We start from the raw sequence: 243,793 nt of genomic DNA on the forward strand, positions 1-243,793 counted from the left end.
GCGCGCCTCGAGATGGGTAGAACAGATCACGTGCGTGGGGGTCGGGAGGGCGACCACGGAGGATGACATAGCGGAGGCTTTCGCGACTTACTATGAGGACTTCTATAGGGCCAGGGACCTGGGCGACAGTGAGGATGCCCAACACTATTTGGGGGACATGGAGGTTCCTAACCTGTCCACCGAAGCTAAGGCAGCCCTAGAGGCGGACTTAACGATGGAGGAGCTCTCGGAAGCCATAGCGGCCCTGAAACCTGGGAAAACACCGGGTCCCAACGGCTTCCCGGCTGAGTTTTTTAAACGAACGGCCGATTTATTGCGACGTCGCATGAGAAACCTTTTTACAGGATCCCTCCAGGCGGGGAGCCTCCCTCCCGACCTGACACTGGCCGTTATTGTGCCTATCTACAAGGAGGGGAAGCCTAGAGATGACTGCGCCTCCTACCGCCCAATTTCCCTGTTGAATGTAGAGACAAAAATCCTGGCCACAGTTCTGGCTAGGCGCCTGAGACAGGTCATCACTGAGTTGGTCCACTTGGACCAGTCCGGCTTCCTCCCTGATAGGGCGACCAAGCTCAATCTCCGTCGCACCCACAACTGGCTGCAAGAGGTCTCTGAGAGGGCTGAACCCCATTGGTTCCTCTCCCTGGACGCGGAGAAGGCGTTCGACGCTGTGCACTGGCCCTTCCTGATGGAGACCCTCAAACGTTTTGGATTTGGACCCAAATACCTACAGTGGGTACAATTACTCTACTCGGGCCCGAGAGCGAGGGTGCGGGTTAATGGGAGGCTGTCCCGCGAATTCCACATTGGACGTGGCACGCGACAGGGCTGCCCGCTGTCCCCCCTCCTATTCACCCTCACCATCGAGATACTGGCGATCAGGATTAGACGAAATCAGGCAATCCGAGGCTTTACCTGGGGTGACTCGGCGGACACGCAGGAAAAAATATCACTTTATGCTGACGACGTGCTGCTGTTCGTGACTGACCCAGACACGACCATCCCAGCGCTGTTTGGGGAACTCGGCGACTTTGGGGCGCGAGCAGGACACACGATAAATTGGCACAAGTCGATCCTATATGATCCGCAGGGTAAGGAACGGGGAGACTGCCTACCAGAGCTATTGATACACACCACGGAAGGTTTCAAATATCTAGGAATCTTTATAACGTTAGACCGGACGCGTTCCTTCACTACTAACTTAACCCGCTTAATGCTGGAAGCAACAGCGGAGATGGATGGCTGGAGACAGCTCCCGCTCACAATGCTGGGTCGTGCGGCGCTCTATAAAATGGTCATCCTCCCTAAGTTTCTTTATGCGCTTCAGAATGAATACTATCCTTTACCAAATAACACCCTGAATAGAATCCACGCCGACCTGCGAGCCTTCTTGTGGCTGGGGAAGCAGCCTAGAGTGGCGCTTGCCACCCTGCAACGCCATCAGTATAGTGGGGGAATATCGCTCCCCAACCTCGAGGCGTACTACTGGGCGGAACACCTCGCCCCGATTAATGAATGGTTGCACGCTGCAGCTGATCACCCCACGTACGCCTTGGAAAGGTCTCAATGGTCAGGCAAAACCATTTTGCACTATCTCTACGGGGAGAAGGTGGGACGACACTTCCTCCCGGCCACCAGGATTACGATCACAGCTTGGAATAGAGCATCCAGGAGGACGGGGTGGGACAAACGGCCTACTAAACAGACGCCACTGTGGTGCTGTAGGTGGCTGGGGGAGCTCCATAAGCTGAAAGGCTTCAGGAGATGGGACGACATAGGAATCTCCACAGTGGGAGACGTGATTGCGAGAGGGGAACTAAAGACTTTCCAGGCTCTCCAAGACGATTTTGGCCTCCTCAACACCCAGTACTTCAAATACATCCAACTGCAACACGCATGGAGGGCACAACACATTTCGCTCTCAGATATCCCAGAATATGCTCCGCTTGAGGGTAGACTGTTGCAGGAACAGATAGGGAGGGGAGCAGTGTCCCTCACGTACAAAACCCTGACCAACAATATGCTGGGGGATTTACAGTGCTTGCGCGTTAAATGGGAGGCGGATGTGGGTTCCATGGAAGATCTAGACTGGGAGCTGGCCCTCATGCACCCACGGGAGGTGGCCATCAAGTCGAGGCTACGTCTTATTCAGTTTAAAGTGTTACACAGGTCATATTTCGACAGGGTGAGACTGTTTAGGATGGGCAGAATACCAGATACCACTTGCCTTAGATGCAGCCACCAGACTGCTGATTTTTTCCATATACTTTGGGGCTGTGCAGTCATTCAGGAATACTGGGGGGATGTGCTCCTGGAACTGGGGGAGGTACTGGGGGTGCACTTACCACGAGACCCTAGATTGACGCTACTGGGTGTGACCACAGAAATAGACCTACCCCGTCCCCTATGTATCTTTTTGGTGTTAGCACTGGTGGTGGCAAAGCGAGACATCGCGCGGCGCTGGGGGGCACCTGAAAAACCGGACTTGGAGGAGTGGAGAAGAGGGCTGGACTTGTACATGGCGGCGGAGAGGGTGACCTACAAAGCCCGGGGCTGTCCCAAAAAATTTCGGAGGGTGTGGGCTAAATGGAGGCACTACCACGGCCTAGAGTGAGAAGTCATGCCTCGGGGCCCATGGGACCTGATGTGAGATAGTCTGAATGTGGAGATGCCCTGATTGTAAATATTGTAAAGGTGTACTCTACTGCCCGGTTCCCACTCGGGGGACGGTGGGGCCACTGGGGAGGGGGTGGGGGAGACCAGGAGGTGGGTGTTGGAGGGGAAGGGGTGGAGGCCTGCTGCTTAATGGACCTATGGGGGGGGGGGCTTTTCAATGTTTTCCTTTTTCCATGTTGCTGGTTTGAATGCAAGAGTTCTATTGAGGGGCACTCTGTCTCATGACACCAAAAATGTTGCGTATTTGGCGGCCAGAGCGGAATGTTGACGCTCTACCGTATGCAGATTCTTTGCCTTGCAATCCTTCTACTGCAACAATAAAAAGATTTAAACCCATAAGGATGCGGCAGAGGATAATGGTGCAATTTCCAAAATAAAATAGATTTGCGATTCGAGTGAGTATTAAAAAAAGATTCTAAAGCAGGTTTTCAATTTTTAAACAACAAGCGCTAGCAGGTAAGGTCCGCGCAGCAACAAAACACACAATAATAATAATAGTAAACAATCTGAAGGGGAGCAGGCTGCTAATAAGAAACAGTGTTTTGGCTGTCTCTTATTAGCAGCCCGAAAAAAAGAAAAGCAGGATTGGTGAAATGTTTCATTAACATAAGCCACCGGCAATAATTATAGTCTGCTTGTCAGGCCATTATTTATTTTTTCTCACTCTGCCACTACATAGTGAAAGAGTGCATCCTAAAATGCTAGGGCTCAGCCCCTCTCCATGGGAACTCAAGAAACCTCAGACTGGTGTTAGCATTGTTGGGCTGTATCAATGAGGTGTTACTTGAGCCCTAAGTAAAGTGATCTGTGGGACACACGTCCCACTTTGGTCAGAACCAAAAACCGATGATTGAAATTCATGAATTATTCTCTCTCAAAGGAAATTTTTCTCGACTCCATTCCAGTTCATTGTTCATTAGCCCACTGTACAGTAGCACAGAGCCATAATCCATAATGCAAGCACAGAAAATGTACCACCTGGCACCTAAGGTCTGCATTACAAGACAGCCATGGCTCAAGTTGTGAGCCCCTCACACCTCTGAGCAATGGTGCTACAGAGCCTGATGCACTAACGATAGCTATGACCCTGCTTATGGTTTTCTAATTTCCTCATTCTATTTCATCCCTCTCTCATCTCCTTCCACCCTTTCACTTTTTTTCATCTCTTCACGTTTCCACTATCCTCACTGCCTTTCTTCATGCCTCTTTCTATCTGACCTCCAAAGTTCATCTCAATGTTTCTTTGTTTGCCCTCTCCATTCCTGCACCCTTAATCTTCTAAATTCAGATCTCTAATCTCCCTTGCTCTTTCTCTACATCTCCTTCCTCCCTCTCGCTTCCCATCAACGTACTTGCATAATTTCTCTACTTTGTATTTGTTTCTTTTCCTGTCCAGTCCCATCTCCTCTTAGGTCTCACCCACAGCAGCTTTTAGCTGTTTGTTGTCGAAAGACTTCTTGCGGACCATACCAAAAACTTACAATGGGCTTAAAGCCAGGGCATTACCTACCTTTGGCTGGCTTTCTTGGCATTCTCTTTTGATAGTGTCTTATTTGATAGTTTTCTTTCCTCTTTTTCCTTTTGTCCTACCCCTAAAGCATAGCTTCTTTAGCAACCTTTTGATCTGATGACTTGTATCCTTCTATTGTTATAAACACACAAAGGATCCAGTGGGAGAGGCCCTAATCCAAAATGCATACTTCTCCCTGTCTACATATGGATCACACTAGAAGTACGTCTGCAATCTGGTAGCAGTCTAAGTGACGAACAAAATGTTACGATTATTATGCAGGAGAGACCCTATTTCAGGACAAGAACCCTCGCATTCTTCCTCATTGGGTTCCCTCCTCACACCAAGGCTGCAAGGTCATTGGTGTGGGCTACGACTCCTCAAAGAGTAAGGAGGAGCTGAGGTGTTTTAAGAAACACAAGAGTGGAGTGAGTAAGGGGCAGAGTACAAAAAGGGAAGAAAGAGTGTAAAACTGTCTACAGAAGGCCAAATTACATGTATTCCATGGTCTTCTGGGACAAGATTAAAAAAAGAGAGTACTAATGATTATCAATACATATACCTCTACAGTAGGTCAACATGTTTCTGCCCTTCAGTGACCCCAACCGGGGTTCTGGGACATTCCTCAAGACCAAGTAAATAGTCACTCTGCACAAATCAAAAAGAATTAATATGTATATACTGGCCACCGATTCAGTAGCCTGTTCAGATCGAGCGATGGCCCGTGATGCTTTTGGTCCACCGTCTTTCTGAAATAAATGGACACATTACCCATTAGTAATATTAAAGTGATTTTGTCATGCTTCATATTCAAAAAGATCTTAATAAACATCTCTATAAAAAAAAACGAGAGAGTGGGGTATTGACTGTATATTAGTACCCACTAAAAGAATTCATGACGTCATCTTACCTACATGGTGAAGTAGAGAATCCACTCTCCAGCCAATGAGGTGACACCACTGTTGCAAAGCTGAGGTAAGATAAAACCAAAGACACAAAAGCACCACTCATCACAACATTGTCATGGAAAATGTTATCTATAAACCCATATGGAAATGGGAGGCTAAAGAACAAATTAAAAAGCGAAAGGGTGGGGCACATCACATTTACTATGGAAACCTGGCATAAAAGGTGCCAGTGTGGGATCTTAAAACAAAAAGGTACTAGCATTTTAATTTTTTTATTTTGATTGTGTGAGGAGCATTGTAAATGGTTACATCTCCAAATCGTGTCCTAAAATAATGGTCCTGTGGGGGAGTGTAAAGTGCCCATAGAGAAGGTGTAGTTCTTTTAAGGAAAAAGGGCTGCATTTAAAAAAAATGCTTTATTTAAAAGCAGTCACAGACATGGTGGTCTGCTGACCCTAGCAGACCACCATCCCTGTGAGCGATAGCCATTCCTAATGGGGTTGCAAATTGCTCCTGCCTCATTAATATTATTGAGGCATGCAATTTGCGACCCCATTAGGAATCACAAACAGTGTCTGAGTATGTGCAATCATGCCTTTAGTCTAAACCCTATAACCTGGAGGTGGGCGAGCCAAGCAATTAACAGGGAGAGCCGAGCCACAGCCAAGCCAAGGGTCTGACTCAGATCTTCAAGCCTGCTGCAGGGATTCTGCTCAGGAACAGAACTATGCTTGGGATCATCGATATTCGGCATGTATGGACTGAGTTATATTACCACCTATGAGCCAGAGTACGACTAGCCATAGTGTCTCACTTGCTCTCCTAACCTTACCAGAGAAACAAGTAGTTGTCACCCCAGAACACAACAATCTCAATACGTAGGACCCTAGCGTGGTTCATAATGAGGTTGGCCATTTGTTCACTTATGGAGAGAGGAAAGGAGGGCATGGTCTGGGGGGGGGCGATTGATGAGCACCAGTGCCAAAGACCCAGTATTGTTGTCAAGTGAAATGACAATGTTCTCTATTTATGGCAATACAAGTGAGGTCATAATGACAAACTTATGGTATTTATGTATAATAGCAGCAACACCCCCACCCATCTTCCCTGAGGGCTGATTGACAGTCAGAATATAATAATCTGAGGGGAGTGCCGCTAGAATATCTGGTGTGGAGTCCTGGATAAGCCAGGTCTCCGTGATCAACAGTACATCCGGTTTTTCTGAAGTTAACAGCATGAATATATCTAACTGTTGATTAACCAGGGAACAAGTGTTGAGGTAGAGAACACGGAGGGAGATCGGATTAACTAATAAGGGGCCAATAGTGGGGGAAGAATGAGGAACCGACGAAGATAGAGTGGAGTGGCCTACTTGATCTTGTAAGATTCCATTGGTTAAAATACGGTTGTAAACAGCGGGAGCTAACAGGACTTGCGGGTGCGCTAGCGATCTTAGTGCCAAAGAAGAATAGATGATGGTTTGGCCAGGGTTTGTGGCCCCTGGGCCCGTTCGGGCACGGACAGGCGCAGATGGGCTTGCCTTTGGCGTGCCGTTGGCACGCCTGCTACGTTCGTCCGCTGCGCTTCCGCGTGGAGGTGTACATTTATGCCCGGCCCGCCTCATTGCTCCTCCTCCTACCGGCCGATTGGCTAAGGCCTATGGGTGGGAAGCTGGATGTACATCAGGGGTGCGGCAGAGGACAATAGTGCAATTTCCAAAATAAAATAGATTTGCGATTCGAGTGAGTATTAAAAACAGATTCTAAAGCAGGTTTTGAATTTTTTTAAACAACAAGCGCTAGCAGGCAAGGTCCACGCAGCAACAAAACACACAATTGCCCGCTTCCCGCGCTGCACGAGTTTAAATGCCCGGCCCCGCCTCCAAGCTCCTCCTCCTACCGGCCGATTGGCTAAGGCCTATGGGTGGGGAACTGGATGTACGTCAGGGGTGCGGCAGAGGACAACAGTGCAATTCCCAAAATAAAATAGATTCCTGATTCGAGTGAGAATTAAAAACAGATTCTAAAGCAGATTTTCAATTTTTAAACAACAAGCGCTAGCAGGCAAGGTCCGCGCTGCAACAAAACACACAATTGCCTGCTTCCCGTGCTGCAGCGAGCTGAAATGCCCGGCCCCGCCTCCAAGCTCCTCCTCATACCGGCCGATCGGCTAAGGCCTATGGGTGGGGAGCTGGTTGTACGTCAGGGGTGCGGCAGAGGACAACAGTGCAATTTCCAAAATAAAATAGATTCGCGATTCGAGTGAGTATTAAAAACAGATTCTAAAGCAGGTTTTCAATTTTTAAACAACAAGCGCTAGCAGGTAAGGTCCGCGCGGCAACAAAACACATAATAATAGTAATAGTAAACAATCTAAAGGGGAGCAGGCTGCTAATAAGAAACAGTGTTTTGGCAGCCTCTTATTAGCAGCCCGAAAAAAAGAAAAGCAGGATTGGTGGAATGTTTCATTAACATAAGCCACCGGCAATAATTATGGTCTGCTTGTCAGGCCATTATTTATTTTTTCTCAATCTGCCACTACATAGTGAAAGAGTGCATCCTAAAATGCTAGGGCTCAGCCCCTCTCCATGGGAACTCAAGAAACCTCAGACTGGTGTTAGCATTGTTGGGCCGTATCAATGTGTTACTTGAGCCCAAGTAAAGTGAAGTCAGAACCAAAAAACGATAAATGAAATACATGAATTACTCTCTGTCAAAGGAAATTTTTCTCGACTCCATTCCAGTTCATTGTTCATTAGCCGGCTGTACAGTAGCACAGGAGCCATAATGCAAGCACAGAAAATGGACCACCTGGCACTTAAGGTCTGCATTACGAGACAGCCATGGCTCAGGTTGTGAGCCCCTCACACCTCTGAGCAATGGTGCTACAGAGCCTGGTGCACTAACAATAGCTATGACTCTGCTTATGGTTTTCTGATTTCCTCATTCTATTTCATCCCTCTCTCATCTCCTTCCACCCTTTCACTTTCTTTCATCTCTTCACGTTTCCACTATCCTTGCTGCCTTTCTTCATGCCTCTTTCTATCTGACCACCAAAGTTCATCTCAATTTTTCTTTCTTTGTTTGACCTCTCCATTTCTGCACCCTTAATCTTCTAAATTCAGATCTCTAATCTTCATTGCTCTTTCTCTACATCTCCTTCCTCCCTCTCGCTTCCCATCAACGTACTTGCATAATTTCTCTCCTTCGTATTTGTTTCTTTTCCTGTCCAGTCCCATCTCCTCTTAAGTGTCAACTACAGCAGCTTTTAGCTGTTTGCTGTCGAAAGACCTCTTGCGGACCATACCAAAAACTTACAATGGGCTTAAAGCCAGCGCATTACCTTCCTTTGGTTGGCTTTCTTGTCATTCTCTTTTGATAGTGCCTTATTTGGTAGTTTTCATTCCTCTTTTTCCTTTTGTCCTACCCCTAAAGCATAGCTTCTTTAGCAACCTTTTGATCTGATGACTTGTATCCTTCTATTGTTATAAACACACAAAGGATCCAGTGGGAGAGGCCCTAATCCAAAATGCATAGTTCTCCCTGTCTACATATGGATCACACTAGAAGTACGTCTGGTGAAGTTTGGAAAAGAGACAGACTGTCAGCAATCTGGTAGCAGTCTAAGTGACGAACAAAATGTTACGATTATTATGCAGGAGAGACCCTATTTCAGGACAAGAACCCTCGCATTCTTACTCATTGGGTTCCCTCCTCACACCAAGGCTGCAAGGTCATTGGTGTGGGCTACGACTCCTCAAAGAGTAAGGAGGAGCTGAGGTGTTTTAAGAAACACAAGAGTGGAGTGAGTAAGGGGCAGAGTGCAAAAAGGGAAGAAAGAGTGTAAAACTGTCTACAGATGGCCAAATGACATGTATTCGATGGTCTTCTGGGACAAGATTAAAAAAGAGAGTACTAATGGTTATCAACAAATATACCTCTACAGTAGGTCAACATGTTTCTGCCCTTCAGTGACCCCAACCGGGGTTCTGGGACATTCCTCAAAACCAAGTAAATAGTCACTCTGCACAAATCAAAAAGAATTAATATGTATATACTGGCCACCAATTCAGTAGCCTGTTCAGATCGAGCGATGGCCCGTGATGCTTTGGGTCCACTGTCTTTCTGAAATAAATGGACACATTACCCATTAGTAATATTAAAGTGATTTTGTCATGCTGCATATTCAAAAAGATCTTAATAAACATCTCTATAAAAAAAAATGAGAGAGTGGGGTATTGACTGTATATTAGTACCCACTAAAAGAATTCATGACGTCATCTTACCTACATGGTGAAGTAGAGAATCCACTCTCCAGCCAATGAGGTGACACCACTGTTGCACATCTGAGGTAAGATAAAACCAAAGACACAAAAGCACCACTCATCACAACATTGTCATGCAAAATGTTATCTATAAACCCATATGAAAATGGGAGGCTAAAGAACAAATTAAAAAGCCAGAGGGTGGGGCACATCACGTTTACTATGGAAACCTGGCATAAAAGGTGCCAGTGTGGGATCTTAAAACAAAAAGGTACTAGCATTTTAATTTTTTTATTTTGATTGTGTGAGGAGCATTGTAAATGGTTACATCTCCAAATCGTGTCCTAAAACAATGGTCCTGTGGGGGAGTGTAAAGTACCCCTGGAGAAGGTGTAGTTCTTTTAAGGAAAAAGGGCTGCATTTAAAAAAAACTGCTTTATTTAAAATCAGTCACAGACATGGTGGTCTGCTGACCCTAGCAGACCACCATCCCTGTGAGCGATAGCCATTCCTAATGGGGTCGCAAATTGCTCCTGCCTCATTAATATTATTGAGGCATGCAATTTGCGACCCCATTAGGAATCACAAACAGTGTCTGAGTATGTGCAATCATGCCTTTAGTCTAAACCCTATAACCTGGAGGTGGGCGAGCCAAGCAATTAACAGGGAGAGCCGAGCCACAGCCAAGCCAAGGGTCTGACTCAGATCTTCAAGCCTGCTGCAGGGATTCTGCTCAGGAACAGAACTATGCTTGGAATCATCGATATTCGGCATGTATGGACTGAGTTATATTACCACCTATGAGCCAGAGTACGACTAGCTATAGTGTCTCACTTGCTCTCCTAACCTTACCAGAGAAACAAGTAGTTGTCACCCCAGAACACAACAATCTCGATCCTCTCGGGGATTTCTGTAACAGGAGACACCCTTTCGCTTTCTCACCTGTGCTCGTCCACAATAATATAAACAAGAGCCACTGAGGAAGTTTAGACTATTTATTCAAACTATCATTGGAGGAAGGCAGGATCCTTCTGCATGGTTACACCCACTTTTTGCCTGGTGCTATTTTGGTTTTTGACTAGTCTGACTGGGATACAGCTAATCAGGACCCACGTCTATCTGCTTTCTCCCTAAATTGTTGTGCTGAGTACTTAGATACATTCCAAATTGGATACTGGGGTACGCTCCTCAGTCCCTAGTATATGGTACTAAGGTACCCTGGGCCGCCCATGGGAGATCCCAGAGGTCTCCCATGGGCTGAAGCACGCATTATGCCACCCATGAGAGACCATGCAAAATGGAACTACAGGCCTGCCATTGCAGCCTGTGCACGTTGGTGCTTGCACCACTTACTTAAGATATAGGTTTCCTATATCTAAGGGGCACTGCACTTAAGACCTAGAAGTCACCCCTATAGCAAGCCTTTGCAATTCTGAAGGCAGGGTGCTTGGTTCCAAGTGAGAGTGTTCCTCTGCATGAGCAGAACACCCCTGCAGCCTACAGAGTCAATTCTCCCGGGTTGTCTGTGAAGCAGCTATACACTATATCAAGGGGCACCACGTAATTATGTGATGACCATCCCGAAAACAGCTGCAACGAATCCTATCATGTTTTGGTATCAAACATGTTGGAATCATACCCCCACATATAATTCCAAGCACTCTAGATCCCTCCATTAGGCTCTCAGTGTTCCCAGTGCCAACCTTCTAGAGCCGGACAGCACAAAATGGTTAATGTCGACCAGAGACACATTTCTAAGGTGGAACAATAGGCGTCATTTTACAGGGAGGTGTGACCGCCTCCCAGACATGATTTAGGGTATTGGGACCGGGTGGTTGCACTTGCAAGTGCCAGAACGTCTGCATGAGGGGCACATTTGGTTTCCCTGTGCATAGTCCAGACCAGTTATGGGAGCTGTTGGCTCCCACTCTGGCACAGAACTGGACAAAAGACATGGGAGTAAACTCGCCCCTGTCCAGACCCTCCCCTGGGAGAGTCCCCTGAATCTTCCCAACCCTTTCCCTAGGGTACTTAAGGGTTTACCTGGGTGTAGAACTCTAGATCCGTTGCGGGATAAGATTCAGATCAGACACCACTTCTACTTCTACCATCTGGGCACCCTGGACTTCGTTTGAGCCTGACTTCGCCTCCCTTTCAGTCTGCTGCATCGTCTGTGCCTATGCATCATACAGGAACCTTCCAAGGTCTGTGGGCATCAAAGGCATCTGAAGGAATCTCCCTTGGAGTGAAGGAATCACTCCCCTGCATTTGCAGGCACCGCAACTAAGTTGACCGATCTGCTGATCTTGAGCTCCTCCAGACTCCAAAGGCTCTGCAACACAGGTGGTGGTTTTCCACAGCTCCAGAGGCCTGCCCTGCCCTTTTTCACAGCGTCAACTTGCAGTTACAAAGGCTTGTTGACTTCTTTCCAAAGAGATCTTTGGACTCCTAGTAGCCCCAACCTCAAGCACCTCCAGTGACCAGAATCTTCAGCCACACGGCATCGTGTCGTGTGCATCGTGGCCTGCATCTTTTGGTGAGCTGCTTGAGGCCCTCTTGTGACTCCAGTGCCTACAGCCTGTGGTCCAATTAAGGGACACACTTTTTTCTTTTGGGCTCCTCTGATTGCTCAGGGCCTGGCCTGACTCTCCTGCTTTTGATGAGTGCCCTGGACCTTGCTGGTCTCGACGTTGCTCCTGCTTTGATTCCTGCTTTGGTTGCATTTGCCAAGGCCTGTTGGTGCTCCCGCCAGACACCGAACCCACAGCACTGGACATCCTTTGTGGGACAGCTCGTGCATGGTTCCTGGTCCTCCTGCAGAGTCAAGGTCTTCGACGTCCATCCTACAGCACCCGACATCGGAGGGCATTCGTCTTCCAAGTCTCCTGGTCACTCTTGAGTGACAAAAACTCTGTTTCCCCTGCTTGCAGGTACCTATCATCTAGAATGCACCTTTTGATGCCACCGGATACTTTCTCCTACAGCAACAGCAGCACTTTCCTGAAGTCCTCCATTCGGTTTGACAGCGGTTTCTGACGCCACATCACATGTATGCACCCGGGTTCCCGGGTGTAGGTAACGTGGGTACTAGGGTGTCCACTGGTGAGGTGGCTCTCCAACCTTCTGTCTTCCACGGGGTTTCTTCAGGGTCCACTGGGAAGGGTCCTTAATCTTTCAAAATCTAACCGCAACTTGCACATAGAGTTGTACGGAGCACGCGGTCGTGTTTCCACACTACACACGCTCTCCGTGGGGTCCCTATCTACTCACCTTGGATGGGTCCTTGGGGTCACAGCATTTCTACTTCCTCTCGACCCTGTCTTGAACCAAGTTGTGGTTCTTAAACCACTTTTTTAGTATATTGTTTGGTTTCCCCCCCCCCCTCCCCCCAGGTCAACAGTGTATTTCTTGCTATTTACTGTATTTCTTTGCTAAAGTATTGTGTGCATTGTGTTTATATCCATGTTGGAGATATTGGAATGAACTAGAGCAGTGGTTCCCAAACCTTTGACTCCTGAGGACCCCCACTCAATCACTACTAGAAGCCGGGGCCCCCCAGGCAATTTGTACAGTTTTAATTAAAAAAATTAAAACAGTAATTCACAAAAAATACACAAACAAGTACACACCAAACAAATACTTCATTACTAAAGCTTTTATTATTTTATATTGAAAAATATGCAAAAAATCAAAACATTTTAATGGGAAAGATGGTGCTGCATCTCGGCGACTAACTTTTCAATGTTTTGTTTTATTTCGGAAAGTTGAATCCTTAGGTCAGATTCAACATTTTGCAAGCGATTTATGTACTTATTTTAAGGTACATAAGATCTGAGAAAGCCTTCTCACATAAATATGTTGGGCGGAATGGAAGTAAAACCTTGAGTGCCTTGTACGATAATTGAGGGTAATCTGTTCGTACATGTAGCAAAAAATTTGTCAGACTCAGAGACTTTTCCTTGAATTGAAGTTTAAGTGCACTTTCTGTAGAGATTTCAATCAAAGCGTTTTCTTCAGATGCGGTCAGCCCTACTAAATTGTCAATATCTACATTAAAAGGATCTTTAATCCAGTTTTTTATTTCATCCGGAAGCGGAAAGTACTGACAAAAACTGCACCGCATATCTTGGATATGCCAGATAAAAATGTCTAAGACTTTGTTCGATAATTGATCATTCGCCGATTCCAAGAATGTCTTCAAGTTCAGAAAAGAATCAACATTTCTTTGTGATAAGCGACAAGCTCATAAGTCAAACTTTTTTATCATTGCCTCAGTATTGTCTTTGACATAAAAAATTGTACTACCTACTCCTTGCATACTAAAATTGAGTGCATTTAAATTGGTGAAGATGTCAGCATAGCTAACCAAGTATAGTCATGTAAGCGCTCATGAAGTGCAAATGGAGATTCCAGTTCAGTGACGAAAACTCTGATTTAATCTCTTAATTCAAAAAGCTAGATAAATGGGGCCGTTGGGCAATAGGAACGGTAAAGATCGACCTCAGTACGTTTACTCTGTGTAATATTTATGGGCCAAATTTGGACGATGCGGAACTGTTTAATTTTATTAATGTGGAATTGGCCCAATGGCCGCAACCTGTGATACCATGTGGCGATCTGAATATCAATATCCCTGCAGACCTAAATATTAGATCGAATCATAGGTATACTGGAAGAAAGATACTAATCTACGGTGCCCTGCGGGGGCTAATGGTAGAACAAGGTCTTTATGATGCATGGAATATTTTATATCCTGAAAGCCCTGGATATACTTTTTTTTCTGCCCCTCACGCTAAGTTTGTTCGTCTGGATTATTTTCTTAATTCTGTTGGTTTGTTGACTAAGGTAAATTTAGTTATTCATCCGAAAGTGGTCTCCGATCACAACCCCGTGATTTTCGAATTAACTCTGGAGTCATTTCAGAGGGCTCCCCCAAGGACCTGGACTTTTGATAGCAAGTTATTGAGTGACGAAGACTACTGTCAACTAATGGTTAAACATATACATGAATTTTTTGATTTAAATAAAGGCTGGGCTTCCCAGGAGGTAGTCTGGGGTACATTTAAATCTGTTGTCCGTGGGGAGACGCTCAGCTTTTCTAAATTTAAACATAAAAAAAGGATGAGCAAACACTAACAGGATTTTGCTGAGGTCGTTTTGAAAGAACATAAATTAGCCTATGTAATATCTCAGGGTGGAGATTTAGAACTAATCCAAAAGGCACAACAAGACCTCACAGTTACGAGCACTATGGCCTATGCTAACATCGCACAACAAATAGCGGAGAAATACACACAACACAAGGAAGAGGCATATGAGTATAGTGAAAATACTGGGAGATTTCTGGCAAAGAGGCTGAGGGAGAAGGCCGTATACAATGATATAGTAAAAATTATAGATATGAATGGTAGGGTACAAGAGGTCAAACCAGGGATACTTCATGCATTTTATGAATTCTATCAATCATTATATAGTGAGTTGCTAGTCGGTAGGACAGGGGAGGAGGAGTCAGAATATCTTTCTCCTCTAGTAACTAATACTCTGTAAAAATAACACCGGGCAATTTTATCTACACCCCCGGACTGGGATGAAGTTGAAACTGCGCTTTTGGGATTAGCACAGGGGAAAGCTATGGTTCCGGACTCTATCCCTCTAGAATTTTATAGGACGTTCCGGAATGCAATTCAGAAGGAACTGTTGGAAGTCTGTCAACAGGCTTTTCTCGGTCGGGCACCTGATTCATGGTCTCAGGCCATAATAGTTATTTTTAAAAAGAAAGGGAAAAATGCAACAGAAATGGGCTACTATTGGCTCATTTCTTTATTGAACGCAGACAACAAGATTTACTCAAAAATTCTTGCCAACAGGCTCAACGATTTGATTTCCAGTCTAGTGTCACCCCGTCAACCCGGGTTTATCCAACGTAGAGACACTACGGATCATATTCGTAGAATAATATCTATTTTGGATTGGGCTCAGAGCAGTAATTCATCCGTCGGAGTGGCCCTGTTGGATGCCGAAAAGGCATTCGACAGGGTCACTTGGCGGTTCTTATGGGCAGTTCTGGCCTGGAAGGGGTTTCCTTCTGAATTTATAAATGCAATACAAACGCTGTATATTCATCCGACAGCGACAATCCGGGTAGGGGCGAGGTTTCTAAGCAGGTTGTTATAGCAAGGGGTACAAGACAAGGGTGTCCCTGCTCCCCGCTCTTGTTTGCGCTATATATCGACCCTTTTATTACCACAATGGAGGCAGATAGTATCATCAACCCGGTTCAGATTAGAACACTATGTCATAAAGTCTACACATACGCGGATGATATTGCCGTGGTTACTGCTAACATTACAGAGGCTCTCCCTGGAATCACTCAAGCGGCTGAAGCTTTTGGGTTCTGTTCCGGGTACAAATTAAACGTCGCAAAAACCCAGGTGATCCATTCACCGGCTGGTCAACCCGTGAATACTGTTTTTTGTTCAGAGGTCACGTACTTAGGCATAAAAATCACAGCAAACATTGAGGATATAGTTGCTAAAAATCTCGACCCGATTATCTCCTCTTCTAATAAAACATTGCAAAGAATTAACAGTCTCCATCTCTCCTTGTTTGGCCGTAGCAATGTTATTAAAATGCTTATTTTCCCGAAATTTTTATATGTTTTCCGAGCTATTCCTTTTTTAATACCTGCGGCCTTTTTTTCTCGTATAGAGAGAATGTGTTCCAGGTTTCTTTGGAGCTATCATCGTGCTCGGCGTGCCATGAATAGTTGCATTTTGTCTCGAGAAAGAGGAGGCTGGGGGATACCAGATTTCCAATTATATCATTGGATTTCGATTTTACAAAATATGGGGGTGTTATTGCTACCTATAGATCCAACTCCTGATTACGCCGCCCCCTCAATCTACGAGATGCTTCTGGGGCAAGAATCTAAGCAGTGTATAAATCACATTATTGAGCCTAGCTACTTTAAAAAAACTAGGTTTAAGCCGGTGATATCCGCATATGTAATTTGGAGGAAAACGAAAAAGAGGTTGGGTATTGGCCCGAATCTGAACATTTATACCCCACTTCAGGATTGTACTCTTCTACCTACAATTTTTACTCACTCTGTGATGAAAAGATGGTACAATTTAGGAATTTGCTCTCTAGGGGATTTATTTTCAGAATCACAATTTATTTATTTCGAAAATATAAGGTACCTCGAGGGGATTTTTTTTAATATTTGCAGTTGCGTAGCTATTGTGAGTGGAAAAAAATCAAACAGCGATTACCCTACAAAAAATAGAGATTGTTGAGTTACTCAAGTCTAGATGCAAAATGCGCCCCCTCTATTATTTATTCAGGAGCACGGTTAAAGATGATTTAGAATTTCAGGAGACAAAATGGGCCAATAAATTAGGCATTGAAGGGGTTAATTTGACCAGAAGCATTGAAATTTCAATTAATGTATTGTTTAACGGCCCTTTGAAGAGCCAGCACTATATGGCAATTTTCCAGCTTTATTATACTCCGGGGAAACTGGCAAAATGGAATACTGGAAGGGGTAATAGCTGTAATCGCTGTGGCCAGTATGCTGCAGACGCTATCCACATGTTTTTTAACTGCCCTAAACTTATCAATTTTGTAAGCGAAATTCAGATTTTTATTTCGGGTAGTCTGGGAATTCCAGTACAACTTACCCCTACATTGGTAATTTTTGGATGGCAAGGAAATGTGTTGACGGCTGTAGAGGAGGGTTTGATATTTATATGTATGGCTTTGTACCGTTTGTGCATTACATCACAATGGCTTGATACCAATCCTCCATCTTTCATTAACTGGCAAACTAGGCTGCTTTCAACATATCGTTTGGAGATGGCGCTCTATAGAACTAAGGGTATCCGGAAAAAGAGGCAAGGAAGCCAGTTATGGCAACCAATTGCTACCTGGCTGGGATCTTAGTAGTAGATAATGTTATTATTTGTATTCACATATGATAAGATCCACGACTGTATAATATTTGAATGATTCAGGATTCCATATTTTTTATTTCTATCTGTGTCGTCGGCTGCTTTGGTTTGCTTTGGTATGTTTACTCGCCCCTATATGTATTGCAGCTGATGTATCTAAACTGTATTTTGTGTGTTCTATGTGCTGACAAAAAATTTCAATAAAAAAAAAAAAAGTTAAGACAATACTCTACCATGAGACAGCCATCGGATGTCTGTATGCAGCAAAAGCTGATGATGATCACTATCCATGGACTGACAAAGCTGTTCAAAAAGCCTTGAATTTGGTGACACAGCTTTGATAAAAGATCTTTTTTAATTCCTCTGGTACCTTCTTAGTGGCTAATGATTCGCGGTGAATGGAACAATGATGCCTTACAACTGAAAGGTTATTTTCCCTTATTCGTGCTACAAGTCCAGTTAGTCTCCCAGACATGGCACGTGCCCCATCTGTGCTTATTCCTATGCATTTGGACCACTGAATTCCATTTGATGTCAGAAAGTCATTGAACCTACTGAAGACCTCTTCAGCAGTGGTATATATCAAATAGCGGCAGAACAGTAAATCTTCAATAATGTTCCCCTCAAAATCGTATCTAATGTAGCACAGGAGATGAGATTTATTTGCTATGTCTGTACTTTCATCTAATTGCAGGCTATACTACAGACTTTTCAAATTCTTTCGATCAACTGTTCCTTTATATTGTTTGAAATGTTGTCAATTCGCTTTGTTACAGTGTTGTTAGATAATGGCACCAAATGTAAATCGTTTGCTGCTTTTTCTCCAACCATTGCTGTCACCATGGCTTTAGCAGCAGGTACTATTATTTCTTCAGCAATTGCATGAGGTTTTCCAGCTTTTGCTATGAGCATGGAATTTTCATATGAAGCTTTCAGAGCATTTTCATTAACAGATCTTAATTATTTTTCGACTTTTTAGGAGTTTTTGCTCTTTATTCTTGAAGAATTCTATGGATTTAGTTGCATGTTCTTTATGCTTAGTTTCCAAGTGTCTTCGTAATTTAGAAGGTTTCATGGCCTCATTTGACACAATTTCATAACATAGCACGCATTGTGGTTGCAGTTCATGTTCTGAACCTGAACATGTGAAACCCATTACTAAATATTCACCATCGTATTTGCGACACTTCCTTTTCTTTTCACTTAAATCACTTTGTTTTGATCATGATGGCCCATCATTGATTTCTTCAGTGGCTTTCCGCTAAAGGTTAAGCCAGCGATGCATCTTCCATATGTTTAGGATACAAATGACAAGTCTATTTCACAACAGGTTATGGAATCAATTTCAAGCAAAGCTATTTGGTGAGGCACGTAGTAGACCTTCACTACTTTACCTACTACAGGTTGCCCTCATCAGATGTTTCCGGACTACATATGCTTTGACTTTTAGAGATGAAGCAGCACCTGTAAGAAGATTTTAACACTGTATCAGCACTTGCTGGAGGGGCTGGGGCACTGCTGTACTGATTTCACGAGGGGGATGGGGAGAGTCACTACAGCAATGGAGGTGCTGCTGACAAACCAGGCAGCCACCACAGGAGCAGAAGGTCTGGCGGAGACAGATATTTCCAGTAGCAGGAGCAGCACCCCTATCCCAGAAATACGGAGGAGCAGCAGATGCCAGACTACCGGCGCTGCTACAGCAGACTTGGAACTAAGCCAACCTCACGCATCACGCAGTGCTGGTCATGGCGCGCAAGCAGTGAGTCAGCCAAATTCAGTTGGACATGTGAGGGTGAGGTAACCCCCGTCCACCCTGTAGTGCTAGGCACACTAGTTTGTTACAATTGTGTCTTCAGACATTTAACGTAGTGCCAAATAAACTACGTCCATTGCAGTACAACACGTGCTTTGTCTCTGTACTTACTCAAAAGTAGTTGTGTGTGATCTCTGCCCGTCTCTGTCTTCCGTCTGTGGGTGTAGGTACTCCTACTGCGTTGGCTGCTGGTAGTGCCTGCTCATCGTCATGGTCTTCATAGTCCTCCAATTCCACCTCAGTGCCCTTCTTAGTTGCGAGGTTGTGCAACATTGCACAGGTTGCAATGATCTTACAGCATGTTACTGGTGAGTACTGCCGTGCCCCACCACTTTTGTGGAGGCAGCGGAACCGGCTCTTCAGGAGCCCAAAGGTACGCTCCACGATGTTCCGGGTGGATTTATGTGCCACATTGTATCGTCTCTGGCTTGGGGTTGTGGGGTTGAGGTAGGGTGTCAGGACAAAGGAACGGAGTGCATATGCACTATCACCTAATGTGAGAGAGAAAAATACATTACTCACAGGCACTCATTGATATACGTCTGCATCATCTATCAAGGGAGTGTCACACAGTAATTTACCTAGCAGGTATCCTTCCCCGAATTCACCCGCTGTCAGGCGGGTGTAGATCCCACTGTTTTGGAATATATATGAGTCGTGGGTGCTTCCTGGGTACCTGGCCACTATATCTGTGATCATGTACTTGGCATCACAGATTACTTGTACATTAATTGTGTGTGATGACTTCCTGTTCCTGTATATGTGCTCAGTGGCAGCTGGGGGGCATATTGGGATGTGGGTCCCATCAATGCAGCCAATCACGTGTGGGAAATTTGCCATGAGGTAAAAGTCAGTCTTGGTCCTGAGCAAGTCCTCATCAGTGTCTGGGAAGTGGAAGTAATGCTCCATTCTTTGCATCATGGCATCCAGGAACTTTCTGAAGATACGCGACAGGCAGCTCTGGGACACCCCACCTACCACAGCAACAACACTCTGGTAACTCCCAGATGCAAGCAGGTGTATGCTACAGAGCACCTGCACATGGGGTGGGATGGCGTGGGCCCTTGGTTTTGGGTGGTCCAGGAGTGGGTGCAGGTCCCTGATCAGGTCCATGATGGTTTGGGGGTGCAGTCTGTATCTTTGCGGTATCTCTGGCTCTGTCAATTGGAAGAGTGTAATACTCTGCCTGTAGACCTGCTCCTCCCTTCTCCATTCCCTCTCACCTACTGCCTGTAGCCTTAGCCGTCTTGCTATGACGTAGAAAGCCGCCATTCTGGTTCCAGTGTTGCATTTTGGGGCCCTTTTATATAGGCTGCACCTGATTACCACCTGCTTTCCATCCATGTTAATTACCGATTTATAAATACCGAATTTTGGTGAAATTCGGTAATTTATGGGTCACCTATATCTCAATGGTGTTGTTTTTTCCATTTCTTATTTTCCGATTCGGTAATTTTACCGATTCGGTACATTTACCGACTCGGTATAGTTTCCGATTCGGTAATTTACCGAATCGGAACATTTACCGACTCGGTATATTTTCCGAATCGGTAACTTTTCCGATTCGGTAATATTACCGAATCGGAAATATTTCCGAGCCGGTAATCTACCGATTCGGTATTTTTACCGAATCTGTAAATTTTGGGCGACCTACAGCTCAATGTCCACATACCGGTCGGTAACGGCCGAAATTACCGATTTTCGGCCGTTACCGACCGGTATTAGGCTACCTACATCTGGCCCTTGGTGTGGTTCTTTTCACTTAATCTATACTATAAGTTGCGTTCTGGTAAAACAAGCTGATTTACACTCCTTCTGGACTAAGCCTTAAGGCTGCTCTCCGCAGCTACCACACAGAGAGCTTTCTAAGGTTGTCTAAGACTACTAAAATCACCATAAGTGTTATCTAGACTGATGCAAGGTGCCCACTTACATTAGTGGACATCATATACTAGGTCAGCTTCTCACAAACATGTCCTAAAATGCAGTATTTGTGCCACAATTAGAAAACACAAGAATACTATAAATACTGTTAGCATTGTCAATAAACCATATATCATATAAAGCCCTGTCATTGTAAAAGACAGAATATCCTAAAACCCCTCACTTCTACTGAAGCTAAATGATTATATATCAAAGATCTCTAGGATTTGTGGCGGACCTCGTATCGTAGCATACACGGATAAACGGTCTACATCTCAGCTGACGTTACACTCTTGTTTCAGCAACCTCACTCAGTGTGTCTACTTAAACTCCTGTGCTCAATTATATGACAAGACATATAGGCTCATAAACAGCAGCGGCATCCTCATGTTATGTCTAGGTACAAGTGCCTAGTCAGAAAGAATAACAAGGGGCATTTCAGACTGAATCCCAGGAAAAGAACAGAACACGAAAACATATGCATGTTCCATGTGAAACGACAATGTGACACAAAAGCAGGCGTGCTTACATAGTAGTGTGTGCAAAAGAAAAGGAGGCTCATAGCGTGTACAATTAGGCTAACATAGGAAAAACTACAATCAGCCATGCAGGAAATACATGACAAGACCATGCATGAGCCGAGCCCTAAAAATGTTTGCGATGTAAATCATACAGCAAAAATCATGTAAACTATGATAAAGTCTCTTCAAAATTCATAAAGCATATATCGTTAACATGAAGAAGCTTTGAAGTTAATATGCCACATAATAACACTGCATTGAGTAGTGAAAGCTTTTAACCATGAACCATTAGTGAACTAAGATGAATGACAGTTGTCACATAAACCCTGAAAGTGGCCCAGATTATTATAGAGCAACATTGTAGAGCAGTAAATAAAACATAATAGGTTTTTGTACAAATGACATTCTGAATGCACATATTTGAAAGTGCCTTCATACGCGATAATGAAGGAAAAAGATTACACAATTTAAGAGGGGAAGCCACGATTTATCCACGTTTTCCGCTTTCGCTTTGCACCAAACATCCAGTAAACGGTGATCTATTTGCCTTCACTTGTGCTAAGGATTTGTCTTTTGCTCTGTGCCTTTTTCTGCAATTTCTATTTAGTGAGAACTTGACCCAAAAGTTTTGGAATGCTTTCCAATAGTACTACTTTCATTACACAAGGTCACCATTCATTTTTTTATAGGAGAGGTTAAGTGATTTGCCCAGAATCACAGTATGTTGAGCCGACACCAAGACTCCAAACTGGCTCAGCAGTTTCAAAGTCCACAGCTCTGGCCATAATGCAACATCCAGGTACTGTGAAGGAGGTAGGCACAAGAAACATGAATGCTCAGCTTGTCATGGGCTTGAGGTTCCAAGAGGATTTCAAGCTGACCTACAGCCAGGCTTCAGGCTCCAGCCTGGCTCGACTTCTCAGTGGCTCGCCCACCTCTATTCTCACCTGTGCACGAGTGACTCCGACTTCAGTGGAACACAGTGCAGATCATTCTGCGTTTCCTTATCATTTTCTTCCCCGCTTGGTATACACATGAGAATGGTAACTAATAATGATTTCAGGGTATAGGGATGATTGAGCTGGCAACTGACATTGGTGGGCAAGTACTTGCCATTTCCTGATAGATTGATAGGCCACGTTACATCCCAGAATGAACTAAACTATCAATCCATCTTAAAGCAGAAATATATATTAAAATCAAGATGACACTGAAGTTGCCTGGCAAGAAAAGGCCTTAATTTTATCCAGAAATATAATGCTGCCTCCATTACTGTTGGCGCTTGTACCCCCGGACAGAACTTGGAGGACATTATCAACAGCTCAAAGATTAGTGTTACCACTACAGAAGATTTTCCATTACAATGGCCCCTCCAGAAAAGCATGCGAGAGATCCCAATATACTGAAGATGTCCATAGCTCAATGTAAATTACAATTCCGTCACAGCCAGATCACTTCGAATGGAATAGTCAATATTAGCATTTATTTTATTGTATATGACTAAAGCTGCACTGTTCTAGGCTATGGTCATCTATAACAAGAATAATCTACTTTTGAATCTTTACCAGTAGTTTCTAAAACTACTCACCACAGTATTTGTCCCATGTCAAACATTATTGCAGATGCTCACTTTACGTTAAGTGATTTAATTACCTATACAAATCAGTTCAAGCGTCTTAAGATAGAGGGAAATTAGACAGTCAAGTCAGTAGTTGCTGCCTTTTTAACACACCGTCCGGGAAGAGCTAAAGAATGCTCTAGCATTGGTAGTAACAAACAACCATGAGAACGCCAGTAGTATTATTATCAAAAATCAATTCTCAACAAGGAGTGAGACACACGGGAAGAAAATGGCCTCCTAGGTGTGTGGATACACCATCAGGGACTGTCAGGGACTATGTCTGTAACACAGTCAGGGACTTGGGCAAGGACTGAGAACTGGGTAGAAACATAAGAAGAAAGAGGAGTACAGCACTGTGTAGGATCACACAAGATGTCAGAGGAGAATAGGGATCCAAAGGGGAAATCTGCACAAGTGAACAAGATGGCTTAGACTCAGAAAGGATTGGCACTCAAGAGGTGATTTAGCATTCAGAATAACTACACCCAGAATGGATGTGCAAGACATATATATGCAACATTAAAAATAAAGGGAATGTGGGGTAAAGCACTCATGAGCTCTACACAGTAAGACTGAAGCTCAGTAATTTCCTCACCCACAATTACTGTTACAGATACTGACTGCAAATACCCACATATACGATACACATGCAAAAGCAGAGTCTGTGGAGCTGATACCCATGGTGATGTTATAATTGTAACTCAAAGACAATAGTCACAGTAGACAAGAAACACCACCTAGGTTGTCAGATGTGCCCATGGATCCTGGCGATCAAACAGAACACGCAAGGCGGTAGCAGCAAGGGTGTAGAACTAAACACAAGAACAATAGACAAGGAGCTAGCAAGGAGAAGTGCTTAGCAGGAAAGAAGGGAAACAAGAACACACTTGGCAGGAAGCAAGTACCAAACATACAAGGAAACTAGAATCAAGAAAGTAGAACAGGAAGACAGCAACTAAGGACTGAAACAGAGGTAATGGGAAGAAAAGCAGGAACTGGGACAAAGGAAATACAGGCAAGCGGATGCAATGGTGCATTAAATAGTACTAGATCAGGAATCAAAGAAACAGGAATAGTTAAGGAACAGGAGTCAAGGTAGCACTGGAGACACTGCTAATTCAGGAACAAGGCAGTGTTAGTTCAGGAACAAGGATAGCTATAGCTCCGGAATCAAGAGATCACTGCAAGCAATGCTAATCAGAAACAAGGAAAAGCTGCAACTCAGTAACAAGGAATAACTATAGCTCAGGAATCAAAGAATATCAAACACTCTGGAAACAAGGATTTCAAAAAGCTCAGGCAACAAGGATCGTTCTCACCAGAACACAGCTACAATGACCAACCAGGGGCGGCTCGTCCACTAGGGCAGAGGAGCATCACCCCACTGCTTTTTCACACTGAGAGAAAGCCAAAACATAAAATGGTAATAACCTTTGGTTATAACCGTTTTATGTTTCTTTCCGCATTGTGGACAGGTGGGTGGGCGAAACTGCCTGGGCAGGGGTGGTTTGCCCACTCCTGGGTGCGCATGACTGGTTTGGTCGACCCTCTGGGGCTGCCCAAACCAGTCATGTGCACTCTGCACTTCTCCAAGCAGGCTGTTTAGCAGCCTACATGGAGAATTGCAGCCTATATGGTGAATATGCCATCCCCTACAGCCCTGGCTGGGCGGCGTCCCGACCAATCACAATGCTCCACTGGAGCGTTGTGATTGGCTTAGGGGAGGGGAGGGAGGTTGCCTGCTTCTTGTTCCTGCCGGAGGCAGTAGAGCAGGAGCAGTGAAGACGCGATACCCGGGCCAGCACGAAGGTAGGTTTTAATTTTTTTGAAATTAATATTATTGAGTCTCCCCTTTTCACGCGACAATCCTCGCCGCGCAACCCCACTCCCACTCTCCCACCTGCGGGCCATGCCGACCGCTACTGTGACCTGCGCTGGGCTGAAGGGAGCTGGGGCTTAAAAGAGCTCACAGTTATCATGTGCATCAGGTGTGAGCAGGCTAGCAGCAGCTGGCCACATGTGAGTTGGATTACTCCACCCATCCTTGACCTGCAGGTGTGGAGACTAAGCAGAATGCAGGGAATTCAAGGTAATATAGTTTCAGGAATGAGCAGGCTGGCTTCAAGCATGACCAGGCTGGCTTCCACAAAGCCTAGCATGGATTGGGAATGGATTGCTATTTCCAAGTAGAGTCCAAATGGCTGGAAGTCAGTATGTGCATGAAGGAGAGCGTCCAGAAGCTTATTATAACAGTGGAAAGTCCTGCAGTTTGGCCCCCTGGCGGTGGGCATGAGGGCACAGGGAGGAAATTGTGACACCACCAAGGTTTTCTGATACCAGTGCTAACCACATGACCATCATCACCCCAGAAGAAACTGTTGCCATCATGAAGTACATCCACTCAGGGGGCCCATTGGACTCCTGCCCCACCATGCTTAATCCAGAGGACTGCAAGTGATCAGTACCATACTCATGCCCACCTGAATGTCTCAACCTCTTTTGCAACCTTCAGAGATGCTTGGAAACACAACACTGTTCTCCCATTGTTGAGGAAACCCTCCTAGGATCTTTCAAAACTTGCCAACTACAGACTAATCACCCGGTTACATTTCCGGCCAAGGTCTTAGAGAAAAACATCAACAGATGCATCATCGAATACCTCAATGATCACCATCTCATAGACACCACCCAGTCTGGTTTTAGACCCAACCATAGCACAGACACTGCCCTCATTGCGGCCACAGATTACATCCACATGCCTCTGGATGGAGAAGACACTGCAGCCCTTATACTCCTGCACTTCTACAGCATTTGACATGGTCTGCGCCCCATCCTTATTCAACGCCTACAGGACATTGGCATTCAAAGAGACACACTCAGATGGATTTGATCCTTCCTGATTGGAAGGACCCAGTCAGTCAGCCTGGCACCATGCACCTCGTACGCCCGCAACCTTATCTGCGGCAGAGTTCTGCCCGACCCTCTTCAACCCATACACGATCCCTGAGCCAGCATTATCTACTCTCGTGACATCAATGTCCTCTCCGAGGCTGACAAAATGCAATTAATTCCCTTCCGCACAAACTAGACACCCAGTACCTGGATAAAGTTCAATGCTTGCTTGACTGAAATCACCCACTGGATAAAGACTAACTATCTGATGCTTAACCCTAAAAAGACCAAAATCATGATCTTTGGGAAGATCATTTCACTGTGGGACTCCACCGGGTTCAACAGAGGTAAGACTCCCACCCACCCCACCACCCCACCATCCATATCAAGGACCTCTGGAGCGTCATTGTCAGCAGACTTGACATGACCGTAAGCACTTCTGGCTTACTTACACTGAACCATGAGCTCTACCATCAGCAATGACGAACTGCCATGGGTATATAATTTTCACCAAACTATGCAAATGTTATATTAGGATGGTGGGAAAAGGAACATGCCTGGGGACCAGTCAACCAACAAGAACTCAAGAAAATAATTCTAAGGGTCAGGTACATTGATGATTTGTTTTTAATTTGGAATGGTGATAATGATTTCATGAAATCACCGTGGGCAGAAGGAAGAGGATGGACAGTAGTGATGAGGCGAGCGCAGAGTGAGGTGCAAATGGGAATGCAAACAAATCTATATCATTTGGTTATCTTTATGTGTTTGGACTGCGTTTAATTTTGCCTGTTCAATTAGATAAGTCATGGTAGTTCATATTGTTAGCCTTAACATCAGTGGTTTAAATATTTGACATGAGCATTCTGCAATTTCTGAATGATTAACAAAAACACAATCTTGCACTACTACTTTTTCAAGAAACTCATTTAGTCCAAGGAGAAAAAAGTGTATGTACTTTCCATGGTTAGAACATGCTGATTTTCTTCATCCTCAGCTGCTATTCGTGGATTTTCACTTTCATTAATACAATTACAAATTAGTTGTCTCATGAAAATGGCAGATAGATGCTTAAAGCAGATAGGCAATAGTTTAATTAAAAATGGCTTTCAAGCAGATGAACATTGTATCATACCATGAGTCCATATTTGACAATCTCTTGTCCTTGTCTGATCTAGGCTGGCAATTAGCTACACTACTTTGCTGGGTATGTGGGAAATATCAATTCTTGATTCTTCCATTCCAAACTGTGTACAAGTTAAGAACAAGACCAAGAAAGCCCTTTCCACCCTAATTGCAGCTCTTGGTCGTATTGATCTCTGGCGTATGGATCGCTCCCATGAGGGGAATGCTTCTGTTTCTCCAGTAGATTCAAATCTGCCTTGCATATTGATTTTTTTTGTCTCCTCAATATTGACCTAGACCAAAGTCTGGTATGATTTAGCACCATTTTGGATCGTTTGTTAGTACCATTGCAATGTGAAATGTCAAAATTTCAACTCTTCACCATGATCAGATGGAGACTACAGATTATTTTGATGCTGGAGCATTCATTAGTTCTTAAAGATGAAACATAAAATAGTGGAATACTTTTCAATAAATAATGCTATAGTTGATCAATCGATGGTATGGGAAGCATTTAGGCAACAACGTGTTCACTGTTCATTTCTAAAAAATAGTATCTTTATACAGTAGAGACCCACAGAAGTTCCATCATCCTCTACTTTAGTCCACACGGCAGGATCCGAAGGGGGCGAGTCGCACTGGCTGGGTTGACTGCCTCCTACTTTGATGCTCTAAGTGGCCTGCATGACCCGGTCCTACCGCCGGCCCACGGAACAGTGTTGAAGGGACCCCGTGGCTCCTGGCCTCGTGGGCTCTTAGGCGGGACGGGCACTGTTGAAGCTCCTGGCCTAGTTATTCCTACTGCCCCATGACTGATTATTAACTAGGACCGCTCAACCCTATCATGCGCTGGTGGGCGCCCCTGCATGTGTTGCGCTTTGGAATGGACCCTGAGTTGCCGGACCGTGACCCGTCTGGGCGCTATTAGCGTGGTGATTTAGTGGCCTGCTCCCAACCTATGGATTGTTGTTTCCCGTGAACGATACCATCTGGCCGGTCCGGCTTCAGGCAGCAATTTTGTAATACTGGGAGAGTGGGTCTCTTGGTGGGGTCTGACTTAAATTTCGGCCCACAAGTTGGTGAGGTGACGTAACAGCAAATCCCATCGGGGAACAAACACTATGGCGGCCAGGGGAGATACTGACAAGCCTATGCCCATCTGGCAAGAGGTCCTAAGCCGGTCCAGTCCAACAAGCTGGACCGATATACCATGCCTAGGGGATCACCGGTGGAGGCGAAAAGATCCCAAACGACGAGTGGAGACTCCTCGGACGCGCCGATGGACCTAGCATTGTCGGATGTGATGGCAGCTATCGAGGAGTCCAGGCGTCATTGGGGCAGAAAATGGAGTCTCTAGATAGCAAATTGGACACGGTGACAATAGAAGTCAACCTCATCCGGGCAGATCTCACTAAAGCAAATGAGAAGGTTAAAAGTTTGGATATTAAGACTGCTAGCCTGATGGAGGATGTGACGCAACTTCAGCAGGAGGTACGTGATCTTAAAGCCTCTCAGGCCCTGGCGGATAGGAAGCTGGACGATTTTGAAGGGAGGGTCAGACGAAACAATGTGCACATCCTTGGTGTCCCTGAGAAAGCGGAGAATTGGGCCCCTGATCTGTTTGTTGAAGATATTATTCTCAACCATCTTAAGCCCAAGGGACTGGGATCATTTTTCACGGTTGAGCGGGCACACAGGGTACCAGGGGGCAGGCTCAGGCCTGGTGCTCCCCCTGCCCGATGATAGCGAGGGTCCTGAATTTCAGGGACCGAGATGTGATACTGCAGGTGACCCGCACAGGGGTGGCCCTCTAGTATGAAAATGCCTCTCTCTCCTTCTTTCCAGACTTTACACAACTTGTGCAGAAACAACGCCAAAGCTTCCTGCTGGTAAAGTAGAAACTGAGAGACAAGGGCTTGCGATATGAAATGATGTTCCCGGCGAAATTGAGAGTGGAGGCGAGGGAAAAAACATGTTTTTGATAATCCCGAAGTGGGAGCGGATTGGATAGACTGCTTCCACTCGACTGAGTTGGAGAGACATGGTCAGGAGCGAGAGGGTGACCAGTAGGAAGCTGAGTGAAAGTGGAGAGTGGGATCGAGTCACTGAGACTATGGTCAATCGAGGGGCTGTCCCCGCTGTAGTGTTGAAATGCAGATGCGGGGCTGTGGGGAGTGGGAGGGTGCCTCCGAAACACCAAATTATTGTTTGCCATAGAGCTGGGGGAGGGGCGTAGTACATTGATTCTCCTCCCCGTTACTATATTTAGTTAGAAGTGTGAGTTTGAGTGAGGGGCGACAGGCACACTGCCAGTTGGGGATGGGCGTAAGCCTTAAGCAGGGGTGCAGGGAGGGTGGGGGGATCCAGGGTTGATTTCTTTTCTTTTGTTAAAGCATGCACAGTTCAGGGGTTTGTTATGTCTTTGTTTTTTGCATCAGGTGACAGCATTGCAATTAGATGCTAGCGGTGTGGGGTGAATGTCACGTACTAGTCAGGGATAGGGGATAGGATGTTGAGCTGGAATGTTAATGGTCTGGTTGACAAGATAAAGAGAAGTATGGTAAATCAGCTAATCAGAAGACATTCCCCAGAAGTTGCATTGTTACAGGAGACACATCTTGTCGGGAATCGGTGTATGGCCCTCCATAAAGGGGGATATAAACTGGTGGCACACGCTGGGTTTACATCGGGTTCTAGGGGAGTTGGTATCCTAACAAAGAATTCCTTTCCATTGGACATACAGGCTATTTGGTCAGACCAGAGAGGTAGATATGTGGGTGTCTCGGGACGGTTGGGAGGCAAGACAGTTACTTTCCTGTCAATATATGTACTGCCCGGCCTTCAGTCCGATACTTTCAGAGATTTGAGTGCCGTTTTTCTGACACTGCCCGTGGGGCTACTGGTGCTGGGTGGAGATTTCAATGCAGTACTCGATGGGGGACTGGATCGGCACCCGGCATGAATTTGCACCCCTTCGCAAAGGTGGCTCCCTGATTTCCTAGAAACACTGGGGTTGATTGATAGTTGGAGGGTCCGCAATCCGACTCAGAGGTGCTTTACTCATGTGTCCTCTGTGCACAAACGTATGTCCAGGTTGGACTACATATTGATACCGGCTGCTATGGCGGGCACAGTTAGAGACACACAGTACCTTGGCAGGGGCATTTTAGATCATTCTCTGATGTGTTTGCAGGTCGAACTCGGACAACCAGTGGTTGGCAGGGTAGCTCCGATTAATGCTAGGCTGCTGAAGGACCCGGCCACTCAGAAAGAGGTACTCTGGGTTTCGGACTGTTATTCCCGTAAGAATATAGGCACTGTTGACTCGGCGCAGTCACTGTGGGAGGCATATAAAGTGGGGCTGAGGGGTGAAGTCCTCTCCCTGGTTGCCGGCAGGAAGAAGAAACACCAGGAGGAGATGACAAGGGTGGAGGCGGAAGTGATAAGGTTAGAGGAACGGGTCGCTGAGTCTGCTGTCCCGGGCGACTTCCACTTACTGAAGTTAAAACAAGAGGAATATCAGAGCCTCTCCATAGAGAGGGCAATGTCTCATAACCAGGCCCTGCATCGTTGAATTTATGAGTAAGGGGACAAGGCCGGTAAGCTGATTGCTTGGTTGGAGCGTGGTGAAATGGCCTCTAGGTTGGTGCCGGAGATAGAGGTGCCGGGATCCAACAGAGTCACGGATCCACAGGCAGTGGCAGATGTATTTTCTGAATATTTCAAAGAAGTGTATACCTCGGTGGGCGGTTTTGCAGAGGCTGAAAATGCGGAAATGATCAAAGATATCTGCATGCCGAGTCTATCTGAAGACAATAGGGAATACCTAGACTCCTCTTTCACGGACGAGGAAGTCGCACAGGCAATTAGAGGCATAAAGTCTGGGAAGGCATCGGGTCCAAATGGGATACCAAAAGAATTATACAAACTGAATGCCCATAAGGTCGCTCCGCATATTCGGGCCATGTTTCTAGAGAGTAGGGAGCTGGGCCAGCTTCTATACGACCAGCGGGTGGCAAACATCGCTGTCATTCACAAGACAGGCAAGACTAGGACATCTCCTTCCTCATATAGACCCATCTCCCTTCTCAATGCTGAGCCCAAGATTTTGGCGAAATTACTTGCTACCAGATTGGTCAAGGTCATTACGACCCTGATACACCCCGATCAATCCGGCTTTATGCCACGTCGAAACACGGCCCTGTACCTGCGGAGACTGCATGGGATCCTGGGTGGTTCCCACAGGATACTGGAGCCGACAGTTTTGGTTTCCTTGGATGCCACTATGGCATTTGACAGGGTTGAATGGGCCTATCTATTTGCAGTTTTGGCCAAGCTGGGCTTTGGCCCGGTGTTTATCGGCTAGGTTTGATTGCTGTATGCCACTCCATTGGCCAGAGTGATTGTAAATAATTGTAAATCTGTGGATTTTTCCCTCGGAAGAGGCACGAGACAGGGGTGCCCGTTGTCCCCACTCCTCTTCGCGCTGGCGTCGGAGCCTCTGGCGGCATGGGTCAGGTGGGACCGGTCGATACGTGGCCTGCGATGGACACCTGAATGGGAAGACAAAATTTCGCTGTATGCTGATGATATTTTGCTATACCTCACTAACCCCAACGCATCATTGAGTAATTTTTTGGATGCCCTGGCTATTTTTGGCAGATATTCCGGGTTTGCCATTAACTGGTCAAAGTCGGTATTGTTCGTTTTGTCAGGAGTGCCGCCTGTGATCCCACAGTCATGCCCGATAAAGATTGAATTGATTTGATTTAAGTATCTTGGTATCTATATATCCTTAGACCCGAAGATGAGATATGCTAATAACCTGAGGCCCCCTTTGGATCGATTCACAAAGGATGTGGAGCACTGGAGGGCTCTTCCCCCTCTCGTTACTCAGGAGGGCGGTATTATTCAAGATGATGTCCTTGCCTCGGTTTCTGTACATACTCCAAAACGTAATGGATCCTGTGCCGCTCTCGTATTTTAAGGGGATTGAGACATTTCAACAGCAGCTCCTCTGGAAAGGCAGGCCCCGTATAGCTTTTGTCAAGTTAACCCTCCCGTGGTACGATGGAGGCATCGGTCTCCCGGACTTGAGGAAATATTATGGGGCCTCACACCTTGCGGCGGTGAATCACATGGTTTATGGGCCCCCTGGGGACCCAGGCTACGCTATGGATCCTGGGCAGGCACCGGGTGGAGATATTATGAAAGCCTTGTATGCCAGACCTGGGAGATTCACGCTGACAGGCCCGGCGGCACACTCTGTACAAGTTTGGCACGCTGTAACCAGAAGTTTGGGGTGGAAGGGAAGATTGACGTTGGCCACCCCACTGTTCTGTTCCAAAAGGTGGGGAGCTTATGGAGGTCTAAGGTATTTGATAAGTGGGACCTCATTGGGATCAGCCAGATTAAGGATGTGTGGGGGAAGGGCAGTGTGCAGGCATCTGAATCTTTAAAACAACAGTACAGGTTGAATGATAATAAACACTTTCGGTACCGACAGATTAGACACGCTCTTCTTACCCACATACCCGGAGATGCGGAACTTCCAGAGGCTTCTCCTCTCGAGGACCGAGTGTTGGACGGACACATCCCAGACAAGACTATCTCCTTAATCTATAGGAAGCTTGTTTATAATACGGAAGACCCGTTGGGGAGTATTCAAGCAGCGTGGGGAGCAGACGGACTGGAATTCGATGATGAAGACTGGGTAGAGGCAGTCTCCTCCCCCAAAGTGGTTGCAATTCAGATGAGGCTCCGACTGGTACAGCTTAAGATCTTGCATAGGTCATATATCACTGGGCCTAGGCTGATACACATGGGGCGTGCGATGAGCGGAGAATGTAGGAGGGGTTATGGTGAACTTGGCACTTTCATGCATATATTATGGCACTGTGAGGAGATACAAACCTTCTGGGCAGCAATACATGATGAGATTAAAGGAATACTGGTGGTGGAGATACGACCAGAGGCCCGGAGGTGTGTCTTGAATGTATGGGAACCCACGGATTTGAATGGATATTTAAAACAGTGGGTAACGTTGGCATGTATGGTGGCTAAGCGAAATATTGCTCAGCTGTGGGGAGCCAGCAGGCCACCCCGGATTACTAAGTGGGCCGAGGATCTAGATTGGTGCATGCTCAGAGAAAGGGCAGTGTATGTGGCCAGGGGTTGTCCAGAGAAGTGGGGGAAGATTTGGGGAGTTTGGAATAGTTATTGTGGCGAATTATGTACACCCCCGATGCGACAAAGGGAAGTAGAACCACAGGAATCCCCGTGATCCCAAATTGTATGTACATTGTGATTATTGCTTCTGTGCGAATGACAACCTAAACTTCACAATGATGTCAATTATTGTTCACCTGATGCTAATGTTTTCTTTTGTTTATTTCAATAAAAAGAATAATTTAAAAAAAAATCAGAGCCAGATGCACATTGGGCGCGGCAGATGTTAGGGATAGAAGGATAGGTCGATCCATATCCAATATCTTGGACCCCTCTGCTGTCACAACTCCCTATTACCACTGGCTTGGGCACCCCCCATGTCGTGTGTATGTTTGGTCTGTAAGGCACCCCTCGTCAACCACCAGGTTCCATCACAGTCAGCGCAGGGGTCGGCATATATCCGATACTCCTCCAGTCTGTATGGTTGGCGCTTCATCACGTCGCTGATGCTAAGACGCCCAGTGGCGGAGCAAGACACCGTCACTGTGATTTAAGGCACTGATCTGCCTGGCAGTGCAAGCTGGACTGTTCCCATTGGGTGCAGGGTCAGGACTGATATGCATATGGCTCGGTCGAGTAGAGTTTTTACTAACAAGGCGAGTGCACAGAGTAGCGGTTTTTACGCGCATCGACAGACTAACATACAGGTCGACAACATATAACCTCACAGGTGACCTCAACCATTGAAGATCAGATTAACAAATCCCAGATTAAAGAGGACACGCGTTGACTGATCACAAATACACGTGAAACAGATCAGCCCCTGATGAAGGTACCTTGTGGTACCGAAATGCATTGGGCAAGGCAGTGAAAATTGTGAAATGTAACAATTGGACAGAATCTAATATTGTTGGCATCAACAAATAATGTATTGTATACATGTAATTGAAAGTGAACAAAAGTATAAGCAATGAATATGTTTTTGGTGATTTGAAAAATCAGATTATGATAATAAATAATTGATAAACAATTGTAAACAAAATTGGTTTATGAGTAAAAATGTTTAAGGTGTAGGATAACACCAAGTGCACAGTGCGCAACTAGATGAGTTCTCCAACCCATCATAACTTGATATTTATAACAGGCTTGACAAACCTAAATAGTTGCAGCACCGATCGATTAGTTAATAAATAAAGACAAATCAGGTGTGCTCCTCACACCCCCACTACTCAGCCTTCCTAAACTATGCCATTCCCCACCCCCGAACTCTGTGCATCATATCGTCTCATCTCTTTGATAAACATAGATATTAAAATATTTGACAAAGCCCTAGCAAACATACTCCACCTGCCCTGGGCTCCTAAATACACCAGATCAATGTGGCTTCAAGGCTAATCACAGAACTCAGCACTGCATCAGACATGTCCTCAGGGCACTGGCCCATGTCCATAAAATACTTGACTCTACGGTGCTACTACTTGTAGATTTTGAAAAACTTTTGATTCGGTCGATTTGGCCTAATTTGACCTAGTTCTCCAGTGTATGAACTTTGGTTCTAATTTTTGGAAGCATGCCAAACTCCTCTATAACACACCCGTTGTGCAGGGCCTTATCAATGGGGTGCTATTGTGTGCCTTTCCGATTAGACGCAGCACCAGGCAGGGATGCCCCCTCTCTCCACTCTTCTTCGCTTTGGCCATTGAAACCTTAGACCAGAATCATGTGGCCTGATGCCCAGGTGAGGGGGTAGAGCTGGGGGGATGCTCAAAGACAGGATCACATTATATGGAGATGACGTTCTCTTCTTCCTCGCAGACTCTCACACATCTGGTTGCAGGGTCCTAGACATTCTTAGGGTGTTTAAAGAGGCCTTGGGCCTCTGTATGAACTGCAACAAGTCACTCCTAGTCCCCATAAGTGGCAACCACGATGTACTGTCTTGGTAATCGAGCATCCTGGTTCGCAGTCGCAGCTTTAAATATTTCGGCATCCACATTGCTACGTTACCAGAACTTACACGCAGCCTCAACCTTACCCCTCTGGTGTCCAGCACTAGGACCGGCCTACACAACAGGAAAAAGCTGCCCTTAAATCTGAGAGAACAAATTGCACTCATTAAAATGATGATACTCTCGAAATTATTATATATGCTAAAGAACTTCCCACTTCACATTCCTCACCAGGAGCAGCTCCTCCGTTTGAGCAGAGGAGCACCGCCCCGCAAAGAAAAGCCCGAGGCCAGAGCTAAAAACTAAAATAGTTTTAAAGTTTATTTATCACCACTTTATTTTTCAGCTACCAACAGATACCGAACTGAGTGAAAGGACGGTGTGGGGCTAGTGCTGCATAGTGGCAGCAGAGAGCTGTGCACTTTAAAATGTGCATGTCTCTTTGACCGGCCGTCTTGCGACGGCCAGCCAGACATATGGATTTTAAACTTCTCTAATCTAACTGTCTTACACAGTTGGGTTAGAGGAAGCGCAGGCTTCCAGTGCCCTTGAGAGCGCTCAGTGAGACAGCTCCCATCAATCCTGGAGCTGCTCTAATGCTGGTGAGAGCAGCTCCAGGATTGGTTAAGGAATTTGGCTGGGTCCTGCGTTGGAGCCTGCCTTCAGAAAAGATCAAAGGAGGAAGACGTTGTGTCACACAGGAAGGTAAGTGTATTTATTTAATTATTTGTGTGTCCCCCACCCTACCACCCTCGGTACATGCCAGCCGCCACTGTTCCTAACTCCTGGTTCACTCAGATCATGGTGCTGCTTTGCTGCTTTATCTGTAGATCCCCGCATTGCCTTTGCTAAATGCCATAGGCCAGTCTACGAAGGGGGGGTTAGGGGCGGTAGATATTAGACTATACTACTGGGCATCTCAACTCTCCGTTAGCAACGACTGGGGGCTGGAGCGACCCAGCATATCATTATGAGCTGGGCCTCGACAACATCATGCACATCCCGTATGGCCAACCCATCCCCTCCAGTACTGCAGGTCACTAAGATGGTCTTTCTTGTTTGGCGGGAGGCTAACAGATTCACAGTTTGGTATAAATGCTCATCCCAAAAGACTCCCCTCAGGAGAGGCGGCTGGCTCAGCCATGCGATGCAACTAGATGGTTTCAGAGTTTCTGACTTGATCAAAACCGCACTGGGGCACGTCTGGATGGGGACCCATATGTATACACTCGAAGACCTAAAGGCTATTTTCCAAATCTCACACACTCAATTCCACAAATACCTGAAACTAAGACATATGCTTGAGATGCACCATGCAGAGCTCAATTAAATTAAGAATTTTGTTCCGTGCCCTGCATCACAAAATGCGATGCAGGGCACGGAACAAAATTTGTTTTATTAATTTAATTGTTTACTTACCTGCAATCATCCATATTCTGGTGTTTATCACCCCCCACCCTGCCCATCCCCCGCCCCGTCTGTCTGCCTCACCGGAATTCCCTCCACGGGCGGCGGCTGTAAGTGTCCGCATTAACGCAAAAACATATTTTTTCACGCAAGTCCAAGCTTCAGCAGTCATTCAAATTACAGTGTCCATACAAATTATTTGTCAGTGGTGCACTGCCCATAAAAATTGACTCTGTCTTTATCAGTTCACTAATTAAGTCTACGCGCAATAACCACTCCACGCATCAGTTAGCGTAAAAGGCCATTTACTAGGACAGGCATGACATTCAGAAATAAACATAACATCATTAACTTAAACAATCCCCCCAACAACCTGCCATTCACCCCATCATCCACTCACGTGCTCCACCAGCCACTCCCAATTCACACCACGACCTCTTTGCATCTCATTCACTTCCCCCTTTCACTTTCCAACTCCTCCGTCATCTCCATCCATCGCACTCCCGTCTACCACTCCCCCCATCCTGCACCTGTAACCCCCTCCCTGAAAGGGTGATTCTGCCCGTCATGGACTCCCCACCCCTCCCAGTTCCCGCCACCCAGGGAACCCCCGGAGGGCGGTTACCTGCCTCACCAAGCGTGCACCTTTCGAACTCAGACCCTCTTACACCATTCCATAGACAACTAATCAGGTCCCGCAACTCCATCAGGTAAAACGCATTTCCCATGTCAGAAAGGTGCACGCTGTCATCTCGGAAAAGAAGTGGCTGCTCCAGCTGAAGCCCGACATGAGCCAGCACTTTGATACCCCTATCTGCGCAGAAGAGTCGCATGGCCCTGTTCAGTTTTCTGCGGGCCCTTTCCACAGCCGCAGGCTTGAGTGCACCCCTCCAAATCCGTCGTGGAACAAACTCAGTCCACACAATACAGGCGCCAGCCAGATTGCGTTTCATCGCCTCCAAGTCCCTCTGCATCAAATGCAATAGTGACACCCCTGATTGCTTCACCAAGTCGTTCTCCCCCAGGTGGATGATAAGCATGTCCGGGCAGCCCAGTTGCGACACTTTCTTTGTTAGCCATGGTAAAAGTTCTCCCCAACGCATTCCGCTCTTACCCCACCATTGTACTTCGTGATGGCTGTTCCTCAGGCCCAGGTTACGGCCATACACCTGCCTGGCAGCGTATTTCTCCCCCCAGTGCACAAAAGAGTGCCCAACGACCCAGGTGACCGTCTTGGTCCCCGGTCCACGAACACAACCAACAAAGAGAAAGAGATTAGTACCCCAGCATAACAAGAAAAACAACAACAACAATCTGTGCAGCCGGCCAAGCAGCACGCCCCACCCTGTCACTTACGCACGTAACGCTCACAGCACCGCGACAGCCACCGACCAATCCTCCGGATCTCCTCCCACGACCAACCCAAGCCCGCCGCCGCAGTGGCTGCCCCAATCCGAAACGAATGCGTGCCAAACCGCGCCGGATCCCTGCCCAGCCTCCGCAAAGCCATCCGCAAAACCGCCAGCAACTGGGATGACGTCAAGCGCTTCCGCGACACGTGCACAAAAATCTCCCCTTCCAACCTCCGCACTCGACCACAAAACCCCAGCCATTCTCGCACCGGGCACACACCCGCACACCCACTCTCCGACAGCCATACCCATTTGCCCCGACCCAATTGGTCTGTCTTGGAACGCCCCAACCATAAGCCCAAGCGAACCCCATCCACATGCACATCCTCGAACATCCGACCCGGCGCCGCTCGCGTCCCCAGCAACTCAGACACCCGAAATGCCCCAAAAAACATCCAAATCATGCACAGGCGAAAAAGCGCCACCTCTTCCCCGTCATAACAACAGAAATGTAACTCCCTCAGAACCTTCTCCAACAATTCAAACGTGACCGCCTCATGTGGCAATCCCCCCCACCCAATTCCGCCCTCACCCGCCCCCAACCCTTCAACATTCGACTCAGCAGATCCGTCCGAGCCGGATCAAAACCCAAATACACCATGCTGTAGAAAGAAACTCCCGCCAATTTGCCAGCAATCGTCGTCTGCGACAGCCCTTTATCCATGCAGTCCAACACAAATTGCACCACCCCTCGCTCACACACTTCTCTGGGCAACCTTTCCACTCCCATTTCCCCCCCCACAAAGGACCCGAACTCAGCCCATGCCAATCTGTACGCCTGCCTAGTGGACTCCGCTATCGACCTCTCAACCAACCCAACCACTCTCACTCCCCCAGGCCCAGATACCCTCCGGCACCTTGGTCTTGCAAGCTTCCGCTCCCGGCGCCAGCTCCCTGAAGCGCTGCCACTGCGAACGAGATAACGCATCCGCAATTTCGTTACTCACGCCAGGCACATGTTGCGCGCGAAACAGCACATTGAAACGCAGACACAGCAGCATGAAACTTCGCAGCAGGTGCAGCACTCGCAGGTCCCTCGCCTTTTGGTTGTTCACCAGGTCCACTACAGTCATATTGTCCACATGAAACAACACTGACCTGTTCCTGAACTCCGGGCCCCAGACCAACAACGCGACCAACAAGGGGAAAAACTCCAAAAACGCAATGCTCCTGCCCTGGCGCAGCCAATGAGCTGGCCACTGCTCACCATTGCACACCATTGAAATCCTCCAGGAAAACCAGCCACACTCGCAAGTCCGACCGGACCCCCAGCGTGATCCTGATCCTGTGGTGGGGAAGGGCCGCCACCGACATGGCCATGCCGAGCCGCCTGCAGAACGTTCTCCCAGCCCTCACAACCCTGCAAGCAAAGGTCAACAACCCCAACAAGCGCTGCACAGACCTCAACTCAAGCTTCCGGACCGCGATCGCACCTCTCAAAGCTTCCTGCATCTCTGCCACCTTCCGTACCGGTAAACGTGCATGCCAAGCCACCGAATCCAACTCGATCCCAAGGAAAGTCAGGCAACAATTAGGCCCCTCCGTCTTCTCCGGCGCCAACGGCACCCCAAAATCCTGCGCCAACAACTGAAACTGCTGCAAAGCCTCTCCACAAGCGCCAGAGCGACCCGCGGCCACAAACAGAAAGTCATCCAAATAGTGGGACACCAGCCGGTGTCCACTGCGGTCCACAAAGGCCCACTGCAAAAAGGAGCTTAAAGTATCGAAAAGCGTGCAGGAAATCGCACAACCCATCGGCAGAACCCTGTCCACGAAGATGGACCCGTCAAACTGCATGTCCAACAGGGGGAAATCCGCCGGATGAATGGGGAGAAGGCGAAAGGCCGACTTGATGTCACACTTGGCCAACTCAGCCCCCTTCCCACAGGACCTCACCAAACCTATGGCATTATCCACCAACGCATACAGCACTCTGGAGTCCTCCTCTGCAATAAAATCATTCACAGATCCTCCTTCCGGCCAGGACAAATGGTGAATCAAACGAAACTCCCCAGGCTCTTTTTTGGGCACCACCCCAAGAGGGGAAACAATGAGATCCGCCATCGGCCAATCTGCAAAGGGACCCGCGATCCTGCCCTCTGAAACCTCCTTCTCCAATTTGCGTGCCACCACCTCCGGCAACTCTTTGGCGGACCGCAAGTTCTTAGCCCAACGCCTCTCCCTCGGCCCATGATATCCAATCCGAAAACCTTCCATGAAACCCCAATACAAACGCAACGCCGCTTCCTTATCAGGGTACCGGGAGAGCCATGGACACATGGCCTCCACCTTAACCGGAGTATGGGCCCTTTGGCCCAGGCTGCCCCCTACCCTTGGCAAGTTTCCACTGCTCTGACGGCGAAGCCAACGTGAGGCACTGAGTGACTGCGTGCCGCCCTCCGCACTTTGAACACTCATGCTTGAACTTACAAGAGGGGCGGTTGCAGAAACCTTTATTGAACCCCCAACAGGCCCCTGAAGACACTGGTTTGTACTGTTGTCCCGCTGCCCCTGACCACACAGCCTGGTTCCCCAGACCACCTGAACCTCCTTGACTACCCGCCCCAGACTGGGCGGGTCGTGACGGAAAAGACCGATAAGTAACCGGGAGACCGCTAGCCGTATGAGTGGAAGCCGCCGCCTGCGTCGAAGACATCCATTGAATCCAGAGCTCCTGGACCACCTCACCCCACCGCTTGTCTGGATTAACGCTGACCCTGGCCCTAAACTCCTCATCGTAGCTCAGCCAAGCAAAACCCCCGAAATGCAGCTGCGCCTTCCTGATCACGTCCATATACTTGAACAGAGCAATCGCCCTATCCCCGTGCTTCTCGCAATATATACTTGCATAAATCAAAAAGGCCGACGTCCAATTCTCCATCGTTACCGGCACCCTCGGCCGCCTGTTCAACTCCCACTCCTCCTCCTTGGACCCCTCCTTCGCCTGAATCTCTCTATGCAGCAGCTTAAACACATCCACATATTCATGCCTCCAAATCCTCCCCCTCGTCTTTTCGGACAAATGCGAACCTAGGGGCATCGCCAACCCCATGTATAGCAATTTCTTCCGGAGCTTCTCAACTCCATCCTCCTTACCCCCCAAGTCCTCCACCTTGTCTGTCTGCGCACTGGCCGTCGTGACCTGCTTCCCCCCATCAGCCGCCACCGGCTCCACCCCAACAGGGGCGCCCGTCCTCACAGACCCATCCCCCACCGACCGGCAGGGCTTCTTCCTCCCCCCTTTCACCCCTTCCGTCCAGGCGTCCCACCAAGCGCCCTCACCTGACAAGGTTGCAGGAGCGTCCATCTCCCGTCGCCGTGCGTCCGCCGGCTTCACGATCCCTCTGCTGGCCCGACTGGCGCCATCCCGTGCCTCCTGAGAAGCACCAACCGTTGCAGGCGCCACCCTAGCCTTGCCCACACTCACAGACTCACGCAACTCACCCTCCTCCAAGTCATCCTCCTCATCCTCATAATCCAACCACTCATCCTGAACATCCAGCGGCACCACTTCTGTCACCACTCTCTTAGCACCCTTCCCTTTCACTCCAGGCATAAACTCGCACTCCAACATCGCCGGTGCCCGCTCCCTCGATGGAGGGCAGGCCGCCGCGGACCCCCCTGCTTCTTCGTCCCGGCGTTTGGAGGCCGTATTGCGCCCCGCCGGCCCACCCCGGCCTCTGCCAGCTGTCCCTGCTGGCTTGCCCCCACCCCCCGAGCCGTATGCGCTCGGGGAGGCCCCGGTGCCAACAGGTCTCTGATCCGTCAAGGCAGTCCCTGAACCTTCCACCCAAACCCACTGCCCGTGGGCCCCAGAGGCCACCCTGCCTCTACCTCCAGTTGACCCCCTGCCACGCGCAGGCACCCGGGCCCCTTCGTACTTGAGCACCCCACCCGCCTTCGCCTCCCTGGCGTCGCATAAGCGCTGCCACTCCCTCTCATATTTGGCAATGACGCGACGTTGATCGCGGGCCCTCTCTTCCTCGGTCATGTGCTCCCACCTATCGTACATGGAAGACCGCTCGGACTCCCCCAAGCCTCCCCTCCCGGGCGCGGGAGCCGCAGCACTCCCCGCCGCCTTCTGCGCCCCACTCCGCTGCTGCGCCTTCAGAGGGCCCTTGCCCTTGGAACCCTGCGGCTTAACCACCCCTTTCTGGCCCCCCGAAAGGTCGACCGGCTGCTCCAGGACGGTGAACCCTTCCTCCCCCCCAGACTCCCCCCCAGACAGCGTGAGGGCAAAATCCTCTCCAGCCGCCACCTCCCACTCACCCAGGTCCTCCCCCCCACTGCTCTCGCTGCTCTCATCATAGACCACCAGCTGTCCCAAGATCCCTGACCCCCTGGCAGGTAATGCCAGAGAAGTCTGGCCCTTGCGCCCTACCCCATCGGCCCCACCCTCCTCTCCGGGCACCGCCACCCCGACCTCAAGCTTGGCCAGGAGGCTCAACCGCCTCCCGCCTTTCTTGGGCGCCTCCTGCTGTTTTTTTACCCTTCCCCTTCTTGGGCCCACCTACCCGAGCCCCAGCGGGCTCATCCATGCACGCTGCGACAACCGATGCAACCCCCGCCGACGCTGACCTAGGCGTGCGGGTCTTCCCGACCCTCGCCTGGTCCAGGACACCGGGCTGGAGGAGGTCCGTCCTCCCAGCCCGGCCAAGCACAAGGAGTGCAGCCCTTACTGCCTCCGCATCAGGCGTTGCCATGCTGATACCTAAGCTCCTGGGCCGTCCCCGAGATGCGTGAGGTTTGGCACCCTCGATCCGTCCCGTCCGCGAGATGCGTGAGGTTTGGCACCCGCCCGTTCCGTCCACGAGATGCGTGAGGTTTAGCACCCGTGAACGCTGTAGGGGCGACACGCCGGCAATCAAAGCAAACAACACCCCGCCTGCCTAACCACTGATTTAAACTAATAAATCGTTGCACTGAGGCACCAGTGACAACGTCTAAAACCCTAGAATCACACTCCGCCTACCTAAGAAAGACACCGCTCCTAAAACTAAACTCCTTCCCTGAGGCACCGGGGACAGGAAGAGGAAGTCCTTCCCCTCCTGTCCCCCTAAATAGCCTCCTAAACCCCTCCCACCCCTGGCCTAAACCCCTACCTAACTTCCTGCCTGTCCCTCTCGCGCGAACACCCCGGGGAAAAGACTGGTCTGCCGACCTGCTTTCCCCCGGGGGCCGCAGTCTCCTGCAGCTCTCCGAAGGTGAACAATGGCAAGAAAAGGTCAGGGTTGTCCTGATTACGTCTAACTTCTGCCGCCATTCAGCTGGGTACACTGCTGAAAAATGCCAACAGCAGACAGCTTTGAAGAGTTAACTTCAGTCCGCAGAGGGTCACAACTGGAACTGGGAGAACCGGCACGTAGCCCCGGCACACGTCGCCTGTAAACAGGCAGCTTAAGACCAGCAGCCTGACACCATGATATGGCTGTGCTCCCTTGCCTCCAGTCAAGGCCTTGTCTGAGGAACTATCGATCTGTCACAGTGACTGCAATGCCATGCTTTCCTTTGACAAAGAGGGAGCCGTGTTGGCCCCATCAAGTTAAAGGGTGCTGCAGGCATCGACCTCAGGTGTGGGTATCACTTTCTTGGCAAACTCAATCCAGTGTCTATTGAGACGGTAACAAAAGTATGCGATGCAAAGCATCAACCACAGTGCGCAGCTGGTTTTCCAATACTTGCAGACAATGGATGCTTTTTAATTTAATTCCTATCCTGTTTTCTGTAAAATGCACCTTTCACGAAAGCAAGTTGGCTCACCAAGGTATTCAAAATGCTGACCCAAAAAAATGAGCAAAAAGATAGATACATATTATGCATGCAAATGTAGTGCTTCAAAAAGATTGTTGTGAAGAGTATTCTAGTATTCTTTATGAAGTATGCACCTTTGACCTGCCGTCTTTTATGATGAAGTATTTGGAATATTTTCTTGTTTTCAAAGGCTGGCAAACACCACTTGCAAACCTGGCCTTAAAAGGGAAAACCAGAAATACGTTCACCAGAATGCAAAGTAGTTTTGTCAAAAAATGTCATAACTAGCAGTTACTATACATAACATTGGGTCACTTGGAAGCAATTATTTGACTTGAGGCCAAACTAATAGGATAGATTTAGCATTAGTTTTTCGACGCTGCTAGACCACCTTTTATAGCGTATTCATTGGAGAGCATGATTGTTTCATAATTCACATCATCTTTTTCCTGTAGTTGGCCCCCCTTAATATATGGATCCCTATTTCATAGAGTGCTTTTTTTTACATTTGCAATAATATTCTGTTTTTACGATTTCATGACATAATATCCATTAATAAAAATGTTTCTTAATACATTGAGGCACGGCTGTCTTAACGCAGGGGAATGCATGGGAACGCCGGGCAGTTGTCCAGGGGCCCCACGAGCACAGGCGCCCCATGCAGACCAGAATTTAACACTACTTTTCCTTTAAACAATTTCATTCCTGTGAATGGTTGTGTAGGCTGGGCCTAGTAAACTGCTTTGCCTGGGGGCCTATAATGCTGTTAATACGGCCCTGCATTGAGGCATTGCTGTGAAGAGTTGTCCATAACTGCAAGGCTAAAAGTTTCAACCATGGCAGAGTCTTTTATCTGTCTGAGGTCGAGGAAAAGTTGCTTGTGGGTAGGCAATGACAGATGTTACTGAGAAATGGATGACTCAGTCATCCGGACTCGTTTAACAAAGTTCTGTGTTCTGTGATTGAAGTCTTGGGACACTTCATTTGCGCAAAAGTACCACATTAGTTTTGTTGCTAAATTTTAGTATGCATAAACAAGTGAAATTCACAAAAATAAAATGACCACATTGCAGAGCTACCAAACAACCCTGTGAATTGTGTGACCAATATGTTCAGCCACTCAAAGCTTCATAGTGAATGTCAGGTTGCATTCTGTACTTTTAGTAGACCATTACCTCCTCGTCCTGTCTTCCTCGCCACAGTAATTACTCATGAGCCTCCGGCTCTACACAGAACTCCAAGCATAAAAAACAGCGCTCCAGTCTCCCTCTCCCTCCTCCAAGATGGCCCCCAGTGGCTCCAGCCAATCCTATAAAGGGATACAGATACAGCCAATCGACCTGTTCTTTTTTTCTGCACTACTCCGAGTGCTGTGTTCCCTGCTGGTCAGGTGAGTGGGGCTGGGGTCCTGCTTGAGCGGTCCCCTTATGTCCTTGGGTATCGAGTTGGGGGAAGAAGTTTTTGATGTATATGTTGGTGCTTCGTGTTTTACATGGTTATTGTTTTGTGAGGTTTACAATGATTTTTTTTCCCCTTCTTCTGCCTCCATGCCTCTTGTCCTGCTTTAGCAGACTTTCGTGGCGTTTCTTTTCGGCTGGGGTCGTGTGTTGCCTCGTTATACGGGACGCCTGGAGTCCTGCTCTGCCGGTTGGACTGATGCTTACCGACCGCGCGTCCTGCTGTGCGGACGTAACGCGGCCGGGTGCGCTTGCTGTGGGGACCGGTGGCTCCCGCTCGCTTTCTTACCTGCTGCCGCTTCTGGGCATTCTTTTGCTGCGGTTGGCGCACCTTCGGATCTCCGTTACTCCTGCCACCCACGACGGTCTATGGCTGTCTTTGCGCGTGTGCGCGGCTCTCCACGTGGCATTTGTGTTATTTGGAGTCGGAAGTGGGTTGGTTTACATGGTTACCTGGCAACCTCGGGTCCTTTTTATACCGGGCATGTTGTCCTGTTCATTGCCTGTGTTTTTATGGTCATTCACTCGTGTATGGCTGTGTTGGAACGTGGTTCTCCGGTATTCCTGCTCCTGATGACTTGGAGGTGGCTTCTGGTTCAGGGGTGGCTATTTCTTGTTGGGAGTTATTACAGCAGTTAATTATTTCTGCTGTGGCTGCAGCTTTGCAGGGTCAGGTGACTGTTCCTCCTGTTATTGAGGCAAGGATTGGTGACACTGCTGATGCTGGTTCTGACAATGTAGAGGACGTTGATGTCCGGGGTCGCTTTGTGCCAGGTGCCGACCTGTAGGAGGTGCTGGGTCACATTCGCATTTACTTGATGTTTCCTTCTGTTGTAACTCTGGTGGACGATCTGTATTCACCTGTGCCTGATTCTTTGACTATCCATTCTTCTATTATTTGGAGTTTGGGTGTTGCATGATGTGATGTGTCCAGGGGCTCTTTTCTGCGTTTTTTGTATAAACGCTGTCCTCTGCTGGACTTTGCTGATGAAATTCCCGTCCTCGGTTGGGGTTGTTTCCTTGATGGCCAGTTTGTCCTCTCAGGGGGCTGTTGTTTCTGGGGCTTCCTCTCCTGCGGATCCTGTGGATCGTGAGATGGATGGTGCGATTACGCGCACTTTTGCGGCTGCTTATTTTTCTGTCAAGGCTGCTGCCTATTCCTCTTACGCATTCCATTCCTTGCTTAAGTATTTCGGTCTTTGGCTGGATTGTTGGCCCGAGGGGTGGATGTGTCTGATACTTTGTCGAGGATGGTGCAGCTGATTCGTCTGCTTTCTGATATCTCTTTTGATTCATTGGGGGCGGCGGCCTCTGCGGCTGGATCTTCAATTGCTGCGAGACGTCTATTGTGGCTCCGCTCCTGGAAGACTGATGCGGCACTGAAGGGTCTCCTGATGGTGATCCCGTTTTCTGGGGTCTAGTTGTTTGGGTCCCCTTTGGGGGACATGGTGATGACGGCGGAAGACCGTGAGCTCCTTGCTCCTGCACGTGCTGGTCGCTTCCGAGCCTTTGGTAACCAGAGGGCTTGTTTTGTCATTCTTGTGGGGGCCGTGCTGGTCAGCCCTTTCGTGGGAGGGAGCGTGGCCGGGGTGATCCTTCCTTTGTCTGATCCCGGTTCTCCGATGCTTCTGCCTCCTCCGCTCCCGCTTCTGACTCCTGACTGGTTTGCTCCTGGAGTGGGTCCGGTTGGGGGTCGCCTCGCTTGCTTCGTGAACTCTTTGCACGAGACTGTGTCGGATCAGTGGGTGCTACAGGTGGTGTCCGGTGATGTGCGTCTTGGTTTTACCCTGACTCCCCCTAACTGTTTCGGGTCCACTCCTTGTCCCAGGGTCGCTCTGTGGCGGGTGGCTCTTTTGGAGGGTGTCGAGTCCCTTGTTCGGTGGACTGTCTTGATTCCCGTACCCATGGTTCTGTTGGGGTTGGGGGTTTATTCCTTCCTCTTCCTGGTGACACGACACACTGAATATCTCGGTTCTCCAGGGGATTTCTGGCCTCCATGGGCTTGAATATGCCTTTCATCACTTCGCCGTGGATTTTGCTGGGTTTCTGGCCTCTTATTGAGCATTTACATGGGGAGGGCGTTAGTGTTTTTCCTTTTCTGGCCGTTATTTAAATTTCTGCTTCTTCTCTTCGGGGCAGAGTTGCATGTCCGGAGGGTGTGCCTTGTCCTGCCGCATCGCGGCTTCCTGGTGAATGTTCCGAAGTCCTCCCTGGTTCCTGCGATTCGGGACTTGACTTTCATTGGAGCTCTGTTCATGACTCCGTTGGGGTGGTATTCCTGCCCCCTGCTCGGATTCTGTCACTGTTGTCTGCTGTGCGGTCCATGTTTTCGGGGCCTTCTCATCCTGTGAGCTTGTAGTTACTGGTTCGGGGACTGCTGTCTACGTCCTTGTTGGCCTTACCATGAGCTCGCCTTCACATGTATCCGGGGGTGTCCCTCATTTTGTTGCATTGGAACCCTGTTCCCTGGTTTTGTGTATTTTGTTTCCTGTGTCCGCGGATGTTCGAGTGGTCCTGGATTGGTGGTTGGACGAGGGTCATCTGTCCAGGGGCCGCCCGTTTATGGTTGTTCCCACCCGGGTTCTCGCTACCGTTGCCGGCCTGCTGGGGTGGGGGCTACTCTGGGGGTTTCATCGACTCCGGGAGTTTGGCCTCGGTCTGTCTTGTCTTGTTCTTCCGACTACTAGGGGCTAATGGCCGTCCTTTTGGGTCTGTTGGCCTTATCGGTTCTTCTTCTGGTTCGCCATGTGCGAGTCCAGACGGACGATCTGGTGGTGTTGTCCTATGTCGACCATCTAAGGGGGTGCAGGGTTCGTTCCCGCAGTTGCCTCGGTCGCCGGTTTTGTTGTTGAGCAGAGTTGATCCTGGCATCCCTATCTACGTTTCCCTGCCGGGTCCGGAGACCACTGTGGCGGATTGTCTGGGCCGGGTGTTTCCTTCCATGGGGTCTTTGTCCCTCGCACGATTGCTGTTCGGGGGTTTCGGGGGATGTTTGGTTCTCCGATTGTGGACCTATTTGCTTCCCAGTACAATGCCAAGGTCCGCTGCTTTTGCACGATTATGCCTTGCGGGGATGCCTGGCGAGTGGACGTTCTGTCGTTCCTTTGGCCAGTGGGTCTGTTGTATGCCTTTCCCCCTGTTCCCCTGATTCCGTGGTCTTGCAGATGATCTGGAGGGGGTGGGTCGTTTGTCCTTCTGATTGCTCCAGGTTGGATGCATCGCCCTTGGTGTCCCCTATTGCTGGAGTTGACTGCATCTCCAGGCTTGACATTACCGTTTGTGCCTTTTCCTCTGTTGGGTCATCTTCTACCTCTGCCTGTGTTCCGGTCCCTGGGTCTGCGGGCCTTGCTCTTGGGAGGGGTTCACTGATGCGTGCAGGTTGTTATTTGCGGTTGCTGGCGTCATTCTGCAGTCTCGTCGACCTTATACTCTCCAGTCCTGCGCTTCGCATTGAGATTGCTTTGCCTCATGGTGTGTGTGTTCTGAGCTGTCATTGGATTCTTTGGTCCCTGCTCGTTTTTCTGGAAATTTTTACATGTTGGTTTCCTTTGGGCTTGGCCGTTTCCACTCTCAGGGCTCAATGGGCCGCCATTCGGGCATTTCATGTCCTGCCTTTGGTTCGGATTTCTCCTTGGTGGCTCGTCTTTTGGGTCTCTTTCTTTAGAACGTCCCCGTCCTATCTTATGTTCTCCTTGGGACCTTCCTCTGGTGCTGCGTTCCTTGCAGTCGGCTCCTTTCGAGCCTTTGGGGTCAGTGGGCCTGCGGTTCTTGACACTCAAAGTGGTGTTTCTTGTGGCTATTGCATCTGCCAGGCGTATTGGTGTGCTGGGTGCCTTCCTGCGGTCTGCTCCATTTTGGTCATTTGTCTGATCGTGTGGTTTTGCGCCCTCATCCTACGTTTATTCCTAAGGTGGATTCTTCTTTTCACCATTCTGCTGATGTGGTTCTTCCGATTCTTTGTCCTGCTCCTTTCTCGACTGAGGATTGCCTTCTCCACCTGTTGGATGTGCGTCGTGCTTTGTTGCTTTGTTTGTCTCGCACTTCTTCCTTTTGTGAGGTTGACGATTTGTTGTCAATTTTGGTTTGTCTCGTCTGGGCCTGAAGCCCTCCCTGTCCGCTGTCAGTCGTTGGATTGCGGGGGCCATGCTGTTGGCTTATGGTTCTGTTTCTGACCTTCCCCCTCTTCCTGTTCAGGGTCGGTCCACCTGATCTGTTTCTGTGTCGTGGGCCACTTTGAGGGGGTGTCCATGGTGGATGTTTTGCCGGGCTGCCACTTGGTCGTCCCCGCATACTTTCATGTCCCATTGTCCCCTTCGGATTGGGGTGGGGGTTCTGTTTCCTTTGCCTCTTCTGTGCCTTCGGCTGGGATTCCTTGAGGTGTATGTTTCTGTGGTAATTTTGTACCTCTTGTGCTTGGAATATGTTTCTCTGCATAGTTCTGTGGAGTGTTTTCCTTGCATGAAGCTTATTGCTTTGGTATCGGCTCATGAGTAATTACTGTGGCGAGGAAGACAGGACGAGGAGGTAATGCCCCGGTTACTTACCGGTAATCTTCATTACTCCGAGTCCATGTCTTCCTCGCCACAGTATAGTTTCCCTTCCCTCCCAGCCCTGGTGGTGGCTTCATGTCTGCGACTTGGTTTTTCAGGTCGATTGGCTGTATCTGTATCCCTTTATAGGATTGGCTGGAGCCACTGGGGGCCATCTTGGAGGAGGGAGAGGGAGACTGGAGCGCTGTTTTTTATGCTTGGAGTTCTGTGTGGAGCCGGAGGCTCATGAGTAATTACTGTGGCGAGGAAGACATGGACTCGGAGTAATGAAGATTACCGGTAAGTAACCGGGGCATTACTCAAGCAAAGAGGGCATTTTCTAATATTCTATCATTAAAGGGACAGAACAGCTTTATTTTACTCACAATAAAGTGCCACTCAGTGTCACACGTGGCATTGAAATATCACACATAGGCGCACCAAAACCTGTCACACACAGGAAAACTAGAAACTTGTCAAGTATGTAACATGGGGCTCATTAAGGACCGTTTCAATATCTCTATTTTTTGGATTGCCTGTGCAGAGCTCTGGCACCTCTTGCATTATGGCCTCAGATCCAATCCAGGCGGAGGCTCTTGATTTTTGAAGACACAAATTACCATTTTAGGTCTCGCTGGCGTTGCAGCGCAAAGCGCTGCCGCCAACGAGACTTATAGCTGCCGTGTTTGCCTCCAAGGGAGACAGACCTGTGCACGAGCCGATTCTAGTATGGGCACGAGCTCAGGTCTGTGAACGCGCTTCTAGCTTTGCAGGGCCGCCACTGGCAGGAGCCGCAGGGAACGCTAACGTGCACGCTCACGGCGTCACGCTCATGCCCTCCCGCGTCTCCTAGGCTGTTCTCCGCTCCAGGCCGACTTGTTATAACAGTGCCACTCCCGCACCCTTGACAGGCTCAGCAAACAGAGCGAGGTGAACTGAACTCACCCGCGCACAGGGCAGCACCATGGTGGCCGCGCACCTGGAGGAGATCGTCCATGAAGGCGCCACCTGCTCCATCTGCTTGGATTTCTTCACGGAGCCGGTGACCACGGGATGCGGCCACAACTTCTGCCATCCATGTATCCCAAAATACGTGGCGGACCCGTCTGCGAACTTCTCGTGCCCGCAGTGCAAGCGGACCTCCGACCAGGCGACGCTGAGGGCCAACGTGCAGCTGGGCACCATGGCGGACCGGCTGAAGCGCCTCAGCCTGCAGCGGGGCCCCAAGGGCGGCCACTTCCGGTGCCACAAGCACGACGAGCGGCTGAAGGTCTTCTGCAGGGACGACCAGCGGGCGATCTGCGTGGTGTGCAGCCTGTCCCTTGAGCACAGCTCCCACACGGCGGTGCCCGTGGAGGAAGCGGCGCAGGAGTTCAAGGTACACCGCAGCTTGCACGCAGCTTGTCCTGCTGTTGTTGACAAAAGGAATATGCTTGCCCTAGACACTTCGTTTACACATTTAGATTTAAAAAAAGTAGTCATTTATACTTTGGTTGAGATGTAGGGCAAAGCTGCCGTGTAACTTAACCTAGCATGTGTTAGGGTCTTGCATTCCTAAATTATATATATACATATTTCCAGCAATTCACGGGCTAACATGCAGCCTGCAGGCAGAGTGAAATGTCTCTTTCTCGGTCGCAGTGTTTGTGTAGTTCTGTTCTTATCATCATGTTTACCGGCGAACACACCTTCTGGTAAGTGTACTTTCACATGAGTCATCTGCTGCACTGCATTTCTGTAGCGAGTGACGCTTGAAGTAATTGCTTCCCACTGTACATTGTAACATCGCTGGTACCTGCCGCTTCCAGGCCAAGCTCCATGAGGCTTTGAGAGGCACGGTGGCGCAGGACCGCTGGCTTTATGAATGGGACACGTCCCAAGTAGTTGGTTGGGCTTGTGCTATCCGTAGCTACTTCTGTCTGAAAGCAAACACTAGCAAGAGCTAGGAAGCACTAGCAAACACTAGCAAGCGCTGGCAAGCACTGGCTTTAGGTCCATCATCTCAATGTAAAGCGACACTGACCAATAAACCTTTGTGGGACCATTGCCTAGGAAATGAGGACCTGAGCAAATGTTCCAGCCACAAATTGGGATTACACCAACTGAACCCATGTTTTACTTTTAAGCCATTTTGTTGCACAAAGTTGTTTAAACACTTCTGATTTCATTCCCTGAAGTCCAGCTATGGAATATTTTTGTGATGTGCACGGGTAAATCCAACTACTATACTCCAATTAGTGGATTTGAGGGTATATGTTTTGTGTCAGCTATGAGCCATGATCGGAGTTTCGATATTTATAAAACTAATAACACTTTATCACAACAGCCAAAAAGGAAACAAGGGACAGCACTAAACAAGTAGCCAGGTTTTCTGATGTTTTTTAAAATTCAGATGATTTGAGTCTAGATGCAGAGAAAGGGACAGAGCATTTCACCATTTGGGACCCACAGATCTTCCACATACAAATGCGTTTAATTCGCAGAACAATCTTCAAGGGGACCTCTGATAATCTTGAGGACTCTCCCAGGAATATGCCTGTCTAACATTGCTTCCATCAGTTGATGTTCCTACTTGTTTTAGTAGGCACGGGGAGATAAAGTGATTTGCCCAGAATCACAGGATGTTGAGCCCACACTGAGACTCGAGCACGCAGCCTTGATATTCACTGCATCAGTGCTTAATTGCACTGGTCGCAGGCTTCTGGGAAGAGCTTTTGGCACAAGGACTCATTCTTTCACAAGTTAAGCGCCGCTCTCAGGCGTTTCGCAGTTGAGGGAGTGTTCTGGGGGAATACTTGTCTGTGCAAGTGTGAGAGCACAACTCCACACTTTTCAAGGGAAATGATGCCATCTTTTTCTATTTTTGCAGTCGTGGTTGTGCTTGGCTGTAAAAGACGCCAGCTTTTGGGAATGTACAAAGAAAACATGCAGTATAGTACAATATATAGCGTTTTCATTCACAGGCACGTTATTATTCTGTCATCCATTCAATATTTCGTTCATCATTCAATCTTTCGCCATTTCATTCATCCACCCTTTCAAGCATTCATTACTTATGTATGCATCCATCCTTTCACTTGCCCATCCATCGCAAAACAAAAAACACAACTACGTATTTTGAGTCTGAAATTCAATTTAATGTAAACAATGTCATATTTGAAAAAATGTCTAGGTATTCACCTTGAGCACAAACAGCGGTAGAATGTCCATTCATTTAACGCAGTGGCTCGCCAAACTCTTTACATATCTTTTCTAGCCCGCGACATTTGAGTCCTAGCTGTCATTAAACAGAGCATACTTGTGTTGTGCTCCTCCATTGCAGGTGCGTGAACTATATACATCATGCGCAATGACTGCCTGCATCCAGTGCTTGCTTGCAGTTCAAAAGTGAGCTCAAAGTAGCATTTACCATGGCTGTATGTACTTTTCCCAGCTACTTTATGTTAACATTGCCATACCTTTTCTGTACAGTTGCTATACACGTTATATTTTGGTATAACATGCACTTTTTTTGTTTAAATAATCACTCCACTGAAAACAAAAAAACACAAATAAAAAACTTTTCCAATTAGAATGCCAATTACTCCAACTCCAGCAAATGCGAGACCTATTGCATTGCAAATGCTTGTTAACTGTCTTCCGCCTAACCGTGCATTTCTTTGATTCACCATATATCAATGAGGAAAACGCATTCCTCCTTTTTTTATTTTACCTAAATCTTCTCACATTTTTCAGTTTTAAAATGTTTACACGCATGCCAAAAGACCGTAATCAGTTGGGAGACTCCCGATTTATAAAGTAAAAACAAAGATTAATTACACGCATAACCTTGCCTGTTTCAATGTTAGTCAGTATAAAAAATACTTTGCCATTATTTTTTATACAATTTTTCCTATTTTGAAATGTTTGTAAGTACGATGCTGACAGGTGTACCCCCGCCCCTCTAAGAACTCGACTTTCAAATGTGTCCGATACTTGAAGTCTTTGATTCAATGTACTTTCTAAATCTAAAAAAGCCAGACCTCGCTTTTGCTAATGCTTGTCAAGTCTCCCTGCCACACTGGTGAGCCACGTCGCACTCCCTTTCACCATATGTAATAATGGTTAACTGCGTATTACATCAATACGCTGGACCACATAGAGTAATTTGTAAACAACGTCCCATAATTTCGGTTTGCCGGTGTACTATCGATAGAGCCACCCCATCTGGCTTTACACCCCCCGCGTTTCCACGCATGCGCATAATTATGCGCATGCGTGGAAACCCCATGTCTTGGCTGCCTGTATTTTTAAGCTCCTCACTTTTCAGGCCGTTTAGTGCGCATGCGTGTGATTGCACGCATGCGCTTTCAAGATCCAGCAGCGAACACTACTCCTGCTTGAGCAGCGTTAACCACAGCTGCCAAGGCTTCAAATTGCTGTGGCAGACATGCCAACCCTCCCGATTCAGGCGGGAGACTACCGATTTGAAGACTAGTCTCCCGCCTCCCGATTCATGCACCTAGAAACCCGATGCCGAGGTTTCTAGGTTACCAGCAGGGCTCTGTGTTTGAACATGCATACCGGAGTCAGAGTCTGATCTGAAGCTCCAAAATGATATCATACCCAAAATGTTATTACTGTTGCTCTTAAGAGCAGATTCTATAGGGTGCAGCCACATTATGCAGTCATGGAGAATCACTCGGGACAGAGAGAAGTGGGGGAGATGTTGCATTACTATAAAAGGCTGCAACAGTAAGTCTCCCCCCCAATTTGATTGGCAGAATATCAAATCAAGGTGCAAACATCACTATGATTGTTGAAAAATGTTAAGAGCCCAAATCATGTATACATGCAAACGTACATTAACCGAAAGTAAGCAGTGTTGTGATATCAAAGGTGGGAGCAGCCTCTATTTTAAATAAATCACATTTAGGTACAAAAAAAACCTTTATGCAAAGTCAGCTGGAGTATGGCACCACATGCAGATACAAAATTAATAGAAAGAGAAAAAAGCATAGTAAAATGGCATGTTTGGTGTAAATTATGTGTGATGACCTCATCTGGTTGACAGAAAATGTAAGTAAAAAATGATCCTTGTAGCAACATCATCAATAGTGGGGAAATCCTTAAGGAGAAGGAATCATATTATGTGCAAAATCAGCAAGTGCGTGGAAACAATTTTAGGAATACAGATCATATTCAGGAGATAAAATTCCTTGGAATGTAAAATCCCACTTGAAAAAATAGAGTTCAGATAAAGAAAAATGAGTTAGTAAGAGGTCACATTAGTTGTAATTGGTGTGCATCAATATGACATCACATCTGGTTGACAGCACATGTAGGTGCTAAAACGCCCCTGGTTCAACATAAGCATAAATGTGGAAAACATTTAGCAGCACAAAACAAATTTAGGTGCAAAATCACACTTGGTGCAAAGTAAACATGGTAATATTCCATTTAGAAATAAATTCCCTAAAAATATTCAAAACCAACCTTGTTCAACAGGAGTGTGGAATACTTCTATGTGCACAAAGACGCCTTGATTGCAGGACATGGGCATGTTGCTTCATTCTACATGCACTGGCCATTGGAAGCGCTCAAGGAAGGCAAACTACCACCTATTAGCCAACTGAAAACTGTAAGACCGAACTATTCCTCTACCATTATCTAAAATGTGAATGGCACTTTCTTCAAGCAATTACTGATGGCAGCTGACCAAATCCAACTAATGGCTGAAGGGGTTGACTCAAGTCCTCCAAGGTGATTACCTAGCGCTTGGTCATTACATATACTGTTTTCAGGCCCGACCTTCTTATCATAATTTAATGCCTTCTGGGTATTGAAGTTGTTTTACTTACATTGAATTAAGTAGACTAACATCTGAAAGGATTGGTTTGATGAGGAACAATTCCAGACTGGAGACAGACTCTGTAATGACCTGGAGCGAGGTTGTGCCACAAGTCTGTGTTAGGCGTTGATGGATAACACGTGTAGCCAGGCCAAAAAAAGGTGTTGGGCAGAGCTGCAGATTCATATAATCTAGAATTAAATGCTTTACTCCTTTCCAACATTTGACCTTTAAGTAACTCCAGAATGTTTCAGGAGTCCCCCTCGTTTTGGTCAGGTGAAGCAACTGACCAGCACACCCAAAAAAAACAGTTTCAACACCACAACGCCCACGACTGGCTTAACCTCGATTCACAAATATTTTCAGAAGTACACCTACCTATGTGTCCTTTATTAACGACATTAAAAGAGCAAGAGGATTTTGGTGGGTGGGGCTTTATGAATCCGACTCTCGTCTCCAGGTGCGGAATTCAGAGACAGCTGACAAACTGCTGTTCAAGCACATACGCCTACCAGTATAGATGACGCAATTCATTTTAAATATTGTCTATATTGAAAGATTGCATCTCCTGGTCTACATGTTTTATTATTAAATACCAAGAACAGGACCATTAAAAACCTGCAAGCAGTAGCGTCTGTCATTGAAAAGATGAGTGCTGCAGATGAGTGACCTGCCGTTTAAAGAACTGCAGTGGACGATACACTTGAAGACTTGGGGGGGGGGGGGGGCTCTGTTGTGAGTGGTTAGTCGCTAGGAACCACACTAGACTAAGAAATTAGGCGCTACGCGTTTGGCGCTGATTGCACGTCATGTAAAGGAGGTGCGTTGAAATACAACATGGATTCAGGCAGAAAAGATACAGCTGAACCAGACATGCCAACCCTCCCGATTCAGGCGTGAGGCAACCGATTTGAAGGCTAGTCTCCTGCCTCCCGCCTCCTGATTCATGCATCTAGAAACCTGATGCCAGCACTAATTAGGTTACCTGCTGCTCTAGGCTGCTTATAATAACACAGAAGCAGTGCGCTCAAAATGAGTCCGGCTTTAGTTTCTGCTCTTTTCTTCTGGACTTCCCCCCTACCTATCTCGGTAGTTTTTACTATTGCCTGAGCCCGCCCCAAAATCTATTGGTTTAAATGTGAGCTTGGGCGGGCCCAGGGTTGAGAACTCCGGAAACAAATAATTTCATGCCTCCTACACCCTGCGTAATTAGTATTACTTGGTGGGCTTCAGCAGAGCAGGCATCTTCTGTGAGAGTGACAGACTGGAAGTACTGTACTGCCGGTAACGTGCTCCTGCAGGCCAGTGCACAATATATTACCAAGCTCCCAATCACTGCTATAGCCAGCTCCTGACACAGGTTAAGAAGTCAAGGTAAGACAGAATAACATTCAGTAAAACCGAGAAATACTCTTTTTTTGTTTGAACACTTTGTAAAACTGCCAACAATTAAATGTTGATGCCACTCTTCATTCACGCCCGCTTTAATCTCCCTCTACAAGAATTACCTCAGACATCTAAGCTTAATTATTTGTCCTTCATTCTTGGAAGGGGAGACAGGAGCATGTGATGAGAATCAACATTTTAATTGTTACCAGTTTTACATATTAGTGCACATAAAAACTCAATTTTTGTTAGCGCCAAAAGAAAATGCTGATTTTCCCCATACTCATGATATGGTGTTATTACCAGAGGTGCAGACTCATAAATAGGGAACCAGGTTCAAGTCCTGGAGTTGGCTCATCATCCTGTGATTCTGGATAAATAATTCAATCTCCCCATCCCTATAAGCAATGAGTGGTGACATTACGTAATGTAATTGGAGCTCATGTAAAGTACTCCTTTACCTACAGGTCATGTCTGCGATATAAAAAATGAACAACAAGTTGAAAACAAAGCATTAATATAAGTAAAGATAAACGGATACCTATTTAGTGGCTGATTTGTAAATTGTCAATCAATTAATCATTTGTAAAGTGCACTACATACCCGCGAGGGTCTCAAGGCGCTGGGGGGGGGGTGCTACTGATCGAACAGCCAGGTCTTGAGTAGGTCGGCGGAGTGTAGCTGGAGGTTGGGGATCTACAAGGAGAGCCGTCTGTTGAGGTAGGCTGGGCCGGTCTTGTGGAGTGCCTTGTGTGCGTGGGTGAGGAGCTTGAAGGATATCCTCTTGTTGACGTGGAGCCAGTGCAGGTTTCTCAGGTGGATGGTGATGTGGCTGTGGCGTGGTACGTCGAGGATCAGCCGCGCCTAGGTGTTTTGGATGCGTTGTTGTCGTTTGATGAGCTTGGTCGGGGCTCCCGCGTAGAGGGCATTTCCGTAGTCGAGTATGCTGCTGAGGAGGGCCTGGGTGACTGTCTTTCTTGTATCTGTCGGGATCCATCTGTAGATCTTGCGGAGCATGCGGAGGGTGTTGACGCAGGAGGAGGAGACGGCATTGACTTGCTTGGTCATTGAGAGCGTTGAGTCGAGGATGATTCCCAGGTTGCATGCATGGTCGGTGGGTGTCAGGGCTGCCCCCAGTGCCGTCGGCCACCAGGAGTCGTCCCAGGCTGAAGGGTTGATGCCGAGGATGAGGACCTTTGTCTTGTCCGAGTTCAGCTTCAGACGGCTGGTCTTCATCCAGTCGGCGACGGCCTTCATTCCTTCATGGAGGTTGGCTTTGGCGGTGATGGGGTCCTTGGTGAGGGAGAGGATCAGCTGAGTGTCGTCGGCGTAGGAGATTATGTTGAGGTCATGCTGTCGGGCTACGTGTGCGAGCGGGGCCATGTAAATGTTGAACAGCGTCGGGGTGAGGGAGGATCCCTGTGGTACGCCACAGATGATCTAGGAGGCTTTGGAACGGAATGGGGGGAGGCAGATGCTCTGGGTTCTGCCCGAGAGGAAGGAGGTGGTCCAATCCAGAGCCTTGTCTCGGATCCCTGCGGCGTGGAGGTGTGCACATAGTGTGCGGTGGCAGACGGTGTCGAAGGTGGCAGAGAGGCCTAGGAGTATGAGTGCTGCGGTCTCGCCGTTGTCCAGCAGGGTCTTGATGTTGTGGGTGGCGGTGATGAGGGCTGTCTCGGTGCTGTGGTTGCTGCGGAACCCTGACTGGGAAGGGTCCAGGATTCTGTTTTCTTCGAGGTATCGGGTTAGCTGTCTGTTTGACAGTTTTCTCGATGACCTTGGCCGGGAAGGGGAGCAGAGAGATGGGTCGGAAGTGCTTGAGGTTTCTTGGGTCTGCCTTAGGTTTTTTGAGTAGGGCGTTGATCTCGGCGTGTTTCCAGATCTCTGAGAAGGTCGCGGTCTCGAGGGAGCGATTGATGATGTTGCGCAGGTGGGGTGCGATGGAGCTACTTGCTCTGTTGAAGACGTGGTGCAGGAATGGGTCTGACGGAGAGCCGGAGTGGATTGTGTGCATGGTCTTGATGGTGTCATCGATGCTCACGCCGGCCCAGGCTAGCAGGGGGTCGTGGTCGATGGTGTGGGGAGGGTCTGTTTTGTTGCTGTCTGTTGGGGCTGTCTGGATGTTGAAGCTATCGTGGATGTCTGCTATCTTGTGGTGGAAGAAAGTGGCGAGGGAGTCGCACAGTACTTGCGATGGCGGGATGTCGTTGGTGTTGGTGCTGGGGTTGGAGAGTTCCTTCATGATGTTGAAGAGCTCCTTGCTATTGTGTGCGTTGTTGTTGAGGCAGTCTTTGAAGGAGGTCCCCTTGGCCGCCCTGATGAGGTGGTGATGGTTGCGGTTGTCGTCCTTGTGTGCTGAGTGGATCTCCTGAGTTTGTTCACTGTGCCATTTCTTCTCTAGTTTCGGCAGGCTTGCTTGGAGGCTAGAAGTTCTGGGGTGAACCAGCTGGCCCTCTAGCTGGTGTCTCTGTGGAAGGGTTTCTTCAGCGGGTTAGGGTGTTGGCGCAGTCCTCGATCCAGCGTCTGAGGCTGTGGGCAGCGTCGTCGGTGTTGGAGGGTTCGGTGGGTGAACTGAGAGTGAGGTTTGCGTGTAGTTCGTCTTCGGTGATTTTGCTCCAGCAGTGGCGGTGGATCTGTTGGGTGCGGTGGTGTGTGGTGTGTTTCTGTAAGGTGAAGTGGATGCAGCATTGGTCAGTCCAGAGGAGTTCGTGGTGTGACTGATGGAGACGTGCAGGCTTGAGAAGAAGACTGGGTCAAGCCTGTGGCCGGAAGAGTGGGTGGGCGTTGTGACGAGTTGCTTCAGTCAAAGGTTGGCGAGGTTATCGATCAGGGTTGTGGAGCTGTTGTCATTGTTGTTCTCAAGGTGAAAGTTCAGGTCTCAGAGATGGATGTAGTTGGTGGAGGTCAGGGCGTGCGTGCTGATCAAGTCGGCGATGGAGTCGCTGAACTGGGGGCGGGGTCCGTGGGTCGGTAGATGAGGGTGCCTCTGAGGGTGGAGTTAGGGTCTGTGTGGATCTGGAAATGCATGTGTTCGGCAGAGCTGAGCGCGTCGTCGGTGTTACTCGAGACCCTGATGCTGTTCTTGTGGACGATGGCGATTCCTCCTCCGACTCCGTTGGTGCGGTCTCTGCGGGTGATCTTGTAGCCGTCTGGGATGGCTATGGCGATGTCAGGTGCAGAGGAGTCCATAAACCAGGTCTCTGTCAGGAAGGCAACGTCCGGGATGTTGTGTCGAGCATGTCCCAAAGCTCGATGGCATGCTTGAGTGCGGAGTGAGGGTTCAGTAGTATGCATCCGGAGGTGGTTGGGGTCTTTCGTGGCGGGTGGTTCGTCGGCTCTGAGGCTGGTGTAGCTGCAGTTCCGGCAGGTGAAGGGGGTGTGTGCGCTTTTTGGGCGGCCTTGAAGCAGGTGTGACTCTGTCCGGAGTTGAGAGCGTGCAGAGTGCTGCCGTCGTAGTGGCGGTGGTCATCGTGGCGGGTGCGGGGGCCAGGGGTTCTGGCATTGGGCGCTGTCCAGGCACGGACAGGCGCAGACGGGCTTGCCTTAGGCACGCCTCTGGCGCGCCCGCTGCGCACAGCCGCACAGTGGCCAGCATATATGGGGAGGTGTGAGGGAGGAGCAGCTGGGAGGCGGGGGCAACGAATGGGAAGTGAGCAGTCAGGGGGGCGGGGACGCAGCAGCGAGGGCGGTGAGGGACAACAAAGGTAACAGAAGGGAAAAGGGGCAAAGAAACAAGGGAAAAACGAGTGGCACTGAGGGCAGAAGGGCACAAAAACAAGTGTAACAGCGGGCAGAAGGGCGCAAAAAACGAGGGGAAAACGAGTGGCACAGAGGGCAGAAGGGCACAAAAAAATTAGTGGCACAGAAGGCAGAAGAGCACAAATAAGCGAGTGGAACAGAGGGCAGCATGGCACAAATACGAGTGGAACAGAAGGCAAAAGGGGCACAAAAACAAGGGAAAAACGAGTGGCACAGAGGGCAGAAGGGCACAAAAATTAGTGGAACTGAAGGCAAAAGAGGCACAAAAACGAGGGAAAAACAAGTGGCACAGAAGGCAGACGAGCACAAAAAATGAGTACAACACAAGGCAAAAGGGGCACAAAAACTAGGGAAAAACGAGTGGCACAGAAGGCAAAAAGAAAACAGAAATACCGGGAAAACGAGTGGCACAGAGGCAAAATACAGAATACAGAAATACTGGGGCAGCCGAGAACAGAAGGCAGAACGGGCAGAGAGGCACGGGGGCAGCGAGGGGAACAGAAGGGAAAACCAGGCAGGGACACCGGGCAGCGAGGGGTACAGAAGGAAAGACCGGGCAGAGAGAGCACGGGGAAGCGAAGGTAACAGAGAGAAGAAAAAGGGGCACGTACCACGTACAGGCAGCGGGGTAAGATAAGACAGACAACAGCAGTCACAGACACAACAATGAAAATAAAGGCAATAGAATAAAAGCAATAAAGCGGAGGATGAACAAACCTAACTACGGCCTACCACTGGCCACCAGGGATGAGGAGCAGGTGGTAGCCTGCGGTTGGTGGAGGGCCTCGAACGTCTTCAGCAGCGGCAGCTGGGGCAGGGAGACACAGGCAGTGCTGTGCGGAGGGGGAGCGGCCTACCTTGTAGAGTCAAGGGTTGCTCTCCTCACCGCGCAGCGGACGGCATATATGGGGAGGTGGAAGGGAGGAGCAGCTGGGAGGTGGGAGGCGGAGGCAGCGAATGGGCAGTGGGCAGTCAGGGGGCAGGGCCGCAGGGAACGCAGCGGCAAGGAAAGTAAGGGACAACGAAGGTAACAGAGGAAAAAGGGGCACAGGAACGAGGGAAAAACGAGTGGCACAGAGGGCAGAAGGGCATAAAAAACTAGTGGAACAGAAGGCAAAAGGGGCAGAAAAACAAGTGAAAAACGAGTGGCACAGAGGGCAGAAGGGCACAAAAAACGAGTGGATCAGAAGGCCGAAGGGCTCAGAAAATGAGGGAAAAACAAGTGGCACACTGGGCAGAAGGGCACAAAAAACGAGTGGAACAGAAGGCAGGAGGTCACAAAAAATGAGGGGGAAATGAGTGGCACAGAGGGCAGAAGGGCACAAAAAACAAGTGGAACAGAAGGCAGAAGGGCACAAAAAACAAGGGAAAAACAAGTGGCAGAGAGGGCATAAGGGCATAAAAAAACAAGTGAAACAGAAGGCAAAAGGCACAAAAATGAGGGAAAAACAAGTGGCACAGAGGGCTGAAGGGCACAAAAAACGTGTGGAACAGAGGGCAGAAGGGCACAAAAAACGAGTGGAACAGAAGGCAAAAGAGGCACGAAAACGAGGGAAAAACGAGTGGCACAGAAGGCAGACAACCACAAAAAACGAGTGGAACAGAAGGCAAAAGGGGCACAAAAACGAGCGAAAAAAGAGTGGCACAGAAGGCAAAAAGGGCACAGAAATACTGGAGAAACGAGTGGCACAGAGGCAAAATACAGAATACAGCTGGGAACAGGAGGCAGAATGGGCAGAGAGGCACGGGGACAGTGAGGGGAACAGAAGAGAAAACCGGGCAGGGACACGGGGGCAGCGAGGGGTACAGAAGGAAAGACCAGGCAGAGAGAGCACGGGGACTGGACAGACATCATCTGAAGAGACTGCCTTTCAGGCGGTAAGCAGGGAAGATATCTCCTCTTCCTTAATCCTTGGGAGGACTAGGATATGAGTGATGAAGGCTTGTAATGATTATGCATGGGACAGGATAAAGGAGGCCAAAGTTTCACAAGCACCTTAGGAGGGGGAATAGTCACTTTGATACAAGGCAAACTGGTGAGATTCTAGACTGCCCTTGAGGAGTTGTAGGGTTTAAATTGAAATTAAAATGGTAGCAATAAGATGCAATATCCAATGCCTGGGTTGTTGACATTTATTTTGCACTTTCATAGGCAGGCGTATGTATTTTTAAGTGTCTACTGTACTTGCAAATGCATGGCAAGAAGACTCCATCAAAACACATACAGACACACAGCCGAAGGTGAGAACCTGTAGGTTGTAGTTTACTTATTTACAGTTCTTAGACCACTGCTAAAGCAAGCCCAGAGCTTAAAATTGACAGTCAGTTGATTTATTGTATTTTTAACAAGGCACCTTACTTTTGCTCACTCTTGGGGCAGAAGCCCATTCTCCTTCATCCCGCACAGCCGACTTGAACGCTGTCGCGGACAAACAAACTTTAGCGGCCGCCATCGCCGGCGTGCACACAGGCCACGCCCCCTCGAGGCCACGCCCCCCTTCCACGATAAATATGTGCATTTACAGGAAGCGCAGTGGACTAGCGCAGCGGGAGCGCCGTTTGCGCGCCAAAGGCGCGCCTAAGGCAAGCCCGTCTGCGCCCGTCCACGTCCGACCGGGGCCAGGGGCCTGTTACCTCGCCTATTGCACACAATACTCATCTGCACAGCTGCTCAACCTCCAAGGCCCGTGACCTCTGGATGATGGCGTTACAGCACGCATTAACAGACTGGGGCTGTCCCCTCTATCCGCCCCTCTTTCCCCCCCCCAGCTGTCATCTATACCCACCGACTCGCCCCGTCCTGTGCCTTTAGTTCGCCCTCCCATCACCACTGTATCTGCCTTCTACCTTAACACCAGGTCAGCCGTCAAGCATTATCACGAACTCTTCACCTTACTGGACCTGCACAAACCCAACCTACTGTTTCTTACGGAGACTTGGTTTTGCGACAGTTCCCTTCCCTCCCTACTGGCCACCCTTCCGGCATCTTATTATGCACTTCGCGTCGACCGTCCCCCCGGCAAATCAGGCGGCGGAGTTGCCCTGATCGCCCGCAAAGAAATCGTCTTCCAATCTCTAACTCTTTCCCCTATTGGATCTTCAGATTATTTAGTGGCCCGTACACTCTCCTTCGGCACTCCGCTCACTTGTGTGCTGCTGTACCATCCTCCCTCTTCTCCGCAACTCTTCCTGCCGCGCTTTCTAGACCTGGTGGCAACCCTAGTCGTAAACAATTCAGCCATCTTGATATTAGGAGACTTCAACTTCTGGCCTTCAGACCCGGCCGAATGTTCAACATCGAAAGAGTTTTCGGAGTCTCTTCGCTCTCTTGACTTTTCTCCAGCTGTACACCACCCAACCCACTGTCAGGGCCACATCTTAGATCAGATCTGGTCCCTCAACTGCCCGGTGTTGTCCTTGGCCATTTCCCCCTGCACCTGGTCCAATCATTTTCTTATTTCTTTTTCACTACCCATCTGCTCAGCCCGTAAGTCCCCCCTCCCTAAAAACACCTGGGCGCGCTCCTGGAACCGCGTGGATGTGACCTCCCTGTCTACCACTCTCTCCGCCTCCTGCCCAGATCTCCACGGGCTGTCTTCCCTCGAACAAGCTGACGCCATCACCTCTTGGCTCTGTTCAGGGTGCGACTCAGTCGCTCCCCTCAGGCGCGTATCATCCAAACGCACCAACGACGCCAATCGCTGGTTCAACCAGGATCTCAAAGATCTAAAACTAAATGTTCGGCGAGCAGAACGCTCCTGGAGGCGCGGCTACTGTCCAATACGAAGAAAACAGTATACTACACTCTTGGCCCAGTATAAAAACTCCATCCTAGCGACCAAGAACACCTACTTTTCTTCCAAAATTTTAGCCGCCGAGAATCAGTCCAAAGAAATTTTCACCATTGTGCACGATCTCACCTACTCCGATAGGGCCTCCCTTAACCTTTCCCCCTCCCAGCATCTTTGCGACTCCCTCAATACTTTTTTCCTCGATAAAATTTCTATCATCAAAGCAAATATCCCTGCTTCCTCCCCTTCCTTTGTAAATCCCCAGTGTCCCCCCAACTCAGCTCGTCTCGACTCTATTCCCCTCCTTACAGAAGAATCCTTTCTCTCTCTTCTACCGATGATCAAGTCTGGCTCCCCTCTAGATCCTTGCCCTGCACCCATTCTGAAACAGATTTATTCTGCCTGCACCTTGCTCCCTCTCACTCTTCTCAATAGCTCGCTATCACAGGGCATTGTCATCCCACCTCTAAAAACGGCTGTCATTTTACCCATTCTAAAAAAAAACGGAGCGGACCCCTCTGTACTTGTCAATTATCGCCCCATCTCTCTCCTACCCTTTCTGGCGAAAGCCCTGGAGCGCCACGTTACTAGGACGCTCAGCACTTTTGTGGAGGAGAATATGATATTAGCCCCACGGCAGGCTGGGTTCCGCCCCTCACACTCAACGGAGTCCGTGGTACTTTCGGTTCTTGACAACCTCAGAGAGGGCATGGACACTAGCCACCCCCAAGCCCTGGTCCTCCTCGATCTCTCCGCCGCCTTTGACACGGTTGATCACTCCATCTTATTGTCCCGTGTCAAGGCGGCGGGAATCGGAGGCGTTGCCCTGGTCTGGCTGTCCTCCTTTCTGAGTGGCCGCACCCAAGCTGTGCGCTTGGGAGATTTTGCAGCGGACTTCCAGCCGGTCAAATGCGGGGTCCCCCAGGGTTCATCCCTGTCCCCGTTACTATTCAACCTGTACATTGCTCCTCTTATCTTTGCCCTCCAACAGCTGGAGGTCTCTGTCTATAATTATGCGGATGACCTCCAGCTTATTTTCTCCTTATCTTCTTCCCCTGAGTCCATTTCTAATTTTCAATCTATCATGATCTTTATCCAGGACTGGATGAACCACAACCACCTGAAGCTCAACCCCGACAAAACGGAGCTGGTGCTGACAGGTGGCTGCTCCAGTCCCTGGTCCTCTTTTTTCTGGCCCCCCTCATTGGGTTCTCCCCCAACCCCTTCCTCTTCTGTAAAAACCCTCGGGTTCAAACTGGATCACCAACTCTCACTTCACTCCCAAGTCAGCTCTGTGGTGTCCTCATCCTTTCACTCCCTTCATACCATCCGCAAAGTCTCTCGGTTTTTCTCCGGCTCTTAAACTCATAGTCCTTGCAATGGAGATCTCCCGCCTGGACTACAGCAATGCCCTTTATTGTGGCATGCCCGCGTACAGCTTGCAACGCCTCCAATTAGTCCAGAACCAGGCGGCCCGCCTGATCTTTAATCTATCCAAGTATCATCATGTTACTCCCCTCCTCAAGACTCTTCACTGGCTCCCCATCCGTGAACGAGCCCAGTTTAAACTAGGATGCATCATCTTTAACGCTCGCTCCGGTTCAGCCCCTGTCTTTATCACTTCTGAAATTCACTCCTATGTCCCCGCCAGGGAGCTGCGTTCCTCCACCCAACATCTGCTCCTAGTTCCTCGATTCAAACGTAAAAAGTGGGGCTGTTCCAAATTTTCCACACTCGCCCCCTCTTTTTGGAACTCCCTCCCGGCTCACCTGAGATCTTGCCCCCAGTACACACTCTTTCGCAAGGCATTGAAAACTTTCCTTTTCACACAAGCTTTTTCCTCCTAACCCCCCTCTTTCCTTCCTCCCATCTCTAAGCTTCAGGGGTTCAGCTCAATTAGCGCCATGAAACCGCTAGGTGTACGCACGCTCAAGAAATATTTTAAACTCAAACTCAAACACACACCCAGAGATTGTCCCATCCTTCTGGTGCAGATCAGAGATTTAGTCTCAAGCACATCACAGCCTAAGATAAATGAAAATACTGGCCATTTACAGCACTGCACTTTATTTTAGCTAAGACATTTTCCTTCTTGCCCTCATTACTACACTAGGGCTTTCAAGTAGGTCTTTATTTCTGGCATTCGAAATACATTTTACTGCTTTTGTTGTTTTACACCGTGTGTGTTGTGCATGCTTGCAATATATTGTGGTACAAAAGGGGGTGGTGATGGACAGAGCATCTGAACCAATCAAACTCTCACACCCAGTCAAAAGATCTGGGTTTAATCCATCACCGTTCTTTAGCCCACTCTGCCACCCCAGTTCAGACATGGCCGTATGCAAATCAGTCTGACCCTGTTCCTCATGGGAACAGTCCAGCCCGAACTGCCTAGCCATTCCTTCCCTGGACCCGAAACAAGCTTCCGAGGACCGGTTTCTGGCATTTCAGCCGTCTTCAGCCCGGCTTGCTTGAATCCAGTGGCAAAGTGAGCAAGGGACTCACGTCTGAGCATACCCTGCCACACTTATGGCGGCCAAAGCGGCACAAAAGGGGATGGTGATGGACAGAGCATCTGAGCCAATCAAACACTCACACCCAGTCAAAAGATCTGGGCTTGATCCATCACCGTTCTTTAGCCCACTCCGCCACCCCAGTTCAGACATGGCTATATGCAAATCAGTCTGACCCTGTGCCTCATGGGAACAGTCCAGCCCGAACTGCCAAGCCATGTCTTCCCTGGACCGGAAACAAGCTTCCGAGGACCGGTTTCTGGCATTCCAGCCGTCTTCAGCCCGGCTTGCTTGAATCCAGTGGCAAAGTGAGCAAGGGACTCACGTCTGAGCATACCCTGCCACACTTATGGCGGCCAAAGCGGCACAAAAGGGTGTGGTGATGGACGGAGCATCTGAGCCAATCAAACACTCACACCCAGTCAAAAGATCTGGGCTTGACCCATCACCGTTCTTTAGCCCACTCCGCCACCCCAGTTCAGACATGGCTATATGCAAATCAGTCTGACCCTGTGCCTCATGGGAACAGTCCAGCCCGAACTGCCAAGCCATGTCTTCCCTGGACCGGAAACAAGCTTCCGAGGACCGGTTTCTGGCATTCCAGCCGTCTTCAGCCCGGCTTGCTTGAATCCAGTGGCAAAGTGAGCAAGGGACTCACGTCTGAGCATACCCTGCCACACTTATGGCGGCCAAAGCGGCACAAAAGGGGGTGGTGATGGACGGAGCATCTGAGCCAATCAAACACTCACACCCAGTCAAAAGATCTGGGCTTGATCCATCACCGTTCTTTAGCCCACTCCGCCACCCCAGTTCAGACATGGCTATATGCAAATCAGTCTGACCCTGTGCCTCATGGGAACAGTCCAGCCCGAACTGCCAAGCCATGTCTTCCCTGGACCGGAAACAAGCTTCCGAGGACCGGTTTCTGGCATTCCAGCCGTCATCAGCCCGGCTTGCTTGAATCCAGTGGCAAAGTGAGCAAGGGACTTACGTCTGAGCATACCCTGCCACACTTATGGTGGCCAAAGTGGCACAAAAGGGGGTGGTGAGGAATATTAATAGGGCACTATCATGTTCCAGAATGCTGCCAGCCTCCCGCCTTCCACCTCGAGTACAGAGCCCTATTGCTAATATACGTGACTTTTATCATATACATGCCCTAGGATGCTACGCGTTCTCCGTGGTAATATACTGTAGACAGTTCTCCTAATTATGGGCGTTATCCGTGATAATGCACACTACCCAGTGTGAATATACACCCCCAATAATGGATATTGTTATAAATAAACACAGTCTCTATTGCGATATACGTTCTAAGTGCTGATAGGCGGTCCCAAAAGCCATATACGTACATGTCCCTGTTGGGAATATACATACTCCTTTTTTTCCTGTAGGGTACTGTTGTATCTTGAGTCTTCCTGCTGCTCAGCTAGTATACATGAGATGTGGAATGTTGATGAATGGAATGTGAATGTGTTGTGAATGTCAGTTGGGTGAGGGCTGAGCAGCAGGACAGCTGCTCCTGATGGGGTTTTATCATTTATAACTTAACAACTTATCATAATAAAGTAACCTAAATAATCTATTTGGAGTATCCATCTTCTTTTGATTACATCAGGTAACTTTTGATTGAAACCAGCTGAAAGCTCCTCTAGCAAAATGCAGGGCATCTCTGAAAGCGAGAGCATGTGCAGGGATCTCAGCCTACCGTTTTGAAAAGTGCTTGCCACCCAAAGTATCTGTGTTGTTTTTGTCTACCTGTGAGTATTTCTTTTCATGAAGCCCTAGTGTATAACCTCAAATCCAAGTTTACCTTTTGAGAGTTCTATACTTGACATTTCTATCAATGAACATATTGAGTGTAAAACAAAAAGCTGTATCTTCCAGGGCTGCAGCCCTCCTTCCCTCTCTCCCCCTTCGACCCCTCTGCTTCTCTTGCCTCAGTCCTACCCCTCCCTAACCGCCTGTCCAAACCCAGCCCCCGCACCGGTCACCAGCACCCTTCTCCCTCTATCTCTCTTCAGCACCTTCTCTGCAACCCGTTCCCTCACCACTGATTTCGCTTATCCTCCCTCCCCCCGCCTTCTGTGCGATCTACACTGGTCCTTTCCTCTCACCAGTTCCACGTCCCTGTCTCCCGCCTGCCCTACTCTTCACCACAAGCCGTATCTTATTCCACTTTTTCTTCCCCTATCTTCTCCAGGATAGAAGAGACCATCTTCCCCAGTGGTTCCCAAACTTTTTTGACCCGTGGCTCCCTTGACCTAATTGGCAGTTCACCGTGGCTCCCCACCATGTTTTTACCCGCGCACCGGGCTGCCGCAGCGCACCCTTTGGGAACCACTGGTCTACATGAAGAATCAAGCCTAGACATGATGAAAGATTCAGAGGTTACCATCACTGTCATAAAGTTTTCTTTGAAATCACAAAGATCTTATAAAGTACATCTCAATGCATACATAGAGTAGTATAAAGCACTCCCACTAAAAGTAACTAGGCTAGAGAAAGGCTCAAGGAGCTCCTCTCTACAACCCTGGACTCACCTCCTCTCTACACACCTGGACTCACCTCCCCCCTTCTTGCTGGACTCACCTCCCATCTACACCCCTGGACTCACCTCCCCTCTACACCCCTGGACTCACCTCCCCTCTACACCCCTGGACCTCCCCTCTACACCCCTGGACTCACCTCCCCTCTACACCCCTGGACCTCCCCTCTACACCCCTGGACTCACCTCCCCTCTACACCCCTGGACTCACCTCCCCTCTACACCCCTGGACTCACCTCCCCTCTACACCCTGGACTCACCTCCCCTCTCCCACCTGGACTCACCTCCTCTCTACAACCCTGGACTCACCTCCTCTCTACACACCTGGACTCACCTCCCCCCTTCTTGCTGGACTCACCTCCCCTCTACACCCCTGGACTCACCTCCCCTCTACACCCCTGGACTCACCTCCCCTCTACACCCCTGGACTCACCTCCTCTCTAGCCTGTCCTCCAGATGTGTCATCTTCACGGCCAGTGCTTCCTGCAGCAACCGGACAGCCCTGCGGGCATCTGCGAGAAATGCATTCTTCCCTCATAATCGCCATCCGCTTAACTCTTTAACTGTGTGGTATTTATATTTATTTTTAACACTTTTACAGCTGCGCAGCAAATAGTGCCAGCTGCACCGTTTAGGCGTTTTACAGCTGCGCAGCAAGTAGTGCCAGCTGCACCGTTTAGGCCTCCTACAGCTGCGCAGCAAGTAGTGCCAGCTGCACCGTTTAGGCCTTTTTTACAGCTGCGCAGCAAGTAGTTCCAGCTGCACCGTTTAGGCATTTTGCAGCTGCGCAGCAAGTAGTGCCAGCTGCATCGTTTTGGCCTTTTTACAGCTGCGCAGCAAGTAGTGCCAGCTGCACCGCTTAGGCCCTTTTTACAGCTGCGCAGCAAGTAGTGCCAGCTGCATCGTCTTGGCCTTTTACAGCTACGCAGCAATAAGTGCCAGCTGCCCCGTTTAGGCCACCAATCTGATGTACAGCAAGTAATGCCAGCTGCATTGTTTAGACCTTTTCACAGGTGCACATCTAGTAGTGCCTGCTGCACCTATTAAGCAACTTTCTCCGTGGGGACAGTTCAAATTGAGTCATGACTCCTGCTGCATCAGAGGTGGTCTGAAGATGACGAGGTTACTGTGCATTTTCTAGACATTGCTAATCATTTTGTGATCCACCCTATGCTCTTTGCCCTAACGTTAGTGTCTCACAGGAGCTTAGGGTCATATAGTAGTCTGTTGAGAACTTGGGCATTCATGGCGGCTGGTACCGAATATGGTTCTATTAGCAGGCTGGTACTAAGTTCAGTGTTCTCCAATGGTCACTGGGTGGTCATTTTTATTCTGTTCTACTTTGTCTGTATTTGCTCTGTGATGGGTCCCTACTATTTGCAAATATTTCCCTTGTAACTTTTATCTAGTGCTAGGTGGCACCTCATACTCCTAGATGAAGGGCCCAACAAATTCCCACCTCACTTCCCTGACGGCACATTAACTGAGTATTCTCACCAAAAACGTTTGGATTATGCGCCCCCTTTTTGCCCTTTTATTTCTCCTCACCACCGCTTTCCCAATAACACCCCTCTCATCCCTCCCCCACCCTTCTTCGCCTCATCTTCCCAACATGGCCACCTCTCGAGTTAAGTCTGGAGCCAATTGCTACAAAATCATTTATCCTCCCGCCAGACTAAAGCTACAATAAAACGACTGAAGCATAACACTATTGAACGTTTCCCGGACTCCCTTTTTGTTGATCAATTTTACAATGGTTGTCTTGGGAGGCTCAAAAACGATTTCATTTTCTTCACTCGCGACACCCCCTCTCGGTCCAACAGTTTTTACAATTCCCTTAACGTCACCTCCTCCTCCTCTATCCCTTATGGGAAACAACTAAAAATGTCCCCCTCTGAGTGCTTCAATGGCTACCTCACTATCTCGCTCTATAACAACGGTACTGTCATGATCCAAGGCAAAGACGCCTGCCTCTCGCTCTTTGACCACCTCTTCCCCACCTTACTCCCCTCCTCTGCAACCGGGTTTCCCCCTGTCTCTCCTTCCAGCTCCACCCATTACTCCCTTTCTCCTCCCGACCCCACCCCACTCCAATTGGCTGCACTCTCGAGAAGCACAGGTCGGCCCTCTTCCCTCCCCACCCCAACTTACCTCATCTCCTATTCCTCCCCCCTCACAGTATGTCCCCTCCCACATTACTTCAGCCTTACCACTAGCTAATACGCTCCTCGTCCCATCTGCACTATCACGATACTCCAATCTCTTCTCCTCCCCATACTTCTTCCTATCACCCCCCTTTTTAGTCCACCTCTCCTCCAACCCTATCCCCCAATTAACCTTCCCTATGCTCCCCTTATCCCTCCTCTCCACCCCTTCATCCCCTCGTCATTCATCCCGTTTTCGCCACATTCCCACTGCAACTCTCTCCTCCCTCCTACTCCCCCAGTACTGCTGCACTACCCCCTTTCACCTCCTAGTAACCCCTTCCATCTCCCTCCCTCGGGCCCAGCAGGACCACTTCCTTTCCTCAACTTCCCTTTCTCTCAACCCCCCTCACTCTGCCAGATGACCGTTCCCTCACTGCCACCTCTCCTAACTGACAGGACCTCCACAACCACTGCACCTCTTTTCCTCCCAAACCTCCTACATTCCCATGACGCCACTCAGGCCTCCCTCCTCCTACTTCCCTACCGCCGTGTTCCGCACCTTTCTCCCTCTAAATTTGTCCTTAATTCCTCTTCCTCTTGCAACACCAACAATGACAACTCTCCCTTAAAGCCCAATTCACTTACTCCACCTGTGAACCCCACACCCCAACTTACCTCCTGTCCCCCCACCTCTCCCCAACTTACCTCCTGTCCCCCCACCTCTCCCTGCCTTCCACCACCAATTCCACCCCCCCCTTGTCTCAATCGAGCCACCCAACCTTCCGTGCTCTGCCTCATTCTCACTGGAAAATACGCTAGGCTCTCTGATCACCTCCATCTCCCAGCTTACAGCTGCCATTTCACTTTTATGCTCTAAGATCTCCACCCATCCATGCAACTCTACTCCCTCCCAACTTCCCATGAGATGCACCTCGCCCCCTCACCCCAATACAGCCAAGCTCAACCTCTCGTCTGCAAACGTCGTTAACTCACACAAGCCCTTGAACGCCACCCTTCTTCAACAGACATACCCTAGCAACCCCACTATCTACACTATTCCGACCATCGCCTCTGTCAGAACAAAGCATCCACCTAAACCTTCCCGAGCACCCCCACATAAGTACAATATCCCAATCACCCTTCAGAGCCCAAGTGCCCCCGTCACCAAAACAGTCTTGACAGAGCTGCGCTGTATGCTTCACAACTGCAGATCTGCAGTAAAACACAAACTTGAAATCTCCGATACCATCACCCTTCACAAACTTGACATGCTCTTCCTCACAGAGACCTGGTTCAAAGATACCTCTCACTCGATGTTTGATCTCCTATTACCCACAGGCTATTCCATTTTTAGGAATGACAGAACTGACAACACGGGGGGAGGTGTTGCAGTCATCTTTAGAAACGCCCTCCAACTTAAGGCTTCTCCAATCAGTTCCTCCCTCACCTTTGAATGCCTTTCTCTTGAGCTTCAATTGAAACACCGTCCACCGCTCAGATTCCATATCATTTACCGCCCGCCTCGTAGTGGCCCTTCGTTTATAGAAGATCTCACTGACTTCATCAGCGACCAATACACACAAAGTGACAATCAGACCTTCGTGGATGACTTCAATCTCCACTAGGGCGTACCACAAGACTCCTCTGCGAACTCTCTGGCCACCTTCCTCTCTACAAACGATCTTATCCAACACTGCATTGAACCAACCCACTCTAAGGGCGCAATCCTGGACCTTGTTATTTCTAAAGCAGGCATGCTTTCTACCACTACCCCAATTCATGTAGATTGGTCTGACCACCACCTCATCCCATTCTCTCTTCAACTTTCACACTCTATAACTCTTGGCCAACCCAAGAGGGCCATCTCCTGGTTCCGTGATGCCAAAAATATTGATGTCGGTCCCCTCTGTGAGTCAGCTTTGCTATCACTTCCAAGGCTAGACCCGAACATAGCTGTTGACGACCTCACCTGCCAATGCCTCACAGTTCTCGCAGCTGAAATTAATAACGTCGCTCCACTCAAAAGCAAAAGGATAAGGCCCACTCCCTCAGCACCTTGGTTCAACAAATCCCTTTATCAGGGCCGGACTGGGAACCAAAATTGGCCCTGGCAAAGAGATGGCCGGCCCCCCTGGGAGCGTCCAAGCTGTTTACCAGGGCTGTTTTGGCCGATTTTGTTACAGTGGACGATTTTGCAGCAATGCTGCAAAAATGGCCCTGTAACAAAAACGGCCCCTAGGGGCCCACAATCGGCCCCCACCCTAGCGGCCCACCGGGGAAACGCCCGGTGCCCACAACGGCCAGTCCGGCCTTGCCCTTTATGAGGAAAGGAAGCAGCTAAGATTCCTGGAGAAGCAATGGAGGCAAGTGCCCTCCACAGACAATTTAGCCATGCTTCGCACAGCAAGATCCAAGTACCACAAGCATATCTTCCTTGAGAAAGCGGCACACTTCAAAACCCTCCTTGACTCCGCCAAAAATAGACCCAAAAAACTATTCGATCTCATCAAGATTCCGAGCTGCTCGCCCCCATCCTTCGAGGTGGAGGATTCTACTAAGAGAGCAGCGGATTTCGCTATTTTCTTCAATGAAAAAGTGAAATCACTTGTGGATCAGGTCATCTCTATGCAGACGACACTCAACTCTACCTCAAGGTTGCCTCCACTCATGATCTCTCCATCCTAAGATCTACTCTTGACTCCATTCAAAACTGGATGTCAACTCATCAATTGATTCTGAATCCCTCCAAAACTGAATTCCTCCTCTTCTCCTCCTCACTCTCTCCTCCCCCGGTTCAATCATGGATGGATCAGATGAATCTACTAAACAATAAACCCATCATTGTCGACAGTGCAAAATCCCTTGGTGTCATTCTAGACAAAAAACTCAATCTAACTCCCCACATCAATTCTATTGCAAAATCTGCTCGCTACCAACTGCGCCTTCTTTGGGGAATCCGTCGCTTCCTCCCGGAGCAGGACCTTATAACCCTGGTGCAATCGCTGGTCCTCTCTAGACTAGACTACTGCAATTCTCTTCTTACTGGCCTCCCCAAATCTCACCTGTCCCCACTTAAGTCTGTCTTCCATTCAGCAGCTCGTTTCATTTATGGGGCCAAAAGAAGCAAACACATCACACCGATGTTATCCACCCTCCACTGGCTTCCCTTCGAGGCTAGAGCTACCTACAAGACTGCCTGCATTACCCACAAAGCCTTGCACTCCTCATCTCCCCGCTACCTGGCAAATAAACTGAAACTCTCTGGAGGCTCTAGACTTTCACGCAATGCGGAGAATCTACTGCTTGAACCTCCCACTTTCAAGAAGGAAAGAACAATGGCCCAATCCTTTTCCGGCAACGCAGTGAGAATCTGGAACTCCTTTCCACCTCAGCTCCGGACCACCGCCTCCTCCCAGGCCTTCAAAAGGGACCTCAAAGTTCTCCTCCAGAGACACCTCCAAAAGTAATTCACGTCCTCTTGCTATTTGTGAGGAAGACTTCCCACTACTGATAATTTCTACTTTCCATGACCATGGAAGTGCCTTCCCAGTGTATGCCTGTGGTTGGAGGGTCTGCCTTTTTGCAGTATTTTCCATGTACTGGTGTTAGGTGCCCTTTTGTAACATGCACACACCACTCTGCCCTTGTAACACACGGTTGCTACCTCTCACATGTTTTTACCTTTGATACTTGCACAAGTGCCACCTTGCCCACGTAACGCTTGTTCTTGTGCCTGAGTGTCTAGCACTTATTGCAGTACTATACCTCAAATTATACTCTGTTTTCTCTTATAACTGCACACTTATAACTGCACACAAGTAGTGCCAGCTGCAACGTTTAGGCCTTTGTACAGCTGCGCAGCAAGTAGTGCCAGCTGCACCGTTTAGGCCTTTTTACAGCTGGGCAGCAAGTAGTGCCAGCTGCACCGTTTAGGTCTTTTTCAGCTGCGCAACAAGTAGTGCCAGCTGCACCGTTTAGACCTTTTACAGCTGCGCAGCAAACACTGCCAGCTGCACCGTTCGGGCCCGTCACAGCTGTGCTGCAAGTAGCGCCAGCTGCACTGTTTATGACACCTTTTTACTTAGGGTCATTTCTGATTGAGGCAGAACTCTCGCTGGATTGGCAGCTACCTTGACATTATGGTTTATGATTAGAGTCCATTAGTGGTCCGCTGAGACTATGGGCGTACAATGCGGTTGGAGCCGAATGTGCTTGTGTTTCAGACTGATGCTTTGTACTGTGATTACCAATAGTCACTGGGCGTTCGTTTTTGATCTGCTTTACCTCGACTAATTGTGCATTGTGATGGTTTTTACAGTGACCCAGTTGGTTTTATCATATGTATTCATGTCCCTTGTAAATATTATCTTGTGCCAGTGGTTTTCATATACACCTAGATGAAGGGCCCATCAAACACCCACCTCTCTTCCCGAACTACACATTAGTCCAGTTTTCCACTCCCAACGCCTGGATTATGTGTCCCCTGTTAGTCCCTATACTTCTCTTCTGCACCGCTCTCCTAGGTACACCCGTCTCATACCCTCCTAGCACTCTCTCTCACGTCCCCAACATGGCCACCTCTCGAGTTAAGGATGGAATTAACTGCTACAAAATCATCTATCCTCCTGGCCAAACCAAAGCTTCAGCTAAACGATTGAAGCATGAGACTATTGAACGTTTCCCTGATTCCCTTTTTGTTGACCTTTTTTACAATTGTAATTCTGGGAGGCGCAAAAATGATTTCATTTTCTTCACTCACGACACCCCTTCTTGGTCCAACAGCTTATCTAATTCCCTTAACGTCACCTCCTCCTCCTCTATCCCTCATGGGAAACAACTAAAGATTTCCCCTTCTGCGCATTTCAACGGCTTCCTCACCATCTCCATTTTTATAACAATGGTACTGTCTTGATCCAAGGCAAAGACACCTCTCTCTCTCTCTTTGACCACCTCTTCCCCTCCCTACTCCCCTCCCCTGCGACCAGGTTTTCCCCCGACTCTCCATCCAACTCCACCCTTTACTCCCTTTCTCCTCCCCTGACCCCCCTACACTCCAATAGGCTGCACCCTCGGGAGGCTCAGGTCGGCCCTCTTCCCTCCCCCTCCTTTGTGCCCTCCTCTCCCTTTCCTCCCACTCCACAGTATGCCCTACCCTTCATCACATCAGCCTTACCCCTAGGCAAAACGCTCCTCGTCCAGTCGGCACCGTCTCGGTACCCCAATCTCTTCTCGTCCCCCCTATTCCTTTCTGCTACTCCCTTTTTTAGTCCACCCCTCCGCCAACCTCCCCACCCAGCTAACTTTCCTTATGTTCCCCTCATCCCTCCCTCTCCCCCTCTTCTCTACCCCCTCCTCTCCTAACCTCTTTCCCCGACTTCTTCACAATCCCATGGCTTCTCTTTCTTTCCCCCCACTCCTCTAGCAATGCTGTGCTGCCCCCCCCTTTACCCCCCTGGTACCCCTTTCCACCCCCCCCCTTCAGGCACAGCAGAACCATTTCCTGTCGTCAACTTCCCCTTCTCCCAACCCCCCCCATTCTACCAGATACCGGCTCCCTCACAGCCACCGCTCCTAGCCAACAGGACCTCTCCAACCACCTCCCCTTTTTTCCGCCCAAACCTCCTATACTCCTATGACTCCTCACAGTCCTCCCCTCTCCCTCCTCCCCACAGTCTTGTTCCGCACCCACCCCCCCCCTAAACAGGTCCCTAATTCCCTCCCTTCGTGCAGCGCCATCAAATACAACTCCCCCTTCTCCTCTGATACCCCAACCCCCGCTCTCAACCTACCCCTTTCCCCACCTAGGAACCCTATACCTCAACTCTCCTCCTGTCCTCCCACCTCTCCCTGCCTACCACCACCTATACCACCCCATCCCTCTGCCATCGAGAGACCCAACCATCCGTGTTCTGCCCTACTCTCTCTCGAAAATAAGATATGCTCTCTCATCACCTCCATCTCCCAGCTTGTAGCTTCCATTTCACTTTTAAGCTCTAAGATTTCAACTTTCCCATTCTCATCAACTCCTCTGGAAAACTCTCACCTTCCCACGAGATGCACCTTGACCCCTCACACCATTATAGCCAAGCATAACCTGTCGTCTGCAAACATCGCTCACCCACACAAGCCTTTGAACGCCACCCTTCCTCAACCAGAACCTCCGAGTAACCCAATTACCTACTCTATTCCAACCATCTCCTCTGTCAGAACCAAGCATCCACCTAGACACTCCCGTGCACCCCCATATAGGTATAATATCCCTATCACCCTTCTTTGCCCAAGTGCCCCCGTCACCAAAACAGTCTCGACAGAACTGCGATGCATGCTTCACAACTGCAGATCTGCAATAAAACACAAACTCGAAATCTCTGATACGATCACCCTTCACAATATTGACCTGTTCTTCTTAACAGAGACCTGGTTCAACGATACCTCTCATTCCATGTTTGATCTCCTCCTACCCACTGGCTACTCTATTCTCAGGAATGACAGACCTATCAAAGTTGGGGGAGGTGTTGCAGTTATCTTTAGAAACTCCCTTCAACTCAAGGCTTTTCCCATCAGCGCATTCCGCACTTTTGAATGTCTATCTCTTGAGCTTCAACTACACCACCGCTCACCCCTTAGATTCCATGTCATATACCGCCCACCTGGCAGTGGCCCTTCATTTATGGAGGAACTCACTGACTTCATCAGCGACCAATACGCACAAAGTGACAATCAGACCTTCGTGGGTGACTTCAATCTCCACTGGGGCTCCCTGCAAGACTCTTCCGCGAACGGGCTGGCCTCCTTCCTCTCTACAAACGATCTTACCCAACACTGCACAGAATCAACACACTCTAAGGGCTCTATCCTGGACCTTGTTATATCTAAAGCAGGCATGCTTTCTATCGCTACCCCTATTCACGTAGACTGGTCTGACCACCTCCTCATCCCATTCTCTCTTCTCCTAGCACACTCTATCACTCTTGGCCAACCTAAGAGGGCTACCTCCTGGTTCCGTGACGCCAAGAATATTGACACTGTTTCCCTCTGTGAATCAGCTTTGCTGTCACTTCCAAGGCTAGACCCGAACCTAGATGTTGATGATCTCACCTCACAATGCCTCTCAGTCCTTGCAGTCGAAATCAATAGCGTTGCTCCTCTCCAAAGCAAAAAGAAAAGGCCCATTCCCTCAGCACCCTGGTTCAGCAAATCCCTATATGAAGAAAGGAAGCACCTAAGACGCCTAGAGAAACATTGGAGGCAAGCACCCTCCACCGATAACTTGGCCACGCTTCGTTCAGCAAGATCCAAGTACCACAAGCACATCTTCCTTGGGAAAGCATCACACTTCAGAACCCTCCTTGACTCAGCCAAAAACAGACCCAAAAAACTATTTGATCTCATCAAGACCTCTAACTACTCTCCCCCAACCTCCAAATTGGAGGATTCTACTAAGAAAGCTGCTGATTTCGCTGTATTCTTTGACGAAAAAGTGAAATCACTTGTGGCTCAGGTCGCTCATCCTACCCCTCCAGAGGAGCGCAAATCACTAGCCATCTGGCAGAACTTCGACCCCATCTCTGAAGATGTCCTCCTCAAGTGCATCCTCGAAACAAAGCCCTCCAACCACTCGCTCGACCCCATCCCCAGTGCCATTGCCATTGACTTCTATACCCTTTCTCTTCCCTATTGGACCACTCTGGTCAACCTCTCCCTCTGTCAAGGCTCCCTCCCTGTTCCCTTCAAATCTGGGCAGGTCATCCCTCTGCTTAAAAAACCCACTGCGGATGCGGATGACCTCAACAACTTCCGCCCCATCACTAACCTACCCTTTCTTGCGAAGATCACAGAAAGATGTGTTGCGAAACAACTCTCACATCATATCAAGGACAACGATCTTCTTGACAATTTTCAGTCCGGCTTCATCCAAAACTGCAGCACTGAAACTGCCCTGCTGCAAGTGATTGATGACGCGCTGAGAATACTAGACTCGGGGGGGGGGGTCTTGTCTTCTAATTCTCCTTTACCTTTCGGCAGCCTTTGACACTGTCAACCACAACACCCTCCTCAACACCCTTCAACAGAGAATGGGCATGGAGGGCACCGTGCTTAAATGGTTTGCTTCTTTCCTTTCTGATAGATCCCAAATGATCAAAATAGCGGACAGTCTTTCACCTCCTTCGGCGGTGGGTCAAGGTGTTCCCCAAGGCTCTATTCTTGCACCCACATTGTTCAATCTCTATTTGGAACCTCTGGGAAATCTCCTAAGTAAATCTGGGGTCAACTATCACCTCTACGCTGACGACACTCAAATCTACCTAAAGGTTGCCTCCACTCAAGATCTCTCTGTCCTAAGCTCTACCCTCGACTCCATTCATAACTGGATGTCAACACGTCAACTGATCCTGAACCCCTCCAAAACTGAGTTCCTCCTCCTCTCCTCCTCACTTTCTCCTCCCCCGGTGCAATCATGGATGGACCAGATGAATCTGATGAACACTAATCCCATCATTGTCGACAGCGCAAAATCCCCTGGTGTCATACTCGACACAAAACTCAACCTACTCTCCCACATTAATTCAATTGCAAAGTCTGCCCGATACCAACTGCGCCTTCTTTGGGGGATTCGTCGCTTCTTCCCGGTGCATGACCTCAAAACCCTGGTCCAATCGCTGGTCCTCTCCAGACTTGACTACTGCAATTCTCTTCCGACTGGCCTCCCCAAATCCCACCTATCCCCCCTTAAGTCTGTTCTACATTCAGCAGCTCGTTTCATTTATGGGGCCAAAAGAAGCGACCACATCACTCCCATGTTATCCTCCCTCCGCTGGCTCCCCATCGAGGCTAGAGCTATCTACAAGACTGCCTGCATCACCCATAAAGCCTTGCACTCCTCCTCTCCGTGCTACCTGGCGAATAAATTGAAACTCTCTGGAGGCTCTAGACCATCACGAAACGCGGAAAATCTACTACTTGAACCTCCCACTTTCAAGAAGGAGAGATCGATGGCCCAATCCTTTTCATGCAGCGCAGTGAGAATCTGGAACTCACTTCCGCCTCAGTTCCGGACCACCTCCTCCTCCCAAGCCTTCAAATCTGACCTCAAAGCTCTCCTTCTTCAAAGACATTTCCAAATGTAATTCATGCCCTCTCTGCTATCTGAAGGAAGCCCTTCAACTACTGAAAAATCTATTTTACTTGACTAAGGAAGTGTCTTCCCAGTGTGTTCTTGTGGTTTGAGAGTCTGCCTCTTATGGCAGTATTGTCCTTCTTCCTGTGGCGGGGACTCATGGGTGACTTGCATCCGTCACCTTCTCCTGTAACACACTGTTTACACTCCTACATTTGTTTGTGTCGACACCTGCACAAGTGCCACCAGTGCCTTCGTAATGTTTGTTCTTGTGCTGGAGTGTCCTCCATATATTGCAGTATTATACCTCTATATTTATTTTGTACGCTTTTTGTAACCTGCACACGTCACTTTTTTCCTCCTGCAATGCACCGTTTGCTACCTCTTGTATTTTGTTGATTCACGATTGTCACTTTTGTAATGCACCGTTTGCTACCTCTTATATTTTGTTGGCGCACAATTGTCATTTTGCTTCATTTAATGTAACGTTTGCTTTTGTATTTTCTTCACTTGTAATGTTCTCATGTATCAGTTCTGTTCCTATTGTGAAGCGCTCTGACACCTTCGGGTAAAGTCCGCGCTATATAAAAATGCATAAATAAATAAATAAATAAATAAATAAAACTTGTCACTTTCCTTTTGTGCACTTTTGACTACCTCATGTATTTTTGGTTGCTCACAATTTTTACTCAAGTATTTTGTTTGCTCACAATTGTCACTATTACCTTTACTACCTCATGTATTTTTGGTTGCTCACAGTTTTTACTACCTCATGTATTTTGTTTGCTCACAATTGTCACTATTACCTTATGTAAGTAACGTATGTTTTTGCAATCTGTTATTTTGTGATGTTTCTCATTATGTTTCATTTCTGTTCCTAATGTGAAGCGCTCTGACGCCTTCGGGTAAAGTCCGCGCTATATAAAAATGCATAAAGTTCAAGTATTAGTATCCATGCCTTTCCCCGCTCCCCCTCGTGTGTGCGCATGCCCGAGTGACTTACGTAGGGTGTGCACAGCCAGACGGGGGAGCGCCAATACACAGGCACAACCTGCATGAATCAGCACCCCTCCGACGTAGGGGGTGTACAAAACTACGAGGGTGGAAATCTATTTAGAACACCGGTCTCATAGCTATTGACTGCGCATGTCCTTGGCGGTCATGGTGTAGTCAGGCAAAAGGTCGGTTGCTTGATAAAAGACGTTCAACACTTTTCTGTTTTCCTGTCCTTACCATGGCTGCCGCTGGTTTGAGACCCCGCCCCCTAGGCACATAAGTGATTGGAACCATACAATACTCTTTCGGTAATCTCGCGAGACCCGCAGGCAGCTTTGAATGATAGGCGCTATGCTGTACCGTAGGTTCGGTTCTCGGACACCCGCAGGCAGCTTTGAATGATAGGCGCTATGCTGTACCGTAGGTTCGGTTCTCGGACCGCGCGGCGCGGTCGGCCTGTAAAGTCTCGGAACCATAAGCGGGCAGCGACTGTGAACCGCCAATCACAGCCCACAACAATGCCACCCACACCGGACCAGGAGGAGGAACAGTGGCGGTCCTACGCAGAAGAGGAAGATGGCATGGCACAGGGAATAGAAGAGTCTACTGTGCTGGATGAACATAATGACGAAGCTAGAGCCAGGGAGCCTGATCTTCCAGGACTGGTTGCGGTACAAGCCGCCCCAGGAGCCTGCGTGGTTCTCATACCTTCGGCACAGGTGAGTGAGAGCTGTTGAGGGCACTAATGTATAACTAGAGTGGTCAAGGCTTAGACCACGAGTAAATGACTGTCATGAACAGAGAGGAAGGACTACACTCAAACATGCAAAAACTGTTTTGATCTAGGTGGACAGTGGATTGAATCGTACTGGGGCCATTTTTATAACTGAAACTTGTAGTAAATAGTACCCAACTACGCCCTGCATAATTCATGGGTCTAATAAGTACGTTTTATTTTGGATTATTCAAGCGAATAAAAGTGAATAGCAGTTTTGACATTGATAGTATTCTTGCTTTCGTGTCTGCATGAGCACTGTGTCGAATTTTGGTATGTGATTGCACAAGGTGTTTGATCGGCCAGCAAGAGACTGGTTCTAGAGGCTGGTTTTATTCAGAGTAAGTTTATGTGCGCTATGTATCTTTTAATTTCAAGCGTGAAGTTTCCAGGGTATGTACTTCCGTCCCTTTCCAGTGTATGTGCAGGGAACTTGTACACAGCTGAGCAATCAGTTGATGCTTGGCATTGATTTGTTACACTTTGGCTTTCTCACGTGCTCCCTACATTTCCTATTGTCACCACTTAATATGCTCATTGCCTTTCACATTCCCTCTCTGTGACTGGTTCAGTAAAGTATAACTGTCTTGATAGTTTGGAGTCAAATGTATTTATTTATAAGTTTTATATATCGCTTGCTAGACCCGAAGGTGTCAGAGCGCTTTACATGATCGTGAACGAGTCCAGTAAATCAAATATTGCTAGGTCTTAAATCCCAGTAAGCAAAGTGATGTTGGTGAAGAAGTCGTTATGGCTCATGCTACTGAGCCCATTGGAAATCATGGATCATACGGTCGTGTAATTTTACAAATCAATATAGGATCTGCATGTTTAGACAACATAAACTAAGGGATTGGTGTCCAGACTGATTCCTGATATCCCCATAGGTAATGCTAGTATGTAGACCAGCTAACACACAGTGCCACTAAGACCCACAACCGTTTCCAAGGATCGAATAGTTTCTGGCTACTATCGAACATGACAACTGCGCATGGATCGTGCCCTCTCAGGTATCGTGGAAACAGTGTACTACTTTTCGCTCAGTCACTTGCGCTCATATATAGAATAAATGGAGGGGACAGTTTCAAAAAACATTTATTGAACCATGGTCATTCTCGTATAAAATGTGTGCTGCAACAACCATTAGACAGAAAGATATATATATATATATATACAAATACAAGCACCAATAGAGTAAATCAAAGGTAGAATTCTACCATGGTGTTAAAATGGGGAATATATGAAGGCGTTTAGATACGTGGCAGTAATCATGAGTACTCCCAAGAAGCAAACCCTTACTAAATGTAACTAGCATGTATGTTGATGTATAGCCAGGAATCCCCCAAGGAAAGAGCCTACCCCATTACCTGATGGGAGAGAATGAAGGGCCCCATCTTGGTCTCAAGTTGGACACCCTGGAAGGGATGTCAGACCACTGCGTGCTGGAGTGTCTTAGTGCAGGGACTTCAGCGTCTCGTGTCAGAATGGAAGCTTCTCATCTGGTTTGCCCAGCAAAGATGTGGTACTTGTAAACCCGAAAGGTACCATCAGGTTTTACCTAGATGTGTCATGGTACTGTGGCCTGTCGTCCAAGGATGACAATATTGGTCAATTTTGTTCAGGGTTAATATGCAGAAGATGGTAATCCTGTTATGATACTAAGAATCCTCATGAATAATAAATGAGGCTAGTTTTCGAAGAAAACTACACAACATTTATTCGGTACCTAACTAGGTAAAAGTGCTTGTCCAAGAATACTTCCCACAAGTAGGGCAAGGGGCAGGAGGGATTAGTTGTTGTGCCCAAGTAAAGCTCTGACCTGATGTTCAGGCGAATATAATATCCTCTCACAAAGGTATTCCAAGCAATTTAGTGGAAAAGAAAGAAATGCCTTTACATTCAATCTATTCAAGCCCCTACCGCAATAATGCTCCAATTGCTTTCCAGGAATATTCCCTGCTGTTCACCGTACTTGTCCTCATCAGTCATAACTTTTGAGGTGAATCCCACCTTTGAGACAGGAAATAAAACTCTAGTGCCGTAATGAAAGCTCCACTCACCCAGCTGGTTTAATAAAATGGCCGTCACTCCCAACATGTTTCCATTTTATTATGTTATTCATGTTATTTCCATGCCTAGTACTAGAAATAGGAATGTTTTTGGTACGTAATGACTGACCACAACAAGTTGAACTAAGAGTACAGAAGAGCACTGTTAAGTAATTGGGGCTTTACACCAGCCTCCCTTGTTTCAGTCATTACTTTTGTGGTATACCAAAGTGGAAAAGTAGTGTACACACTGATGCCGATAAACACATAACTATACAACCCCCCCATCTTTAATGCATATTAGTGACCCATAAACCCTTGGAGTGCATTACTCTATCAGTTTGTAAATTAATTCAGATAATAAGTCTTAAGAACATCAAAATTCAATTCAGACTACACAATCTTTTGCAGACTATGTGTAAACCTATGGCCAGATGACCAAGTTCCTGCTCAGCAGATTTCTTGAACAGAAACTCCTTTAAATGCTACCACCAAAAAGCAGAAACCTCTTTCAGAAAGTCCTTGAATAGTACCTGGAAGTTTCAAAATCTGCTCTCAGTAAATTTGCAGGAGAGTTAATGTTGTTTTTTAAACAATTCTCTTTATTCGTTTATAATCCGGCCTGGGTGTAGTTCGTGGAGTTTTGCTACGTGGAACTCCGTGAAGTGACAAAAAAACTCTGCGGAGTTCTGCAAGTGGTGGAGTGCAGGGGGAACTCTCTTTCGCGCTGGTCTTCCTGCCGCTCGGGTAAAATTTTTACCTGAGCGGCAGCTTGCGCTCGTGAACTTACAGTTCGCAAGCAGGGGAAAAACTCTGCTGTACTACACGGAGCAGAGTTTTCTGCACTCCGTGAACTTTGCAGAGTGCTGAAAACTCTGCAAACTCAGTGAACGGAGCGGAGTTCGCTGCACAGGCCTATTTATAATCCTACAACAATGCTGCCCAGTGCAGTACACAGGTGGGCAGTAATTTTTGTTATTAAATATACTTCCATTAATCTGACAAAAGATACAGTAACGTGAGTCATGCCCTCCTTTGGCAGAATGTTTTCTCATAATTGCACCACAGAATGCTCCCACTCCTCTTAAAAGCCTTTAGACAAGCAGTTAGATACCCTATGAAATGCCAAACAAAACCAACAAAAAATTCCTTCCAAAAACACCATTGCTTACCCTCCAGGGTGCGATGGAATGTAAGCGCTTGTTTCCTCAACAAAATGACTTCTGCCTAAATCATAAGTGTGTGCATTTGCGGAACGTTCTTCCACTTCAGATTGGAGGAAGTCTTGTGCTCATTTACAACCCTCTGTGAGATCTGGATAAAGATAAAAACGTGAGTAAAACTAAAGGAACTAAATCCGTTAGGTTAGGAATTGCCACCAAAAACAGTCCATCACCTGATGCTACTGCTTTGGAGTTTGGATGCCCTCAAATCCAATAGGTGTGGAGTGTGAGACTTACCAAGATCCGAGCTTAGCAAGGTCTGCACTCCTACGTTCCTTGCCCCAGTAAACTGGTAACAACAAGCATTTACAATGCAATAGGTCTTGCAATTGCTTGATTTTGAACTATTGGCATTGTAAATGGCAATGCTGTTTATAATATTAAAAGACATTGCATTTACAGTACCAATAGTTTAAACTTTTCCAAAAGGGATACCAGTTGCAGAGCACCGTGTCCCTGATGCGGGTGCTGTGCTCAGTATGAAAGTAAAAAAAGAGCATTTGCAATGCAATAGGTCTCGCATTAGGAAAGTTTGAGCTATTGGTATTGTAAATGACACATTTTATATTTATGTGTTGGTTTTGAAAGTCACAAAATTAATAACTTTGTCATTTACAATGTCAATACTTTTAACTTTCGCAAATGTGACACCTTTAGCATTTGTAATGCAATATGTGTTGTATTTACGTGACTGAATGTATTTTCTACTATTTGGATATCCCTAACTTCTCTGTATCCCCAGAGGTCAGAGCCATAGCTTGCTATAGTAATACATTTGGCCCTGTATATATTTAGCATTGCTTTCATTGGCCTCTTACAAAAACAGGCCAAAAATAAACAAAAGACTGGATAGCTCTTATGTGGTGCAGAAAAGCTTTTTTAATTTGACTATTTACCTTCATTGTTTTTTTTTAATGGTAGTGATGGTTGGGAAATCTTTGTTTAACATCCCCTGAATCTAACTGACTAAGCTACTTACCTGATTGTGACTTGGGTTATTCTGACGATGTATGGTGATTCCTTTGGTAACTTGTGTGAAATCATCCTGTGATCCAAGCTGAGGAACTGGTGCTCTGTCTGACAGACTTAACATTTCTTGTCATTTGGTGGATACCTGGCTGGCAGTTTCAAAGGCCAGGGCAAATAGTGAATGAGCTTTACCTGCATCCTCACCATGCTGGTAGTACGTGAAAACATGGACTGAAAAAACAAAGACTGCCAAATGTTGAAAAAAATCAGCTGTCAAGATCTAGACCGTACATAAATCTGTCAACATGCGTCTAAACCTAAACCCGCTTTCAAAGACTTGCACTCAGATATCTTCATACAGAACTTAAAATACTAAATCCACTTCTGCTATGTGTGGGAGGAAAGTGTGACTGTATTATTGTTGGGAGCTATGTATGTAACATGCTATTAATGCATTCAGCTTTCTGCTGAAGTACCATCATGCACAGCAAAAATGCCCCTTTTCAGACTTTTTGGAAGGGTTGGATTATGATTGAAAACAAGTGGGCGAGCCCATCCAAACCGAATCATGGAAGGGAGAAAAAAAGGTTAAATTTTCAATAATCGTATCAGTTCAAGCATTTGTTGCATGTTTTTAACTGCACCCAAAAAAATTGTTGAAACAGTAATGGAACCGCAGGGCAAATAAAAGCAATAACATGATTAAAACAGGTGGCTGGCCCATGAAAGAACAGGACTTTGGTGAGTGATTCAGCAAACATGACATAATAAAGAGGTAGGAATCTTGAGGTGAGTAAGTAGATAATGTTACATAACTCCTGAGCAAGAGTCGATAAAGGTTTAAAATGCATCGAGGGGACAATTGTATTTATACACAACCTCAAGTCTAAACTGGAAGAAAAGTATTTGATAAAAAGCATGGGCAAAGCTTATTGGTCTCGCCTAAGAGAGCTATGGCTTTGGCCATGATTTGTAACCATGCTGTACCGCAGACGGCTGAAGACTAAAAAAATAATTAAACAGCAAAAAAAATGTGCGCCTAGCACTATTGCACGATTAAACAAACCAACCGGGGAGTGTGTTGTGGGTTGGCAGAGGAGCCAACAATGAGGGGGTTGGGGAAAGCAAGATGGCAATGGAGGTTGGGAGGGAGAGGATGGGGAAGCAAGTTGACAATGAGGGTAATCGGGAGGTCTGGGGCTGCAAGTTGATAACAGAAGGTGAGCTGGAGGGGATCGGACAGCAAGTCGGCAATGGAGGATGAGTGAGAGACACTGAGGGTGGGTGGAAAGGGGTGGGTAGCACACCATAAACAAGCAAACAAATCCCCCCGCCCTCACTTACCACATGCCGTCTTCCTCCGGACACAGAAACGCTGGAGCATTTGCACACCGCAAGTTGGCCTGGAGCGCGCCTCGGAAGAGACGCCGGAGGGCAGGAGCGTGACGCCGTGAGCGTACACGTTGGCGTTCACAGACCTGAGTCGGCTCGTGCCCAGGTCTGGATCGGCTCGTGCACAGCTCGGTCTCCCTTGGGAGAGATCAAGGCGACTATAAGTCTCGTTGGCGGAAGCGCTTCGCGCTGCAACGCCAGCGAGACCTAAAAAAATGAAACCGAGCGCTGTCCCTGAAGCGGATGCCATGCTCAATATGAAAGTTGAAAACCATATTAGCCAAGCCCCTCAATACTGGGCATATATTCTCTCTGCGACAGTTGGCAACTATACTCATCACTGCAACAATGTTAACCATGCTAGTCTAATTTACGATGCTTGACATGTTTGCTCCAAATTTGCAACCCAAACTAAACATTTTAAACTTTGGGGTTTGAAACAGAGAATAAGAACACTTTGCTTTCTCTTCAGATCACTACACAACTTGACATGCTCATTCTCGAACAAGCACTATCCATGAAAGGCATTTTGCTTCACCACTCATGCAGCATGGCAGGTTCAAAAACCGGAGTCCGGACCTGAAAGCTCACAAACCCAAACTGATGCCCGTAAAGGGTTGGCATTCCCAGCATCGGTCGTGTAGTGATCTGAAGAGAAAGCAAAGTGTTCTTATTCTCGGTTTCAAACCTCAAAAACTCATACATACCTAGGTTCTTTAGGCAAATGACTGGACTACTAAGTTATACATCTCCCCCCGAGTCTATCAATACAGACGGGTACAACCAATAGTTCAAATTTTCTACCTGCTTACATGATCATTATTGTAATAGTTTTATATGAATGGTAACACAACATGACTAAATAACAGGCATTTTCATATTTATTTTAGAAGTTGACCTTTACAGGAAAGTGTCACATGACATGTTTGTATGGCAGCGTGCAAGTGTTTGGATTCGCAGTTCACGATGGCCAACCATCCTACAGCCTTTACTCTTCTGATACCCACAACGGCCTTACAATTGAAGCACGGCCACACTCAAAGTCTGGAAAATCCAGGAAAGAGACCAGAAAGGAAGCAAGAGCAATGCTGCGGGAGTATCTTCCACTTGGCAAGTAAAGCTATATATTGTTTTGTATTTCTGTAGTGCATTCCTACATCTAAGCAAGCTTGCAGTGTTTTCTTGTGGGTAGGTAAATAATTACTCCATATGTTTTGCATGCTTGGTACCGGTGTTCATATGAGCAGTGTGTTTGTGTCATGAGTGAGGACCCAAGAGTGAGCTTCAGACCTCGCACGAATGGCGTATAGCGGCTGCTTATTCCTGAAATGGAAAACAAAGGAGTGTAATGGGTAACTTAGCAGATAGCCTATGCAAGCCAGGTTATACTTTACGTTGGCAGCCAGCAGTGTTACAATGCCACTTTTAAATCCAGATAGCAGCCTAAGACCCCTATTGTTGGAGCATACTCCAAATCATACATATATGGACAAGAAAAGCTTCCAACGATGTAGGCCTTTGTTAAAGTGAACAAAACCAACAGAAGCCTAACCTATGGTGGATTGTTAATCCACCAGTAAACACTATATGCAGTCCATGCTAGAGTCACAGGAGCCCAAACTCTGGCACCACTGATAAGCTGCTAGTAAATACTTTGTGGAATCTACCTATGTGCGGTGAGTCCAACCCATGGAGGCGCTATTACACTAATAGTGTGTGCTATATTTAGCCATATAGGAATGCCAGAAAGCCAAATTTTGGAGGCACTGATGAGCAACCATGCACCACAGGTGTGCACCTCAGCATTTTAGCTGTATTGGAAACTAGTGCTGGAATATACATATAGTAGATTTACGTCAAGGACCGCTCACTTATTCAGAATGAACCTGGCTGATCTTTTCCCTTCTGTGTTCTGTCGTGCATGCCTTACTTTTGGTTTATTTTTTGAAGTTTCATAAAGCACAAAGTTGATCCTGTGGTGTTAGAGCACTTTGCAAGAGCACCAGATTACATTACAAGTTTTTTGGTACTGGGAAATTAAGAGATTTGCCTAGAATCACAGAATGTTGAGCCAGGGCTCGAACCTTGTTTAACAGTTTCAAGATCGGCCGCTCTGGCCTTTCGGCCCCATCGCTTCCCTCCATTAAAAAAAGTCAGCTTTTGTAATATTTTATCATTATGTATTTCTAAAGAAGTGGATGTATGGAAATATTACAAGACTTGCAGGTCTAGTGAGTTAAGTAATCTACTTTAACTGTAATGTGTTTAACCCAGAAATTGGTCTCGTTGTGAGATCCTAGGCACATTTTTATTTCTTAGTTCTTTTTTTATCTTCATTATAACATTCAGAAACACCCTCAAATGCGAGTTCAGCATGTCTATACCCTTTTTCTTCATTTAATAGACTAAACATGTATAATAACAATCTAGCCCATGTATTGGGTACAGATGACCCTGACTTGCCTGTTAGTTCACGAATAGCATTGTCATCAGGGTAGGAATGTTTCTCAGTTCATGTTTAAAAAATCTCACTTTTAATACATATATTGCTAAATTATGATGTGGTAGCACACTGCCATTTACAGATAGCAAATTTTCCATTGAAATGGCCACAAACGTTCCCACTGGGGTGCAGTTTTGCTGATTAAACTATATAGGGCATGAATTAGGCCCCATGCATGCTTGTATATCGTCATGATGGGTTGCTGTAGCATCATAATGCAAACGTGCTCATGTTTGACTGCGCTTTGCTTGCTGAAGTTGCACAGTGTCTGCCATTTATTCCTCTGTTTGCCAATGCTGCTCAGCTTTGGCAAAAAGCAAAGCTAAACCCAATAAGTATGCATTGATAGTCAAACGGTGAGACCTATTTACTTTGCCAATGTTTGTCTAAATTAGAACAGCATTTAACGTCTACTTCTAAGGGGTGGTTTAAAGTGGTCTTATTTGTCCTACTTCATTCTTTATGGTGGTACTGGCAGCTGTCATTAGACCATAACATTTAGCAAATTCCAGCAAGTCTGAGCGAAATATTTCAACCATGGCTTCTTGTTGGTTTCCAGGGACAGTATTTTGTAAATTAAAATGTTAAACATTTCTGTAGTTGGAGGATCTGCTGAACACAACAGCCGTTCCTCCCCAGATAAAACATGAAACGGTTGAACTGGCAGTCCCTCAGTAACAAATTTTATGCCAGGATAAAGTGCTTTTTAGGTTGGGCCTGGGCAGCGCATGCGCTGCTCTGCGAGCTGTGCTGTATTGGAGTATGGAATAGAAGCCCAGCGCACACTCTGCCCATATTTTTCATTGGCTTGTGTCAGTCCTACGTAAATGCCGGCTTCTGATTGGATAATAGGCTTGTTGGTCCCGCCTTGTCTTCATTCGAAACCTCCCATGAAAACTGGCTATTTTACTTCGGTTGTTACACGTTGAGTCTTTTTAGGTTTCGTAACCTGGCGAGGGGCGAAGCCACTCCCAGATCGAAATCTGTTGTTTCTAATAGTGAGGTTAGGACAGCCTCTGTTTCCAATTGGCTAGCTCCATAAATGGAGGCTAGCCATTGGGAGGCAGAGGCTGTCAATCGCGCTTTCTCACGAAAACGCGATTCGGGGGCGTTTCTGGTGCTTTTTTTAAGCCCCGCCCCTTTGTCCCGGGCCGCGCTGCGATTGGCTGCCGGCCCGGGACACCCCCGTGACGTCATTCCCGGGCCGCGCTGTGATTGGCTGCCGGCCGGGAAACCCCCGTGACGTCAGCCAATCACAGCGCGGCCCGGGACCTGACTTGTTTCTTTGTGTTTTGACTGAGTCTCGGCACGTCCTAGGTGAGGCACTTGTTCCAGCGTGTTGCGTAGTCCGAAGACATCGCACGTGCGTCGGTCCGAGTCTCTGTTAGGCTGACTGAAGATGCGGTGTCTGGTTAGCGAGGCTCTGAGGGAGCGAGTTGCAGAAGAGTGGACGGTCGTCCTCGGAAGAAGTAACGCGAGGCGCTTTCAGCACCGCGAGACACCGAGCGGCGCTCAGCTGGCACCTCGACGGTGGAGCGAGAGCGAAGGACCGAGGCTGTGGATCAGTGTTTTCTGACTTAACGTTTTGGACTCGATTCATTCAGGTGGGATGCTCGTCTCCTGGCAGGGCTGACGCAGCCTTTCTTCCTTCCAGGATCAGACCGCGATCGCAATTGAGAGTGAAACTCGAGTATGTTTATCAGGCGCATGTGGACTAACTGGTTGGTGTGCTGGTTACGGAATTGGTAATTCTGAGAATCGATCCTTTTGTTGAACTTAATGTGTATGCATTTCTTCGTGCTTCCAACTTGCTCCCTCTGTCGGAAGACCCAACGACCATGAGCATGCGAACGGGCTTTACTACGCCAAAATTGTACAGTTTATAGGATGTCGGCGAGTAGAATTTAGAAGCCCAGTCGGGTCCATAATAAGTCCTTCACCAACCATATCATTTCACACAGAGTGGCGCGAGTAAAGAAGCCGGGAGAGATATGTGTTATTGGACAGAAACACTGGATCACTAAAACAATGTTCGGGTTTTTATCTGAAGCGCGGGTCGCGGAGTTTGTTTTACGGCTCTGCTCTGGAAAATGTGCCATGGTAGAGATAGCTTGGTGAACTGCGCTTATCCCTGCGTTCGTCTTCCAACTACAAGTTCTCAGCCTAAATGTCCTCCTCATGTTTCTTCTCACTAGTATGGGTGCGCGGTGACTCCCTCCGGCTGGAGGTGTTCCTAGTTGCTGGGGAGAAGGAATGACCCCCTGGTGACCACTTTGCTGTTGCTTTTCGCTCCTGCATCTCCTTGGGAGATATGAAGTCACAACCTATGCAGGGGACACAAAACCCTCCCCCCGCACAACACTTCTTCCCACCCACAAAGACCGCACACGTCGAGAAGAGGTGGTCCGCAGACCCCATCACTGCTTGTGAATTGGAGAAAACTGGAGTTTGAAGCTGAATTTTTTTTTTTTTAAACACTGTGATCCTGTGCAAATCACTTATTTCCCTGCGCCGCTGCTCGTGTGTTCACCAACATAATCTTTTAAACACAGCCTGTACACCAGGATTAGGCGCTATGCAACACACACCCAGACCCTTTCCAATTACCTCCAGTCAGCAGACATTTCGTAAAAACGCTTTCCTTTTTACCCCCTCCCACAACTGAAACGTTGCGATGTCCGGTATTTCAACAAATATTCGCTCCACATTTCATTAAAAACAAACATAGTTTATATTTAACTACAAGGTGTGTGCTCCATATCGCCCAGACATTTAATATCAAGTGCCTTCAACGCTGACAACATGCTGCAGTCGGAATCTATGCACTTTAACACCAGTTACCCCTTCCCGAATTCTAACATCATAGATGCAAATAACCCCCCCCCCCCTCGGCTGGAGGGTCCCCCGTTCACCCCACGTGTCCAGTACAAATATACACCTTTACATACGGGACTCGACACCTACATCAATTATAACAATTTCAAGAGAAAATGAAGTTTAGACCCGACGTCTAATGGGAAGTGAACTTGATCACAGCGGTGAAAAGTTGAAATACGAGCACTTTGGAGGTATGAGCACTTTGTTGCTGTACCCACAGATTAGTTCTCACCTGCAGCCCTCCCCCCACCCCCTTGCACACGTGCTTGTACACAGGGTATGCTTGGCACTGCACGTAGCGCAAGAGGCAGCAATAACTTCAAGCTGTCACAAGATCACACAGCGCGCAGAGGGGACGCGGGGACTGGCGGCGCCGTCTCTTACCTGCAGCAGGCACATGGACGGAGGCAACAGAGCGCTTTACAGGAGTACAGGTACCAAACTATGATAGCAGGCGCATGGCCCGGAGGCATCAGGGTGCTTTACAGGAGTACAGGTACCAAACAATTATAACAGGCACATGGACGGAAGCATCAGAGCGCTTTACAGGAGTACAGGCACCAAACTATGATAACAGGCACATGGACGGAGGCAACAGATCGCTTTACGGGAGTACAGGTGCCAAACTATGATAGCAGGCGCATGGACGGAGGCAACAGAGCGCTTTACAGGAGTACAGGAACCAAACTATGATAGCAGGCGCATGGACGGAGGCAACAGAGCGCTTTACAGGAGTACAGGTACCAAACTATGATAGCAGGCGCATGGACGGAGGCAACAGAGCGCTTTACAGGAGTACAGGTACCAAACTATGATAGCAGGCGCATGGACGGAGGCATCAGGACGCTTTACAGGAGTACAGGTACCAAACTATGCTTGGCAAGTGCAGTGACAAGAAGTTGAGGACCCCGTGGGTGGCACGGCACCTGCAGAAGTGGTGTCCAATTGTATTTGTGTAGCGCTTGCAAGCAGCCAGGATCTTTCACTCATTGGTGCAGGCGCTTGTCTGTGTTCAGCGTCACCTTCAGGACTGGTGCTTAGGTCCTGCCTTGGGGATCTAAGCGCTCTTCCCATGGTTTCAGATATCAGCATTTTCATGGTATGGCTTCTTGGGTGCGCCTGTGGTGTTTTATGGTACATGCTTTCCGATCCCAACCGGGTCGTTTGTTCTGGTTCGCTGGTGTTCGGCTTCCGGCTTCACTTATGTTTCTGTAATGTCATGTGTCTTCCTTTCTGAGTGCCTGTGGGCAGTGGCAGAAAGGTCCATTATCCATGACTGATGTTCGGTTTGTTATGGCATTGTTAGGGCCTGATGTAGCTGGTCTTATCCTCTCATTCTGTGGTTTGCGGGGTTGACCCCAATGTATGCTCTACTAGCACTGGTAGCCTCTTCTGACCCTACTTCTTGTTTCTAGGCTCGAATTGCGCCCTCATTTTCTATTGTTGTCTGTTGCGACATGTGTGCTGTGTTTTTGGCCTTCTAATGTTCCGGTTGCATTCTGGCACTTTTGGCCGGTATTTGTGATCATACTCCATCGCTTTAGGTGGCGTCTATGCCTTTCAGGAGGCTGTCTTTTCTGCTGTCCTTTCCACTGGTGTCACTCAGAGACTTCTTGGCACTATTCGCTCTTCGTCGATTCGCTCGGTCTGACTTTGTTTCTTCTGGGTTGCTGCAATATAGGTGCTGTGGGCCCTTTGCCCGCAGTGTCAAAGCTGCCCTGTGCACAGTCCTCCGCCACCCATTGGGAGCTGTCCATGTTTAGAAAACTGCAATTTAATGAATGAATTGGTATCACAGACTATGAGGTAGTCTGCACGCTCACAAGGACACCATTTCCAAAAAACAAAAGATTATCACCATCTTTTTGACAAAAAGCACAATATACTTAATTCCACTTTATTTGCCCAACCCTATTAATTACTGAATCAATAACCTAAGATTCGGGCATATTGCTTAAATTTGCATTTTATTTTATAAACAATCACTGCTATACTATTCGTCTGAGGTTGTATCAGTCCTCTGTGGCATTTTAAGCATTCTTTCATTCAAAGGCACTATCCGGTGTCTTTAGACCTCCCTGCAGCCAAGTCTCAATGAGGATATCTCTTCATTCTCCTGTTTTTTCCATCCTAGATAATCCCTGTTTCCACACTGAAGCTTTTCAGGATTAGTAACACAAAGGGGATTATCTTCAACATGATATCACTTTACCACGGCGGCTACATGCAACGTGGAGCCCGAGTAAAAGGAACGTACTGGGTGACCAGTTGAAGCCCATGTCTGTCTGTTTCACTTCCTGTCGAGCAGTCTAGAATACCCTGTGATGAGCCATCAGGCCCAGTACCGTATAGTGGGGCACCTCCTTTAATCCTATATCCAAGGAAGTGATGTGGTAGAACTGATTTTCCCACATGCGAAGATGTCTGTCTCCCGAGGTGGTACAGAAGGTGAGTGACTGCAGAGTGCTAGGGAGTGCAGAGTGACTGCAGAGTGCTAGGGAGTGCAGAGTGACTGCAGAGTGACTAGGGAGTGCAGAGTGACTGCAAAGTGACTGCAGAGTGACTAGGGAGTGCAGAGTGACTAGGGAGTGCAGAGTTACTAGGGAGTGCAGAGTTACTAGGGAGTGCAGAGTTACTAGGGAGTGCAGAGTTACTAGGGAGTGCAGAGTTACTAGGGAGTGCAGAGTTACTAGGGAGTGCAGAGTTACTAGGGAGTGCAGAGTGCTAGGGAGTGCAGAGTGCTAGGGAGTGCAGAGTGCTAGGGAGTGCAGAGTGCTAGGGAGTGCAGAGTGCTAGGGAGTGCAGAGTGCTAGGGAGTGCAGAGTGCTAGGGAGTGCAGAGTGCTAGGGAGTGCAGAGTGCTAGGGAGTGCAGAGTGCTAGGGAGTGCAGAGTGCTAGGGAGTGCAGAGTGCTAGGGAGTGCAGAGTGCTAGGGAGTGCAGAGTGCTAGGGAGTGCAGAGTGCTAGGGAGTGCAGAGTGCTAGGGAGTGCAGAGTGCTAGGGAGTGCAGAGTGCTAGGGAGTGCAGAGTGCTAGGGAGTGCAGAGTGCTAGGGAGTGCAGAGTGCTAGGGAGTGCAGAGTGCTAGGGAGTGCAGAGTGCTAGGGAGTGCAGAGTGCTAGGGAGTGCAGAGTGCTAGGGAGTGCAGAGTGCTAGGGAGTGCAGAGTGACTAGGGAGTGCTAGGGAGTGCAGAGTGACTAGGGAGTGCTAGGGAGTGCAGAGTGACTAGGGAGTGCTAGGGAGTGCAGAGTGCTAGGGAGTGCTAGGGAGTGCAGAGTGCTAGGGAGTGCAGAGTGCTAGGGAGTGCAGAGTGCTAGGGAGTGCAGAGTGCTAGGGAGTGCTAGGGAGTGCAGAGTGACTAGGGAGTGCTAGGGAGTGCAGAGTGACTAGGGAGTGCTAGGGAGTGCAGAGTGACTAGGGAGTGCTAGGGAGTGCAGAGTGACTAGGGAGTGCTAGGGAGTGCAGAGTGACTAGGGAGTGCTAGGGAGTGCAGAGTGACTAGGGAGTGCTAGGGAGTGCAGAGTGACTAGGGAGTGCTAGGGAGTGCAGAGTGACTAGGGAGTGCTAGGGAGTGCAGAGTGACTAGGGAGTGCTAGGGAGTGCAGAGTGACTGCAGAGTGACTAGGGAGTGCAGAGTGACTGCAGAGTGACTAGGGAGTGCAGAGTTACTAGGGAGTGCAGAGTTACTAGGGAGTGCAGAGTTACTAGGGAGTGCAGAGTGACTAGGGAGTGCAGAGTTACTAGGGAGTGCAGAGTGACTAGGGAGTGCAGAGTGACTAGGGAGTGCTAGGGAGTGCAGAGTGACTAGGGAGTGCAGAGTGACTAGGGAGTGCTAGGGAGTGCAGAGTGACTAGGGAGTGTTAGGGAGTGCAGAGTGACTAGGGAGTGCTAGGGAGTGCAGAGTGCTAGGGAGTGCTAGGGAGTGCAGAGTGACTAGGGAGTGCTAGGGAGTGCAGAGTGCTAGGGAGTGCAGAGTGCTAGGGAGTGCAGAGTGCTAGGGAGTGCAGAGTGCTAGGGAGTGCTAGGGAGTGCAGAGTGACTAGGGAGTGCTAGGGAGTGCAGAGTGACTAGGGAGTGCTAGGGAGTGCAGAGTGACTAGGGAGTGCTAGGGAGTGCAGAGTGACTAGGGAGTGCTAGGGAGTGCAGAGTGACTAGGGAGTGCTAGGGAGTGCAGAGTGACTAGGGAGTGCTAGGGAGTGCAGAGTGACTAGGGAGTGCTAGGGAGTGCAGAGTTACTAGGGAGTGCAGAGTTACTAGGGAGTGCAGAGTTACTAGGGAGTGCAGAGTGACTAGGGAGTGCAGAGTGACTAGGGAGTGTTAGGGAGTGCAGAGTGACTAGGGAGTGCAGAGTGACTAGGGAGTGCAGAGTGCTAGGGAGTGCAGAGTGCTAGGGAGTGCAGAGTGCTAGGGAGTGCTAGGGAGTGCAGAGTGACTAGGGAGTGCAGAGTGACTAGGGAGTGCTAGGGAGTGCAGAGTGCTAGGGAGTGACTAGGGAGTGCAGAGTGACTAGGGAGTGCAGAGTGACTAGGGAGTGCTAGGGAGTGCAGAGTGACTAGGGAGTACAGAGTGCTAGGGAGTGCTAGGGAGTGCAGAGTGCTAGGGAGTGCAGAGTGACTAGGGAGTGCTAGGGAGTGCAGAGTGCTAGGGAGTGCAGAGTACTAGGGAGTGCTAGGGAGTGCAGAGTGACTAGGGAGTGCAGAGTGACTAGGGAGTGCAGAGTGACTAGGGAGTGCAGAGTGCTAGGGAGTGCAGAGTGCTAGGGAGTGCTAGGGAGTGCAGAGTGACTAGGGAGTGCAGAGTGACTAGGGAGTGCTAGGGAGTGCAGAGTGCTAGGGAGTGCTAGGGAGTGCAGAGTGACTAGGGAGTGCAGAGTGACTAGGGAGTGCAGAGTGACTAGGGAGTGCAGAGTGACTAGGGAGTGCAGAGTGACTAGGGAGTGCAGAGTGACTAGGGAGTGCTAGGGAGTGCAGAGTGACTAGGGAGTGCAGAGTGACTAGGGAGTGCAGAGTGACTAGGGAGTGCAGAGTGACTAGGGAGTGCAGAGTGACTAGGGAGTGCAGAGTGACTAGGGAGTGCAGAGTGACTAGGGAGTGCAGAGTGACTAGGGAGTGCAGAGTGACTAGGGAGTGCAGAGTGACTAGGGAGTGCAGAGTGACTAGGGAGTGCAGAGTGACTAGGGAGTGCAGAGTACTAGGGAGTGCTAGGGGGTGCAGAGTGACTAGGGAGTGCTAGGGAGTGCTAGGGAGTGCAGAGTGACTAGGGAGTGCAGAGTGACTAGGGAGTGCTAGGGAGTGCAGAGTGACTAGGGAGTGCAGAGTGACTAGGGAGTGCAGAGTGACTAGGGAGTGCAGAGTGACTAGGGAGTGCAGAGTGACTAGGGAGTGCAGAGTGACTAGGGAGTGCAGAGTGACTAGGGAGTGCAGAGTGACTAGGGAGTGCAGAGTGACTAGGGAGTGCAGAGTGACTAGGGAGTGCAGAGTGACTAGGGAGGGCTAGGGAGTGCAGAGTGACTAGGGAGTGCTATGGAGGGCTAGGGACTACAGAGTGACTGCAGAGATTAAGCTAATGGCAATGTAAATGACAATGCCATTTATTGATCTGTTTTCAAAACCAACACATAAATACAAATTTTGTAATTTACAATGCCAATAGGTCTAACTTTTCCAAAGGCGAAACCATTGCATTGTAAATGCTTGTTTTAGTCTGTAAGCACTTTCTTTAAACGGGTTCTCCTACTGCAGGCACCGAAACATTCAGCGCACCACGCGCGCTTTCACTTTGTAAGCAGTCTTTGCATATGTCTCGCATTTACAAGATTTTGAGCTATTGGCATTGTACATGACAATGCCTTTTATTTATGTTATTTATCAAAACATAAATAAGTCATTGTAATTTGCAATGCCAAAAGCTTAAACTCTTGCAAATGTGAGACCTATTGCATTGCAAATGCTTGTTCAGTGTGGCTGCAGGCAACTTTAAATTAGTACGGGTGATTTTTAGTGAAGTGAAGCTTCCGAGCACTGTAGTGGAGACAAATTTGTGCTCTTAAAAATGTTTTTAACACCTTCTGATGTTACTCCAACAGTGCTTTTGCATCTAAATCTATTTATTTGCTTCCGAATGTAATGTAGATGCAGAATTTCCGTTTTTGTTCACATGGCTGTGACTAAATGATGACTAAATTGATCTATCTGCAATTTAGGATTAAAGCTTTCGAAATAAGTTGATACCCTTGAACTGTCTTCCCTGTACCATGCAGAGCTGTAAGCAGCAATTCACCCAAACTGTGCTAATCTGCAAAGAGGGTGAAAGGTTCTGACATGTGTTGTTTATACTGGCACTATGCTACCACACCATGCATACTTCACTTTACCCCACTCCTCTCTGCACCAGTCAACACCACTGCAGTCTACTCTGCGTCACTCCTCACTACACAACTCAACACTATCCCTGCACTCTACCTTGTATAACTTCACACCACTTTACTCTACGCATCTCTACTCTATGCCAGTGTTTTGTACCCCACACTAGCCTATTATGCACCTCTGCACTGTAGACCACTCCACTCTAATCTATGCCACTCTACTCTGCAACACTGCACTCTATGCCACTCTAATTTACGCAGCTGTACTTTATGTTGCACCACTCTACTCTGCAACAATCTACTCTACACCACTGCACTCTACACCACTACTCTAAGACCGTGCACTGTACGCCATTGTAATAAATCTACATCACTGCGCTCAAGACCACTCTGTTCTACTTTGCACCACTACTCTCTACCACTCTATGCCACTGCACGATTTGCCAATGCCCTATATGTCACTCTAGTATGTACCACTGCACTCTATTGCTGTCCACTCTGCAAGACTGCACTCTGCATCTCTACTCTATGCCACAATATTCTACCTGTGGTGGCTGGCATGTATTTACAGTGGTGGTGCGGGCAAAATACGGGTGCTCAATAATAAATTGAAAAAAATGGCACTTCCCCTCCTGGCTTGTCGCATAGTGTCCTTGTCTCTCTTCGAAGATCCAACGCGAGACCCAGGCAATTGCACTAACCAATCCTGGCGCTGCTCTTATGCTGTTAAACAGCATGAGAGAAATGTCTAGATTGGAAAGAGCAGCCTCTCCGCATTCTTAAGAGCACTGGAGGACTGTGCTTTCTCTAACCAGCTGTGTTAGACAGCTGGGTTAGAGAGGTTTAAAACAGGCATGTCTTGCTGGGCTTTGCAAAACCGATGTCTAAAGGACATGCTCACTTTAAACAGAAGTGCACAGCTTCCATCTGCCACTCAGCTGCAATTGCCCCGCCGAAACATGGCGCACGGTTCAGGACAGTTTGCTGAAAAATAAAATGGTAATAAATAAACTTTATTAACATTTTATTTTTCAGTCTGCGGGCATTTTTATACCGGGGTAACGCTCCTTCGCTCTCAAGACTGGCCCTTTTCTCCTCCTTTTACAGGATAGGAAACTGAGTTTGAGGTGGGACGGCTTAGAATCGGACAGTTTCAATCTGCCCTGTGGTGTTCCGCAGGGGTCCGCTCTGTCCCCAGCGTTGTTTAACGGCTATGTGAAACCACTAGCAACACTGGTTAGGAAACATGGTTTCACATTTGTTTCGTATGCCGATGACTCTCAATTGGTGATATCCCTGTCAGATAGGCCTGAGATCAGAGCTGCTAGTTTTCACTCCTGCTTAAAGGATATCATGAAGGGGATGAGTCTGAGCTTTTTGGAGATAAATACAGCAAAGACTGAAGTAATCGAGTTCGGAAACAGGACAACATCCTCATGGAACAAGTCCTGGTGGCCGCTAGAGGCTGGGGAATGCCCACTTCCTGTCTTGAAGGTCAGAAATCTCTGAATTATTTTCGACAATAAACTTAATATGTCAGCACAGGTCAACAGTTTAACGTCTGCTAGTTTTTTCATGCTAATGACCCATAGCAAAATCTTCCCTTTCACCCCCCCCCCAAACTACAGACGACGGTAATGGTGGCCCTTTTTTTGTCCAAATTGGACTCTTGCAATGCGATGTTTCTGGGTATCGATAAACGCCAGATTAGCAAGTTGCAATCGTTGCAGAAAGCTCCCTAAGAGTCACCCTACGTCACATGGAATAAGAGCTCTGCATTGGCTCCCTGTGTGGCAGAGAATTGAATTCAAGGCACTCTGCCTGGTGCACAAAGCACAATACGAGGGGGCTCAGATGATTGTCAGGAAATGTTCAGGCCCTATATTTCTTCTCGAAATCTACGATCGACCAGTCTTGGCCTGATCTGCACTCGCAAGTTCCGAAGAGCCAGATGGGGTGGCCGATCCCTGTCTTGCTGTGCGGCAAAACTGTGGAATAAGCTGCCAGTGGCACTGAGACTACAACCTAACCGTTTAGTTTTTAGGAAGGTCTTGAAAACCCGGCTGTTTACTCCTGAGTAGATCTAGCGCAGCCCCTGCTCTTGCCTACACCCATCAGCGCCAAGACGCCTCGGCATTCGAGCGCTTAATAAGCCCCATATCATCAAGGAGGAGTCCCTCCTTCACTATGCTCTGCCCCATCCTACTCTGCACCATACTACTTTGCATCACTCCGTGCCAATGCACTCTACACCACTGTATTCAAATCCAATGAACTGTACACCATTGTACTCTACTCTGAAACAATGTACTATACGCTTCTGCATGCTACACCACTTTACACCATTGCACTCTGGGTCACTGCACTCTATTCTATACTGAACTCTGCTCTGCCCCACCGTACTCTCTGCACCACTGCATTCTACTCTGCACCACTCAACTACGCTGACGCACTCTGCAGCACTACACTGCAACACTCCACGCCACTCTAATCTACGCTCCCCCACTTGGCTCTACTCTGAAACAATCTACTGTACACCACTACAATCTACTCTATGCTATTGAACTCTACTCTACTCTTAAGTCGCTGCACTCTGCGCCAGTGCACGCTACACCACTTCACACCACTTCACTCTTGGCTGCTCCACAATACTCTACGACACTTCAATCCTATGCTCTGCTTTACTAAACTCTACTACACTCTATGCTAATCCACACGGTGCAACTCTACAACACTACTCTACAATGCTCTATACAGCTCCCTCCAAGCTGCTCCATGCCTCCTTTACTCCACTCTATTCTATGACCCACTGCTCCAATATACACCACATTGACACTCTGCCACTCCAGTCTATGCCTTTCCACTCTATAACAATCTACTCCACTCTACGACACTCTACTATACTCTACTTCACTGTATGAAACACCCTCTACGCCACTGCGCTCTGCTCTACACCACCCCACTCCACCCTTCGACTTTACGACACTCTACTGTCTCCATGACGGTCCACAACACTAAACTACTCCAAGACACTACACTTCGCTCTACTCCACTCTGCTACCCCATAACACTCCGTTGTACTCCACTTTACGACATTTCATGCCACTCTTCTTTACCCCACTAACGTTTAGCCATGCTGAACATCAGACCTGCTTGTGTACAACATGGCTAAAACATAATGGCAAAGCCAGTGCTTTTGCATAGATGAAACCTATTGGCTTTGCGAGGATTCATCGGTGAGTACTGAAATGAAATATTGCCTTGGATCTCGTTCTTTCTTTTTGAATTGCATTATATCTACTTGATCAAGAAGCTGTAGGGTTTTCCTGTAGAAAGTTTTGTCTTTGTGTGAACAGTTTTCATTGCATTTCTTGTGTTTTTTGTTGTAATAACTGTAGCCAGATGCACTAACGGTAACTCGCCTCACAGTGGAGTTGATCTCCATTGACACAATTTTCGGCAAGGGTGCACTGGAGAATTGCAAAGTATAAAACATTGCTTCAAGAAAACAGAATGGAAGCTGCCACATCCATTTGAAATGTCAAACCTAAACTTCTTCCAAAGAACAATGACAGTCTTTTTTTGGACATGTGGTCATTTTGTCATTAGTAGTACAGTTGTTGATAGTCACTTCTTGCTATGAAGTAATACGTGTATTCATTACCTTGCAGCTGGCAGACGGACCCTAATGGCACACTTCACCCCCCTATGTTCCATTGTCCTTCTAGAGGGTCTGGAAGACACCATCACAAGCTTCATCCTCGGTCATCAAGAGTACACAAAGATTTTTACTCCGAAACTGGTATGTCTTTTTCGTATGTGATTATGATGTATAATATGTGAGCGGCTGTTCCTGGCCCTCTCCCCTATTCGGGGCTCATTTAGGGTTAATAGTCAATTACAATATCTCCGCTCAGTTAAGTAAATTGGAGAAAGCGTGAGATCTCAGAAAACGCAGATAGGCAGCATTAATGAAGGTAGAGGAACAGGATGGAGTATGGGAAATTAAGTTTTGGAAATGTTTTTTTTTATAAAGATGTCTGACCTTTTGTGCTGACCCCCAGGGCCTGAGTGTGAAATTTGCAGGACTTTGTGTGTGTGTGTGTGTGTGTGTGTGTGTGTGTGTCTGTCCAGTTTCATGCTACTTATAATTTTGGCATTTCTAGACAAATTGATTTTTTTCATGAAAAGTATATGCTTGATTATGACTAGGTCAATTGAGCTTATTTATCCCAAATGAAACCCTTCTTTTTCATGCAAAAGTATGTGTGAATTTTCAGAAACTGACACTGATGTTAGGAATAAAACTATTGAATTTCTGAATTAGATTTGTCTGACATGAGTGATAACTCGGGTTGTGGTGGGCAGATTTCTTATTGATCTTGGTTCCTTGCTACTAAAGGGCCCCTAGTGCTATGGTTATTTTATTTCTTAACTTGTACGATTTCATCTATCTCCATAAAGCTTTTAATGGTGTTCTAAAGCTGTCTAGTACGAAGCATTGAAGATTGTCTGCTGTTTATATATGTAAGAGTTTGAGTGGTAGCACTAGTGTATGAGCCTGCATAATATTTGTAGTTCTGCTGCCTGTGATTTTCAGACTCGTATTGCTTTGTATTCTTTTAGCTACAACTCTTTTAAAAAAAAAAAAAAAAAAATGTTAATCCTAAATTTCACAGAAAGAGAAAATGTCTTGCATTTCACCTGAGGAGGCTGCTCTGGCTAGCGCGGGTATTGGCAAACTTAATGCTGAATGTGCCCATGTGATGTCCAAGAGCTGCATAGCAGCAACTGAAAAATTGATCCAAGCATGCATCGGTGAGTACTGAAATGAAAAATTGCTATTGATCTGGTTCTTTCTTTTTGAATTGCATTAGATCTACTTGATCAAGAAGCTGTAGAATTTTCCTGTAGAAAGGTTTGCCTTTGTGTGTACAGTTTTCAAAGTGTTTCCCAACCTAGGTGCATGTGTCAAATGTGTACTGAGTCACAATGCCCAGCATGATTGCATTTCTTGTTTTTTTTTGTAATCCCTGTAGCCAGATGGACAAATGGTAACTCGGGTGCAGTGTGCTGTACACCGAATGGCATTGGTATAGGACTACGTAAAAAAAACAAGCTGTAATATAGCATCAATATCTATATAGTTTATATATAATTCTCATATTTATGTATTTTGAAATTCAGTATGGGTTTTAAAGTGTCAGTCAAACAATATAATCTGTAGTGAAAATGTATTACTTGGTCTTTAATATTTTTGCACACGTTTTTAATAAAGGCAGCATGTTTACTAAAAAACATTTTGCAGAAATAAATGTTAGTTGCAGAATAATATAGGCTACGTAAAATGCTATATGCCTTAATTTGAGCATTTATACTAACCTAATTTATCATGTGAGAATATATAATATATGTATTACACGAAATTGGCAAAGAGCTTAACAGTGATCATGTTAATTTTCACTTGTGGTGCTAAAAATGGCAGGATGGCAATGATATTTGGAGCCCATTTCCATGACCGCATAGGTGATTAGAAGTGAAAGGAATCTTGAGGCCTACAGAAAGGGCCTGTTAAATTATCCGAGCCTTCAATTCATTTTAAAAGCTAGTAAAAGAGAGCATCTGTCTTGGTTCCAGGGACTGGATCCAGTCCGAGGGCGATGCAGGTAGACTGAGGGTGCCGAGCGTCGAGGGCGGTGTGCCGAATACGCTCCCACCCCCCTCCTGAGATCCATGGTGATTTAATTTAACGCCAGAAAAGTGCAGTAATCGCTAAATTGAAGCCTCCTAAACCAGGAGTTATTAGGAAGCCATTATTTCTTCCTAATTTTTGCACTTTTCACTTTTTGTTTAATTTTCACTTTCACGCCCCTAGGTAAGGGTGGGCCTTAGCGCATCCATACCACCAGGGTATAGAACACTTTTTAGTCCTGAAGAATTGCCGGGTAAAATTACACCGTTTCAATGGCAAGAAACATGTCGACTGATGCATAGGAATCCTCCACTCAACTTATTGTGGACTGCTTCCATACACATTATTTTAATCATTGTCTTTAGTGATCATAGAATAAAATTTTCATTGTGATACACTACTGACCTATTTTAATACCCTCATCACTCACTAATTTAGTTTTCACTCAACACGTCCTTTACTCACTATCCCGCTCCGCAGTAATTCTGGCGTTGCAGCACACCCAAGAGACATTCGGTCTTTTGGGTGAAGCCCGATGATGAAGCATGTCATCACTAGGTGGTGAGTGAGGGCTTTCTTTAAACTTCCCAGTGAGGTCGTCTCATAAACTTGAGTTCGTTGCTCCCCGCTGTGGCAAAACCTACTTTCCCTAGACACTCTTTTTTTGTTTATTAATGATTGACCGGGGACCAAGAGTGTCACACGACTCTCCCTATCTCTCTTCTTGTTGAACTATTGTTCTCCTTTAGCCAGGTCTGGTGCATTTCGTCATCTAATTGGAAAATTTTGCAGTTTCAACTTAAGGTTAAGCCTATCTTATTTTGTTGATTGCTAAAAATAATATATGAAGGATAGATGTTGTTGCTCTCCGAAGGTATTTTCTTAAAATGTGCACTCAATGGTAAAATCATGTTTCCACAGTTCTTGGCTGACCTGAATATTCTCCAGATATTGTTGCAAGTTCTTTCCACAAACTCCGGAGCACTAAGGTGTTGACTATCTAGTTAATCTCTATTGTATTGTGGAACAAGTGGCCTCTTCTCAACTCTTTCTAGTTTATGAACATGGGGCGCTACATTGTCATCTTAGGGAAGCTGTTCTCACTCCTTAGAGTTTCAAGACATGATATTACCACATTAAAAATACTTTCCCTTTTTAGGTCTCGTGGCGTTAACCGCGATCTCGCCAGAGACCTATTGTCAGCGACTCCGCTTCCCAGGAGACAGGAGCTGGCTGCGTGCATCTTGCAAAAGGCGATCGGAGCGGGCCGTGCGCGCGAGAACGCGCTCGCCGTGGCCATCTCCTGTCTCCTGGGAAGCGCAAACATACACAGGCACACCTCCCCCTGCACGCATGCGCACACACAGACACGCGCGTGCACACATACACACACGAGCGCACCGCCCCCCCCCCCCCCCCCCCCCCCCCCCTGCCGCCCCCCAACTAAGTCCCACTTACCGCCAATCCAGTGTTGTGTAGCCTCCGCGGGGCTCTCCCTCGGGCATGGGAGCCCCGCGTCACCGTGAATTATGTCTGCCCTCCAGCGCGCGGAACATCCGAGGCCGGGGCCAATGGACTCCGAGAACGAGGCTGACGTCACAGCAGCCCTCCCTCGCCCCCTCCTCCGACGCCGGACGACGCAGACTGTGGCTGCACGCTGAGGGGAGCCGCCATTAGAGCAGCTCTATTGATTTCTGATTCACACTGCAGCCGGAGATTTAGAGCTGGTGGAAAAAATGTGTAAAAAAATCCCTGCAAGAGAGGCTGAGTGGGAGTGCGTGCATCAGAGGATGTGTGTGGAAGTAAAAGCGATCCCCCAGGCCTGCTAGCCTATCGTGCTGCATTTGTCATCCCTGCCAGGGTGACATCCCCCCACCCCAAGCTTCTGCAAACTGAAGAGAGTGGAGAAGCTTCTCCCTGCAGTCTGCTGGAAGCCCCTTGGTTTTATATTCACAAGTGGTGGGTGTTTTTCCTTTTTTCCTCCATCATCCGGGAATGTGAGTTATCTTTTCAATAGACGGTGAGGCAGCCGAGCCCCAGTTCCTGGCTGTCTGTGGCTCGCGTGTTACTTGTGTTCTGTAAAAGTTGCCGCGAGGAGCTGCGCTGAGGCAGTGCATGCAGAGCAGCTGTGAACTTGAACTTGGCAGTGATTAACTTTTCCTTCGCCTTGACGCCGGTGGATGCAGCGTTTCCGCGCTCCTAGGTAGGTGTCTGGCTTTTGTGCGGTTTGAAGAGCTTCTCTGCAGCAGTTTTCTTTCGTTTCCTGTGTTTCTGTTGGCTCCTGTGAATTTAGAATATCATTGGAGTTGGGTGCTTTTGACTTTCTTATCGGCTGGGCGGTGTTTTAATTCGGGAAAGGAATTGCGTGTTTATTTTAATTAGTTTTTATTTGTATAGCCCCATAGTCTTTTCATGTTTGGTACGGTTTAAACATGCTCTCGTCGCAGGCAGCTGTTACTTCTTGTTGGTCTCAAACATAAACTTTCGCACAGAAGAAATGTCTGTAAAGTGAAATAGTTTCTCTAATTGATGTAGCCGTTTGGATGGCATCGCGGTGCTAGGCGCAGGTGAATTCAAATCAAACCATGGAATTGACCCACTCGAAAAACATTTAGGGTACTTTGTATTTAAATGATTTATTGATGTGATTTTTTTCAGAGAACTGTAAGGTGCAACACAGCATTTTAAAGATGTTTACATAATCATAAACGCATGTATTACGAACAGCAAATGCTGTGTGTTGAAATTAAAGTTCAGCTAACAAAGGTGTGCTATATGCTTTAACAAAAACCATGCTACAGGAAAAGCAAACACAGTATGTGAAAAGAACTTTACTTTCCAGGAGCACGTGAAGAAGAGTGAGGAAACTAGAACAGAGCGATGCATGTCTTGCATACATGCCTGTACGCATGTACAGGCCGAGACAGCAGTTTGAATGCGTGTTTCTACATCTAAATGAAACCCTTAATTGTTCAACACTTTCTATGTTAAGTCATTGAGGTACCTTTAGTGATAATATAGATATCCAAGGGCCAGATACATGCCAAGTTTTGAGGACAACAGACTTTGTAATATTTTCTATTGATATTCAACGCATGCAAATATAATTTATGTGCATATCCTGAAATACACCAGGCCCTCCTAGACCTACTTTGGATTCCCTTATGTTATGGGATTAGTGCTGGATGGAACTGCAGGAAAAGGGTTCACATTAGGTAACGTTCGTCATTCGTAGCATTGTGCCTATAGTGTATTTATGTATTTATTTAAGTGATGCTTTTTGTAAAGCTCCTATAGCTCCTGAGCCTTTTTCAGACCACTTAACTGACTTGGGAAATGAATATGCTCAGTCGGTGTCTCCAATGTAGTGCCTTTCCAGAGAGTCTTCAAAATGAAGTTAGTGTGCATGCTGTACCTTAATTATACTGGGTGTCATGTCCTCCGCCGCCTCCTGTTTTTTTTTTTTGTACCTGTCGCCTGCCCAAGATCAGGAAGCAGGCACACCGAACCGGCACCTCCTCACCACTTTTTGTCAGCCAATAGCAACCCCCATGCCCAGCATACACCGAGAACTACACTGCTATGGCACAGCACTACCAACTGCCTGCCTTCCTGCCCCTACACTGTTACCCCGCGGTGCAGCCACAGCACAGTGGCTACATTGCCTGTGTCTGCCCCGCAACACGTTGTTCCTGCCATGGAGGTTTCCCCCAGCTGGGTGCAGTTAAAAAGTACAGGGACCCAAAGATATGTGGCATCGCAGAATAAGAACGGACGTGGTACAGGTAGGCTTTTTAAAATGTATTTATTAGTTTTCACTTTTATATAGCGCCAACTTTACCCGCAGGTATCATTGCGCTTTAAATCAGCATGCTTATAACAAGCAAGACTAGCACTCTATATTACTGCCAACTTTGCTTAGCATAAGCAACAGCTAACCATTCGCAAACAATGTTTATATACCAATTGCAAATTAAAAAAATAAAAATTAATGCAAAGCATTGTCATTTACAATGCCAGTAACTCAAACTTTAATGCTGCGAGACCTATTGCATTGTAAATGCTTGTTTTATTTGTATGCTTACTTCCATAACAAATGGAACATATGTAATAAATTCTATTTCATATGGGTAAGGTCATTTATTTGGTCTCTATTTTTATAGTGAACCTGACTGTGAGGCATGTATATCTTGGAATGTTACGGGGTGCGCCTGAAGCATTGCCCAACTCCCTCAAGAAAAGGCCACTCTTTACACACATTGGCATTTCTAAACTAATAGCATAAGCCTACGTTAATGGCACTCAATTGGTTAGATCTGCTAAGAAGGAAATATAGAGTTTGACTTGCCAGTATTCGAAATTGTGACTTGTCAGTCATTGTCAGTACTGAGTGTTTCTCATTGAACCTCCTTGCTTATCAGGGAGGAACTGTGTTTAAGCACCTGAAGAGTTTGGTGTTTTATCATTAAGATAGCACTGATCATGCAAGTGCGTGGATTTGTAGGTCAAAAAATCGGACTGTGGGAATATTTCAATAGGCTTAGACTTTGGCATGTCCTTGGAAATGTTTGAAGATGGGGGTGATGATGTAACATTTTCTTTGAACTGTGATAAAGTGGGAAGCAGTGTGCAACCCGGATGGATGCTACACCAGGATTGTGTGGAGTAGACGTCTGACCAGAGTGTGTGCACTGCTTTTGTTGAGAAGATCAAGGTTCTTTATGGTGAGCAAAGGTTGCTGGATACTTAAATAGGGATCACTGTGACTGGAAAGTATTTGGTTAAAGGGGTGACTTAAGGGAGTTGGGCAAATAGATCTCTTTCTAGTTCATAGAACATGCTGCAGAGAAAACTAAGACGCATTTTCTCTCTGGAAGGAAGTGAAACTCTACGTCCCCGAAATGGAAGTTCAGTACAATGATCCAAGCCTTCCCACTGTTAAACCTAGATAGCAACAATGTCCTCCCTTGCTGTCTGCTTGATACCAGGGCGACTCACCTGAAAGACATCCTGTGTGTGGTAGCAGGTCTCCTTAAAGTGTCTTAAAAGTTCATGGCTAATAGGACTAAACTGGCTTCCCCTTGAAACATCATTCACATCGGGAAAAGCTGCATCGTGTACCAAGCTCTATGACTCTGCATCTCTCCATGCTTAGCAGAGAAATTATTTCAGGTTGACCACGCCACACCAGAAGCCAGGACATCACCAGTCTCAAAAATACAAAAATTGCAAAAACAGAACACACGCCTTCTCCATCTTTGCTTCCTGGTTCCAGATCTGTATCCCCATCCACAGAACTACCACACCTTTTGCAATTCTGAAGTATACTAAAGACCCACCTCTAGAGAACATCACATTGCCACACAATAACCTAACAATAACGATAAACTTTGTGATTCGTTGTCACCCTTCCTGAATAGTGGAGTGGAGTGGAGTGGAGTGGAGTGGAGTGGAGTGGAGTGGAGTGGAGTGGAGTGGAGTGGAGTGGAGTGGAGTGACTCTTGCCCTTTGCGTTCCATTCATCTCTAAATAGGTTTGTGCTCAATAAAGCCGTATTCATCCATACATGTTGCTTTTGATGCTTAACTTAGAGGTATTTGAAGATTTATTGGCCTGTTGTTCCATTACATATAATGGTAGTTACAAAATAAGTTTTTGGTAAAAACCAATGTGGAATGTTTTAAAATTGTAATATATGTTTGCTTTATTTATTTTTTATTTTTTTATTTATTTTATGTAGTTTGTAGAGCGCACAGCTACCCCCGAAGGGGTGTCCCGGCGCTAGAACCTGAACCACCAGAGGAGAGGAGAGGAGCAAGAAGGGGAAGTAGCGTAGTAAATCAGAGTCCAGAGAAGAGCCAAGTTTTGAGTCTGGCCCGGAAAATGGGTTCGGAGGGACAGAATCTAAGATCGACTGGCAGCGCGTTCCATAGTTTTGCCGCAATGACGCTGAACCCTCTGCCACCCATTCTGGATAGTCTGAAACGGGGAGAGATCAGAAGGCATAGGTCATTGGATCTCAGAGATCTGATGGAACGGGATATTGAAACACGTTTTTTCAAGTAGTTTGGACCGCGATCGTTGATGGCTCGGTGAGTCAGAGTGAGAATCTTAAACTGGATACGGCTGGCCACAGGTAGCCAGTGCAGTTCCTTACGATATGCGGCAACTGATTGACGATAGGGAATATTGCCAATCAGTCTGGCCGCCGCATTCTGCACAATCTGCAGCCGGTCAATCAGGTATTGGGGAGCACCAGCATAGAGGCTATTAGCATAATCCAGGTGGGACGTGATGAGGGCATGGGTAACTGTACGGCGGGAGTCCAGAGGAAGATAGGGGAGTATTTTTCTAATCATGCGCAACTTCAGGAAGCAGGCAGAGGTCACTTTATTAATCTGAGTCTTGCATGAAAGGGAGTCGTCAAACTGGAAGCCCAGGTTGCGGGCCGAGTGGACGGGAGAGGGGGCGGGATCAAGTGCCGCAGGCCACCACCAGGGTCATGAAGCGTATTTCCAGGTTTGTATTTCTACTCCTAGTGACAAGTCAGAAATGTATTAATCCAATATAGGGCATTGCATTCCTGTGTTTGACTTCCCTTTCTAAACATTCCATCGAGGCAATTTGAAATCCTTTCCCCCCTGTGAGAATGCTGCTGTAGAGTGGAGGGGCTATTTGGGAGGATGGTATGATCTAGACACTTAACAGGTCAGTTTAGGCCAGTGGTCCACAAACTGCATCACACTGGCCCAATGAGGTTCAGCGCCTTATCAGTGGATGGGTGAGGGAGAGTGTGAAACACCGGACGAAACATTGGTTGAGCACGTAGGCGGCGTCTTCGTTAAGGGCTTTGCTCAAGCTATTAAACATATTAGACATTAGTCCGAACAAAAGCCCCCTGATCCCACACCCGGTCCCCTTGCTAACCGTGGCCCATAATTTTCAAAGTTAGTGACCGAATCCCTTTCACACCTGGTAGCCAGAGCCATGATAAAGTGAAGTATTCTGCACTATTAGGGATCCTGATATAATAATGTACAGAGAGTAATGATAGGAGAGAGCAACTAGGTTGCATCCTGGCTATGTTTCTTCTGTATTATGTAGTGCATGATACAAAATAGATTGGGCATCAGCTACTCTGTATCCCCTTTTTTCATTTGTTTTCTTTTGAAAGGGAAAAATAAAAAGTTGGTCCAGCAGTGTAACTCCATGTATTATATACCCCTTTTTTATTTTTTTGTCAGTTTTTAATTTGATTTTTTAACACAAATTCATGTATTTAAGATGCAACGTAAGTGTATAGCTCCTTTTCACATCCAGATCATCAACGTTCTAAAACCAAATCAGATAATCTCTGGAACACCCTAATAAGCGATGAATGAGTGCCTCCATATATTCTAACACTGCACTTGCTTCACCAATGTTTCAGCGAGTCGAGTTTGTATAGCCTTTAGAACGAAAGTGGGACTTACTTGCAGGCATTATTAGTTGACCTATTAATGGAATGACCGTGGGGCTGTGATTGTGGGGCTGTGGTTCATCTTGGGTCAACATTTTGACTTAAGTTTGAAACTTCATCTTCACACAAAGATATGTTTTTAAATCAATAAATGTCCAAGTAACCAAAGGGTTTTGAAATTGCTACTTTTTCGGATTTTTCTAGCTAGTGGGCCATGCAAGATATTGTAGGCGATTGAAGTCTTATTTACTTGTTTTATGAAGTTATAAACTGGGGTTTGTCTCTTAGACACATAACTGTATATCCCCATCACTGCTCTTTATGAAGGTTTGAGATTTTGTCTAGCAGGTTATTACTGATATGGAAGAGAAAGCAGGTTTGCTTTGTATAATATATTTGTTTGTGAATTTTTATTCCCAATTGCAAATAGTGTATGTTGATCGTATTTGTTTACCTTTCAGAAGATGATATTTGCCCAATAATCCTAGTCAGTGGACCAAGGAATGTTGGGAAGTCAACATTTAACCGGCATCTAATCAACCAGCTACTTAACCAGTAAGTAGCTGTCGCCTTGATACTTCATAATAATTTCAGTGTGTGCTGACGTAGTATTATTTTGAATAATTTGGGTATCAATAGTTGTGATCCGATGGTTTTCTTTAGCATCTCAAGATCTCTCTAATTTAAGCTGGTAAAAAAATAAACATCTCTTAAGACATTGTTGACTTCAAATAGTTGAACAGTTAAAGCGAGAAGTGAATATTTATTGAAGCGACATTTTCAAAATATCCACATTTTGTTGATTAACCACTAACAAATTGACAAATCACATTACTAAAAGTAAAATGAAAAAAACGTAAACCATCTAACAGGTTCATGTTGCTAACGACAGTGTTACAGAGTACATTCCCTAAGTTAGAAAACTAGAGCATCAGTGCTTGGCACTATCTTCTGAAGTATAAGAACAAATCACTTCTTGCATTTGTTGACCTGTAGTAGGCAGTAGGAGGCTGATCCTCATTGGAACAAGTATTTGGCAGGGCGCAGACCAGAACATATTTTTGAGAAGATTTATTTTATTCATATCGGCTAGCGTTCTTGATTGTATAGATTGTGCAGTGCCCAGGTTGTTATTCATTTTATATGAAAGGGAAGCTACCACAGAGAGGTATTTCTTATTCTAGGAGAATCCTTTGTATTTCAAAAATGGCACAGGTACAACAGCAAATGGTCAGTGGCACAGCTGACCCACAAGGCCTCCCCTAGTATGGGAGTAGAAGGATTTACATTATATACCCCACAAAGGCGTATCGATGGAGTCTTCATCTTCTGCTTGATCACACTCTCTGGGCTTTTAACAATTCATATAAAATTGGTATGGGCAAAGATTAACAGGCTTAAGAGATTTCATATTATTGTGAATTTTCTAATCCAATCTCAATTTGCCTTTTGTTTATTTTAACATTGTCAAAACAAAATGATGAAAAATATATTTGGAAAATGAAAATTTTTAGGGGAGTGTTTGTTTGGTGTTCTACTGGAAAACGTGTAAACCGAAAATACTTAATTTATTTCCAAATTAAGTGGGGCATCTGTAGCATCAAAATGCATGTACAGGTTTAAAAACTGGAATGCTGTCTACTGACATGCACAGTACAATCGCCCAATTTCCCTAACTATGCAGGTCTGGGTGGTTGAAGTAAACGGGATTGGGCAAGGAGTCTGTCGCAAATGAGGGAGAATCTCTTGAGTAGTAACGTGTTGAGATCGCAGCGAATATCCAGCCTGACACACATAAGTTGCCCAGTGACACTACCATAGCTCATGAAAAGCAATTCGCCTTTGCTAGCTGGCAATATAATTTCTTTTTAGACTTCTTGTGCTTTTATTTGCTTCTTGTATGAATTTGGTAATCCAAATTAGGGTCCCTGAACAAATAAACTGGAATGTAGCAAAACAGTGTTGGTTTTTATGGCAAAATAGTCGTCTTTTTACAAAAAACACTATAAAAATTGAAATTTCAGAGTTTTGTAAAATAAAATTTCCTTTGAGGTACAGAGAACTTTATATCTGTATATCAAAGGTCTCTGTACCTCAAATCCTGGGGCATCCCCAATATAGTGAAAACAATAGATCTTCTGAACAATACAAGAACAATTACATATTTGAAACTTAAATTAACTTGTTTTATAACCTTCTTACCATAATAAGGGATCCGGAACACAGAATACCATTGGATGTACATCTCCATCTATTCAAAAATTATAATATAATTTGAGCCTGTGACAATTTCCCCTAATTACCCAGGAGGAGGTAAGGCTGTACTGTCTGAACCAGGGGTCTTCAACAGGTCAATTGCAAGTAGCCTTGAGGTTGCTTCCGAGTAGCTCGCACATAATTGCCTGAAGTCTCGCTAATTGACAGCTGCCTGCCTGTGAAGTCAGCACTTTAAACGTGTGTGTTGAGTTCTGGGAGATACGAAGCAGACAGTGCAAGACCCTGCAACCTACCCTCCTTTCAAATATTCATTTTATTCTTTTTTTTCTCAATTGCTTCCTTTCTTCTATTTTATTTCTCAGACTTGCTCTATTGTTTTGTTTTTATTCCTGTCCTTCTTTTCTCACACTTTTTTCTCCGTTTATCACCCCTTTTAGTGGCTTATCAGTTTTTTTCCTTTCCTTCCTATCTCTTTTATTTTATTTTGTCTTCTGTTTTTCTTTCTTTTTCATTGGCACTGTCCATTTTAGGTGTCGCTTGCGTTGTGCTTCTGAAATATATTGTATCTAATATAAATATAATATTAAAAGGGACTTCCAACCCGCCCACTTGCTTTCCCTGCTTTTAATAGGTTCCTGTGCTTGGCGCTTTGTTTTCCTCCATGTCTATTGGCTGTAGCATACTGTTTCCTGCATTTACCAATGCTTGTTCCTGTGTTCCTTGCCGGCTTCTCTTATCAGTTTAACCGCTGTCAAAGTACTGTTTCCATCCGCCTTTGTGGAACAATTTTTTAAAGGTTTTGCATGCACAGCACTTTTTCTGTGTTTGCTTTTATTTTTAAAGTTTGCACACATAGTATGAACGCGGGCAGGAAAAGAAATACAATCATATACACTCGATGTATTTCACTTCAAAACACCATCCACACGTTTTTTCTCACTGGTTTAACTTCAACACACTATTCACGCATATTTGATTATATTTTCACTAATTTTCGTATACACAGAGGATTTTCAGTTACTTTATCACGTACCATACCATTACAACATGTCGCTCGCATTCAGTCTGCTGTTTGCCACATAATATTCTCAAAAGCATACCGAGATGGCGATAGCACTGACCGCCAGCAGAGACGCTCAGTAGGCGATTTTTGGTAAGCTGTACTTAAACACCCATTTATTGCTTTCACAACTCCTTTGTTCTCTACTGTCTTAGATGTTTGGCTCTCAGTCTCCACCACTCCACTGTTGAGGGACACCGACTGCCACTGTCACAAATTTCTGTTTAGCAGTACAACACATTTATTACTTTCAGGAATCCTTGTTCTAATACCGATTGCTGAAGTATGTGTGTCTCCAATGTCACAATTGTATATCTGGCAGTAGAGCTAATTCAAGTTTGAGTCTGACTAGTGCTGTAGAAGATTCAGGATGTGAGGGAACTGCAGGTAGATGGAATATCCACCAGAAAGATTGTTACAAAAGGTAAATAAGTTGTTTATTTTCCTCGTATAAGTTGTTTATTTTCCTCGTAGAAGTTGTTTATTTTTCTCAAAGAACTGTCTCAACTGTGCTTCCTCACTAGTCCTGGGTAGACATTCTCTTCACTTAAAAAAAAAAAAGCCTTAATTCGTTCATTCCCACCATTGTAAATCCGTAAACTGTGCAGTCATTTGTGAAGTCCAAGTAAATTTATTTGATCCTGGTTGCCCCATTTTGCCAGTGTCTAAGTTTGAATAACTGCCTCACGCTTTAAAGTACTTTAATTGTGCTTACATCACTTTTGGCTTTGCTTCCTTCAACACCCGTACAAACATCTCCATAAGGACGTATCAGTACTCAAATCTTGCGTGTCAGAAAAAAATGACCTGGACTGAGACTGTTGGTGCCCCTTGCTGTTAGTGAAGAGTGGCAATTGTGTGAAGCTTTTTTCACAGACTTCTTTTTGTTTTTACATATTAAACTTGGCCCTCTTTGCAGGGTCACCCCCAAACGTTTTGCCTTCGCCTCGGATCTATTTTTTGTTGGCTTTTAAGACTGTGCACTTTACTACTGTTAAACATTGCTAAAGTGCTTGTGCTCTCTCCTTAAAAATTTTTAAAATTGACCTACACCTGTATGGCATATTTAGTTTACTTATAAGGCCCTAATAAAGTGATACCACATATACCCAGGGCCTGTAAATTAAATACCACTAGTATGCCTGCAGCACTTATTGTGCCGCCTACTTAAGTAGCCCTTTAAAACATGTCTAAAGCCTGCCATTACAGCATGTGCAGTTTTAAACTGCCACTTGGACCTGGCATAATAAACCTTTTCAGAATATGTGGTGCTCAAGCGGCAACTATGTCGCACAGCCTTTTGAAGAAGAATCTTCTTTACAGTAATCCTCCAATACTCCATGTTTATTCTCTAAGACTATATAATTCCACACTTTTTCAAATGCCACAGACGTGTCCATCCAGTCCTTATCTGTGGAACGTAGGAATTCAAAGTTCATTCTGGACTGCCTCAAACTCTTTCACCCAGTGCATTTTGGGCTCTACAGCCCTTCATCAGGGGTAACTGAAATGTTAACAAGCATTTGCAATGCAATAGGTCTCGCATTAGGAAAGTTTGAGCTATTGGTATTGTAAATGACACATTTTTTATTTTTGTGTTGGATTTGAAAATAGCGAAATTAATAGCTTTGTCATTTATCATGCCAATAGTTTTAACTTTCGCAAATGTGACACCTACAGCATTTGTAATGCAATATGTGTTGTCAAGTCAAGTCAAAAGATCTTTATTCGGAATAAAAACATCCATAAAAGTGCAAGTAAGTACAGTTTCAAAACAATACAGTACAATAATAATATGACAGCTGGGAAATAGACATAAACCAATCGATCAATTTCACAGTAACACACAGAATGTCCCTCCTTTTTAAAAACCGCATTATATACAATTAATGTTTTCTAAAAAACCGAGTTAAAAAGGATGAATAATAGCAGCAACGTTAATGGGTCCTCGTCAGTAATGTGCAAAGAAGCAAAAAGTGCCAAATGTGCAAAAAAGAGTTTATAAAGTGCATAAAAAGTACAGTGTGTGGATGTTATACATCAATATATAAAGTGGCTCGTGATCGAACGGCAGCTTTAAGAAAGCAGCTCACTCTGAATATTACTTCATCTGATCCCAGTAATAAAAAGGTCCTCAGTGCTTTTCTAAAGCAAGTCAGCTTATAATTTCTACAGTAGGGCATTAAATAGTGAGCGGAGAAAGTTTTATAAAAACCGCAGAAAAACAAAAAGTGCATAAGGCTCTGTTTCGTATTTGGGTTGCAAGGGCAATACAGAGTTTCTAAATGTTTGTTGTAACCCAAAGGGAAGTTTAGTAAATTTACTATGCTCCCATCACGAAAGCGAAACAGTAAGCTCCTATTCCATCTGCCAAGGTGTAAACGTAAATACCTGTGTGGGGGGCCTGGATGTTTAATTTGAGGTTCAGAATAGCCCATGTATTTTATAACGGTACATTTTAACAGGTTTTTCCTTTCCCGCTCTTCTCTATACAGATGATACAATGCCCTATGAATAATAGTCTTGTGGGAACGATTTATTAAACTGGGTGAAGTAAACAAATGACCATGTCCTACGCTGTCAAGGCATTCTTTTACAGCTTTTAACCATGGTATACAGTGTGCCCTGTCACATTTTAAGCAGTCCAAGATTATATCACGAGTCAAAGTGGCAGCCGGGTTAATCCATGTTTTTAGCCAGAAGAGTGCTGGTCTTGATCTTACAAAATCTTCTATATATGAGATGTTTAATTCATTATGGCATATATAGTGAGGGGAACAGATAACCCCACCCAGCACCTTCCGACAGAACCTATTTTCTTCGGTTTGGATATGGATACAGTTTTATAACCCCAAACCTCGGCGCCATAAGTACCAGTTGGGATGCATTGGGTTTGATAAATCTTTACTAGTGGTGTAATCACATCAGCGTGGTTGGGTTGTCTCAAAGAGGTGACACAGTTTATAGCTTTACCCAACTTATTCCTAGCATAAGAAACATGTGGTTGCCACGAACCAGTATTTGAGAATAGCAACCCCAGATAGGGAAAAGTGCAAGTACTTTTCAAAACATTAGACCCTGATTTAATCTCAGCAATTTTATATTTTTTGGGTCCACAGCTCATAATTAGAGATTTTTTAAAATTAGCGGTCAGGCCTAGGTCTGCCATAAAATGGACAAAGCCTGAGATTAAAATACGGAGTGCCTTTGGTGTGCGGCCCATTAGGACCGCATCATCAGCGTAAAGGAGGGTGGGTATAGGAACTCCATTCACATAGGGTACATCTTTTGATAAAGTACTCAGCGAGGAGCTCAAATTGTTAATATAGAGAATAAAGAGGAGGGGGGCCAGCACGCACCCCTGTCTGACCCCCCCTGCCAATGCTAATGTCGTCAGAGACTTCGCCAGATTGATTAATGCGCACACGAGCTCTTAGGTCACTATGTAGTAAAGCTAAAAAGTGGACCAAATAATCATCCAAACCATAATTAAGAAGGGTGGACCATAGACGGGAACGATTAACAAAATCAAATGCTGAACTTAGTCCATAAAACCAAAATATAGAGGGGATTTTTTAGCAATGTTGTATTTTGCCATAATCAAACTCAAGTTTAAACATTGTTCCACCGTGCCAACATTGCTACGAAAACCAAGCTGGCTAGGATGTAAAATCTTACTCTCGTCCGCCCAGGTTTTGATCCTTTTAAAAATAACCCTCCCCAAAACTTTCAAAGTATTATCGATTAACGATATGGGGCGGTAGCACCCGGGATCCAGCCTGTCGCCTTTTTTAAAAATGGGCACGATAGTGCTACATGTCCATGTTTCTGGAATTTGTTCATTCGTTAAATTATTAAAAACATTACATAGCAATGGGGCTCAAAAGTTAAGTTCACACTTTAACTGATCAATTGAGAGCCCATCGGGGCCAGGCGCTTTGTTTCCTGCGCTTTCAGCTATAGCATCCTCGACCTCAGACACAGAGATGTTAAGGGGGCTTAAGGGGAGGGAGGTTAAAGCGGGGTTGTCCGGTGTGGCATAAATTTTAGCAAAATGTTCAACCCATGTAGATCCGGTGATGTTACAATTAATTGCCGTTAAGTTCGAGCCTATGGATCTTAGGTTCTTTACCTCCCTCCAAAACCCAGTAGTGTCTTTCAATTCGGCCGAGCGTGCCAAGGAATCCCAGTGGGTCTTAACCAGTTCATTAGTTCTATTACTTAGGGTAGATTTATACTCTGCTCTGAGTAACCTTATTTGGGGAATATCCCTGGGTTCAGTTTTTAGAGCAGCCCTTAACTTCCTATTTGCCTTAGAGCAAGAGGCATCAAACCATCTAGGTGTTTCCTCAGATTTCCTTGAAACAGGTCTGGAGATCTCACTTTTTATTACAGAGCAGAGTTCACTAAATGATGTGATTATATTACCCCCGTGGTCATCGATGGTGAGGCAGGTGTCAATCAAGGCTGGATGTTTTTTAATAACTTTTGCCAGGATTCCCCGGTTGTTCACACCCCTCCAAATTACCCTCAATTTGTCAGTTGAAACTTCCAAGTTTCTTGCACCTATTTCATTTTGTGGGCACTTACCCCTCGGAAGTAGTAGGTGAATTACAATAGGGAAGTGGTCACTATATGCTTTACACACAACCTCCGCCTTCGTTAAAACATTAGCGACAGGGGGTGAAACAAATACATAATCAATCGTAGTACCACTACCATGACCAATAAAGGTGGGAAACGGGGCAGTGCTGGTTTCCGTACCAGCATGCTCCATGCAATTTACAAGTTCTCTGGTTGCAAGGAGATTTAAAAGTTCTATACCTCTTCTACAGGGGGGGTTTCTAAAGTGTAAGTGTGCATTGAAATCCCCTCCTATACAAATACCGTCGAATTTCCCATATTTCTGTCCATCCATAATTTCATCAATAAACTCAAATAAAAGAATAAAATTACGATTAGGTTGGGACAAAAAGTCGTTATTGTAGAAGTTGATCAAACATAGCCTTGTCCTTTTAATGTATGCCAATGCCATGAAACTTGGGCAATTGGTTTGGAGTGTATCGATTTTAACTTCTGCCAATATTTTAACCCAAATAGAGAGGCCCCCGCTAGGACGACCTAAAGGGAGGGCCAAGACAGTCCTGTTATGGCAGCTGTACCCCTCAAGTAGCAGATCATCGGTACACCAGGTTTCTTGGAACATTAGTACGTCATGACAAATGACCCAGTCCTTCCAAGATGTGATTTCCGACTTAGCCTTCAGGCCAGCAATGTTCCAACTGAGGATTGACAGATTTTTATCGGGCCTCAAGCAAGGGTCCTGGTCAGTTCCTAGGGAGAGTACTGTTGTAGTTTGCCCCTGTGGTTCGCATGATGTTTCAAGCAGAAAAGTTTCGGGTGTTAGCGGGGGTACCTCAGATAATGTTACCACTGTATGATCAAGAGCCGGACACACAGAGACAGGTTCTTCAGTAGTGGGAGGCAGTCAATCCAATGTACCCAAATCATGGAGTATTGAGAACCTGTTATGTAATGGAAGTACAGGTGGAGGCTGCATCATTCTGTGTGGAGGGCGATAAAAATAATTTAGCGGTAAGGGGGTCACCACAGTGGATGGGCCATGATGACCAAAGTTCTTGTTTAACAGATATTTCGCAGTACCATGGTTCCTGAAATTGACTATGATACAGTCCTCGTTAATGTTTTTGAAAAGAGGACCAACCCAAGTTACTCGGCGTGTGGATATGATTTCTTTGGAAACGTCGTAGCCGACCCCCTTGTGCTTGGTTAGCCAATCAATACATTTATTGTGCAATTGAACCCACGACTCTCCTTGCCCTTCCCTGAGGGGTGGAATGCCAGCCAGAACTAAGACATAAGGACACGCCTCAGGTGGAAGATGTAAGGCAGGGCCTTGATGTTTAAAAGGCCTAGTGTCTTCATGTGGGGTCTTATTGTGGCGCTGGCTGGAATTTGAAGAAACCATCTGCGTTGTTGTGCCTATAACGGAGTTACATTTATAATTAATCTTAGGTGCACTAGTAACAGTGGAGGGCAAGGAAGGTTTACTTAAAGAGTCAGGGGGATTACTTTCCCTTGTGTTTGTGATCGTCACAGATGGTACAGTCGTTAGCGGACCATTTGCAACTTGTAATTCCTTAACCCTATTTACTGTAGGCGGATTGCCATTTTTTGTGTGATCGCCGCTAGTGAGCGCACGGGTAGTAGATTCCAGGTCTTTTAGCAGACGTTCACCTCTTAATTTATCCAGGCACACTGTGCCTTTTCTTTTGGCATCATCATTTTTGATTAAAGTTTCCAGTCTGTCAAGTCTCTTAAAAATATTATTAAATTGTTTGATCATTTGACCTTCGAGTTGCTTAAAAATTGTATCCGCAATGGTCTCGATGAGATTCCCCTCTGATTTAGAGTGGCGACTATTTGCATTGGGAAAATCAGTCTGGGTGGAAATAGTCATTGAATTTAGACCATCATTATTTATAATAACGACATCATCCAGAGGTGGTTGGGCCTGCACGGATACTGTATTTTGTTTGTTTCTTCCCCCTGCTCCACATACTTTGTGGTGTTGGTTGATTAACACTCCTAGGGGGCTGCTTCCTTTTGTTATATGGTAGTTTTACTATTCCCCTTTTCCGCTTAGCTCCTGTATTCCCAGTGACCTCAGTGGTTGATGATGGAGGGGTAGGGTCCGGAGCTACGGCAGGGACTGTATGCGTAATAGTGTTTTCGTCCTCAAGGACAATTGGCAGATTAACAGCAGATTGTTGTTTTTCCACGATAACTTCAGGAAATATATGCATGTTACCACTTAAACTGCCTGTTGCAGTTAGTTGGATAGAGGTAAGTGAACCCATGGAGAGCCTCCTCTCAGTTTCGGCAATCTCATTGAATGCAGTGTCTAATAATGTCTCAAAGGACGTAATGAGGGATGCAGAGGTTTCAGCGACCTGGGTGACTGGGTCTATAGTTTTGCAAGAACCGTTACGTTTGGCCATTTTAACAGCCAACTAGCCAACTAAAACTGCTCACCTTTGAAGGGGGGGGCGTTAGATGGGTGGCCCGCCCGACCACTGTTGACCTCTGAGGGCCTTAGAGGGCCCGCCCTTTGCCCGGGCTTCGCACGGGTGCTCCCGCGCGCAACTCGCGGGTGCGAGGGGCGTTCCGTGCTTTATCGCGCCTCCGGGCGCTCCTGTGGCGTCACTCCCGCGCCTGCACCCGCCGGGGCACCTGGGAAGTGGAGTCCCGGCCCGTGCGGCGTCCTCGCTGTGGCGGTGGCGATGATGGCCGTTTCCCTCACGGCGGTACAGGAGTGGTTGCAGGGGCGCTGGCGCTGGCGCAGGCGCAAGGTTCGCTGGCCGTTTTCCTCACGGCTTCAAGTAAGTTCCCAATATGTGTTGTATTTACGTGACTTAGATGTATTGATATTACAAATAACAATGGCTTTTAATTTTTTTAAATAATTAATACTTGCATAAAAGTTATTGTAATTTATAATGGCAATAGCTTAAACTTGTGTAAATAACTCTTGTGAAGATTATGTTCAGTGTATTTTATTGTGACGAAAGTCCAAGAACAGAAGTGAAATATTAACATCTTTTTGTGACATTTGTAATAAAGCTTGAAACATTGAGAGAACATATTTGAACCAGTTGTTGTTGAATGGCTGCACAGATTGATGCTGTGGTAGCACTGCATGATGTTGTGGTGGCGATGAGTGATGCTGTGACGTTCAGTGATGCTGTGGTAGCGCAGAGTGATGCTGTGGTGCCCCTGAGTGATGCTGTGGTGCCCCTGAGTGATGCTGTGGTGCCCCTGAGTGATGCTGTGGTGCCCCTGAGTGATGCTGTGGTGCCCCTGAGTGATGCTGTGGTGCCCCTGAGTGATGCTGTGGTGCCCCTGAGTGATGCTGTGGTGCCCCTGAGTGATGCTGTGGTGCCCCTGAGTGATGCTGTGGTGCCCCTGAGTGATGCTGTGGTGCCCCTGAGTGATGCTGTGGTGCCTCCTGAGTGATGCTGTGGTGATGCGATAGAGTGAGTGCATAGATAGATAGATAGAGGGAGGGCGATAGATAGATAGATAGAGGGAGGGCGATAGATAGATAGATAGAGGGAGGGCGATAGATAGATAGATAGAGGGAGGGCGATAGATAGATAGAGGGAGGGAGGGCGATAGATGGATAGAGGGAGGGAGGGCGATAGATGGATAGAGGGAGGGCGATAGATGGATAGAGGGAGGGCGATAGATGGACAGAGGGAGGGCGATAGATAGATGGACAGAGGGAGGGCGATAGATAGATGGACAGAGGGAGGGCGATAGTTCTGTTGTGGTGGCGATGAGTGATGCTGTGACGTTCAGTGATGCTGTGGTAGCGCAGAGTGATGCTGTGGTGCCCCTGAGTGATGCTGTGGTGCCCCTGAGTGATGCTGTGGTGCCCCTGAGTGATGCTGTGGTGCCCCTGAGTGATGCTGTGGTGCCCCTGAGTGATGCTGTGGTGCCCCTGAGTGATGCTGTGGTGCCCCTGAGTGATGCTGTGGTGATGCGATAGAGTGAGTGCGATAGATAGATAGATGGAGGGAGGGCGATAGATGGACAGAGGGAGGGCGATAGATAGATGGACAGAGGGAGGGCGATAGATAGATGGACAGAGGGAGGGCGATAGTTCTGCAGAGAAGCGCCTAGAAACGAGTTGATAACCCTATGTTTCTACCCCCCACTTTATGCTTTTTAGGTCGAGCCTATCCCATTCCACAGGAATGGAAAGGGGAGAATTTTAGTGGGCGAAATAAGTTCTCAAACCATCGGGCGGATTTCAAACCGTTCACGTGAACACAAGCACGCGCATTTCCCCACATCAAAGCCATCAGCCTCCCTCCCACAGGCTTCCCCAGCGTGCGCAGTGCGCGCTGGCCTCACTTCTCCTCCCCCCTAATTGATTGCACTTTCACGGCCGCCAGGCCGTGAGCTACATCAAAGGGTTCTGCTGCCCCGCCCGCTGCTTCACGGCCGCTCACATTTATTTTTTTCCTTGTTTTTCACGTTAGTCTCCGATTAGCTTCCCGCCTCCCCCTCCTTCCTTCTCCGTTGCTTTTCACGTTAGTCTCCATCCGATTAGCTTCCCCCCCTCCCGCCTCCCTCTCCTTCCTACTCCGTTGCTTTGTCAGGTTAGTCTCCATCCGATTAGCTTCCCCCTTCTCGCCTCCCACTCCTTCCTTCTTTGTTGCTTTTCCCGTTAGTCTCCATCCGATTAGCTTCCCGCCTCCCCCTCCTACCTACTCCGTTGCTTTTCATGTTAGTCTCCATCCGATTAGCTCCCCCCCCCCTTTATCATTGCTGCTAATCTTGGATGAGAGCCTACGTCCCATTGTCACTGGCTTTGTTACTTAAATCTGTGGAGATTGAGTGCTATCGGGACACGCTTCCAGATCTATTTACAGACTGCAATATTTGTATTGGCATTTGGGGGGGTGAAAGGTGCTTTATAGAAAAACAGCAACAAACAAATTTCGCCCCAAAGTTTTACCTGGTTATGCAGTGAACATTACTGAATGCAACAAGGCTTGAGTGCAACCGATCGTGGTCAAGTCAGGCCTCGGTCACGCCCTCACTATGTCTCACTAACTCGCCAGTACTCTCTACCGCGTCACTGCAACGCCCTACCACTCCACCACTCACTAACTCCCTCACTGCAGCACACTCTCACTCCACTTTCTTGTTTTTCACGTTAGTCTCCATCCAATTAGCTTCCCGCCTCCCCCTCCTTCCTTCTCCGTTGCTTTTCCCGTTAGTCTCCATCCGATTAGCTTCCCCCCTCCTGCCTCCCCCTCCTTCCTACTCCGTTGCTTTTAACGTTAGTCTCCATCCTATTAGCTTCACCGTTCTCGCCTCCCCCTCCTTCCTTCTCTGTTGCTTTGTCAGGTTAGTCTCCATCCTATTAGCTTGTTCCCTTATAGCCCCCCCTCCTTCCTTCTCGTTGCTTTTCACGTTAGTCTCCATCCTATTAGCTTCCCCCTTCTCGCCTCCCCTCCTTCCTTCTCCGTTGCTTTTCACGTTAGTCTCCATCCTATTAGCTTCCCCCCCTCCTGCCTCCCCCTCCTTCCTACTCCATTGCTTTTCACGTTAGTCTCCATCCTATTAGCTTCCCCCCCGCCTCCCCCTCCTTCCTACTCCGTTGCTTTTCACGTTAGTCTCCATCCTATTAGCTTCCCCCCCGCCTCCCCCTCCTTCCTACTCCGTTGCTTTTCACGTTAGTCTCCATCCTATTAGCTTCCCACCCTTCTCGCCCCCCTCCTTCCTTCTCCGTTGCTTTTCACGTTAGTCTCCATCCTATTAGCTTCCCCCTTCTCGCCTTCCCCTCCTTCCTTCTCCGTTGCTTTTCACGTTAGTCTCCATCCGATTAGCTCCCCCCCCCCCCTTTATCATTGCAGCTATGCTTGGACGAGAGCCTACGTCCCATTGTCACTGGCTTTGTTACTTAAATCTGTGGAGATTGAGTGCTATCGGGACACACCTCCAGATCTATTTACAGACTGCAATATTTGTATTGCCATTTTGGGGGGTGAAAGGTGCTTTATAGAAAAACAGCAACAAACAATTTCGCACCAAAGTTTTACCTGGTTATGTAGTGAACATTACTGAATGCAACAAGGCTCGAGTGCAACCGTTCGTGGTCAAGTCAGGCCACAATCACGCCCTCACTATGACTCACTAACTCGCCAGTACTCTCTACCGCCTCACTGCGACGCCCTACCACTCCACCACTCACTAACTCCCTCACTGCAGCACACTCCCTCTCAAGTCCTCACCACAGCCCTCACTGCAACATCCTCCCACTCCAGCATTCTCTAGAGCCCTCGCTGCAACGCCCTACCACTCACTAACTCCCTCACTGCAGCACACTTTCACTCAAGTCCTCACTACAACCCTCACTGCAACATCCTCCCACTCCAGCATACACTAGAACCCAGCATACACTAGAACCCTCACTAAAACGCAATTTCACTCATTACAACCCTCACTGCACCAGACTCCCACACCTGTGCTCACTAAAACAATCACTGCAACACCCTGCCGCTCCAGCACTCTCTAACCCCTCGCTGCAACACTCAGCCTCCTGCACTCACTAAACCACTCACTGCATGACACTCCCACTCCGCAACTCACTACAACCCTTCCTGCAACACGCTCCCACTCCACCACTCATAAAACCCTCACTGTGACACCTACCACTACCAGCGGTCACTACAGTGCTCACTGCAACAACGCTCACTCTCCAGCACTCAGTAAGCCTCTCGCTGCAACACACTCCCCTCAGAACTCCCTGAATCCTTCACTGCGACCTCTAGACAGATCTCTGCACTGGCACGCCTCAGCTCTAACTGCACCCGCTTTAGTCCTTTCTGTCCCTGTCCAACCCTCATTGCACCCTCCTAGCCCTCGCTCTGCCTGCTTCGATCGCCATACTCCAGCTCACTGCATACCCCTTCCTTCTTAAGCACCACCACAGCATCACTCAGCACCACCACAGCATCACTCAGCACCACCACAGCATCACTCAGCACCACCACAGCATCACTCAGCACCACCACAGCATCACTCAGCACCACCACAGCACCACCACAGCACCACCACAGCGCCACCACAGCGCCACCACAGCATCACTCAGCGCCACCCCAGCACCACTCAGCGCCACCCCAGCACCACTCAGCGCCACCCCAGCACCACTCATCGCCACCCCAGCACCACTCATCGCCACCCCAGCACCACTCATCGCCACCCCAGCACCACTCATCGCCACCCCAGCACCACTCATCGCCACCCCAGCACCACTCATCGCCACCCCAGCACCACTCATCGCCACCCCAGCACCACTCATCGCCACCACATTGAAGAAATGTAGTCTTCATTCTCAGGGAATACTTACTAATAGAAAAAAGAACTTGGCACAGACCCTGAAAATATGAAAAGACCTCTTTATTAAATTTAATAAGTGAGGCCACGTCACACAGAAGCCGTAGCAACTGAATGAGGTAGTCTGAGGAATACAGAAAACAGAGGCCTTTTATATGCTTAGGGTTACAAACTTCAGCATACAAGTAAGGGGCAGTCCTAGCTTTTGCAAGCATGCAAAAAATGCCTAACATGGACATGCAAGGTCTGCCAAACGACAAACCCATTTTACAGTTGTCCGGACCATAATCAATCATTGAACAAACCCAACATTCTTCTTTAGACAAGCCGGACACACCCATAATAAAAGGACCACAACCCATATCATAATCAGACCATAAAAGACGGAACAGAAAACAGACAAGAAGCAGGATAAGGGGTGTGTGTGTGTGTGCATACCAAACTCTACAATGTCCTGTGCTTTGATCCTCAATCTTGATCAGCTAAAGGGCAGGAACTGGTTTAACAAGGTCAGCTTCAGGCAACAGGGTCAGTTCACGCAGGTCAAACAGGAGTCAGCATGAACTCGAGCTAAGGTGTACATGTCCTCAAAAGACTAGTTTCAGCCACAATCATGGCCTATGTGAGGGCAACCACAAAATGGCTGCCATACACAAAATGGAACCCATGGTTCAGAATTCACAGAACCTCAACATCATCACTCGGCACCACCACCACATCATCACTCGGCACCACCACCACATCATCACTCGGCACCACCACCACATCATCACTAGGCGCCACCACCACATCATCACTAGGCGCCACCACCACATCATCACTAGGCGCCACCACCACATCATCACTCGGCGCCACCACCACATCATCACTCGGCGCCACCACATCATCATCATCACTCTGGCGCCACCACATCATCATCACTCTGGCGCCACCACATCATCATCACTCTGGCGCCACCACATCATCATCACTCTGGCGCCACCACATCATCATCACTCTGGCGCCACCACATCATCATCACTCTGGCGCCACCACATCATCATCATCACTCTGGCGCCACCACATCATCATCACTCTGGCGCCACCACATCATCATCACTCTGGCGCCACCACATCATCATCACTCTGGCGCCACCACATCATCATCACTCTGGCGCCACCACATCATCATCACTCTGGCGCCACCACATCATCATCACTCTGGCGCCACCACATCATCATCATCATCATCACTCTGGCGCCACCACATCATCATCATCACTCTGGCGCCACCACATCATCATCATCATCACTCTGGCGCCACCGCATCATCATCATCATCACTCTGGCGCCACCACATCATCATCATCATCATCACTCTGGCGCCACCACATCATCATCATCATCACTCTGGCGCCACCACATCATCATCATCATCACTCTGGCGCCACCACATCATCATCATCATCACTCTGGCGCCACCACATCATCATCATCATCACTCTGGCGCCACCACATCATCATCATCATCACTCTGGCGCCACCACATCATCATCATCATCACTCTGGCGCCACCACATCATCATCATCACTCTGGCGCCACCACATCATCATCATCACTCTGGCGCCACCACATCATCATCACTCTGGCGCCACCACATCATCATCACTCTGGCGCCACCACATCATCATCACTCTGGCGCCACCACATCATCATCACTCTGGCGCCACCACATCATCATCACTCTGGCGCCACCACATCATCATCACTCTGGCGCCACCACATCATCATCACTCTGGCGCCACCACATCATCATCACTCTGGCGCCACCACATCATCATCACTCTGGCGCCACCACATCATCATCACTCTGGCGCCACCACATCAGCATCACTCTGGCGCCACCACAGCATCACTCTGGCGCCACCACAGCATCACTCTGGAACACCACAGCATCACTTTGGGCCTCCACAGCATCACTCACTAATGGGCACCACGACATCACTATGCGCTACCACAGCATCACTGAACGCCACTGCATCACTCGTCGCCACCACAACATCACTTCGCGCCATCACAGCATCACTTCGCGCCATCACAGCATCAATCTGTGCTACCATTCAACAACAACTGGTTCAAATATGTTCTCTCAATGTTTCAAGCTTTATTACAAATGTCACAAAAAGATGTTAATATTTCACTTCTGTTCTTGGATTTTCGTCACAATAAAATACACTGAACATAATCTTCACAAAAGTTATTTACAAAAGTTTAAGCTATTGCCATTATAAATTACAATCACTTTTATTTAAGTATTAATTATTTAAAAAAATTAAAAGCCATTGTTATTTGTAATATCAATACATCTAAGTCACGTAAATACAAAACATGTTGCATTACAAATGCTATAGGTGTCACATTTGCAAAAGTTATAACTATTGGCATTGTAAATGACATTAATTTAGCTATTTTTAAAACCAACACATAATTGTCATTTACAAGACCAATAGATCAAACTTTCCTAATGCGAGACCTATTGCATTGCAAATGCTTGTTGTAATGATGTTTGTAACGTTGTATCTCTTGTAATGAAATGTGTTCTATTCTAAAACCTGTAACACCTTTGGGTAATGTCCGCAGTGTATAAAAATGCAAAATAAATCCAACTTAGTGATCTGTGGAGATATGGGGTGCTGTGGACGTATGCAAGGACTGAATGCACACATGAGCGCTCTGAAGCTACAGTTGCACTCTTCCAATATACAGAGTAAAATGACTCCTATCAGTGTCATAACAAAACCCGAGTGAGCAAACATTGTTTGAAGCTACTGTTTCCTCTAATGGTCACGTAGCTCTGCTGTCTGAGGTTTCTAATTCCAGCATGACAGCTCAGTCTTGTGTCCTCCTAAAGGGACCACAAGGGAGCCAATTTTTATTGCGTGCCCAGTGCCCACAGAGATGCTCATTAGTTATCCTTTGATGAAATTCGGAAGTGTTGAGGAGACCTTGTCAAGCTGCTCAGCTACCACAGGACTGTTTACATGACGAAATGCCATCCCTTCTCCGAAGATGTGAGGAGAGGAGAGTTGTACTCTGTATTAAATGGCTGCACTGACATTGGAAAGGAAGATACCCGCATGACTCTTTGAAATGACAAAATGCTGCGTCTTCTCTGATTTCCGCAGAGGGGATATGACCGTGTCTGCTAGAAAGGCTGTTTAGCTGGAGACCCTCAAGAAAGCTCAATGATATGCCAGCCTTTTCTTGGGTGATATGCGGAGAAAAGAGATCGCGGCTCTGTTAGAGCAAGCTTATATTCTTGTGTCACTGTTTGAAACCATGAAAGGACAGCCTTTTCTCTGGTGAGATGCACGGAGGAGAGCTCAACGTTTCAAGTTACACGGCTGTTCTGCTAGAGGTATCTCCGTTTCTTTCATGATGGTGTGAAATGATGACATGCTACCCCCTTTCAAATGATTTGCGAGACAAACACATGGGCATGGATATTCATTTGTGTGAAGCAAAGGACTGCAGAATACCTTTGGTGTAGGTTACATGGTCAGGTCACAGTTGCACCATCAAGCCAGGCCTAAAAATCCATGTAGGTCAATGGCCCACAGACAGAGTGCTGCTTAGGGACTGGTGCTGAAGATGTGTCCTGGTGTTACTGGTTTCTACCGGCCCGTAAAATAACTGCGGTGGGGGCAGGAGCGCGCCACCAGGTACGAGACTCCTGGCCCTTTATTACAGCTTTGGGTGAACTCGTGGCCCGCGAGAGAAGGGCGGCGAGGAGCGGAGACATCTTGCTCGGTGTGTGGCCAGGGAGCGGGCAGTGGCGTGGGGCGAGATTGAGAGGCATGAAGTGAGGCTGCGGTCGGGAGTCGGATTAAAGCACAAGACCGGCAACAGCGTAGGGCAAGCTCGCTGTCTACTGAAGTGGTGAGTAGCCAGCGGAATCAACCCACAAACCCACCCAGCACCTACTGGATTACCCGCTGAGGGCTCCGCCAAAAATGAAACACAACGAAGCGTGCGTTTGCAGCGCGCGTTCGCATCGTATTAAAAAAATGAAAGTGAAACTTTAGAAGCAAGCGCGAATAATGATACTTGAGGAGCAAGGGCGTCTTGAAAAGCGCGTCCACAGACCCTAATAGGCGCGTGCCCCGGTCTGTACCACTTGGCAGGCAAGTCAATCACAATAGATCTCGCTGGCGACAGCGCTTTCGCGCTGCATCACCAGCGAGACCTAAAAAGGAAACCTGCATATTCTACTTGGTTTCCCTAAAACTAAACTAAATTGGATTATTGTAAAGTAAATTCTTGTACAAAAGGCTATCCGACTTCTGGTTGGCGTATGAGGATGTGCCACATATTCTGTATATTATACATCCGTGCCATTTGGGGCAGAGCCCGAAACTAGTCTGCATGCCATAATTGCCTTGAGGAGTCAGTAAAATTAGAGTACAACAAGGTGTGCATTCTACCACTTGTTTTGAAAATAAACCTTTTGCCAGCCCCAAAGCTTACTTTTTAAAACGTATAGACCACCCATATGGTAGGCGCTAAACAGCCCATAAGGCAGGGTGCTTGCATTTAAAAAGTTGGACATGCCATGTACTTTTAAGTTTTACATGTCTTGATAGTGGAAGACTCCTACATTCATTTTTCACTTCTGTAATGCCTACCTCTCCCATAGAATAGCATTGGGTTACATTATTACATTTAATAAGTGATCGATGTTGCTAATGAGCTGGTGGGAATGTCATATTTGCACTCCAATGAATTGTAATTGAAAAAAAACCCTTTAACTGTAAAGTCAGAATTTAAGTCCCAATTCTGAAAATTACACTTCTATAAAGTTGGCATTTTCTTATTGTATTCCTCCCAAACAGTGTCACAAAGGGCGACTGGGCATTGGCAGAATGGGCGGTGGAGGGCTGTCACCTACCACACTTGCATTTCAATAGGGCTGCCTCCTGCACTCCCAAAGGATTTCACCCTAGATTTGTCACTTCAGACATCGTGGGCCCTGGGCATGGGAAGGAAGTAAGTTTAAGAACCAGGTGTGGAAGGGGGTGGGGGGGAATCTAGAGGTTTCTCCAATAACATAAATAAAATATTGGACCCTGAGACCCACGGTGAACCTGGTGACACAACAGAAGGGCTTCCTTGCTGCTTGACGCCTGCCCTGCTCTGAGAAGGAAGACTGGACCTGCTTCCTTCATCCCAGGCTACCTGAGTCACTGCAAAGGTCAGCTGGCCGACCTCCTGTTCTGAGCTACAGGGACATAACAAGCTCCAGAGGTCTCCCTTGCAACTACCCCGCTGACCTGCTGCACTTGACATACAAATGACCTGCATTAGCCCTGCTGGCTTCTGCTGGAGTGAGTTCCTCATTCTTCAGAGGTGCTTCCCAAGGTCCTGGGCCCTTGACTGGCATCAGACAGAACTCTTCTTGGCCTAACTGAAGGTGCCACCAAAACCAGTGCGAAGTCCTGTAAAACCTCAGCACACAACTGCAGGATTTATTTGAACAGACACGGAGCGCCGAGTGACACAAAGCCTTGCTGCACTGCTAACCGCTTCATCAGAACCGACTCCGAGTGGCGCAAAGCCTCACTGCACCCCTTTATCGGAACGGACTCCAAACAACGTAAGGTCTCGCTACACCACGCAGACCACACAGTAAAGACATAAGATACAAACCTAAGCGGGGAAAACTGTTCCGGTGTGCTGCCTTTGCCCCATCACAGTCTGCTTGAACTTGTGACTTTGTTCCTGTCCGTGCAACCAGATACCCTCAGTTAATAGTTGACGGGGAGTGATATGTAGGCTGGTCTGATTAATCCAGGCGTATTTGGGTGCTATGTGCTCTGATCTGTGAATGGCTCGGATTTGAAAGCTGTACTGGACCGGACATTGGCACTATAATTGAGATATGTGCTGATCATTTTTTTGTCCGGACTTCTGATTCTGTTTCTATGAGGTCCTTTTGTATTTTTTCTGAGTGCGTTTAACTCAGTTTACACAAATTACTTCAATTGGTTGCTCTTTAAAAAAAAAATCCCCTATCCTGATGATGACCTTGTAAACATTATAGGTCGAAACGCTGTTGACGCCTGTCTTTGGCATATATATTCATGAGGAAGCCTTGATTGCTTTTTTGTTCTTGTTATTTGTTGGACTTATTTTTTCTAAGTTTTGTCTCCCTCTGCCATTGTTTTCTTGGTTACACTGCAAACCATGTTTTTAGTGATGGTTCATTGTGTAACTGTGTGAGCACCTTTTATGTATTCTTTAATTGTTTTTATAAATCTGCTGTTTTTAGTGAAAATGTTTTTGTATCCATTCTCGTTTTCTGTATTGGGTACCCCTTTAAGATTTCCTGTTTAGCGGTTTAGTTTTTTTTTTGTATTTTTTTGTTTCCGTGCATATACATTTTTAATAGCTTATTGTTCATTTTCCCGAACCATTGTAGCTGTAATATCTCAGTTAGTAGTTGGCACTCTTTTTTTCAAAAGACTTTGAAAGTGCATATCTTTGGTTCTACTGATTGGATTTTTGTTGTTTTGGGGGATTTTTCTTTTGTTTTTTCACTTTATTAATGTTGGTGTACTGCATAAATACTTTACACTTATCCTCAAATGAAGCCTGACAGTTTTTTTTGCCAAGTTTCCAGAGGATTTAGCACAAGTTAATTTAGTAACTTTTGCGGTTCACCCTGACACGGAATGTGGTTGTTGTTTGAAAAGAGTTTCTCCCCCCCACCAACCAATAACTAATTTCTCGCATGCACGTACTGAAAGCACAATGTAGGTACTATTTCCCTACCTAAACATTATTAAAGTAGAAGTAAAAGTGACTTGACTCAGCAGTGTTAGTTCACCTAAAGGTTTTGGCTTCAGCAGAGACCACCGTTCCTTCATTACTGTCCGTTTCAGGGGATCATTTCCACGCAGTTGTGGTATATTCTGCCTGTTCCTATATAAGGGAAGCAGTTGCAAGCATAATTCTGGCCACTTATTGGTATTTAGGTTGACTGTGTAAGGCACTGGAGGGTGGAGTGGGATTAAAAGTAGAAATGTATATTTAGTCTCAATCTAGTATAGTCTAGTATGCACGTAGAATAAAGTGAATTGTAATGTGTTCAGAACACTTCAGCAAGATGTAGTGTTACTGTTGAACATTTGAGTTTCAGGTCTTTAAACCTGACCAAAGGTGGAATTCAAGATGCCAACTTTCATCATATTTTGTTTTTTTAAAAACTTTTTTTAAGGATTCCATGTGTTGAATATTTGGAGTGCGATGTTGGTCAAACAGAGTTCACACCTCCCGGGTGCGTATCACTTCTCGACATAACAGAGCCCCTCCTTGGTACGTATACCTAGTACACCCTCTTAAAATGAATGCACTGAGTACGCAGATTATATTGCTTCAAGCTTGCATGCAAATTATTTTCTTCTTTGCGCTCCAATAGTGTATTGTCAATGCCTGCAGGATTCACCTTTTTAACCAAAAAATACTTTTTATGCGGAGAATAATTGAGTGTTGAAAGGGATGCTTCACAATTCTCTTAAGCATTAGCCTTCAGCTCATCATAATCAAACTGACGGGAACTCTGTTTAACACATTAAACAGCTCTTTACATGTGGGATGGGCTCTGTCAGAGACTGAAGATTTTACTTGTGGTTTTTTTTTTTTGCATTCTATAATTTAGTTGGTTACTTACATGTTAAAGATCAGATAGCTCAATCATCCAATGGTGTTTCATAGGTTTTCGGGGAAAATTTACCAAAATCTAGATAGGCTCCCATCATAAAGTTCCTTGATATTTGATGCTTTGAGTGATTGTTATAGCAGTCTATTTACTTTAGATTAACTTCATGCCAGCTCCGTGGTGTACCAAGTACAAATGTAAGTTATAGGAATTTCTTTTTGAAGTCTCACTACAGTACAGCATATTATCCTAACAGTTGCTTTGGTATTGTTTGTTCACTGTTTAGAAGTTCTCCTTTTGCTTTATGTTAGTTTTCACCACATTAAAGTTCAAATCCCAGCGTTATTGGGGTCTCTACAAGTGTAATTGCAAAACAATCATAACTGTCCCTGCAGGTGAATTTAGATTTTTTTTAAAAAATGTTTATTATTCTATATATTCTAAAAATACATCCATTTTAACTGTTGTAATTCAACTTTAGGTTCACACTTCGTTTAAGATATATGCAATTTTATTTCATTTTAAATTTTGATGATAGCTTCACCTTAAAGTTTCTGTTGGCTCCTCTACAGATAAATGCCAATGCACCTTTAAGGTCCCTATCACACTCTAATGAAAGAACCTAGTCATAAAAACACATCACCATAAAGACTACCATCAAAAATGTTAAGATACCAACTTACACTCCTGACTCCAGTGGCAATATATCAATAAATGGCAATCTCTACATGCTTGCATGGGTTGGTGGTAAGTGACCTGGTCAGGCTCACACACCCTCATTACCTATAGAGGCTTTGAGCTGGTAACCCACACCCTTAAAATGCCAGAGAAAGAGGATAGTTAGCACATCAAGCATGTGAGCAAATACCACACTACACCTACAAAGTCTCAAATAGTAGAAGCAAGAAATGTACTTCCGACTAATAGGAGCAGTCACTCTCTGGGTCCCACATCACAGTTTAAGGTAGGGATCTGAACACTAAAATATGGGTCGAGGTGGAGAGTCACAAGACCTAATCTCCACTAGTAGTTTTTGGCCAACTCCCCACCAGACCCTTAAACTCAAAACCGCACTAAAGATCCAATGGGAACAATGGGCATTGTACTGCATAAAACTACTGTAACGTAATGCACCCCATTAAAGAAGGATGTATCTGTCTCTGCAGATCGTTACTTCCCTGTATCTTTCCTCTCTTCAGTGACAGTGAAGTGGAAGGCTGTAGAGACGGATACACAGTTCACTCCTTCCCTGTAATTGAGAGAGATTGGAACACAATTGCAGATGCCGCTGCTCATTTTTCTAGGACAGTGGGGACTTAATGGTCCCCGCATCCCCGCAATACTCAGGAAAGTATGTGAGAGCAAGCTACTGTTACTATGCTTGAACAGGATTTGAAGGAGCTGGGACTACATTGGTTTGAAGACTGCCCCTCCCTTGAGTTGCATAAACAACAATTGATGGACGGAATGTTGCACAATGGCAAAACATTTACCCCCAGTCACAGATCTGGGTTTAATCCATCGTTATTTTGCTCACCCCCCCAGTTCAGACATGGCCATATGCAAATCAGTCTTGACCCTCTGCCTCATGGGAACAGACCAACCCGAACTGCCAAGCCATGTCTTCCCTGGACCGGAAGCAAGCATCCTAGGACCGGTTTCCGGCTATCAGCCAGGAAAGCGCAATTCCAGTGGCATGGAGAGCACGGGACTCGCATCTGAGCATACCCGTCTCACTCGGGGTGACAAATGCAAAAACAATTGATGGACGGAATGTTGCACAATGGCAAAACATTCACCCCCAGTCACAGATCTGGGTTTAATCCATCGTTATTTGGCTCACCACACCAACCCAGTTCAGACATGGCCATATGCAAATCAGTCTTGACCCTGTGCCTTATGGGAACAGTCCAGACCTAACTGCCAAGCCATGTCTTCCCTGGACCGGAATCGAGCATCCTAGGACCGGTTTCTGGCTATCAAAATCTCCTTAAAACAGATTTTTAGAGGCTTAAAGGGAGAAGTGAGTGAAGTCACATAATTCTTCAGCAAAGAGGGACTCACCCGGAAGGTGGTAGATGTTACGTAGTCCAATCGGGGGAGAGCTTTCAACTGCGAGTTCAACGCCACATGAACAGAGTTCTTCAGAAGGGAGAGTTGCAACTCCCATTTTAAGGATTAAAGTAAGTCCACCCCCTTTTCTGTTGGGTCTGTCTTGTCAAATGATGTAGTAGCCGGGGGGGGGGGGGAGGGGGAGTGAGTAGATCTAGAATAGCTGTTGAGTGGTCATTGAGCCAAGTTTCAGTAAGGAAGGCAATGTCAATAGCCTCACTAAGGATGGTTTCTGAAATCTCAGGAGCATGAAGTTAACAAGCATGCAAGAGAAGGGATTAGGATTATCCTTTGCAGGTTTAAGGGAGTTTATGATTGTGATTTGTGCAGGAGGTGTAGGTGAGGAGGGAGTAGTAGGGATTCGGTTGATGCCCACAATGATTGGGATAGAGGAGTAAGGGAGGTGATTTGTCGGCAGAGGCTTAGGGAGATCAGAATTGCACAGGTAGTTTAGAGCAGACATGGAGCACACAGTACGGCGAGGCCTGAGTGCTGGTGTGCAAAGGGGTATGGTCAGCCATTGCACATGTTGGGGGAGGTTACGAGAGGAAGACAGACGTGTTTCAGATAATTTGGGGCAAATCCTGGTGTTAAGGATGGACAGATCTCCTCTGATCTGAGTTAGTTCAGTAGCCATAGCATTGAGTTTACTTTCCATACGGTTGAGTGTCTGTGCAATAAAGTTGGGGAGGGGGTGGGCGGTGGGGTAAGAGAGAGAGGAGAAAACCCACAGAAAAGGGGTTACTGTTGACAGTGGAAGGCAGTCTGTTAAGTTGGGGTTGAGCGGGTCTGGAGAGGGAGTAAAAGTGATCGAACAGCCATTACGTAGATTCTGCGAGGAGTGAATTGGTACAGTCAAACCATCAGGGGATAGAGATACATTATAGATGTATAGATCGATCTTGCTTGTGGAGAATGTCAATAGGAGTCAGGGGCTTAGACATAACGGAGAGAGAGGAAGGCAGCAAGGAATGAAGGAGGGAGGGAGGGAGGGAGAGAGAGAGAGAGAGAAGAGTTGGAGGGAGAATCTCACTTCCAGCCAGTAGGTAACTGTTCTGTAGTACTTAATCACGTAGGCTGGATTCACAAGTGTAGACGTGATTAATGTTGATCGCATGCAGTAGTTAAATGCTAACTGAGTTTTAACAAATAAGATAAGCCCAACATACTTTAAATTAACTTGTTTGCTGTCACAGCAAAATAGCAACTAGAGATTTAGCCTCCCCCAGAACATAAACGGTAAACTCGCTATCTATATTCAGACCTAAGAAACTAAAAAATAACCCAATGCTTGAGTAGGTGATTCTGATGAGATGTAACGCCTGGCTAATTACAGATTCAATTCTGTAACCAAGTACTTAAACTGTCATCTACTTTGTAAGGTAAAAAAAGAAAGCCAAGCAAATGTGTGCTTCTTTGAAAGTGATCATTTGCAGTATTTTCTTGGATGCAAGTCTGGTTTGAGATTACAAGGCTTCGATGCTGCAGCCTCATCTAACCTCTAGGTATGCTCAGAAAAATAGTTTATGGTATATTAGACCTTTATCTCCACTGGTATGTTAGTCAACGTGTTAGTGCTGCGTGTCCATGTAGGATCCGACTCAACTGGTTATGGTGACAATCTCATTAACGCAATGCTTAACATGACCCTCGACTACTTGGATTTCTTAATCATTTGCTTCCACCACCTTATTGAGAGGCTTGTCATTTTACTTTTTCTTTCTGTTTAGTTTTTTACTTTCAAAAAATATATTATTTCTTTAGGTCCTCCGTTTACGCACCAGAGGGAGCCACGAAGAATGGTCTATTATGGGGAGGCTTCATGTGAAAATGATTTAGAAAGATATATTGATGCAGTGAAATATGTCAGCGGTTCCTATAAGAGAGAGGCACCTCTTATCATCAATACTTTGGGTTGGGTGAAAGGTAAGTGTTGAAGTTTTGTTGTTCATAATGTCTTCAAAGATAGTATTCGTTCTTAAGTTAATTCTTTTGTATAACCGATATTGCCAACTTTACCTGTACCTGTCAGTTTGCCACTATGCACTGTATTACATTGGCATTTTAATATATTCTCAGCTGTGTATAATCATTACTTGTACAAATGTTTAGTTCTTTGTATTCACTCGTACCTATATTAGGTTCCTGCTATGCAACCATTCCTACTTAATTATCTATCAGTTTTTTGCTATGCACTGACAGTACTTCCAACTATGAACACCTTCATGCTTCGGTTATTGTCAGTTGCCTGCTATGCTCCTGTTGGTCTGCTATATCCGTACATCCTTCAGTTTCCAGCTTAGCTTATGGTCCTACTAGTATTGCCCCCCCCCTCCCACTTCTATGCCCTTATTCTTGAGTTAGTATCAGTTTGTTGATCTGTAAGCCCGCGTAGTTCTGTAGCAAAAGTGGCTTTGTGTCCGATTTCTGCTGTGATTGGGTAAATACTTCTCAGCTGCTTTCTTAATGTTTGCGGTCCTGTTCCATTCCTGCTATGTAGCTAGAGCTCCTGCAGGTAACCGCCCATATTTGGCTTTGTTCCCTCCTGTTTAATATAGATGATTTGGCTCATGAAGGGTTTGCGGTGTGTTCTTATGTTGATAACTGTCCATTTTCTACTATGCATGCTGTACTACTTTTGGTTACAATCTGTTTTTTGCTGTGCTCAATCTTGCATGTTATTGTATTTACCCTTCTGTGTACACTCTTGTACTGAATCCCTGACCTCTTTCTGCTCTTTCTTTGTCTGTCTTGTTCAGCGTGTACAATGTTACATTTAGACTACTGTTTGCTTATTTTACCACAGGATTTGGTCTAATGCTTTTGATTGATCTAATAAGACTGGTGTCTCCGAGTCACATTGTCCAAATCTCTGTGAAGGACTGTGATGACATGCCACAGCTTACACCACAGTATATTCACGAAGCCTGTGGGCTACATACAAAAGGAAAACCACAAGTAAAACATAAAAATGTAGGGATCAGTCCCGAGGATGAAGAGCCGATGGAAGAAAGTGGTGGCAATTGTCATTTCCAGATATCGACAGAACATGAACTGCTAAGTGTTTCTTCAGAGTTTTCTGGTGCAGGGGACTCCAATAACATGTAAGCCATTACAGATCATTGTCAATTTGTCATTAATGAAAATATTGATTCTAATCCGACGTCCTGGAATGAAATCACCCTGTTAAATCAATCAGTATATTTGTAAAATTACAGCTCCATGGTGGCTTAACATACTTTTTTGTGTTTTTACCAAAGGCTATTGTGCCATTACTGTGTTTATTTCAGCTAGCTGGGAAGGGCAAGATTAGCTTCGATTTAACTGAAATAAGCACGTATGAAAATGGAAAATAATGAAAACAAAAGACCTTATCTGCACAGTGTTTGCTTAAAATCTGGTTGGTTCAAAGATCTCATAAAATTGTGTAAGTACTTAAAGTTCAAACTTCATATTGCAGTAAAACAGAATGAAAGAGCTGATGTAAATGTGCAGGTCAGGATAAAAACATTTTTTAAATTTGTAACTCGTTCTTAATTATGGAAGAAAACGGTCTACCTTTATTTCTGATGCTACCAGGCACCATTTCTTTACAGATTATTTCTACCTGACGTTCGTTACGCTTCAGCCTCTTCTTTTTTTTCTTATTGACTCACCAGCTAACTGGTTAAGTTAGACTACCCAAAATGTACTTTTGCATTTGTTGAAATGGGTGTCTTCATTACTCACGCCACAGGCTTTTCTCCTCACTTTTAATCCCTCCTTACCATCCTTCTTAGAATCTTTGTTCCCCTCCCTAGTCTCCCGAGCACCTTGACGTTATTTTAGGGCGGTACTTAATTTGCAGAAAAATCTATGCCAGTGCCCAGAGCTCTGCTCAGAAGCTTGAAGGCAGTGCTATTAAAATATGGCGCACTGAGTGCCAAGCCTATGTAGTCTTGAATCCACCTCATGTCTTTTTAGCCCACTACCTCACACTCCCTTTATCTCATTCTTGCAGGCTTCCTCCCTCTGTGATGTTTTTTCTGCTTTTCACTTCCTCCTCCTTTCCCCTTTGTGCATTTTTAAGTCTCTTGCTCTCTGGAAATGTCCGAACTGGAAAAATAAGTGCCCCCCCCTCTCAAATGAAATGTGCCTCTCTACCGAGGCCGATTGTTACTTTTTCATTCATTAGCGATTTTTTCATATGCTGTTCGTTAACTAGGCCCCATGCTATCAGGGCTTTCTTTCCAGTGTGTCCCCCTGGTGCTCCTGGGAGCACCCAGTCAATGAATGAATGAAACGCACTTCTACCTGGAGGCATCCCAGTGCTGAGACAGTGAACTGAGACAAAAACAACACCTAGGTGGATGGCATTTCACTTTTTTGCTCAGATGGTCCCTCAAGGCCCACATCCGTAGTTTCATTTTAAAAGGTGCACATGCCGGCATTGCCAATCGAAGTATGTCTTTAATTGAGGTGTTATTTCAAGATCAACTTCTAATTAAATTCTTTCTTACTCTACTATTGAAACATAGCATTGTTTCTCGGGACATTTGGTGATATCCACATATGTATCATCAAAATCTTTACAAGCGAATGCACCTATATTTTTCTGCAGACTTTTGTTCCAGATAAGTGTGACAGTACTTTTCTCAAGGTGTACCAGTACCGGCATAATTAAAACAAGCGGTAATTGTATTGTAACTTTTATGTAGCTTTTGCTACCCCTGTGTGGGGCACTGAAGCACTTTGCTACTTGGGTGGCATGTGCTACACATTGTATGGTGCTTGGTGTCTTTATTTTGACCCTGTGCAGCAAGTGTTTCCATGTCCTGTATGATGGCTAGCAAGGTGTGGTTATTGTGTTTTGGGATGCAGCATTTAGCAGTATGTTGGATGAAGTATAAGAGACAGGCGCACAGTTAATGGTTTTCAATTAGCTGGCAGCTTTGAGAGTTTATGCATGTTTCTTTAGGGTATTTATGTTCTAAGAAGCACACCTTTTTTGGTTACTGCACTGGGCTGTCCATTTCAAGATCTGTTGTTTAAAGGTTATGGTTCTGAGCAGGCATAGGTTAATGGGAGAAATGATGGAGACAGCTGCTGGGACGGACTTAGTTAATATCATCCGTATCTGATTGTCACTGTGAGATGTCAAGTAACAGTCATAGTATGTTGAACCTGCAGTGGTGGATTCACTTCAAATCCTCTCTTGGCCAGTAGGATGTGGCAGATCTCTTCCGTTGTTCCATGTCTGATCAGTTGGTGATGAGTGGTTTGTTTGCTGGATGGTGCAGTCGTGGGTGGTGGACGTGACACTTAGAGGGCGGAATCAAAGGGGCATGATGTGCCCATATTTTGATTTATGAGAAACTGTTCCCCCTTTTTATGAAAATACAACCGTCCCGGAATGGTTAATTCTGATGGGTTTAGTGCTTCCGCTGAAGTGTCATTCAGTGAGTCTCCTGTCCTGTGAAACTGAAGTGGGCAAGGCAGCTAAGCAAACTGTTGCCAGGGAGCCTGCTTTCAAATGTGGGGTAATATGCAAATGAATAGGGTGCTTGGAAGCCTGTAATGGCTTTAATTGATTGAATCACTCAAAGCTTTGTGATGCCAAAGATGTATTATTTTTTGAGTGGTAGTGCAAAGAGTATACAACTGAGCTATGAAGTGAGCGCTTTTAATTGTATAGTGCTTCCTACCCCAGACTAGGTGTTGAAAAGGCAGTTATGTAAAAAACATTGCATTACATACGGTCTGGATATTACTAAAATCTATATCTTTACTTGCACCATTTTATCTTAAAACGTTTCTTGCATTTTGTCGCGGTCTATCTTATACTGTGTGTAATACAAGTTTAAAGTAATGACTTGCATATTCACATTGCTTTCTGCCCAGGCTGTCATCGCGTAGCACTAACAATACACAAGTTACTAATCTCCACTGCACCAACCATCATTTAATTCTGTAGCTCTCTGGTTACACACAGACCCCTGCAGTGCATCAACTAGTAGAGGTTTCAGAATGTACTATAGTGCATTCCCAATGAGTAACAACTTTTCCAATTTAGTTTTCATTTAAGCTGCCAGTTATTGTACATGTAGCTACCTGATGGTGCACTTAGTAGTTTGTCTTATGTGAGTGTAATAGTGTCAAGCAGTAAAAGCGCTTCCATGCAGCCTGTATGATCTGTAATATACTGCCCAACCACTGAGTATTATGGTATGATATTAACTTGGGTTATATACTGTACTATATTTGTATTAATATAACACTGACTAATCCCGAAGACCCAGCTGGCTTTTTGTTGCCCATGCTGCATAACTGTGGTAGAGTTTTCAGGTCACTTTCTTCCTCCGAACCTTCCTGTTTAGAGTGCCGGACCTTTGCGATGCAGACTGATTCAGGTGACTAGAGTCCAACTACTTTGTGTTTGCCATTTTTAGGCTGGTCTCTTTGGCCTGAATTGTATCCAGACTTGGGTCCCTGCAAGATTTTCTATTATTGCCCATTGAAGGCCAAGCACTACTGGATTGTGGTAACTGGGCTTTGACACAGGCTGGCATGGCAGGAGATAAAAAAAAATAGTAGGCTAGTTCACTTGAAAGTAACCGTGGGGTGGGAGGTCAGGCTGATGATTCAGGGTTCACTTGATAGATTTCATTCTGTACATAAACGTACCTCCATTTGCACCAAACTAAAAAAAAAAAAAAGTCCTGTTTTTTAAAAACTCAACTGAGCAGATAATGTTGCCTAAACCTATCCAGTGACACTTCTGCCTAAGAAGCCATCTGTCGACCAACCCGTCCTAGCCAATTCTAGACCAGTCTTCAAGTTCCTAAGCATAAGTTCTAAGGAGAGGTCACTTACCAACTGCAAGTGTGTATGGAAAGTAACCTTTTTCACAATTGACAGTTGGGTTTGCAACCCAGAAAAGAAACCGAGCCTGCCTTAACAATCCTTCATTGGGAGCTTCCCTGGGCCTTAGATGAAAATAATTTTGTGGGATTGATCTGTCTGCTACTTATGACGTGATGGCTCAGCAGTTCATTCTAAACTGGTTTAAGAAATGGATAGGAGTTTTATACAACTTTGGACACAATTTGTTCTTTTCTCTTGTTGGGATTCCAGTATATCATGATTGCATCATATTAACCCAGCTGCGCAGCTTTTTTTGTGGGAAGGATCCATGGTTTATCATTATAATTTTTCCAGTTCAACATACACGTGCCCTCTTGTCGATCATAGATTTCTAGCACCTCCTAGTCCAGATGTGTGCTGGCAACGCACAAACATCTATTACTGGGGAGGAAGTATGGCACTATAAGCAACGGTTTCTCTAAATGCATAGAAGACATATTCTCTTGGGCATAGGACATTTTCCTCTGTATAAATGATAAAGAAAAAGGTTCTCATCCTTGTGAATTATCCTACCATCAATTGAGTACTGCACTCTTCTTGGCCTGTTCTGGTTCAACCCCTAGCCCCATCGCAAAAGGTTTCAATTAAAATAGGAATAAAACCTTTTTACGTAATGTTGAGATGTCCTTTGTTACACAGGTGAATCCAGTGGTGAGAGATCTAACCAACAACCATGATGAGCCAACTCCTACTGACAAACCATTTAGTTATTTACTAGGGTGATAATCTTCTCAAGGCTGGACTACAGCAAAGCGAGGTATTCACGCCTCTAAACAAAAGAATACAGAATCAAGCATCCAGATTGTGCCTAAAGCTAAAAAAAAAATAATCAAACATCTTACCCCTGTTCGATATTTCTCTGACTTACACTTAAGAAATGGTTCATAATTAGCGTACTGTGCACCAGGCACCAAACCTTTCATGTTAAAGACCCCCTCTGTATCTGTAAAACCTGGGCACACATGATCGACCTCCGAGAACTTGAGATCCAGTAAGTTCCCCTAGTTCTGCTTAAGCAATTCTAGATGAACGGAACATGAAGGAAAATCTTTCAAAGCCCTGGCCTCCTGAAGTGGATTGAACTAGTCCTTTCCTTAACAGATGAACACAACTAATTAATGTTGGGAAAGGCATAAAACCAATCTGTTATAAAATTGCCTTTTTCTCATCCGGGACTGAATGGGAGCAACCCTCCTAGAGAGCTCAATAACCCAGCTATCTGATACTGCTCCCATGAAGACCTTCAGCTCTATCCATACTTCTGTAGACCTTGGTTTGAACCGAGTCTTAGTTTGGAGTTCGCACAGAATGCGGCCTGTGGCTGCAAATGGACAAATCCTTTAAACACATAAATGGTTTTCAGTTCCTAATCATTGAGGCACATATACATACGAATGCCTAGGCGAAAGAAGCTTTAAGCAGTAGAAATGAGATCACGAAAAAGTCACCTCATCCACAACTTATCGTGCATGCTGGGCGACCTATCGTCACCAGAGTAGGTAATGACTTTTGTTGACTGAACCTATGAAGGGAGTTATTAGAAAAAAAATTCTGGAAAGAAAATCATTTTCTGGAATTAAGCCAGGGGCCCAAGCAAAAATATCTCGAGGCTTCACGCAATGTAGTTTCCTTTTATTCGTTGGGAATCTTAGATATTATTAAAAAAATGCATTTAAAGGATGAACTGCAATGGTTTGATTAACCATATGGATTAGTCAACTGCCTTCTTCAGGGCTCCTACATTCGCTGCCTATTTACTTAAACATGCAATGTGCATAAATGAGGCCCAGCGCTTTCAAACCTGTAGTATTTTTCCCATTTGGGAACACCCTAGGGGGGCACTTCTCACAACTGGTAGGCAGTGAAGCACTAGGTCTGGGGGTGGCATTTATCCCCACACAAATGTGTGATTACAAGGGAATGGCCCTAAATTGAAGACCGCCAGAAAAGACCTAAAAAATTAGTCTAGCTGTCCAGATCAGATCATGGAGACACTTTTGTTAATGATTAGTAAGTGGGCTTGGACACCCTACTGGACGTTCCTGACTAGCCGAGGTGCATGAATAAAGAATATGACATGAATGAGGATTACAAACTAACTGGCAAGGCTTCCCTGACTGATTCTCCAACCGGCAAGGCTTCCCTGACTGATTCTCCAACCGGCAAGGCTTCCCTGACTGATTCTCCAATTAAGGATTTTGTTTTATATTCAGTTACTCAGTCACAATCTTATTAATCTAGGGCTTAAAGTAATCTGATCAAAGAGAGATTCCCTTCTGTAAGAAGTGCAGATGCACATGCTTCCTGGTTGAGACTCTCGCTCCTCTGCATAGGAGAAACCAGCACCTGCTCATAATACTACAGTGGTTAAGTGTAGCTTTGCCACACCAGATGTTAAATCATTGCTCCTTAGTATAGAAAACTCACTCGTATGCACTCCAGTTCCTCCATCTATCGAAGCACAAGCTTAACCATGCAGAGTAATTTTCCTAAAGAAGTGTCTTTCCCTTTTTAGAATACCTTTTATTCACACATTTTTTGAAGGACTGAAACTGAACATTTCCACACAAAGACCTTCACCAGCTGTTTGGGATTCAATTTAGTGTTCACTAGATTGATTTTAGCACAATTTGAATCAATACCGAATTATACATTAGAACATTTATTGCTTCAGATGGTGGTTTAAGTGTAATTACATTATGTTGATTGAGTGAACTAAATGCTTTGGCAATTAAAAATCAGTTTATACAGGTACATAAAGGCAGAGTTGTGTGGATGACATTCTAAATCCATGTAAATCAAATTGCAGTGTTACCAATCGATACTACTCCACTATTGGTAGCAAAAATAACTCAATACATCCAAGCTCTAATGTCGTGCATGGGTAGAACTATAATTTTAGGAAAATTGATCAGTTCCCTGCATCAATTTCTCCTCTGACGTCAGTTCCTTATTTTCCATGCCCATCACATATCCGGAGTCGCTCTCTGGAACGTTTTTCCATCAAAATAAAATATTGCAATGCTAGGCCATATGTGTCACCACCTAAGAAGTTTGATTTTAAGCCCTATCCTTCCTGCATGAAACGGGTCTGATTGTGTAGCTTGAGGACTCGGCAGAATTCTAATTTGTGCGATCAATATGGCTTTGTCCACTCCATAGCCATAAAGGAGTAGTAGGCAAAGCTCTTAATGCTGTGGGTGCATAACGCTGGGCTTGGTGTTTGTGCTCGTGATCTAGGTCCAAGTCCAAGGTCCCGGTCTTTTCCTTTGTTAGTGGAAGCATAATAAGCGGCACAGACCCGCCCCTGGACCATTTTATCCCAAGTGGTACGTCTCCAGGCCTCTTCCCCCCCCCACAAGCAACTATGTCTTTCTTCATGCTGGAGTTTGATGGGGTAGCCTCCGAACCCACGTTTCCTCCAGTACAGGAGAAGGTTTCCTCAGAGGTCTTGGTGTTTACACAGGCCATGAAGGCAGTTGTGAGGTGCCTCGTATCCTTCCGGTGTGCCTTTTAGCCACATAAAACCTGCAAGATGGTCAATTAGGAAACGGCAGGTGAGTTATCTTTCGTTGCCGGGCGTCCCCAGTAGTTGTCCTCTGGGCACTCCTGTAGTTGGAGTTACGCCGGCTCCCAAAGTTCAGTAGGTGTCTACCTTGGCTTGGGAGTTCATGCCAAAGACTACACCGATTTTGATGCATTTCAGGAGGCAAGTACAGACTCTGATGAAGGAGGTCCAATGCAGGGAACAGCCCCTGTCAAGACCCTTCCCCAGGGATGAATACTGGCAACCCATGGGCAACATTTTCAGCACAGACTTGGAATGTGTCGAGATGCCGCACATTGTTGTTCATGACAATAGTGAGGCCGCCAGCTTGTTGCAAACTTCTCTATATTGCTTTCCTGAATGCAACATGTCTACACACCTCACAGGAGGCAAAATTTGAATGCCATCTGGGCGCTTTCTGTGGTAGTGGCATATTTTACAGCAGTGCTGAAAAAAGCAGCAGAAGTACTAGAACTACCACTGATGATAGCGGAGAATAAAGCTAACCTCCTGATGGAGATCCTTCAACCAGCTACTGCTGCTTCGTAGTCCAGCTCCCAAATAACAAAGCTCTGATGGTTATTAATAAGGTTGCATCGGCCACATTTTCTTCCACACTGATGGAGCTCACGGGTCATCATTATCTAACCCCAGGAGATCCAGCCTTTCTGACAGCTTGCACATATGTGGATAGCCGACATTTTAACAATCCAATGTAAAAACAAAAATTTAAAAATTCAGAAGAGCCTCTAAGTCTTTCCCCACACGTTTTGACATTAAAGAGACCAACGACCGGGGCGAGGATGTAGCCTTACGGTTAGAGCGGTCATCCTCGAAGCTAGGGAACTGGGTTCGAGTCTCTGCAATAACGCTCCACATCCTGTGATTCTGGGCAAATCACTTGACCTCCCTGTGCCTAACAAAATGAATGTGTCCTTCTGTAACGAAACTGGTGCTCATGTTAAGCGCTCCAATACCGGATATCATTGGGCCTAGTTTGCGCTATATATAACAAAACAAAAACAATTTTTAAAAAAATCTCTCCTCTTGTCAAGGTAGGAGCAAATCCGTATAATCCTCATAATTGCCTCATTTTAAGTCCACTGCCAGAGATCAACAACAATGACCCCCACCCCATGCCTAAAAATTCTCAAACTGCATATGCCATCACATTAACTGGGAAGTTTCAGGAGACTTTTTTGTTTTGTAGAAATGTGTGCTCTATAGTACTTGTTTTATGGAAATCCTGTGGGGTGGTCAGAAAAATTCTAAAAGGCATATTGAATATTTGGACAATGGGTGCCTGTTTTTTTATACTGTGTTGAACTAACTATGCAAACATTTAATATGCACTTAGATGCCTGATTAACATTTTATCTGTACATTATCCTCTCAGGCGATGCCATAGCAATATCCTACGAGATTTGGCAATATTGGGTTACCTTAGCAAACTACAGCCTCCAGAAATTGAACAGCCACTTTCTTTGAACAGCTTGATACCCTATCAGGTAAGCATTATCAAAGAAATAAGGTTGTAGACCAACTGACAGAAGTACAAACAAATATTTGTGTATTTTATTTTGATAAATTATAAGGTTTTGAGGTACGGGTGTGTTTTTGTATGGTGCATATCTTGCATTGAAATTTGTGAAGTGCTAGTAAGACCATGATCTGTAAGTAGTGGTACTTGTGTTTCATCCCGCCACTAGCTAAGGTGTTGCATGAGGTATTGGGGGTGTGACTGCTGTTTTTTGGGGACTTATCTGAATTTGCATGTATGTTTGGGTAAGTCAAGTTTCATTTGGTACAAAACGTCATGACGTGTGGCTTATTTAAAACAATTTTGCATAAATATGTATATATATTTATAACAATCGCAGCAGATGTACAGTTTCAATTGGAGCAGACCGGTGGAATTTACACCAGCGTACAATGATATGAGCAGCACATATCCGCTTATGGCAGAACAAATTACCATACATTGAAGAGCCTTCCTTTGCATTTAGGGTGTATCACTCCGACACTCCATCTCCCCCCCCCCTAACCCCCTCCCCTCAGTCTTGCCCTCACTCATCTCTGGCTCATGCAGATCGCTTGCATTTGATTCCGAGTTAAAGAACGCGTCGCACAGCTCGCTGCACTTCCTGAGGTCTTCATCCAGGTTTTAATCCCTTCAAACGGCTTTGATATGGGCTTCTTTTGCTAGAGTCCTCTCACGCCTGCCTCTGTACCACACATCCACGTAATGGCAACCCTACGCTTTGCCAAAACTAAAAGTAGTTGCAAGAGTTTGTAAGCTATCTTCCGCTTTTTGGGGTTTCTTGATGTGTTCCAGTGAGCAGTGCAGTGGTGACCACTCCAGCCAGAAGCCTGTGCCCCTCTGCACAATCTCCACCACCTGAGTCCTGAGTCTATTCGCCCCGGAGCACCCCCATGTTAAATGCAGGAAATCCGCCAGTATCTCCATACCGGGGGCTAGCATCCGGGCGGTCCGAGGCAATGTGGTGCAAATTTACTGGTGTCGTGTATGTGCAGTGAAGGTAGTTGTAATGTATCAAGTTGAAGCGTGCGCTGCAGGACACCGTGTGTGTGAGTGCACTCATTACTTTTGTCAAAAATGTTTTTGTTCAGCATTGTAATCAAGTACCACAAATTACACGGAGGAGTGCGTAGGACTTTGGACATATACAAGCCGCTTGCATGAGTCCAGTTTCACATCTAGAGAAGTCCCGTCGCTCCCCCCCCCCCCATGCTCCATAGAATGCCTGTTTTATTACATCAAACAATAAGGGTGACCTCCTAAACTATGACATTAAACAAAGCCCCCCTAGCCCTCCCTCCCTCCCCTTCCCTGGTGGTCCTCGGATGTGTCTTAAAGGTAAGGCAGTGAGCTAATCAACTGTTCCTCATTGGGACATTACTGAACCAGCTGGAGCTACATAGACTCCCTCCCACCCTAATTGGAACTGAAAGAAGTGCATGAATCGCATTGAAGGTGGACACACTGCAGAGGGCAGGCCACGGGACAGAAAGGTTACCATTGGGCCCCATTTATACTCTAAATTCACGTATTCTCCCCTGAAAATATTGGCCAGCCTCTCCATGGTGAGAATTCTCCATAGTCTGGAGTGCTACAGCGATGTCGCTGGCATGTCTTTTCTGTCAGGCTGATGCTATTGTGGGTTTTGCCGCCCCCAAGCATGCCCACATTATTGCCTTGTCTGCTTTTGATTGGTGTTTAAGATCAGGGTCCCTAATGCCCAGCAGAGCTCCCTCTATAGTTGTCGGAATGGGGTACCCCAGCATGTCTTTGATGTGTTAAAGTATTTCCTCCCAAAATGCGCGGATACCGGGGCAGTTCCACCATATGTGACGAAAGTCCCCCTGTAGGCCACAGCCTTGCTAGCAGAGATCTGAGGTGTCCGGAAAGAATTAGTGGGATAGAGATACCAGTCAAGGAGTGCCTTATAGTGTGCCTCCTTCAAAGCCACTGAGTGGTTGTGCCGAGTAAGATCTCCCCATATGTGTGTACACTCCTCAGTAATATCTCCTGCTATCACTTGTTCCCAGAAAGGCATGTATCGCGCCCGTGGGGCATGTATTGTTGTTAATAGCATGGCGTATGATGGGGAGATTGCTCCTTTCATGGTGCCTGCCCTCTGTACCAGCTTCTCTATCAGTGTATGTTCTCTAGTGGTGGCATCTCTTATTTGTGGTAGGGATATCCAGTGTGTGAGTTGGAAATAATGGTAGTGCTCACTTTGTGGGACTTGGAATCCACTTACACAGTTCTCAAATGTAAGCACCTCAAAATTGTGAAACATCTCTCATATCATTAGGCAGCCCCCTTCTCTCCATCAGTCAAAGGGCCCTTCTAGCAGCGCTGGAGGGAAATCTGGGTTGAAGTGAATCTGGGTATATGGGGAAGGGATAGAGGTCCAGCCCTCCTTTTTCGTGATCTCGTCCCAGACTTTGAGTGTGGTTCGTGTTGGGGTGATGAGATATTCATTTGCTGGTCTTTTTTCTGTTTCCACAGGACATCCCAGATTGTTCTGCCCACTATCGTCCTGTCCATGTGGAGCCAATGTTTGTCAGACTCCCTCATGGACCATTCTACAACCACTCGTAACTGAACCGCTTGATAATAGAGTGCGAAGTCTGGTAGAGCTACCCCACTTTCTTTCTTTGAGCATCGTAGCACATAAACTGAAAGGCGTGCCCTCCCACCCAGATAAATTTAGTAATGAGCGTAGTCTAGGCAAGAGATCACGGTCTAGGTCAACTGGGAGCACCTGGAATAGGTAGAGGAGTTTTGGTAATACTGTAATTTTGACAGCGTTTATCCGTCCAAGCCAGAGTCAACAATGAGGGGTAGTTGGCCGTTTACAGTTCTTCGAGTCTGGTGGCGAGTTGGAAGCCCAAATATAAAAGGGAACGATTAGCCCATTGTAGAGAGGTCTAACCTCTTAGTCTTGTTGCCTTGCCCTTGGGGAGAGTGAGATTTAGTATGGAGGATTTAGCTAAGTTAACTTTAAAACCCACCACTGCTTCAAATTTCCGGATTTCCCCAATTCCACCTGCACAGCCTGAAGTGAGGAGCATGGCTCCGTGAGCGTTAGCAGAATATCATCCACAAAGAGTGATGCCTTGTGTTCTGTACCCCAAAGCGTGTTCCCTTAATCGCCTTGTTGGCTCGGAATTGAACAGCCAGAGGTTCGATACTAAGAGCAAATAAGAGGGGAGAGCAGGCATCCCTGTTGCGTTCCTCTGCTAAAGGCAAAGCGGAATGATGGGTATCCGTTGACCTGTACCCAGGAGTGAGGGAGTCTATAGTTGGCCCTGACCATGTTAAAAAACTATCCCCAAAGCCGAACTTCTGCATGGTAAGCAGGTGTATGGTTCTTCTAATGTTATTGTGTGCTTGCCTTCCCTTAATAAGATCCGATTGATCAGGGTGGATTAGTGTGGGCATCAGGTCTTCTATACTAGCGGCCAAAATTGCAGAATTAATTTTTGCATCTAGGTTTAGTAAGGCAATGGGCCTATAAAAGGCACAGCTCTGAGGATTTCTCGCTGGTTCAGGGATAACCGCAACAGCCATCGAGGTCGATACTTTGGATTCATCAGCTATCGCATTGAACAGCACAGTGAGGTGGGGGATGAGCTCGGCCGCATGACTTATAAAACTGTGCAATGAGGCCCTGGAACTTTGTGAAGTTTAAGTTTTGCATAGCCTGCCCCACTTCCTCTGCAGTGATTGGTCCATTTAATCGTTCATTTTCTGCTGGAGGTATGTGGGGAAGCTCTAACGAGTCTAAATAATGTTGCAGGGCTGGATCTGGAGGTGTGCCTAGGTAAAGGTCCCCATAAAATCTACTAAAGATACAGGCTTTTGTTTCATCTGAATGAGTGATGTGTCCATCCCCATCCTGGATACCCCCCCATGTATTCATGTTCCCGTTTCACCTGCAGCTGCCTTGCAAAATGGGACCCCACTTTATTGCCATGGGCATATGATATATGCAGTAGTTTAAATAACATGTATTCGGATCTATTATTGTAAATAGATCAAAGTTTACCCTTTAGCGTGGTAAGCTGTCGCTACAGTATGCGGGTTGGCGCTGCCTTATGAGCTTTCTCCACTTTCTCTAGTCCCCCCTCGAGCGATACTCTTTCCTTCGTCCTCTGATTGTTCAGGGCTGCGTTAAGTTGGATGCATTTACCCCTTAAGACTGCTTTAAATGTGTCCCAATTATTTTTTTGGGGGGGGAGGGGGAAGTCGCCTGTGGGTGATTTAGTTCAAAGTATTCAGAGATGGAGGCCCTCAGTTTGTCTCGAAGGATTTTGTCCTGAGTGACCGGGAAGTACCATCTAGCTGTGCCTGGCTTTGTACTACCCCATACTGGGTTAATAGTCACTAGGCTACGATCTGACACCGAAATTGGGAGTATCTGAGGCGCCCGCAAAGGACCTAGCAACGCCTGACTTATGAAGATAAAATCTATCCTGGAATAAGACTGGTGGACGCGTGAGAAGTAGGTGTAGTCTTTGGAAGTAGGATGTAGAGTTCGCCATGCATCGCGTTGGTGGTTTTGCAAATCCCTCGAGGCCTAACTTGTCCTCTCAGCAAGCTTGAGGCAAGTATCCCTTGTCGAAACCGCTGGTACTGAACCCCTGTGCACCATGTAGACTTGAAGTTTCCAAGGTTTGTTGGCTGTGCACTCCAGAGATCTTCGGGCTACAAGAAGCTCCAGCTTCCAGTATCTCTTCCTGCTAGACGCGAGTTAAGGAGCCCGGAACCATTAAATAAACTGGGCTGCTATGGATGTAAGAGCGGATAATGGGGGATTCAGTCCGCCATGAGACGGAGCTCTATCCCTTTGCTGCCATCTTGGGTGTTGACTGGCCACGCCCCCCGATAATTACAATCTTAAGTATCTCCAGGAGCTGGGAGTAGGCGGTAAATCCAGACTTCATTGCAGAAGGCTGTGTCTTTGTTGCCTATGTTCCCCTTGTTACACTTTTGATAAAATTACGGTTTGAAGACTTCTACATCATCCCTATTACTAATTGGTTTCTCTTCTCCGAGGCTTTGAATTGATTTTGGTGGGTCAATAATAACAGGTTGAGAGAGACCAGTTTTTAGGCAAACATTGATTATAACCATCTCGTAAGCCAGCCACCAACTTAACTGCACGTATGAAGCTTTAGCAATAACCACCATTCTTAATAGCGAAATTGTTACTAAACACAGCCAATACTGAAGTGGATGGACAGGACATCATTTAACTACAAAGGTTTAAGAAATTTACCAGGTTTACTGAGCATACCAATAGACTCAAAGGAGTGAACTAGTGTCTCACATTTCCAAAAAGTGTATACACCGTTTCAGGTTTGTGGTTGTGTGAGAAGCTGGCCTGGTATATGATGTTCACTAATGTAAGTGGGCACCTTGCACCAGTCCAGACAAACCTTATGGTGATTTAAGAGGTCTTAAACAACCTTAGAAGCTCTCTAAGTGGTAGCTGTGGAGAACGGCCTTCAGGCTTAGTCCAGAAGGAGTGTAAATCAGCTTGTTTTACCAGAATACAATCTTATAGATTAAGTTAAAAAGAACCACACAAGGTATTTATAAAAAATATGCATTTATTATACAATATTCTCAAACACGTTTAGATATCTCCTACACAGAGATGAGCACAATGCACACAATAATTTGCATAGAAATACAGTAAATAGCACAAAATACAAAGTGGACTCCAGGGGGGACCAAACCATATACTAAAAGTGGTATAAGAACCCCGACTCGGGTCAAGACAGTGTTGAGAGGATTTATAAGTGCTGGGGACTCAAGGACCCACCCAAGGTGAGGAGATAGGGACCCCACAGAGAGCGTGTGCGGTGTGGGAACACAACTGCGTGCTTTGTACAACTCTACGGGTAAGCCGCAGTTGGATTTTTAAAGATTAAGGACCCTTCCCAGTGGACCCTGAAGAAACCCCGTGGAAGACAGAAGGTTTGAGAGCCACCCCAACCGTGGATACCCTAGTACCCACGTTGCCTACACCAGGGAAGCCGGGTGCATACATGTGAAGTGGTGTTGGAAACCGCCATCAATCCCAATGGAGGACTTCAGAAAAGCACTGCTACTGAAGAAGGAGAAAATGTCTGGTGGAATCCGAAGGTGGATTCTAGGTGCGAGGTACCTGCAAGCAGAGGTGACCAAGTCTGTCACTCAGGAGTGAATCGTATACTTGAATGACGAATGCCCCGATGTCTGGTGTTGCAGGAAGGGTGACGATTACCTTGACTACAGCTGTGAGGACCAGGCGACGCTGAGGAAGATCAGGAGCCGTGACGAGCTGTCCCATGAAGGATATCGAGTGCTGAGAGGTCTGTGTCCAACGGGAGCACCAACAGGCCTTAACAAATACAACCACCGCACGAATTGAAAGAACAACGTCTGGACCAGCAGGGTCCAGGGTACTCGCCTAAAGCAGGGGAGTCTGGGTAGGCCCGAGCAATCAGGGGAGTCCAAAAGAAACAATGGTGACCCACAGGCTAGAGGCACTGGAGTGGTGAGAGGACCTCCAGCAGCTCACCAAAAGGTGCAGGCCCAGGCACATGATGCGGTGTGGGTGAACATTCTGGTCACTGGAGGTTCTCGAGTTTGGGGCTACTTGGAGCCCGAAGATCTTCTTGAAAGGAAGACAAAAAACCTTTGCAACTGCAAGTTGATGTGGTGCACAGGGGTTCGGTGGTTGCAACCCGCATGAGGGATACTGGCCTCAAACTTGGTGAGAGTGCAGGGCAGGCCTCTGGAGCTGTAGAAAAGCACACCTGTGTTGCAGCAGTTTACGGAGTCCGTAGGAACTCCGGATCAGCAGACCGGTTGACTTCGTTACGGTGCCTGCGAATGCAAGGGAGTGACTCTTTCACTCCAAGGGAGATTCCTTCAGGTGTCTTTGATGCCCACAGGCCTTGGAAGGTTCCTGTATGGTGCACAGGCACAGACTATGCAGCACCCACCATTGCAAACAGGAACTCAGACGGAAAAGACGCCGGTTACCCTCGACTCACAATTATTCATCAAAAAAACCTGCTCTATATCTGATAGGGTGTCTTGAACATCACCTGCCTTCCTTCCTGGTGAGGATACTAGTACACGCGATACTTCGGCAGTACAAACAGGGTGTTCCTATCTCTTTCCTAAAATACACAATCCTGTCTGTGTCTCCAACACCAGTTCCTACCACCCTTTCAACTAGAAAGGTGTGCAAAAAAAGTGTGTGAAAAGTGGGAAGGAACCTCACGGAAACAACCACCAGGGAACTACTGACAGGTACTCATCAGTGTGTTCCACTTCTCCTCATTGGTGCCTTCCCACTAAAAAATAAATGTGCAGATAATGTGTACAACTAAATGGTGAAACAATCTGAAACTACCTGACCCCTGAGCTAGAACTCCCTACATGCATTGTATGATTCTAGCCCTCTAAAAACGAGCTAGGCACCCCTTTGCACTTTGTTTTTAATGTGAGCAGACACCCAGCAATGAATAAAATTGATCAAAGAGCTACTGTCGTACTTCGTTTCAACATATATGAAGCCAACATGTTTCATTGTAACACTCTTTTATCTGCAACTTCTTCAGGGCAAGGGGTCAGTCCACGCCACACTGTGAATTCACAGCTTAATACTTGTAGAACACAGACACAGACAAAACATCTGCCTCTGGAAGAGGTTTATTGATGATGGGCAATGCATCTGGTCCGGCACAGAAACCAACCTCCAGAAATTTCTTACTTGGCTGAATGGCTTGGATGAGTGCCTAAAATTCACCTGGAAGATCAGTAGGGACACGACGACATACTTGGATTTGGATATCTATGCAGTAGAGAATCGGTTGTGTACTAATGTACATCAAAAACCGACTGATAAGAACTCTCTACTGCACTATAGGTCTTTCCATCCCCATGCCCTACAGGATAATCTGCCGGTGGGCCAATTCCCCGAGCACCGGCGAAATTGTAGCACAACAGAGAAGTTTGTGGAGCAAGATGCTGAATTGGCAAACAAGCTCGAGAACCGTGCATACCCCAAGTAATTGTAAACAGGGATCGCAAAACGGCACTAAACACACCTAGAACAGCGTTGCTGGAGAGGAACATGAAAGAGAATGGAGAGTACCTCCGGTGGTCACTACGTTTGATCCACTCTCTAAAGGGATACGCCAAATCATCAGGAAACATTGACACCTCTTGAGCACCAATTGTTTCAAAATGCCGTCCCACAGATTTGCCTTTAAAAGGTCCAAAAACTTGCGGGACCAATTGATACACTCCCGCCCTAGGCAAGAAGTGAGAACCTCGGATCTCCCTGCAGGGCACCACCCGTGTTGTGGGTGCTCTGTCTGTGATTTGACAGAGAGGGTGAGCAGTGTACAACTGGTAGATGGGAAAACGTGGTACATGAATACCTTTACCAACTGATACACTATCAACGTTATTTACCGGCTGACATGCCCATGTGGGCTCCACTACATTGGTCTTACCACCCGTAAGATAAAAATTGCATCCAGGAACATCGGAGGATGATTAAAGCCAGCAAATTGACCACCCGCTTGGTTGTGCATTATCGAGAACAGAAACATCACCATGGAGACATCAAATGGGTTGTTCTCGAGAAAGTATGGAGTGAACCTTTAAACATCAAAAACAGATTAATCACTAAGGAGGCCCGGTGGATTTACCAGGAGAGGGCTGACCGACCGGGCTTGAACAATGTGATTGAGTGGCACAAGGTAGTTGCACACACAGTCATATAAACTGACTTCTGAGAAGAGCATATTTGGCGTGCCCAAGGCGAGGTGTTGTCGATCATGTATATCTTCAGTACCCATACTAGGTGGTGGTGTGAAAATTTTTACTCACTATAATACAGCATGGAGGGTGAGATGGCGTAATTACAGAAGGAGATTTGTTCCCCGGGGGTCGTGGATGTATTAACCCTATGGCAAGAAAGGGTACATAGTTTAAAAGAATTGCCTCTCAGACCTGAAATGATGTCTCAATCTGGTATGAAATGTGGCCCTCAGCTATGGATTGCCATCTGTAGAATGCCGTGAAGGAGGCTAGGTGGTGTGTTTGAGAATGTATACATGACCAAGCACTGTCCTTTTTTTAAAAAGTGAAGAGTGAAAATTAAAAGCAGAACGTGTGGAGGTTTGTTGTTCATAATGCAGCCCCCATTTGCAGAGGCTTATATATAATGTATCTAATATAGCGGCGCATTCGCTACTACATCTTATTGAAAGGTTATAATATCAGTTGGAGTGGTGTTAGGAATATGAAACCACTCTAAGATGGCCGCCGAATTTGCTCACCTCATGATCGGAGATTTCGCGCATTGGAGGGGCGTTCCCAGCCTCCCACCGGCAGAGTTTCAAAAACACCGCGGTGGAGGAGGCAAGGAAGTGGGGAGCAAACGCGAAGGTATAGGTCCGGTAAGCGGTAAAATGGGTGAGAGCGGCTGTGAGCACACATGGGAGGCAATCCTTTTAAACGCCAGTGTGTTGCAGTTGAGTGGTATTTTGAAAAGACGTTTGCGGGTGACAGAGCATAAAATGCCTGTAGCAGAGGGAAGTAATGTGCCAGACTAGGCGCAGTTGTTTGTTTATACATTCATTGTGGCATGTGGTAAACTTATTAACCAGGAGAATAACACGAGGCCAGTGGAGTGTGCATGCATGGACTGTGGCAGGTGCTCGTTAAATTAATTATGAGAGACAGGATTTGGTTTTAATGGATGTATAAAGGTGTACTCTGCTTACAGGTTGACAGAGTGCAACTGAGATCGGGAGACGTGGATGTGCACCTGTTTTCTGAACTGGTGGCTGTAGGTACGCCAGAAGGTGGCAACCACCAGGTAATCTATAATGTCCAATGAGCAGTTAGAATAGGAGTGAACAGCTGTTCACAGAGCAACTACTGATGAGTCTCACTCTGGGTTTGTCTTTGTGAAGAAGTTGCCGATAAAGAGTGTTAGGCAATGAAATATGTTGGCTTAATAGAAGTTGAAACTAAGTACGACAGTGTTTTTAATGTGGGCAGACACCAAGCAATGAATAAAATTGATCAAAGTGCGAAGGGGTGCCTAGCTCGTTTTTAGAGGTCTAGAACCATACAATGCATGTAGGGAGTTCTAGCTCAGGGTTCCGGTTTTGTCAGGTAGTTTCAGATTGTTTCACCATTTAGTTGAACACATCTGCACATTTATTTTTAAGTGGGAAGGCACCGATGATAAGTGGTACACACTGATGCGTACCTGTCAGTTTCCTGGTATTTTTTTCTGTGAGGTTCCTTCCCACTTTTCACACACTTTTTTTGCACACCTTTCTAGTTGAAAGGATGGTAGGAACTGGTGTTGGAGACGCAGACAGGATTGTGTATTTTAGGAAAGAGATGGGAACACCCTGTTAGTACCGCAGAAGTATTGCGTGTACTAGAAGTATCCTCACCAGGAAGGAGGCAGGTGATGTTCAAGACACCCTATCAGATACAGAGCAGGTTTTTTTGATGAACAGACGATTCAGCAGACTGGAAGGGGGACTAAGTCGAGCAAGTGGTGTCTGATCTAAATCTTGTCCCACAACGAATCTAGGGATCCGCCCACAGGTAAGCCCTTAAGTACCCTTAGGAAAGGGTGGAGATGATTCAGGGGAGGGTCTGGACTGGTGTGTGATTACTCCCATGTCCTTCGTCCAGTTTCGCACCAATGGCTCCTTGGACTGATTTGAACTGGACTATGCACAGGGACACCAAATATACCCCTAATGCAGACTTAGTGGCACTGGCAAGCGCACCCACCCAGTCCCAATACAGTAAATCCTGTCTAGGAGGTGATCACACCTCCCTGTGACAAAATGCCTATTCTTCTGTCTTCCCCTGCTCGAGCTTGGCTCAGCAGCTGGAGGGCAGAAATGTCTCTGGTCGACAGCAACCATTTTGTGCTGTCCGGGTCTAGAAGGTTGGCACCAGGAACACAAAGCCTAATGGAGGGCTCTTCCAGTGCTTGGAATCATACCTCCCACTTTATGGTGTGGGGGTATGATTCCAACATGTTTGATACTAAACATGATAGGATTCGTTGCAGTCATTTTCGAGATGGTCATCGCGTAATAATGCGGTACTCCTCTATATGGTATATGGCTGCTTCACTGACAACCCGGGAGAATGGGCGCTGTAGGGGTGTCCTGCTTATGCAGGGGCACCCTCTCACTTAAATACAAGCACCCTGCCTTCAGGATTACAAAGGCCTGCTATAGGTGTGACTTATAGGTTTTAAGTGCAGTGACCCTAGATATAGAAAACGTAATTTTTAGGAAGTTGTGCTAGCACCAGCTTACACAGGCTCCAGTGGAAGGCCTGTAGTTCCATTTTGAATGGTCTCCCTTGTGAGGCATAATGCATGCTTCAGCTCATGGGGGACCTCTTGGTACCTTACTACCATATACTAGGGACTTAAACGGGTACCCCAGTATCCAATCTTGGATGTACCTAAGGACTAACCACACAATGTATGGGAGAAAGCCGATAGACAGGGGCCTGATTAGCAGGATCCCAGTCCGACTAGTCCAAAACAGCTTAGCACCAGGCAAGAAGTGTGGGTACCCATAAAAGCAGATCCTACTTTCCTACAGGTTGTAATAGATTTTTTTCAGGCATTTTTTGTAGTTTGTAATTTATTCATAAGCTCAATACCATGAGTTTGAATCCTAGCAAGTCTAATCAGCATTGCGCTTTCCAAAGTAAATCAAGTGTGCACCAATGAGTTGGGTAATACACGTTACCTGTACCTACAGATGATCATGTTTTCAAAATGAGTGATAGAAATGTGCATATTATTGTGTAGCTTATCAGCTGGCCCCAATTCTGTTGACGTTAAAATCGGCAAAAAACAGGTAAAATGTGTGGTCGCTTTTCAAACAAAAAAAAGTGCATTAAGTGCAGAATCATAATTTTCAAAATGTTATTTTTTGTTTTAAGCTGTTTGCTTCTCTATAGTGTAATGGCCTACCTCCGAATAGTACTCCTTTGACGGTTGTGGTTTCGTTTTCCAGGTGCCTTTTAATGCTGTTGCAGTGAGGATCATTCACACTGATGTTGCTCTCAGTCATGCTCTGTATTCTGTGAATGCCAGCTGGGTTGGTCTGTGCAGCTTACTCGAAGATGTTGGCTGTGAGAGTGATGGGCCCATTTTTCTTGCACAGACTCCAGTCTGTGATTGTATTGGGTTTGGTGAGTATCTGCTTTTTTTTTTTGGAGGGCAGAATTTTAATCACAATCTAAATTCTGTTTGTAACTGATTTTAGCTCAAATTTACAGGATATGCAAAGCTTGTTTCTGTGCTGTTCAAGTTTGCAAACTCAATTTGTGTTTCATGCCGTACACTTTCTGTATATATTGCAGAATGTTTCCCTTGCCAGCTAAGGATGACCAGTTTACCAAATAGCAGTTGTTGCTGACCGCTCGCTCTCAGTACTAGGCTAAATAAGAATGAAAACGATCTACATTGTCAGAGCTGTTATGGCCCACGTATATATGCGTGTAAAGTCAGGGATGAAATAAACCTAATTCTGCATTGGGTATTCACAAATTGAGTCCTAGATTGTTTGATTAGCACACACCACAAACTGAATTATCTTTTGTTGCTAATGGTCTGGTGTTATGTTCTTTAATGTGCTTCAAGTCTGTTGTGCACAACCTAATGCCAAACGTGGCAAGGGAAATACAGAAATGGCCATGACGTGGGGGGTGGGGGCGGGCGGCCATATAGAACGTGTTTAAAAATCTCTGAAGTCTTATAATTGCATTATTGTACAGAACAGAAAATGTCAACCCCCTCCTACGCATGTATGTTTTGATTCTAAGAGCCGATCCGAAATAACCCGAGCTGCATGCTAGTTCTTGGAAAAAGGATAAAACTCTAGTCTGTCATTCCGCCTCTCCCTCCCACCACGACCCCTTCCCCCTGTAGCTAATGGGTGGAATAGGTAAATTACATTTTGACTGCATATGGATGACACAAGTGGACCTGAACATTGAAAACATGGCATTGAAGCATAGAAGCACTTATAATACCAATAGGATTATGCCTGTTAGGGTGCCAGAAGGTAAATTCACCATTATTTTGTGTTTGGTTTCTTAAAAGTTGTTTAATGCTTCTGGAATTAGGGGGAAAGTACTATTGGGTAGCAGAATTATTATAGTATCTTGTAGAGGGCTCAGCTACCCAAAAAGGGTGTCCTGGGGCTAGTCATATGTAGGGCAAACCAAACCATTAGGTTCAAACATCCAGGTCTTCAAGTTTTTGCGGAACACAGACGGTGAGGTGCAGCTTCTCAAAAACTCAGAACTTTGGCCCAAGTATGCAAAGGAATGACCCTTCCTCCCCTCCGTCCCCCACCTATACGAGCCAATCAGATTATGGGCGACTGTGCAGAGGCCCTGATTAAGTGATCACAATGCAAGTGGGCTGATATGGCACCATCAAGCCTTGATTAGATTGTGGACCTATGACAGATCTAGCCTTGTGCATGTAGAAAACTGTATTTCCTCTTCCACTGCGAGTCAGTGAAGCTCTCAGAGGAAGTTCGATACAGAGGCATGTTTCAGGAGGTGATATAAGATTCTGGCTGGGGAGTTCTGTACTACTTGTTGGCGTCTGATGGCTGCTTTATCTACTCCTCTATACAGAATGTTACCATAGTCTATTCGAGAGAGTATTATAACCTAGGTAACTGTCCTTGGGGCTGACTGTGGAATCAACTAGTGTAGTGTTTATCTGAAAGAGACTACTAGCCTTGGATTACTTCATGTAGAATTATCCCCAGGCGTGAGACTGGATCCGGAAACTTTTAGGCATAGCAACCCTGTGCGCCGGGGCGACATCACGCGACTCCGCCCAGGTGTCGTCTGCGCACGTGACGTCAGCGAGGTCACATAAGCCCCACCTCGCCTACGTCTGTTTTTTCCTTTTCCGCGTGCAACGCGGATCCGGTCTTGCTACGGGCCTGTTTGGGGCCCCTTTTTTCTTCACCAATTGTCTTTTGTCTGGTGGAACAGTGTGCGAATGCCTTCGGGCTTCAAAACTTGCACGTCGCGTGGGTGTCTTATGTTTGCGACGAACCCTCATCTTATTTGCATGTGGTGTTTAGGGAGGATCATGGCATCACTGATTGTAAGGCGTGTGAGAAAGTGGCTCTATATATACTGGACCAGAATGAGATACAGTGTGTATAGAGTCCACCAACCCCAGAGGTATAACAGAGGTTAAAATCAGGACTGACCTTACTCTCAAAAGTGGTAGCTTGGTCGAGCAGTAAGGCAGGACCAGAGGACAGTGTAAAGCATTTGTTGTACACACTGTCAGCAAAGGATTTCACACACTCAAAAGACTGAACTCCAGGCCAATTGTTGTTATATCAAAAGATATAGTGGTTTTATTTTTAGAACCAACAGGCATAAAAATATACTTTTCTCAATAAGAGTACTCTCATGTAATTACTTTGGCAGGAAGCAATAACGTTTGTGAACACAATTCTAGACACTTTAGCATTGAGCTCAATGGGTTTTCAACATAGAAGTACAGTTGATTACTATACAGATTACTTTAGTAGTTCCAGGACTAGATCATAGATTCAGTCCTGGGATCTAAACTGAAACAAATTTAGTAAAAACGTTTTAGTTACTGTAGTGAATTTTCATGAATTAAAAGCTGTTTTAAAAGTTCTCAGAAACTTTTTAATGTAAATCTGACAATGTTATCCAATGGGGGAAAATTCAGGTTGCAGGTAAAGTACGATCTTGTTACTTTTGTAATCCAGTACTGGGCTCCCAAGTCCAGCACTGGGGTCTCAACTTAAAACAGGTAGGTAATTACGTTTCAGTATTTCGTAGGATTTTTAAAGAAAATTTCAAGTTTTCTAAAGTAGACACTTCGAAGAAATTTCATACAAAAGCAGACAATGGATTCCTATGGAAAAATACAGATTACTAGTAAACCCAGTAAGGATTACTTTGGCGGTTCAGTACTGGGCTACAAGGTACAGTACTGGCTATTCCCCTGATCACAGGTGAGTACTTCGGAATTCGGGTGATTTTATATGAATATTTTTAGTGTCCAAAACATCACACTTAGAAGATTTTTCGAGTCAAACCAGTCAATTTTATCCAATGGCAGGTAAGTGAGTTATCGGTTTCCAGGTGAGTACTTGGCTGGTGAAGTTAGAGTTCTAGGCATAGTCTCAGGGGTCCCCCAGGGTCAGGTAAGTACAGTTGGTTCACCTCCCAGCGGCACAGGGGCGGCTGGGTACAGAGGTAGTTGGGCCGAATGTTATCCAATGAGGGAAATGGGGCCTCCGGTTGGTGGCTGCTGGCTAGTAGGCCACGTGGCTGTGGGAGCTGGGCTCCTGGTCACTTGCTCAGGGCAAATGGGGAAGTAGGATAGATTACCGGTTGCACTGCCAGGGGCACTCGGGTGGCTGGGTGCAGGGTGCTTTTGAGCCATCGGGCGCTCAATGTTATTCAATGAGGAACTTGAAAAGGGAACAAAGGCTGCAGGCTTGGGGACGAAGGATCTTCTGGAGCGGCCAACACTTCGAGGGGTAAGTTGGGATCTTGGACGATAGGTAGGCACCCAGGAGTTGGGCACAAGGGGCCGTGGGGGCCGGGTGCAGGGGTGTCTTTTGAGGTCGGGAAATCTTACCCCCTGCTGGTCGCGGTCGGAGGGGTCCTCTGTCTTGAGGCTGCAGGCGTCCTCTGGGTCGTCGAGGAGTGTCTTTGGGCACTGGACTTCTGGTCCCAGTCGCCTGGGAAATGTCCTCGTGGTCCTGGATCACTTGGGCACGGGCCGGGCTCGGTGGGTGCAGAGTGGGTTGGTCCGGAGCTTCCTGGCTGGCACCAGGGATGTTGTTGCAGCAGAGCCTCTGCTGATGGGAGTCCCAGGCTATAAGAGGGTCAAGGCAGGCAGGTCCTTTGGGTGTCCCAAGGTTGCTGTCCGCAGGAGTCGCCCGGATTAGGCAGGAGGAGGTTCCAGGATCGACAGGCCGGTAGGGCTGGGGCCAAGTCAGTTGTTGTCGTACTGTTAGCAGCTGCACGGTGGGTCTTCTTCTTGATCTTCTTTCTTCTTTTCTTATCCGAATCTAAGGGAGGAAGGTTCAGGGAGCCCCTAAATACTGAATTTAGGGGCGTTACAGGTAGGGCAAGGACCGGGACCAATAGGTCCCTGTCCTGGGGTGGTTACACCCCCCTAGCCTGCTTCTCTCCTGTGGAAGTGGGGCAGAAGCCTAGCTGTGATTGGGCAGGGCTCCCAATCTACAAGATGGCCAGAGCCCAGGGTTGTACTTCACCTAGTCTCCACCACCTGGGGTCGGCACAGGCTGGCACACCCCCCTTCCTGACGTAGTTTTTCCCGCCAGCCTTCCCGTTAGAATGGGGGTCAGGACTGGTGGGGGCCAGTTGCTGGGTACAGCAAATGACCTGGAGAAGCTCACAGAGGCTGCATGCCTTTGAAGCTTCCCCCTGCCCATCCTGGGAGAGGAGACCTACCACCTCGCCCAGGATGTGCATTGTTGCAGGCCCAGGAGAGCGGAGGGCTCTCCACCCAGGGGTCCAGCAACATGTTTGCTGTGTGGCAGCCTCTGCAGCCACTCAGCCCAGACGTGGATTGAAGGTTAGGGTTTCAGGGGGCATCTCTAAGATGCCCTCTGGTGCATTTTACATTACATCCCACACAGGCAACAGTGCGGGTTTAATGTGCTGAGAAGTTTGGTACCAAACTTGTCAGTCTTCAGTGTAGCCATTATGGTGTTGTGGAGTTCGTAATGACAACCTCCCAGCACCATATACTCTTAATGGCATCACTGCACTTACATTGCCCAGGAATGGTCCTGGGTACTGTAGTGGCACAGGGCTCCTGCACCTGTGCCCACACCTCTGGCATAGGGCACCCACCTAGAGGGGTGACTGAAGTATGCCAGTGGGTTCTGTGGGCATGGCACACAGGAATATGTGCCATGTCGACTCTTTGTTTAGTTCTGTGCTTAGGCACTCAGCCTGCAAAGGCAGTGTGTGGGTGCCAGGGTACAGGGCCCCCCTGAGATTGGCACAATAGGTGCTGCAGCCCTCAGGGGTCTTATCTAGTCACCATGCCCTGGGTACCTAGGGTACCATTTACTAGGGGCTGACAGGTGGCCAGAGATGCCAATTGGGTTTTTAGTTTCAACATAGTTTTAGGGAAGGAACACATGCCATGGGTACCTGGTTGGCAGGAACCCAGGGCACACTCAAAGTACATCAGGAGTTAAGAAAAAAGTTGGGGCATACCAATGCAAGAAAGGTGGCACTTTCTCACCCCCCCTAACCTGTATTACCCAGTCAAGCCAAGGAATCTCCTGACTTGGTCTGGTGGTTGGAGCTGCCCAGTTCATGATGCTCTGGATCTTGGCCTGTAAGGGTTGGACCTGGCCTCCACCAACAAGGTATCCCAAGTACACCACAGTGCCCCGCCCTGTCTGGCATTTGGATGCTTTGATAGTCAGTCCTGCAGATTGCAGGGCTTGTACAACCTTCCCAAGGTGGATCAGGGGATCCTGCCAGGTGGAGCTGAAGACAGCAATATCATCAAGATAAGCTGCACTAAAGGGCTCCAATCCAGTCAGGACTTGGTTCACCAACCTCTGGAAGGTGGCTGGGGCATTCTATAACCCAAAAGGCATTACAGTGAACTGATAGTGCCCATCAGTGGTGGAGAATGGGGGCGTGGCTAGGCACGCAATGGCGGCAGTCGCACTCTGGTGGAGCTCCGAGCCGAGCTCCCCTTCCCTGGGCCTATTCTCCGTCAACTTTCCCTGAAACTGGCTGAAAAAGCGAGCGAAACACAATGATGGCACCTGCCTGCCGACCGACTTTGGGGCCGAGGAATTGATCTTGCCCGCACCGGCCCTCTTCGGAGACCTCCTGCGGGTCCCCTTGCCGCCTGGCGAGGCCGCGGCTCTGGCTTGACCACTAGGCCTGCACATGTGGCCTACAAACTGATGCGCTCGGCCCTCCTGCCTACCTGCGACAGGACCTGGAGCCCTTTTTGCCTTTCCGCGCTGAGAACTGCGGATGAGCCTGGGCACTCCTTGGGACTCACTGGAGTTCCGGACCTGAGCAGGACGACGGCTTCTCCCTCTTGAACTGCCCGATGCTCCGGTGGGGGCCCGGGACGAGAATGCGGCCGCCAGGCTGCTGAATGCCGCGGCCGGAGACGCCGCGACCCCCTGGGTAAACACGCTCATCGCCTCCGGAATTGGGGCGCCAGGTGGGGGGGGTCTGCCTCCAGGAGCTGCCGGGTCGTTACCGGTGCGAGGCGGGGCCCTGCACCGCACACCTTGCCTTGCATTGGGGGCTATGCATCTAGCGCTGTCCTCTGACCGGCCCGCCCAACCGGATGCGCTGAGGGCCCATCGGACTGCTCTATGCCCGGCGCATCCCCTCCTCACTCGCAGGTGAAGCTTGAGGGACCGGAGATCCTTGCTGGGTGACTGGTCTGGGTGCCGCGGCCTGCACGGAGAGGCGCCGGAAGACTGCTGGAGCCATCCCCTGCAAGTACGACAGACGCTCGCAAACCCTGGCAAGCTGAAGCGCTCCCTGGCCTCGGCCACAGTGGGACTCCCCTGAACCCCCTACGACCTGCTTACCTGGGGAAGATTGGAAGAAAGTGCCCCACTGAACTTCAGCAGAGGATTGGGGCTGCCGGGGACGTAACAACCAGCGAGACGCGGCCCTCGTGTTGGTGGGGGTGACGGGGCCATGCGTGGATTGAGGGGACCTGCGACGCCATTATTAATATCGATGACCGCCTGTACCCCTGCGATCAGCCGCGGAGCCACGATGCTGTGATCGCGGGCCCTCAGGCCTTCCTGGGACCCCCCCACGGACCCTCTGACTGCGGCGGCTACTTTGCAAATTATAGGACTGTGAGCCTCCTGCTGACCACTGCTGTTGTACATACTATGATGAGGACGAGAACTGGCACCTGCTAGCCACGCTGACACGCCTGCCTGGTCCGATAGCCTGTGGCGCCCATTGCCGCCTGCACACGCGGCAACACCCTACTGGCTGCGCTGGGGACGCTGGCTACCCTGTCACCCCTCTAACCTTGGGAATCACTGGACTACCTAAGACCACGAACCAGGGTGCGCCTCGTTGCTACGGCCCCCCGTGAACACTGCTTGGCACATAGACTCGTCGCTCTGCCCATGTCCGGAGGGGTAAGAACACGCACTGGCACTGGGGGTGCCCTACAGAAAGGGAAGACTGACAAGGTGTCAAGGAAAATGGACGCCGACCAGGTGACCACGAGGTTGGACAGCGTGCTCGCTGCTATGGAACGCCTGGAAGAATCACTCCAGTTGACCCGAACCTCATTGGAAACTAAAAAAGACAGTGTCGCGATCGTCCTCGCCCATCTGTGGGAAGATCATAAAAAACTGGCAGATCGCACCAAAGTCCTCGAGGGAACAGTGACGGACCTTGAGCCCCGAGTCAGTCAGACGGACAAACATGTGCGAGACCTCCTGAACAGGGTTGAATTTTTAGAAGACCGTGCCGAGGATGCGGAAGGGCAGGCACGGAGAAACAACATCAGACTCGTGGGAATACCGGAAAAGTGGGAAGGCAACCATCCCGCCCACCACGTGGAGGACTGGCTGAGAACACTACTACCGGATGGCACACTATCGCCATACTTTGTGGTGGAAAGGGCGCACCGAGTGCCGACGAGGCCACTTCACACAGGCTCCAACCCTAGACCGCTGCTCCTCCGGATATTAAATTACCGTGACTATGACTCTGTCCTGCGGGAAGCTAGAAGACTTGGAGAAATTCGCATAGATAATGCCACAGTGATGTTCTTCCCAGATTACACAGTCCAGGTGCAACGCCAAAGACATTCCTTCCTTGAGGTGAAACGACGGCTTTGCACTGCGGGTCTGAAATATTCCCTCTTTTTCCCTGCAAAGCTGAGGGTGGTGGCACGGGATAAAACTTATTTCTTTACCAGCCCTGAAGAAGTAGACGCCTGGCTTGATGGCGGCACTGACACTGTGCCCAGACAACCGCAGGACTCTGCGATGAGATCGCGAACACGCGGACCTCGACGACACGCTGTAGGAACAGAGCGCCTCAGACTCAACGCCCGGAGGACAAGACGCGCCACTCCCCACCCGCGGCACAGGTTATCCAGGAGCAGCAAGATGCACTCCGCAGGGTCACCGAAATTAGCGGCTGCCCGGCATCAGGCGCCGCGCTGGACGCCAGCCCACGGACGTTTCCGAGTGATGATGAAGCCGTCTATGGGATACCGGATTCTCAACTTTCTGCGGATCTACCGGATGTCACACCAGACGGCAGACCTGCTCAACTGAGATCACATGCGGAGCCCCGACGGAGCTCACCGGAATGACGTTGCCCTGGCTGCGGCCTGGACAGACACTGTTTTTGCCTCTGGAACTTGGCGATGCCTGGGGCGACATCCTTGCCTCTGGGAGAAACAGCGGAGACGGGACACAGTGAGTAACACCCTGGTCACCCGGACACTGACACAGTGCCGTGGCGGGAGGGACACCCTGCACCTCCTCTGTCCATTGCCCTTGCCTATGGGTGGCTAGTCATGCACATGGCTTGAGATATGCGGCCTGCTTTACTTTGTTCCTGAATGGTTGGATGGGTCGGGACTTCTGTATAACAGGTCAAGCCAATTTCGCCCAATAAACTTTGGCTACGAGACGCCTAAACAGTAAGGCCCAGGGAGGCATGGTGACCTCCCTCTTTGTCCAAGCTGCTGTACTGCTGAGACTGTGCCTAGCACGTAACACCCCCTAGACTTGAAAGGTTGTTCCTCTCGATCGAGAGTCTGCCCTTTTGGCATTTTCCATTGGTTCACCCCCTTCTGGTTAATTTTGTTATTTAATCCCTGTCCTTTTTGTAATTTCCCAGGATATGATGTTCGTGTCAATGGACATGACTTTGGTTATGGGCGGTGGGGATGTGTGGCGGGTCTGGGGTCGGCTGGTATAATGGGGGGGGGACTGCCTAAATTGTTACTATGACTGCGATAAAAATCTGTACCTGGAACATTAGAGGCATGCACACGCCATCACGCCGCTATCAAATATTCTCCTACCTCAAGCGCCACCGGGTTCACATTGCGCTTTTGCAGGAGACCAACTTAAACAAGGCCGAAGTGGTAGCACTACGCCGCCGATGGCGGAGGCAACTATACGCTACTGAATACTCCTCGTATGCCCGAGGGGCGCTGCTATGGGTGAGACCGGGCACTCCCTTTGCATTGACACATTCTTACACCTACCCGGAGGGTAGGTTTGTGCTTGTACATGGCCGGCTAGACGGGCAACCTGTGGTCCTGGCATCCCTGTACTCTTCCCAACACAGATCAGGGTTTTTTTTTTGCACACCTATCGGAGAAACTGGCGCCCTGGCATTCAGTCCCCTGGATACTCGGGGGCGATTACAATTGCATACTAGATGCAACACTGGACCGTTCTGCTCCACCCCGACCTGGCGCACCGACTTGCGGCGCCATGAAGGCGCTCATTCAATGGGCAGCACAGTGGGACCTACAAGACGCCTGGCGCACTCGCAACCCCACTACTAGGGTGTACTCCTATTACTCAGGGGCGCACGCTCTACATGTGCGCTTGGACAGATACATGGTGTCATCGGAACTGTTGCCCCTCATCACAGACACACAGTACATGGGCCGAACGCATTCGGACCATAACCCGCATACACTAGACATAACATGGGAGCGCCCACACCCACCCATTCCTACTTGGCGATTACAGCCCGCCCTATTGCTAGACGCCCCTTTCCGAGACTCCCTGCAAGCTAGTGTGGCGCAATACTTCGCGGACAACTCTGGCACAGCGTCCTCCCCACAGATCGAATGGGACGCCTTTAAGGTCGTGATTAGGGGGCACTGTCTGGGCACACAGGGGCACATGCAGAAAAAATTGGAGGAAGATTTGCAACGCATGGAAACTGACCTGCTCCGACAAGAGCAGGAGGCGATGACAGGGGCTGACGGGCCGATACTTACGGCTCGCGAGGAGCATACACGGCTGTTGGAACGGCTCTGTCACCTTAACTATGCAGCTCACTCGGCATGCACGCACCATCTTAGTGATAAACCCGGGAAACTACTGGCCTGGCTTGTGCGACAGGAAGATCGCACTACGCCAGTGTCTGCCATTCGTACGGCTGAGGAAGGAGTAGTATACACACAGAGTAAAATACACCGAGCCTTCGTACAACACTACCGGACTTTATACCGTCTCAGCTGAGAGCTTCCACTGAGGCTATAGTAGAGTATCTCTCGGATTTACAAATGCCACTCCTCACAGCTGCGCAGCAGGGAGACCTAGAAACGCCACTCACGTCGGAGGACATGCGTGAGGCCATTTTTGCTCTTTCTAATGGCAAATCGCCTGACCCGGATGGACTGCCTGCCGAATTTTATAAAGCGTGCTCAGAAACCCTAATTCCTGAGCTGCTTAAAGTATATGCTGCTGCAATCGACGACTCTGCGCTTCCCACCACACTCAATCAAGCCACTCTCGTCTCGCTCCTAAAGCCCGGCAGGGACGACACAAACATGGGCTCTTACAGACCCCTCGCTCTGTTAAACACCGATTATAAAATCTTCACTTCTATATTAGCTCGGCGACTGGCCACCGTAGTCTCCACCCTTGTCCATCAAGACCAGAATGGCTTCGTGCCCGCACGAAGCACCTCTTACAATATCCGCCGCCTCTTCAGAGTACAGGAAAATGCCACGCTACACTGGCAAAGATCGGGGTGCCTAGTACTGGACTTTGAGAAAGCCTTTGATTTCTGTGGAGTGGCCCTACCTCAAGGCAGTGCTGGAGAAATTCAACCTGGGAGACGCATACGTCGACATGGTTGGACTGCTGTACCAGAGGCCAAATGTACGAGTGCGAATAGGCAGACTGCTTTCGGATAAAGTGGACGTACGAAGAGGAACTAGACCGGGCTGCCCCCTGTCGCCACTCCTTTTTAGGTCTCGTAGCGAGACCTAATGCCACCAATCAACAAAGCTAACTTTTTACGATCCGGATTTTGACGAGTGCATGTGCTCTCGTGCACGAGCTTGCCCGAGCCTTCTGCCTGCCTCCTGCCTTGAAGGCAATCTGCTTCTCCGCCCCCCTGGCAGCCAAACGCTCTTCAAAGGGTTTGCTCCACGCCCCCCGCCTGCACCACTCTCCATACTTCTCCACCCACTTCCCACGGCCGTCCTTTCTGCCCGCCTCGCACACCACATCAAAGCGTCCAGATCACAGCCTGTGCCGTCTCTCCCTACCCTTAACCTTTCACCCTGCCCCCACCACCTCTCGATATTGCTGCTTGTTTCTTTAACTTCTTGAAGCTTAAGTCCCATCGTGCAGAAACAAATCCTGGAGTGGAACTTACACTCACTCCTTGACCGGGGAAATTCGATATCTTTTTACAGTTCAGCATTTTCTTTCATTTTTATGTATTTATTTTACTTTATTTATTTTGTATTTTATTTAATGCGATTTTCTATAGCGCGAAAATTACCCGAAGGGTTTCACTACGTACGTTTCTTAGTACATTCCCTTACCCGCAAGCTCACATAAAAGCTCACATAAAAAAGTAACCTCCAGTACATCTCGCAAAAGTGTCCTGATTCACAATCATTCACCATAGTGACTCACATTTCTAATCCCCCCTGCATCAGCCTCCCACAGGCTTCCCTCCCCATGACTTCAAAGGCTCCCCCAGCGTGCGCTCTGCCGGCCTCACACCCCATCACCATATGCTTGTTCACTCCCACTCGCTCGCTCCCCCGCCACCCCACCAGGCTCTTGAAGCGCGGCACTCCGCAGGTAAACCTGTACCATCACTACCAACTCTCCAACATGTCATGTGGTAACTACTCTTTCTCCACGTCAGTAATTCAAAAGAATACCATCGTAGAATGTTTTTCCGTACCAATTTCAGTTGAAGCGCATCATGTCGGCTGCCGGGCGCTCCCCCCTCCCCCTTCGCATTAACGTCTGCTCAGCATTACCAGGTACATAAGCCGCAGTCCCGGCGCCCCCACTGACTCTGTGAATAGCGGCAACTTTCACGGAATTAATTCTGTGCAATGACAAACCGGTGATCTCAGAGGCCACCGGTTTATTTGAGACCATCAAGGACATACTTTCAATCGTGAACACAAAAACACGTGTGAAAGCTGAAGCGGACAAAACACTATCTTTTCCATCGGGACTTTTTTTGTGTGGCAGATCAAAAGTGCAAACACGCGAAACACAGCCAGGCCAACTGGCAAACAAATGCGCATCGATTTCCGGATAACAGAACCCAGTCACAGCGGATAGAAGCGGATGTGCCCAAAGAGATGTAATGGTCACCCTGGGATTCCATATCGATCCCAGTGGCTTCATTTCCTCTTAGAATATTGTTTTTCCTTCCGTAGTGTGACCACATGCAGGTTTCCCCTCACCCTCACACCCCCTCACCCCCTCACACACCCACACCCCCTTACACACCCACACCCCCTTACACATCCACACCCCTTACACCCCCCTCACCCTCACACCCCCTCACCCTCACACCCTCACACACCCTCACACCCCCTCACCCACCCTCACCCCCTCACCCCCTCACCCTCACACCCCCTCACCCTCACACCCCCTCACCCTCACACCCCCTCACCCTCACACCCCCTCACCCTCACACCCCCTCACCCTCACACCCCCTCACCCTCACACCCCCTCACCCTCACACCCCCTCACCCTCACACCCCCTCACCCTCACACCCCCTCACCCTCACACCCCCTCACCCTCACACCCCCTCACACCCCTCACCCTCACACCCCCTCACCCTCACACCCCCTCACACCCCCTCACCCTCACACCCCCTCACCCTCACACCCCCTCACCCTCACACCCCCTCACCCTCACACCCCCTCACCCTCACACCCCCTCACCCTCACACCCCCTCACCCTCACACCCCCTCACCCTCACACCCCCTCACCCTCACACCCCCTCACCCTCACAACCCCCTCACCCTCCCAACCCCCTCACCCTCCCAACCCCCTCACCCTCCCAACCCCCTCACCCTCCCAACCCCCTCACCCTCCCAACCCCCTCACCCTCCCAACCCCCTCACCCTCCCAACCCCCTCACCCTCCCAACCCCCTCACCCTCCCAACCCCCTCACCCTCCCAACCCCCTCACCCTCCCAACCCTCTCACCCTCCCAACCCTCTCACCCTCCCAACCCTCTCACCCTCCCAACCCTCTCACCCTCCCAACCCTCTCACCCTCCCAACCCTCTCACCCTCCCAACCCTCTCACCCTCCCAACCCTCTCACCCTCCCAACCCTCTCACCCTCCCAACCCTCTCACCCTCCCAACCCTCTCACCCTCCCAACCCTCTCACCCTCCCAACCCTCTCACCCTCCCAACCCTCTCACCCTCCCAACCCTCTCACCCTCCCAACCCTCTCACCCTCCCAACCCTCTCACCCTCCCAACCCTCTCACCCTCCCAACCCTCTCACCCTCCCAACCCTCTCACCCTCCCAACCCTCTCACCCTCCCAACCCTCTCACCCTCCCAACCCTCTCACCCTCCCAACCCTCTCACCCTCCCAACCCTCTCACCCTCCCAACCCTCTCACCCTCCCAACCCTCTCACCCTCCCAACCCTCTCACCCTCCCAACCCTCTCACCCTCCCAACCCTCTCACCCTCCCAACCCTCTCACCCTCCCAACCCTCTCACCCTCCCAACCCTCTCACCCTCCCAACCCTCTCACCCTCCCAACCCTCTCACCCTCCCAACCCTCTCACCCTCCCAACCCTCTCACCCTCCCACTCACTCACTCACTCACTCACTCACCCTCATCAGCATAGCATAACAAAACATAGCATGGCATAACAAAAAAAGCATAGGATACACAACCTCTCACCCTCACCTTCGCTCTAACTCACCCACCCACCCTCTTTTTTATTTATTTATTTTTTTATTTTTATAATTTTACTTTTATTGCAAACAAGTCAGATAACAGCATGAGATAAAAGCAAACAACCGTTTGGGACCAGTTTGACATTATGGGAAACAAAATTGCTGTGAATGAGTAATGTCTTATTTTTGTCCATTGATTCCTTCTTGTGTCCATTGATGTATTGGAGCCCAGATTTTTCTTCCCATTTGTTTCTTTTTCCATCCTTTTGTTTCATAAATTGCAGATTCTAGATTAAATTTGGCTAACAGCCGAGATCTCCACATGAAAAAGGAAGGAGAATCTGCGCTGATCCATTCTTGTGTGATACATGCTTGGTATACATCATAATAAAAATCAAGGTTTGATGCTTCTTTCCTACAGTATCAGTTGATAGTCCAAATAACACCAACTCCGGGGTTAAATTTAGTATATATCCAAATATAATCTGCATAAATGTCTGCATTTCTAAAAATAATATTGTAAGTTTGGGGCAGGAAAAAAACATATGAATAGTATCTGCTCCTATCAAGGAACATCGGTTACAAGAAATACCAGTTGTGGCGCCCCATTTCATTACCTTGGCTGGCGTGTAATACAAATCAAACAATATCATGTAATGTTGAGTACGTGACCTACCGGTAATTAGCACAGAATTAGCTAGCTCAATTGATTCTTCAAACAGAACATTTTTTCCTATTTTCGCTTCCCATTTTTGTTGTATCAAAAGTAAGTCATCCAAAAGAAAAGTAAAAAAAATATCATAAAAATAACCAATTTTCCTTTTCTTAAAGAGAGTCTCAATCAGTGGAATCTTTTGTAAAGCTTGTTGTTCTCGAGATTGTGTAGATTGTAGAAAACTATGTATCTGTAAGTATTTAAAGTAGTCAAATCTCGTAAGATTAAATTTAGTTTGAAGTTCATCAAATGAAGATATACGGTTCTTCGTCCAAAGATCACCTAAATGTACGATACCATTGTCACACCATTTATGCATAATAGCATCTCTAAATATAGGAGGAAAGCAATGTGCTGAATTTAGTGGAGTATGTCTTGATATTTTTGGAAGGCCTATATGTTTTCTAAGAATTTTCCATGCTTTATATGCTGCACTTACAATCTTAAATTTTATTTTCTTGTAGTAACTGGGTTCAATTAATCTTAAAAAAAGCCCTCTTGCTTTAATGCCTAAGGAGAATTCATAAATCGAAGGGGTATGTGCTGATGAGATTGGGGCTTTGTTACCGATAATTAAAGGAGCTATATATTGTAATACCGCCGCCAGATAATAAAACAAAAGATGTGGTGTAGCCCATCCTCCTCTTTCCTTTGGTAGGATCATTTTTTTATAGGCCCTTCGAATGCCCTTATAACCCCATAAGAATTTCCCTATCATTTTTTCAGTTTGTTTAAAGAATTCTAATGGAAATTCTAGTGGTATTGTTCTAAATAAGTATATGAATTTTGGTAAGATCAGCATTTTTAATATATTGTTCCTTCCATATAATGATAAATGTAAATGATCAATACGTTGTAACGTCGAATTGGCCTTTTTTAATACTGGATTGAAATTTATTTTAGGTATGTTAATAATTGGAGTAGTTAACTTGACACCTAAGTATATCGCTTCGGTAACTATGTTCATTCGAGGTGGAGGATTTTGACTTACACAGAGTATTTGTGTTTTAGAGAGATTTAACTTATATCCTGAAAAGGAGCCAAATTCTACTGCCATTTCCTCTACCCTGTTAAAAGCCTTAACTATGTCCTTAGTTGCGACTACCACATCGTCTGCGTATGCCAGTGCTCTATACTTCACTCCCGCTACCTCTACTGGGTTTATCTCATCATCCTGATTTAATTTATTCAAGAACATATCTCTATAGATAGCAAAAAGAAGTGGGGAGGTTGGACAACCCTGACGTGTTCCACGTTGGATAAAGGAGGGAGATTTATTCAAGCCCAGTCTGACTCTAGATGTTGGATTTTGATATAGAGACTTCAAAGCCACAATTATACCTGGTCCAAATCCCTTCATATCAAGTAGGTCCCAAAGATAGGGCCAGGCTACCCTATCGAATGCTTTTTCAGCATCCAATAGGGCAATTCCCATTGGTGTATTGGTACCTTCTGCCCAATCCATCAGTGCAATAATTCTCCGAATATGGTCAGAAGTATCTCTATTCGGGATAAAGCCATGTTGCCAACGTGATACTATTGTAGATATTTTTTGTGCAATTCTATAAGCTAAGATTTTTTTTAATATATTTTACTGTCGGCATTTATTAAAGAAATTGGCCTGTACGATGCCGGGTTCTGGGGATCTTTATCCTTTTTGGGAAATGTCATAATTATAGATTCACTCCACGAGGATGGTGGATTCCCTCTCTGTGCCTCAAAAGTGCTCAGTATATCTTGTTTTATAACATTCCTGAATGTTTTATAAAATTCCAGCGGAATACCATCAGGACCCATTGCTTTCCCTAACGCCAATGATTGTAATGCATTTTCTATTTCATCCCATGCAATATCAGTTTCTAGAGCCGATTTTTGGGCATCAGATAAACGAGTAACCTGGAGTGTTCTACTAAAGGTCATGAAAAGATCTGGTGAATAAGTTGAAGCATCATATTGGTATAGTTTAGCATAAAATTGACAAAAAATTTCCAATACTGCCTCAGATTTGTTTTGTATCTGACCTGTGTCATCGCGTAGAGAATCTATAGTATTGTAAACCTCTCGTTGCCTAATTTTTTTAGCCAATACTCTACCTGAGTTCTCACCTAGTTCATATATCTGAGAACGAAAAATTGCCATCTGTTCCGCTAATTTAGTTGCAAATGTATCATATACTCATGATTTGTGAATAGCTAACTTATTCTCGATCTCCGTTGTGTCCTGTGACAGAGCAATTGCTGCTATAAGTTTCTTTTCCCAATCCAAAACTTTCTTATAGTTTAATTTGGTTTGTTGTCGAATGATCTTTTGTTTCTTAATAACATAAGACAATGATTCACTGCGAATCCCTGCCTTAAAAGCATCCCAGACATTCTTAACTTGTGCTGTTCCTCTATTAATTTCAAAAAATTCCTTTATCCATTTTGACATATATTCTACATAATCAGAGTCTACTAGTAATTTCCTGTCGAAATGTCCAGGGTCTAAGCTGGGAAGACGATAAACTATCTATTTTAATTTCAATCATTATTGGATATGGTCCGATATAATACGTGGATATAGTTCAAATGAGACATCTTTAATAAATGCAGGTTTAATAAAAAAAGAATCCAAACGTACACATTTTTTATGAGGGAACGAAAAAAATGTGAACCTTGGATGTATAGGATTTTTTTCATAGGCTACATCGGATAATCCATGATCCAATAGCAAAGAGCGAATTGCTCTAAATGTTTTTTTTTTTTTTTGCCCCCTTGATACGGAGATGTACCACATATATTTACATTATCCTCAATATGAAGATTTAAATCTCCACAGACAATTAACGCCGGTGACCAGGAGGCAAGTTCTAGATTTAAGAAATGTAACACCTCTGGATCATCTATATTCGGAGCATACATTGAGCAAATTGTCCATAATCTATTGTTAATGCTAAGTTCCACTATTGCCCACCTACCATATTCATCAGCCTTACAACGTTTAGAACATCCAAGACCTCTTCTTATCAGGATTGCTACTCCTTTTGTAGTTGTTCCCTGCCGTGTACAAGTTAATACATCCATTCCTAGCTCATTCTACATTTGTCTGTCCCTCCACATAATATGTGATTCTTGAATACAAAGAATATCGATTTTCATGGTTTGAATAATGTGCGCAGCAATCACACTTTTTTTTTATTTTTATTGTTTAGGCCACATATATTCCAAGAACATATTCGTAATTTCTCCATCTTGTTTAAGAATTACATCAAATGTCTTCATATTCTTCACATCTCTAAAATGAAATCCTTTACCTAAATTTCCTCCACTGACTAACATCATTTTCTTATTGAGTTTTCTTAAATTTAACAACTTCAGTTCGTGCAACCACACATTAAATTTAACGAGTAAACAAAAGCAACCAATAGAAAAGTTTCCCGCTCAAACAGATTATTAGATTTTCTGACTTTGTTTGCCCCTTCCCTTACCTCCCCTGACTCTGGCCTAGCCGTCCCTCCCCCACCCTTTCCCCCTCCCAAATGAGGCTTAGGGACACATTAGTCCCTAGAAGTGATGACACGAGTTGCGCTGTTTGACTCTAGTCTCTCGGCTCACCTCTAATATGCTCTTATATATCAGTATACAACAGCCTATAACCATCACAAAGAACAACAGTTATAATTATAATTCTAGAATCAGTCAATCCAGACATCAAAAACCTGAAAACAGCAAAAAGTTATGAATACAGAATAGACAAAAATAGCCTCTTTTAGTCTATCACACTATGTAATAAAAAAAAACAGAATTAGTTCCATCTCCTTAAGTTCCTTCAATAGCTTTTTCCACAATCAAGAACTCATAATGAGGCCAAAAATTCTTTTGCCGCCTTTTCAGACGTGAAAAAATAAGAACGTTCCTTGTATACTATCTTAATTTTAGCCGGGTTCAGTAAGAAAACTTGTGCGCCTTTAGATTGAAAAGTTGGTATGAGCTGACGAAGTTGCCATCGCAATTGAACAGTAGTATGGCAGTAATCAGGCCGCACAAAAAACTCCAGGCCCTTCCCCTTACGCTTGTTGTTAGGTCTAGCCAGGTCGTAAAGGGCTTCTCTTGCCAAAAAATTATTTAAAGAGATTAGTATTGCTCTTGGAATGTGCTTTGCATCTTGTCGAGCGTTCCTTTGAAATGGAAATCTATGGGCTCTCTGTATCTCCGTCTCCCATTTCCAATGATTCAACTCCGGAAAGGCATCCTTGAATAACTCCACCACAAATAGACGAACATTTGACCCCTCGCTCCCCTCTGGAATGTTCAAAATTCGGAGGTTGTTTCGACGCGACCTGTTTTCTAAGTCCACGAGCTTCCAGTTTATCTCCTCCTTTAAACCTTCCATTGCCATTATCTGAGTTTTTTGTTCGGCCACAGAATCTTCAACTACTGATATCCTGTTTTCCGTTTCTGTTACCCTAGCAATGGTTTCGTTGGATGCTTTAATTACTTTCCTTAATTATTTTGCACTTTTTTCACTGCACCTTGCAGTCGTAAATTCTCAGTTCTAGTTTCTTCCCTGTGCTGAAGGATCACTTGGTATAAAACCTCTAAAGTAATTTCTGGAGCTTCTGACCCTCCTGGGGTTTGATTTAATCTCCCCGTAATCGCCGAAGTTGATAAGGAAGGATGACCATTAGTAGCTTGCATAGTGAGTATTGAGTTCTCGTCGGCCCCCCACTCAGGTCTATCCAGGGAGCCATTTTCAGATTCATCCTCACTCACAATATTGTTTCTTACACCTTGCCCGAGTTCAGGTAGTGACTTCTCTGAATCGCTCAGTTCTCCCCCTCTCTCTTCAGTATCAGATTTTAATGCTTGAGACAAGTCTGTCATAGAATAAAAATTCCCTGCAGAGTCAATAGAGTCTGTATCTTCGATGGGAGGTGGCTCTATTAGAGCTTCATTAATGTTGTTGGAGCCTATAGCTGTGTCAGCTACTAATGCTGTGTCTGCTACTAATGTTGTTAATGGTGCAGTTATTCCATTACCCGAATTATTATCCACATTAATAGATTTCAAAGGGTGTTTATCTTGCTTGTACCTTTGAGCACTTATATTTTTCGGTTGTTCTAACAATACTTTCTCAACAGCAGGTATTTTTTTTTGTAAACATCCCTGGAATCTTGGGGATTGCACCAAGCCTACAACTCCCAGAATTCATTTCGGTTAAATCCTCTAACACCTGAATATCCGGAGAACCAGAAGGAGCAACACCCACTCACCCACCCTCACCCACCCACCCTCACCCACCCACCCTCACCCACCCACCCTCACCCACCCTCACCCACCCTCACCCACCCTCACCCACCCTCACCCACCCTCACCCACCCTCACCCACCCTCACTCACCCTCACTCACCCTCACTCACCCTCACTCACCCTCCCTCACTTACTCACCCACCCTCCCTCACTCACTCACCCTCCCTCCCTCCCTCCCTCACCCTCCCTCCCTCCCTCACCCTCCCTCCCTCCCTCACCCTCCCTCACTCACCCACCCTCCCTCACTCACCCACCCTCCCTCACTCACCCTCCATCCCTCCCTCCCTCCCTCCCTCCCTCACTCACCCTCCCTCACCCTCCCTCTTTCACCCTCCCTCACCCTCCCTCACTCACCCTCCCTCACTCACCCTCACTCACCCTCACCAGCATAGCATAACAAAACATAGCATATCAAAACAAAGCAAAACAAAGCATAGCATAGTATAACAAAGCATAGCATAACAAAATATAACATAACATAACAAAACACAACACAGCATAACAAAACAAAGCTTAGCATAGCAAAACAAAACATAGCAAAACATAGCAAAGCAAAACATAGCAAAACGAAACATAGCATAACAAAACATAGCATAACAAAACATAGCATAACAAAACATAGCATAACAAAACATAGCATAACAAAACATAGCATAACAAAACATAGCATAACAAAACATAGCATAGCATAATAAAACACAACAAAACATAGCATAGCATAACAAAGCATAGCAGAGCAAAACAGCATAGCATAAAAAACATAGCATAGCAAAACAAAGCATAACAAAGCATAACAAAACAAAGCATAGCATAACAAAACAAAGCATAACAAAGCTTAGCATAACAAAGCATAGCATAACAAAGCATAGCATAACAAAGCATAGCATAACAAAACATAGCATAACAAAACATAGCATAACAAAACAAAACCTAGCATAACAAAACACAACAACACATAGCATAACAAAACACAACAAAACAGCATAGCTTAACAAACCGCAACAAAACTTAGCATGACTTAACAAAACATATAATAGCATAGCAAAACACAGCATAGCATACCAAACACAGCAAAACATAGCATAACAAAACATAGCATAACAAAACAAAGCATAGCATAATAAAACATAGCAAAACAAAGCATAGCATAATAAAACACAACAAAGCATAGCATAACAAAACATAGCATAACAAAGCTTAGCAGAGCATAGCATAGCATAACAAAGCATAGCATAACAAAACACAACAAAACATAGCATAACAAAACGCAACAAAGCATAGCATAACAAAACAAAGCATAGCATAACAAAACAAAGGATAGCAAAAAAAACATAGCATAACAAAACATAGCATAACATAACAAAACCTAGCATAACAAAACACAACAAAACCGCATAGCTAAACAAAACATAGCATGGCTGAACAAAACATAACAAAACATAATAGCATAGCAAAACACAGCATAGCATACCAACACAACAAAACATAGCATAGCATAACAAAGCATAGCATAGCAAAACAAAGCATAGCAAAACAAAGCATAGCATAATAAAACACAACAAAGCATAGCATAACAAAACATAGCATAGCATAACAACATAGCCTAGCAAAACACAACAAAACATAGCATAGCATAACAAAACACAACAAAACATAGCATAGCATAACAAAACACAACAAAGCATAGCATAGCATAACAAAACATAGCATAGCATAACAACATAGCCTAGCAAAACACAACAAAACATAGCATAGCATAACAAAACACAACAAAGCATAGCATAGCATAACAAAACAAAGCATAGCATAACAAAACAAAGGATAGCAAAACAAAACATAGCATAGCATAACAAAACATAACATAACAAAACCTAGCACAACAAAACACAACAAAACCGCATAGCTAAACAAAACATAGCATGGCTGAACAAAACATAACAAAACATAATAGCATAGCAAAACACAGCATAGCATACCAACACAACAAAACATAGCATAGCATAACAAAGCATAGCATAGCAAAACAAAGCATAGCATAATAAAACGCAACAAAACATAGCATAGCAGAGCAAAACATCGCATAGCATAGCATAACAAAACATAGCATAACAAAACATAGCATAACAAAACTGCATAGCATAGCATATCATAACAAAACAAAACATAGGATATCAAAACAAAACATAGCATAGCATACAGCATCACTCAGTACCACCACAGCATCACTCAGTGGCACCACAACATCACTGAGCTCCACCACAGCCTCAATCTGTGCAACCATTCAACAACTGGTTCAAATATGTTATCTCAATGTTTCAAGCTTTATTCCAAATGTAACAAAAAGATGTTAATATTTGACATATGTTCTTGGATTTTCGTCACAATAAAATACACTGAACATGATCTTCACAAATGTTATTTACAAAAGTTTAAGCTATTGCCATTATAAATTACAATAACTTTTATTTAAGTATTAATTATTAAAAAAAAATAAAAACCATTGTTATTTGTAATATCAATAAATGTAAGTCACGTAAATACAACACATATTACAAATGCTACATGTGTCACATTTGCGAAAGTTATAACTATTGGCATGGTAAATGACAAAGCTATTAATTTCGCTATTTTCAAAAACAAAACCTAAATAAAAAATGTGTCATTTACAAGACCAATAGCTCAAACTTTCCTAATACGAGACCTATTGCATTGCAAATGCTTGTTTCCTTGGCCATAGAACCCCTTGCGGCGATATTGCGGATGCGGGGAGTGGACTGGGGGATCCCAATGGCGAACGGCTTGCATGTGGACTCGCTTTATGCGGACGACCTGTTACTATACGTGCGTGACCTCACCTGCGTGACGAGCTTACTATCAGATATATTCGAGAACGTGTCGGGTCTAAGGGTCAATTAGGCCAAGTCCGGCGTATACTCGTTCAGTCCTGACACACAGGAATGCGACGTCCGCATTGGTGGCGAGAGGCTCGCCTGGTATCCCACTACGTTCAAATATCTCGGGATGCACATTTACAGAGACCCGTCAGACATAATGGAGGGAAACCTGATGCGAGCAATCTCTTCGTTGCGCGCACAGATAGCCTTCTGGAAGACATTACCCCTAAATGTGCCTAGCCGGATAGCGCTATCCAAAATGATAGTATTGCCAAGGCTGTTATACCACTTTGCCAATATTCCGCTATACGTCCCAGCCAGAGTGTTCCGCGACTTAGATACTATGACCCGGAGCCTAATCTGGAACGCTGGACGACCTCGCGTCGCACTGACAAAAATCTACTTGCCCACTGAGGCCGGAGGGTTGGCAGTCCCCAATTTAGAACTGTACTATCAGGCAGCACAGCTGCAATGGGTGTCGTACTGGCTGAGTGGTAGAAATCTAGATGACACCACCACCGACGTCACTGTATGGACCCACGCACAAATATGCACACTGTTTCACCCCCTGACCAAGGGGTCCCGCCTGTTACCATTACATGTAGCGGTGGCTCGCAAATGCTTCCTACGTAGCCTGAAGCTGACTCGAGAGGTCAAGCCTTATGCTCCTGCGCTCCCCTTGCTGGGCACCCCCAGGCAGGATGGAATGGTGACACTGGCCATGTTGGAGAACTGGACAGCGGCTGGTGTGGAAACCATAGGAGACCTTTATACAGATGGCACCATGCTCCCATTTGGAGACCTGGGGGGAAGCACAGGCTTACCAGCCGGACAATTCCTCCTCCACGCATCGATATTGCATACATATACTGAATCCTGGGGAGATATACATGAGGAATTACCAATGCATCATCTTGTACAGTACCCGCACGTCATGGGCAACGGCTCCCACATTATACACTGGCTAGCACAGGCCCTTCTCATACACACACAGCGATCCACACAGCCATTGCGAGATAAGTGGGCGGCTACCTGAGGGAGGGGATGGACAGACAAGGAGTGGACAATAGTATTAGCCAACCCCGTGAACATCCCACGTAATTCCCGTTTCCAGATAATACAGTTTTATATATTGCATCAGGCATATCTGTCACCAGACAAGATTAACAGGTACTTCACGACCGCCACCGCTGGATGCCCCCGATGCACTCTGGTTGGCGCGGACATCTTACATATGCTTTGGAATTGCCCCACTCTTGCTACATATTGGAATTAGGTGACAACCCTTTTGACGCAAAGTGCCGGCGCAGGCCTACCCCACACATGGGAAGCATGCATCCTGGGATTGTATAAACGGACCAAATTGAATAAAGTGCCGGCCAGATTCTGGGACCTAGGGCTCATTACTGCTAAACGCATGCTTACCAAACATTGGAAGAAGGGAGAACCCCCACTCGCTAAATATTGGTACACTTCCTTCACTAACTGGACGAGAGCTGAAAGCACCACACTACACCGAGAGGAAACGGCGGGTTTGAGGAAGTTTCCAATCGCACAACTCTGGGACGACACCCTAAGCTCCTTCCAACAGGCAAGCTTGGCTAGGGGGCTCACTTCGGCGATGGCGCACTAGAAGGGACACACACTTATGAGATGCGGTGATGCTGAATGGATGGGCTGTACTGTTCCCATGGTACATACGAGCCTCGGGGGCCGACACCACGGCACCTCCTGGCTGATGGTAACTCAACCTCCCCTGTTCCATTGAGCGATGACTACAACGCACCCCTGCCACACTGACCGCGGATCCGAGCACTTGCCCATACGGCTGTACACTGACATACCTACGACACTACTCCCAGCGACACGTCCTATCACTCCCCATTTCTCTTTATTTTTTCCCTCTCTTTTCTTTCCCGCCCCACTTAGTGGCACCTGAGTCCTTCTCTTTTTTCACAGTTTTTACCCTGTTTTGCCCTTTGTCCCCGATTGGGACTAGTTTGGAAGTTACTATGGCAGGTTCAACTGCCATATTTGTTGAGCTATTGAATATGTTGACTTGGAGGACTGAACACATCCGATATTCGCCACTCCTGATCACACAACACATCTGGCGCTACCACACGCTGCCGATCAGAAATGAGGTGACCACGTAAAAGAGTAACGAGTATATGCCACCTCCTACTGAATTTCACCCCACAACACCCCGGGGATGCAATGCCCTGCATATAGAGCGTTATTACGTACTTTGCAGCTACATCACCTATCAATGTTGCCTTGGCCTCTCTGTTACACGAACTGGTACACATAGAAATTATCCTGATGAGGGATGCCATTGTCATACCTTACTGTACCGCATTTTCTATTGCGCAAATGTATGTGAAATATCACCTATCGTTTTATATTGGCATGGTGTATCTATGTATCAACTAACTGCTTACATAAACCAATAAAATATATTCAAACAAAAATCAGTGGTGGAGAATGCTGTATTTTCTTTGGCTCCTGGGGCCATACCAATCTGCCAGTACCCTGCAGTAAAATCAAAGGTACTGAGGAATTTGGCTGCCCCTAGCTTGTCTATCAACTCCTCTGCTCTTGGAGTGGGGTGAGCATCTGTCTTGGTGACAGAGTTGAGCCCTTTATAGTCCTAACAGAACCTCATCTCTCTTTCCACCCTGTTGATGAGGTTTGGGGACCAGAACCACTGGGCTAGCCCAGGGGCTCTCAGAGGGTTCAATCACCAATAGTTCCATAGTTCCAGCATCTTGCTGACTTCAGCTCTGACGCTTTCCATGACTTGGTCTGATTGTCGGTAGATTTTGTTTTTGACAGGGTTACTGTCACCAGTGTCCACATCATGGGTACACCAGCTGGTCAGATCAGGAGTCAAGGAAAAGATGGTAGCAAACTGTTGCAAGACTTGCTTGCAGTCAGCCTGCTGTTGTGGAGAGAGGGTGTCTGCAAAAACTACTCCATCCACTGACCCATCTTTTGGGCTGGAAGAGAGGAGATCAGGGAGAGGTTCACTCTCTGCTTCCTGTTCCACATCCGTCACCATCAGCATGGTGAGGTCAGCCCTGTCATTGTAGAGTTTAAGGCGGTTCACATGGATAACCCTTTTGGGTGTCCTGCTGGTGCACAGGTCCAGTAAGTGACCTCCCTCTTTTTCTCCAGGATAGGGTAAAGGCCACTCCATCGGTCTTGGAGAGCCCTTGGTGCCACTGGCTCCAAATCCCACACCTGTTGTCCAGGTTGAAATTCAACCATGGCAGCTTTTTGATCATACCAGTGCTTCTGCAGCTCCTGGCTGGCCTCAAGATTCTTGGATGCCTTGTCCATGTACTCAGCCATTCTGGACCTTAGGCCAAGCACATAGTCCACAATGTCTTGTTTGGGTTCTTGGAGAGGCCTCTCCCAACCCTCTTTTACAAGACAGTGTTCCCCTTACAGGGTGGCCAAACAGAAGCTCAAAGGTTGAAAACCCCACTCCTTTCTGAGGCACTTCCCTATAAGCGAAAAGCAGGCATGGCAATAGGACATCCCATCTCCTTTTGAGTTTTTCAGGGAGTCCCATGATCATACCTTTCAATGTCTTGTTGAACCTTTCAACAAGACTGTTCGAAACTGGGTAGCCAATTCTACGGGGGGTAGCATGGTGCAGAGCGGGCAAGCCAAAATCCTGAGGACATGTGTGAAGCATCCACGCAGTACACACAGACGACACCCAAGGCACACCACAAAAAGGGACACAACACCAGTGTTGGTGAAAAAGAATAACTTTTGTATTGTCTCAAATATGCAATTGTAAACACAGTAGTCACAATACTGCGCCAACTGGCGCCAGGGCAATATATAAAAGGGGGATTATTTACAGGGTAGACGAAGGAAAAGGTAAGTCAATCCGCTCCAAGGAGGTAGGAGAAAAAAAACATAAAGCATAACATTAGGCATCAGAGCACATTATGCATGGCATCCGCCTCCCCTGCAAGGGGAACATTAGACGTTCAGCATTAACATCAAACATCACCCTTTGGCATAAAACATCAGGCAGAAGCACCTGCCCTAAAGCCACTTAGCAGGACATACCCCCTAGGCATAAAAGCATTCTCATCCAACATGGACCTGTGGGCATCACCATTAGCCTGAGCACAGTTAACATGGGGCATGAAACCTCTGCCTCCTTAGGCCTAACCTAAAACCGCCTAATATGCTTTGCTCTAGCAGAAGCAGCCTTAACAGTTGGCATCACCCTTAGGGGAAGACATCAGGCACAATAGTATAGGCAGATCACAGGGCCTAAAAACCTTCCCTGACATGAACACATTCCACCGGGGCATATACCGCTAGCCTGACATGAGTAATCAGTATCTGCATCCCGCACAACAAATCATTAGCATGGGAAGCATTAGCATAAACACCCAGACATGACGGTATAGCCACATAAACATGCCCTAGGTCGTTGCAGCTGCCCACTGTCCTGCGGGGCAGCTGGGTAGAAGAACTCAGGCCAGCATGAAAAGCAGGGGAGTCCCTCTTCTGGGGCTCTTATTTATTTATTTATTTATTTATTTATTTATTTATTTATTTATAGAGTTTTATATAGCGCTGGCTAGACCCCAAGGTATCAGAGCGCTTTACATGAGAATCAACAATGTAACAGAAAAAGATCAACAATTACACAATACAACAAAAAATAGGGAAAACATTAGGAGAGGAGAGAAAGGAGAGAGAAAAGTAGTGGAGGGGGCAGGGGAGGTGAGAAAGGGAGGATAAGGGAAGAGACAACAAGGAGAGACAGGAGGAAGTCTGTCTAAAAACCGACTAGGTAGGTGACGCCAAGGAGGGAATCCCCGACCTGTCTCCCCTATAGCTAAACCAGGTAGCTCCATCGGGCATCAGACAAAATAGCTAGATCTCAATTGAAGAGGGAAAGTTCACAGATATACAGGGTGGGGATTAAGGGCCAGGACAGGTGAGGGCACAAGTCAGTAGCAGGAAAGTAGAGTCGAGTCGTTGCAGCCGTCATTTTAGGCAGGTACAGGCAGTATATATGAAAATACATTTAAGGAGTATGGAGGAAGGATAAATAGGAAGGTTAGGGGGAAGAAGGGAGATAACGGCAGGAGAGACGAAGGAAGGTCTGCCCAATGTCCGGCTGGGTAGGTGACGGCTGAGGAGGGAAACTCGCAGCCCATCTCCCCTATAGCTATCGGGGTAGCTCCACCGTGCATCGGTCAGGTAGCAAGGTCTCAGCAGTCGAGGGACGGATTACAGGGTAAATGTCATGAAGGGTGTGCAGGATCCAGGTTGGATGATGGCTAAGATCAAGGTCTGGTCGATGACCAAATGTTTGATAGTCCAGGAGTAGAAGTACATTGTGGTGAGGTCCACAGTGGCGGCCATCTTGTGGTCAGGCAAAGTTCTTCTTGCTTAATCCTCAGGCTGATCGGGTTCATCCCAGTAGGTCTGGAACCCATGATTACTGTTACAGTCTATTATTGCAGCCTTTAACCCGAGGAAACAGACACAGGGCATCCCTTGTGGTGCAACTTAGCTCCTTGGTGACGATCGGTGGCAGGTGCCATTTTGAAGTCAGGCACGTTTCAGTTAGGACACTGTAGGAATAAAAATTGCTGGCTATGACCTAGTTACCAACGCCCCACTCAGGGAAGTTCCACTATCCGGTGGCCAGTTGAGCAAAGGGACAGATAGCAAGGGCCCCAGCAATGCCTCCCAATGGGCCCCCTCCTGTGCTCACTTCAAGTATGCCCAAAACAACTCTCTCCCCTCGTGGAAGTATGTAGGCGCAGGGGGCGGGCACCGGCACTGTGCCCCGATGCACCCACACCACGGTAGGCCTTGGCCCCCACGTTGCTATTAGAGCCCCACTCACCAGGCTCCTCTTCCACAGCTCCGGACGTCCTCACGGTAGGTGGGGGCAGCTAGGCTGGAGCATTCACCGCTCTTGCTCCTGGGGTGGCTCTCGACGTCCTTGTGGCAATGCTCTTGCTCCGGGCTTCCTGTCGCAGCTTCAGGCAGCCGCGGGGCTCTCCTGGCACACGGGAGCCCTGCCGCCACCAGCTCTCCTCCGGGCTTCACCCGGGTTCCCTCCGGGTCTTATGGTGCCTTCCTGGTTCCTTCTCGGGCTTGACACACGGGAGCCCCGCCGCCACCAGCGCTCCTCCGGGCTTCCCTCCGGGTCTTCTGGTGCCTTCCCGGTTCCTTCTCAGGCCTCGGGCCAATCAGGGCCCGGCCCTCTGGAGGCACGCCTGCACCAGCCAATCCCCTCGCGGCTTGCAGGGTGCGCGGCCGATGACGTGCCCGGCACCCCCGTCACGTGACGTTGGCCGCGTTGGCCTCTTCAGGCCCAGTGCGGCCCTCAGCACCACCGCAGCCGCCCTCCTCAGACTCCAGGGCCCGCGGTGGAGATTTTCCTCGGGGCCTCTTCCTCCCTCCGCGCGACAAAGTTCGCGCCGCTTCCTTCGCGTCTCCCCGACGCGCAACGCTCCTGGCTCCCAGCGCTCTCTCTCTCCTCAGCGCCCGGGGTGCAGCGGTGATGGCGGTAAGGTTTCTCCTTCTTCAGTGCCCCGGGCCGCACGGTGATTTCCAGGGACAATGAGGGGTAGGCTCCCTCTCGATAAAAGCGCACATGCGGGGTAGGCTCCTGCCGACTTCAATTTAGGCACAAAGCGCGGCAATACGTGGGGTTGGCACCCGCTCCTTAGGTATGCATGCCAAGCGCCGCCACTACTCTGGGTGGGCACCCTCGGCGCTTTAAAACACAGTTCTTCCAGGCCAAGCAGCGCCTCTGTAGCACAGTGTTGTGGGACCCAAGGGCAGCCTCCTGCAGCTGCGATGATGGCAGTAGCGCTCTTAGCAGCACAGCATTTCAGGGCCACACAGGGCTGTGGGGTCCACGCTTCTTCTTGGGCAGAATCACTGTGGCGCGCTGCAGAAATCAACTCCTCACCTCTTTCTGGCTGCAGTCAAAGGTGCGCCTTGGCAGTCAGGTAAGCGCTCTTCTTCTCCAGACGCTTTTAGGTGTAGCGCTCGCGTGGCTTGAGGCACCGCCAGCCTCAGGGACCTAGGATGGCGCTCCTTCTTCAGGGGCCAGGTAGCAGAGCAGCAGGCACTACTGGGCAAGGTCAGCAGTCAGTGGGTACTCAAGACAGGGCGGTAGGCTTCAACCATCCTTCACTGTAGAGTGGCACTCCTTCTGTACAGCAGCCTGTACTCCGGCAGTGGGGCTTCCACTAGCCCTGGGGGGACAGCAGAGGGGTTCTAGTTAGGTGCAGGGTCCAGCACTCCGGCCCAAGTGGCGGTATCCCCTGGCAGCAGGTCCCCTCATGTTCTTGTCCCTGCTCTGACGGAGCACCTGGTGACACAGCCCCCGTACTTATATGCCCCTCACCCCACCTACCAGGCAGTGCCAGAAGCTTCTGAAAGCCTCTGGGGAACTGGTTCTAAATGGCTCAGGAGGAGGAGTAGAGCACCCTCGGTGCCAGGCTTTCCCTCCAAATGCTGGGATGGCTGGGTACCAAACAACTAGACCGCTAACCTACTGCAGTTAGGTGGCATCACACACCGCCATGGCATCCATTTTAAAAGCGTCATTTCAGTAAGGTGCATGTTTACAATAGGGGTATTACAGGTGCGCACACCATTGCGTCACATTACACTTGACATCTCACTCCACACATGGCCTACCCATTTCTTCACCATGGGGGAGACGTCCTAAAACAGGGGGGTGAAAAGCAAAACATTTTGGGAAAATGGGCCAAGTCCAACAAAGACCATTGGTTTGTGGGTGGTATGGGGTAGTAAACTTTTACTGCACACCACACTCCTTCCACATGTTTCAGGTAAGCCTCTGTCTGAAACCACCTCCTTAGGAAACCCTACCCTGGTGAAGACACGCAGGAGGGCCTTGGCAACTGCAGGAGCTGTTGTCACCCTAAGGGGAATTGCTTCAGGGTACCTAGTAGCATGATAAACTACTACTAGAATGAATTTGTTCTCTGAGGCTGTGGGAGGTTCAAGTGGACCCACAATGTCCACACCTACCCTTTTAAAGGGTACCCCCACCATTGGCAGTGGTATCAGGGGGCCCTTTGGTTTGCCATCTGTCTTCCCACTGGCCTGACCGGTAACACAGGAGCTCACAAACTCCTTCACCTTTTGGTTCATCTGGGGCCAGTAGAAGTGGCTAACTAGCCTTTCCCAAGTTTTGGTCTGCCCCAGATGTCCAGCTAGGGGGATGTCATGAGCTAAAGTTAGGAGGAACTCCCTGTACTTCTATGGCACTACCGCCCTCATGGTAGCTCCAGGATGTGGGTTTCTTGCTTCAGCATACAGTAATCCCTCTTCCCAATAAGCTCTGTGTGTACCACGGACATCTCCCTGGGCTTCTGAAACAGCTTGCTGCCTCAGGCTTTCAAGAGTAGGGCAGTCTCGCTGCACTTGGCACAGCTCTTCCCTAGTGGGTCCCCCTGGGCCCAGGAGTCCAACCTGGTAAGGCTGAAGCTCCATGGGCTCAGTTCCCCCTAGGGTTTCCAAGTCCTCTCCCTGATGAGAGGGGTCCTGAGAGGCTTTCTGGGTAGATCCTGGTCCCCCAGTCTTATTGCTTTTTCTCTGGGTTGGTTGGGCCATACTTTCAGGCTCCAACCCTACTTACTCACCCTGCTTTTTGCTCTGTGCTCTCTAGCACCTCTTCTTCCTCTGACTGGTCATCACCCTGTTCAGAGGGGTTGCCTTTAGCATACTCAGGCAAGAGCTCCTGGAGCCCTACTTTGGTTGGATGCAGGCCCACTGGTATATTTTTCAATGTGCATAAGGACCTTACTTCTCTGAAATATAAGTGCAAGTGAGGTCGAGCTCCTCCACCAGGTCCTGGGCAATATTATCCTTACTAATAGTTGGGGGTGGTTGAGACAGTCTAACCTGATAGTTCTAACCCTCTACCCTGACTATAGTGACTTTTATTTTTCTAAAATCCTAATGGGACTTAAACAAGGCCCTACCAGTCTTTTAGTATTTTGAAAAAACCTATTTCAGGATTCTAAAGGTAATTTATGAGTTCTGTCGTGTGATCAGATGGTAACCAAGTAGTCCAACAAATGCAATTGTGTATCCCACCGCTGCCACCAATGTGAGAAAGTGTCTCTATATATACTGGACCAGAATGAGGTACAGTGTGTATAGAGTCCACAAACCCCAGAGGTATAACAGAGGTTAAAGTCAGGACTGACCTTACTCACAAAAGTGGTAGCTTGGTCGAGCAGTAAGGCCGTACCAGAGGACAGTGTAAAGCATTTGTTGTACACACTGTCAGCAAAGGATTTTACACACTCAAAAGACTGAACTCCAGGCCAATTGTTGTTATATCAAAAGATATAGTGGTTTTATTTTTAGAACCAACAGGCATAAAAATATACTTTTCTCAATACGAGTACTCTCATGTAATTACTTTGCCAGGAAGCAATAAAGTTTGTGAACACAATAGATACAGGGGTTGCAGAAGGCAACACAATTCTAGATACACGTTAGCATTGAGCTCAATGGGTTTTCAACATATAAGTACAGTTGATTACTATACGGATTACTTTAGTAGTTCCAGGACTTGATCCTATATTCAGTCCTGGGGTCTAAACTGAAACCAATTTAGTAAAAACTTTTTAGTTACTGTAGTGAATTTTCATGGATTAAAAGCTGTTATAAAGTTCACACTTAGAAACTTTTTAATGTAAATCGGACAATGTTATTCAATGGGAGAAAGTTCAGGTTGCAGGTAAAGTACGATCTGGTTACTTTTGTAATCCAGTACTGGGCTCCCAAGTCCAGCACTGGGGCCTCAACTTAAAACAGGTAAGTAATTGCGTTTCAGTATGTCGTATGATTTTTAAAGAATATTTTAAGTTTTCAAAAGTAGACAGAAGAAATTTCATAGAAAAGCAGACCATGGATTCCTATGGAGAAAATACAGATTACTAGTAAACCCGGTAAGGATTACTTTGGCGGTTCAGTACTGGGCTACAAGGTACAGTACTGGCTTCTCCCCTGATCACAGGTGAGTACTTCGGAATTCGTGATATTTTATATGAATATTTTTAGTTTCCAAAACTTCACACTTCGAAGATTTTTCGAGTCAAACCAGTCCATATTATCCAATGGCAGGTAAGTGAGTTATCGGTTTCCAGGTGAGTACTTGGCCGGTGCAGTTAGGGTTCTGGGCATAGACTCAGGGGTCCCCCAGGTTCAGGTAAGTACAGTTGGTTCACCCCCAACGGCACAGGGGTGGCCGGGTGCAGTGATAGTTAGGCCCAATGTTATCCAGTGAGGGAAAGGGGGCCTCCGGTTGGTGGCTGCTGGCTAGTAGGCCACGCGGCTGTGGGAGCTGGGCTCCTGGTCACTTGCTCAGGGCAAATGGGGAAGTAGGATAGGGTACAGGTTGCACTGCCAGGGGCACTCGGGTGGCTGGGTGCAGGGTGCTTTTGAGCCGTCGGGTGCTCAATGTTATTCAATGAGGAACTTGAAAAGGGAACAAAGGCTGCAGGCTTCTGGACGAAGGATCTTCTGGAGCGACCAACACTTCGAGGGGTAAGTTGGGATCTTGGAGGATAGGTAGGAACCCAAGAGTTGGGCACAGGGGGCTGTGGGGCGCTGGGTGCAGGGGTGTCTTTTGAGGTCGGGAAATCTTACCCCCTGCTGGTCGCGGGCTGGAGGGGTCCTCTGTCCTGAGGCTGCAGGCATCATCTGGGTCGTCGAGGAGGGTCTTTGGGCACTGGACTTCGGGTCCCAGTTGCCGGGGGGACGTGCTCGTGGTCCTGGATCACTCGGGCGGGGCTCGGCGGGTGCAGAGTGGGTTGGTCCGGAGCTTCCTGGCTGGCACCAGGGGTGTTGTTGCAGCAGAGCCTCTGCTGATGGGGAGTTCCAGGCTTTAAGAGGGTCAAGGCAGGCAGGTCCTCTGAGTGTCCCATGGTTGCTGTCCGCAGAAGTCGCCGGGAGCAGGTTCCAGGGTCGACAGGCCGGTAGGGCTGGGGCCAAGTCTGACTATGACTAAGTCAGTTGTTGTCGTCCTGTTGTTAGTAGCTGCACGGCGGGTCTTCTTCTTGATCTTCTTTCTTCTAGTCTTATCGGGATCTAAGGAAGGAAGGTTCAGGGAGCCACTAAATACTGAATTTAGGGGCGTTACAGGTAGGGCATTGTCCTGGGGTGGGTACTCCCCCCCCCCCCCCCCCCCCCCCTAGCCTGATTCTCTTCTGTTGGGGGGGGGGGGGGGGGGGGGGGGGGAGGAGCCTAAATGTGATTGGGCAGGGCTCCCCATCTACAAGATGGCAGGAGCCCAGGGTTGTGCTTCACCTAGTCTCCCCCACCTGAGGGGTGGGGTTGGCACAGGCTGGCACACCCCCCTTCCTGACGTAGTTTTTCCCGCCAGTCTTCCCGCCAGAGTCTGGGTCAGGACTGGTGGGGGCCAGTTGCTGGGTATAGCAAATGGTCCGGATAAGCTCACAGAAGCCTTTGAAGCTTACCCCTGCCCATCCTGGGGGAGGAGACCTAGCACCTCCCCCCAGGATGTGCATTGTTGCAGGCCCAGGAGAGCGGGGGGCTCTCCACCCAGGGGTCCAGCAACATGTCTGCTGTGTGGCAGCCTCTGCAGCCACTCAGCCCAGACGTGGATTGTAGGTTAGGGTTTCAGGGGGCATCTCTAAGATGCCCTCTGGTGCATTTTACATCAAATCCCACACTGGCATCAGTGCGGGTTTAATGTGCTGAGAAGTTTGGTACCAAACTTGTCAGTCTTCAGTGTAGCCATTATGATGCTGTGGAGTTCGTAATGACCACCTCCCAGCACCATATACTCTTAATGGCATCACTGCACTTACAGTACCCAGGAATGGTCCTGGGTACTGTAGGGGCACAGGGCTCCTGCACCTGTGCCCACACCTCTGGCATAGGGCACCCAGCTAGAGGGGTGACTTAAGTATGCCAGGTCAGTGGGTCCTGTGGGCATGGCCCACAGGGATGTGTGCCATGTCGACTTTGCAGGCTGAGTGCCTAAGTACAGAACTAAACAAAGGCAGTATGTGGGTGCCAGGGTACAGGTCCCCTGAGGGTGGCACAATAGGTGCTGCAGCCCTTAGGGGTCTTCTCTGGTCAACATGCCCTGGGTACCTAGGGTACCATTTACTAGGGGCTGACAGGTGGCCAGAGATGCCAATTGGGTTTTTAGTTTCAACACAGTTTTAGGGAAGGAACACAGGCCCTGGGTAGCGGGTTGACAGGAACCCAGGGCACACTCAAAGTACATCAGCAGTTCAGAAAAAAAGTGGGGGCATTCCAATGCAAGAAAGATGGCACTTTCTCACAAGGCATTTCAACAGTTGAAGCAGAAGTCGCGGCGGGAGTGCCGAATGAAACAGCGTCTCTCCAGGTCGACCTCGATCAGCTGCGGCAGACAGCTTCAGATACGGCCGTGGTCGTCTTAGTCTTTCCCCGATGTCGTCGCTCCCCGGTGGGTAAGTGTTGCAGTTTGTCCCTGGGGGCTGGTGTTCGTCCTTTTGGGGGTGTTGAGACTCTGCGGGTGATGCGGCCCCAGGTGTCCGCCTCCTATCCACAGTTTTCCGGTGAGGGGGCGTCGAGAGTCCAGATAGACATGCGCGGCGGCTTTGCGGGCCTCTTTGGCGTCTCCTCCTTCCCCTCCTGGGGCGTTGACGGATCCCTTGCCTCGCGTGGGGCCCTCCGCACGGGCTGGTTCGGATCCAGGCTTGGAGGATGTGGTTCTGTTGGGGTGCGGTCCCTCCTTCAGGCCACGACGTCTCCGCCTCGCCACAAACTTCCGTGGTAGTCCCTGTGGTGTCGCGGGAGGTCGCCGGGGCTCGGGTCGCATCCCCGAGCCCCGCTCTGCCTTCTGGGCAGGCAAAGGCCTCCTCCAAGGCTGAGCTGATGGCGCCGGTGTCTGCTTTGGGCAGCGCCACAGGGGTCGTGATCTCTCCTCATCCTGTTATTGGTCGAGGTGAGGTGGGGGACTCCTCGTCCCCCTCCGGGCCCTTCTTGTTCCTCCCCGGGGGCCGCTGCCTCATCGGAGGGCGAGTGGGAGGTTGATTCGTCCCGGGCGACACCACATGGGTCGCTGGACCGCCTCTGCAACATTCTGGGTGGAGGACTACGGGTCACTCCCCTGGTCCCTCTCGTCCCTCCACGCAGGCGGCTGCCTCGGCGGAGGTAGAGTCGGCGCCGTCCCTGCACCTCCCCTTGGCCACTTCGGCTCCGGCCTCACTCCGGTCCCCGGTGCGGTGTGGCTCGGAGGAGCCTATCTGGTCTCTCCTTCGGCGCCGGATGGTGCTGGCATCCTACCTCAGGGTGTGGACTCCACGGCTTCACACAGAGGTCGTGCCACGGATTAGTCTTCGGACGCTCCCTCTTCTCTGGAGGCTGACTGCATATTGGTTTCCTCTTCCCCGGAGACTTGCCGCCGTGTGGTGTCATTTTTGCCGGCGTCGTCGAAGGGTGGCTCCCTGCCTTTTCTGAGGCCGAGGTGCTCATCGGAGGAGAGGCAGGTCCCCCATTCTTCAGTGCCTTCGGGCTTCCAGGTCTGGCCTTTGCCCTTCCCGCTTGGCTTCGGGGACGGACGACCGCCTTAGTCTAAGCTGTCACCCACGGAGGAGCTGCTTTCTTCTCCGCGAGGTCCTACGGAGGTGGGTGCGGCCTTCGCTCACGCGGTGTCCACAGATGTGGGCATTCTGCGCATGGGGGACCCGATTGGTCATTTTCCGGCGGACCATCTCTTGGAGGTTCTCCACCAGGGCTCTGGTGGGAGGGAGATCTTACTCCCCTTTGAGGGTTCGCTCCTTTCTTGCCTGACTGGGGCTTGGAGGTGTCCTGCCTCAGGGGATCCGGTGCCTCAACACCTTCCGCACTGACACCTTCCGGCGCCACGTCACCCGGCTTGCCTCTCCCTCCACCCCTCTGCTGCCAGTCCACTTTTGCGGACCGCTTTCCCCTCCCTGCCACCACTGTTGACTCTGTCGTCCCGGGTGGCCCATGGGCTGGACTCTTGGGGGCGCAACATGTTCGCCTCAACCAGTGCTGCTCTGCGGGCCCTTAACACCTTGTGCATTGGGGAGGGCCTCCTCTTGTTTGTGGGGCTCGGCGGAGTCTCCGGGATCTGCGGCTTCCCAGGAGACTGTTCAGGTGGGCTTGCAGCATCATGCGTTGGATGGCCAGGAGCTGGTGGCGTTTATTCTCTGCTCCGGACATCTCGGAGGTGTTGGGCCGGGCCATGGCTTACTCATTCGCCCTCCGTCGCCATGCATGGCTTCGGGATGGCGTGTTCCCTGCGAATATTCGGGAGTGGCTCATTGATCTTCCGTTTGATGGCAGCTTGTTGTTCCGTGCCCCGGCTGATTCGGCCATCCAGATGTTCCTGGCTGGGCTCCGTCTGCCTCCTACTCTTCCTCCTCTGCCTTATTCTCCTCCTCAGCCTTATTCTCCTCCTCATTCCCCTCCTCAGTGACTGCTGAGTTGAGCTGGGTTTGGGCTTTTTGGATGCCCTAGCTGTAGATGGTATTTGTTGGCCATTGAGTCCTCCTTGCTTGGACTTTGGCATTGTTGGCTGCTGGACGCCCCTTTTTGCCTGTGTTTTTTGCTGGAATAGTTGACTTGGCCCTGAGAATTAGACCTTCTGTTTTTCTTTGGGCTGATGTCAAGCCTTCTGCTGGGCTGTTTTTTCTTGTGACTCTTTGCTTTCTCCTCTGCTGCGGAAGTTCTTCCAAAGAGGGTTCCCGTGTTTTGGGACTTACTTTACCCTGTGTGGGGTAGTGGTAGCTGTTGTATAGCTATGCTCTGCTGGGGAGTGCTGGTTGCCTTCGGGTGCCTGTTCTCCATGGCGTTTCTGTATGTTGCTATTGCTTCTTGAGGTTGTGTGCGCGGCCCTTGTGTAGTAGGTCCGGCTATTTCCTCACCCTCCTGCTCTTGTGCTGAGAGCTGAGATGCTTCAGTGTCCCTTATGCTTCTGGCAGCTTATGGTTGTAGCTACCGCTCTGGCTGGCCTGTTGCCTTCCATCTGGGTGGGCTCGCCTCTTTCCTTGGTTTCCTTGCACTCTCTGGGCTTCTTCTTCTTCTTATTCCTCTGCCTGTCCTGGCGTTGGGTGAAGGCTCTGTTGCCCTGGGGGTGGAGTGGGATGCTTCGGCCCCTCCGGCCTTGCCCTAGGTTCCTCTGTTGTGAATGTGTGTGTCTCCACTCTTCCTTCTCCCTCCTACATCCCTTCTGGTGCAGCTGGCGTTGGCTTGTGGGGGGGTCCTTTTGCCTGGTAGGGACGAGGTTGCCTCCCTGGTCTACAGGTCTGGTCCCCTGTGACTTTCTGTTCTGTCCAGACTGGTGGGGTCCTTTCGCAGACCCTCCTTCCCCATGGGTATTGCTAGGGTATCTATTCTACGTGTCTAGTAATCACGATCAGATGTAAGAGTTACTTACATTTCCAAGAAAACTGACGTAGGCATGCCACAGTGGGGCCTATGTGACCTCGCTGACATCACATGCGCGTTTGACCCCTGGGCGGAGTCGCGTGCTGTCGCCCCGACCCGGCGCTTTACTACAAGACATTTGGGCTATAGCCACAGCCACCTCTTTTGCAGAGAAAGTTATACTATAAGCAGCAATAGGGCAGGTAGGGCCTGTATTCGCCTGATCAAGTTGGTCCCCATAGATATATTTAAAATGGGAGAACCAAAGCTCTTCAGGCATGTTACACTCCACTATGTTTGTCCCCAAGTCAGAAAAGAAGGGTCTGTTAACGACCTCCCAAAATTTCGCACTATTCTTGAACTTATCAACAAACAATAGATCGTCCCAAGCCTCTTGTTTAATTTCAGATTTGCGATTACGTAGTGCCCGCTTTTACTCCGTCCTTAGCATAGCTATTCTATTTTTGCCCTGGGGTATATGCTTCAGGGCGAGTAATAAGTTCCGGTGAGCAGCCGAGCAGTTACAATCAAACCACCTCTCTGCCTATTGAACGCCTTCTTTTATAGGTAGGGGGAGGGCACTATCTACCTGTTTACAAATCTTCTCAAAAGCTCAACAGTTGCCACTCCTCCTTGGGTGCTATCTAGACAGAGAGCTATCCCTGTGCCTACAAGATTTAACATGTTGGTCAAAAAGAGGTTGGGTACCACCATGACCCATTTCAATCTCCGCCCTTGATCCCTGGTTCTCAATATGGGATCAAGGGCCCTAATCTCTTCCCTCCCCTCCCCACTTCCCCCTGTGGTGTTTACACAACCCCTTGGACTAATATGAATAGGGTTGTGATCACTAAAATGCGACCATTGTACCACATATTCCTTTACGTAGAGAGCTAAAATTGTGCTAACAAATATATAATCAATAGTGGAGAACAGACCCCTACCCTTGCAAGTAGGAATACCCCCCCCCCCTTCTTCTCTCCTGTTTGGGAGTACCAACCCAAAATCTGCAAGAGTATCCTCTAAGCATCGTCCTTGTGTAGAGTTTTTGAAGTGGGTCTCTGCATTATCACCTGGACCAAGTTCATCAAACACCTGGCACTTTTTTTGACACAGATGAATGTTCAAATCACCCAGTAAAATAATCGGGAACTGAGCTGTTTATCTCTATAGGCCTGTAAGAAGTGACTAAGCGTATATAAATGTTCATTGATCAGTAACATATCAAACTAATTATAAAAATTAATAATAAGAAGCCTCCGCGCATGTGCTGGATTAATCTCAACCGCTAGACAGTTCGCTGATTCTGTATCTAATTTACAATAACTTCCTTTTATTTTTAGGCAGATCAGTGAGAGCAAGCCACCCTTCGCCTGACCTGCAGCCAATGTTTGCGCAACCTCTGTAAAAGAGGTGTAACCATCCAGCCAAAATGTGTTTTCTAAATCCCATGTTTCCTGGAGCCCCAATATATCATATTCCTTCACTAAACCAGGCCACGAGGGATCATCACACTCATTTTTTTAGGCCAGCTATATTCCAACTTAAAATTTTCAGGGTATCTGTCCCTCTTTCTGCCTCTCGTGTTGGTACACTCATGCTGGATTCAGACTGACTCCAATAGGTCTGACCTCGTGTAGGAGTATGATTTGCTAGTCAATCATTGGAGTCTTACTGGCTCAAAGGAGCAAATCTATTGGTTATTTCTAATGTGTTTCCAGTAAACCTAGAGCCTGTGGCCACCCCAGATGTAGACAATCTGACAGTTTGTGTTTTCGTGTTCTCACTATTAAAATTGGGTTCTCTATGTGACCCCCCGGGGGACCCACCCGGTCTGTGGTCTTTCTACAGTGTAATTGAACCGGGATGTAGAATTTACATATACGTTTCTCCTAGGTGGGTGATAAAAAAAAGCCTAAAGGGAGTGCTCTAATTTCTCCTGGGCTACCATTACCATGTTCTTTAAAAAGTAAAGGGGCTACATTAGGCTGATTAAAATTCACCACAATACAATCTCCATTGACTGTCTTCAAACCCTGGCCAACCCACCCCACACGTCTCGCCATATTAATATGTGAAGCTGCTTTGGTCCCACCCTCTGATAGTTTTGTACACCAATGTAAAACTGCGATTATCAGTTGTTCTGAAGATTCGTTAATATTATCTTTATGATACGGGGCCCCAACTAGGACAGCTGTAAGAGGGGTGGCCTCCGGGGGCAGGTGAAACTTACATTTTATTTCCCTGCCCTCGTGAGGACTGCCTATGCCTCGCTCTTTCCGCAGAAACTGTTAAGTGTTCAGACTGTGTTTGGGATCCTCCAGGAATCAAAGAAACACCAGATTCAAGATTATTAGAGAGACTATTATCTAAACCACCCATAGGGTTCACCTGATAAGAAACCATAGGTCGCGCTCCCTCAGGTGCTTCAGCCTGGTTATGACTTATACCTTGGCTTGAGTCGGCTCCCTCATGCTCTTTAGGTGTAATCTATGGAAGTCATTTTAGTTAAAGGCTCCAAAGCAATTTTAATACAACTAAACAGGTCCTCTTTAAAAGTCCCCCAAAAGGTCTCAATATGCGATTGTATGGTAGTCTCAGCTGCTGGGGCAAAAAGTACTTTGGACCCATCTTCTATGCCCTCCACGCCACTGCACCCGGCTCCCGATTGATGATCGGTTGTATTAGTCCCCATCTTTATGCCCTTTCTCCGTTTTCTTTTATTTTTAACCCCCATCACCTGAAGTCAGATCACACAGCTCTGACCTACCACCGGCCAATCGAATCTGTAATGTGCGAACTTTCAGGAATTAGGTCATCCAAGCTAAGGCTGTTCCATTAAAGACCTAGCGTCCCCATTATTTCTACAAGAATGGAATGGGACACCGTGTTGAAGGCCAAACTGTTCCACCCTAATCCAGGAGTGGTCTTGGATGTTCCATGATACCTAGGAGGGCAAATTCAGTGCTATGCCCAGCCGTAAAACCCGATTGAGAGGTGTAGGAAGTTTTGGGCTTCCACAAAAGTGGTTAGCAGCAAATTCACATGTTTCTCCAAATTTTCGGAGAAGACAGGCAGCATAAAAATTGGTCTAAAGTTCGACCTGTTGGTGGGGGTCAAGTTAAGGCTTTTTTTTAAGCGGTAAGCTCATGGCCTGCTTCCATGTCTATGAAACATAACCCACATGTGGAGAGTAATTGAGAAAATTAACCACAAGTTGTAGTAGATGAGGGCCCATGAGGTGGAGCTAAGTCGATGGGAGGGGATCTTGCTGAGATCCTGATTTAATCTGTAGCATAGTCAAACAAAAAATGAGGGGTGTCCAGAAGAGACAACAACTTCATTTTAGGAGACTCGTTAAGGGTATTAATTTTTTCCTATTGGAACGTGCTCCCGTGCATTGGTGTTGGGAGTAAATAGAGTAGCCTGCTCTTCTTCCCTTTGATCCTTTGTCATATGGTGTTCAACGTCAGCCACCTTTTTGACAAAGAAGTGGGCCAGTTCTTCGCATCTTGAGGGTGATAGCGAGGAACCTGGAGATGTTTTGTTAGGGTCAGAGTTCCTTGACCACGTTGAAGAGTCTTGGGGCAGTTTTGGGCATTGGAGATTTTGAATGGGGAAAAAAGACGCCCGAGCTGCCCTGCAGAGCCCGTGAAGATTTGTTATAGCTGTTTTGTATTTAGATTTTGACTCCTTGTCAGAAGACTTTCTCCAAATCCTTTTGAAGCCCTTGCGCCGTTGCAAGAATATATAGAAAAATATTTCCTGGATACAGTTGTTATTTTGGGTTAATTACCTCCCCCTTTATTGCTGAGGGAATGCAGTGGTGTATGGTAACGGTTATTGTAGGAAAGTGCCAATTTCTGACGTGGTCGCACCCACTTTTCGCTTGGTATTCAATACAATTTTGACTAGAAGAACACTGGGTTCCTGCTAACCAGGTCCCCAGTGCCAGTTTTCTTTCCCTGAACTTTATAATTGTTCCCCCAATTGGCAATTCATGTGGCACCCCTGCAAGTCCCTAGTAAATACAGTATGGGTACCTAAGAGTGTCCCGTGGCTACAGCATGTATTGTGATAAGCCTAAGAGACCACTCACCTAACTCATGCTTGACTGCCATTGCAGTCTGCGTGTCTTGGTGCAGACAAAAGTAAAAACACAACCTGGCACACCACTGTGTGCCATGCCTACAGATACTGCATACAGTATATGTGTTTTACCCCTACAGCAGCAGGCCTTATAACTCCGTGTCCGTATGCACTGTACTGCATGTGTCCGCGTATCTGCATGATCCGATTTGACCCTGTGCTGGCCAGTTCCATTACTGCCAGTACAAGTAACTAGGGAAGCCATTTTAAGTACATGGGCAGGACACTGGTAAAAACGAGTTCTCCCCAGTTACATGATGGCTTAACTGAAACCAAAGATGTTTGGTAACCATCATCTTGTATTAATAAGCCCATAATGATTCCTTTGATGGATTTATTAATACATGCACCCAGAGGACACCTTAGATGTGCCCCCTGAAAACATAACAACTGCTAGTATGCTGGCTGGCTGACTGGTCCTGGCCTGCCTGCCACAATAGACTGGTTTCTAACCCACAGGGGTGAGGGCCAATGCTCTCACAAGGTCAGAAACAAAGTTTGCTCCGGCAAATGGTGTCCAGACCCACTTCCAGCAGGATGACCTGTAAATTTGCATTCCAAGATGGGGGGCTTCAAAGAGGCTGCTGCATTTGGTATGCAATCTGACTGCCCTCCTCCCTGACCAGGGCCCATTTAATTTGGCACCAGGAGAATTAGTAGTCAGAGAGATGTGTTCACCCTAAGGCTAGGTCCACCCCTAAGGTGAGCTACCTGATGTGGACACAACATTTTCGAGTCTGCCATCTCTGTGATTGCAGACATGGGCACTCTGGGACAGGGTTATGCCCATTTCCCACAGGAAGTGGTCATTTAGGAGGTGTAGTGACTCCAGTGGAATGTAGCCCATTGACTACTATCCTACACTTCCCTAACACCCCTATATTTAGTATGGAGTGCCTGGCGCCAGCAAATCGGATCATTCCGACCTGAAAGAAGAACATAGATGCGGAACAGTTGTAAAAGCAAAAACAGAAGACCAGCAACTGACTTGGCGCCAACCCTGCCAGCCTGTCTGCTGTCCTCCACAATTGCACCAAAGGTGACATACACCCAGCAGCATTCTGTGCCTTCAAAAACCTGGGAGGACTTCTAGCCTTCAACCAAGACTCAGGAACTCCAGTGGAGTAGCAGAGCTACTCTCCTGCAGGCATCCCAGAAGAACTTTGAGGACACCGTACTGCCAAAAACCTGACACCGGAAGGCACTACTGAATCAGTGCCCCCTAGCCCGAGTTGAAGTGGGCCAACTGTGCCAGTGTAGGTTTCCCAGCTGTGGACAAAAACCCGACTCCTCAGGACAGCACAACTCCTAAGAAGAAAAGGTTGTTCCTTTCTATTTAGGTGGATATGGTCACGGTTGTTGCTAAAAATCCATCACTCATTACTTGATCGAGGAAGTAGTAGATGCCCCTTTACTTCTAAAAATAGAAAAAGGCAGGCTAGATTAAATATGTATGATCCCTGCCATAGCAGAGCTTCACTTCTACTTATACGCTTGTACATAAATCAACACCAAGGCTGGCTGCCAAATGGTGACTCGAGCACATTTAAACCAGTCAAATCTGTAATGTCCCAATGTCACAAATTACTTCAAGAACAGAAAGGTACCATACGAGAGTTCAACCAGAGCCAAACCCATAATAAAGAGCTTGCACAATCTCATTTGTTTTTCCTTTAAATCACATTTTGAAATGTGCTTAAGTAATTGGACTAGTTTGAAGAATTCATTGATTAACTAAACATACTTATAGCAGCCTGGTGTTTCTGTTCCATAAGTATTTAACTAGTAATCTAATATTGTACGCTTCTTAGTTGATTAAAAATGCATTTTTTTATTTGAGTTTTATATAGCGCTGTCTACACCCGGAGGTATCCGAGCGCTTTACATAAGGTTCCACAAAGTTACAAAATTACATCTGTTACTAGAAAAAGATTTCAAGAGCGTAGAAGACTAGATAAATGAGCTTAGAAGGGAAAGGGGGTAGGGTAAAGGGGTAGGAGGGAGAATGCGACGGAGAGACGAAGGAAAGTCTGCCCAAAGTCCGGCTGGGTAGGTGACGGCCAAGGGGGGGGAAGTCCACAGCCCCTCTCCTCTTTAGCTATCAGATAGCTCCACCAGGCATCGGCCAAAAAGCTAGCTCTCCACAGTCAGAGGTAAGTTAATAGATTCAGTATCCTGATGGGTAGGCCGGTTGGGTTCTGGTCGATGTCTGTTTTTTTTCTTCCCCCCAGAGTAGTAGCACAACTCGGTAGGGGCCACTGTGGCAGCCATCTTGGGGATTCTGGCCTTGGTGTAAAACTGACCTCCCCGGCGCCATGAGGCTGCCATCCAGTACAGCGCAGTTCTTCCTCAGATGTAACTCCCAATGTCCCCGCAGCTCTGGCACACAGTGAAGGGTGGTTAGAGAATACGTTCTCTCCACCGGGGCTTTTGAGTCCTCTTAACTGGAGTGGGTGCTGTCTCTTACATCACCTCCTCACTGTACCATGTTGCCGCTCTATCTTAAGGGTGAGGGGATCTCATGGAAGTAGGTCGTGTGATTGTGTGCTCATTGTTCGTTCCGCCCGTGATCCGATTTACATGCCCGGGATCAATAATGCCGAGAGGGTACAGCAAGCACTGCTTTGCGTTGCGTCGATATCCAGTGCCACAGTAATGGCTCGTGGTCCTACGTGGCGATCTGTGAGATATTGACACGGGACTGCAAGGCGAGCGCAAAGTGGATGTAGTGTGCGTACTATGCCCCTGATGGATGCACCAGCTATGTTGAAGTCATGCGGTCATTTAAAAGTATCACTTTCGGCTGCCGTATGGTTGGTGAGGCAACTTATGCATATCCACTTTATTCCGACCTAAGTATATTAAAAAGTGAATGATGTCTAACTCCCTGGGTAATTGACTACATATTTTTATGCAACTTTCCAAGTGACACCATTTCTGGGGTAAACTAGTGCAAATTGACATGAGCTAGTGTAATGCTGCCCTGTTTATTTGTCGGCTATTTCGGGAAAAAGTTAAGGATCCCATTGATCATAAAAAGAATTAAAATGTTTTTAACACTGTATAGCTCTGAGCTAAAAGACAAATGCCTTCCTCACCTTTATTTGACTTCACGAAAGCCATGTAACCAAATTAAAAGACAAAACTGTTTAATCTTGTTTTTAAGGAATTGTACGAGGGATTGACATGGAGAAGAAAGTATACAATATACTGACCCCAGTGGCATCTCATCGGTTGAGGCTAGTAAACTGCCTGCTCGTTGGCAGCATCACTGTTCCACACAGTATCTTTAAGAACCAGGTAAGGCAATCAATTTTAGGGTGCAGTTTTTTGGTACTTTGGTATACAAAACTGCCAAGAAATTACTGTAGAATTTTATAGTGTTGTGTTGCATTTGTGTGGTTGTTGCTAATAAGCACTAGTATTACTTTATTTCTGTCATTATTATGACATCACAACCATTTTAAATTGTAGTCTTATTTGTTTTATTATTGTTAATGAGAACTTATGTTGTGCTCATTCTACCATTATTATGGCAGCCTTTTCCATTGCTGTCTTTTCTTTTGGGAGCTAACCAAGACAGTGTGATGACTTTGCCAAGGGGTGGTATCCTGGTCGAATAAAACACGAATTAATTAAATAGGCAGTGTGGACAGTTTCACATACTTGTGCTTTTGTTAACAATAAATAATTATCCAGAAGGTCTTGATTTATGTCAAAATATGCTGCATACAATTCATTATCACCTGAATTGGTGTGGTGGATGGTGGAAGTTGTGGAATTGCTTTGTTTCATAGTGGGAATTTAATGAAGATGCACCAAAATAATATGCTCAACAGTCCAGATGACATCCACTAGTACTATTACATGCATTTGTTAATTTTTTTATACTTAACCGCTTATGAATGTGACTCTACAGAAGATATTCTTTTCAAAGAGCAAAAATGTCAGGTGTGAGCAGAAAGGATAGAAATTAGCTTGGTAGTAATAAGTGATCAACAATAGAGGAAATAGTGTGCTTTGAAGGTGAGCTGAGGCGAGCTGAAATGGCGAGAAAAGACCACAGATGGATTTTAAAGGAGCCACCACAGACCTGACTCAACACAGCATCTGACAGCAAAGTCAGCTCCACCTTTCTTCGGAATAGAAAGAAATCATAGACTAAAAGATTCTGAAAATGAATATCTAGACGTTCACTCATTAACAAACCACATCCACTTATCAATGATAGACTGCGGGGATAGACTTCCTGCAGAGTTGTTTGAGAAATCAGTTTTGAGGCTTATGGACACCTATATCTAATTCCCAGACTGCCGCTGGGCCTCTCTACGAGACCTATCAAAGCAGGTCTATAAAGTTACAGAAACTGAGACACCATCCTAAGACTAACACATGAAAGCATGATTTGTCATACCTAAGTTCCTCCATCTTCCCTGATTTGCAGTACAAAAGGCCAGTTGGGTGTTCCTAACTGTCCAGAAAAAAACTCGAGCAAGCTAACATACTGTTCGAGGCATGTGGGCTGCTAAATTCATATCTTAGCATTAGATCGCCGCCTAGTGTTGGGTCCGGATGATTGCACATTGTTGTCCTGGAAGAGTCTTCGAAGTATCCTGAGATAGGTGGCTCCTCCCCTGGACTACAGTGCGCATGGGCATCGGCTCCATCCCCAGATTGTTTTTTTCCGCCATTGGGTTCGGATGCGGTCTCGACGTCTCTCTGTCGGAACCGAGAAAAACTAACTTTAAACGGCCAAAAGGCCTTGTATTCTTTGCGTCGGTATTGTTTGCGTGCGGTCTCGAGTTCTTCCGTCTCTTGGAGTCTGAATCTGCGGAGTGCTTACACTCTTCGGACATCGGGGCCTTCTCATCGCGACACGACTGCAACTTTACAGCATGGAGCGGAGTCCGTTTCAGCTCTGTCCGCTCTGTGGGTCCAAATACCCACATATAGACCTGCACCCGGTCTGTAACAAATGCCTTTCGCCAGACCATGACGACGGCAACTGCAGGGCCTGCGCAAGGTTCAGGTCCAAGAAAACACTCAAGATTCGGCGCGCGGTGCTCCTTGAAGCCAGACAAGCGGCCCCAGATCCAGAAAACATCTTCGGCGACCAAGAAGACGAGGACCAGAGCCATCATCTTCAAATCTCCCCGCCCGAGACGGAGGTCGAGGCAGATCCGGAACACGACGACGGAGTCGGGGGTCAAGGCCTTGAATACGTCGAAGAGGTAGGGGACGTCGAAGAGGTTTATGGGGCCGCGGAAGATAGCTCAGGGGACGAGCTATGCCCCGAAGGTTACGAAGATCGGGATCGGGTCACGGGATCGCCTGTCGGCCTTACCCTAGACCCCGTACCGCAAGCCACGGCCCCGCCTTCCGGCCCGGCCACGGACAAACTTGCTGGGCAGGCCTTATCGAAACCTACGGTATCGACTACACCTAAAATGGCCGACCCAAAATCGAAACCGAAACTTATGGATTCGAGCACACCTAAAATGGCGGCCGTACCAACGGAAACGACCAAACCCGCTGCTTCATCGACTCCGTCGACCTCCGGTCCACAGAAGTCGAAGAAATCTGTCGATTCCACAGTGTCAAAATCGGCGACAGAGGAGGGATCCTCTAAGAAGGGTGGTCGGCACGGGTCCACCGCTGCGGCGCCGTCAAAGCCCGCAACAGCCAGCGAAACGGCTCCGGTTCCGACTGGGACTCCGTTAGTCGGACGCGTAGTGGAGACGGAGCCGACAAAGTCACACGGATCGAAGGCTGGTACATCTGCGCATCGGTCCAAGGACTCTGGGTCGGCGGCTGCGGCATCATCGTCAAAGACTCAGAAGGGGCAACAGGACGTCGGATCCGAGGGCAAGGTCAAGACCTCCTCGTCGACGCCAAAGGCCACTGTATGTGACGCGTCCCTCATCGCCTCTTCACTACAGAGAATCAGGGAGAAGGCCTCTGCTGCGTCGGCTCCGATGCCATCGCCACAGAAGCCGACGGACACTCCGGTGAAGCCTGCGGGTAAACTTCTCTTCCTTCTGCCGCCAAAGGAGGCGCCGAAGGCCTTTTCAACAAAATCGACGCCAAAGAAGTCGGATTCTTCGACGGCGGGGGCATTTTCAAGTCGGGTACTCGACTCAGAAGAGGATTCAGAGCGTTTTATCGACGCAGACACGGGCAAATTGACCCTTTACAAGAGGAGAATCACTTCACAGCCAGTGGACTCCTATGTCATCCCCCTAAAAAAGAAAAGGCTTCCTCAGGACGCTTCAGGCCTCATGGAACCTATCCAGCCTCCTCCAAGACGGAGCCCAACTCCTTCACCAGAACACTCTGAGGGTGAGGGATATGGTGAAGATGACCAATACACTTTCCCCATCAATGAACCAGATGCACAGCCGGATTCATATGATGACATTGGTGACCAAGGCACCCAGGATGTGGGGCAAGACCCACAGCCTGACCCACAGCCTTTCAGTGCACGTGCATCCCCAACAGAAGATTCTGCAGGTTTTCATGCACTCATTGAGAGGGCAGCTGCTAATCATGATGTGGACATGCATGCTGACCCAGTAGAAGAAGACTTTCTATTTGACACTTTTTCCGTCTCTGAAAGGACAGTAAAGACACTGCCTATGCTCAAAGGGGTCCTCAAACATGCGGCGGACATCTTTAAAGAACCTACCAGGGCGAGAGTGGTCAATCCACGTATCGAAAAAAAGTACAGACCAGCACCTGCAGACCCTGCATACATTCGGGGACAGTTGCCGCTTGACTCCCTGGTGGTCGCAAATGCCCGCAAAAGGGCCAAATCCCAAACAACGGGTGAAGCTCCTCCCCCGGATAAGGAGTCCAAAGTGCTAGAGGCAAGAGGCAAAAGAGTAGCTGCACAGGCTGCCAATTTTTGGCGTATTGCAAATACACAGGCACTCTTAGCACGTTACGATAGGGTGCATTACGACACCCTGGAGCAAGTTTTACAACACCTGCCTCCGCAGTTTCAAGAGGGCACCAAACTGCTTATAGAGGAGGGAAAACTGATCTCCAACGCAGCCATAAAGTGTGCACTTGATACCGCGGACACAGCCGCTAGGGCCATTAACACTAGCGTCATGTTGAGACGACAGGCGTGGCTCCGCATATCGGGGTTTAAACCGGACATTCAAACAACCATACTTAATCAGCCAGTCAATCCTGATAGACTGTTTGGTCCAGATGTTGACACCACCCTAGAAAAAATAAAGAAAGACACCGAAACTGCTAAGTCTATGGGGGCCCTACAATCACAACAGTTTCGTGGCAACAATTTTCGTCGCTCAGGTGCACATGGAGTCACCAGAGGACAGATGGGTCAACAATCACAATTCTCTAGAGGTGGAGCACAATCCTCGTACCCCAAACAGAACAAGGGGGGTTACCGAGGAAACAGCACCAGAGGACGTGGCAGAGGAAACAACAACTCCCGCTCCTCTACCCCAAGCAAACAGTGACTCTCTGTCACTGCCCCCCGACCACTTAACACCTGTCGGGGGGAGACTACAGCAGTTCCTGCCCGTCTGGAGAAACATCACCACAGACAGGTGGGTGCGACAACTTGTCCAGCACGGTTATTGTCTAGAGTTAAAATCCACTCCACCCAACATTCCACCAAGGCAAAGGCCTATGTCTGCAGAGCACTTGCACTTATTGCAGCAGGAAGTGGTGGTAATGCTGCAAAAAGGAGCAATCGAGCTCGTGCCAGTGGGGGAGGAAGGCACGGGGGTATATTCCCTGTACTTCCTTATTCCAAAGAAGGACGGATCTCTCAGACCCATTCTGGATCTGCGTCCCCTCAACCTGTATATACTGTCAGAACATTTCCATATGCTTACACTACAACAGATTCTTCCCTTGTTAAACCAAGGGGACTTCTTAGCAACCTTAGACCTCAAGGATGCTTATTTCCACATTCCACTACACCCGTCCCACAGGAAATACCTCAGGTTCACTATCCAAGGCAGGCATTATCAGTTCAAGGTCCTACCCTTCGGAGTCACCACAGCCCCAAGAGTGTTTACCAAGTGTCTGGCGACAGTAGCGGCGCACCTCAGGAGGCAGAACATCCATGTCTACCCCTACCTGGACGACTGGCTCGTTCAAGCCAAGTCGGAACAACAGTGCGCCGCGAACGTGTCAACTACCATTCACCTCCTTCACGATCTAGGTTTCTCGTTGAACTACCCAAAGTCGCATCTTCAGCCGGCACATGTCCGGCAGTTTCTGGGTGCGACGATCAATACCCTGACGGCCATGGCTCACCCAAACCAAGTCAGGATAGACAGCATGCAGTCTCTAATCCAGAAGTTCAGACCACAACACTCACTTCCAGCGAGAGTGTTCATGCAGTTGATAGGCATGATGGCCTCCTGCATCTTCATAGTCCCTCACGCACGGTTATATATGCGCCCGCTCCAGGAGTGCTTAGCAAATCAGTGGACACAGGCTCAAGGACAATTAACAGACCTAGTGTTGGTTACCAGTCGGGCATACGACTCTCTGCATTGGTGGACTCCACACAACCTTTGCAAGGGCCGACTGTTCCAGGAGCCAGTGCCACAGATTATCCTGACAACGGACGCATCTCTCCAGGGATGGGGAGCTCATCTGCTCACTTACACCGTGCAGGGACTATGGACGACGCAGCAACAGAAGATGCACATCAACTATCTGGAACTGATGGCAATCTTCATGGCGCTCAAGTCCTTCATTGTACATCTGTGCAACAAGGTAGTGTTAGTCCGGACGGACAACATGACCGCGATGTACTACATTCAAAAACAGAGGGGCACCCACTCGCCACAGCTGTCTCATCTGGCTCAGGGCATGTGGCGGTGGGCCATTCAGAGGAACATCTTCCTCATGGCAGAACACCTCCCGGGCAAGGACAATCAGATGGCGGATCTGCTCAGCAGATACAGCCATCAAATGCACGAGTGGGAGTTACATCCGTCAGTACTCCTCCCGTACTTCCAGCAGTGGGGTCATCCGGAGATAGACCTGTTTGCAACAAAAGAAAACGCGAAATGCCAACACTTTGCCGCCAGGTTCCCTCACCCACAGTCGCAGGGGAATGCGATATGGATGAACTGGTCAGGCAAATTTGCGTACGCTTTTCCGCCAGCCCCTCTGATACCGCTGGTGGCAAGAAAGCTAAGGCAGCACGCGATGACTCTCATCCTGGTTGCTCCAAGGTGGGCGCGCCAAGCATGGTACACCACGTTCCTCGAACTCTCAGTGGTGCCGCATCAAAGACTGCGCCTCACGCCCAGACTCTTGACGCAGAACCATGGAGAAATTCAGCATCCAGATCCGCAACAGCTCAACCTGGCGATCTGGCTCCTGAAGTCCTAGAGTTTGGATACCTTAACCTACCTCCAGAATGCATGAACATCATCAAGGAGGCAAGGAAGCCAACTACCAGAGCATGCTATGCTGCAAAATGGAAGCGTTTTGTCATTTACTGTACAGCCAATGACATCAACCCGCTAGATGCATCTATCCCTAACATCATTTGCTATCTGCTACATCTTTACAAGTGCAATCTAGCGTTCACTTCTATTCGGATACATCTATCCGCCATCGCAGCTTATCTTCAGAATAGGCAGCATCTCTCTGTTTTCAGGGTGCCTGCTATTAAAGCTTTCCTTGAAGGCCTGAAACGAGTCATTCCCCCAAGAACACCGCCAGCTCCGGTGTGGAACCTCAATGTGGTCCTCACCAGACTGATGGGACCACCATTTGAGCCACTGCACTCGTGTGAACTCCAGTTCCTAACGTGGAAAGTAGCTTTCCTAATTGCTATTACGTCACTGAGGCGTGTTAGTGAGCTACAAGCGCTCACAATCCAAGAGCCATTCATTCAGATTCATCCAAATAGGGTAGTGCTACGTACTAACCCCAAATTCCTTCCGAAGGTGGTGTCACAGTTTCATCTCAACCAAACTATTGACTTGCCGGCATTCTTCCAAAACCCACAAACGGTAGCGGAAAGAATGCTCCATACGTTAGACGTACGGAGGGCGTTAATGTACTACATAGACAGAACACAACACTTTCGGAAAACAAAACAACTTTTTGTTGCCTTCTCACCACAACACAAAGGCAACCCTATTTCCAAAGCAGGAATAGCCAGGTGGATTGTTAAGTGCATCCAAATCTGTTATCAAAAGGCCAAGCGCACGTTAACGATACCCCCAAGGGCGCACTCCACACGCAAATTGGGGGCATCCATGGCTTTCCTAGGGAACATTCCTTTAGAGGACATTTGCAGAGCAGCCACGTGGGTTACACCACATACCTTTACAAAACACTACTGTGTTGATGTGCATTCCAAGCAGCAGGCTGCTGTAGGACAGGCTGTTCTCAAGACACTTTTTCAGGTTTCTGCAGCTGGCACGGGCAACCGCCGCTAATGGAGGGACTGCTATGTATTCTATGCTAAGATATGAATTTAGCAGCCCACATGCCTCGAACTGAATATGCTACTTACCAGTATGCATCTGTTCTTGGCATGTTGGGCTGCTAACATTCATATCGCCCACCCTCCTCCCCGGTGCCTGTCGCAGCTGCAGATATACTATTGTATTCAATCATTAGCATGGACATCCTTTACACTTTTCACTCCATCTTCTGCCACAATGGCGAAAAACAATCTGGGGATGGAGCCGATGCCCATGCGCACTGTAGTCCAGGGGAGGAGCCACCTATCTCAGGATACTTCGAAGACTCTTCCAGGACAACAATGTGCGATCATCCGGACCCAACACTAGGCGGCGATCTAATGCTAAGATATGAATGTTAGCAGCCGTACATGCCAAGAACAGATGCATACTGGTAAGTAGCATATTCATTACGCCATGTTTTACCTAGCCCAGCTAAAGATAACATTGCAATAAAATTACTTTTTTACTGACCCACGGCAAACTGGTACGTAACGTAAGATCCGCGAGGCAAAAGACAATGGCAAAACATAGGTACACAACACTAGTGTTGCTCCGAGCACAGATACTATTCGGTATTAGTTGAGAGAGGCCCTAGATTACAAGCCTGGCTAAGGATGTTATGTCATATTAACAACACTTCATAAGTTCATGATGACCAAAGATTATTGCCCTATGTAATGATATGGTTGAAACACATGCTTACCTTCTCCCACAGTTGAACATCTCAAACCCACTAAGATCATACTTCATAAATGATGCTACAAGAGCATACAGTAGCCCAAGAAATGCGATTGAACAGGTTGCCAGTGCTCTGTTGCTGGGCTTGTACTTCGAGGTTAGTACTAGTAACCAATGACATGATGCAGGGGCACCTTTAAGATGTATAGTAATTTAGTTAATGTCCCGAATGGATATGTATATATTTTTTTAATTAGTACTATCCTCAAGATCTGCCCATTGCACTGTTGAAAACGACCTCCATAATCAAGAGGTTATGATCAGACTGAAGACAAGAATATATCCTGAGCATCCTTGGAGTTAAGCTGCCCTGTCACAAATCTCTAGTCTCCTCAGAGCTAGGAGAGGATGAGCTTTCCCACATGGGGCCAGCTGAGGCAGCAGGTTGTGGAGAGTCCTGGAGTGTGAAAGCAGCTCCAACAGGCTTTACTGGAGCATCAACATGGCGTCCCCCATTAATTAATTATGAATGAGAGACGCAAGGCCTTCTCTACACACCGAAGATAGGAGGTATGGCCAGTAAAGAGAATTGCTGTTTGACCATGGTAGTGCGGCAATAGCCTCTAAGATAAAGAAGGGCCAGTGTGCCGCAGCTCAATATGCGACTGTTCGAAGGCAAGACTGAGTGCTGGAAAAAGTCCCGAACACTCTGTGCAGGCTACGAAGAAGGAAGAATCTAACTGCCTAACACAAAGGGATAAGTGCTTGTGGGCAGGCAGTGTATGAAGTGTTTCTCTCATGCGTGTTGTACAGCTGGGCCTCAAAGGTGCACGGATTGTGTGGCACACCCTAGTCCCCCTGTTCTCCCCCACACCCCGCCTCACAGAGGTCTCAAGCATCAGAGACCAGCAGTTCAAAACCTGTGGTTCAGAGACCCGCAGGGGTCCGCAACGCATTTTCACAGATGCTCACAAATTTAACTTAACATATTTCTAAAGTGTACATAAATAAAGAAACAAAATGTAAAACTGACGTTTTTAAAACTATCTGTAAATGTGACTGAATTTGAAATTGAATGCTAAAAATCTAAGTTGGTATCCTAAGGGGAGCAGTGCAATTGCATCAAACAGAATATAGTATGGAAGATGGGTGGCCTGAATTGAATTGAACAAATCTATTTATTTGTTATATATTTCTGAATCAAATAAAATATTTAGTCATTTGTGTATTTGTTTTCATGAATGCTTATTTCCATATTATTCCGTATTTATTTTTTTAGTTGAAATTTCAAAATTGATTATGCCAGTGTCCCCGGATTCCAATAATGACTCTATGGGGTTCCAGGCTTTCAAAAATGATTCGGTTGGGCTTTCTGGATTCCACTAATGTAGGGAGCTGGCTATGTATATACTATACCAAAAAGAGGTATAGTGTGCACAGAGTCCAGTGAGTCACCAAAGGTAGGCAGAGGTTAAAGTAAATATTACCTTGCTCTCAATATAGGGGTAGCTGTACTGGTCAATTAGGCTTATCAGGTGGTAGTGTGAATGCATTTGGTGTACATACTCCTTCCTACAAGGCAGGAACACATACACTCAATGAGTGACTCCAGGCCAATGTTTGTAGAAAAATATTACTTTAGGTGCTTTTATTTCTAGGAACCAAGTTGACCTCCATTACAGGTAAGTAGACTTCTATGCAATAGTTAGAAATGGGGTAGCGTGGTGCAGAGCGGGCAGGCCAAACTCCAGAGGACATGTGCAAAGCATCCACGCAGTACACACAGGCGACCCACAAGGCGCACCACAAAAAGAGACCACACCAGATTAGGTGAAAAGAATAACTTTTGTATTGTGCCAAACATACAATAGTAATCACACTAATCGCTATACTGCTCCAACTGGCGCCAAGGCAATATTTACAGGGGATTATTTACATGGCAGGGCCAATTGGGCCACTGCCAGAACCATTGCTAAGGGACAAAGGATAAATGAAAAAGGTAAGTCAATCAGTCTTGATCCTGCAATGAAGACCTAAAGCATTATCATTTGGCCTAAGGTAGGAACCTTAAGCGTAAATCAGTGACATACCACATTAGGCAGGAACATCTGCAATAAAACCTTATAGCATGACTTTCACCATAGGCATGGAATCGGGCATAGATCACATTAGCATGCACGTCAGCACATTAGCATTGGTCTAAATCACCAGCCTTGATGCAACACGAGGCAGAAACACAGTGTGCATAAAACTGGGCATAGAAACTTCAGCACTGCCCACCTCGTAATATAGGCATCTCTCCCATGATCAACACATAAGCACCAATGTAGGGTACCGGACGGAGAATGAGGCTTTGCATTAGCAGAAGGCACATTGGCCTAACCATACGAGGTGCTCGCATTAGGCCCCCCCCATACGCACGTGGTATCAGAACAGGCAGGAGACATGTAATCATCAGGCCTAAGCACATAACCAGTGTGCACCTCTAACCTGCAGATAAACACTCTGAAATCACTAGGCAGAACACCAACAGCATAGGTCCAGGAGGCCTAAGTACATTATGCACAACCTTCGCCACCTTGCCATAAGAATAACAGCATTATACCGTGGCATGTGGGCATGGAGGCATTATCATGGGGCAGAGGCACAACTTGGCTTCAAAACAACAAAGCTCCCCAGGTGGCAGATCGGTCTTTTACCGCAACCGTTGCCACTGCCCACTGTCCAGCGGGGCAGTGGTGTAAAATCCAGTCAGCGCAGTCACGTGGGAGCCCCCAAAACAACCCTGGGACGTTGTAGTCCCTCTTCTGGGCCCGAGGCTCAAAACTGCCTCAATCGCTGCAGCGACCCGCCACTGTGGCGTCGCTGTGTAGCCCCCGGGGCCCTGTAGCCCTGTCCATAGGGGGAGCCCCGCGGGGCTTCAAGACAATTATGGCTGCGCGTTGCAGCTGCTCACTTCCAGTCTGGGCAGCTGAAGAAATAAGGCCGGCACTGACACTCTCCGTGTCCCCTGAGATGGACCAACGGGGGCGGGCACCGACACTGTGTCCCGTTACCCCCCACACCACCAGCAGTCCCCCACTGAGGCCCTCACTCATCGGGGACTCATCGCCGGCGGACTCCTTCGAGCAGGGGACAGGCACCGGTATGTGCCTCGAGCGTCCCCTGCTCTCCCAGAACCTCTCCTGTCGGCTCTGGTTCCAGCGGGAGGCACGGGCTTCCCTCTGCACCACGGGAGCCCCTCCTCGGTCAGCAGCTCGCCGCACTACACCCGGGCCCCCCCCTCCTGGGACCCAGGGCTTCAGGGACGATCCAGCTCCTTCTCGGGGCTCTCCTACGCTCACGGAGAGCCCCGCCCACTTCCGGATCACTCCTTTTCCCTTCCGGGCCGCCGTAGGCAGTGCGGCGGCCCTAGTCAAGACCTTGGGTCGCAGCGGTGAGTTCTGCCAAAGTGCTTCCGAAGCGCTTGCACTTGGGCCGCAGCGGTGATTTACGGCGGCAATGAGGGGTAGGCTCCCTCTTACTCTGAAGTGGACGGCGGGGTGGGCACCCACTGGAGTTTGAAATTGGACAATTCTACCGGGCTGCGGCGGTGATTAATTCCAGGCAGAAATACGCGGGGTGGGCACCCGCTGGGTTTTTAAGTACCCCGCGCAGCACAAACGCACGGTGACGGCTGGCATGCGGGGTGGGCACCCGCGTGGCGGAATTTGCATAAAGCGGGGTAGGCACCCGCTGGAGAGTAAAGTACGCAGGTGGCACTCACGCGGGGTAGGCTCCCGCTGTGAAAACAAGCACACAGGTCTCCCTGGCCACACACCCCTCTCTTCTCCTGGGCAATACCCCTAAAGCGCCATCCTTGTGCAGGGGTGTAGGCAGGAGACAGTCAACTGGAGCATAGCGCCCACCAGATATAGCGCTCACCAGATATAGCGCTCATGGTCCTCACCTCCTTCTTCTTGGGGGAGTAAGATACAGCCCTCACCATGCCCTGGAAGGCACAGTCCATGGGAATATAGCGCTTTCCCAACCCAGCGCTGCAGAGGACAGGCACTCCTCTTCTCCTGGCAATTTAGGTGTAGCGCTCGCGAGGCGCAAGGACCCACCAGCAGCCTCAGGGAACCAAAGGTAGCGCTCCCCGCCTCCTGTGTGTACAGTCCAACCCAATCTAGCGCTCTTCTTCAGGAGTCAGGTAGCAGAGCAGCAGGCACTACTGGGCAAGGTCAGTAGTCAGTCGGCACTCATCAGGACAGGGCAGTAGGTCCTAGAAACCATCCTCCTCTGTAACGTGGCACTCCTCCTGATACAGCAGCCTTGACTCCGGTAGTGGGGCTCTCACTAGCCCTGTGGACAGCAGGGGGAGTTACAGTTGGGCTCTGGGGCCAGCACACAGGCCCATGGGGCGGCACCCCCTGGCAGCAGGTCCCCTCTCTCTCTCTCTCTCTCTCTCTCTCTCTCTCTCTCTCTCTCTCTCAAGTCCACGCTCTGACTAAGCACATGGTGGCACAGCCCCCCTACTTATACGCCCCTCACCCCACCTACCAGACAGTGCCAGAAGCTTCTAGAAGTGTCTGGGGAACTGGTTCTAACTGGCTCAGGGGGAGGAGTAGAGCACCCTGGGTGCCAGGCTTTCCCTCCAAAAGCTGGGATGGCTGGGAACCGAACAACTAGACTGCTAACCCACCACAGTCAGGTGGCACAACACACAGCTATGGCATCCATTTTAAACTCAACATGTTACCAGGGTAAATTCTTATGATGGGGGAATTATAGGTTCGTACACCATTGCATCACATTTAACATGACATCTCACACCACACATGGCCTATACATTTCTCTACCATGGGGGAGACATCCTCAACTAGGGGGGGTGAAAAGCGAAAAATTTCGGGAAAAGGGCCAAAAGATACTTTGAATGCAGAAGCACACTTCGTGTAATACAGTGAGAGACCAATGCAATTCTGTGGGGAAAAGATAGGTGAGTAACTTACAGGTAAGTAAGCGGTTGTGAGTTTGTCTCCAGAGGTTTTGGTCAACACTAGGCAAGGGTCGGACCAAGGTAGGTATTGCACCACCAGCGGCACTGGGGCGGCTGAGTGCAAAGTTCACTGGGCCCAATGTTATCCTATGAAGGCTGGGGGGCACCTCGAAGGGGCACCAGTTACAGGTAAGTACCTGCGGTTCAGTGTCACAGGCCCTGAGGGTTAAGGTCAGCATTGGAGGGGCCATCAAAGAGCACTGAAGCTGTACCACTAGCGCCACAAGGGTGACCGAGTGCAATGGAGACATCAGCGGCCCATTAAAATCAATGAAGATCCTCGGTTGGGGAGAACAACTGCAGGCTCTGTTCCAAGGCGGGCTGTAGGAATCCCACGTCTGGAAAGGTAAGTTTGATAGTGGGGGAATGCTGAGGCAACGTCGGTTGGGCAAACCAAGGCCGGGGGATTGTAGGTGCAGGGGTGTCTTGACGTGTGTTTTCACCAGATCTGGTTGCAGTCGGAGGGACCCTTCTGGTTGAGGCTGCAGGCGTCTAGCTGAAGGTCAGGAGAGATCGTCCAAAGCTGGATCCCAGGGCAAGATCGCCGGGGAGACTTCACTGGGTTAGTGGGCCTATGTATTGGGTGAAGAGTGTTGCAAGTGTCACAGATCCGCCAATGGCTACTGTTCCCTTCGGTGACTACACCTTTTGGGTGCCCCTTATCTTTGGGGAGCTGGGCACTTCGGTGTCTCTATTGGTCCTAATTCTCCAAGATGGAGGATTTCTAAGAGCAGGGATCACTTCAGCTCCTGGTGAATGTAAGGGTGTGCCAGGCTCAGGTGGAAACTCCTACTCTGCTTACTAATTTTCCCGCCTGTACTGCCGCCAAAAGTGGGGTCTGGGCAGGGGGGAGGTGAGGGGGGAGCATCTTCCTTGGTTGGAGCTGCCCAAATCAGCACATTACAAGGAGAGCTCCTTTGAGGCTCACTGCCAAGTGTTCCTGTTCCTGCCAGGGGGAGATGTGAAGCACCTCCAACAAGAGCAGGCTTTGTTTCCGACCACCCCACGAGGTCAGAAACCTGTCCGGTGTTGGCTGACTGGCAGGGACCAGTCAGCCAATACACTAGAAGTTGGTCGTTTTTCAGGAGGCATCTCTAAGGTGCACTCTGAGTTCATTTTATAATGAATCCAACACTGGCATCAGTGTGGTTTTATTATGCCGGGATGTTCGGTACCAAACATCTCCGTTTTCAGTAAATCCATCATGTAGCCTTGGAGTTAATGTTGACTAACTCCCAGCCTATGTACTCAAATGGATTCTTTACATTTACAATGTCTGTGAGTGGCACAGACACTGTAGGGGCATGTTGCTCATGCAGCTTTGCCCTCTCCTGTGGTATGGTGCACCTTGCCTTTGGGCTATAAGGCCTACTAGAGGGGGACTTATCCATGCCACAGGCGGGTTGGTGGGCGAGGCACACAGGAATGTGTACCATGTCGACTCTTCAGTGTAGTCTGCACCAGAACACGCAGCCTGCAATGGCAGTGTTTGTGTTAAGGTGAAGGGTCTCTGAGGGTGTCACAATACATGCTGCAGTCCTAGGAGGCCCTCTCTGGTCACAAGGCCCTTTGTACCAGGGGTCTTGCATGTGGCCAATAGGTGTGCCAACTAGGGGAACAAATGTACAGTTTTGGGAAAGAACACAGGTGCTGTGGCCTGGTTAGCAGGGTCCCAGCACACACTCGGTCAAGTTGGAATCCAGTATTTGGCAAAAGATTTGGGCGTAACCATGCAAAAATGGGCACTTTCCTACAGGTAATGATTAGGTGGGGGGCCCACATGAGTCAAAACGTTAAGAACCACTGTTCTAGACCCTTTAGCTGCAGAATGGTCTAGTGCTAGAAAAAGAGTAAGCTTATGGTAGAGGTAATGGAATGAGAAAGGAGTCCGTACTTCTGTCGCTTTGTGAAACAGGCTCTGACCCTTCGACGCAAGAAGTCTGAATTGGATGAGTTTTTCACTTGTGAGCTGGTGTGTTGCTCTGCAATGATGGGCCTAAGACACAGCAGAAAGAACTTGGGGTTGGGCGAGAAAATAAACTACCTGTCCGGTAACAGTTTCATTATGTGGTCAGAGGAAATGGTCCATTCTGTTGCTTCTGAATCCCGACGACTTGAGGGGCTGAAGATGATGATGAGTTTGCGGTTACTTTGTTTTCTACTGTTGGGTATTCAAGGAAGAGGGAGGGATGCTCTATATGAGTAGAGAGGGAGGTAGGGTGACAACATTAGTTGTCACTGGTGGCACTAGTGGAAATGACTTAAATTACTTCGATACTCTTGTGGTACTAATGCCAACTTTTGCAACTTGCCTGATATGTCTGCACAGTTACAAAATAGAATTCAGGGGAACTGCTCGAGTTTGGGAGCTTAAATGTTAGAGGTATGTATGTAAACTGCTCTGCGGTTGTAAAACCACACACCTATTTGAATCAAAAGAATTTTTTCTTAATTTGTACAGTTATTCAAAACTGAGGGAGTACCCTGCTGGAGGTTGTGCCCACAACCATTTCTGTGTACTTCTCTGTCGAGGCCTGGAGACATCCAGGTCTGCAGGGAACTCTACCTATTGTCCCTAGGGTTTATGTGGGTACTCTACAGTACTCAATACGAGATGGGCAATGCAACTTAGTGTATTTAAAATAAACACAAACAATCCATCTAGTTTCTATTCATATTTCTGAATTTCATTACTTCACTCTTTCTTGTACATGATTCTTTTATACATGTCTACTTATGATCAAACTCAAATGAAATGCTTTAGCCTATTTACAAAATCATATGAAATGACACCCAATGCATTTTGGGTTCCTCTGAACCCTTCTTCAGGATTATAACGTTTAGGTATAAGAATGTAATGTTACAAAAATGTAATGTTACAAAAAATACAGGTAGAATTGGCACACATGCTATTTCAGGGATCGTGTGAGGCAAAGAAACAGGATTGTGAACGTGTGAGTAACATAGACCCAAAACTAGTGATGAAATGAAGAATTCCGAACGCATCCCAGTGTCTATTATTCATTGGACTGTGTCACCATGTCTGTATTGTGCTCCGTATCCATTCAATTTAATTATCCCGGTGTTTTAGGAAACTGTGAGGAACATGTAAAATGAAGTGAAGTACTCACTAGACTTAAGGCATTATGATTCTGCAACGCAGTGAAAAAGCCGATGTGGTCTGATGGTAGCAAAAGGCTAAGAAAACCAAAAATAATAATATAAGGGAAGTGTCTACTGACTCGAGTTTTCGGTAACGTGCCTTAACCCACAATGTATCTTTCCCGATTAATGCCTTAAGTCTACGTGCAAGACTTATGCCAAGCTAAATAATTTTCCTAGTTCTTCCAGTGTACAGGAAAAGATGAAAGAAGTGGAGATGGACAACAGTATATTGTCTGACCACGCACCTAGTCAGGTAATAATTGATGTCCTTAAGATTGTGATTCAAGGACACCTGATCGAGGAGCATCATGATAGGAACAGAAGGAAAATAACAGGTAACATGAAGCTCAGATTCTGAAAACTAGAAGAGGTACTGTCATGTTTCCATGCCCAAAAAAATGCCACACTCACTGGTAAGTGTTCCAGGATTTAGCTGTGCAAGTCACCAGCCAATCCAGAGCAGCTCCAATCATTTACTGCCTTCACCCAAACATTCCCACCACAGCATTCCTATCACCCAACAGCTTAAGTAGGGTGATGGATGATTCAAACCTTCTGTTGCACTAACCACAACACCCCCCAGCAAAGAACACATAAAGCAAATTAACAACTACTAAAAGACTAAAATACAGTGGTTTAGGGAAAAATGGTGAAGACAATATTAAAAACTAACAGGGCATCTCTATTATATCAACCAAAGTATTACAAGACCTTTGATAATCATTATTAAAGACAAACTAGAAATACTGCAATAGAAAGTCCTAAAAACATTTGAAAACATTACATAATCATTACAGCAGATTGGTTCATTAACCCTCTCGTCTGCAGCTATCACACAGTAAGTTAATTTGCCCATGGGCTTTCAGTTTGGGGGAAGGTATGGGAGCAGGAACCCCAACAGTACTAGAGTCAATACCATACCACTTCACCAGTCTAGGCGTACACCAGACACTGCTATTATCGAGCCTGGCACAATTTTTCATAACTGTCTCAATCACAGAAGGTCTCCTAAATTGAGGCCTTTTTCTGTTTTTGAAAACCTTTTTTCTAATGAGTACTTCATCTCCAACTTTCCATGGTAGCTGCCTTTGATACAATGTCGTACCATTGTTTATATTTCCTATAATACTTCATCGGCTCCGTATCCTTCCCCCGAAAAGTTCTTTATCATTCAAATGTAACTCCTCCTTCACATTCCAGAACCCTCTCAAGGTTTGTGGGAGGTCTCCATACGCAAACCACCTTTCCACAATAAGATCTTTGAGGTCCCTTACCGCCAAGTCTTTCTCTGTCGATGATTTCCATTCGTCTTCAGCAACAGTACTCTCACAATTCCAAGTGACTGAGGATGATTCAGATGCCTCAACTTCCCCCTTAGTGGGCAAGCAAGAGCAGCAATCCACAACTTTGTTTTACACACATGGTAGGTGCTGCACCTGAAAACTAAACACACTTTAACCTTCTATCCATTTCTTTATTCCGGAAGTGGCTCCATCATCCTTCCTAGTAGATAATAGCTGAACTAGAGCCCTATGGTGAGTCCTGTCAATGAAAGGCTTTCCCCACTATCAAAACTTGAAATGTTTAACAGCCTACCCTGATGCCAGTGCCTCTCTCTCTCAATGACTGAGTAACACTCCTCAACCACTTTGAGGGAGCACATGACAAAGACCACCATAGTTTCTCTACCATCTAGTATCTGTGATAAAACCATGTTAAGTCCTTTAAGATTTGCACCAGTAGATCATGATCTTCCTAAAAACTTTGAGATGGCCCATTGTTGGCATATTGCTGCTGATGGTCTTAATAGTTGCGACCGCTGCTTTACCTTCATTTGGTCAATCAAACTTGGTTCCCTTCTTATGATTGCCCTCATGGTCTGAGCTATTGTTGCATAACTGGGGCTATAGTTAGAGTATAATCCTGCTAATCCAACAAAGGACCTTACTTATTCTTTATCCTGTGGACATGGTGCTTTCAAAATGAATTAAAAGAACTCCTATTTGGGCTCTGTGCCTTCCTCAGATATAGTGTGATCCTGGTAAAAATACTGCAGAGACACAGAATTTACCTTTTTAAGTCTCGCATAGGCAGCGCGTGCGCTCTCTTAAGACCTGCTGTATCTAGTGTATGGGCATTCAGCACGCCTATCGCTTTTGATTGGTTCCTTCATGTGCTTTTTAAAAATCCTTTCTTTTAATTGGTTAATAGCTTACATATGTCCTTCCTTTCGCTTTTTTCATCATGCCCTGGAGACTGCCCCTGTTGCCTGCATTGGTTCACGATTGGCCATACAAGTTACTTTTGCGCACTACTTTTTCTTTTGCCTTGGCTTCTTTTGCTAATTCCCGGGTCATGTTCCCTGCTCCTTCTTTTAGATCCAAGTGCCGCCCCCATGTCCCACTATTCCAACAGTGCATGAACAAACCATACTCTTTTGTGCCAAACACTACCCAGAAAAAATCGGAAAAACAGTAAAATAAGCAAGTTTATCGTAGTGCTTGCATGATGCGAGCTTTCGTGTTCGGTTGGTTATTTTGGGAACAAATGCATTAAAGTAAAATTTCGGGGAATTTTACACCATAGATCAATTAAAGGAGGTGTGGTAATTTAATCACACTGTGCTGCTGGTGCTCCAGAACTAGCAGTGTGTGTGCATCACAACGCACACTCCATGATGCTTTACAGTGAGGCACATCCATGCCTCAGGCAAGCAGAACAATAGAGGTAGCATTGTGGCGCACACTCCCTGCCTCTGCAACAAATACTATGGTTTTATAGCAGCAGATTTTGGACTGCGAGATTCACAGATATAATGTTCCTGTTTCATATGTTGCGCTAGTCAATTGGAAAAAGAAAACAGACTATTCTACGGCTTGCCTCCTCCCGTTGTTCAACCACCAGGATAAAAGCTTCACACGTTCCAGCTCCTAATGCGGCAGAAACACTGTCCCTTAGTAGAGCTGCTTGTTTGTTATGTTGCCTTGTTGCTGGGTGGGACTCAGGGCACATGTCTTACTGCGTTTTTATTCATAAAACCACATTTCTTTCAGCATTAAAACTTCTCACCATTGCTCATAACTTCTGCCTGTTTTGTACCTGTCCCTGCATGTATTATATTACTTTGTTTAAGCAGTTTTATACACCACGCATTCGCACACAAAATATTGCAGCGCTTCAGGTATTCAGCAGTTACATTACACAATCACACACTGATTTACGATTAGCACAGGACTTTGTGACTTGCACAAAAACACAGCTAGGAAATTTACCATTCCCATTTACCATCTACAGCTTTCCAAACTTCAGAAATCAGCAGCTCTCATCGTTACGCGGTATACATGTTAATTATTTTGTTCCAGCCTTATGAATGCCTGCCTTGTCCTCAGCCCTTCGGAGCGGACATGGATTCCATTTTTTTTAATTGGGATTCAAATATAGTTCGAATAGTTTCATCCCAAACTCTTTTAGGAGCTGCAGATTATTATATGTAACAGCTTTGAAAATGTCTGTTTTCTACCTAGCTCCACCATCCAGCTAAAGGCACAGTTTTTGTTAACCACTCTCGTATGCTTCGATTCTTGCATATCTGGCTAATGCATCAGCATGTGCCAGTTTCTATTGATGTTGCCTTGTTGGCAGCAGTGCGCATGCTGTGCTACGTTTCTTATTCTTAAGCCCACATTGCTTACAGTATTACAAACGCATCCTGGCAACTATAGTGTTGTGTTTACAAGGGCTTTATATAATGTATGTGCTTGTTTGTTGGTTTGCTGCACACTGTTTCGCTTTCTCTGCACTTCAGAAGAAACATTCCACTGACAACTCCCAGCCCTACTGTCCGTTGAGTAGTAGCTATTCTTATATATGACTGACAGAGGCACTATTTGTCTTACAATTCACTCATTTTGACTCGCTTCACCTGCCCTTGCTAAGCACAGCATGATTTACTTCCCCTATCCTAGTAGCTGTTTAAAACAAGACACTTTGTTTTATTTCCCAAGCTCTAATGGCTGTTCAAAAAGTTTTTTTTTTTTACATACCGCTGCTTTTTAAATGCTTGCGTCATCCTCGGGCCTACTGCTCCGGTGGCGCTAGAGAGCAGTAAGGAGGAGGTCTGAGGAGCAGCGGCGGTGGCGGTGTCAGCCCGGAAAAAAGCCGCGAAGAAAGCAAAAAAGACTCAAGAAAGTTGTAAGAAGCTGTTGGAGCCGCAGGAGCCGCGGAAGTCGCGGGCGAGAGAAACCCGCTGCAGGAGAGGAATCCGGGCAAACTCCGACAAATTCGGGGGACAGCGGTACATACCACCGCTGAGCCGAGCACAGCCCGGTGGTGCTAGTGAGCCGCCCGAAGCGCCTGAATCACCTGAATCCCCCAGACAGTGGAGCGCCGAGCTGTGGCGGGCTGAGGAGGGCCGGGGGAGATTCACGGCTGTGGCAGTAACAGACCCTCCCTGTAAAGGAGTGAGGAAGAGTGGAAGCGGAGCAGCAAGGACGAGATTTGATCCGCCACCCGTGAGTACCAGCCCTATAGAAATTCCCCTCCCCCTGGAGCAGACCATAAAGGAAAAAGAAGAAAGGGAATAAAAGGCAATTGAAGGATTTGGAACACCCATAGGGTAGACTTGGAACACCCAAGCGGCTTAGGGTGGAGGTGAAGAGCCGAGCCGGGGAAGGTCGAGAGGCTCGGTAGGATGTTAAGGACTGAGGAAACCTGCTGAGGTGCCGCGGGAGCGGCAGGCGGGAGCCGGCGGACCCTGGGATCAGGCGCTCAGCAGCACCGGGGGTGGGCCGTGGCCCCCGTCCGTTAAGCTGGTAAAAAACCGGCCATTTGAGGAAAAAGGGGGCAGTAATACCAGCAGTTCTCCTGACCCCCCCCCCCCCCAAAAACCCACAAGGTTTAATTACATGGAATAGCAAGGAAACGTCCGGAATTTTGAGAGGCCAGTGGAGCAGCCAAAGCGTAAACCGTAATCCGGGGCTGCGAGCTGGTTTGTGAGCTGCAAAGGGGCTGAAGGAGTTACGAAGAATCACGAGCCATAAGGAGCAGCAACTCGGAGAAACTTGAGAGCTGTGATAAGCCAGAGCCAGCACAAGAGGTAGAGGCAAGTTCCAGAGGGCAAGCTACGGACTCCAGCTGAAAACAAGTAAGGAGTAAGCAAGGAACAGGGTCCAAGGGGACACCAGAAAAAGAGGGTAAGCAGAAACTTCCGATACTAGTCCAGTGGGGCAGGTTGAAAGAGTCGACTAAGTTCTGGAGCCGGAGCAAAGGGGGTGGAGAGTGGCAACTATGAGAACGGACATTTTTTGACGGACTGATAGATAAGCCATAAAGGGGGTCGAGTTAGTGGAACCATCTGAGGATAATTACCATCAGCAAAAGATCACTAATATTTAAATTGAGTTCACCTTGCAGAAAATACAGAACCATTTTTTCCATCAAGCCATCAAGCCATCCACCCAACACCTGATCACATTTCCACGTGTACTCCCCCGACGGCAGCTGTCGCAAAGCGTCAGACGGGCTTGGGGAGTTTTGGGAAAGACAAAGCAATAAACGAGCTGGAAGGGAGAACTTCCAGGAGAAATTTGCATTTTGAAAGATGCGGTCAGGAAAAATCCGACAGACACGAATACAGAAAGTAAAAAGAAGGCTGTCTGTAAAAGGAAAAAAGGAACAAGGGAACAAAAGCAAGTTAGAAGAGTCAACTAATGACAAACTATCTGACCAGGTACATATTCCCATGGCCGAATCTTTTAAGTTTGGGGGTGAAAAATTGAAGTTCAATTTTCAGTTCCTAAAAGAGCAAGGGGCTGTAACGTATACCACAAGCAACGGAGAAAAAACCCAAAAAAGTCAAACAAAATCAACCCGCTTGACTTCATCACGTAAAAAACGTAAGACGAGAAACGAATCAGAAATAAGTATGAGCCCCAATCTTAAAGAAAAATCGACAATAAAAAATTGGCTGATTAAAAACCTCGGCACAAATTCATGCACCCTTCAATCAAACAAAGTTAACACCAAATAAAACTTCAGATGAGGTTAACGAAAATAGCCCAGTATTCATAAATCAAAGCAATTTTGGTTCCCAAACAAATCTGCAGAAAAGCGCACAAAAGATTGAGTGGTCTAAATCATTTTCGATCTTCGAAGAAACAGAACTTCGGAGAATGCTGGAAGAAAACACACATAAGGAAGCTGAACCAATGCAACTGAGCCTCAAATTTGAGAAAATTGGAACATTCCGAAAGCATCGGAAATGGAAACGCAAATGGACACAAAAGGAAGCCAACATCTTCTCCAATAATCCTTACATCAAGCCCAATTAGACAATCTTCTAGTAAGCGTCCGGTTTCCAACATAGCAAAAGATACGACAAAAGAAGAACATCCTAGAACTATCTCTTCCTCAGAGAGTTTAAACAGGACAACAGGGGTACAGTTGCAACAAACCGAAGCAAAATCTGCACTCTGGGGGGATGTTCTACTAAAAAGCTTACAACAAGCAATCAATGCGCTGAACTTTCAATCAAACAAACTTGACGCGCAGGTAGTTTTGATGAACCTAATTGCATCTCATATAGCGGGAATAAATTCGAAATTGGACAAAATTTCGCTATATCTCGTTAAAGAAAAGGAGGAAGAAAAACAATGGAAAGAGAAATGAACAGAACAAAATTGCGTCTGCAAGGATATAATAGATAAATTAGCATCTCTACCAGACATCTTGAAAGAAATACTAGCAGTAACATACTCAAAAACTGATAAAGGTGATAATCCCATAGATGAGGCCAAAAAAATTGGAAAACAAAATAGAACAACCCACACCGTCGAAGAAGAAAAAACTCAAAACGACACAGAAGAAAATGAGCCAACAAAGAGAGGCCCAGAAGAAAATAAAACAATGGGTTCATCGGGCACGGCAGAACCCTTAACCAAAAGACAGCGGAAACGGGCAAGGAAGGCAAGAAAAAATGCTACTAAAAGTAAGCAGGTAAAACAACTCTTTGCCATTTTTGACCAAAAGAAGAAAGAGGCCCCAATAGATCAGATCTCAGACACCTCTACCAAAGAAGACGGAAATAAAGAAAAAAATACAGAAAAAGCCGAAGAACAAACAAAATTTCCAGAGCAGAATAAAACAATATCAAGTATACAAGGAAAATCAAAAGACGAGGAAAAATCAAATACAAACAAAGTTAATGATGAAATAGAGATATTAAAAACAAATCACAGTGAGGCCACAGAACAACAAAAAACACAGGAAAACGCACTAATACTAAAAAGGGAATATGAAACATCGGCTCATAAAGGGTCAAATTGGCACATAAGAGGAAAATCACCATATAACCCGAAAAAAATGGAAAAAGAGCAATTTCAAAAAATACAGGCAGATCAAGCGAGGGAACCTAATATAGGTCTGATCATCACGGTAGGAAATAAAGGACGAACTTGCAGATACAATAACGAAATTGAGCCAAATGATAAACCAGGGCAAAACACAAGCAATATACAAACCGGCCGAGAAGTAACAAACCCCCTAAAAGAAGCATCTTCGGTAGATCATATCCGACCAGAATCAGCCACACTCTGCGTGAACGATGAAATAACGTACATTCGATTTGACCCAATAGAGGGAAAAAGGAGAGTTTATCAAACCCAATATCTCGAAACAACAAGCACGGAAACAGAATGTAAATTACTGTTCAAGCCGGAATATCAAACAAAAGGCAATTCGGATACGCTGAACAGGGGAAATATTCTGAGATTAATCAAAGAGATACCGAAACTAAGGGGAATAACAACAAGCGACCTGAAATCAGTAGAATTCATTCAAGGAAAAAAAAGATAAGGATATGGAAATAAACAGCACCATCTGGGCTTCTAAAGAAATAGCAGAGCTTATCTTTACGACTAGGACACATTTCACGGGGTAGGGGAATAACTTTAGAGCGTCAAACTCCAATAAAATATCCATTCCCCCTATTAAACAACAAGATTTCACAACCTAAAAACGTAAATGAAAAAATTCATACAATCTTGAAGGGAGCAAGAAATAAATCAATTACCGAACAAGATCTGAGCAGCACAAAAACAAAGCAGCAGTACCAAGATCTGAAGGAACATAAAGATTGGTCTTGGTTAGCACAGTCACTAAACACTCATCGATCCTGATGTAGGTAAATAAGTACAAAAAAAACAAAGACAAAACACCAATTTAACCCCAAAACCAGAGAGAAAAATAAATATTTGCTCGTGGAACGTACACGGTTTTAAAGAAATGTCCCAAGATCAAGAGACAATAGACTACCTGAGTAAATTTGAAATAATACTACTCCAGGAAACATGGAACGTAACCCCGAGGCAAATCATGGGATATGAGGAATATCATATAATGGCAGAAAAATTTGCAAAGTATGGACACCCAAGGGGAGGTCTGTCCATTTTTATTACGAATGACCTAAACTGGAAAACCGAACTGCTCGATTCAGGGGAGAACTGGATACAAGTGATTAAAGTAGAAACTAAAGTAAGTAAAAAGTGTCCAGGATGGAAACTACTAATTATAAATTTATATATTCATCCAGACAAGGCCACAAAAATTTAAAAAGCTCTAACACTAATAAATTTGATAAAAACCTTACACAAAACTAATCAGTCCCACGAGATATTTATCTCCGGAGATTTCAACTGCAATTTAATAAAAGTCAACCAGAACAAGTATAAAATCCATAAGATATGGAGCGAACTGGAATCCCTAGGTTTAACAATCCTAAACGGAAATATGGAGGGAGACCAACCCGCCAAAACCACCTTCTCTAGTGGAAAAAAAGAACTCCACACTTGACTTTACCCTAACAAGTAACAAACTAAAAAAGAATGTAGCCCATTTTGAAATACGAACACGACCGGAAAGTGATCATTTCCCACAAGAGACCATAATGAGGAAAAACATCGAAGAGAAAACACAAATAGAATTTCTCACCGCAATTCCGGAAATACACAAATTGAAGAAAATCAAATGTAAGGGTCCTGTAAAAAAGGAGATAATGGACTCAGTACTTGAACATGAAATTTATATGGAGTCCATTGAAAATCAATCACCCATAACAAAATGGGAGAACTTACATAAATTTGTGTTAGGAAAATTCTCTGTAAACACACCAGCAAACTATGGATATAAAGCTAACAAAGAGCAGTGGTACAACACTAAACTAAGACAAAAAAAGGGAAATTGCGAAAAAATTAAGAATAAAGTCTGCAGAAAAAAGGTTAGGAAAAGAAGTAGATAACAATGATATACAAAAAATGAGAAAAAAATATAGAGGATTGCAGAAAAGCGAAAAAATCGCACACAGTGGAAATCTGGGAAGATCTATTAAGAACAAGCAAGCTGCCAAACAGTGGAGAATTTTGGAACATAATCAATAAATTATCAAAAGGAGCGGGCGGTCAATTAAGTTTTAAAATATTTATCAAGCGCAACGTACACCTGGGCGGTTTCTTGGCGCTAAAGTAGCAGGCAGCCAACTGGGCAAGAACAGTTACTAAGAAGTCGACTGGAAAGGCAGGCCGGGCTTACGAGAGAAGAGACTGGGAAAATAAAAAGGTCTTCAGAGCTTTGCGGAAACTGGAATACTGGGTAAGGGACCTAAGGTGGAAGGGGAGAGAATTCCAGAACATGGGGGCGAGAGTGGAAAATTTAGAGCCACCCTGTTTTTTTTTCCGGTAGCGGGGTACTGCTAAAAGAAGTTGTGCCGAGGAGCGGAGGTCTCTGCCCGGGACATAGGCCTTGATGGCAGAGGAAATGAAAAGGGGGGCCAGGCCAGTCCTGGCCTGGAACGCCATGCAGCCTAATTTGAACAAGGCGCGTTCCCGCACAGGGAGCCAGTGGAGGGTTTTCAGGAGGGGGGAGGTATGGTGGAATTTGGGAAGACCGAAGGCCAGGCGGGCAGCCTGGTTCTGCACTAGTTGCAGTTTACGCAGGCTGTACTGAGGGATGCCATTGAACAAAATGTTCCCGTAGTCCAGGCGGGACAGGACCAGTACGGACATAATTAGTTTGAGTGCAGAGAAGGAAAAGAAGCGAGAGATGGAGCGGATAGTACGGAGAGTAAGAAAGCAGGAAGAAACCACCGAACCAATCTGGGAGTGCAAAGTGAGTTTATCATTTAGCTTGATGCCAAGAGTCTTAACAGAGGAAGCAGGGGTGGGAGGAGAACCAAAGGAGGGGGGCCAAAAGAGAGAATTCCAGGGACTGGAGCAACCACCCGTCACTACAAGTTCCGTTTTATCGGGATTGAGTTTCAGGTGGTTGAAATTCATCCAGTCCCTGATGAAAGATAGGATAGATTGGAAATTAGAGACAGAATCAGGGGTAGAAGACAGATTAAAGATGAGCTGGAGGTCATCGGCATAGTTATATACCGTGACCTCCAGCTGCTGTAGGGCAAAGATAAGAGGAGCGATATACAGATTAAACAGTAAAGGAGAGAGAGAAGAACCCTGAGGAACACCGCACTGGACCTGGCAGGGGGTAGCTGAAAACTCCCCGAGGTGGACCGCCTGGGTCCGGCCCCTCAAAAAGGATGAAAGCCAGATAAGAGCTGAGCCTCCTATGCCCGCCGCCTTGACACGGGAAAGCAAGATGGAATGATCCACCGTGTCAAAAGCGGCGGACAAGTCAAGGAGGACCAGCGCCTGAGATCTGCCCATGTCCATGCCCTCTCTGAGGGTGTCTAATACTGACACCACCACTGACTCTGTCGAGTGCTTGGGCCGAAACCCAGCCTGACACGGAGCCAGCCTCCCGTTCTCCTCGGCAAAGGAGCTGAGCACAGATGTAACATGTCGCTCAAGCACCTTTGCCAGAAAGGGGAGGAGGGAGATGGGGCGATAATTGGCCATCACAGAGGGGTCGGCTCCTGGCTTTTTCAAAATGGGGACGATGGAAGCGGCTTTTAGCGATGGAGTGACAACCCCTCGAGCCAGTGAGTCGTTAAGGAAGCCCAGAGGAGGCAGGGAACAGACAGTATAAACCTGCCGTAGAATGTGTGCCGGGCATATGTCGGAAGGGGAACCGGATTTAATTTTGGGAAGGAGGGACAGGAAGAGTTCTTCAGAAAGAGGAGGAAAGGAATTGAGCAAGGCTTGGGCGGGGGGAGGCGGGGGGTCAACAAAAAAAGAGGATGGAGGGGGAATGTTGGCTTTGATTGTCGAAATTTTTTCGACAAAGTAAAGATTCAGTGAATCACAGAGTTTCTGGGAGGGGGGGGGGGGGGGGGGGTTTTAAGTGAGGTCCTATCGGAGAAGGCCAGATCGTGGGTAATGGCAAAGATCTCCTTTGGTTGGTTCTCGGCCGCCAAAATTTTGGCCGAGAAATAGGCGTTCTTGGCCTCAGTGATGGTTTGCTTGTCGGTCCCTAGGAGATGGACGTAACGGGTCCTGGAGTCGGGGGAGTAGTCCCGTCTCCATTTGCGTTCTGCCCTACGACATAGGAATAAGCGAAACAACATGGGCCGCTTATATTGACAGTCTATATAACATCCATAGCTACTCAAATAATAAAGAAATAAATAATAAAAACTTTAAAATAAGTCAAGACCAAAAAGAAACAGATTTTGGACAAAGAAAAAATGATCAGCAAGAATGCACTGACCAAGTGGAACAGGCACCACTGACAACTATTAAACAAACAACCGCCCTAATAAGAAAAATGAAAGCGGAAGGAGCAGCAGGCCCAAATGGAATGCCAAACACCTTATTCAAATATGACCCCGATTTCTGGGCAAAATACTTGACACCGCTATTCAATTACGTTCATAAAGGAAAAAAGATTCCACAGTCCTGGCAAGGCAACATCTTCCATCCAATACACAAAAATGGATGCAGAATGGAACCCGGAAATTATAGATTAATAGCTTTAATCGACGTGGAGGCAAAGCTCTTTTCATCTTGCATATTGAATCTCCTACGACAATGGATAAATGACAATAAAATAGTACCCAAATTCCAAACCGGTTTTAGGGAAGGTATGGGCTGTTTAGCCAATCTGTCAGCATTGTCATTATTAATCGAAGGAGCAGGTAAAAGGAAGACGGGATTAATAGCCTGCTATATAGACCTGAAATCCGCATTCGACCGAGTTCCAAGAAAACACCTATGGGAAAAACTTGATCTTTGGGGTCTGCCGCCGGCTTTAATTGAAACAATAATGGCACTATACAGCGGAACATGGGCAAAAGTAAAGCTTGGAGACGGGAGAAGATTATCTGCAGAATTAAAAACAAAAAACAGCCTCAAACAGGGCTGCGTGCTCTCTCCAAGCCTTTTTAATATATATCTGGCAGACTTGAAAGACCAACTTCAGAACGTGAATGGACACCCGCCAAAATTGGCCAATGAAAGCATCCAGTTCCTCCAATATGCGGACGATATTGTAGTCTTAAGCCAAACACCGATAGGCCTCCAAAGAACAATATCCGAATTGACAGACTATTTCGATAGAGAAGGCCTGGAACTAAACATCAAAAAAACAAAAGTGGTGAGATTGGCGGGCACTAGCAGACGATCTTTCAAGTGGTACACAAAAGGCAAACATATTGAGGAAACAACTGCTTACAAATATCTGGGGGTCCCAATAAGTAAAAATATGTCCCTTCTAGATCAAAAAAGAAACATCGCGGCAAAAGCACAATCATTGAGCTTTGCGTACAGAGTTCTCCAAAAGAAATTGCAATGCCCATCATACGATCACCTGCTAAAAGTAATGGCAGCCCAAGTTTTACCATCTCTCGCATATGGACTGGAAATATGGCATGGGAAAGAAGTACCCATCCTAAATACCCTCCAGACAAAAATATACAAATCCGTGTTCCACCTTTACAAAGGATCATCTCCGCCACAAATAAGGCTGGAATTCGGCTTGCTAAATCAAATTTATCAAAGAAAAGCAGTCCTAGTGAAATGGTGCTGGAAATTGAGATCAGCGGAAATAGGATCTTTAAATAACTTATGTTGGCAAGAAATTAAAAAACAATATGACCAACAGGAACCTAACTCGTGGGGCGATGATTTGCGAGCGTCACTAGAAACCCTCAAAATAGAGGAGATCTGGAATAGTCAATCAGAAGAATCATCCTTTAAGAAGATTTGCAAGCTAAATACAAAAGCTCTATCTTTGACAGAAGATAAAAAGACCTTGGCCAAACGGCGACATGCATGGACCATTTTAAACTCGTACAAACGATTAAAACCACAACCCTACCTCATGGCGCATTTCCGGCTATCCTTAAAAAACAAAATGTTTGGCCTTCAGAATGGGTAACCATTTCTCAAAAGACTTGATCCCGTCATGGAAGGACACACACCAGGGACCAAGATGTAGACTATGTGGTTACCACACGGAAACCTTGTGCCACCTCCCAAAGAAAAGAGAAGAACTTTACTGAAACTAATTTTTAATATGTTACAGATTCGTACCTGCAGGCAAGCGGTTACCAGCTGGATGGGAGCAGGTTCAAACATCCTAATATGCCGCGGGGTAAAATTCATGAACTTTGTAGAGACTCAGTTTCTAAAAGCAGAAACAGATTTAAAGACAGGGTCCGGAACATAGTGACTAACTAAGGAATGAGAAAAACATGTTTTAAGCAAATGAATTTTTATATATTACTATTTTAATTGAAATTTGTACATGTATGCTTTATGGTTGTGACTAACCAAATAAAGTAAATTTTTGACTGACTGACTGACTACTGAGAGGTTGGATTCAATGTAATTTTTGTACAAATTTTATTACCTAACAAATGGCTGCATTCCCATCCCTACTAGCCTTTTAGAGGCAGCCATATATTATATATCACTGTTTTGTAAGTGCCTGTTTCTTTCCTAGCCCTGCATGATATATTTTTCTATGGAAGCATTTTTATATACCACGCTCTTGTGCACAAAATATTGCTGCGCTTTGCAGAGTCAGCTATTTGAATATACAAAGACACGTTTAGTTATGGTTAGTACGGGGAGATTACGTTATTTGCCCACAAACACATCATTTTAAGACAAACTATCCCTCTCTAACTTCCTTTCTGTCTATTCTGTGCAGCTCTCACCCCTAGCTATTAACCATGCCACTTAATTCTACTACACAAATACACTCCACACCACACAATTCCACACCTAACCATTCCAATACAACCCACATAATTCCCCTCCGCATCACATACATTCACTCCACTCCAAACCAAAGCACATGGGTAAAAGACAATGTCATTTACAATGCTGATAGTTGAAACACACGCAAATGCGAGATGATTCCATTGCAAATGCTTGTTTTGTCTTGACAATATGAGCTGCCTTAGTTAATTTTCCCAATACAGACTCTCTTGTGTGAACGTGTTTCTCCATATCCTTCTTGTGTACTAAAATTTCATCTTGGATCTAAAGGGCATGAGAAATACCTTACAATACATTTTTCATTATCCTTTGGAAACAGGCTAACGCTAACCTGAATGAGCTCCTGATTAAAGTGTAGGCCCTCAATAGGGTAACAAAAAATGTAACGTGCCTGGATTGCTCATGCAGTTTAACCTGATAAGCGAAACCGAGATATCCATGACACTAAACCTACTCGCACCACCAAGTACAGCCTGAGCGTCAGATATTTGATAGTAGTTGACTGTCTACCCGTATGTCTTTTTAGATCTCCAAGATCAAGACACATTCTTATTTGCTTGGCAATCCTTCAGTGGCAAAATGGGTGCAAGCCACTCTGCTTCAGTTATGCCTTCTTTCAGTAGCTTTTGAATTTTCCCCCTTCAATTGCTCTGTCATAAGATTGGGAACCCTTCTGACTCTGTTCATGATTGGCCTGGGTTCGGTACAGCCATATTTTATAAATCCATCATCCATCTGTGGGTTCTTATCCTGGTACGTTTGTTAAATTATTTTTGGTAGACCAGCCACTAACGGAATCCATGCTGAAAGCCCCAGTTATGGTTTTGCCTAAGCTGGAAAAGGAACTGACAAAATTATTCTCCTTTTGAATGATATCACTCCTAAATACTGATGCTAAACTTTTATGGAAAGCCCTCGACCTGGATCAAGCAGGGTTTATTTTCGGGAGGTTTACTTCTGATAATATCAAAACGGTCAAGAAGCATTACATTTTATCTGCCTTACTTTGTATCTACCTTAATAAGAAAGCATTTGCCAGAGTACATTGACCATTCCTCAAGAAAGCATTGTGGTGTATGCATTAACCCCAAGGTTCTGAGCTTGGTTGTCTAGTGGCTAGTGCTCACCAGAGGCTAGAGAGTTGGTTAATTCTGAGGTTTTGTCTTTCTCAATGGAAAGGGGCACGAGGCAGGAGTGCCTGTTGTCGCCCTTGTTGTTTGTACTATATATGGAGCCTTTGGAGAATAGAGGTTGAGCATTAAAAAAATATAACTAGACTCCAAATGGGAGGGGATGACTATAGAATGTATAGAATGTATCTGTATGCAAATAATGTTTGCTGACTGAACCATCTGCCTCTTTGCCGCCATTATTAGCCGAAGTAGAGCGGTTTCCCTCACACTGGTCGGGAGTAATCCTGCCTTTGCCTTTGCCATGGCCATGGAATGGGAACAATACATGCCTACGCAAAAGGCAGGTTGTAGGAGAACGGGGACTTTTATGTTATTAAAGGCCTAAAACATTTGAGAAAATTTAAAACTGAATTTGGGATGCAGAATCAGAAAGACTGCATGACTGTCATACTAGACCCCTCGTCTTCCAGGAAGGGGTTAAAGGGATGGCGGGAGACACCTCACTATGTATGAGAAGTTGCTTCATGCCAAGATTGATGATTGCCGCATCCTGTCCGAAATATGTTTCTTATGGCCTGTCTCTCTCCCAGCAAAACAGCAGGCAAGAAGTGATAGGAAAAATAATTGGGAAGAAGATTGGCGAATAAGGAGTGGAATTAAATTGTTATCAGGTTGGGATCGAGCACCGCTAGTTCTGCTACAAGAATAAACTAAAAACCTGAATTCTAAATGAGGTGTTATACTGCGCTTAGTATTCAGGCTTGGCATAAGTCAAAGAGAAATGAGTATTGCCAGGGATGTAGAGGAACAGGTTCTCTGGTGCATCTGCTATGGCAAAATTTGAGTTATTGGTTGGAGATCTTAAAAAAAGAGTCTTGATGTGTAATGTTTAGCTTATTAGACTGTCAGGCTGCATCATTCTTGAGGTAGTAAACACTGTTGTACCGTTGCATTCAGCAAAGGGAAGTTCAATTACAATTGCTTCTTTGTACAGCCAAGCAGGTGTTGCTGGGGCTGTGGAGATACCCCGGCATATAGCATGCTTTTATAAAATATGAGCACAGGAATAGAGAAGAGATCGATGGCAGTTAAAGGGAAAGGTAAGCAGTTCACGAGACTGTGGAAACCATGCCCTTCTTTAATGCTAGCAACCAGATTCAAGGAAGTTACCTGTGCTAAATTCTTTATGGTGCATCTAATCATGGACACTGAGGGACCTCTAGGAGCACAAACAAAGGGTTAATAAATCCATTGTATTACTGGAGGTTTGGGCTTTTGAGACGTTGATGTATCGATTCATTTTCCAATTGGGAATCAGTGTCTTAATACTAATCTAGGGGAAGGGGTGTCAAATGGGGGTACGATATTGGCAGGCCACTAGATGACAAGGACTGGGACAATGTTTTAGAACAAACTGCAAAAGTATCTCTGAATGTCCGGTTTAGCCTGATCAGCTTCTATATACACCACCACGCGTATTTAACCCCAGAACGTATCAACCTCTATTTTGACGGCGCGAACGCTAGATGCCCAAAGTGCCAAGAACAGGGGGAAACTTTTATACATATGGTGTAGAGCTGTGCCTACTTAACACATTACTGGCAGGAAGTGACTGACACAAGTGACAGGGAGGGCGGTTCCCTGCACACCTGCCCACGTACTGCTCCACTTATTTCCACATACTGCTGAAACCAAAACCAAAGCTAGGTTCAAGGACCTGGCATTAATTCTAGCGAAACGAGAAATAACCAATAGCTGGAAGAAACCGGGGGGGGGGGGGGGGGCCCCAACGTCCTCAGATGGAAACGTGAGCTGGTGAAATGGGCAGGTTGTGAAGGCAGGGTCTTACTTCGGAATGCACAGCGGGGAGTGGGCAAGCCGGAACGAGCCCAGGCATCGGAGGGGCTAATGGCGGACTTAACAAGGATTGGCAGGGACTCGGAGGCTTCCACCCCAGAGAGGCTTCCACATGTAGAGAGCCCCCAGGGACCAGATGAGGGTGGAACAAATCAGTAGACAGGAGAATGGGAGCGTCCCTCGGTATCAACACACATGGGAGAGGAAGGGGGTCGCAATGGAAAGTCCTGGCACAGCACCATTATTCGCAGCTCGCAGGCCAGAGAGCCTACTAAGTGAGCTGAACAGTAATCAAGGGGAGGCAGCAGTGCGGGGGGTGGGTTTTGGTACATGGCCTTATTGTTGGGGGAAGGGTAGGGGGGTATATCGTACACATATGGGGTACTGCTAGTAGATAGCAATGTAATCATTATAGTTAACGTACATGAATGGGGCCAAGCGAGGGTAACGACAAATACAGTGAATCAGATATGTTTCCTTTCTCTCCAGTTTATTATACATTGACTCCTTAAAGGGGAATGTTACATGACGTGTAAAAGGCAATAAAAATTTGTTTAAAAAAAAAAAGTGGGGGAAATATGGGATTTGGTTATCTGCGTTATAATGTTGGCGAGCATATCAAGGATGGGGAGCAGGAGTGATGTTATAACCTGGACCAGTACGTGTCTTTGGTCTCAAGATTGTGCTGCTGGCATTTGGCTATACTGAAATATATAAAAAGTAATAGATGCTATGCTTGATTTGAGCCATCCACTGGTAATTAATATGGGCCTCATCGCAATCCAGTCACAGCAAAACCGGTCTTTGGTTGCTTATGTTCTCGTTCGGGGGGGCCTGGCCAGGCATTTCGAGTTGGACTTTTAGTATTGGAGCATGGTCTAGACTGATTTGCATATGGTTTGTTCCAAACAGGTGGCATTGTGTGCAAAATAACAATGGACTAGGATAGTCCAGTAAATACTTGTGGACGAGATTAATTCAAGCATTCCATCCACCGCGTTTTTCTTTTTGTATACTTCAGGCATTTGGATGTAGGCGGGAAAATATGTGCAAGATTACAATTTTTAAAAATGGAACAATAAAAATTACGATAGAATTTCTTACCTAGTTGCATCGAATCTGATCCTACAAACATTAAAATGTATTATATATGGTTCAAATACAAAACAAAGGATTATTTAAAAGGATTTCGAAGACTACATTCCATTGTTTCTACTGTTCGCTGGAAATATTAACAGCATAACAAATGTTTCTTTACCTTTGAGAAAACATGTAATCTTAATAGCTTTGCATAATATTACTAAGATGAGTATCACATTCTCAAAATATTCCAAACCTGTCGTTTTATGTGCTATTCTGTTTGTTGTATGACCTTCTTTAACGGTACTGAAATGCTAAGTTTGTCTCACTCCTTTTACAATCATTTTCATTTTTTCCTGTCTTTTTCAGCCTGGGGTTAAAGGTGATGTGCCATACGTAACAACTGAATACAATTTCGAAATTATGGGTGCTGGAAAGATTAAAATTAATAAACAACTCAAGAGACGAGAACATAACAGGTTTTCCGGCCCATAAAAGCACTTCTAATGTAGACTTTGCAGTTTGTTCTTGTAATCTGGCAAATTTTGGAACTTCTAAACCTCTGCTCTCCGCACTTAAAACTGTCTACATTGATCATGCAAAGGAATCCGAAGCGGTTGTCTGTACAAATAGACATTTTTTGTTAACAAGTTACATTTTCATAATGTTGGTTTACATTTGTGAAAATAAAAGTTTTGTAAATATCTCAACTTTTGTGTTTAAGTATTAATGACAACTTTCTCTTATCAAATATCTTGTTGTTTTATAAAGGGTCCACGTAAGTACACCTCTGCTGTAGGCCAGGTGGTTATGCTTTGATTGATTGTTTTTTATTTTTATTGGAGAGGTACGTATACAGTGAAATATAATGGACTGTGGTCCAAATGAAAGAAAAGATGTATTTAATTTTGCACAGTACATAATATGTTAATCCAAACATCCTGGAAGCAACAGTTCACAAAGTTACTTGTATATTTTATCATCAAACGTAATCCAGAACCAAATTCATTAGTTACCTTGTTACTCTTATAGAAAACCTTCTCTATCTCTTATTTTGCCACTTGTGCAAGTAGTGTGACCCTTTCCAATCTTCGAAGAATAGTAATCAAGGAACAAATAAAGAATAGTAATCCAGGAACAAATAATTTGTGAGAGAACACTGTTGAGATCCTGGCGTTTAGGTTTAAAAAAAGATGTTTCTTGTTTGTTTCTTCTAATCTGGTGTGTAGATTATGTCTAGAGTTATTCTCTGAAATTATATGTTCATACCATATGTTTAGTAGCCGTCGACTTCTGACTGTAGGGCCTTTAGCCTTCTTCAGGTCATATCTGTCTAGTCTTCGATGACTTGTCTGCAAA

The 243,793-nt window shown here is 46.8% G+C and overlaps 1 protein-coding gene across 3 annotated transcripts; it reads left to right on the top strand.

Moving 5' to 3' along the window:
- Positions 1-82,268: 82,268 nt before the first annotated feature.
- NOL9 (nucleolar protein 9) lies at positions 82,269-243,144 on the top strand. Of its 3 annotated transcripts, XM_078642549.1 has the most exons (13): positions 82,269-82,291; positions 82,355-82,685; positions 89,264-89,483; positions 103,787-103,917; positions 104,795-104,933; positions 113,728-113,821; positions 135,734-135,831; positions 140,051-140,212; positions 141,093-141,390; positions 150,133-150,244; positions 162,357-162,534; positions 207,995-208,128; positions 242,804-243,144. In XM_078642549.1, exons 2-13 carry the CDS (start codon positions 82,365-82,367, stop codon positions 242,927-242,929), a joined length of 2,013 nt encoding a protein of 670 aa, XP_078498675.1. In that variant the 5' UTR covers positions 82,269-82,291; positions 82,355-82,364; the 3' UTR covers positions 242,930-243,144. The 3 variants fall into 3 exon arrangements, with proteins under 3 accessions (XP_078498675.1, XP_078498673.1, XP_078498674.1); XM_078642547.1 differs by lacking the exon at positions 82,269-82,291 and having other exon boundaries at positions 82,297-82,685; XM_078642548.1 differs by lacking the exon at positions 82,269-82,291 and having other exon boundaries at positions 82,297-82,685; positions 113,731-113,821.
- Positions 243,145-243,793: the final 649 nt, after the last annotated feature.

This window comes from Lissotriton helveticus, chromosome 5_1, assembly GCF_964261635.1.
Source record: "Lissotriton helveticus chromosome 5_1, aLisHel1.1, whole genome shotgun sequence".
In the NCBI taxonomy this organism is placed as follows: domain Eukaryota; kingdom Metazoa; phylum Chordata; class Amphibia; order Caudata; family Salamandridae; genus Lissotriton; species Lissotriton helveticus.

Coding starts and splice junctions, on each gene's coding strand:
- NOL9 (XM_078642549.1), top strand. CDS start 82,365: ATGATAGGCGCTATGCTGTACCGTAGGTTCGGTTCTCGGACCGCGCGG. Junction 113,822..135,733: donor ATCAACCAGCTACTTAACCA/GTAAGTAGCTGT, acceptor ACTTTTTTTAAG/GATTCCATGTGTTGAATATT. Junction 150,245..162,356: donor ACAGCTTGATACCCTATCAG/GTAAGCATTATC, acceptor TTCGTTTTCCAG/GTGCCTTTTAATGCTGTTGC.